Genomic DNA, 288358 nt, shown 5'->3' with positions numbered 1-288358 from the left:
GGAAAGCTCCCTTTTAAATTAAAATTACAACAAGAAATGGCAGATATATTTGGCTGTTCATGTAGAGTGTTAGTCACTGATACATAAAGGGACAGAGGACAACATTTAATGAGCCCTTGAACATGTAACATTAACATTTGCAGTGGCCCCTAAACACAATGCTGTCCAGATGCTAACCTCTTACCATTTTTACCACTAAAAGACATACTTGCTAAATGCACACAAAAACACATTGCTGACTGGTACGCCATAATAAATTGAAATATGATAATCAGAGCTTCCTCAATGATGGTTTGTTTTCTTAATGATAATCAAATTATATATAATATGGTCTGGCCATCTGCATTAGAGGTCTTCACGGGTCCACTTGGATCCGAAAACCCGAGGTCCGACCCGAGACCCGAGGGGGTTCGGGTCCAAAACTCTGACGAGTGTCTCGGACACGGGTCGGGTTCGGTATTAGTGGCCTCGGTTCTCAGGTAATTTTAAATAAATATGACCCGAGAAGACCCGAATTCTTTTAAACTATGTTGGGCATATAAGAAAATTGCAGTATTTAAAACAACTCTATGACACCGTTCTCTCACTTTTTCTAAGTGAGAGAGCGAATCCGCACTTCTACGTGCAAATGGGCTATAAGCATAAGCACGGTTGCCTCCGCATTTATTTACTCAGTTGCTCGCTCCACATAAACCAACCCCTCCCTTTGCCAAGAAGAACTAGTGTGCCATCATGTGGATGGATGTTTGACTAAATGCAAGTATTTAAATTGTGGTTAAGCCAGGCCTGTCAATCAATTTAAAAAATACGCCACACTGTCAGAAAAGCATGGAGGCGATAACAGAAATTGCGAAAAATGTCAGGGAAAACTAATGGTGGTTCTAATCACCGGTAAATAACATTATGCCAAATTTTATAGGACGTAATGGGTTACAGTGATGTGTGATTGACATTTTAGCACTTCAGCACGCTTACACCTGTAGGCAACTATGTTAAGTGGATTTTTGAGAAACTCCAACGCTATCTCACGACCACTTCGTCGGAATTTGACGAGTGATTAAAAGATGGCTAATTCGTACGAATTCGTACGACCTCATTCGTACGAATTTGTACGATTTGTCTAAACCCACATGATGGGTAGGTTTAGGGGCGGGGTCAGGGGTAGGTCATTCGTACGAATTCATACGAATTGGGCAACTCGTCAAATATGTACGTTTTAGCAAAAATCGTACTAATTCGTACGAGTGAGGTCGTACGAATTGTTACGAATTAGCCATCTTTTAATCACTCGTCAAATTCGGACGAGTTGGTCGTGAGATCGGGTTGGAAACTCAGGGCTGCAGGCTGTGCACAATGAAGCCTAAATGCCGTTTACGTTCGGGTCCAGTCGGGTTCTAAAGGAACTGGCCTCAGGTCGGATCGGACTCGGGTCTAATTTTATCGGGTCTGTCTCGGGTCAGGTTTTTCTTTTAAAAAAAAAATGTATGCACGTCGGGTTCGGGTAAGAAGTTATTCGGGTCGGGTACAGTTTTTAGGACCCGAGAAGACCTCTAATCTGCATTCAACGATGCATAGCAATGGTTCCTTACGCTTATCACAGCATAGTTTTTTTGTTGACATGTTTAACACATGGGATATCTAATTTTTATTCGAGGTTAGAGATGAAGAATGAATCCACACCTCCAAACCCCTTACACACACTTAAGGCCTGTTCACACCAGGACGAATTTCGCCACGCGTAAAAGTGTCATTTTTTTTAAAACGCCTCGGGTTCATTTTTTTGGTTTGACGCGCCGCGTCAAAAACTATCCGACCAATGAGATTGGCGCTTTTGCTCACGTGTCTGGAGCTTCTGAAGTTACAGTAAAACACAACTTGGGGGCGCTCAAACACAAAACGGTCTTGCTGAGCACACATACGTAACGGCGAAGAAGATGCGCCAAGTAGCGTCTACACCATAGATATCCATAATAAAGGCTAGATGTCTCATCCGCGCTGCTGGCCAAATATGGCCTTTATTATGGATATCTATGGTCTACACTGCCAGGAAGAAATAAGACGAGGAAGATGCGAGGCAAGATGAATGTAGAGCGTCTCGTTGGTGTCGAAACATAAAGCACTATGACAAACGCGACAGCGACTACAAAATAGGACTATTTCTGTTTTACATTAAGCGCCATCTAATGTCAGGAAATGAATTTGCATGTTCACTCGGCTCATCGTCAGCGAAAATCGCTTGGGTGTGAACACAAAAAACGTTGAAAAACGCTGACGAATAACGTGCGCCGATATTCCTCCCGGTGTGTACGGGGCTTTATACATACATAAATATGTTATATATTTTCTGATGTGAATTTCATTTTTAAATGTTCTTGCAATGCATTTAATATGCTGTTTAATGCAGGATCGAATCTATTGTGAAAACTTACCCCAAATAGAGAGACAACATGTTCGCTATTAGGTTATTATGGGATCATTGAGCTGTATATTGTCCTATCCAATAATGGTGGAATTTAGGCCTGTCATGATGAATTTTGCTCTTACGATTAATTGTCATACAAATAATTGCGATTAATAATTGAATTGTTTTGTTTATTTCACTAAGCCTATTATGTTATTAAAACATTTTTTTTTTTTTACTTTAATGCTGTGATCATTTATAATATGATATGACATAATAATGCAGTCTGATTAAATCCATATCCCTATCCATATATCCATATATTCTTTGGCAAAATGTGATTAAAATTTAAACTGCACAATAATTGGGGTTATCACAAATTGTTTCAATTAGAATAACCACGATCAGACAATTAATTAATCACAACAGGCCTAGTGGAAATGTTCAATAGCATGCTTGTACTCAAGACCCTATTGTCTATGAAGAAATGGACGATCAAAAATAAACCAGCCCTTTTGAAATATTCGCTGAAATAAAAATGTTTGACAACTATCCCTGGTCTGCCCTTTATACATACAGTAAATTGTTGTGTATATCACTGCATTTTAGAGATTATTTCCTCAATGATTACTTAAATCAGTACACTCAGTACTACAACAGCCTTTTGGCAGTCACTGATGTTTACCAGTGTGGAAAGCAAAGTCCATATATTACCCCTGGCATGATAATGAATCAGTTCTATAATAAACACTGATGTGAATTACTCTCAACTAATAAATAAAACAACTAAGATAATCTCACACTGGACATTAAACACTACTCAGGGTGTACACTGGTAGATATTCTTTGCTGCTCTCTCTCTCAGCAGTAATGGTTTCCCTGCGGGATTTCTCTGCAGGCCAGAACCCTAAAAAAACACTAGGGAGCACATCTGGGGCCCAGCAGGTGTGGGATGTCCCATGAGAAGTTGTTGCCAGGTAGTACACTTCTGGACTAGCTTCCCCCAGTGCTCACAGACATCTAGATAAATGTGATAATCAGCAGCAAGCCCAAAAAAGACCTGTTTGCCAGAGGGGCGTAATTGTGTACTCACCAACATTTTTATAGAATTTTTGTACATGTAGTCTACCCTCCTCCTATTTCTGGGTAGAGATCATTTTTTACACTGTCATGCCCTAAGGTTGGTCTGTGTTTACAGTGTAGAGGTTTATTTTTGGTTATGTTTATGATTACAGCCACCATAGCATGTTTAATGTAAAAATCAACCCCCAAAACTGAAAATTCTGTGATCACTTGCATACCCTTACAGTATGTTGTTCCAAAAACTTACTGTATGATTTCTACTTCTAAAAAACAGTCCATAAAACAACGTCGCTATATTTTACTGAGGCACGATGGCCGAGGCCCAGACACGTCTAGAAAATCTCGCAGATGTGCATTAGCATCGGCGCTTTGGTTGAGTTCACTCAGTTTTGCACTTTGCGTTCCTGCTCTGGTGTTCAGCGGTTATTGTTGCCAATTGAATGTGAAGAGATAAAAAGACTGAGTACTGCAAAAGAAAAAAAATTCTATTATTTTGTCCTCACTGAGTGGATGCAAAAACACACCATGCAGTCTAATTCACAAATACATTTATCTTATGAGAGCAGAATGATACACCTGTTGGATCTTTTGATGTTTAATCTCACAAACTCGAGTTACCTGTTTAAATTACTCAGACTTAGAATCCTTCACTCCGTTAATTGAATATGTCAGATCGGAGTTCTGTTTTCTGTCAGGACCAGCGATGTCATTTCATGATTGATTCATACTCTGAGACAGTTCTGAATGAATTAATCTGTTTTTGTAAGGTAAAATTGGTTTGCGATTCATTTACAGATCACTCACAAGCACCGAACGTGGTTCCCTTTCAAGGGAACTCACGCTGCGTCGAGAATTGACGATGTGGGAATGCTATGCGTAATTCCGTTATGAAACATGTGTGAAATCAGTCCAATCACCAGGGGGGTTTGCGTTTGCGTTCATGTCCACTTTGCAAACTGGCGCACCAGATCCTCCTTTGGTCTCAGGGAAAGCTGCTCTCACTCAGGGCAGCTTACATCCCTGGTTCCCAAAACCAGGGAGTAGACATCCTGTAGAGGCAGAGGCTGAGGCACGGGGAATGGAGGCTCCACCCCGAGATGGTGGAGCAGATATCGAGGGTGTTCGGCCAGACAGAAGTGAATCTGTTTGTGTCTCGAGATGACACACTGACCGATATCGTTTTCCTCGCACTTCCAGCTCTGCTGGGACTATAAGCTATGGTGCAGACATGGCCGAGGTTAAGTCTGTATGCTTTTCTCCCGATCGCTCTACGTCCGGGGATTCTGGAGAGAGTTCGCCGGGACAAGTTCCGTCTTCTCCAAGTAGCCCCGCTGTGGCCGGGTTGAGTATAATTCTCGGATCATGTGTCTCTCCTCGACGGCTCTCCTTGGGAGATGCTTCTGTCCCAGGCAGGTTGTGCAACTCTTCACCCCCGTCCAGAGTTGTGGAAACTGTGGGCTTGCCCTTTTGAGGGGACCCAGCTAATAGATGCTGGTCTCTCAATCGAGGTTGTTGAGACCATTCTTCAGAGATGTTCACAAGTCTTTAATTTATCACTGGAGTCTGAGTCAAGTCTGGAGTCTTTTGTCACGAGTCCGAGTCGAGTCTCGAGTCATTACATGCCTTACAAATAATTATCCTATTATTTGTATTATACAGACAAAATATATGATCTTTCTATTATCTGTTTTGTTTGTAATAAAGGTCCTAAGATTTAAGGGATAATGTAAATCCAGCTTGTTACTTTATAATCCATTACAATGTATAAAACAATCGTCCTGGCAACAAGACAAGTAGGCTAGTCATTTTCAATACAATCGCTAAGTGGACGCAAGATAGCGCCAGTCGCGGTTTGTTATACAGTAGTTTTTTTATACAGCAGCATTGTTATTGACATCATTCATTATCTGAAAATATCAAACCTTGGAATGTTTACGTCATTAGAAATCTGTACGCATGCTGATTGCGATATGTTAAGATATGCGCTTTAAGTAATAAATAAATATACATCCTTCTATCTCCTCTCTCTCATAGACATACATTAAGAGAGAGAAAAGCTGCATATACTTCTAAAAGATTGATAAAAGTAAAACATAGTGCTATAGGTTTAAAGGCTAGATTTTATTTGTTAATGTTTTAAAAGGCTTGCAATCAAAAGGAGCCATGCAGATAGACCACAGTATAATAATGTGAATAACCTTTGTGGATGAGATTTCTCATAAAATTTGATGTTGTCGTTCCGGTGTCTTTAATTGTTTTCCCACATTATTTGCATCTAGCCGATTTGACATGCTAATAAACCCAAATGAAAGAACATATGGCGCGGTTTCTCCCATCAGGTTTATGGGATTTTCATTATGACAGTTCGGAGTTTATGCGCAATATACAGACATACATAATCAAATTCTATGACAAGGGTCCGAAGTCCGAACTATCGCGACACGTAGGGAAATATATGTGACGCAGATATAAAACCATTCAAATAAAACACAAATTATTATTATTATTTTATTATATCAGTAGTTAAGGATTAATGACTTGAGTCATTTTTAAAATATTCACGAGTCCTTTGGTCGACTCCGAGTCAAGTCTGAAGTAATTTCAGGTCAAGTCCGAGTCAAGTCTGAAGTCTATTAAAATGCAACTCGAGTGCGACTCGAGTCTGATTCTCTAACTTGAGTGCCTATCTCTGCCATACTTCACCCCAGACCTCTCTCCACAAAGAAACGGTATGCCCCGAAGTGGAGTGTTCACTTCATGGTGCAGTGGTCGTCAGCTGGACTCAGTTTACTGCCGTGTTGGTACAGTGCTGGAGTTCCTGCAAGAACGATGTGCTGCAGGGTTATCCCCATCCACGTGAAAGGTTTATGTCGCAGCCCTAGCTGCTTACCACATTCCTTTGGGTGGTATGTATTTGGGGAGAGACCCACTGGTAACCTGTTTCCTCTCTAGTACCTTGAGGCCGAGGCCTGCAGTTCGTACTAGGATGCCGGCCTGTGATTAGGCATTGTTTTACAAGACCTGTCCCTGGCTCCCTTTGAGCCTATTGAGGAGGTTCCAGTCAAGTTCTTGACTCTAAAAGCTTTGTTTCTCCTTGCTATCACATCTCTTAAAAGAATAGGAGATTTGCACCTGGTATGATGAAGGCATTTCTTCACCCTGGACCGGGTTACATTCCTAAGGTCCCAACCAACGTGGCTAGGTATATTGTTCTGCAGGCCTTCTGTCCTCCTCCTTTTCGGGATCCAGACCAGGAAATAAATAGTCTGCTATGTCCAATTCGGGCATTAGATGCTTACGTCCACAGAGCTTCCCTGTGGTGTAAATCTGATCAGCGGTTCATATGTTTTGGGTCACCCAGCAAGGAGTCCCCAGCAGCAAAGCATAGGATGAGCAGGTAGATAGGCTATTCTATCAGGAGTTTCACTTCAAGATGTTTGTGATGTGGTGGGCTGGTCTTCTCCGCACACATTCGTTTTACAAGTTTTACAACCTAGACTTGGACTCTACAGCAGGGTCCCAGGTGCTCTCGCCTTAGTGCTGTTCTTTACAATTTCACAAAAGACAGACACTTGTCATTATGGCGGCATGGGTATAAATGTTCCCACAGCGTCAATTCTCGATGTAGCACGAGTTGAACGTTTCGGTTACGACTGTAACCTTGGTTACCTGAAAAAGAAACAAGATGCTGCGTCGCCCTGCTATACTTCATGCATGCCTGTAAGCAACTTACTTCATCTTATCAGAAGCTAGCGTTGCTCAGTTTGGGCATGTTTTATAGTTTCCTGGTTGTGACGTCACCTGCCTCTGATGTCCCTTCCCACCATTGTACTGATTTCACACGTGTTTCAGGAAGCAATAACGCAGAGTGTTCCCACAGCATCAAATCTTCACGCAGTGTCTCGTTCCCTTTTCAGGGAAGCAAGGCTACAGACGTAACCGAGAAGTTTCTCGCTAAATAAGTTACTAAATTAAAATAGTACACATTAGAACACATAGAACAAAAGAGCTCTGGATAAAATGGATATTTACCTAACATTCACTGAAACTAAACCAGCAAATTCATTTTACCGGTTGTGAGCGGAGACTGTAAGCTACTGCAGGTAAAGACATCAAAACACAGTAGCCATATGAAATAAGGCCTACCTTAAAGTACCATAAGGTTAGCTTGTTTTTATTGTTGTTTTTAGCATATATGCCTTGTAGATATCACCATGGTTATTGTAATCATTTAGTTTTAAGTCATTATTTATACAGACTAGACAGAATACATTTTTTTGTGTATGTGTGAGCTATCCCTTTTAGATAAGCGCAGACACATTTGCATGAGACTTTCAAGCAATGGCGTTTTTTAAACAAATATGTCACACCATGAGAAGAATTATCCAAATTTAAGTAAATGTTGCAGGTCATTTACATATTACATGGGAGTCAATCAATCATGAAAGGAACACTCCAATGTAGTCCTACTGAAATACAACACACAAATAACAATGCAGCCATTTTTAGATTTTGAGTTTGTGTTGATTAACCAACAATCAAGCTTGCATTTGCAGGACTCTTGACAGCCTCTGTACAAGCTTTGTTTACGTTTGTCAAACACTAAAAGGACGAGGCAAGGGGAGCCAAGAAAAGTGCCACAATCTCATCAGCATTCTAGTGAGCTTGCTGGTCATATTATCCTTGATAAGGAAGCCTTAAGTAATTGGGAAAGATAGCTTTTATTTCAGCCATCATTATCTTCCCCTCCTTTCTGTTGAGTTTTAATTGTAATCATTTCCTCCCCAAAATATCATTGACTTTCATATTGTCTATGAGGTATCTGCAGCAAGATCTGAATAATATGAAGGTGTCCAACAAGGGACACATGGGGAAGAATGACTTGGGTTCAGGAACATTTAATGTATTATGTGCTTGAAAAGGGAACAGCATGCAGTAAATTAATTTCGGTGTATACTGCATCTTAAATACCTTTTGTTTTGAGACAATTGATATAGTTTTTTTTTTTTTTTTTTTTTTTTTAAAGAGATAATTCAACCAAAAATGCAAGTTCTGTCATTTACAGAAGATGTTTTGAAGAATGTTGATAACAAAATAGTTTTGATTTGACTGAAATTTTACGAAAAAAAAAAAGATTTTTCAAAATATCTTATTTTTGGTGAACCATCCATCTAAGGAATAGTTTGCCCAGAAATGAATATTTTGTTATAATTTACTCACCTACATTTATTTAGTTGGTTAGTTAAACGCAACCTAAGGATTTCTTCTTTTAATGTACTTGTTCGATATTTTCAATCCATGCATTATAGGTGACTGCCGTCTAGCTTAAACATTTTACCAAAAAATGAAAATGATTCCATTATTTACTCACCCTCAAGCCATCCTAGGTGTATATGATTGTCTTCTTTCAGTCAAACACAATCCGATTTATAATGGGAGTGTATGGTACCATTTTTTTAAGATCAAAAATTTGCATCCATCCATCCATCCATCTTACAATTAATCCATATGGCTCCAGGGGGACCTTCTGAAGCGAAGAGATGTTTTTTTTTTAAGAAAAATATCCAGAATTATAACTTCATAAACTGTAATCACTAACTTCCGGTAAAGGCCGTCTGTGCATTCACACAAGAGTCGAGTTCTGGCATATGACGTAGGCGTAGGGTAAGCTTAGGTGAGAGTAGACGCCTCTCGCGGTTCAAACAAATAGGGCTGGGTAACAAAATCAAGCTCCTCCGACATTTCTCTTTAAAAATTCTCGTTTTAGACTTCTAATTCGTGAATTGTGACCGGTGTTTTGTTTTGCTCTATCCTCTGCGCTTCCGTGTTCATCAATGCGTTATGCGTATGGTCAGAGGTCACTCTTCCACTGGAAGTGACTCGTACACGGACGTTACAGGAAGCCAGTTATTACAGTTTAAAAAAGTTATAATTATGGATATTTTCCTTACAAAAACACATATGGATGGATGGATTTTTGGGCTACAAAAAAGTACCATTCACTCCCATTACAAAGCTTGGAAGAGTATATAAAACAGACGTCATAATAATCACAGATACATTTACATTGTTGTAAATGAGTTTTTATGAATGAATGGCTTGCTCTAACTGTTGCTCTGGTCTTCGTCCACAACACGCGCTTGCGCCTCCTGCTGGTGAGGTCGACTAACAGCAGATGGAGATTATGCTCGGTAATCTACTACTTTTCCTGCAGCTCCTGGATGTCAACATGAATTTACTGTCGAATTTGAACCACTGAATTTGTGGAAGCGAATTTGAAAGCGAAATAAACTGAACTGAAAACCGCCTGTTGAATATTATAGGTTGCATTTTTAATCAGTTTGAATATTTTGTAAGTGAAATATGATATGGATTATTGAAATTTGACTAATGAAAATGTGTTTGAAATGTTTTGAATTGAAATATTCACAGCCTAAATATTCAACCATGCTAAATTTCAGCCAATAAAAATGCAAGCCCTAAAAATACAATGCATTAAAAGCAGGGTTAACTGCAATGCATATTTTTTTCAAGTAGTACAATTCAACAGGCTTTTTTTTATTTTCAAAAACATTTGTCATTATTTTACTTCCATAGAAGAGCCAGGATATGTTTTAATATAACTCTGATTGTGTTTGGCTGAAAGAAGAAAGTCACCTCGGATGGCTTGAGGTTGAGTAAAATATAGGATCATTTTCATTTTTTGGGTGAACTAACCCTTTAATACATGTCAACACTCAACATAGAGCAAAACGTTTTTCCTGAAGGCATAGAATAGTTTTGTGTGATGATCAGCAAGATATTTAAAATATAAATAATTTATTCACTGATGATTGCCTTTCAGTGGGTTTGAACTGCTGTTACTGTTAAAGTCAGTAAGTTTAACTCCAGAATCGTATCACTCTGAATAGCAAACAAATTATTTAGACAGGTTTCGTAAACTGGATCAACTAATTATTAAAAAAATCTGTTTCAAAAGAATGATTTGTTCACAAATCTGACATTGCTTCTTCTCTCACGAATACACAAAGACCAGCTTACATGGATAATCAAGATTTTTGTTTACTTTCAATATATGCAAACTATACTAGCCATTAGCCAAGATATTATTCAAAAGTTCAGCATTTGTGTTCCATGGAATAATGAAAGTCATACAGGTTTGGAATGATATGAGGGAGAGTAAATGGCAGATTTTATTTTTTGTTGAACTTATCCTTTAAAACAGACCTTTAATGAATGTACAATTAAAAAACAATGCCAGGTTTATATGACTCGCCATTAATCACTTCAGGGGTAGCAAATGATCATAAAAGTCACGCCAGGCTTTGCGTGAGTGCTTTAGATATGTCGCACCATATGAGCAAAATTTATCAAGGTAGCAAGAATCATACCAGTCACCTTCGACTTCGCCCTGCTGAAATATGCACATGTATGAAGGACACAATGTAAGCACAGGGGTAGTAAATTAATTTTAGATTGCATCTAGAAGACTAGCTGGTAATTTTGGACCAAAAATAACTTGGTACTTGAAGGCACTAGGAAACTAAGAGATCCTCAACAGAATTGAGATGAAACGTTTCTCTTAGGTTTCTTAATATGCTTTGAGCAACTACAGTACATACTGTAGATCTACAGCAGGGTAATTTTTTTAAGAAAGCGAGGAAGGCAGTGTCTCAATAAAATGATAAGAAAATAATGGAATTACTAAAAAAAATTAAATGTGAGACCAAGTAATGTTTAAACCAAGCGGCAACCTTCCAGTCTCTCACTAGTATCTTGAATTCAACGGAAGTGGCTTAAACTGGAATACATCGACTGGCCGCTAGAGACAGGCTCCATTTATATAATTTAAAAAACCTTTGCAGATAGGGAACCCTTTAGTCCACCACAAACCACTGATCATAAGCAGATAGGCAATGCAAACTTCTCTGGGTATGCAAATCAACTGTTCACTATACATCGGGCACAAGGGTCCCATGCTTAAACACTCCACAAAGGTCAAAACTGAAGTATGACGCTGACCTTTTTGAGACCTGCGGTTTGGACCAGCAATACCTACGTGCAGTGCTTAACATTTGCGTGGGCAGAAGTTCAAAAATACCTCGGTGAACTAGATTGCGCTTGGCTTTTCCACCCCCTTGTTTAGTGAGAAACACTGTGTGTTTTTTGCTGCATTTGAATCCTTCCCTTCAACATGTCAGCACTTTGATTCCTTGACAGATTTCCTTGCTGCATTTTTGCTTCAGTGCCATCACACTCTGTTTTCTCCGTACTTTCTGGATGTGCCTCATGTCTCATCTGACATGTGCTCAGAGACAGCCCTCTGCTCATCTGCTATTTTCCATATATTCAGGATTTGGCGATCTGCAGCGTAAACGTCTTTCCTAACAAGTGAATCAGTGCCAAATAACAACTCTATACCATGTCTTACCATGCATCTTGTCGTTGGACTTTTTCTGGAAATGTTTGATGGGCAACAATTCTATTTTGGTCTTTAAAAAAAAGTTGTGTTTTGTTTATAAGATTTTGCTCAGCAGAAATCTGTGATATGTTTCTTGCTGCTTTCATCGCACCACATCAAATGATAATCTAAGGATTTGATAAAAACAAAAAGATGTCTAGGTTTTTCCCCAAGCAAAACCATTCTTTCTATTACATGTCATTTGACAAGTATTTACTCCAGAATGTTGTCTCGTGAGATTAGGGAGGAGAAGTGAGAAATAGTCACACCATCAAATCTGGGGCACTATTTCACCTGCTATTTCACAGTCCCGAAAGTAAAACTTTCTTTTTTCCTGTCTTGTTTTCTGTTAGCAATTACATGGATTGGGGTAAACAACAAAAAAAACCTCTTAGAAATAACTAATGCAGTAGTTTGTCTACAGTAGAGAAACCTATAAAACAGCAAATCATATACAGACGCCAGTTAGTGTTGTATTGTATGATGTTTGGTGTAATAATCTGAGTCCAGAGAGTCATGGTCTGTTAAAACCAACAGAATTGACAGAGTGCACTTTCACTAATAATGAACAATGCTGTGTGGGTGTTCTACAATGCATTCATAATGAACTGAGGTCAGCGAGGTGACTGTGACCAATATAAAGGTATAGCAATCGTATCTCATATAAAAAAGAGGGGAGTGTTTTAAGAAAAAGGTAAGTAACTAAAAGGTAGAAACGAAAGTCGGTCTAACAGAAGTTGAGAAAAGGTGTCAAATGATTATAAGGATGCATACTGTGAAACACAGTAGAATGTGCATAGATTTGAAAATGCTTTTGAGAACGTCTCATTTTATATTATTAATATGGCTGTCTATCAGTTTGCATGTGATTTGGTTGCTTTGCTGTTGTCACTTCTTATTTTTTAGAGTTATGTTACTGTCAAACATAAGAGAGGATTTACAGAGGATGAAGCACAATCTTACACAACTGCAGCCGTACAGAAAAAAGAGCACTGCAGAATGGGTGAGAGGTCAACACAGCAACAGTTGGGGAATGCTGCTGGGACGTACATTAAATTGGATCTGTCATTTCTGAAAATTGTAGAAATGATTTGATCCTCCTCAGGCTAAAACCGGCGATGTCCATACAGACTGATGAAGACAAATTACAGGTATTCTTCCCATGTAAAATAACATCAAAACTCTTGTTTTTAAATGCCTATATCATAAAAGTTAAGGCTGTATACTTGATGATGTAGTAATATGCACAATCCACACTGTTAATCAACTGATTATAGAGAAATAAAATAAACTTGATTATCTTGTTTTTTCCATAACTCATTAATTATAATCATTTGTGTCTACAGTGGTAATCCATCAGACATGGCTTTTATACAGAAAATATGTTAAAATGAAGCAATACGCCACACAAGTGATTTGCTAGGCATGACAAAAGGATTTTATAAAACAGTGGCAACAGCAATATTATATAATGTTCAATAAAAAAATAACTTTATTATTAATATTATTAGAAGTAATAATCACAATAAACAATGGTTCATCCATGTAATAGTTCATTGGGATAGGTTATATACAGCCATGTAGCATTTTGTGCATTGAAGAGAGAAATCTCTCAAAAAAGAAAATTCTGTCATTACTCTCATTCTGTTCCAGACCGATGTATATCATTATTAGTTTCCTCCATGCACTCTTATGTTCTTTATGGCATTGATGGTTCCATGAAGAACCTTTAGCATGGAACCTTTCTTTTGCAAAAAATGTTCTTTATAGTGGAAAAAGGTTAATTTGTTAAATGTTCTTCACAAAAAAAAAAAAGGTTCTTTTAAGAACTTTTTCACTCTACTAAAATTAGGGGTGTCACGATTCTTCAAATCTTTGATTCGATTTCTAAGGTCACGGTTCGATTCAATTCACGACTTTTACATTTATTTTTTTAAACCACAGGTTGCTATGCCATTTTTAGACTAGACTTTTATGCAATATAATATCTGACCTTTGTTCGCAATGTACCACACTACATTGTCAAATTTAAAACATTTATTAACAACATAAAGTGCTTATAATATAATATAATAACATACACTCACCTAAAGGATTATTAGGAACACCTGTTCAATTTCTCATTAATGCAATTATCTAATCAACCAATCACATGGCAGTTGCTTCAATGCATTTAGGGGTGTGGTCCTGGTCAAGACAATCTCCTGAACTCCAAACTGAATGTCAGAATGGGAAAGAAAGGTGATTTAAGCAATTTTGAGCGTGGCATGGTTGTTGGTGCCAGACGGGCCGGTCTGAGTATTTCAGAATCTGCTCAGTTACTGGGATTCACACACACAACCATTTCTAGGGTTTACAAAGAATGGTGTGAAAAGGGAAAAACATCCAGTATGCAGCAGTCCTGTGGGCGAAAATGCCTTGTTGATGCTAGAGGTCAGAGGAGAATGGGCCGACTGATTCAAGCTGATATAAGAGCAACTTTGACTGAAATAACCACTCGTTACAACCGAGGTATGCAGCAAAGCATTTGTGAAGCCACAACACGCACAACCTTGAGGCGGATGGGCTACAACAGCAAAAGACCACACCGGGTACCACTCATCTCCACTACAAATAGGAAAAAGAGGCTACAATTTGCAAGAGCTCACCAAAATTGGACAGTTGAAGACTGGAAAAATGTTGCCTGGTCTGATGAGTCTCGATTTCTGTTGAGACATTCAGATGGTTGGGTCAGAATTTGGCGTAAACAGAATGAGAACATGGATCCATCATGCCTTGGTACCACTGTGCAGGCTGGTGGTGGTGGTGTAATGGTGTGGGGGATGTTTTCTTGGCGCACTTTAGGCCCCTTAGTGCCAATTAGGCATCGTTTAACCCTCTGGGGACCAAGAACGAGCCCGCGCGTTTTGCTGTTTTTTCACATAGCAGCAACATAGACTTAAAATACTCCGTCATTTATGGTCATATAAATAAAATCAATACATGATTATAAACTATGGAGGGTCTTCTTTTTTTCCGTGTACACTCACATTAACATCAAAACCTTGTGTTTTTTTTTAAATAAATAAAATAAACAGGGTGCGCTTTCAGCTCACTCTGTCTCCGCAAAAATCTTTCTGAAACATGTCTGGAAAATGAACGGAAACTCCGCTAATACTTATCACACAAACATGAAACATACGTCTAAAGAACGCTTTAAATTTCTACTTTTAAATAAAACAATTCACATTTAAAACAAATATTCTCCTGCAATGTAATCTGTCTGAAACTAAAGAGAAGTACAGTTTCTCCTGTCTCAGCTCATTATCGTTAATTTGTTCACACCCACTCGCAGAGCGCGCTATTCATAAGATAATGTGTTGAGGCCATTTTCAAAATAGATAAACGCCCCCAGGCAAATGCTGTAAACACACAATATTTTTTAGTCAGATTAAGATTCGTCTTGCGCGGCTATGAGGAATAATCCTGGGACATTTACCACAGAAGTGCTGGTTTATTTTCACTTCGAGGAGGAGCAACAGATTCAGCTGAGAAGTGTAAGTGTTTTGTGCTTTGTTCTAATCGCGATAGAATAACGTTAGTGTCTGTAAACGGAAAAATAGCATAGCCTACCGTTTAAATGTGAATCATGTTTCTCTGTGTGTGTGTGTGTGTGTGTGTGTGTGTGTGTGTGTGTGTGTGTGTGTGTGTGTGTGTGTGTGTGTGTGTGTGTGTGTGTGTGTGTGTGTTTGTGTGTGTGTGAATGAATGAATGAACGCACAGATACACTGTTACAGACGAAATAAAAGAACATTTATTTGACTAGTTTTGGATAAAGTTTTTCAAATCAAATAAGCATCAAATAAGCTTCAAATAAGCTTCAAAATAAAGACATCAAATAAGCTTATGTTTTGTCAATAAACTAATCAACTAAGATGTTTGTTCCAATGCAAGCTATATGAAAATAATGAATCCTCAACTTTGAAATATGTATGATCAAACTAAGACATTTATGGAAAAAGACTATTTTCTTTTCAAGATGTTTCCAACTCTAACTTTGAACTGAAATAAAACCATGTCTATATGGTGAAGGGTGTGTGATAGAAGTGTCCAGACGTATGCACCCTGTATTTTAAAGAAGAACATTTAATTATTTGCGATACATTATTCATTCACAAAGAATTCAGTGACATTATTCATTTCCCTAAAGGTTGGAGTTTTCCTCATTTTTTTTAAATTAAGGCATTAAGATTTTGTATTCCTCTTTTTAGTCAACTTTAGCATGGGTGTTTTCACTTATTCTAAGCAGTGTGTGTGTGTATATATATATATAATTAAAAAGCAATTTTAACCAGAAACCAGTCCTTTGTTGTGTATCTTTGGATTATGTTGTGTTGTAAATAAATCCAAACAATCTAAAAGCCATTCTTTTTTAAATCTCCTCATTCTTTGTGCAAGGCTCCTCTAATGATATGGCCTGATAGCACCTAATAGGGCCATTATGGGAGGGTCTTTGTCTTTCTCAGGTGTGAAATGCCATACATATTAATGAGAGATCACGCCTCCCCGCATAAAGCTTTCTCAAACAAAACACGTCATACACATTCTAAAAGATTTTATTGACTTATCTGAATGAGTAGTCAGGATGATTCTCACATAGTTTTGGAGCAAATATTCTAGACTATGTGATACAATTTTCAAAAGTCTTGTGAAGAAATAATCAATATGTGTTTTGTGGCCCTATTTCAGAAACTTGTATTTTTTAGTTTTTCAATAACCATGCATAAATAATATTCTCTCAAAAATACAAACATGTACATACATGTTGCTCAAATATTATGGTAGCCCCGTTTGTGCTATATAGAGTGAATTTACACCGTTGCCATTAACATGTTTATAAATAACTGAAAAAGCACAAATGTCAGTGCATGTCAAAACATCCCAAGGGCCTCAAAAAACCCTTGGTCCCCAGAGGGTTAAATGCCACGGCCTACCTGAGCATTGTTTCTGACCATGTCCATCCCTTTATGGCCACCATGTACCAATCCTCTAATGGCTACTTCCAGCAGGATAATGCACCATGTCACAAAGCTCGAATCATTTCAAATTGGTTTCTTGACAGTGTTGTTTTTGGCAGCCCTTTTAGTTTTAGTCTTAGTCTTAGTCTTTTGGACGAAAATGCTTTTTAGTTTTAGTCACATTTTAGTCACTTAAAAACTTAATAGTTTTAGTCAAGTTTTAGTCGACGAAAACAAAAAAAGGTTTTAGTCAAGTTTTAGTCAATTTTAGTAAAAAAAAAAAAGTCTTTAAAAAATAGAGAAAATAAAATGCGGCTGTGTCAAAATTGGTATCAAGTTCAAAAATAGAAAAGAAATAAAAGTGCCACTTTGCAATCTGTTAAAAAAAGAAAAGAATAGAAATCCATTTGGCAAGACTATTTGCCTATTTAGGTCTATTTATCCCTGCATTAGTGGCTGCAATGAGCCTGTTTTGAATTGCACAATTTCTCAAAAGTCATGCTCAATGTTCAGCTGAGATTTGTACTTTGTTTTCAGTGAAACTGAAACAGCTGAAAAGCCCATCTCACAGAGATATGATGTGGCAAAGGGAAGAAGAATGCACACAGCTCTCTGCCTTTAGCCTACTTAAAAACGTGATATATATATTTTTAAATAGATAAAATAGACATAACATACTGTTGATATGGGATTAAATGATGGGTAGTGTATGGGCAGTGTATAAGATATAAACTAATGATTCATTACTTTAATATTCCTTTGTTCCGATCAGAGCATGTGAGCGGAGAGCGCATTTCTGAATATTCCTCTCCGCTCGCTCATTCAGCTCAGGGTCGCGCGCTCAACACAGAATGGCCTGCTGGTTCGAGAATATGTGGAATAAGAGCTGCCTCCGACTAAAGTTTTTATTCTAGTCGACTAGTAGTTGTTCATTTAAGCCATAGTGGACAAATCGCCCCTTTATATTAATTTAATTACTTAAATAGGCTATACGGGATATTGAGCGTTATAGCCGCACGACCGCACGCATAAAGCTTGTCACAAAGAACCGGCAAAAGTAATGATTATGAATGTGTAAAAAAATAGCAAGGAGACATTTAATTGTTTATTAATAAACTGGTGGTTTCGGGTTTCGCTGCAAAGATGAATTTGACGATGCGGACTCGGCATGAACGAATAAAGATAAAAAGGCATAAAACGGAAAATTTCCTCCCGTTTGGAGGAGACCTGTCACGCCAGTGGGGCGCGCCCCACACTTTGAGAACCGCTGGATTATACTGAAACTGAAAGTATGTCCATAAATCATCTCGTCGTTTCCGACCACCAAGCCCGTTTATTGGTTTCGCCGCCATGGTCCTTCGAAGATGTGTGGTGAGTGACAGCCGCAGCCTCAGTGTGTTGTTGTGTGGAATCTGGTGCGCGCGCGGCATGCATGGGTACCCAAAACAATGATAGGAAGCGGCAGCATTGCTGATACTTTTTTAGCTCAAAACAGACAGATTTCACGCAAAATAGGCAGAAATGACATGCATTGCGAACGTCAGACTTATAGTCATTTTCGTTCCGTCTCGTCTTGTCAACGAAAACTCGAAAACGTCTCGTCATGTTTTAGTCACCTTAGAGCTATTTTTATCTAGTCATCGTCACGTTATCGTCATAAAAAAAAAAGTGCGTCAACGAAATCATTTCGTTATCGTCATCGTTGACGAAAACAACATTGTTTCTTGAACATGACAATGAGTTCACTGTACTAAAATGGGCCCCCACAGTCACCAGATCTCAACCCAATAGAGCATCTTTGGGATGTGGTGGAACGGGAGTTTCGTGCCCTGAATGTGCATCCCACAAATCTCCATCAAATACAAGATGCTATCCTATATTTATGGGCCACCATTTCTAAATAATGCTTTCAGCACCTTGTTGAATCAATGCCACGTAGAATTAAGGCAGTTCTGAAGGCGAAAGGGGGTCAAACACAGTATTAGTATGGTGTTCCTAATAACCCTTTAGGTGAGTGTATATCTTTAGTCAATTGGAAACTTAAAGGGGTCATATAATGCCATTTTTGTACAAGCTAAAATGAATATTTACGGTCTAAATTAAAAGTTTGTAATATACTTTAATTAAAAATTCTCATTAGTATTGTAAGAAAGCACTTATTTTACCTGGTCAAAAACAGCTCTGTTTTCAGCAGGCCGTTTCAGTGCATATGACTTTAAATGATAATGAGCTTTGCTCACCCCGCCTCTCTGTTCTGTGCGTACACCGTTTGTAACACAATAACCATAACGCGTTGTTCATCATTATAAACGTGGGCTTATGAATTATATTGAGAACGTCGTAGAAAACATGCCGTAATGTACCCTGAGTGTAAACCTAAGCCGCATTCATCGTGAACCGTGCAGCTAGTGATTTGCAAAGATTAATATAAATATTAAAGGTTAATAAAACGCTACACTCACTTCAGTTCTTCTGGAGGTGCAGCAGGGACACGAATAGTTGGTACCGATGCTTTTTTCAGGAGCAGCTTTATACCGACCCTCATTTATAAAGCAGTCTGGTGTGTGAAATGATTCGCACAAACATGAAAGCATTGACGTTGCTCATGGGGAATATTCCCTTCAAAAACAAACTCAGCCACTGCGTCTTCAGCGGTTCGGATTTAGGAACATTAAAATGACTGCTGTGTTCCTTATTGCACCCAAGAATCGAATAGAACACCACTTTGCTTAGACTCCATTCTGCTCATAGACAGTGCTCCAGTATCAACAATGACCGCGCCGGTCCGCGTGGACTATGACTGACAGCTCGCTCACGAGAGAGGGCTGGTCTGTGTTGAAACGCTGCTGTCCATCAACAATCGTGGGAGGGGCGTACGTTTTATTGACGTCACAAAAACGAACGGCTCAATTTGAGGCAAGGGAAAACATATAAGGAGATTAAAACAAAAACACTGGATGGATTTTTATCATTATATGATGGTTGTGTAAAGGCACTGCCAACACACATTTCAGTACAATCAACTTGTAAAAGTGCATGTACCATTATATGACTCCTTTAAGCAAAACAACCTGCCATCTAGATTCTCTTTTGTAACTGCAGTCTTCTTCACAGAAGATGACATTCAAGTTCACAAAACAAACAAACTGGTTTAACAGATAAATCTGTTTTTGTGGTGCCTGCGGAGATGCCGTCATGTTACGCCCGTTACATACATACTCCGTTTGCATTGCATATTTTTTTCCGTACCCATGTGGGGTACGGGGTTCCGCGGGTACGGTGCGTATACAGCAGTGCAGAGATCGTTTACGCAACGAGTCTATTTTTGCTGTGCTGCACACGCTGAATTAAAGTGACAGCGCAGGGTTCGTGGTCAAAATTAACACAAATTGACATGAAAATGTAGTAATTTAATCATAAATGCATTTAATTAAATACTACTATTTTTCACAGTCATCTTTTTACTTTAAGACCGGGGTAAAGCAAAGAAAACGTCTCAGTTACGTATGTAACCCTCGTTCCCTGAGTAGGGAATGGAGACGTTCCGTCGTGACGACGAATGGGGTTTCGCTTAGAAAGCCTATCGACTTTGAGTATACAAAACGAGCCAATGGCAAAGAAATGCCATGGGTCTGCGGAATTTGCATGGCGCAACTTCGCCCCACCTCGTGGTTATAAAAGGAGGACGCCGGCAATATGCAGGTATGTTTCTTCGCTGAGGAGCCGAGACTGAACTCAGGCGGTCCCCGCGATACAGCGGAAGTGGCAGGAGGACGGAACGTCTCCGTTCCCTACTCAGGGAGCGAGGGTTACATACGTAACCGAGACGTTCCCTTTTGTTGTCACTACGAGTTCCGTCGTGACGACGAATGGGGTTTCAGTCTAATCACGCAACCTTCACAGCTGAATTCCAGGTCCCTCCGTAAGTCTGAGCTCCCTGTTGTGAGACTAGCACAGACGAAGGACTACTACTTAACACAGGAATACCAAGGTACACTGGGAGAAATATCTCAGTGGAAATATGCAATCAGTGCCTGGTTGGACTTACAGAATACACATATGACCCGGGGGGTGGGGGGGGGGGTGCATATGGAGAACACTGGGGTCTCCAGCCAAAGGTGGAATATTTCAACCCCAGGGGTGGCAAGGTGGCTTGCCAAGGGACAGACACATGGTCAGAGAGGCTTACAGTGGAAATACACATGTGGGGGTCGCCCAGAGGCAATAGCCTAGCCAACGCGCAGGCAATAGACACTGGCGTCGACGTCGGCAGTGTTGGAGGAACTCAGGGCTTGTCGGGAAGCTCACCTGAGGAAATATCGCACGAATCCAGTCCGTGGATTGGAATGGCGAGCAAGCGAAGACACCTGAGCGGGTCCTAGTACAGGCTGGTTGAAGCGAGTACACGAGAGGACGCAGGCTCCAGATTATAGAATCTGGCGAATGTGTAAGGTGTCGCCCAGCCTGCAGCTCTGCAGATGTCTGTTTGCGAGGCGCCATGCACATGAGAGCCCAAGAGGAAGCCACAAGGGTGGAGTGGGCTGTCACACCAAGGGGGCATGGTCGACCTTGCTGCTGGTAAGCCAAAGCAATGGCGTCCACTATCCAGTGAGACAACCTTTGCTTGGAGAGCCTTTTGCCTTCAGCTTCCCACCATAACAGACAAAGAGCTGGTCTGAGGTCCTGAAACAAAGAGCTGGTCTGAGGTCCTGCCCTCCAGGGGCAGCGCTTGCAGGTTCACCACCTGGTCCCGAAAGGGAGTGGTGGGAACCTTGGGCACATATCCAGGCCGAGGTCTCAGGATCACGTGAGAGTCGGCCAGCCCGAACTCCAGGCACGCTTCGTCAACGGGAATGCATGCAGGTCCCCTACCCTCTTGATGGAGGCCAATGCAACCAAAAGCGCAGTCTTCATAGATAGGAAGTTAAGCTCCACTGATTGCAAGGGCTCAAAGGGAGCACTCTGCAGGGCAGTTAGAACCACTGAGAGGTCCCAAGAGGGAACGAGAGGAGGGCGAGGAGGATTTAGTCTCCTCGCTCCTCTCAGGAACCTGATGATCAGGTTGTGCTTTCCCATGGACTTACCTTTAACTGCGTCATGATGTGCGGTAATATCGGCGACATACACTTTCAGGGTGGAGGGAGACAACCTTCGCTCCAACCCATCTTGCAGGATGGAAGGCACGACACTGATCGGGCATCTCCGGGGGTCTTCTCGGTGAGAACAGATCTACAAACAGATCTACCTGAGCGTCCCCGAACTGGTCCCAAATCAGCTGAACCGACTGGGGATGGAGTCGCCATTCTCCAGGGAGGGGCTGAAGCCGTGAGACCTCGTCGGCTGCACAGTTCAGGGCTCTGGGAATGTAAATGGATCGAAGCGACCTCAGATGCTTCTAACTCCATAAGAGGAGGTGGCGGGCGAGTTGCGACATACGGCGAGATCGTAGACCACCCTAGTGGTTGATGTGGGCGGCAGTGGCTCAGTGGTTCATGCAGGTTGTCTACAAACCGGAAGGTTGGTGGTTCAATCCCCGGTTCCACCTGACCAAGTGTCGAGGTGTCCATGAGCAAGACACCTAACCCCAGCTGCTCGGCACCGCCGTCGGTGTATAAATGAGTGAGTGAATGGGTGAATGTGAGGCAAATTGTAAAGCGCTTTAGTGGCCATTGGGTCTGTGAAAGTGCTATATAAATGCAGTCCGTTAACCATTTACCATGCACGCTACTTTCGCGGTATTGTCTGATCGGACTAGTACGTGTTGACCCTTGAGCAGCGCCCGAAGCAAGATCATTGAGTCTCGACCGTAGTGACGCGATGGTCATGTTCCCACAGAGAGAACATGAGTCATCCACGAGCGCTGCTCTAGCGTGATCAATGCCCAAACACACAGAACAGCGATCGTGCCCATCAAAGTCGGAAATAAGTCTACCGCAACCAGAAGTGCACGGGCGAGGCATCTTTAAAAAGATGTGCCGCGTGCAAGCTCTTTTGTGAGAGGAAAACTCTGCGGATGTTGAAGCGCCCAGGGTGAAACAAACTCACTGGCAGACCACTGCACAGATCGCAAGAAGTATGCACTCGCTGGAGAACGCCGTCACACCAACACCAGAGAGTCGCTCGTCTCGTAGCTGAGAGTCGATCAGAGATGGCTTGTGGAGTGAAGAAAAACTCTTGGCTCCGAAGCGAAAACATACCTGCATATTGCCGGCGTCCTCCTTTTATACCCACGAGGTGGGGCGCGGTTGCGGCAGGCAAATTCCGCAGACCCATGGCATTTCTTTGCCATTGACTCGTTTTGTATACTCGAAATCGATAGGCTTTCTAAGCGGAACTCGTAGTGACAACGAAAGGGAACTACAATTTACTTCAACAAGGCGACGTAATGAACGAGTCTCATCTCATTCGTGGAGGTGGAAAAACAAGTTCTTTGTGACATGCAAGATTTATTGTAAATAGGGCTGGGCGATATGGGCAAAATAATTAATGGGCACGATATTTTTTTTATATCAGCCGCTATCGATAATTTTCACGATAAATGTCAAATCTTTATTTCTTTCAAGTTTAAAGGCAGATTTTTGCTCCTAAATGAAAGTTGTAGAAACCAGTGTTAATTGTGGTTCCCTTTCGAAAGGGAACTCGCACTGCGTCGTTAACGCTTTGGGGCACCCCTCAGGCGTGACAGGTGTCTGAAATCACAATCAAATCACGGCAATCACATTGACTGGCGACAGCCCGTGAATCATTAGTGTGAATGATTAACGTGTGACCTGGTAGTATAAAAGGGCGTCTTGCAAACATGACAAATCATCTTTTCGTCTTCATGGACTGTCTGTGTGAAACGCAACTCAAAAAAACGGTGAGAAATGAAACGTGCAGCAAAGGCTGATTGTTTTCAGAAGTGTGCAGACCCGTGCCCAAGATTTTTGACGCCGGGTGACACACACGAGCTGTGCGTTTTCTGCCTGGGAGAAGAGCATGCACGGGAGGTTCTCGAGGGAGCCTGCTGTGCAAACTGTCAGCGTTTTTCTGTGAAAACGCTCCGCTCTCGTCTGGCCCTCTTCTCGGGTGAAGAGGGCTCAGCATCTGGACCTCGTGGTTCAGGTCCCGCTCGTGCCGAGGCAGAGCGGCGGCTTGCATCATGGGGCTCCCAGATGGAGCTCGTCAATCACCTTGAGAGGGCTGTAAACCTCTCAGATGACCCGACGACTGACGAGAGTGAGCTGCAGGTTGAGGATGAAGATTTTTCACTGACTCTTCCCGCAGCTGATGCTCTTCAGGATGCGCAGGAAATGGCTGAGGAGGTGTATTATCCTGAACCCCCTCAGCCACCCTGCCCAGTGTATGCAGAGCTGGTGGATGTAATGGAGTGCGCCGCTGGCAGGCTGCAGCTGCCTTGGCGATGCGCTAGAGGAGAGATTGCTCGCGGCAGGCTCGACGATCGGTTTCTCCTCGGCCATAGACCACCAGCTCAGGTGAGCCTTCCATTTCTTCCTGACCTTCACACGGAGGTCAAGAAGGCATGGAAGAACCCATACTTTGCCCGTATCCACCGACATCAGCAAGCTAGTTTTGCTGATGTTGAGGGGATCGAGGAGCATGAGTACGTGTCGATACCGCCCATTGACGAGACGTTCGCAAACTATCTCGTGTCTGGGCGGGCGTCGACACTGTGAGCTCCAACCCTGCCATCCAAGCCGCTGAAAACACGGCACGTCTGAATGGCAGAGCATACACGGCAGCGGGTCAGGCCGAACTGCTGGGGGATCTCGACCAGGGGGCAGGAATGTCCCCTGAGGCGGTGGCTGAGCTGCGCCGCACCACAGATCTTGCTCTCCGGGCAACCAAGCAAACCGCTGCCGCGATCGGTCGTTCCATGGCGGCGATGGTGGCCACGGAGAGACATCTGTGGCTAAATCTAGCCGACTTTGGGGAGAAAGAGAAGGCCTTTCTCCTCGATTCACCGGTTTCGCCCTCTGAACTCTTCGGCACCTCCGTAGAGGCGGTGGTGGGGAAGTTCAGGGAGGCGAAGGCGCGCTCAGCTGCATTTAAAACATGTATACCGCTGAGATCCATATCCACGCCCAGGCAGGCGGGAGGACCTGGCCCTTCAGGGTCTGAGGATCATAGGCAGGGCCAGCGTCACCTCTCGTGCGCCCCCTCCTAGGAGGAGCAGGGCGCAGAAGAGGCGTGACTCCCGCAACAGGAGAGATTTGAGGGAGGTTATCCAGCACAAACGCACACAGCATCGGTGATGGATAACCTCCCCGGAGGGTCATGAAATTTGCCCTCTCCTCTCTCTGACTCCCCAGCATTCATCACATCAGGCCTGGGGATGGGCCTATGATGAGAACGATGTTCTGATGGCCCGCCTAGGCTTGTGTAGTGAGAACGCCTCTTTCAGGCATGTAAAGTGGTGGACCCCAGGTTCGTATAGAACTTTCTGGCGAGTCTTCACTCCGCACGCCGCAGGTGAGCTGTCTGGTCTTTTTAAGAGTCTTTTTTTGTGAATTAAAATTCTGAAATGTATCTCTCTACAGACCTCGTTCCCTATATAGAGCTATGGGGTCATGTCAAGGTAATAAGGTAAGAGATATTTCCTGGATTATTAGGGCCCTGAAGTTCCACGTTAGGTGGCCAGAATGATAACTATGTTAGCCTTCGGGCTGTTAGCCACCTCAGGGTAGAGTAGTTGGTCTCTCTCTCATATAATTTTTTACTTGGAGTGTTGACTGACGCTAGAGCTTCAGATAGATCTATGTCCGGCCCACTGGGCCGTCTGACTTCTTCCTGAGTATTTCGCCCCTTGAGCTCTTTTGGGTTTTCAGTAGGCTGAGCGATTCTGCAGCCCATTGTATGGAATAATACAGACTATGGGCCCTATTTTAACGATCTGAAACGCAAGTATCAAGCACGAAGCGCAAGTAACTTTGTGGGCGGGTCTTGGGCGCTGTTGCTATTTTACCGCCAAAAGGGGTTGGTCTGAAATATCTTCATTATTCATAGGTGTGGTTTGGGCGTTACGTGAAATAAACCAATCAGAGCGTCCTCCAACATACCCTTTAAGAGCATGTGCGCATGTTGCATGGCGGATTGTTATTATGGCGGGTTTACCAGGCGCTGCCAGGAGCGGTTCAGAGCCGAGGAGACCGACGTTCTTGTCAGGGCAGTGAAAGACAGAGAAGTGACGTTGTATGGGGATGGGAGATTTTTTTTCCTGGTTCTTGACGGACAAACTAATTTGTCATATGTCCTTATATACATATGTGTCTTGCCACTATTGGGAAAAGAGGTCTGATCCGTCATTACTACAATTAGCTTGAACAATTTGGGTAAATGTGTAAGCTAGATTTAGGCCTACATTTTTTTACATCTTCATGGACACCACAATGATTTCCCTCATGTGTTAATATTTTTCCTTGTTATAATGTATGATTTGCAAAAATAAAAAATGCTGCATCTGTGTTGATGAGAGAATCAAAGTGTATGCGCGTTGTGCACCCGCTACATTATGGTCATGCATGCGCGCTTAAAATAGCATTATGAACAACGCACAACGCGCCACTGACTTTAGACTAGCTTTTTTCTGGTCAGTGGCGGAATTGTTTTCTGGAACTGCAAAATAGCACTAGGGAATGTTTGCGCCGAAACACGCCTCCTTTTTGCGCCGACCCGCCCAGGGAGCACAAGTTCATATCCTAGTTTACCGACGTGCGTCTGTGGAGGGAAAAGCCCGCTTTGCGCGGGTGCAAAATAGGAATGATACATGAGTCAGTGTACAAAGTAATTTGCGCCGGGTGAAAGATAGGGCCCTATATTTTTTAGTAAGGCTGTGGCTCCTCTGAGCCCTCAGGTAGATCTATGCTTGCAGGTTGGCCCTCAGGGCCGCCTCTGTAGCTGGCCTAGGCTGTGCCAGGGATAATGGAGACGCTCTGCTAAAAATAGCATTTCTGCCTCTGACCCTTCACTTTGTGAATGTAGGTTCCTAGCATCCCTGTATAACAGCCTCCTCAAATGGGAGTCGTTAGGCCAAGGCCCGTCCCCTTCTCTGCATTCTGGGGCAACCAGAGTAATGCAGCGTGGTGCAGAGGATGGTTTATAAGAACATGGTTAGGCCTCAAATAGGCCTCCATGGTACATATGTCTTTATTGATCAGGGTTAGGCCGTCTTTCGCTTCACGAAGAGGACTGGTTCTGTCTACCTGACCCTGCCGTTCAGAACTGGCATACGTATCTAGGTCGCCAGTATAGGCTTCACTCGCCTCGGTTGTAGGTGGGTGGCTTTCAAGACTAGCCCCACTACCCTAGGTTGGGCACAGATACATTTGTCACCCCTAGAGCCGCTGGCAGGCCCGCCTCCTGGTAACCCCAGGGTGAGGTGTGAGTATTACCTACCATTGTTTTGGAGGGGCGAAAACCCCCTATAAAAAACTGAACAGAAATATATTACTGTTGTACATCAGAATTTAGATATGTCCCAATGTAATAATACACTAACACTAATCCAAATAAATTATTATCAAAACTGAAATTAAGGAATAATCCATGTTTTAATTTTGAACAGTAAAGCTCATTGTGCAGTGGGTTATTTGACAAAAAGTTTATTTAATTTCATGATTAAAATTGATGATAAATGATAAAATTTGTGTTTTGTCTCTACCAGAAAACCAGTGGTAATTTTAATGATTAAAATTGATGATAAATGTTAAAATTTGTGTTTTGTTTTTTTACCAGAAAAAACATGTGAATTTTTTTTTCATATATATATAAAAAAAAATGTTGTATAAGTTTAATGATTCATAATACATGATTTCAATTAATTAGACATGCTTTTTGATTGCAAAAAAAATGTACACCACGTATCCGGAACACGCCCGCTCCGCAACACTACCAGGCCTCCCTAAGGGTAAGTTCCCCACGTACTATCGTTATCAGGTAGTAGGCCTCACTAGGCCTCCCTGTAGGTGACCACATACTGTTGCAATCAGGTAGTAGGCCTCACCAGGCCTCCTTGTGAGTAGTTCCCTAGCGGTGCTGGGTTCAGGAAGCTAGTGGCCTCTTGCTATCAGTTCAGCTGGTCTTAGCAGGCAGCTGCTGAAGGCGAGCTTGTGCCCTGGCTCGACTAAAGTGTTCATTCTCTGCTACTGGTTCCCTCCCGGAACCTCTTTCCTGCCTACAGCCTGGTTTTGCCTACCAGGCGGACCATGTGCTACCCTCATCGAGGGTCACTATGAGCACGCGGACTCCTGAGTCTGGTCAGACAGTCGTAGGCCTCTCGTGAGGCCTCCCAGTTAAATCAGTCCTTAGGCCTTCACAGGACTCCTCAGTGTTTTGAAACAAACACTGGGTAGATCCGTGGATCGAATAGAGAAACTCCCCTCGCTGGCAAGGGTTGGGAAGCACTGTGCTGAGTCATACTGTAGAGGCCAAGCCCAAACTTTAAGCCCCTGAGGTGCTATCCCGGGGTTGAGTAATTGACGCACTTTTACCTTGTTTGATTCATAAAAGACCAAGTCGTATTTGCAGTTAAAACCATGGGTTCAGTTTATTTCCATCATACTCCATTGTTCTCCAGACAAACTTCATGTACATGTGACTTTGTAAAGGTATCGTATGTGTATGTGGTCAAAAACTGTCTGTGCTTCCGGGTAACATCTAAGGTTCCAAAGATTGGTTCCTACTTATACTAAGAGTGCTAATTGGCTCTTACACATACTCTCCGGGATATCCCGTCTCTGAGATCCGGCCGAGTGGTTCACTGCCAGCTTCGCAGTCCCTCTGGTTGGATGCCTTTCCTAAGGCAAGTGTCCAGAGGCTCTGTCTTCGGACAGACAGGAAGTGGCCAGACTAAGTGTCTATGTAACTGATGCCGGGTCAGGCCGTCCTGGTGGCATTTTGGGGTGAGTACGTTCCCCTGAATAGTGACTGGCTGGGGTTCCTTCGGGTTCCCTAGCCACATTCCCTAGAAGGGACCCCTTCTAATTGGAAGCTGTGGTTCCAGGCCCTGAGCAGGTCCAGGTAGGCCATCATTTAACCATGTGTATGGAGGTTTTCCTGTGAGGCTTAGCTTGGGCTATGACCGTATGGAATGCTGTTACTGACAGCCCAGTGTGACCTGAGGGTGAGTGGTTCTAGCGTTTCATTTGAATTTGCTGGTTCTGACAGTTGTCACTGCCACCTAGCATGCACTCCCCTTAGCATGGTGACGTTGGTATATCGTTCCCCAAAGTTTCATCGACGCAGTGCAAGTTCCCTTTCGAAAGGGAACGTCTAGGTTACGACTGTAACCTCTGTTCCCTGAGAACAGGGAAAGAGACACTGCGTCTCCTTGCCATGCCTCGGGGCTTGCCTACCGAACAGTCCCTTCAGACGATAAGGTGATTTGTCATGTTTGCAAGGCGCCCTTTTATACTACCAGGTTGCACGCTAATCATTCACGGGCTGTCGCTGGTCAATGAGATTGCCGTGATTTGATTGTGATTTCAGACACCTGCGGCGTTCCCCAAAGTGTCATCGACGCAGTGTCTCGTTCCCTGTTCTCAGGGAACAGAGGTTACAGTCGTAACCAAGACGTTTTCAAACTACTCTTTATTGTCAGAAGAACATATCATGACAAACACTTGCCAAACAGGTGAACATTTGCCAAATCGGAGTTAGAACATTCAAACATTTTTTTTTTTCATTTCCCTTAATAAAATAAATATCTTAATAGAAAAAAATATGTATTGGTTTCTGCATGTGCTATTTTTTATTTGGTAAAATGTAATATTCTGACTGTTTGAGTTTTATTAAAATTAACCATTGGTCATCCAGCATCATGATAACCACAGATAAAACCGGGCATAGCCTACAATAGGCATGTGCCGGTATCAAATTTTCATGCTGCGGTTAATTGATTGAGCTTTTATCACGGTATACGGTATTATCACGGTATTTTAATTGCTCAAGAGAAACTGGATTGTGGGTATCTAAAAAAAAAAAAAACTTGCATCACAATGTGTAATTGTGATTTTCAAAACATATAACAGAATTTTATTAAGTTTAGTGACAACATGTTACAATGAATGGTAGGCTGTTTTGTATTATTCAATTCAATTCTTGGATTTGATTTCAATCTTAATTCAATATTGACTCATTTGGATAAATATTAGGTAGGCTACAGTCTACATGTAAATTGTTCTCAAGAAAAAAATATATCTCACATAATGCTGTAAACGTACAGAGAGAAATTAAATATAATGGGGTTTTCATTATAATAACAAATATGTAATGACAAGTAAACATATAATAAATATGTAATATAGTGCATATAGAGCGCTATTTTTTTCTAGTCAACTAATGTGCTGGTCATTAAATGGCTTTCCTGAGGTAAATGTAACGTTCTGTGACATAACTGTTCTCCTGCAGTTTTATTGACCTCTTTCCGTGTTTGGAAAACACTGATTGATCGATATTATGTATGAGGCACATACATTTCGGTAAGTTGTACTGTATCTTTAAATAAAAAGTAACAGATGATCGGTTTACTTGAACTGAGGGGCAGCGATCTGTCACAATGGACAGAACCTAAGAGCTGATTTTTATTTATTTTTTCATATCAAAAGTAACCTGCGCTTTCTAGTCTGTCGGTGTCAGTGTCCTCTTTGCTCCGCGATTTTTCTCTGTGTCAGAGCGTGTGAAAAGTGTCAATTGCGTAAAGCGCCTTTCAGACAGGACGCGGAATGCGCGGCGCTGGGCGCTGGGTTCAACGTTGCCCTTCAGATACAACGCGATTTGCTATTTTGCAAATAAAAAGTTTAACTATTTTGAACTTTGACCCCGGCGTGCTTTGGTCGGCGCAGCAACAAAACGTCCCCGCGCATATTCCGTGTCCTGTCTGAAAGCTGAATGCGTGAGAGTTGGCAGCCCTGCGGGGGATAAATCGTCGACAGCATTCCTCCTTCCGCCATGCTTCTACTCCATGTGAGGATTGTTTACAGTAGACTAGAGTGCGCACTGCTGCCGCATGCACACAGTGCTTATACATGTGGGGATTGTTTACATCAGAGTGCGCACGTGTTTTGCGCAGCATATGCAGTGTTTAAGCGGTTGATGGAAAATAAGCTAATGCACGTTCTAAAAGTCTAAATTCGAATCTATTATTTTTCACGGTATTTTGAAGTGCCCGCGATAACAATATCGTGCATATTCATTACCGCGATTTATCGCATTACCGAATACCGGCACATGTCTACCCTTAACAAAATAACTCTTTACAATGAACTCTGTTAGAGATCTACTTATGGAAATGTATCTGTTTAATTAAAAATTCACCTGTTGAGCAATACAAATTTATTTAAAATCCCCCAGTTCTCGCCATCTCCGAAAAGCCAAGCCAGTGTTGATACTTGTTTTATTACGAGCTCTGTCACGTTTTCTTTTTGCCAGCAGAATCTCCTCTGTTCAACATTTTTTAAAAACGGGTAATTCCCCATAGGTTCGAGATTTAGCGGCTCCATGTCAACCTTTCTCGCTCGTTGTGACAACTAACCTATGCCACTCCCACATAATACACACATCAAAGTAGCCGAGCAACTTTTCTCTATTTACAGGTAGGACAAAACATCTGCGGGTTAGTGGCATATGTACAAAGCCATCCCCCCAGGTTTAAAATATAAACAACACTTATAATAGGCTTACCATAGTGAATCAGGGTAAGACAAAAACACATTTTGGAAGGATTGATGATGCATTGACTCATTATTTAAATTTAGTTCATTTTGAAAATGAATACTCTTGAAAATGAATAGTTCATTTTGAAAATGAATACTCTTGAAAATGAATAATAATATTAAAAAAATAATTATTAATAATCGTACCTTTTTTTAAAAGGTGCCATTAAAAAGACATTATGCATGGAAGACTGAAAATTCACACTCCTTTTGCACTTTCACATCACAATTCTTTTCATCACCTCTCGGTCAGTTTTGTTTTGCACATTGGTTGCAGCATTCAAATGGAAAAAAAAAAGAACAAAGATGAAGACGAATGTCTGTAAATGCTGTACATATGTTAGGCTGGGCCGCAGCATGTGGTACTGACAGCTTGAACAGATAAACATGTGACTTTGTAGGAACGCTTTAGTCAAGCTTGGATGCAGAAATTTTGGATGTTTCATGCCCTGCAGTTGGAATGCCAAAACACAGCTAGACCTGCATGAGTAGAAAAGTGGATTAAGCCACCTTTACTTCATGCTTGATTTGAGTTGTAAATCTGCTTTTATAAAATGAAACAATTTGATTGGCTGAACCACATTCTAAGTCATTTTAAAACGGGCATTATATGTACACTATTAGTTGAATTCTATAATAAAAGTACAGTTCATGCAAAAAAAAAAAAAAAAGTTTACTATTTACTCAATCTTATGAAGTTCCAAACCTAGATGCTGTTATTATTTCTATAGAACACATACATTTTCTAGAGAATATTCAAACAGCTCTTTTCCAAACAACAACAGTTTATTGACTATGTCTATCGAGCTATAAAAAAGGACAAAAACACATCATAGAACTCTGTGCAATATGAACAGACCAAAATGTAAACTAAATATTTAGTTAAATTTAATTTAACATTACACTGAAAATATTTCCCTCCACTGCAACTCTTCCCTATTTCGCATATTCAAAATTACACATTTGATTACAACACACAATAACCAATGCCATTGTATGTCAACGGCAACATTCATTAATTCGTATGACTTGGCTAATATGGAAAAGTAGCTGTAACATTCAGAGTATATCAGCAAATGTGCACGTACTGTTGACGTCATTAGGTCGGTTGTGGTTATACATAGCTGAGCAATAAACGCACTGTATGCAACGTTCGGTCTGATTATTTGTAGACTAGCCAATTGCGTTTGTACAGAATAACACAAAATTAGTAAAATAACAAATATTGCAGTACGAAATATCTCCATGCTGAGCATTTTTTTCACTTCCTGATTTCCCTACTTGAGAATCCTTGTCCAATGAATGGACGACCTTAGCAAACGAGTGGTTTGGTTTTCAAATTTTGGTTCACTTGCAAAAAGAGCAGTGTGAAAGCGAACCGTACCAAAAAAAAAAAAACAAACATTTTTTTGGTCCGGACCAAAGCAAGTGAACTATCGGACTTTCCTGGTGTGAATACAGGAATTACAGAATTTCCTTATATGAAGCTGCCTAAAGATTCTTCAATTGATCATTTTGTGTTCCACTCTCCTAAAAATAAAGTTTCCAAAAGGGGGTTTTCACAGCGATGCCATAGAAGAACCTATTTTTGGTTTCCCAAACAACCTTTCAGTTAAAGGAGCAGTCTGTAAGAATGACTAGTGGTCGACATAGGTACTGCAGTCCAAATTCAAAATATCGAAGATCGTTGTTTCCCCGCCCCTGCCCCCTCCTTCTCAGACTCAACGCTGCGGGTTGCCAGTTTAAGGACACACAACCGGAACGAGCGCAATTGACAATGAAAGCAGAGGAGACTTACACTGCTCTCGTTCATAGAGATGTTTAGATGGATGTCGAGGCTTTTTAGGTTGTGTGGAATCTGCAATATCTGACCCAGTTTGTTTGCTGGCTGCAATACGCTGTGTTTCCTGCTAACTGGGATCCTGGGGTGTCGAAATACTATTGGGTGAACTGGCAGTGGGCGAGATCACACAGAAAACAAAAACCGTCAGACAACACAGAACGTGTAAATTAATAAGAGTATGTGAACTTAGCATGTTTCCTAAATATCTGCAAACATATTATGGTATTTTAGTTAAGGGTGTCACAATTTCGATTTTAAATCGAAATCGACCTAAATTAAGTCACAATCTCGAACTTCGAATTTAAAAATGGAATCGTCAATGCTGCCACGCCCCCATGTCACGTCCGGTCGGCGTGCCAAGTAGCGTGTTGAAGTGCTGCGAGTCAACCTCCTCTAACTTAGCTACAGCCAGTCAAAACGGGCGTCACGGTTCGGTGCACGAATTTGCACGGAGAATATACGTACGAATTAAAAAAACAACTCTTAAATTAGCGATAAATTTCGCTCTATTCGCTTTTGGTGTGACTGTGAACGCAGCAATGAACAGGCTGCGATCAAGATTGCAATGCTGGAGTGTGTGTGTGTGCGCGAGAGAGAGAGAGAGAGAGAGAGAGAGAGAGAGAGAGAGAGAGAGAGAGAGAGAGAGAGAGAGAGAGAGAGAGAGAGAGAGAGAGAGAGAGAGAGAGAGAGAGAGAGAGAGAGAGAGAGAGAGAGAGACGCGATGAACAGTGTGTGTGTGTGCGAGAGAGAGAGAAAGACGCGGGCGCGATCGAACAGTGTGTGTGTGTGTGTGTGTCAGAGGCACGGCTGATCGAACAGTGGAAACATAAAAACATACTCCGTCATTTTTTTCCTACAGGACATCATTAAAACTGCAAATTGTTTAGGCCTACTTATATTTGTGTACACTCGCAATAAAACACAACTGTGCTTTTGTCACACTCTAAACTCTTGTCAAACTGTAACCTACAACTGTTAACAAAAGTTTTTAATGGTAGTATTATTTTATACGGAAATCAATTATTTATAATTCAGATGAGAATAAAGTTAGGGTTAATTAAAATGAAGGAAAACAAATATATTGATCTGAAATAGCAAATTAATTTTAAATTCATTCAGGTACAATTACCAAACATATCTCAAGGTCTTTTCGTCTTTTTAATCATTTAATTAATAAACTAATTATATAAAACTACTGTCAGTGCACTACAAATAAACTGGTTCTATGCCTTTATTAATACAACTTATTTAAAAAATACAAGGCTTAAGACATTTATAAAAAAGCCTTCTGCATTTTTGTTTTGCTATTCACTCCATTGTACCGAAATCGTACCGAACCGTGATGTCTGAACCGAGGTATGAACCGAACCGTGACTTCTGTGTACCGTTCCAGCCCTAATTTCCAGTGAGTTATGTTGACAACGTTCGCGCTTCAAAAAAGCTACAGCCAGCTCTGCTATGTGCGTGTACCATATTCTTCCACTGGCAGCACGACTAACGCCCGTTTCACACATACTCCGTGTGCGGTGCGTATGCGGTGCGTTATACGGTACAGGAGCAGCACACGCTATAGTGCTTTTACATATGCTGCGTTTGCAGTGAGTAACTGATCCGCGGCTGTACCACAAACACATTTGTATTTCAAATCCAGAAGTTACCCGCTACTTTTATTTTAAAAAAAGTTTTTTTCACCAGTGCGATTCTCTTTGTACACATATACACTCTTTAATTGACGTTTAAATTCAATGCATTACTTCTATATAAAATATATATTTTGCTCAAGCAAGTGGTAACATTTAACCATGTAGCCTACTTATATTAGAATCACAAACATTTTAAATTAAAACTTAAAATTGACAAACACAGCAGACTCGTAACTTTTCTTTGCATAATTTAAATCTTTACAATTAGGGCTGGGCGATAAAACGATAATGATAGTATCGCGATATAATTTTTCTCTATATAACAATATCAAGAGTTCGATAAATGTCCGATAATGTTTATGTGGCAAAATCGGAACGAAACTCATTTGAACCGAGCGCGCCTCACGGACTGTTTATCCGCTCGGCTCTAAGTCCAAACGGCAGCGCAGCGCGAGCTCACTACAGCAGATGCGTTTACTCTGATCAGTCTCGGTCACGAGATCCAATGAGAAGTGCTTGAATTCAGCGAAGAACACAAATGTCTCAGTGATTTAAACCAGTAAAGGCAGATGAAACAGCGCTGACGAACAAGAGAAACACTGTGCGCAACGATACAGTCAGAAGGCTTTTCCGTCTACAAATTCCCATCATTTACCACGGATTTACTGTAACGTTAGCCTATTAATATTAACTGCACTATAAAATGTGGGATATACATATTGAATTCTATTATATTATTAATGTAGGCAATATATTAAAGAACTAATGGAATATAATTCGATTATTTAATAATGTATTTAGGCTAACGTTACTGTTTTTCATACAAATACCTTAGAAACCATAAAGTAACATTTTGCCATGATAGTGAGGTGTTGTAGGGTCATTTCATTGGTTGTTGTAGCGCTGTGCTGGAATGTATTTGTCAAAGCAGCCCGTTCTCATCCCAAGGCGTCATCTAACTGACGCTTTTGACCATGCGTCAACATGCCGACGCACATGGTACCCCTTAAGCGTCAATATGAGACGCGCCTCCTAGTGGTCTAACCCTAACCCTACCCCAGACCTAAACCTACCCATAACGGAAGCGTCATCTAACTGACGCTAAAGGGTACCATGTGCGTCGGCATGTTGACGCATGGTCAAAAGTGTCAGTTAGATGACGCCTTGGGATGAGAATGTGTTGGTCAAAGAAGTACCATGTCTATTAATGGGTAAAGCTACTGTACAGTAACATTTTCAGCTAGTCAGCTTGAGATCCTTTCCCTCTAAAATGATTATATCTCTCTTAAGCCCTAAGCCATATTCCCTCACAGTCACGCAGTCGAAGCACAAACAAAACAATGTTCTTCCCCAAAATACATGAAGTCTTGTTTTTTAACCTGCGAGAGGGCAAAGTTGCAAAGTACAGTACAAACCTATATTTAAGTTTTTTTTTTTTTTTTTTTTTAATAATAATGCAATTTGAGAGAGTTATACGTATGTAGATTGCGAGAAACTAAATGCATGAAGGTTGTTATGTAAGCCGTTGGCATTAAGCAAAAATTTTACTTTTTTACACTTGATGTGAACTTATAAAATAACATACTATAATGAATTATGATCTGAGGACTGAAGTCTGCATGTGCATACGCAGCCCTTCTATTAGCACATTCATATCCTTATTTTGTATCCATACTGTATATCCATGTCTTCCTATTCTGTATAATACTAACATTGCAATATATAATTCACAAGTCTTAATTTGCAACTAATTATGGTTGGTATTGTTTATTTCAAATATCCATGGCAAGTTGCATCATTATTTTCTTATAAACACTCTCAGTCATAGTAGATTTGACTGGAAATTCTCATTGAAATGCAATGAACAGAAATGTCTCTTTATGCATGGTGTCCACTGTAATGGACAAATGTGTTTTAATGTGTATTCTCAAATACACTAATAATAATACCTGAATAAAATTTTTCTTAAATCATATTAAACACTCTCTGTCTGATTGGTCAATCATGCAATTTAGTGGTCAGCACTGCATAACTGATTGCTCGTGCGGGAAACCTGTTTTATACATAGTTGCATTTGATAACATCACTTCAAAAGAGCATCAAAAATGTATTAATCTGTGAAGAAAATGACAAGCTAATTATCCTGCTTATTAGCAGGGTAATTCTTATCTGCAGACAGAGAATGAAGCAAAAACAAGAGGAACAGAAAATGGAAATTCATGTTTTTGTTATTATTAGGTGAAACCCTTAATTAGAACAAATGCACAGAATGAGGTTAATACTAAGCCAGAATAAAATAGAATTGTAACTCCTGTGCTATTCTAGAATAAGAATACATAGCATTTGGTATGTGTCACTTTATGTTAATCAGTCATCAGACGTACAGTATAAGAGCAGACCAGGGCTATTTGTCACAGATAGAAAAAGGTTATCTATTATTGTGAGTCAAAATATGCAAATGGTTGTTTTGATTTTAAAGCGTGTTCATTTAAATAATTCTTGTGAACCCTGACCTCCAAACTAAGATTATAAACATAACATAAATTAAAAACATTCAGGTTTTCACATATTTATTGAGGCAAGTTGTCACATTTAATACTGTAGTATATTATTATCCGTTGGCCAAAACAACAGTTCAGTATTTTCGTATATTTATTTTTGTGTTGTTTAAAGAGTTGATTTGTGTTTTGTTAAACAATTATTAAATTGCGAGGTTTTGTTATGTAAAAATACAATATAGCTGAAAAACCAAAAATAGGTTAAATATGTTTAATGGCAGGTAACAACTTACACCATATAGTGTGACAGCATGCCCTGCTATTGTGTTTAGTGTGCTGCATCTTTTTTTCCTGGGCATGAATGGTATGCAAGTTCAAAACAAATTTTGTAGTCAGTGTATGCTCTTCTGATTATTTGAAATTGATTTTAAAAAAACAAACCATGAGAAGCATTCAGTAGAGTGAAGGTGTGATAACTAGCTCCGCTTTCTCCTATATTTTTCTTAATTTGTGGAGTCTATTGCTATGGCAACATATGGAGAATTTTTGATTCATTTAAAAGACACAGTTTATGAGAACATGTTGATGATGTGCTATGCAGGACTCACTTACACTAAGTAGAATGTCTCATCATTTCTATCTTTTCCTTTAAAACACGAATGTGTCGGCATTGCATATGATTTATTGGCATTTTGTTGTGGTGGTTTGAATAGGCTTACTCTGTTAGAATCACAGAGGGCCACATATTTTCCTCAGTAGCGCACATGCGGAAGTAAAGCAGTCCCCAGAGCCTCTGTTTACCAACCAAGTCGGATTTACTCTTTTCATACCCAGACATACGGAGGCTCACCTTCTCCCCCGGGGGTTTCATTTTGTCTCACATCCTAACTCCACTCTTGCCACAATCCGCTCAAAACTTACCAGACTGAGGGGCTTTTATGCAAATCTCTGCACCAAAAACATAGTTACAAGCCCATTCCTCATTCTCAGAAATACACACTTCAAAAAGAAGCCATTTAATTCTCTGATGACAAAATTGAGAACAGTTCCATTATTGCCCATGCCAGCTAGAGGGGACAACTTAAGGAGCTCGTCTGTAAACATAGCCGTACAAAACCGCTCTCAAGGAAAGCTTCATCAGACAGGGAATCATTTGCATTCTTTTAAACAAACGTTTTGATGGTGAAACAAACAGGCCCGCTCTGCCATGTTTAATCTCCATCATTTTCACAAAGCGCTGACACTAAGTACAAAAACAACTTAAGGTCATTTCTCCATGACTATGACAGACAATTATTCAGCTGCATTTTGTATGAGGAGCTATGGGGGCGGACACGGATGATGGGTGAATGGATACTGAGATTACTGTGTCGTTTCAGCGAACTGACCAAAACAAAGCAGGATTCCTCTGTGTCTGATGGTGGCCAGCGGAAAAGCTTTTGAATCAGATCACATTGAGGATAAATGAAGCTTCTTGAAATGGAATGGGGAGAATGTGGCATGGATTGTAAAACGGGGACCACAGGGAATGGTAAAAGGGTTTGAATGGCAGCCAGATTCAAGTCATTTATGCCATTCCTGAAATATGTCAAACTGCCATTAGGAATGCTCTTCTGATTACTAAAAAGGGAGACAGAATTAAATATATTAATTGGGGATGGTGGGTTGTGAGGATTGCACTTAAAATCCAAGCAAAAAATAATAATAATGACTTGTATCTGTCCTAATCAAGCGGCAACCTTCCGGTCTCTCTCTATTCTCTTGAATCCAACACGGAAGTGACTTAAACGGCAATACATCGACTGGCCGCTAGAGACAGGCTGCAAAAGAGAGTCAATCCCATAGACACATAGACCTCTTTGCCCATTTTCGGTTTATCACAACACCATAAAATGACCGGCGGTGACGCGCTGCCAAGATGGCGACGGCCGGCTCCGCCCACTTTGGGCTTCAAAAATGCTCTTCAGAAACCTACGGGTGACGTCACGGACACTACACCCATATTTGTTTTTACAGTCTATGATCCTAATCAGCCAGGTCAAACAACTAAGTATATTCAGACTCTGTGTGCTATATGGAAATAAAATATTGAACATGTTTAAGTTCATTAATAAATAAAGTTTCTTATCTCATTGACATACACAATTTATTTTTCTTGTTTTGGGCATGAATGTAAACAATACTTAATTTATACTCTTAAAAATAAAGGTTTTTAACATATTTTCTAAAACATTTCATGTAGAATATGGCTTTCAGTCCGAAAGTACTCATCTGCCATTCATTTATCAGTGTTTGTGTGTAGTATAAGAATCAGTTCTTTGTTCTGAATGACTGACGGCTGCCAAGTGCAGCTTGTGTCACCGGGATGCTGAGCCACAGCCTATCACTTCCAACTGTTCTTCCTATGGTCACACGACATGAAATCAATACGGTGCGTTCTGCAGCTGATAGCGACACAGTGAAAAAGAAACATTCCTTCGAACAGACTGGCTGGACTATATTTAAGTCTACTGAAACACATAGCATGACTGATTGACAGATCAAATCGGAAATTATGCTTAAAATCAGGCCAGGTGATTATTTCATTGCATTATTGTCTAAAGCCAAATATAGGCTTAGTAGTTGGCAGAACAATACAATCTCATTAGTAATCGTACATGGTGGTTATTGCCCATATTTCCATCTTTTCGTATATATAAACTGAGACTGATACATTATTAACATACTGACAGCATCTAAAATGTAAGAATTTGACATGCAAACAACTTTAGAGATTAACAAATGTTTATGAATCATTTTATAATACTGAATTTATGGAATGAATATTGTATTTAATCAATGTGATTAATTAAAGGTTCAATACCATCACATTTATTAAACCCATTTACCTAATTTGACAATCATAACATTCTTTAAAAAAACAAATAATAATAATAATAAACTATTCACTTAATATATTGTAACTAATGATTATCACTGTACATTTATCTGCACATTACTATTTATATTATTGAGATATAAGTGTTTTGGCTTGGGGGCTCAGAAAAATCTATGTAATAGTTAAATGTAACACAAAATGTATTCATAATTTATGTATAATTGTTTCTAAAGCTTATTATGTAAATACTTTTACATTTTGAATGCTGTCAATATATCCATATTGTACATTTCAGCATTTATCCAAGCATGTGTAAATGCTACATACGACAAAAAAAAATTATATAAAAAAAATGTGTAGTTCTCTATTGAAAGCTATTTAATAGTAATTGTGTAACATGACTAAATTTGTGTTGCATTGAGATGGGAATGATAACATGCTTTCTCCATATTTCCTTTGTCTAATACTGTTTCCATCACTCCCATAGTGCGATTTTATCTAATACTATATTTTTGAAAGATTATGGACATGGAATGATCACTGGGTAAATGGTAGGCAATTTTGGACAGAGTAGTAATAGCTAGCTTTAAAAGCATAAGATCCCACCCTCCCCTACGTTTCTAAAGCCACGTACACCTCCTTCAAAACATGAACACGCAGCAGGGTCTGCAAAGCGTCACGAGACGAGAGACGGGGTTAAATGTCTCAAAGCACATAACATTATGATAATAGTGAGCGTAAACAACTTACAGAGTTCTAGTTGTTCCACTTGACTGCTGCTGATTAATTTCGGCGTTGATAGTGTTGCCAGAGAAACACATAAAGTGAACAGCTCCGGGTATAACGTCACGAGTTTCAATTTCGTTATTTACGGTTATGACATGGTGAACTCAGCAAACTCCTTTTATAGAACTGTACACCCTAAAAGGCGGGTGCTGTGCGGTACTCGGTGACTATCTACAACTCTCCATAGCCTAACGGAACGCGCTGATGACAGGTGATGTCTGCGCGAGCAGGTGCGCGAGGTATGAAGGTGCGTTCCATAAGGCTACGTTCAAGTCGACCGTTAGTGGACTACGAAATGGACTCCACATGATATTCGCCATTTTAAGTGATATTATAATCCGATGGGAGCGAACATATTCAGTTCGAAGGGCACTGCGAACGTCATAGGGAATAAGGGAACATCGAAACTAGGGGTGGAAGAAAAAATCGATCCATCGATGCATCGCGATTCTCTCTCCAACGATTCTGAATCGATTCTGAGAATTCCAGAATCGATTCTGAGCTTAGTTTTTAACCAGATGTGCGATGACGTTGAGTTGACTTTAGAAACACCCGTATTCTGGTCACTTCCAATTCCTCACACACATACACCACTCGAACCTTCCGTAAAATAATCTTTTTATAAAGTTCGGATAGGTTGAAGCGAATTACAAGGACATTCACAGGCTTCATTGCACAGGATACGCTGTGAGAGACGCGCGCTTTCTTTGATGTTACACTTGAAGTGTGCTGTCTCGCCCGTCGGTATTTTCCTTACAAATGCTCTACGAAGTCATCATTTATGTGGTTTGGAATGCAGTGGACTTATATATTTAAAATATGAACCTCACTAACAGAAGGCTGCTTTCAATTTCAAATGCTGACGCGCGCTTTGTTTGTGAGACTGCTCGCGTATGCGGCTGTGCGACTCCGTGTAGTGGTTTAATGTACTTGTGCAAAATTAACGTAAACACAGCCAGTTATGTCTTAAGGGATTAAACGGACAGGACACACCGCATTACTTCTTTTATTTCAAAAGAGATGCGTGCGTGAATGCAGCTTAATAGATCTCCCGCAGTCTATGATGTCATAGTAAAAAACAACAGTAAAGATGAAGAAAAATCACTCACAGTTCTTGAATGGAAAACGTTCAGATCATCTATAGGCTACTGAAAGCACTTTTTGTTTGTTGTTTTTTTATATTTTTCTATGCTCCTCTTTATTATTTGTTATATTAGTTATATTAGTTTAACATTCTTAACATACAACTGTTTTAATAAAAACAAATTAATTTGTAATTATTTTTTAAAAAGTACTTAATTACTTATGTAAACTAATGAATTAATAATTTGGAAGGTAGATAAAGAATCGTTCTGGAATCGGATCGTGACTCCCAGAATCGGAATCGGATCGGATCGTGAGGTGACCAAAGATTCCCACCCCTAATCGAAACATCACTTCACAAGTGGAGAGCGAAAATCATCTAACTGTCATTGCGCATCACGCCACCAGTCTGAACTAACGATGGAGTTAGTTGGAAGAGTTTTTAAACGGCTCTCCGGTGGAGTTTACCTAGTGAGTATTCATAAATATTTAGTTATTTTACAAACTAGAATATTTTTTATGAATGATAATGGAGATTGATGTTATGTGCATATTCTATTGTATGAAGAGTTGTGTAAACAAAGTATCTAACCTTACAAGTGTTGAAAAACAGCGCTGAGGCTGTGTCATTTTTTATTTTACTTTATTTACCTCAGGAATGTTTAAGATGAGACCGCTACAATTATTAAGGCCATTAATTAAGAACACTTTTACCAATAGTTAACCAAATCAAAATTTTATTTCATAATGAATTAAAGTAACGTTAACACTGCAGCTTTAAATCTGTTAATTGTCAATTAATAGCTTCAATAGTCAATTAAATATACAAGTAGTCTAGGTAACAAACATGTATTGATTATAGGCTATGTATTATATAATGTTTGTATATTATATGATTTTGGTATGATAAATGTTAAAGTAAATTACGATATGTATGTTACATTTGAATCTGCCTTTCTTTGAAGATGGTGTAGGGGTTCCAAATGAGCGATTATTGTCAGCGAGGGAGTAGGGAGTTGTGAACACTGCATAGGGACCATGTCATTCGGAACGCACTACAAATGTTGACAGGCAGGTAGGATATATCATTGCATTCGGACCTATTTGTTTTGGTCCTGTGACTTCCACATAATACATGTTTTAAAGGGGTCATATAATGCCATTTTTGTACAAGCTAATATGATTCTTTAGGGTCTAAATTAAAAGTTTGTAATATACTTTAATTAAAAATTCGCATTAGTATTGTAAGAAAACACTTATTTTACCTGGTCAAAAACAGCTCTGTTTTCAGCACGCCGTTTCAGTGCATATGACTTTAAATGATCATGAGCTTTGCTCACCCCGCCCCTCTGTTCTGTGCGTACACGTTTGTAACACAATACCATAACGTGTTGTTCATTATAAACGTGGGATTATGAATTATATGGAGAACGTCGTACATAGAAAACATGCAGTAATGTACCCTGAGTGTAAACCTTAGACTCATTCATCGTGAAGCGATTTGCAAAGATATAAATATTAATATAAAGTTTAATAAAACGTTACACTCACTTCAGTTGTTCTAAAGGTTTAGCAGGAACACGAATATCTGGTACCGATTCTTTATTCAGGAGGCAGCTGCTTAGCAAAACCAGCTTTATACTGATCCTCGTTTATAAAGCAGTCTGGTGAGAAATGATTCGCGCAAATATGAGAGCAGTGACGTTGCTCGTGGGGAATATTCCCTTCGAAAACAAACTCAACCACTGCGTCTTCAGCGGTTCGGATTTAGGAACATTAAAATGACTGCTGTGTTCGTTATTACACCCAAGAACAGAACACCAATCGCTTAGACGCCATTCTGCTCATAGACAGTGCTCCAGCATATCAACAATGACCGCGCCGGTCCGCGCACTGCAGACTATGATTGACAGCTCTCACGAGCGAGGGCGGGTCTGTGTTGAAACGCGCCTATCAATCAACAATCGCGGGAGGGGCGTCCGACCGTGTGACGTCACACGGTCGAACGGCTCAATTTGAGACGGGGAAAACATATAAGGAGATTAAAACAAAACCACTGGATGGATTTTTATCATTATATGATGGTTGTGTACAGGCACTGCCAACACACATTTCAGTACAATCAACTTGAAAAAGTGCATGTACCATTATATGACCCCTTTAATATGTAGACTACTTCTATTATTGATTGCTATCGGGATCTGAAGAGAGTTTCAATCAGTAAAACAAAGTGTTTATAAAACAAATGGCCTACCCTATAAGGCAGTGTATTGAAGATATATTGATCGTTTGGGTAATGGCAATGCTAGAAGAATTGAAATGTTAATGAATTCAGTGTTTAATTTGAGGAACATCTGTTTGAAGCTCTGATTTATTTAGTAGTACACCGATAGCTCATGTGAAAGATTTTAAATGTCATCGTAAGCATCCCTCTGAGCATTACTTGAGACTGTTTCTTAAAAGCCGAAAGAAACGTAAAAGAGGCTAAAGTGATTTCAAGAATGAGACAAGCAGTCCCATAAGACCCAGTTTAAGTAGGGCTCCTTTGGTAGAGCACTCATATGCAATACCTACAGTTGTGACCATTGTTCAAAATCTTGCTTCACTGAGCTCACTGTCTGTGACTAAGAGCCTTTGGAAAACACTGGCTTATTTCATGCGTTCGTGAGGGAGTATGTGTCACATATCAGATTTAAAACCAGATGGATGTTATTATTTAAGGAGGAAACGCTGACATGTAGGATAGTAACCTAGAGAGATCTCTGAACTGCTAAACAGACGCTTCTTTATTTTTAAGGTATAATAAAAGCTTATCAACCACATCTTATATAAAGTGTGGGAGTAGAACTAGCTTGTGAAAAATCTGATAACACAGCCTTAAGCCATTTCAGAGGTCATAACACGCAAGGCACTGCTTTCTCTTTAGTGCTGTGATTCTCTGTGCGCGTACATCTTATGAACCTGTCACTCACCCCTTTGGCCTTAATGACAGGGAAAAGAGAAGGCTCGAGCTTGTGGTAATATCTCAAAAGGTCATTCTACAACTGATAATGCATTCATCAGCACTAAAGAAAATTAACTATATAATTTCACGTCCATAGTTTTAATGTGGAGATGAATTTGTGCCACAGACCATGGGAGAGCAATATGCCATTAGTTTTGGTTGGCTGAGTGAGTCCTTTCAATGTGTCTAATGCATACCTGTGTCTAATAATTAAAAGTTTAGTCTTTCTCAAAGGGTTTAGGGTTTTTTAAAACAATGTGTACTCTATGGCATGTGACTTTTTAGTGTTGCAAAGCGATGATTTGCAGGCAGTTGGGCATAAAAAGCTGTGCTGTTTATAAGAGGAATGTTTAAGTAAAAGGTTTTTATCCCCTCTTAGCAGTTGTAGGAGTTCATTACTATAGCATAAAAAAATCATCTTAATTCGCCTTCGGAGTGGCTTCAGAAAAAAAGAGACTGCAACCGGACCCATGCGAAAACAAGGATACATATCGGAAGGATATTACATGTAGTCACGCAATGCTGACGTTGTTAACATTAACAATTTGAGAACAAAGTATAATTTGCACGGTGTTACCTGATATGATAAGCGATTGTTAGATTTAATCAGCGCGATTTACTGCAATGTCAGAATGTTACGATTTCTTTTTGTACTTATGATCTGTTTCTTGTTCTCAGATTCTGATTGGCTTCAGATCCTGTTAGTCCTCTGGGATTCGTTCGTCTCCATGACGCTCTGCCGGAAGCTGGCTATAAAAGGCGACGCCAGCTGTCTTCAAGGAGGGCGGGGGCTTTGGTTGGGCTTTGGCTGTGTGTGTGCGCGCGCGCCCCCCTCTTGTAGATGTTCATTATGTAGCCCATGTTAGACCTGTGTCCCTCATTTGTTGTTAATTTGTTTCTTTAGTTTTTATCTGTTGTTCAGTTTATTTTGATCGGGTTTGACCATGTGTCCTCGTGTTTACTTACGAAGAGCAAGATAGAACGTCACGTGACATACATCATGCTACATAGCGAATGTTACCCCGATAGCACACGTACATTACGGAGACGTCTATTTGATGTGCGTTTTACATCTGGAAGACGTATTTTTTAGAGTGTTTGCTCATCTGCAATACGTCTATAGGACGTTTCCTGTTAGATGTCAAATAGACGTTTAGAAGATGTCTTTAAGATGTAATGATTTAGAATGTATGTTAAACTGACATCTTAAAGATGTCTATCAGATGTTAGTAAACAGCAGATGCTTTCCAGATGAAGTGATCTTTAACAGACATCTTGCAGACGTACGTGTGCTATCTGGGTATGTATTAGTTCACTAGTTTAGAGAGTGTTGCCTTGTTGTAATTTTTGTTTGTTAGTTAGTGGAGGTAAGTTAAGGTGTGCTTTGGCACATCGAAGGTGTTTTTTATTTTTTATTTATTTTTATTTAGTGAGGTTAGATTTCATGGTTGTAGTTAGAGGTGTTTTGTTTTATTTAGTTCTTTGATGTTGGCAACACTCGTGCTCTTCATTTTCATTTGGTGAATTTCATTTTTTTTTTTTTTTTTTTTTATTAGTTATATTTGGAAACATTTAAAGTTTATTTTTCCTATTGTGTTTATGGGCTGGGAAGAATAAATCACTTCATACTCCAATTTCTGCTTTATTATTATTATTACCACTGTTTGCATTGCTACTTTCTAGAGATATTTAGTGTCAAAATAAATGTTACTCCCTTAAAATCCTTAGACAAAAATTAAATCATCTTGGGTCGTAACATTTAATGGGGGCTCGTCCGGGATTATAATTATAACAGCTGATCCGGAGTGAAAAGATATATATTTTCTTTTCTGTTTTGTACACTTGTTGTCTTTGGTATGTGCAGATTGTAACAGTGGTGTTGTGTGGAGAACACGCGTTTGAAAAATTCCTGTGAGAGATTGGATGGCATGAGGTAAGAAAAATGAGTTCATTCGATTTTCATGAATTTATTAAAAATCCAACGCCTGAACAGTTAGACAAGTGTCGAAAAGATGATCTTTTAGAAATTGCCGATCATTTTAAAGTTCCAGTTTCAAAGCAACTGTTGAAAAAGTATATTAAAGCTTCGATATTTCAAAAGCTTGTTGAATTAAATGTGTTTACGAAAGCGGTGGAAGATGAGGCAGCTGAAAAGCCTCTCTCCAGGTTTGACGCGTCAGGAGCAGGGTTGGGTGATACGGTGGAGGGAGAAGCCGAAGCCAAGGTAACTTTATCGCCCTTCCAGCCATTGTCCCTGTTGTCCGTCGGTTCAGGGGATGTAACGCGCCTGAAGGTGCGTCTCGCTCGAGTTCAGATGGAAGCCCAGGATCGTGCTGATACACGGCAGGCTGAGTTGAATTTTCGTCTCCAGGTTCGAAAACTGGAGATAGAAGCTGAGACGCAGGTTAAATTATGTCAGCTTGAATTGGAGTCTGTGAAGAGTCGTTCTGAATCAACTGTACGATCTGCTCCTGATCATTCTGTGCCTGTAGGGAATGTTGGTTCAACAATTTCGTTTGATATCAGCAAGCATATTGTATTAGTGCCTGAGTTCAGGGAGAATGAAGTAGATTCATATTTTAATGCATTTGAAAGAATAGCTTCTTCACTTCGGTGGCCAAAAGAGGCTTGGACATTATTACTGCAATGGAGACTTGTAGGAAAGGCTCAGGAAGTTTTTTCGACTTTGTCCTTGGATGATAGTATGAAATACGATGTTGTGAAAAACACTATACTTCGTGCATATGAGTTGGTGCCTGAGGCATACAGACAGAGATTTAGGAACCACAGGAAAACAGGTCAGCAGACTTATATGGAATTCGCCCGTGAAAAGGGGATTCTATTTGATAAGTGGTTAGCTGCAAGTAAGGTGCCCGATTTTAATTCGCTTAAAGATCTGATGATGTTGGAGGAATTTAAGAATTGCGTGCCCGAACGGGTGGTGACATATTTGAATGAACAGAAGGTGGTTTCTTCATCACAAGCTGCAATTCTTGCCGACGAATTTGTGTTGACGCACAAGAATGTGTTTAGTTCGGTCCGTTCAGAGAAAACTGCAGGCTCTTTCTCTGGACAGAGTTCAAATTTCCGAGTTAAACAGAGTTCACCTCCAACGCAAGAAGAGAGAGAATGCTTTTATTGTCATAAATGAGGGCACGTTATTTCTGACTGCATGACATTAAAAAAAAAGCAAGCGCCAGGTCAACCGAAGCCGGTTGGGTTGGTGAATAATATGAAGGCACGTTTGAGTGATGCTACTAATGGTGAAGAGATTGATGTGAAATTCACGCCGTTCTTAATGAAAGGGCTTATCTCTTTACATGGCAATCGTGATAATCAGCAAGAAGTAAACATTTTGCGTGACACTGGAGCTGCTCTATCTTTTGTTGTCGCTGATGTTTTACCACTATCTGAGCAGACATCTTGTGGATCTCATGTATTGATTCAGGGTATTGAAATGGGTACTTTAAAAGTCCCATTGCATCGTATACACTTACAGTGTGAGTTAATCACGGGTTTTGTGAATGTGGGAGTTCGTACTGCATTGCCAGTGACGGGTGTCACTTTTATCCTGGGAAATGATTTGGCTGGAGGTAAGGCATTTCCATGGGGCAGTTTGCCTCAGTACCCAGTTGACATAGGGGACTCTTTTCTGGGCTCAGCTCCTGGGTTCAGAGGGCCTTGGAGTGGAGTGTGTCTTGGGGGCTGGATTTCAGGTGGTTAAAAAAGTTGAGTGTTCTCTTTTGGATGTTAATTATCAGTGGGTATCTGCCTAATTTTGCTCTGCATGCATTTGTTGGTGTGTTTCTGTGTACGTGTAGGATGTGTCTGCAAAATTCTGCATGAAGAGATTCTGTTGGGTGTTTGTCCCAACGGGTATAGCTCTGATGACTGAGTGGACCCCATATTTCACTACCGTACAGCGCAATGGGCTGGATGACACTGTCAAATATTTTAAGCCAGATTTTAATTGGAATTTGGAAGTTATAGAATTTTCTCTTAATTGCATGTATAGCTCTTCGAGCTTTTTCTTTTAGTGCATTCACTGCCATGTTGAAACTCCCTGATGCTGATATGGTTATACCAAGGTAGGTATAGCTCATGCTGTGTTCAATGACATCATTATTAATTGTGAATTGATGTTTGTTCTCCTGACATCTTGGGCGTTTTTTGGAAGATCATGATATTTGTTTTCTTCATATTTACAGCCAGAGCCCAGTTCTGACAGTATTTTTCTACTATGTCTAGCTGTTGCTGTAGTCCTTGTTTAGTAGGAGACAGTAGAACGAGATCAGGGACTTCACCTCTCTATCTAGAAGGGAGAGGCCAGGAGCAGTACATTGATCTAACTCAACAGCAAGCTCATTGATGTATATATTAAATAATGTTGTTGGACTTAAATTGCAACCCTGCCGAACACCTCTTCTCTGGGTGAAGAAATCAGTTTGTTTGTTGCCAATTTTAACAGCACACATATTTTCTAAATACATAGATTTAACTAGATCATACATTTCGCCCCCTATACCACACTGTAGAAGTCTGTAAAAGAGACCTTCATGCCAGATAGAATCAAAAGCTTTTCTGAAATCAATGAAACAAGAGAATATTTTACCATTTTTATTTTGGTGTACATGTTTATTAATTAATGTGTGTAAGGTATATATATGATCAGTGGTGCAGTGTTTTGGGAGGGAAACCAATCTGACTTTTACTTAAGATGGAGTGTTCCTCAATGAAATCTAGCATTCTTTTGTTTAGAATGCTACAGAATAGTTTCTCTCTCTCTCTCTCTCTCTCTCTCTCTCTCCTCTCTCTCTCTCTCTCTCTCTCTCTCCTCTCTCTCTCTCTCTCTCTCTCTCTCTCTCTCTCTCTCTCTCTCTCCTCTCTCTCTCTCCTCTCTCTCTCTTCTCTCTCTCTCTCTCTCTTCCTCTCTCTCTCTCTCTCTCTCTCTCTCTCTCTCTCTCTCTCTCTCTCTCTCTCTCTCTCTCTCTCTCTCTCTCTCTATCTCTCTCTTGATTTGAAGAATATGTTGCAATCTTGTGGTTCAGTGGTGATTTAGTTGAGTTACCATTTTTTATAAACAATGATTTTATTTTTCCTCCTTTAAATGTGTTGTAGGAATCCACCTTATTAAATGTGTTTCTTTACTTTTTTTATATATATAAAATGTAATGTAAAATATTTTATATACACTGTCAGTGAGATTTGTTTTTTTCTTTTTTAAAGAAATTACTTTTGTTCATATAAATGCTGTTCTTTTGAACTGTATTCAAATGTCCCACAATCAGCAAAATAATGTTTACAATGTTTATTATAATAAGAAATGTTTCTTGAGCATCAAATCAACATAGAATAATGATTTCTGAAGGATCATGTGACACTGAAGACTGGATTAATGATGCTGAAAATTCAGTTTTGATCACAGGAATAGATTACATTTTAAAATATATTAAAATAGAAAACAGTTATTTTATATTATGATAATATTTCACTATATTACTGTTTTTACTGTATTTTTGTATTAAAATGAATGCAGCCTTATGTGAGCATTAAATACTTTGAAACTTAAGAATGTGAATCTCATAACAGCCCTTTGTCTCTCTAAAGTGTCACTAAACTTCCACTATATATATATATATATATATATATATATATATATATATATATATATATATATATATATATATATATATATATATATATATATATATATTGTGGATTTGATTGACTGAATGAGATCTGGTATGTGAATAACATAATGGTTTGACTACAGAATGTTTGCAACATCCAGGGGAAAAAAGTCTCATAATTATATAATTTACTGAGAAAAAAAAATATTATACAAATACTCACTTGGAAATGTGATTCAGAACAGTCAACAATAGTGTCTGTGTGCAGTGACCATGCTGTGTCGTTTTGGTATGTGAGGCTGTTGTAAAATATGTAATTGGTTTAAAAGAAATGTTGGAATTTAGCTACAGTCTCAGAGAGGTCACAATGAATAGCTACTTTTAAGATCATTATAAAGTATATAGGCAACTGAATGGAAATAATGTCTGTCACTTTATATAAGGATCAACATTTTGCAACCAGTTGGTACCTGCAAAATAACATTGCAAAGGTGTTAATGAATTCAGAAGGGGGTAATGACTGAGATGGAGGTAAGCATTGCTGGTAGAGGTCAGTCCACATGTGTTCTAGATCAATCAGCTCAACATTATGAATGTTCTCATGTCATATTTATTTATGCAGACCCTTATTCACCTTTGAAGAGAGAAAGGCGTATTATCTGTAATAAGATCATTTGATTTGGCTTGAATTTTACTTGTATTTATTTATTTATTTTTATGATTCCATTCATTGTTAATATTAGCTGTATTTATTTATTTATTTTTATGATTCCATTCATTGTTAATATTAGCTAAAGTTTACTGTAAGATGCAATCAATGGCTAAAAAAGTTATAATTTTTTTAAGGTTAGAAAAAATAGGGAAATTAGTAAGGGGGCGATTAATACACTTGTGTTTCAAAAATATGTTTTAATTTGATCAGTACATTTTTGTTGTTGTTGATTTACAGTGGTCCCTTTGTGTAACCATTGAAACTGAAAGTTACTGAAAGGACCATAAGCAACACCTGCCTCTGAATGTGTGTATTGTAATACCTGACATATCTGCTGTTCTCTCTTTCCTAGTGAGGGCCTTATTTACAAATTCCCAGAAGCCACAAAAAACAAAACATTCACAAACTCCCACCGTACCATATAAAAGGGCTATATTCTTCCTCTTCTGTGCAAATTTGCATATCTTGCAGGTATTGGCTGTCAGTTTCTGGATTCCTAATGTGCAAAGTACGTTAAAATTTAAAGCAGGCGAATGGAAAATAGATTTGAGACTAGTACTTACATGGTAATTCGACTGGTGCAGGAATGATAAATCAATACTCTAGCAGTAACATCTTTGACAATACTCTCATCTATAATGTATAACTCATGCATGTGTAATGAATCAACAAATAATTTGTATTATATTACAGGTCTCGTTGCTCCTTAGTGCCATGCAGCAGTTACAATGCATTAAGATGTCTTAGGGAGCGTAAATTATTGGATTGTTGCATGAATAATGTAGGCTATTGCGTTTGTTAGAATATATCACGCATCAAAACGGCAATGGCACCGTCTAAAGAGCTACAAAATCAAATAAAGTTGTTGAAAAACTCAAGGGATATTAGCCAGTACTAAAAGGGTTGACCCCATAAAGAGTTGTAGCCTAATTATGATTTCATTAAAGTGTTTATTCAATGGAGGACTAGGGAGGAGATGAAATTGAATTGTTGGATAAGATGATGGCAGTGTTGTATTGAAGCTCGGAGTTGAGATGGGGTTTCATCCTATTTCTAGGTTAATTACATGGAGCCTTCACTTCAATTGTCAGAGGAGGAGCATCGCTTAACCTAAATTACACCAAAACCCTGAAGAGAAATTGTCTCATCCATGTAAACCCAAGTCCTCTCCCTCTCGCTCATCTATCTCTTCCACCTGCCTAAGACGCACCACCATCTCGATCCCAGCATGCGTCGCAATCATTACACTTACTCTAGCCACAAAACGTACACCTCAGAGGCCTAGACTGGGAGACAGCGAGCATCTGCACAAATCACCCCGTTTCCTGCTTCAGACGATGGCGGTTTGCACGGCATGCCTTCAATTTTCCTCCTCAAACAATGGTTGTGTACACAGCTCATTCAAGGTTTGAAAACCGCAACTAAACGTGATTTGAACATCAAGCGTCGGGACCATCTGGGCCACATTACAAGCGCCAAATAATGACCATTGCTTCGCTAATGCGTGTTGTGTTTCACTTATACTGTGTAGTGCGGAGAAATATCTCGACACGATGTATATTTTCATGCAGCCGCCGTCATCTTGTCTGTCCCTAAAAGAAAAGGCTCCATTAAAATTTCACAGACAGGGCTGCCGGGCCTGCGGTTCGGTTGATGGAGGATCTCAAGTCGCCCACATGCCATTCATTTCACCTGCTTTTGTTGCTATCAAGGCCGGTCTAATCCCTGACCCTTACAAAGGCTAGTCATTAAGATTGAGATCTTCAACACATAAAAAATTTATTTAAAATCAATTCGGCAACCTTCCTATGCAAAGACAGGTCCCTTAACTAGACTTTGAGAGCCATACGCAAGCTAATTGGTATCACTCAGGCACACTCTGAATTAAGCTTGTTTATATCAAATTGCTCGTTAATTGTAAACTGCTTATTAATATTCATGCTTTTATTGGTGTTTTATGCAGAGGAATCATTACGTTCAAGCATTTTGTTCTGTCTCCTGTAATTTAGTCAAGGAGCACTTGATAAGTTCCTTTCTCCATTTACTTGTGATTATCGGTGGGAGTTAAATGTAGTGGTCTGATCCCCTTTATATTCATATTCATTTTGGTCCATTGGTCCGAAGAAAAGAAAGACAGATGGCATAAAAAAGGCATAATACATCAATGGGCTTTTAAAAGCAAAAGACCCCATCGAAACTACGCTCATGTCTCAAAAAAAAGGCTTTTTTGTTTAAACGCATGATTTTTTTCAAACGTGCAGCCTCCGCAACCACATGCCTTGATTTTTCAAACATGATTCATCAAGACAAAAAGTATTTTAATGTAACCCCTCCTCTCTTTCAATTCTTCTTTCTTGCTGTCACCCTCTCTTTCCTCTCTCTAGCACCACTCTCGTTCTCTCCATCCTTCTTTTTTTCCTGTGTGTGAGTGTGAACGCTTCATGAGCGTGCATTGCAGCCGAGATCTGGTGGGGGGGGGGCTTGGGGGGGCAATGTGATAAATTAGTTATGCATGCACACAACAAATTGATCCTGCTCTGTTCTGTCACAGAAAGCAGATGTTGCATGCAGTGATGTATGTGGATGAGCAGCATGACTACAGTGCATTAATATTATTTCTTATTCAAATGTAATGCAAAGGACAAACAGTGTCTCTCATTCATGGCAAGATGTGCAAACAATAATAAGCTGTATTTTTCCATTGCTTGAATGTATGAACTAATACATCACAGATTCAGGGAGACAAATTTGTTGTTTTTTTTGCCCTCTATAAAGACACATTTTTAGGATAAGTCATTTTCTCACTGAACGTTTTATCCTCTTCATTAGAATAAATCTGTTTACGATGTGACACACTAAATTATTGTCTTTTTTGCATTTCCCGTCTGATTTTTTGTATTACTCAATACATTGTGTGTGAGACATTTTGATAAATATCAGCAAAAAAGAGACAGCCAGAGACATTTTCTACATTTTAACTTCCATTTACTGCAACCGGATCTATTTTTTTTCCCCAGTGGTATTATAGGAAAAAAAACAAGTTAGCAGCCTGCCATGAACATATTCGTCAATGAAATGCAACGTGTATGTAAACAGAATAAAAAGAATCTGAAGCAATCAGGAAGCAAGAGCTGGTATGATTATGTTGCAGTGATGACTTATAGTCATAAACAAAATTAATAGCCTGTTGTCAGAATCTACAAAACCCTTCAAAGCGCTTTTAAAAGGACGAATAAATATTATATATTTTTATATAATAAATACAAATAAGGTATTTTTATTTCTCATTAAAAGTCCCACCTAGCAACATCTGGACAGTTGGCATTACTTTAGGTGTCCTTGGTATGCCATAATAATTAGTCCATATTTACATCAATTGAAGCCCCTTATAAGCCTCTGTGGCTCTTTGCACATGTATCCTCCAACATTCAACATTCAGCTCAGGACCATGGAAAACATCCAGCATTACACAAGCGTAGCTGTCACAGATTGGTGGAAGCGGGCTTCGGGACAGATGTATCCTTGCTGTCAGATATCTCCTTGGCCCCCTCACCTCATAATATTCCCCAAAGACATGGCATAGATCCACTCCATGATTGCAATCAACCTTGACTTCCACACAAACAAACAACTATCCTTCACCCCGGCCATCGCCAAGCTGGCTCATGCCAGGCAATTCATGAGTACCAGCATTCATTGAATCGCTTCGTCTCATCTAACTGAGAAACCCCATGGCCTGTGCAATTGACTCTTCCATGAGCCATACAACAGCTCTGCAAGACTGACAATAATAGAGAGCTTTGTGAGGCCAGTGTGCATCAAACTCTGAAATCTTTTATTTCAGACTCTCTCCTTATTGAATGCATACCCCTAACGCTCACCGCTGACGGTAGATGTCATTGGCATTTGGAGAGAGAGACAGGATTACCTTCCTCCTCTTTTGTAGACAGAAAGGGTTTTATACCTACCTGACAAAAAGATAGTATCCAGATGGCCTAAATCCTTACATATTTCATTAGATTCCAAAGGCCTTCATAATTCATGGCACTGACCGTATTACTGCTTTTGTTTACTTTTTGCCATTTTACACCACAGTGCTGGCGATCATCATGCTTGAAGGTTGCTTTCGTTTGAATTCCGGCTTGCTCTGTCGGGTTGAGCCGAGGTCTTGAATGTTGTATTTGAAGGTGAAGGTCAAGATATGAAGCTCCTTTCAACCTCAGACAACTCTGTGTCTTTGTTCATTATGTTCAATAGATGATGGCAGCTAGCTGGTGTGAAAGTGTCCGCCTATGTGCAGGGACGTCTTCATGTATAGGAAATAATAGACTTCAATTATAGCTGATGATAATTCAATCATCCTGTTAGAGATAGACAACAGTGGTGACCCAAATGCATATGCAAGGTTAGTAATGAAGGCTAATAACGAATACAAGGTTATAGTTTCCTAAACATCTTTTAAATACAAGCCTGTTTATTCGACCCATGTCCATCAGTATGCTAACAGAGAAGTAATTTTGATTGTCTGAATAATACGTATCCTCTGCGTTGCCTGACAGGATTTGTAAGAGGCCAATGAATGCCTGGAGGAAGGGGGAACAGTAACAAGTCCTTCTTTAAAGGCAGGTTGGATAATACAGAGGCATGGTCATGTTTTATAGGGAAGAAAGATCAATCCTCTCTGAAAGAACTTGAATGTTAATATACTGAGGCACACCTTGCAATTTACCTCCCTGGTCTTCAGCACCGTTCCCTGCCAAGCTGTGCTAGACTGATAAGGTATATTAGAGTGTTCTTTCCTCCAATGATTTCTCTTTGTGCCATTGGTAATGAGTCATGGATCCGGTAGGGGGGGCCAGTCACATGCAGACTAAGGGATGCATAGAGGAAAACCCCATTTGATCATATCAGCAAAAGAAAAAAAAAAGTGGAAACACAGCTTTGTGCAACTCTTTAGCTTGTTCATTCACATGATCTCATATTACACAAGTACCTTTTTATCACATTAAAGAAACTGCATTATCACTAAAACATTAGTTTAGATTTTACTACAAGAGGTGTAATTAACACTCTGTGTAGTCATCTTGATTACAAGTGTTGGTTCGATCTGCTTTGCCCATGGGAAGTCGCAGCTTGATGTGTTTTATACCAGGAGAAACCACCATTTTCCACTGGGTGTATTGTGAAAAGTGGTGTAAAACTTTGCTGTTAATGTTCCAGCTAAATATGAGACAAATATGATACAGTTTTTGTCTCATGTATTGATGTGTTGTATTCTGACTGTAGACCTGTACGTTTTCATATTAAAAGTATATAAATATCATAAAAAAAACTTTTTATTAAGTTATAATCTTTTTCTTTTTTCTTTTTTGTTATGTGCATTGTGTGTGTTTTTTGTTTCATCTGTTATTATTGGCAACATTTGTTGGAAAGGCCACTTTTGATGAACTCTCTTTATAGGCATCATTATCATTATTAACATATTTAGTAGATCAAAATGAGTTGGTATATTAACATTTAAACTTTTAATGACATAGTTATGAACTCTATAAGTTAGGGATAGTTAGTCACCGAAATGGCTCTCATTATGCCTATAACACATCAGTATGTCAGCTTCCTTCCAGTTTTTCCAGTAAATTAGAAGATATTTTTTTACCATAAGAAAAATACAGTGTAATGATGCTGTGCCAAAAATGGGAAAACCTAAGCAGCGAGAAAAATGTAACTGCAGGCTTTTGTACATTGGAAATTAATATGATGTCACATTCTGAACCCGGCATGAGTTAACGAGTGAGTGTTTTAATTACTGAGCAAAAAGCGAACACTTCACACCGTTAAATATTGTCACTCTGTCCTTTATGTGGCCCTAAAAATTCAGACACAGGTATCCAGTGTCACACATCATTAGATTATCATGGTTGAGGTGGTGGAGAAGAGCTATCTGAAAATGCTTGGCATACAGTTCTATTGAAAGACAATCTGTAGCAGACGGAGCAAGGACAACATCAACCACTCCGATACACTATGAAATCATTATCATTGGTGCTTTCTGTACGTCACCAATGCATTTAAGATTTTATTCGCATATGCTTCCTCACAAATGTTACACTCACCGTCCATTACAGCAGGAAATAAAACAATGTCCAAGATTAGATGTGCAGCATGACATTTAAACTGCTCTGTGCATTTGGTGGATTCTCTAGCCCTATCAGAAATGCATAAATGGTTTCTCTAAAAGTTCATTTTGAGGGTGGCAAAATAGCCATCTGAATAATTCATGTGGTATTTTGTGCCTTTCATTTTGCTTTAAGGCTTTCAGATTTGCATTTCTTTAACATGCCTAGAGGTCCTTCAGTGACATGAAGTAGGAATCTTAAAAATATGAAGGGATCAACCCTTTTAGGTATAGCTCTCGGATAGCTACATTACTTGATGAGGGAGAGAAGCTCCTGGACACTCCAAATTCCTCCAAAGATGTAGGTTTCCCGGAGTAGATTGTGTAAATTAGCATGCCCATGCTGTCTAATTGGGGAGACATTTTCCTGAGGTGTTATGAAGGAAGCAATTGTAAATGTAGCCCTAAAATAATGCCTGGTAATGGGATGTTAAACACTGTAATTGTTTAAGAGTTCAAGAACTGTAAACATGTAATTGTACACAAGAATTGAATATGATTTTTAATAAATGCCAGCTTTCCAACCTTAAGGGCAGGTCACACTCAATTGAAAGTGTGACCATTTAAAAGCTTGCTGAGGTGAAGCATCAGGACATGATTGATGTTACGAAGGTTATGGCTTTTGGTAAGAAAAGCTAGCTTGAGGGGACCAGTCAAAGACTGTGATTTGTTACATTGCAGCAGTGTAAAAATTAATGGGAAGATCAATGTGTACATGTTGTGTGAGTGACCTTTATTGAATGTGGGGCTGTGCAAGATTTTCAGCCATCCATGGCAATAGAAAGTGCTGGATTGTGCTGATGAACGACTTTTCAGATAGGTTAATTGACCGGTGTTCTTTCTTTAAATTATATATCTCTGATTTGAATGCATTAGTGCGGACCGGGCATGTCGTAGTACATTATGTCGAAACAACATCTTTTTTTTTTTAAAATATTAGGCTACTACACTTTATTTCGATGGTCCACTTTAGACATTCTACTAACTAAGCCTAACTTTGCAACTACATGTCAACTACCAGTCATTAGAGTAGTAGGCTGTCTGCTTAATATCTGTTAACACTTTATTGTGATGCTCCCCCAAAAGACATGCAAATGTAGGCCTATTAACCTGAACCTTAACACCTAACCATAACCTTGAGAGTTAGTTGAAATGTAGTTACAAAGTTACTTATAGTTAGTAGAATGTCTTAAGTGGACCATCGAAATAAAGTGTAACCAAATATTTTCATGTTTGTTGACAGCAAATTCAAGGAGCTTTGAAATCTTAGAATGTATCCCTAAATGGTCTAAACCTATATCTATCTATCTATCTATCTATCTATCTATCTATCTATCTATCTATCTATCTATCTATCTATCTATCTATCTATCTATCTATCTATCTATCTATCTATCTATCTATCTATCTATCTATATATATATATATATATATATATATATATAAAGTATAATGAGGTAGTTTAACGTTGGACTTCACACACAAACTCGTGTTTATAAGCAAAGTGAACAGTGCCCCCTTTTCCTCTCAGGCGAGTAGCGGCGTTGGTGTGAGGTATTAGTCCGCGGTAAGTGCGAGCGAGCGAGCGAGGCTCTGACTCCAGCAGCAGTGCGGCTTTAAGATGATGAAGGCTGTGAAATTTATCGCAGGCTCCTCCTCCCGCGATGATGTCAATCGGAGGTGGAGAGGTGGGCAGTTCTAAGGAACTGAGTTCATACAATACAACAGAGATTGCTAGAGCTCTGCGTACAACTACGGCAAAACGCCTCAGTGTGTGGAAGTGATGCTGCACATATAGGCACACCTGCTCCGTTGCACTGACAGTCCATGAGTTTTTCTCAAAATTGATATTAGCTCTTTATCACTCTGCCAAACCACGGGATGCCGTTAAATTACGCGTCCGAGGACGTTTTAAATTATTTACAAGTTATTTAGTCGTTAATGAAACGCACAAAAAAAATGAAAAAACAACTTCACTAAACAGTTTAAGTAGCCTACATGCGAGGAGCATTCCCAGGTTTTCCCGTGATGACTGTATGAATGCACCGAAATAAGAAGTCCTGCACATTGACAAACCCATTTGGAGCACCACTATCTCTCCGCGCGCGTGGGATTCAAGCAGTAGCCAGGCGCGAGACATCTGAGGAATTACATCGTCTCTTCTAAAAGTCATTCACAGATGTTTTTCGCTGTTCGTGCGTGGACCGTGGACTTTTTCATGGACATGGATCGTTTTTTCTAGTTGGATACCGACTGGTCACTACGTGAAGCTGTTTGATTCTGGGATTTTCTTCAGTCTGCACAGCACTTCATCTCCTCCAGTAGTGATGCCACTACGTGACGGGAATTGAGAGTTTCCATATTCACTGAGAAATCCGAGGTAAGACACGTCTTCTTTATGCTCATTTAATGGTTATTTCTTTATCTTATGCATTTTTCGTCAAGAAAAAATTGTAGGATTTTACCGCGCCACCTACTTATTTAAGACGATCGGTCGTAGCTACTTAGCCTACTTTAACGTCTTTATAACATCGCGAATTAGATTAAATATACACTTAGGCTACAGGCACTGTTCGGGAAAGAAAATCCAAAAAGTCGAAGGGCCTTTGCGCACAAAAGTCGATGTGTTTAAGTTTGCCTGACGAACATAAATTCATTGGGTTATAATATTTAAAAATGTATGGTAGCCTATAACACGAACTGCAGAATTTCCTAAGCTACCCTAGCGCTTCACTTTGCGTTTGGAGATGCGCTAGTCTAGTTTGTCAGTTCGGATCATGACTTGGCTTTATTACACAAAAGTATCGTGCAACGTGTCCGATTCAACGCAAAGGTAAAGTCGCGTTAAAGCATTTCAGTCAGAACGTCTACTGCCAACACGTGAATCATAACAGCACAGCAACTGCAAGACACCATCTAACAACTTCTGAAGCATTCTCCGTAACCGTTGGCTTTGGGATGATTTTTGTTTTGTAATTATTTAGAAGCTATGAGCAAAATAATAATATCTTATTCCATAGCTTTCTATTAAGGAAATGGCCACATCGCATAGGTTAGGCTACTCAAAAATGCACGGCTGTATGCAGCTCGCGAGACAGAAGAGCATCAGCAGATGAAGTCGGAAGCTGATCCAGGATGCGTCATTTTCTAAAGCGGTGTGCTGGACGAGGCAGAACAGAAATACTTTGATTTAAATACAGATCCTGTCCCTTAAAAAAACATGCCATGGTAACCATTAATAGTTCCCACAAGAATTCCATAAGCTCTTAGAAATAAAGGTTATTTAATTGCTTATATTTTCAGCCAACCGGTTTAGGTTGTGAAGTTTTTATTTTTTATTTTATTTATTTTATGAATATTTGGTTCTCATTAGATTTAAAAGTTCTTATCACTATTGGCGTTGTGGTTCTTAGTTGTCTCTACAACAAAAAAATTAGCTAATAGCCTAATAGTAATAATAAAACGTTTATCCTATTTAACCTATGTAACATTTATTATTAAAAGTGTAGATTGTATGTTACTTCTTTAAACGTGTTGTTAACTTGATAATTAATGTTCATGTACAAAAAACAGAAATGAAAATAACAAATATTCTTAAAGCCTTACACCGTTTGTAGGTGATCCAATATCCATTTATTAGTCTTGCCTTAGTAATAACTTTTGTTACTATGGTATTTAGCTGCTAAATTGCAATAGTTACCATGGTAATTTTTAAGGGAAGTGTCCAAATGTACACTGGAGTGCGATGTACTGTAGATGTAGTCCATTCTGCTTGCTTTGCTCACATTCTGTCACTAAGTTTTGCATCAAGCGACCTTTGACGACACCTATGAGTCAAATCTGATTAATTTCTAATTTATAGGGACGAGAGTCCAACATTGTTTCATGCTTTAAGGCAAAATGATGCAACTGGTTTTATTTTTTACAGTGTATCTCTGGTGGTTGAGCAACACTCAGATATGGAGAAATTCAACAGGCCTTTCTCTTTATGACTTATTGTTTGTAGTAATTCCTATCAGTTCACACAGCCCCTCATGAAGTGTGGAAAGTACTGAACCCCTTGAGTGGATGCTGAAAGAATGTTGTGAAATTTTTAACAGTATGCAAGAAACAAAAAAAATCCCAGTTTTAGATAGCACCAACATAATTTGTTGCCACAAGTAACGCTTATTCATTTTTTCATGCATTACTGTACGTCTAGCCTATATTTTCAATTTATTTATCAATTCTTTGTGGTTCTAAATATATTGAATGTTGTGTTGTCACAATATATACAGTAAACTATATGCAAAATAAAAGATTTATCTTTATAGATCAAAGTTCTGGCACATATAAAGGTGTGAGTTAAGATTCTTTTTTTATGAAACAAAAGACAAGATTTTTTTCAGTCTTGATCGAGCACTAAAAGTATGATGATGATGTCTGCTGTAACATGAAAGCGATATACAATGCATGTCTCAAAACAGTTTTGACTGTAATGTAGTCGCCTGTAATCCAATAATGCAACATAAATGGTTAAGGCTTCAGTAATTGATTATAGCCACATGCATGGTGAAGTCAAATGTTTTAATAAACATTTCTGTATCGTTTTATAAGCTACCAATATCATTGTTAATAGTAACAACAATTCGAGTGAATAACTTTAGAGACGCAGTAAAATGATATCAATTTTACAGTTATCCTCTGCAAACTTAAAAAAGTAGAAATACTAAATTGGCAGAAAAAAAAGATGCATGCGACAACGATTATCCCTGTCAATGCCGAATGCTGAAACTGCACTGCGGTGCTGGTCAATGTGGTTTCACTTGATACAATGTCCTAACATATTATACAAAGTGGTCTTGCATTATCTGAACATTAGAATAAGAGTTTGTTTCCTAACTATATGTAATTATTAATATGAATGGTTATTTGTTGTATATTAGTTGTCTTATTTTGACCACACTGTGACCACTCCAGTACCCTCTATTGGCAGTTTATTTATTTATTTATTTATTTATGTATCTTGCGCTGCATTGCAATAAGAGAAAAATAATGCTTTACCACCTTCAATATATAAGGTAATAAAGTAGCGTATTTGATATTTTTATTTGTTTATTTATTTATTACATTTTAATAATATACTGTGTTTTAGAACAAGGTGAGCTGATTTGTTGAAGTGAAAATGCATGGGTATGTGTTTTGACATAAGAGTTCTCTAAATATTCGACATAAGACAAACCATAAAAGTTGTAGTGGAAAAAAGAACAAAAGAGTGACATGTCAAAGAATTGAATTTTCTCTTCGAATAAATAAATAAGTAAATGTATTAGTTCGAAGAGAAAATCCAAGGGGTAAGAGTGAAGATGAATGGTGCATCATAGGCCAAAAACCACCCTTTAAGATTTAGTTTCATTGGCATGTTATACACTTTGCAATGTTTGTCCATATAAAATCAATCTAGGAGAATGATATATCAACAACTGACATGCTGTTCCACTGAAAGTGCCCACGATAAATTGCCTGATGTTGGTCTAAAGAATTAAATCAAATTTTACTAAGATAATTTATGATTCAAATTAGCAAAATCTCGATGATGATTCATGGCTCACTATTTTACGTAAACAAAATCACTCTCGGTTCCTTCTCGGCTGAAGCTAGCCATAAGTTATTTTGTCATCTGACCGCATGGAAACTTTGATAAATTGATGAATGGCAGACACGACTGTTTGGATGCATAATCTTTGCTGACAGACATAAATCGACTCCATCGCGTTGGCTACATCTGTTTATCCGTTGCGACTGGCAGCCTGTTTGGTATGTTAATACCTCCCTATTGATCATTCAATTGATCATTGGTCCTTCGGATCAGTGTAGTCGCCATCAAAGCTACTCAAAGCCAGTTTGTGTATTTCACTAGGATCCTAACTTTATATGACGCATTCAGGTACATACGAGTGATTAATTAACAGATATGAAAATACGATAATGATGTTGCATAACAACAACAACACAAGTAATAAACATATTTAATAATTATACTAGATGCTTTTCATTACCACCTATTTGATATAAAAGAGATGTTTTCATGATACATAAAGGCTAAATAAATACTTAAAAACATGTTTCCTGTTGATGAAAAGGCTGACATCCTGACTACACAAGAAAGACAGCAGGTAGGCCGGGCGAACAGCTGGCAGGGGGTTGTGGGTCTCGAGCTGCTGATGGCAAAAGGTAGAGGGCAAACTCAAACGATATCGAAATGTCAAAGAATCACACTTACACGGGGTTTCTTTACGCCGATATAGAGAGTGATGCTTCTGATAAGAATAAGTTAAGTGAGACGCTTCAGGCAGTTGTCCCAGTTTAACTTTCATAAGCGGCTTTAATCATTATTCGAAATGTCATTTTGCTTTAATTACCGTTCTTATTAAATTTGATCGTTTTAATCTGGTGCCTGTTTGGTAGGTGAACTGTATAGATTTTTACACCTCTGCAGCATTTCGGTTCCTGCTTATTCATATAGACAGAGGTTCAGCGTGAACTCATGGTTGACATGTAAAATTATTTTCTTCCTTGACAGCTCAGCTCAAAATCAAAATACAGGCAGGCCTGTCCATCACATTGTCACGTAAAGCGCTCCAAAGTCTGTGTGCCGCTCACTCCAGGCTCCGGAGGGAAGAACGGCTTTTGCAAACTCCCTGGAATGCATGGTCCGCTGCTCAGAATAGATCACTGGAACCCTTGTGCAAGCAGGGAGAAAGTCTCACCGATACCCATGAGCGCAATTTTCCCAGCTAATTCTCTCTATTCACTCTCAAGCTGGAAGTTTCCAAAGATTGGGAAAGTTGAAACTCAAAGCTTTGCAAATCCATCCAGAGTATAGTTTTGAAAGGATCATTCCCAGGAGTAAATCTGAAAATGGCTCCGCGAGTTTTCACAACAACATAAACTGTCCTAAATATGGGGAGGAGTGACATGTGGGCTCCCGTGTGGAATTGTCTAATCCCAGAACCACGTCCCAGGGTAGCAGAGCTCCATACAAAATGCCAGACATCACTTACTGAGAGCTAGAGCTTACACTGCCTACACTATTTGGTGCTATTTTGGGTTATACAGGTTCATCAGTGTTCACTCTCCCCGGGACGGTGCGATTCGTTATTGTTGACAGTAAACTGATTACCTAAAGATGCAATGGAACGCGCAGTGCAAGAGACCCGTCGCCCTTCTTGGGTGTTTTAAAGGCCCGTCCACGTTATACTTAATGTCAGTTTTGGTTATTTAGATGTAGATCGTCTTTTCATCTTTTATGCACTACCCTGCAATGCACTCCTTAGCCAGTAAGTCCTCCTCATTATGCATTGTTGGATACTGCCTTGGACTCTTTCGGGCTTATCAGAGTACAGTAGGTGAATAGTAATTGCTTTGCTCTCGCCGACTCAGAAATGGTGCAATCTTCAAAAGCAAATCAAGTAATTTTTCACTACCTTCTTCAAAGAACAACATAACAGTCTGATAATATCTGCAGATAGTAAGCTGGCAATTGATCACTGTCATGTAAATACTGTGAGTGGTGCACGTCTGCCCAACAAACCTTTAATGAGTCCCTACAGTCCAGCTGGAGTTTTCACTGTGAAAAACAGAACAACTCGCTGACAGCCTAGACTTGAGCGACTAAAAAAAAATGGGACCTTCAACTCTCTTTGTTTAAAAAAATCAGCCTTTGTGATGAATTTTTGATGTGTGAAGCACATCTTCAAGGCACACGATCATGTTTCTCTGCTGCATTTAACTTTGTTTTTAAACAAACAGCCTTTTGGCACATACAAATTACACATTAATGACTTGACAAATGGGGAGTCATTGTTAACAGTATTCCATATCCCATTTCAAAAACATAATGGTGTGATTTGTATTCTCAGTGGCTATAGTAAGTAGCATGCTATATCTGAACATAGTATATCTGAATATTAATTAATTTACTAAATATACATTGGATATTCCTGCATTGAAAAAAAAAAGTGTCACTTATTAATTATCTATATAGTTGTTCATTATTACTATCACTTTAATTTAAAAGAAAGTCAAACTCAGTGTGGAGTTTCTGATGTTGTTAAGGTTAAGGGCACTATATTCAAACAGAAATAGCACTGCATGGACAACTCTGTACACAAACAGAACCCAGAGTCTGGAAGTGTTAGGCATCTCCACCACCAGTTCTCTGTGACCTAGTTGAGTTGTTGGCACATTGTGAAAGCCTCAGCCCTCTGGCTACTTTTATTTATATAATGCCCTGACAGGATTTGTGTGGCCATCGAGCAAGTTGGCAACAAACACTGAAATGCTGATTCATAAATCATGTCTTGGTGCTTTTGAATTATGGCTTTGTGCTATTCTTCTGATGGTTATTGACACTCATTTTGGGACCATGTCTTTCAATTCTTAAACTTTAAATAATAAAATCCCTACTTACCCTACAGTTGCATCTTGACTACTCAAAATATCAACATACTGTAATCTGATATCATGCATTGTAGTTCTGTTGAGTGTTGCCAATGGCGTACAAAAGTCCATTATCTGCAGTCTGAAATCTTGAGAGCCTCTCTAATACAATTGTATGCTGTATTTGGTAGCATTTGACCATTTTAAACAATGATTCATATTGTTAAAACAGCTTATTTTTCATTTTGCCTAAACAACAAATGAAAAAAAAAAGTTAAAGGGATACTTCACCCAGCAATGTAAACTGTGTCGTTTACTCACCCTCATGCCGTTCCAAACCTGTATGACTTTCTTTCTTTCTTTAGAATACATGTTACTTTATAGTTTAGAGAAAATGTTTATTTTCTGTGTAGTTATCTTTATTACCGCAATGGCAAATCGTTTTTTTTCCCTCTCATTTTCTCATTTTACAGAAAAAACTCAGTAGATCGCGTTTTCTATAAACAAGGATCTTTTGTCATTTTGTGTCTTTAGTCTTGTTTTCAGATGTTTATACATTTTTGCTTAAAAACTTCACTGCAAATATTTTGTCTTGCTTTCAAGCTTTTAAAAAAGATGCAAAGGACCATAAAAGTATCATAAAAGTGATCTGCTCACTGCTACGTTTGAATCACTGATTCAGTAAGATGACTTACAGTGAGAACTTGAAAACTGGATCAGTTTGTGAACAAATTATTCACATAAGTTTTGTAAACTATCAGCTGATTTGTTTAAAAAATGTTCAAACTCAAGAGTAACTTGTTCACATTGCTACTCTCATAGACATGACTAACAGTTTAAAACCTCCCCCATTATTGTAAATGGATGGAAAAGAGCAACCAGCACATTTTTCAAAAATTCCCTTTTTGTGTGTGTTCACTTCTGTGTCATACACGTTTGGAAGGACATGAGAGTGAGAGAATGAACAGGATTTTTATATATGTGGCTGAACTCTCTTTAATCTTTCAAAAGAGCCAAAGGATCAAAAAGCTATTTGTAGCAAAACTGTTTCAGTTGTGAATATGACCATCTTTCTCTTTTCCCACCTTTCTTCCTCTAGCAGACCTTGCAGATCTTTGAAGAGAGTGCAGCACCTACTCTGAGTATGGACTTGGCAAGTGAGGCCCATGTTCTGGTGGTTTTACTCACCTGCCTATTCTTGATGTGCCGGGCTCAAGAGAAGGACTACACAGTAAAAGAGGAGCAGCCGGAGAATGTGCGCATCGGAAACCTGCGCAAAGACCTAAACTTGAACCTAGATCCAGACATTAAACTGTCTTCAGCACTGCAGTTTAAACCTGTCTACAAGACAGGTGATGTGCCTTTGGTCAAGGTAGAAGCCAGCACAGGAGAGATTTTCACCACAGCCAACCGCATCGACCGTGAGAAACTCTGCTCCGGAGTCTTCAATGAAAAACGCTGCTTTTACGAGATCGAGGTTGCCGTGCTACCAGACGAGATTTTCCGACTGGTCAAGATACGCTTCCTTATCGAAGACATCAACGACAACGCCCCACTCTTCCAATCGACGGTTATCAACATCTCCATTCCAGAAAACACAGCCATCAACAGTCGCTACCCTGTCCCTTCTGCATTTGACCCTGATATAGGAATCAATGGGATTCAACACTACGAGCTTGTCAAGGTGAGTTCAATGTTCAGCTGTGATTTATTATGTGATGCTGCCATTTACTGGGCCCTTAATGTTCAGAATAAAAATAGCATAGTAAGCAATAAAAAATATGTTTTTTGGCTCAAGGTTTTAAAAGAAATTTCCTCTGTTTTGTTTAAGGTAAGTTGGTAATGCACTGAGATAGTAATGAACAATGGGGGTGAACTGTACTAGTACTTCTAATTGATGTCTTCTGAGAAACTAGCGTTATATTCTCAGAGGCTTAATATAGTCTGCTCGAACTGGAAAGTAGGATAATGATATGCATGCTATTAAATGATATACATAGCAGATATGTTGCATGTGTATTTAACTTAGCCTTTTATACAGTGCCAGAGGGGCCAATCAGCTGAGAAGTGGTAAAAAGTCACTAAGCACACCCGTCTGGGATGTCGGTCAAAAAGCAGAAGATTGCGACACAACATAGTTCAATGAATGAACGGGTATTCCCTAGAAAGATGGCCCTGTATTTTAATTAAAATTCAAATACTGTGTGAAATTCAAATACAGTGGGAAACAAAGAGCCCAAGACTGTCATTAAAGTGTGAAAGAGTAATTTGTACCTTTTCTTTTGAGAATTAGCCGAATCCTTGCTTTTCATGTCTGATTAAGTTACCAATTTGCATTTTTAAAGACTCTCTCTCTCTCTCTCTCTCTCTCTCTCTCTCTCTCTCTCTCTCTCTCTCTCTCTCTCTCTCTCTCTCTCTCTCTCTCTCTCTCTCTCTCTCTCTCTCTCTCTCTCTCTCTCTCTCTCTCTCTCTCTCTCTCTCTCTCTCTCTCTCTCTCTCTCTCTCTCTCTGCCAATCCTGCTGCGGCTGTTTCGATTGCCTGTGCTTGGAAAATGACCAGTCCGTTGCCTCATAAAATTACAATAAATATGTAAAGTCGCTGTTTCCTTTTAGATGATTTAATTTGTTCTTCATCTGCAAGTGTAGTGTTTCTTTTTATGAATCATACATGCGAGTTTGGTGAGGGTAGATCTAAGTAAACAGAAATGGAAAGGCAGGATATGTTTCATCCTCTGAGGTTGTTGAAAGCATCCCACGAGCAGCATCTGGCCGTGAATCCACCTCTTGGACTGCGTTTGCATGGTCCTATGAGAGTACGAATCTCTGAAGCTCCCACACAGTAATGGTTTAGACCGGCTCACCGTCAGCATGGAGCTGCACGATTAGCATTGTGGGCCACAGCTGCTGCGCACATAGCTTTGAAAGAGCTCTGATAGCAATCCCTCTTCTGCTCTTTACTCATTCCAGTCATGTCCCCTAAGGAGGAAGCCCTCGCTTATGACACAGAGGGCCGTTATTGCCTACCCTGGTTTTAATTGCGGTGCCATATTAATTGTTCCATCAGCATTAGTGTTGCCATGTCACCTGGAACGATGCACAGAAGCACCTCTGGACACTATCAAGGTCAGCCTACAGAAAGTAATACCATGCATGGCTGGAGGAGTGCTTTCCATTAGAAGAGATTTTTATCACTTAAAGAGAACCTCTTTACAAGTCCTATCTGGAGCCATGTGGATCAGATCAGGCTCATGGGATGAGGATATTGACTTTTCTGTTGTGGGTTCCACCCAACTCATTGTTATTTTTACCCTGCCATTTAAGCACTCTAACCTCACATTAAGAAAGCAGTTTCTCTCTTTTGAAGCCATTTGTGTGTTTTTAATCACCTGGGACCGTTAGTATTGTCATTTTAGATCTGCGGCACAGCCGAAACTTAAGAAAAGAAAGTATCCACTGGATTGCTTATTTGGGGAGTCAAGGTCAGCGTTAACGTTATCATTTAATTTCAATAATTTATGAGTATTTTGGTTTTCATCTGTGCCTGATTCTGATTTGAAATAGAAGAGAAACTAGTTCAGCTTAAATAATTTATTGAAATTGGGATTTTATTTTATTTTTTAAGTTCTCACTTCTCCAGTTATTTCAGTTGAAGACAATGAGTAGAGCCAGTTGAAAGATGCATTAATGATCAAGGGCTGACAAGTAAAATGCCATAAAGAGTTTCTATGAATGTTGCACCACAAAGGCTTCATATTGATTCTTGAGAAATATATCATCCTCTTTGAACAAAGTAATTTTTGTGCCTGAAGTTGAGCTGAAGGGTTCTGACTCTTTCACACAAAAGGTTAGTTACCCAGGAATCGCTTGCAGTATAAAATAAATAAGAATCATCTTCTTCTTCTTTTTCTTTAGCGTTTATCCCGCATAGTAGCAGGGTCCGCTTTTCTGGATCGCTGGCGCCATTTGATGCGATCGTTGGCTTGATCGGGGTGCAAACCGGTAAGCTTGAGATCGTTGTGCAGTGTGTCGAGCCACCGCTGCTTCTATTGTCCCTTCGGTCGCTTTCCGCTGACTTCCAGCTGGAAGCCCATTTTGGCAAGCGTTGTATGGTCAGCGCGCAGGACATAGCCGTACCACCGAATCCGGGCTTCATGTAGCTTGTCAAATATTAAGGTAACACCATACCGTTGCCGAATGTCATCATTACAGGCTTGGTCGAAGCACGTGATGCTGGAGATCCATCGCAGCCTTTTTGTTTCCATGACACAGAAACGGTGTTCTACATCTTTCGCCACGGGCCAACACTCGGCACCATAAAGAGCAACAGGAGGAATGACAGTACGGTAGATCTTCGACTTGAGATAGTCACTGGTCTTCCTATCGCACATGAAGCTGGTCGTCGTGCGCCACTTCAGCCAGGCGGCGTTGACTCGTGCAGTGGCTTCCATGGTTCAGACTTCCATCAACTGGAATCGTTTAGCTAAGATACTTAAATGTCTCGGTTCTTGGTAGGTCAGTGCCATCGATCTTCTATATAAAATAAATAAGAATAATTATAATAATTAGCTTATGAGAGAATATGCTCATTAAACCAAATGTTGTGTAAGTTTACTCCCTTGAGAATCAGTCTGAGTAAAAGTGAATCAACTTTAAGGGTGAGTGGATAAGGTAAACTGATTTATGGGAGTGTTCTGGACAATAGTGGACGCTGGGGAAATTGTAGCAGATTCTAATCACATTACTGGCTGTCAGTTGGTTCCAGGTTTCATTTGTACCTAATTTTTGGCTGATTCTTCAGCCAAAGTTTGACCTGGCTAGGAGACCACACTTGTGTTTTAGTCTTAGTCTCAAATCTGATTAAATTTGATTAGAGTTGGTACTGGTAGTAAATTAAAAAAGGAGAAAAAAAATTCAGACAGCTTAATGTGCATATTATTTATGGCTTCATATGTATGATATTCATATTTATTACTTTATTCTGTGTTATAACACAATGCAATGGTACAAGGGTCTAAAATATTCAGTTTCTCAGTTGTTGGTACTGAGTTCATTCTGAGTTGTTGCTGTAGAAGGTCATCTCATTGATTCATACAACAGATTCTTCAGCCAGTCTGCAAAGCTGAGAGAAACTCTGGGGTTGAACTATGCAAAATGAAGCCCACTGATGTTTAATGTTCTACTGTTAAGATACCGCTCTCTTTTCTGTTATTTACTGTATAACTGACATTTACTTTTGCATATATTTACTGATTGCACTAGACAATTGGGTTCAGTTTAAACAAGTTTTTTTGTCATTGTCTAACACCCAGTATCATCCTGAGTCAGTCTTTTACTCGAACGAAAGAGATGTATCCCATGTGTCCATCATAATGCTCTACAGTTTAGTTGGTATGAATATGTAGATTTTTATGCACTACCTGTATTGATTTCAGACATTTGTCACTTCCCATGGGCCTGTGATTCATGTTCTTTTGACTCTACCTGAGTCCGTCTAAAGATAATCAGAATTCCCCAGCCTGATTTTCTATGGGCCTGACTTGAAAAATTATGATTGATCCCCTCATTGCTAGACATTTTAAAACCAGACTCATTAGCTAAACTGTGTTCTATCTCCCTGAATAAATCTAAAAGAGTCATATATAATTTGTAAAAAAAAGAAAAAGAAAAAAAAAGGCATTTTGGTCACCATGCATGTATTTGTAACTGACAAAATGTAACCCAATTTATCGTAACCAATAGCACACCAAACAGATCCGCTTCTCACAGATTGTTGTGTTAATTCTCATATAAACATCTCCATGGCAGTCAGCTTTGTTGATTTGTGTTGACTGTATATGGAAGAAGTGCTGTTTTGCAAATTGTTCCTTTTATAACCTTTCTGTTTTTAATGCTAATTATGTCTTGGATGAGTCTTGATATGTGTGTTTCCTCATGTGTTGGTAGTACTGACAGTAGACCACAGATGGTCACAAAAGTGTGCCAAGAACCACCAAAGGGGGATATTACATGATTTTAGCATGTACAAAGCTTACTTTGTCAACCAAATAAATAAATTGTAGTTTGATAATGATATTGTAGTTAACATGTACTGTAGCCGCATGCATTGTGCCAATAAAAAGTGGTTTGTTAGTACCAGACTAAATGACTCAAGATTACCCATAGCATGAGAAATGCATATAAATATCGTAATCACATTTGAAATATGTGCCTAGACAGAGTAATCTTTCCCAGCTTTATGTGTGGCAGGAAGCTTATCTCTTAAGGAAGTTGCTTCTTCTTGTTCTAGCATGAAAATGTTTTTGACTGAAAGAGCTTCAAAGAGCCTCTTTGTCTCACAAATGTGCTTGACTCTCATTCAGGCACTGTTCCCCTGTCTCCCTCGCTCGCCAACCACGGAAATATAGAATATATGTGATGTTTTGCCGTACCATGTAGCCTGATCTGTAATCATAAATATTAGGGCTAGTTTTGGTAGGAAGGCAATTATTTTAAACAGTCGAAGCTGGTCCCTCATGGGGATTACATATGCATTTGTTTTCATTTTCCTCAGGCTTTGCTGTTGCCTAGATTTAGCTCCTTGCCGGGAGAGTTTTTTTTTTTTTTTTTATGTTCTGGTTTTTCCTTTTCTTTAATCTGTGGAGTTCTTGCAGTATGTTTAAAATGGAAGCTTATCTATTTTACTCCTTTGCTTTGCTCACATATGAACTTGAAACTGCACAAGTTGTCTTCCATACACTAAATCAGAGTCTTGGTAGTTGGGTAAAACAATAAGTTGTGTGCAGCAAAACAGAATACACCAGAGGATTGGACTAGAACTCACTGTTTCATTATTATACTGTTATGAGATGCACTTTGGCTTTGTTACTTGTATTGGTTGGTAGAAAATTTTGTTTTTTAATGTTAAATCTGCAATTTTATGTCAGACTGGCAAATGGTTTTAAAATACAAAAAAGTAAACGAAGTGTGCTAATTAAGGAATCAGTAAAGGTCAGAGAGAAAAAAGAAAAAGAAAAAAAAAGGGTCAATAAAAGGCTTGCTGTAATATTTCATACAGGAATATGTGCATCGATTCATGCTCACCCAACTAAATATGGAATGACAAGGTAATTTCTTGTCCAGCAATCTTTTTTTATTGTTTACCACATCTTAGACCTATTAACTTTGGTGGGAGAAACAGTGTTCAGTGCATCGTTTATGTCACATATTTTAGTTTTCAGGTGCTCGATGGAACTGTTTACTGTGTGGGGATCCAGTGTTTGCTTTATAGGATAATATCCCCCGGATGGGCTTTTCAAGTAAATATTTTGAAGACCTTGTGCAGTTTCTCATAGGATTAAATAACTTTAACCCCAAGGTTTAATGCTGAAGCTAAAGCCAACATCTGTTAAAAGCCAGAATAAATGACAGGCTCAAACACATTAGTATTTGTATGTTTCTTACTTGTGTCTGTAAATTCTGACATACTAGTAATATGCACAATAACAACAACAACAGCAATAACATATGAAACACACGGGAAAAATGCAAAATGTTTAGTTCAAACATAAACATCAAGTGGAGATGTCCTCTAACTGACGCTTAACTAAACACTTTAAAAATGTACTGTTTTTGGTTAAATATACTGCAAACTGTTTACAATACTTTTTTTGACTGTATTTTCCAGAGTGTTAGCGAATTTGGCCTGGACATCATTGAGACGCCTGAAGGAGACAAATGGCCTCAACTCATAGTCCAGCAGAGTCTCGACCGGGAGACGAAGGACACCTTTGTGATGAAAATTAAAGTTGAGGATGGTGGCACACCTCCAAAGTCCAGCACAGCCATTCTGCAGGTGACTGTCTCAGATGTGAATGACAATCGGCCGGTGTTCAAGGACATTGAGGTGGAGGTAAACGTTCCTGAGAATGCCCCAATGGGAACATCTGTCACTCACCTTCATGCCACAGATGCTGATCTGGGGTCCAATGCTCAGATTCACTTCTCCTTCAGCAACCAAATCTCCCCTGCCACCAAACGACATTTTGCTATTGACAGCACAACTGGACTGATTACCGTCAAGCAGCCATTGGACAGGGAAGTCAACCCAGTGCACAAGCTTATAGTGCTGGCCAGTGACGGAAGCTCTACCCCTTCAAGGGCTACAGTGATAGTCAATGTAACAGACATTAATGACAATGTCCCCTCTATAGACACCCGTTATATAATTAATCTAGTTAATGGCACTGTGCTATTGTCTGAAAATGCCCCCCTTAACACAAAAATAGCTCTAATTACTGTGACAGACAGAGATGCAGATCTGAACGGTAAAGTAACTTGTTACACTGATCATGATGTACCTTTCAGACTGAAGCCGGTCTTCAATGACCAGTTTTTGCTTGAAACTGCCGCACCTTTAGATTTTGAGACCACTCGCGAGTATGCGATTAGGATAGTCGCATCTGACTCTGGGAAACCTCCTTTGAACACTTCGGCAATGGTTCTGATTAAAATCAAGGATGAGAATGACAATGTCCCAGTTTTCCCTCAACCTGAAATCCAGCTGTCCATTCCAGAAAACAATGACCCCGGCACACAGTTGATAAAAATCAGTGCAACAGATGCAGATAGTGGTTCTAATGCCCTTATTATTTACAGTATTGGGCCAGATGCTCCTGATGGGTTTAACATAGATCCCCGGTCTGGTATCCTTTCTGTTGTCAAAAGGCTGGATAGAGAGAAGCAGGAGAAGTATTCATTTACAGTCATTGCCAGGGATAATGGTTCTAACGCTCTTCAAAGCAATGTCACCGTAAAGCTAATAGTCCAAGACCAAAATGATAACAGTCCAGCCTTTACCCATCCCGAGTACAACTTCTATGTGCCTGAGAACCTGCCTTTGTATGGAACAGTTGGTTTGATCACTGTCACGGATGCAGATGCTGGCGATAATGCAGTCGTCACCCTCTCGATCATAAATGGAAAGGACAATTTCATCATCGACCCAAAAACCGGGGTGATTAAACCAAACATTACCTTCGACAGGGAGCAACAAAGTTCCTACACATTTGTTGTCAAGGCTGTGGACGCAGGTCAAATGCAAACCACCTCATATGCCAAGGTCACCATAAACGTTGTTGATGTGAATGACAATCGACCGGTGTTTGTCATCCCCTCCTCAAACTACTCCTATGATCTAGTACCTTCAACCACCAGCCCTGGATCTGTGGTGACCAGAGTGTTTGCCATTGACAATGACACAGGCATGAACGCAGAGCTGCAGTATAGTATTATTGGAGGGTCGCCGAGAGGATTGTTTGCCATTGACAAAACGACAGGCAACATTACTCTGCAGGAGAAGATTATAACGACAGACCAAGGTCTCCATAGGCTAGTGGTAAAGGTTAAGGATTTGGGACAGCCTGAGTCCTTACATGCAATTGCCCTTGTTCATTTGTTTGTGAATGATACTGTTTCGAATGCCACGTTCATCCAGGAGCAACTACGCAAGAGTTTGGAGACTCCCTTGGAGCGGAACATTGGGGACAACGATGTGACACCCCAGACCAATGGCTACGTGATTGTCGTTATTGCCATAATTGCTGGGACTATGACTGTTATCTTGGTGATCTTTGTGACTGCTTTGGTACGCTGTCGACAGACACCGAGACACAAAGTTGTCCAGAAGAGCAAGCAGAGTGGTGAGTGGGTATCACCAAACCAGGAAGGTCGGCAGATTAAAAAGAAAAAGAAGAAGAAGAAGAGGTCTCCAAAAAGTTTGCTGTTGAATTTTGTAACCATCGAGGAATCCAAGTCCGATGACCCTACCCATGAGCACATCAATGGCACCTTAGACCTCCCTGTTGAACTTGAGGAGCAGACAATGGGAAAGTACAACTGGGCTACCACACCGACTACCTTCAAACCTGACAGTCCTGACTTAGCCAAGCACTACAAATCCGCTTCCCCTCAGCCAACATTCCAGATCAAACCAGAGACCCCTGTGGCTCCCAAGAAGCATCATGTCATCCAGGAACTCCCACTGGACAACACATTTGTCGTGGGCTGTGACTCACTATCCAAATGTTCCTCCAGCAGCTCCGATCCCTACAGCGTTTCAGAGTGCAGCTGTCAAGGGAGCTTCAAGGCACCTGGACAAATCCACACCAGACAGGTAATTCATAACTTCCTTTCTTCAACCACTTGCTGCTCTAGCTCCCATTTGTACTGTCCTTCTGTGAGAAAGATGCGAAATGGAGGGTGGCAGCCACATGTTCTGAGCTTCAACAAGGGCTCAAAGATGCATGCATGTAAGGATACAATACGCGAATGAAAATCTGAAACTTAAAATTGGGAGGTTGTTGGTTTTATGGTTGTGCGCTCGTATTAACAAAAATGCCATTTCACTTCTTCGCTGAAGAATACTGTAGGAAAAATGCCACAAATTATCAACTGAAGGAATATTCTACACATTAGGAAGACTGTGACAGATAGCGAGAAGTTGGATAGCTTTGATTATGTGATATTTTTCTTTTCTTTTCCAAATTAGACGTTTAATTCTAAAGAGTAATTATTAGCAAAACAACTTTTTGTATGTACGAAAAACAAGAGTGCTATCTTGAGATTACAGCTATGTTTGTTCTTGATTGACATGCCAAAACCAAGCATGCTTGACAGAAAACCAAACAAGATAGGGTTGTGTTTCACTGGCGCAACTGAACAGATGCACACTGCTGAAACAATTGTTTCCCACAGAAATGCTTGATAGAACTCATTAGAGCTAAAACTTGTAACATAGTAGGGAAAGGATGATTATTTTTAAATAGAATTCCGAACTCAGTCCAAAGGAAACATTATAAGTTGTCTCTGAGGGAAATTGCCAGCATTAATGAGATGAAGGTTCATTTGAATACCAGTATTCTAGTCTATGGTTCCAGAGGAGATGTGCCAAATGCAAAATAGCTAATAAATAAAAGCAGGTGAGGGACATAAATGTAAATTGGGGTGGAGAGAGAGGTGGCTTCGCTGTGGCAACTGGTCTTTCTCGCAGAGTGGAAGACTGAGCTGTGCGATTGTAGGTCAGAGAGATCAAGGTGAAGACAGAGCTGTGGGACCGTGAGACTTAAATAGAAGCATATTCACTAATAGCTTGAAACACCATCCATTTTACCTATCAACTGCATGTTTTTAATGACCAGGCATTGAGTCTGCCGCATAGCCATTTTCTTGAGTAGGTTAGAAAGCACAGGACTGCGGTCAGGAAAGTAAGTTGGCAATACTCCAGAGGCCCACATTCAAACAAGACTGAGCATGTAAATAGTGATAGGACACTAGATAAGACACTATCGACATGAACAGTAACTAGCTTGCTAGTTTTACTAGTTTACTAGATTTTGTTTAGCATTAGTATTCAATCACAGACAATCTTGTTTGTTTTTTTCTGTAATATCATGTCATCCACTGTGAGCTCTTGTCCTTATTGAAGAAAATCCCCCTCTGCATATTTCTTACAAATTACAGTATATCCACTCAGACACATTGTGCGCATGGTAATTTAAGGTGACACCCACACATAGCTGATGTTCCATTTTCACCATGATGCCTTTATTTTAAAATGCAGTTAAAAGCAACGCTCTGCCATGGTGCATTATAAGCCTGCTTACATAGTGAGATTATGGAATGACACATAATTCAGGTTAGGTTTGTAATTTGTCCTGCCAAAGTTGTCCTCCCGCTTCTGTACGTTTTGAAATATGCAGAAATATTTGTTGAAGGTTTTGAAACCTTGCATCAGATTCTGCTTGAAATGTTTGTGAAAAAATCCTATTCAGATGGTGCCATGTGGTGCCATGTACTGTCAACTCAATACTATAGTTACTAAAGCAAATTAATATATATATATATATATATATATGAAACTTAAATGAAACTTAAATCTATTCAAGAAAGAATTTAAGAAAGAATGAAACTTAAATCTATTCAATATTTAAAGACATTGGGTTGAATAACAGTGCATGCCTTAGAGATATATGGTATTCCTATACATCTTAAGGTTATTCTGTATGCTTTGACAGGTATTGCTTCGACTATTGAAATCGCCCATTAAAAAAAAAGGTTATACTATCCTGAATCATCTTCAATTCTGAAGTAAAGTGCTCTTTATGTAGCATTCCACTTTTGGCAAACCTTATTTTTGCTTTCATACAATAGCAATTTTTTTTAAATATTTCTTCTTACTTAGTCATTGTAAACAACACTTGGAAAGCAGCTGAGATACATTACTGACAGACAGACAGACACCAGATATTGAAATATCTTGAATATCAGATCATGTCCCATACTCGTTGGCCCCATATTTGGTGCATTAGCTGTGGTGTCTCATGTTAGCTATAAAGCAGTGACACAAATGTCAACATTACTTAACTTTAGTGGCCCCATCTCGATGTCTGAGAAACATCATGTCTGAATGTGCCATGATGAATAGGAGCAAGAACATTTGTAGCGACCATTAAATGATGCATTTCTCCCAGGAAACACTCGTTGATGAAGGTCAATGGGATGCTTAGGGGGCTGGGAATGATGTCAGCATCAAAGAAAAGCTTGTCAAAATACACCATAGTTATGGGCCATATGGCTCATAATACCATCAGAGGTCCATTCTGCATTCTGCTCAGCACCACAAACCTCTTTCCCACCCCTTTCACTCATCTCTGCCTTTCTTTTATCTTTTGCACTCCTTGTTCTCAGACAGTGATTTTAGAGGTCAGTCCCTCCGGTGGTGGTGGGGCTTCTGTCTGAATACACACTTTAGTTGTGGCAGATCAAGTAAATTCCACCGTACTTGACTGATCCCTGGCAAGGCCATGAATATGCAAGAACGCTAGTCAAATCAAACGCTATAAGGCCTCTATATTCAGAGATGGGGTGTATTTGAGGTCAGTAGCTTCGCCATTCTAACCTCATGTTACTTGCAAACCCGTCTTCATTCAGATTGGTATGAATATGCCCTCACAGGGTTATGGGGCCTCACAGTCAAACACATTTTTTTGCATCAGGCTTCATGGTACGTTCAGCTTTTCGAAAACATCATAAAATATGGGAGAGGATGTCCTTGAGTCCATAGTTTGTGCTCTTACCCACCCTCGTTTCAATAATTCAAATTCTACTTCATTTTTGAATCTCACCGGGTATAGGGCAGATGTGTCTAGATTTCTAACAAACACATTTTTTTTAGAAATTCATGAAGTGATTAATCTCTCTTGAATTTCTCTCTCTCTCTCTATTGATTACTTCCAGTTGTGTAAAACTCCAGGCAATTTCTTCAGTGCTTAGCCCATCAACAGGGCCGGCACAAGCTCAACTGCCGCTCTAGGCAAAAAAAAATTTGGGCCGCCCACACTTCACACTCACAATTAAACACGATCTTTGAGATGGATGTGAAACACTGGAGATTTTGTTTATTGATACAATTGCACTAAAATAAAAGCAAATACAAGCATGTTTTCTGATTATAATTTTTTCATTATGCAATGTAAAAAAAAAAATCTGCACGCAATCACTAGCTGCAAATGCAAATTCCATATTATATTATTATGAAGAATATCTCCTGGAAGATTCGGTCTAATTCCAGGTGGGCCGCAGTACCACTTCGACATGTTTTACATAGGATGCGGAAGCACAAGTCTCTAGTTCATTTTCAATGAGAGACACATGGAAAGCAGCAAATCGGTGGTAGTTCTAGTAGCTGCGAAGCGATGGTGTGCAAGCTGTGCTCATTCACCCGGAATCCTGTCACTTGCACAGCTCTTCGTAGCAGTTATAAATATTAATATATGGCGTATATAAATATTACGCACACAATAAGGTGAGCTACGTCACTTCTCCCTCACTTTCTCTCACAAACACATACGCTACATAACCATACCTTTCAGACGTGTGTTTCGGGCTTCAAAATCATTAGTCATCTCCAGCGGTAAAAGTCGTCATCTTTTGTATTCATGTCCTGATAGTTATATTCGTTTTGATGACAATTTTGGTTGTACATCAGGGTGTTTTGCATGTAGACCGATGCCGCTCTAAAGGGTGGGGGTGGGGGCGGGGCGGGAGTGGCACTACTAGGTAGAATGATGGAAAGTATATTTAGATTTAGAACTAATGGGGTGATAACTTTTCTAATATAAGTCCAATAATTATAAGTGAATGTCCCAAAAATAAATGAATTAGTTAAATTTAAAAATAAAACTCTTTCTTTCTTGCCAGCCTGACTGTGCTGCTGCCAGTCGGCTTCCTAGTTTGCCTATAGGCAACCAGCAATTGCCCATCTGCAATTCTTGTGCATCTTGGACTTTAGTAATATATTCTACATGCTCGTTTAATACTGTTCTCTCTTTTTTTTTAACCATTTGTTTCTGCCATAGAGAATCGTAAGTTAAATACAAGTTTGCCATTATCAGTATTGCCCTGAGGCTTTATGGATGTTTTGGTTATTGCATACATTATATATATATATATATATATATATATATATATATATATTATGTGTGTGTGTGTGTGACATGACACTGAAGACTGTAGTAATGATGCTGAAAATTCAGCTTTGCCATCACAGCAATAAATTACATTTTTAAATATATTAAAGTAGGATTGTTTTAAATTGTAACATAAATTCACATCATTACTGTTTTACTGTGTTTTTGATCAAATTTCAGCTTTCCAGTTGTGGTTATACAATGCGCTCACATAGAAATCCATATTTGTGTTGCTACATTTTTGAAGTAGGAACAGCAGTGTGAGGTAGATTTGTTTTTTTCTCCCAAAAATAACCTAAGTCCATTATATACATTTTATCAGCATGTGTTTCCTAGGAAATGAACAATGAGCTTGACATTGTGTTCTACCAGTTAGGCTGCACTTTAATGTCACTGCTGTCAGCTTGAAAAAGTCTCTTAAGTCACTTATCTTTTATTTAGATTTTTTGGCATTGTTGAAGCAGCCCAGTCTCATCCCAAGACGTCATATGACTGACGCTTTTGACCATACGTCAACATCCGACGTTTTAGGGTACCCTTTAACGTCAGTTAGATGACGCTATCTAATCCTAACCCTACCCCAGACCTAAACCTACCCGCGTCATCTAACTGACGCTAAAGGTAAAGCGTCAGTTAGATGACGCCCTAGGATCGTCATCCAACTGACGTTAAAGGGTACCCTAAAACGTCGGATGTTGGCGTATGGTCAAAAGCGTCAGTCATATGACGTCTTGGGATGAGACTGTGTTAGTTGAAGAGTAACTATAGAGAGCTTTGAAATGGTACTTTTCTCTTGCACATGCTAATTAGATTCATCCACTGTCGCTTGCAGATATAGATTTCAGTGATGAATTTAAGAGGTTGACTCAGAAAAGTAATAATGAGGTAATATAACCCTATCAGTTGAGTAAAAAAAAAAAAAATTTTAAGTGTTATACCAAACCACTATCCAACTATCTTAAAAAGAAATGTTTTAGTCACATGAGCTTCCTGTTGTCATCAATGAATGAGTGTTGCTGTAGTGTGGTGGATGTAACGGCACATTTGGAGCAAAAAGCCATTTGGTTTACCTGCATGCACTGACTAGTCACTTTTACCCGTTGATAACACCCAGCATTCTTCAAGGTAAATCCGACAAGTTAAAAATAGCACATAACTCTTTTAGTCTGTTCCTTGAAGAATGCTTTCTCTTTCTCTCTCTTTATGTATGCATGTGAATGTATATGTCCAGAGAGAGAGAGGACTTCATTATCATCTTACACAGTACATACTGCAGCTTAGCAAGCCAGATGATTTTGTAACTACAATCTCCCTATATCTGTCTGTCTCTCTATATTACAGGAGACGGCACTGAAACCACCACTCTATGGCACACTCTGTGGCACAGGTACAGCTCGCTCCCACAGGATAAAAATCAATCTCTAGCTGCCATTTCCTAAAGAGAGGGAGGGAGGGAGAGGAAGGCAATCACTGAAGAGGTGAAAACGTGAACTGTACAGAATCTCCAGCCTCAAACGAGTCCTAGAGAGCAACATCAGACTAATTTAACCGTCCGAAACTCTGCTTGTGACTTGTAGGAGGTTTGAAATGCTTTGTTTAAACCCTTTTGTCCTCATTCACCGGTTGCACCGAATAGGGCACGAAAGACACCTCCACTCTGCTTATCCAAATGGAATATGACTATGGCAAAGACCTCTGTATAGGATGTTTATATAGATATGTATTTATGTATAGAAGCATCACAGTCCTTGTCGTCTGTGTGTCTATTTATTGATTGATTTTGTTCACTGATTTCCTTGATTGACACATTAGACAAAGTTCGATGAAACTTTGACGTGCCTGCTGGTTGTTTCTTTTTTTTACTCTATATATCCTTTGCTCACCTGCTATTACTGTTTTATTTGTTCATTCTGTGCTCGCACAGGCGCAGTATTCGATAGATCCGTTATCACAGCCTTGATACGGCAAACTCCTCATCACTGATTGCCAAGGCTTGTTAATGTGTGGCTAACATTGAAATGCATGGCCCTCTATAGGAGGTACCAACACACTTTAGCTGTGACACTGATTGCCTCCGAATTTTGGACGTGGAAGAGTCTAATATAGCCCTAATGCTTTACTAAGCTGCAATCATATGGGACAGTGTTCCTGCTTTCTAATCAAAGAATCCCCTTGTACGCAGTAGAAAGGGACACCGGGTCTGACCTTTATATGTTGTCTGTGTAGTTCGCTTTTACCAGAGCCAATATAACCTGTAAGATGTATTTAACTGATTTTGAATAGAAAGCCTCCGGCAATCTGTCATACGAGATGGTAGGTTTTAGTTACATCACCTGGGTGTTTGTATATTCTGAAACTGACATGCTATGTATTCATACAACAGAGATGGGGCGAAAAAAAGTATATTAAAAGTAGAAAATACAATACAGAGCACGAAAATACAACGTGGACTATTTAGATTTGATGTCAACAGCAATAAATTTGCAATCAAACGAGAACTCACACTACATGAGCACTTTAAAGTCGTGATAACCATTCTACAGCTCTTTTGTGAAACTTAGCAGTCGGGTATTTCCGTCTTGAATGACTATTACATCACTAATAAATTGCTTTGATGGATAGCACTTTTGTTCAAGCAGTAATTTACTCCTTTTTAGCAAATGGGCTGATTTGTAGAAGTGTCTTTGGGCCCAAATGTTTGACCTCTTATTCCTGCGGAGGTATCAGATGTCTTAATGGTGTCAAGTGTAACGCTCTGGAGTAGGAAACACAGAATGACTCACACATAAAACTGTAGCACTGTGCAAGAAACAATTAGACATGCCTGGATATTTGCGATAGGCAAAGAAAACGATGGGAGGGAAAAAAAGAAATGGACTTTTTTTTTTAATGTAAGGGTCTCATCACTTTCATTATATATGAAGCACCTTACATTATCTTTGTATTCTTCTTTGTTTTGCCAACATGTGAAGTCAACTGTATATAACTGTTTTATGTATGTTTGAGCTTTGGAAGTTTATTAAAGTCTTTTGCATTGTACTGCACATTTCCATGCGTCATTTATTAACTAAACAATATTACATTTATATGCAGTGGGGTCCAAAAGTCTGAGACCACGATTATGATAATGTTTCTGTATTGTAGTTGTTTAAAGTAATGCTAATTTTTATTATAAACAATAAAATCAGGGGAACATGTCACAAAATGTATTATTAGATATTAGTATCTACTTCCTCATTTGATGATTTAAAAAAAAAAAAATTTGTCTCTGATTTTTGAACCCCACTGTATATATTCCCATTTAATATATTGCTTAATTTCCCTTTCAAAATATTTGTGTTTGTTTGTTTTACTGTAAAGTATAAAGTAAGAATGTTGTGGTGCATTAATAAAAAAGCATAAAGGCTGAGCCACATTGGCTCTTTAAACTCACAAGTACTGGCAGTATATAAATTACGCAACCACGTTTATTTAGCTCAATTATGCAACTGCACTGGAATTTATGCATCTATTGAAATGTACCTTTTTATAAGACTGAACAATTACAATTTTTAAGGCTCACTGATCACATATTACCTCAACATCCGTTTGTGAGCTGGCCCAAGAGCCAGCCATTGTTCCCATGTATGTGGTTTCAAAGCATCTGTTCCAGAAGTTCACATGAAAGAAGGGAGAAATGAGAGGCGCAATGGAAAACAATTTAATTGCTTATCAAAGTTACTTTAAATTGCAAGACTGGAGAGCTACCCATTTCCCTTAAGGGAAATATGTCCTTGGTGATTAGAGAAAATGGTGCACATGCACTGCGTTGAGCTTGTCTCCTTTTTTTCTGAGGTAGTGTGCAAATGTCAGCATGCTATTAATATCACAATGTAAACTCTCAGTGTGCTAAACTATGTGTACTCTCTATGTTTGCATGCACACTTCCATAAGAACTGAATGAGAAGACCATCATCAAAGCACATTTGCTCTTTCGTGAAACACTTTTGCTCACTCCAGCTTGCACATGTTTATTATTATGCACATATTTTTAAAAATATACAATCAGCAGGCTGCTGCTTCTACAACTCAGCTTCTACCAAGTAAATAAAGGAATATACATGAAATAGTGATTTTATTTGATATGATTTTAAATTTCTGTAGTTCAAACTGTAGTGCATGGCAATGCCAAGGTCATGGGTTCAATTCCCAGGGAATGCATGAATTGATTAAATATAAAGCTTGAGTGCAGTGTAAGTTACTTTGGATAAAAGCATCTGCCAAATGCATAAATGTAAATATCATTTCATCAGTTGTTCGAGAAGAAAGAGACCACAGAATAATACAAAAGACTTGCACAGTCATGTAGGAAATCAGTTGCTTTTTACAACGGTCAATTATACTGTCAAGTGGTCATTATACAAAACTGAACGCAGAATGAATCAACCAATCAAAATGGAGTATTCCAGAGAGTTTTACTGTCTTTGGATTTAAAGAATGGGTAAAAATCTTCCAACAGATTGGTCTCCATCTGCTGGCAAATTATGTTTCTTAAAGATATGTAATTTAGCCATTGTTATTCTTCAAATTGACTGTGACAGCTGAGGAGAGTTTCGTGTGTTGGCTCTGCTTGATTTGTGGCGTTGAGCTTAAATGTATTATTTGTTTGACAGCGTTTAGAGGAAGAAGAATTCTCATTGAATCAAATAGAAATGCTAGCTACTGCATGCCATGGATTATGAGGCTCCATGTGGTGTGCACAAAGCTAACGTACCTGCATGTTTGCTCATAATCTAATAAAGCAACTGTCAATAAGGAGACTGATTAACTGTAAAGTTTCAGCCTTAATAATGGAAATGCCTCAGGGATTGAGTACATTAGCCTAAAACAACCTTGAACAGGTTAAAGGTACTGTACAGTTCACCCAAAAATGAAAGTCATTTACACACAAAGTGAGACGTTATACTTACAAATTAATACTTTTATTCAGCGAGGATGCATTAAATTGATCAAAAGTAGTAGAGACATTTATATTACAATAGATTTGTTTTTCATATGAATGCTGTTCTATTGAACATTCTATTCTTCAAAGAATTCTGAAGAAAATGTATCACAGTTTCCACAAAGAATATTAAGCAAAGCAGCACACCTGTTTTCAGCATTGATAATAAGAAATGTTTCTTGTGCAGAAAATCAGCATTTTATAATGATTTCGGAAAGATTTTCAGAGTAATGATGCTGAAAAATCCAGCTTTGCATCACAGAAATAAATTACATTTACAAATATTAAAAATAGAAAACTGTTATTTTAAATTGTAATATTTTTTTCAGAATATTGCTGTTTTTACTGTAATTTTTGGATCAAACAAATGCAGCCTCATGAGCATTTTTTTTTTTTTTTTTGTCAGTTGAAGATAGTGGGCTGTTGTTTTGGACCCCATTGACTTTCATTATATGAACCAAAACAGTTCTTCAAAATATCTTCTTTTGTGTTCTGCAGAGGAAAAAGTCATACAGATTTGGAACGGCATGAGGGTGAGTAAATGATGACACAGTTGAAATTGTAGGGTGAACTTTTGTTTAATGTTACCTTTGATGCCACTCGACTTTCACATCAGACTTTGCACAATGTTACAAATCCTCAGAAACACATAGCTTCATTTCCTCTTTTCCTTTCCTGCGCGTGTTGGTGAGAAAGAATAAATGCACGAATTATTTCTAAAAATAGATTTAATTTTGATTAATTTAAAGAAACTTAATGATTCCAAACAAAACCTCGCTGCCACAGCACAATGAAAGTGAAACCAGTGAGGAATTGCATTACTTGACTCTGAATGCCTATGAAAGTACCTCTCCGGCAGGTGCTGACTATGAGAGTACTGCACCATAGAAGAGCTCATGAATTAATAAATCGGCTGGACTTTAGAATGACAAAATGTATCTTGAAGAGGACAGACTAGGATCAGATTGCTGAGAAAGTGCAACAAAACATATGTCTTGAGATCGTATTTATAATTCATATCGATCATATCCTGTGTCCTCAGTATTACATCACACACAGAGGGGCAGAATGGGGCCGGGATTTGAGGGTACCGGAGAGTCGTCTGTCGTTATAAATGATCAGGTACACGAGGGAATTACTGCAGACTGAGAATATTGTGTCCAAGCCCCAAAGGGTTTGCTGATTATCTCTATGTAGTGCTATTTATGCATTTTCTGTGCAGCGGTGTAGGAAACAGGAAGATGGTCTCTGTTATTTGCACTCAAGGCAGTGCAGAGCACTCCTGCTGCCAAATCTCTGCCAAACTGAATTATTCAATCATTTTTTGCAGTTCTACATTTGTGTGTTCAAAAATCGAAGCAGTTCTTAAAGACACCGGTTGTCGCTTGTTAAAATGTGCCCATTGGTTAAAAGTACAATGGTATAAATATTCACAAGCCACACAGGGATAACTATTTTTAGGCTGAACAGATTTACATACAATTGCTCGGAGATAGCTGATGTTAATATTATTGATGAAGGGAATGAATTATGAGTGTGTATATATGCAGACATTTCTTTCAGTACAGAATTGAGCAATGTCAATTAGAGAGTCTGTTTCTCACATTCAAAAGTATCCTAATGCAGAAAAGATTGTCCTAAATGGAGCACGTCTGACGTTAAAGCAGCTCTACAGCCATATAGCTTTTTCTTGGTTTTCGGGGGAGATTAGGAATTGCTTTTAAACTTGATTGTCGTGCTTGTTTGTCTAGGATTGCCAGGTTGTATAGGCTTATTATTCCAAAGGGAAAATGTAAAAAAGCTTCAAAATAAATACACTGCTGTCTGATTAAATGCTCTCGAAATTCAATTGAAGAATGTTGTTATACACTAATCTTCAGGAGGACACTGTCTAAGAAATACATTCTTCTAAAACAAGGGATCAGAATTCAATTTCCAGAGCTTGTTTTTCATTTTGTCTGCATATATAGCAAGGTATCTTTTGTATGCCACATCTTTGCACTGCTCTGCAACATAATTCACTATGTATTTATTTATTAGTGGCATGGCTGTTTTAATTATTTTAATGTATGTTAAAGGGGAATAGTTCACCCAAAAATCAATATTGTCATAATTTACAATGTTGTTCCAAACCTGTGTTTTTTTTTTTTTTTTTTTGTGAGGGTTATCTTATATAAACATGGTTTTCTCACTTTTATTGTAAGGCAAATGATAAAAGTTATATTAGTGCTGCTGTGAAATATATTTGCATATATATTATACAGCTCTGTTGTTTTCTTTGCATTATTCAAGGTCTGAAAACATGGTATATTCTTCTGTTATTTAAACCAAATGGATTTTTTCTGAAAATAAATGATCTAACTGACAATATATTTATGTGGAATTTGGAAGAAATTTTTTCAGTAGTTTGTAGAATAAAAAACAAACAAATTATTTTACTCAAACAGATACATATAAATAATAAATCCAGAGCAACTGCAAAATTTGCAGTGGTCTATTAATTTTTTTTTTTACAGATATGTAGTAACATTCATTTGACATTTTTAAATAAAATCAAGAAATAATCCACCCAATTCTAATAAAAATGCTGCCATTATTTACTAAATCTCATGTCTCTCTAAATCCTTATGACTTTCTTTCAATAATTTTTTTTTACATATATTTTTACTTTGAATGGAAAAGAGCAGCGTGGACATTTTTTCAAATTGCCTTCTTTGTGTTTTACCGTGAGAAGAAGGTCAAACAGGCTTGGAACGTCATGAGGGTGAGTAAATAATGACAGAAGTTTCATTTATGGGTGAACTGTTCCCTCTAAGAAATATACACAATTGTGACACACACAAAACATGTGTTCATTTTCCAAAGAAAGCAGTTCCTCCATCTTCAGGGCTTATTTCTAGGAAACAGTGCTGTGTGGAACGGACATTTGCATGAGATCTTTTCTAAGTGGGTAAGCAGAAAATCGGCTAGTCAGGTTGGGAGGCGTTGACTTAAAGACACTGTTCAGAGCCACTGTAATCCAGGTAATCCAGCACAGATTTCTTGATTTACGCTCGCAAAAGAGATTGGAAGACGATAAGAACCCAGCCCCATCTTAGAATAGCTGATAATCTGGTTTGGACAAAGGACTAAGGGGTATTTACCCAGCCTTAACATTTGCTGAAGCAGATGGTAAGAAGGGGGGTTGGAGCCACCAAACTTCCTCATCTATCTACAGGACAAAAAATAAGGGAGAAAAAAGAACAGTGGATGATAATCAATGTTGTTTATTTGCTGCTTGACTCCTTAAGTACTGTCAGCCAGATTATAGGCTTTCCTGGGGATAATCGGAGACAGCAGACAATTGCCTTTTTTCCATCCTGAAAGTGTGATGGCATAAAGAAGGCGGTTTAGGGTGGATGCCGACTCTTAATTCCTGATTAGTCCTGTTCCAAACCTTGCTAAAATTAACTGGGCAGGGTGCTAATCACTGAGCCTCAGACACTCTCTGCTCCGCTCTGCCGGCGAGTTTATGCTACATAGCTGACATGGAGTAGACGTCTCTAGAGTGAGACCCAATTAGGGCAGACTTTTGAACCCTGCTCCGAACAATGTTTGACCACACAATAGACAAGCGATTTGCTCCAAGCCGTTGTTACTTTGTTGACTATATAATAGCCCCTCAACAGAGCTGTCTCTCAACGAGGCTTGCGTTTGTCGCGCTGAACATACAGCTGTCGCTCCTAAGCCTGGTCTGAATAGCTTCTTATGAATGGCATTTCTGATATTTGAAAATAATAAAAGGAATACTGAAATACACTACCATTCAAATGTTTGGGCTCGTAATATTTTTCTATGTTTTTGAAAGAAGTGTTTTTTGCTCACCAAGGCTGCATTTATTTAATAATAATAAAAACATTTAAAATAATTTCTTTCAATTTGAATATGTTTTAAAATGTAATTATAACAGAGGCCAGCTAGTAAGAGCTGTGTGAGAAACTAGCAAAAGATGATAGAGGCTGCAGTCTTTAGCGCCCTTGTTAGCGCCCCCGCCTCCCATGTCGGAGACGCCGGTTCGAGTCCTGCTCGGGGCGGCGCGAGTAGGACCGGAGGGGTTACAATGGTGCCGTGACCCGTATGGGAGTGAAGTTTAACGGAGGCCAGCTACCTCACTCCCCTGCTTTCAAGAGACGCACTAGCGATAGATGCTAGAGGTTGCAGCCTTTAGCGTCCTTGTTTGCGCGCTTGCCTCTCATGACAGAAACGCCTGTTCGAATCCCGCTCGGAGCTTACACTGTAAAAAATTATATAATCAATAAGTTATGACAACATATGTTTTTACATTGCTTTAACTCATCAAAATAAGTTAAGCAATTTTCAACTTTTTTTATGTTATACAAGATTCCACTCATTTTTTAAGTCAGTTTAATGTAATTTAAGTTGAAATGACTTAAATATCAAAGTTGATTGTACTTAAAATTTAACGCAGCAACTTTGTTTTACAGAATTTATTCCCGTGATGGCAAAGCTGTATTTTCAGCATCATTACTCCAGTCTTAAGTGTCACATGATCCTTCAGAAATCTTTCTAATATGCTGATTTGCTGCTCAAGAAACATTTCGTATTATTATCAACATTGCAAACAGCTGCACACATGCAAGTAAAGTTCAAAATAAATGCGTTAATTTGATATAGAATATTATCAATTTCTCCAATGTCACAGTTTGAACAGTTTAATACATAAAATGAAAAAGTTAATTTCTTTCACAAAAAAAGTACCGTCCCCAAACTTTTGAATGGTACTGTATAACCTTTGTGTTATATTAAATCTCCTTTGCTATTTAATTAATGCTATAGAGAAGAAAATTCTCTCAACACCACTAGAATGAACCTTTCGTTTTTGTATCCCTACTTTTTAACCACCTCATCATCAGGGATGGACAACAAGCGCAACCGAGACATATTTCTCTAATTAGTCGGCAGCAGACTCATTAGAGCTCGGAACGGCAAGAGTGGATGGCGTATGGACGTCACGTAGCCAGGAGACCATATAATGCACTTTTAAAGGTGAACCGGTGCTAGATCGGAGGGGAAAATAGTGTTAACAGAATAGATCAACATTGTATAACGTGGTCAAAAAATGCTAAATGGAATTTAATTCAATTAGCTTTCCTTTTTAATTGGACAAAAACGTGTGATCAGAGGTCAAATTGAATGGCCGGTGCTCTCGATTTAATATGCATCATCCCCTCCACGGTCTGTGCAGCAGGCGGCCAGACGCGTAAACGAGAGCAGACAGACTGTTAAGTTTCCAGGAGACAAAGAAATTCGAATTATGCAAGCTTGAATTGACATTCTTTCAAACTTAACTTGCTGGCAGAGGTTATTAGCAAATATCAATATCAGGGCAGAGAGCTTGCTATTTTTAAGATCGCTATTCATACTATGGATCATTATATATTTATGACATCCAAACTTTGTCTTGCTTTGGACTTAAGAACAAAATCCTGATCTGGAATGTCAACAAAATGTCAGCTCGGTATTACATTGCAAAACAGACCCGGGAAGATTTTATTATAAGATAGTGTGTGTGTGTGCCATTATGCGTTCATTAGATTAAATCTGGCTGCAGGCAGTCAAATGTAAGAGAGACAGACCTGCTGTTCAGGGGAATGTGAGCAGAAGCTGGAAGCATATACTGTTCGTACAGATTGTCGGCCCCAGAGAGCTGCCCTGTAGACCCCGCATGCCTTCGGATGCCTGCCGCTTGCCTAGTAAGCACTTTGAAAGCTACTGTATTGTTTAATACCTTACCATACTCTGTGCTTCCCTCCATCTAACAGTAGTGGCTTTTGTCACACATGATGGGTGCTTGAAAAATTGTGTATATTTTCTAAATAAATAGGACAAAGAGGCGCGGAAAGATAAATTACTTTCCTTGGGTGCAGTCTTATGCTCCTTTATGGAACACATTCTTTAAAACACCTTTTCAATACTAAAATGAAACGGATGCCTTTTCAAACCAAGCACTTCTCTTTTGCGCTGTAATAAATACACCTAAAGCGCACCTTTCAAAGTGTCTTAGATTTTAATATTTGAACAGAACGGCTTGGATCGTATTTGGAAACTTTAACAAAAAAAAAAAAAAAAAACACACACAAAAAAAATATTGAAATCATAAGACCAGACCAAAGCGTCTGCTTTTTTCAAAGCTTACTGATGTTTTGACAACACATAAAGGCATAAACATTTCATATGGTCATTGCTGTTTCAAATGTTGTATTTTTTAAAAGTTGTTTTATCGGCAGATAAAAGACAGTAGCATTCTCTTTTGTGAGCTATGTACTTTCATATTGCTTTGCCTCTCTCTCTCTCTCTCTCTCTCTCTCTCTCTCTCTCTCTCTCTCTCTCTCTCTCTCTCTCTCTCTCTCTCTCTCTCTCTCTCTCTCTCTCTCTCTCTCTCTCTCTCTCTCTCTCTCTCTCTCTCTCTCTCTCTCTCTCTCTCTCTCTCTCTCTCTCTCTCTCTCTCTCTCTCTCTCTCTCTCTCTCTCTCTTTTTTTGACATTTTTTTTTTTTATAAATAAAAATGGGCTTTGGCTGTTCTGCAATCTGTCTGCATGGGGCGATGCCTTTTGATTGCCATGGATGGTGGGCATGATAAATCTCAATAAGCAGAAGCCAAGCACATGGACAGATAATGTTATTCCTCCCCCGAAACATTGAGCCACTGTCCCTTAAAATGAACAGCTGAGCTCATGCAATCAAGTGAAACGTGTTAAAACTGTTCAGAACGCTCTGAAACAATCAGGCTGGGAGTCATAACTGATTCATTAGCTGAGCATGTGAAGTCTACCTTTGATAGATCTGTTAAACGCATTATTGCATGTGATTTCCGCCGACACCGTATATTTGTGATGTTTTTTGTCTGGTTAGATCTCACGAGATGAAATAATTTCACCTCAGCCTTCACCAGAGCAGATCGTCATTTTGCTGCAGTCACACGTAGTTTGAAGTCTGACTAAAGCGCTGTCAAGCTTTAAGTGTAGAGTGTTTGCTGTGCTTGTTTTCTATTTGTTTGCGTGGCAAGGACCTCAGGTGTAAAGACACAACAAAGCTATCATACTGAATGATATTGAAATCAATGGGGGATATGGGAGCCATTGCTCGTAGTCTTGCTTCAGCACGTGTCACTCTGACGAGGGAGTCAATCTGTACTAATTAAACATAGGCGAGAGTGCCTGTGGACTGGCAGCTCTATCTAACTTGATTTAGAGCCTGGTAACTCTAAATCAAGTCTACAAAGAGTTTACAGAAGCTCGGCTGTAGTATTTACAGGAGCCATGGTTGTGGTTGATCCCACAGCTGCATTTGACCATAGTTTATACTGTGCAAAAAGGTTCCATTTGTTAGCATTATAGTTGACTACAGTAGATAACATGAACTAACATTTATTCATCTTAGTTATTAATTTGAACATTTACTAATACATTATTAAAATCAAAAGTTGTATCTGTTTATATTTTCTTTAATGGGCTAACATGAACTACGAACAGTTGTATTTTTATCAACTAACATTAACAAATATTAATAAATACTGTAAAAATGTATTGCTCATTAATTGTTATTTAATATTAGTTAACTTAAAGTGTTACCCACTTACGCAATATCAACATTTTGACATAGTATCTAAAATAACCTGTTGATATAAAGGACAAATCTTTGCGAATAATTTTACAATGATTTATTATTTATTAATTTGTTTGTTTGTTTGCAGGAAGACGTGATGGAGAAACTTTGTCTGAGATTAGCAAACATTTATTTATTTATGTATTCCCTCAAATATAGACGGGCCTAATAAAGGTAAAGTTATTTGCATTACTTGTATGACTGAAGTTAATTATTATCAAAGCTTTATTAAAAACACATAATACTAATATATTATCATTATGATTATTTTTTTATAAAAATCCAATAAAATCAACTTATGTATTCAAGTATCCCCATGTAGGATTTGTGAACGTTTTATATTCGTTTTGTATAAACTTTATATGGATTATATCATTATGTTTCTTTCCAAACATAAATAAATGTGAGCCACACTTTACTTATAAATACTAATGAGATGCCATTGGCTGTTTTGCTTGTGCTATATTGTAACATTTACCTTTTTGAGCTACATGAAGGCCTAGTAGAAATAACATGTAATTATATAATGTAATACATTTATTGCATGTGCAATGTCAATAACAGGCACAGCAGACAGAGCGGCTAGCTATAATAGCCAACCCTAATGCACAATATGACTAATATAGTCTATTTTCCAGGCACTGGTTTTGATTTCGGTTCAGTACCAATGCTGTTTGATGGGTTGTAAATCTGCTTTGTGTGCCGAGGCAACAGCGAGCAGACCAGGACAAATTTTTTATGGCTAATTCACTTCATAGATTAGCACGTACTGCGAATACATGTGTTCAGCCCAGGGAGATGGACAACACTTGAGTGCATTGTGAGAACGGAGCTCATTTCATTGTGTGGATGATTGGGTTCTCCTACTGGAGATAATGACTGTGCCCTCCTTTGACTTTGAGGCAGTGACCTGAAATAAGGCCCACAAGTGAAACCGGAGTCCGCCTGAACCTGTGTGTGATTAAGGTCACCCAGACATACCACATTTTCTTGACCCCTTGCTCACATCGACCACAGCTTGAATTCATCAGGGACTCTTTTGTAGTTCTCGTCACAATGCAAACATCAGACCTTGGCAGAACGGCGGGGGCGAGGAGATGCCGAGGTACTCGAACCGTCCTGTAGCAGTTTCTTTTCTTTTTTTGGCCTATCTATTTTCTGACAACTTGATAACACTCACAGGGGAAGTTTTAAAGCATATGCAGCTCGCTAACTTACCAAGGACAAGCATTCAGTCATGACCACAGCGCTAAAACCGGCATGTCGAGTAATTAGTAAGATGGCTACTCGTGAAAAAAAGACACTGGGCTGCAGCTCATGCTGAATGTTCCCAGCTGAATATGGCCTGTAATGTGAGATTTATGAGTTTCAACACAGAGTTTACTCTCAATTCATCTCCTTGCTGTGCCCTATCGGGGCGTCAAAGTCAGCCTTTTTTTATTTTAAAGTGTCCTGTCGCCGCTGACCAATATTCCGTGGTGGCCTGGTGTAGTATAACAGATGACTCTTGCACTTTTTCACTGCCGCTGCTGGCAACGTAGGACAATTTATTGACGTTGGCGGTTACTCTGATGGAACACGTATGGATGAACAGTAATTCCGATTTTTAAGGCTTCTTCATTATGAAATTACAGTCTAACCTACTCAAAAATATTTTCCCATACTGTAAGATTTTATTCACTTAAGATCAGAATCCCTTTCGCTTGATAAATAATTAAGCATAATGCACCATTTTCTTAAAGTCCCCGCTGTGGTGAAAATCAAGCTTTTAATGTTGCTTATATGTCTATGTGGTGTTTTTAATATGCTTTAAGACAAATCTTGAGAAAATTCAAAGTCAAGCAAAGTCAGCACCATTGCTGAGTATTTTCTCCTTAAAACTGCAGTGAACCAAAGACAGTCTCAAAATCCCGGTTTGAAATCGTTGGTGTTTCTGACATCACAACCTTATAACCAATCACGTCAACGAGTGGATCTCTGATCTGGTGTGAGTGAGTGGAGGCGGGGCTAATTTGCATATTCATAGTACCGCGTATACTAAATGAGGCAAAGGTGTATGTAGAGTTACATTTAAGCTAGTTTAAGGCATGAAGACGTTTAATTTTTCAAGGAAAAAAACGTTTAAATATGTAATTTTGGTGATCGAAGATGAGTTTTAAGGGATACAATTATTGACTACTAGGGGACTTTAAGTTTTTTTTTTTAAAGGGACTTTAAGACCACATCATTTTATTACAGAGCAATATGTGTCGTCTTCTGCATGAGCAATGTGTCAATGGAAAACCGAAATAACATCTAAGCTAGAGAGAGGACTTCAGTTCCAGCTGGGTGTTCGGAACTACAGTAGCATCTAATGATTGATTTTCAGCTGGCAGATAATAGGAGGATGTAACTTTGTCAGGTTTTATATAAAGCATTGATCAAACTATGTATAATGCAAGACTGAATAGGCAGCAGTGATTATTTAATAAGGATTGTGTTGCTTATTTTTCTGCAATCACAATGTAAGGTTTCAATCTAAAGAGCTCACAACTCACAATTTCAACTTAAATTACATTCAATTGGCTTAGGCCTACAATTAGTTGAATTTTGTATAACATAAAAAAGTTGAAAATTGCTTAACTTATTAAACGTAGTTAGCGCAATGTAAAAAACATACAGTATGTTGTCATAACTTATTGATCATATATTTTTTTTACAGTGTAAGAGACTTCTTTCAAAAACATTTTAAAATCCTAATTATTTCAACATTGCAATGAACTTAACATAATTTTTGTTTTTAGCTTATATCATTAATGGCTTTAAGTCATTATTTTTAAACTATATTGTTGTGTATGATTCAATTGACATTTAATAAGTGCACACGTTTTTAATGGCCAGATTTACTAACACCTTATTGCATATGCATTTGTAGGAGTTTCCCTTTCAGACACTACATTTATGGGAGAAGAGTTTTTAAATGAATCATGCAAGGTTTACTAAGGTTTGCGCTAGTCGATTTACTGGTATTTGCTCCATTATTCACCGCCCAAAACAAAACACGTCTTAAACCAAATACTAATTTGTGCTGCTCTTGGTAGATTACGCTGGTTAACTCTCTGGGGTCGGCGGTCTCGCCGGCGATACCAGCTCACTTTGTTCCTTATCAGTGCAAAAGAGACTCAAATTACTCTGTTAATTTTGATCTTACATATAAGTGTTGTACATCATTCGATCCTGTTAAGTTTGTATTTTTTTTGTGGAACCTCATAATAAAAACAAAGTGTTGTGCTTTTCGCCTAATAAAGAAAAATAAACATGATGCGCGTTCTGCGTTCTCTCTGTCAGTGAAGTCCATTCTGAAACGCGTCCGAAAAATGAACTGTAACTCTGCAAATACTCAGTCAAACAGGTATACAGGCACACAGGCATGAAGCCTGAATTATCTTCTTTTAAATGAAGTAATTTTTTTTTAAAAAAAATATTTCTCATTTTATGTAATCTGTACGAAAAGAGAGAGATGATAGTCGTTCTCGTCTCAGCTCATTAAAGTTAATTTGACCACGCCCACGGAGCGCGCGCTCTATTCAAACACAAATGCTCTGAGGCGATCCACGCCCACATCAGCTGGATAACCACCGAAAGAGACTCATATTACGATGCTGTGAGGAATAATAGTACTATCTTAATAATAATCCTGGAAAAAATTACCTCAGAAGTAGGCTACAGGTAGTTTCATTTGGAGGAGCAACGGATCCAGCCGAGGAAATAGGTACATTCTTTATTTTCAAGTGCTTTGTGCAAATCGCGATATGGAATAGTGTCTGTAAACAAAAAGACTGTTTGAATCGCGTTTTTGTGTGTGAATGAATGAACAGCTTTTACCTTACTATATTCCAATACTGTGATGAGTAAAAATCGACTGAAATATGTTGAACGTATTAAACTGCAAATTAACATTTATATGTCCTAATCATAAAAACGATATGTTACATATGAAAGACAAGATGTCGTTTTTACTGTAAAATACTGCCACATCAAATAAGCTTGTTTGCTAAGATGTTATTATAGTGTTTGTTCGATTGTAAGCTATATTCAAACTAATTATTCCGCAACTGTGAAATATGTATGATAAAATGTATACTTTAGTATATAATACAAAGAAAGATTACATTTGAAATATAGTTAAAATTTTAATTGTTGTTGTAATTGTAACCTTTTTATTAAAATAGCAAAAATATATGTAGGCTACATATAAATAAATCTTAGGTAAATCTTAAAAGCTCAATATAAGCCTCCTCTTTAAATTATTTGTATTGTGTTTTATTAGTGACACATTTGGGATACATTCCCAAACTTTCTGTAAAAACAGTATGATAATTAACTGCACAATTACTAGAAATTTTTACATTTGATATTATACAATTTGCAAGCACAATTTGAAAAATAAATAAATAATTGGAACTGTGAACCAATTTTGTATTATATATATATATATATATATATATATTGTCATTGCATTCTTGTGGCTCAGTGACACACCTGAATGAAAGGGTCATTAGTATGCAGCCCCATTATGCGCTCATTATGCGCTCATTATGCGGGCCCATTGTCTTCTCAGGTGTGAATCACAGCAGGTCACACCCCTGCGCATATTGCCTTTCCAAACAAAAAGTGTCATTTTTAAATTTAAACCAATCTATTGTTTTATGTGAATGATAAGGCAGGATGATTTTCAGATCATTTTGAAGAAAAAACTCTAGGTGACAACATCCATTAGTCAAAAGTCTTGTGGACACATATTTAGTATGTGTTTTGTGGCCTTATTTCAGAAACTTTAAGTTTTAGTTTTTTCAATAACCACGCATAAACAATATTCTCTCAAAAATACAAAAATGTACATACATGTTGATAACACATTATGGTAGCCCTGTGTGTGCTAAATAGAGTGTAATTACACCTTTGCCAGTAATATGTTTATAAGCAACTGAAAAAAGCACAAATGTCAGAGTATGTCAAAACATCTCAAGGACCCCAAAAACACTTTGGACCCCAGAGGGTTAATATGGAAATGATCCGGCTGTGTCTGTGTGCTTTAATTTGCGCGTCGTCAGTAGATCACGCGCATAACTTTCTACTTCCATCGGCGCTTTTTATGGAATTACTCTCTCACGCTAATTTGTCCTGTTTAGTAAATCTGGCCCTAAGTTTTGTAAAAAAAATCTATTACTAAAAATATTTTGGCTATTTATTTATGTGAATTTGTTTGTTCTTTTATTAATTCGTTCATTCATTATTATTGATTAATTTTTTAATGAATAAAGGAAGGAAGGAAGGAAGGAAGGAAGGAAGGAAGGAAGGGAGGAATGAGCTGGTTGGTTTCTTTGGTTCTACTCTAATATTCCTATCGTGAAAATGAAGTGTCACTTCTTAACAATAACACCGGATGTATGATATTAATAGAGTATATCCGTCAATGCAATTGGATATTGAAAATTAAGTGTCTTCAAAACCAGTTGTCCTTGACTGCTTAAGTCTAAAGAAAAGACATGAAAGACAGAGCAAGTCAAAACACACATTTCCTGCAAAGTGAGGAATCCTGCCTCTTATCTATTTGATTTTGCACTTGGGGAATTTTTCTTCATCTTACGCTTCAAACGTCAAGTGCCAAATTCATTTGCATGCGCTTGAGGCTTGGAGAGTTAAAACAAAGACGTGCGACTGGGCTCGGTTCAGACACACAAGCTGTTGATGGAAAGGAAGTGCGGTGGGAGGGGAACCTGGAGGGGGAGGGGTTCTGAAGGCCGCAAATCACATGAAGAGGATAATTTAATCTGACTCAGTCTTTCTGTCACTTCATATAAACTGGTTAGTTGTCTAGGCCTCCTGAAATGAATTAAAATGCATAAATAATGAAACATCTCTGGCTGAGAAAGGAGCCGAGCTTCCTGCAACTTCAAAGCTGGACAAAGCAGCTTTTATAATCAACAATTTAGCGTTTTAGTCTTATATTAATGCCCGTGTTTGACATAACATAATGAAAATGCAATTAGGTTTTCAGAATCAAAACTATTTCCTTAATCAACCTGCGACAAGAGCACTTGTAATGCTAACAGCCGTCGTGCGCAGCTGTTACTGACATTAAACTAGCTCTAAAAATGCAGGAGAGAAAAACAGAATTAAGCATTCAGTTTGAATCAAGATGCTTTGAACTCGAAAACTAGTTTCCATGTGGTATCTGGTCATGTGTTTTTCAGGAATCTAATGTCAATACCAAAGTATACTTTTGTGCTTAGGAAAAAGTTCATTGTTAATCAATAAATGAAAACTACAATCCTCAATATAGCAACATACTTTTAAAGTTTTAGTGTTGCCAAGGTTAAGCTGCCTGCTGCAGACCGCTGTCTTTCTATCATTGTTTACTGCTATAGAGATCGATGTGATATTCCTTTTAATGTTAAGCTCCTATATAGAAGAGATATGCACATAAAACTTTGACTTGAGCTTTTACTTTAACCCTAATCTGGCGGTGGCAGTGTACTTTAATGTATTTGAGCCACAGTGTGAAGAATGGTGGAACGATAAGGCTTTGTGATCTGCCATCCAGTCGGAGATCAATGCTCCGGCAAATAAAAGCATGAGGCCGCTGAAGCCAGAGAATTTATAAGCAGCTGAAAGTATTGCAACTGAAACCTCAGATGCATAAAACCAGCGGTGAACAAGCATTCTGGCCTGGCAGTGATGTCCTACTTAAGGGAATAGTTTATTCACCCTCATGTTGTTCCAAACCCGGATGACTTTCTTTCTCCTGTAGAACATAAGAGGGCATTTTATTTTTAACAATATACAGTATAATGAAAGTGAGTGAGAACCAGGGCTGTCAAGCTCCAATGACAGTCCCAATTCTCACTTACTTTCATTATACTGTATATTGTTAAAAAAGATGCTGATTTTGGTTCTCAAAAACATAATTATTCATCATTATCTTATTTAAAGCTGCAGTCTGAAGCTTTTTTGGGTAAAAAATTATCCAAAATAAATGTTTGAGCAAATACATAACCAGCCAGTGTTCAAAACTATCTGCTTGCCTTAGCTCGATTCGACATGTAAAATGCAAAAGACTTCGGAGTGGCTATGGAGAAAAAGAGACTGGAACCGGACCCATGCGAAACCAAGGATAAATATCGGAAGGGCATTAAATGTAGTCACGCAAGGCTGATGTTGAACATTAACAATTTGAGAACAAAGTATAATTTGCACGGTTTTACCTTGATATGATAAGCGATTGTTAGATTTAATCAGCGCGATTTACTGCAATGATTTTTTTCCCTTAATTGGTCAGAACCAGAACAAAAGCGGATGTTACTTACTTGCTCAGATGACATTTTCCGGTGAAAATTCTTATGTTGGTCATACTTCCAAAAAGAATAATCTGTGATTCTGAATGCCAGTATCCACACCGGCGCGGCGACTGACAGCTTCACACTCTCCTCAAACATTGGATTCATCCGCGCTGTGCCGTGTCGAGGCACAACCAACGCAACGTATAGTTGATAATTCCGTGAATAACTGCAATTGCAGATTTCGAACAGAGATGGCGACAAAGAGGAACAACTTACACTGTTACACACCTCGGGTCGTTAGCGACCCTATTCAATTTTTACAAAACAATAATGGGAAAACAGGCATTATTTTCTTGTCATATTATTTATAATAAATTGATTGAGGAATACTAAGAAGATTGATGTCTAACTTTTAAAAAATGAACGAGGAGGAGGGTAGTAAATGACGTCCCGGGTCACTAAAGACCTGAAGCATGCGTTTAAGGGTTAAGGTGACATAGTTACATTGTACTTACTCAAATAAGTACTACTAAGTAATATTAACTACATGTACTTTATAGAGTTACAGTTAGGGTTTGGTTTAGGGTTAGTTACTTGTAATTATGCATAATTTATTGTTATTATTATAGTAAGTACATGTAGTAATGTCACATAACTGTGTCACCTTAAAATAAAGTGTTACCATACCATTAATATTCTTTAAAAAAAACATCTCATACTAAGCTTTAGGAGAATTGGACCACTTTTATGATAATTTCAAGTTGCTTTTAAACCTAATTAAAGCTACCATCAATGTCAAAAGAACAGGCAAATGCATTAGATACACCTCTCACTCATGCTGAACTCCATAAAGCATTAGACCAAATGCCAAATAACAAATCACCCGGACCTGATGGACTACCAGCTGAATTCTATAGACATTTCTGGCCAATTCTATCTCCTTTATTTATCAAAGTTATTAAAGAAATTAAAACTACTTCGACAATACCAGCACACATGAATACGGCGGTTATGACACTTTTGCTAAAACCAAACAAAGATCCAATGCACCCCTCTAGTTACCGCCCTCTTTCATTAATAAACACAGATTTAAAAATCATTACCAAAGCATTAGCTACTAGAATAGAAACAGTTATCCCGATGTTAATTCACCATGATCAAACAGGTTTTATTAAACACAGGAATGCTTCGGATAATATGCGTAGATTATTCAACCTAATTAACCTTGCACAACAAAATCACACTAAAACTATAATTGTATCACTTGATGCCGAAAAAGCATTTGACAAAGTTAACTGGACATTTCTTTTTAACACTCTACATAGATTTGGCTTTGGAGAGTCATTCATCCACTGGATTAAAATACTATATACTTCACCTAGGGCCACAATAACAACAAATGGGATCACATCACAAAATTTCACACTTCACAGAGGGACCAGACAAGGATGCCCACTTTCTCCTTCTTTATTTGCCCTGTTTATAGAACCACTTGCAGCAGCAATACGACAAAATGATAATATCAAAGGAATACAAAACGTCAATACACAACATAAGATCTGTCTTTATGCAGATGATCTATTGTTATGTTTACAAAACCCTTATAAGTCATTGAAAGAAACCTTTAAAATTATTAATATTTTTTCAAAACTTTCTGATTATACAATAAACTGGAATAAATCAACAATATTACCCCTTTCTGAGGGCGCCTGGGATTCCACAGCTCATGATTCTTCTCTTCCACTCCACATTGGCAACATTACATACTTGGGTATCAACATTTCCTCCAGACTGTCAGAGTTGTTTAATCTTAACTATACCCCACTTTTAAAAAAAATTGGAGATGACTTAAAACGCTGGACTAACCTACCACTATCACTTATCGGTCGCATTGCTACAGTTAAAATGAAAACTTTACCACAAGTCAACTATCTGTTCTCAATGCTTCCAACAACACCCACTAATAAATGGTTCAAATCACTGGATTCATTAACCTCTCACTTCTATTGGAAAAATAAAACACCTAAAATATCACTGGAAAAATTACAAAAGACAAAATCACACGGCGGCCTAGAATCTCCAAATTTTCAATATTACTTTTTAGCAAACCAGCTACAATATTTATATAAATGGATTCATAAAAATAATCATAATAATTCATGGATGGAATTAGAACAAAACCATTGCAAAGATACTTCAATTTCAGACCTTGCCTTTCTACCAAAATCAATTAAGAAAATGCTCTATTTTAATAATATTACAATTGCATCAACACTGACAGCCTGGTGGCAAGTAAACAAAATGAATAATTCACCATTAACATCATGTAGATACACCCCCATTTGGTTCAACCCTGATTTTCAATTATGCAATAAACCGATCAATTTTCCATCTTGGAAACAAAAAGGAATCACTCATCTCCATCACTTATTTGAAAACAACCAATTCGTATCATTTAAAATACTAGTCCAGAGGTACGGTCTTGGAGGAGAACAGTTTCTACAATATCAACAAATTAAATCCATAGTTAAAACCAAGATCAACATAATTAATAACCCACTTCATCCCTCTCAGTTAATGGAAGATATAATGAAAATCACTAATACCAACAAACTAATATCCAAACTACATAAACTTATATTAAATAATGATACTGCAATTATAATACCCATGAATAAATGGGAAAAAGATTTAGCCTTCTCCCCCAACACCGACCTCTGGAAGGAAATCTGTAGCAACACATTTTCAATGACTAATAACACTAACCTCCAGCTCATACAGTTCAAGATCATTCACAGGATTCACATCACCGAAAGAAAGATGTTTGTAATGGGCCTGAGGGACACAGACATTTGTTCACAATGCACACTGGGGAGCACAGATGACTATTTTCATGCCCTATGGACCTGTCAATCAGTTCATTCATTTTGGATATCAGTGACCACAAAACTCTCCGTTATCATGGGTTGTGGAATCCCTCCATCCCCGTCACTCTGTTTACTTAATAACTGCATGGAAGTTGTTAATCTCCCAATCAAATACAAAAACCCCCTCCTCATCTCTCTAACTATCGCCAAGAAAGTAATTTTGCAAAACTGGAAGTCCAAGAACTGTATACATATCAATCACTGGACAAATCTTCTAATAGAGTACATCACATTAGAAAAAATAACATACACTAACAAGAATATTATATCTACATTTCTTGATATCTGGAAACCATTCCTAACTTATCTTCATATAAATCAATAACCTGGAACCGGACCAACGCATTCTCCAAACTACACGTTTATAGACAAATAATGAATAATCTCTGAGTATTACTGTACAAGTACTATAATTATTCAGTATAGATGTCCTTTATATATATATATATATAATATATATATGTAGGTACATGTATCTATTTGTATGTATGTATGTGTATGTGTATGTATATTTGTATATATGTGTAGATGTATGCATGCGTGTGTATATGTATGTGTGTGTGTATGTATGTATACCTGTATATGTTCGATAAGTTGTACTTTTATTTTATTTCTGCATACTATTGCTATTTTTATTTTTATTAAAGATGGTGGTAGTAGGGATGATGATATTGACATTATTATTATTATTATTATAGAATGATTAGTCTTCCCTTCCTCCCTCGTTCTATATAAATGACAATTCAGAAAATATTACGTATAAATATGTATAAAATTTTGTTCAAAACATAAATGGTCTGGGTCGGGCGTCTGTTCTAGGTGCTGGTGGTGGGTACAACTGGCATATCCTGTTGGCATAATCATTACAGACTTAGTGATTGGACTGACTGGCCCCTCCCTTTCACTGCCTCTGGCCAGATCCCTCCCTCATGTTAAAGAATAATATTGATTTGATACCTGGGTTGGATGTGGTGTCTCTGGCTGGGGAGCTAACCAGTGCACACCTTGCTCAAAGCCATGAAAAAAAAAAGAAAAAGAAAAAAAAAAGGGGGCAAGAGGGCCAACCACCCATAACATTTGGTTATGTCAGGTCACAAACAAACTAAGGGAGCTTGGTTTGGAGGTGCCTGTTATGGTGCCCCGGCGCACTTTTTAGAGGAAACCTCAATGGAGCCTTAAAACATAACTACGGGGGTTGGGTGTCGCTGGCGGCGGTGAGGGGGAATCGGATTATTGAATAGAGGAGAGGTGTCGGTGTTTGTGTGGGTAGGGGGGTGGGGATGTCTGTTGGTTGTGCTCACTGGCAGCTGTGGATCAGCCCCCTGACCTAGAGTTTAGAGCAGGTACGGTGACATCTTTTTGACTGACCTAAATGTATTGTTATTAGTACTATTGTTACTATTATTATAGATTTCTAGAGCTAATGCTCCTATTATTGTCATGAATTATCATTATAAATATTATCATTGATACTATCACCACTAATATTAATATATTGCTGTTGTTGTTGTGATTGTTGGGATAATTAATACTTCACTAAAACTATACTGATACCACCGGACTGTCCCTATCCATACTTGCATCACAGAAAGGATCTCATGTCCCTACATACACCACTTTATCGATGACTGTACTGGGCTGTTTTGTATTTTGTTGTTTTTGTTTTGTTTTTGTGCTTTTTCTCTCTTATGTATTGTATATGTGTCTCACTACCTTGTATGTATTATTCCTTTGTTAATTTGCAATAAAAAAAAATAAAAATAAAAAAAAAAATAAAAAAAAAATAAAAAAAAAAAAATTGCTTTTAAACCACAATTAATTGTAATGGAAAAAATTACAAGTACATTATTCAAAACTTTTTTCTTTTAAAGTTCCCAAGAGTTTTTGAGTTAAATTTTAGGTGAACTAATCCTTTAATATTTCCCTATTGAATTTTACATTTAAAAAAAGCAATGTCATAGAAGAGATTAGAAGAGTAATATTGATTTTGAAGTACAATTTAAAAGGTATATTAGCTCATTTGTTAGATTGGTTAGATGTCTGTGTTGGTTTTTGTCTTTTCTCTAATCTGATCAAACCAAACCAAAAGAACACTGATTAAAGTCACCCTCTTATTCAAAAAGCCAGCCTAAAGGAAAAGGCAGTTGCTCTGAACAAAGTGGGGCTTAACCATTAGACAAAACAGAGGCGGCATGCACTTTTGTTGGATGCAGGACACGATTAATACAATCATGTTTTAATCACTGACCCGGCTGATTCTAGATACATCCCGCCCCCCTTCAATGACTCTGGACATGAATGAAGCCAATTGATCTCCACCAAACTCTGTGAAATCGATGTGTGGTGACCATCTTAAAAGGAGAATAATGACTGGCATCAAAGTCTGTGATCACTTGTTTGGCAACTCCGAAAGATAATTACTGGATATGTTGGTCTCTTTACAGCTTGCATAATTAACACATAATTAAGTGTTGAGTTGAGTTGATGAGTTCTCTCAAAGTATGGCTGACAATCCTAATGTGCACAACAAAGTCGAGATTTTGCTGCATTGCCTTGATGAAACACAAAGCCGAAGCCAATACAGCTCATTGCCATTGGATAATGGGGAGAGGATGACTCACAACCATTCAAACAAACCACACACATAATAGTACAACAACTTAAGAGTGTTTCTTTTTTCTCCCTGTGGTGGGTTTGTATTAAACATTAACATTATTTGAAAGCCACATTAAAACGAAAACTTTTCACCATGCCTTTATCAATAGTTGTTGCTGCTTAATTTGGATGTACTGTTATTGTTTTACCCTTTTCCAAGACCGAGAAGTTCAATCCTAAACTGTAAAAAAAAAAAAAAATCATAAAAATATTATATTTAAACTATGATAATAGGATAAACAGTGAAATTAACATTAATCACTCCAATATTCATTTTGTAGAAATTATTCATATTATTATTACCGTATTTTACGCACTATACGGCGCACCGGATTATAAGGCGCACCTTCAATGAATGACCTATTTTAGAACATTTTTTCATATATAGGGCGCACCGGATTATAAGGCGCATAAGATACTGCAGTCAAACGTTTGACTGGGTTTGCGTTATGCATCCACTAGATGTCAACAAATGTCAACAAAACAGTCAGATAAAGTCAAACTTTATTAAGCGTTCTGACAACTCAGTTCACTCCCATGGTAACGTTGTTCAAACGTTAAAGGAAAACTCCGGTCAATTTTAACATTGAGCTCATTTTTCGTAAATTTGGAGTGCTGTCAGTACAGATAACAACGACAAAAACCGGTGTTGCCTACACCGTGTTATCCTCTTTTTAAAGTTTGCACCCTGTTGACTTAAACGGGAAAAGTTTTAAACCTGCTTTTAGCCTTTTAACAACCTTAATGTGTCATTACAAGTGCACAGCCATGTGAGTGAACACGGTGAATCTGACTGCAGTAAATGTGAAAGAAATGAATAAAAATGATGTTTATTCAGCCAGCTCACATACCCGTATTTTCTTCCTGTTTTCGGTCGAAGTCCACAGTAGGCGATTGTCGAGTGCGCGCGCGCGATCATTGGTAACTAAGCAACAGTGGAGACTCAGACTGTCAGCTGTCAACCGATGACGGTGCTGTGTGGTGTTCTGAGAATATCAGCTCAAATGCATAGTTCATCCGAATCAGATGTTGAACACACGGAGGAGGTTTGATCGCGCGCGCGAACTCGACAATCGACTACTGTGGACTTCGGCCGAAAACAGGAAGTAAATACGGGTATGTGAGCTGGCTGAATAAAGAGATTATTCAAAAAGAGTTTATTTAACATAATTAAATGACTAAGCCCTTTTATTCCAGAGATTTCAAATTAAATTTCAATCACAAAATGATTTGTAGCAACGCTATCTCCCGACCAATTCGTACGAGTGATTAAAAGGTGGCTAATTCGTACTAATTCATACGACCTCACTCGTACGAATTTGTACGATTTGTCTAAACCCACGTGATGGGTAGGTTTAGGGGCGGGGACAGGGGTAGGTCATTCGTATGAATTCATACGAATTTGGTAACTCGTAAAATATGTACGAATTAGCAAAAATCGTACGAATTTGTACGAGTGAGGTCGTAAAGTATGAATTAGTACAAATTAGCCACCTCGTAAAATTCGTACGAACTGTCGTGAGATCGGGCTGTTTGTACATTACGGTTCATGTATACCATCTACTATATTGGACATTGAAAGCGGACAAATGAAATGACTGTATGACTTCTTGAGAAAAGGAGTTTCATTTTTAAAAGTTCACTGCCCATAGTTTGAAGCACAGATATGTTATGTAAATATTGTTTATGAAGTGTAGAGAATGTAAGTCAAGGTGAATGTTTTTCTGTCACAGATTTCCATCCATCCATGAATATCTGATGCATCAGTTTGTGTTTAAAGGGGCATACAATGTTCAGGAGAAAAGAGCATTATTTGACGGGGGGGTAATCCTTTATACTCACCCTGAAGTTGCCTGCGGGAGAATAGAACAAGGGAGCAGATTCCTGCTTCTGGCTGAATTCACAACTGTTATCTGGCTTCCCTATCCTCTTGTTTAGTGATATTGCATTCTGCTCCTTGATATTCCTGTTAATCCTTCAAGTAAAAGATTTAACTCGAGATTACACTGTTTCTATGAACGCTGGCTCTTGCTTGCTCTCGCATGTCTGAGCAAATGCTCCCGAGGCGATGTTATAATTCGAATCCTACAGAGAGAAAGCGGAAAAGGAAGCACCGGGTTTCCCATTGGCACTTGCATATACATGATCTACGAGGCCTAAATCTGTATACAACTCTTAATGAACGCGTCAGATACATTTTAAATCTCCATTTAATGAATTGCTTGATGGCTTAGAAGCATTGTGATGTTATTTTATGTCATTTCAACATGTCACACTCATTATTTATTTATTTTCACTTACTTTAGAGAACACTAAAGTGCTTGGCTCATGATAAGTGTTGGGATTGATAACCACTTACAACACTTACCAGCTTAATGTTAGATTAGACACTTCAACTCCCAGCTGCGTTTTAACTCTCTGATACACGTAGTGCCGCTGTTCACAAACTAACACACTCATCAGCCATTCATATAGAACAAACATTGTTTCCTATATAATTTTGGTACAGCAGTGGAAGCCTGTTCTATCCTTCACTAAACATATATATTGTGAAATATTATTACAATTAAAAATTACTGTTTTTTTTATATATATATATATTAAAATGTAATATGTTCCTGTGATGCAAAGCTTAATTTTCAGCATCCATTACTCCAGTCTTCAGTGTCACATGATCTTTCAGAAATAATTATGATATGCTGATTTGGTGCTCAATTATTATTATTTTTTTTTTACTTTTATAACATCACATTCAATACAGACTGCAAACTTACATTCTATCAAGAAAAAATATGATTTATTTTGCCATGGTGCTGAAGATTAAAGCAAAGTGGTTCAGAAAATGCTGATACATAAGTATGAACCGAGACAATACAGGAGGAGACTCGATTCCTGATGTTGCAGAGTTAGTTCCTGGGTTAATACATTTTTTTGGATCCTGGAAAAAAAATCCTGTCCGAAAATGTAATCTTAACCATATCTCTACCCCTACCCCTAAACCTAACCTTAAGTTGTCCCTAAAATCAGAGGGAAGCGATAAGTAAATAAAACTGTTGTAGAAGCACCCAAACCTGGTTGTAAGCCTAATTGTAAAATTGTCTCTCAAATCTGATTGGTTGATTGGAATGTTGACCCAGGATAAACAAAGTTGTTGAGGAACATGTTGCAGGTTCTGCAGAGGAGTGCGGGAAACTCAAAAAAGGCAATGGCAGAAATCATAACACTCCATGTCGGCAGTTGGAATTAAAGGCTGCGTTTACTTTTTGCATTAACATGCGATCACCGTGATCCGATCAAGCAGATCGGATCATTAGCCAATCAGGACATGGTGCGTTTATATTTGTTCACATTAAGCAGCCTCTGTATCTGGATAACCGATCGGATTTCTGTTTCCCGCATAATATTTAAATCAGGTCTGTGGCACGACACCAGATTAATAGTAAAGATGATACAAATTAAACAACATCCCCATTGCTTTCACTCACTCACTTTACTTTCAGATGCAATCTCCATTAATTAGATCAAATTATATTTTTTGAAAGAAGGAATAGCCTACTTCCAGAGTTGATCTTACAAAAATAACTGGGTTGATCATGTTAAACAAGTCACATATCATCGATCATCTGGGTTTAAGGTTGCGTGCAATGACTATATTGACAGAAATGGGAGATTGATAAACATGCTGAAACAATAAAAACATTCAACATTTACAACATTAAAAAAATCCGATTCCGATTATTCCTCTGGCATAGCATGCAGCGTTCAGCTCTTCATTAAGATCATGACTGACTGTGAGTGTACAGGCGATCGCCTTGTTCAGATAATGTTGCACAATTAAAATTAAAAATGACACACATTAATAAACTGTTTTAAAGATTGACGTTTATTGTTCAAATAAGTTTAATTTTGTGTCTAAACTGCGTCTGGCCATTACTTTCTGACAGTCACGCGGGGAGACTGGGCGGGGATTTAAATTACGTTCACCTGTGAATGCAGACACGATGGCGGGATTGCGTTTACATTACACTGAGATCCGATCACAATGTGTCCTCGACTACCTCCGAACCGGGACACGCTGATCGGATAACATTCCGATCAGATGTGCGTTTACACTTGTCTTTTCAATGTGTATGTGGACAACATCCAGATACAGGTCGCATGTTAATGCCAAGTGTAAACGCAGCCGAAGTCCCGCTTTCTGGATAATGAGTCAATCGCCCTTTTTTGGATTTGATCATCTTGAGGGATAATCTTAATAAACAGTTCTGGCAGTTTTGAAACAAAAAAAAACATCCTCATCAAGTACATATGCACTGTATTGTATTCCTATTACCTGTAAAATAGCTGCAGAGGTGTTACCAAAATGGCCGGCGAGTAGATTGACCTGCCTTAAAGGGACTTTAGTATGACATTATCATGTTAAATTACAGTGTCAGGTTTTTCTCCTTCTGAAACAAATTGAACGCTGCATATTTTGCTCAGATAATGGCCCAGGGCCACTCATTTGGCAGCTTGCAAACCAATGTGCTAAGGTCTATCTGGTCTGCTATAATAACAGCTTCTCTTTCTTGCCCTGAATATGAACTCCTGCCTTATTGTGATTCTCTTCTCATGGGCTGTTGTCAGTGGCTCTGCTGAAGTCTAAAGAGCTGAAAAGTGCCTGTGAGTCTTATAAAGAATGATACCTGTTAATTTGATTCGCAGGATTTATGAGTTGGTATTTTGGTCATAGTTGTAGGCTTCTGCTGTTAAATCTTTAATGCTTCTCAGATAACAACAGTTTCAAGACACTTGCATGGCTGTAGTCTGTATATGTTGGCACTTCGGATAGTTGCCTAGTAACATCAGCTGTCTTCCTGCAAGGTCTTTATATTGTGTTATGAATTCTTTAAAAGTAGCATGTTCCTCAGTTCAATCAATTGATACAATCAAAAATACCTTTTTTCGATGGAGAGTTTGAGCACTGTCACAGGTTATTATTGTCTGATGTTTAGCGGTTTGAAGAGCATCTCGATATATTAGTGGCACCTAATTGCATTACCTGGAGGGAGACGGATGGCGCCGGCTAAAATGGTTGGCTGAGGCTCAAGCTGTGTTGAAGGCAAGTGCATCTTTGCAGCTTTTACATCCATTTCCAGCTGGGATCTTTTATTGGCGACTAAGTGATTTTCCAACAGTTATTTTTTTCACTCAACACTCATGCTTCTTCTAAGCAAGTGTATTGCCAGTCAACTTCTAGCTTATTAGTAGGAATTTATCATTAGTTGAGTAATACGGCAAAGCAAAAACTTCTGTGGCTTCTTGTATTGAGGATATTACATACTGGAAGCATTTGTTTACTTAATTATTTGACAATCGGTTATTGCTCTTCATATGACTTGTTGTGCACTAGATGTCTGTGACTATATATTCACTGAGCACGGAAAGATATAAACTGATGGCATCATATGATAACCAATGTCTGCATGTTGTTGTTAAAGTACACATCTATGTGGTATTTTTTCATCTCTTATAGAGTCAACTTTAGCCCAGCAACAGGCTTTCTACAAAAACTACAGTAACCTATTGGTCACTGAAACCCTTTTACTGACCAGCCTCCTCTTCTAGATGAATTATTTACTTTTTCTTTGTTTAATGTTGTTTTTTCATTAAAATTTCTCTTGCCTGACCTAACGAGAACTGAATAAAATTGCAATATCCCACCCACACATTTATTTACGTAAATACACGAAATGCATACAGTATTGACAAAAATTCCATTAATTTAAAACATTAATATGTGTGTGTGTGTGTGTGTGTGTGTGTGTGTGTGTGTGTGTGTGTGCGTGTGTGTGTGTGTGTGCGTGCGTGCGTGTGTGCCTGCGTGTGTGCGTGTGTGTAGTACTTTATTTTTACAGTCCAGTCATGTATTTTACAGTCCAGTCTCACATATGTACTTATTGTAGTAATGACACTAACTGGGTATAACTAGGTACTAACTTACTCACCTTACACTACTTAGTACTTTTGTGGGTATGTACACTGTAATTACACATACTGTGCAACCTAAATATATTATTTAATATTAGTATTATTAACTACATGTACTTTTGGGGTTATGGTTAGGTTTTGGGTTATTTACCAGTAAAAATGCATAATTTACTGTCATTACTATAATAAATGTTACCATATGTGGTATACCTAATATTTAGCCAATTACCAGATATGATGATAATGTGCAAAAGTGACAACTACACTAAGAATTTGACATACTAGCTATTATTTTCATATTCCTTATATAACCTTGTTCTGTTTGTTCTGTTCTTATGAACAGAGCAGAAAATATGCCATAGCAATCCTTTCGGTGATAACATCCTAATTGGGGGTTAAAGACAAGGGGAAGTAATTTTTTTTTTTTTCACAGACAGAAGCACTAGCTCTTTTCTTGTTCTTTGAGAGGTGAGAAATGAATATATTTGAAGTTTAAGATGGTTTTGGGAGCCGTACCTATCGGGACTGTTAACCTTACACCAAACAGCAAGTGTGTTTCATTAAAATGCATAATGCATAAAGTGCAATCATTGCATGCCATTGATCAGCACTTGAATAAATTGAGTTGAAATTCTATTAGCATAACCAGTTAAGCATAAAGTGAGATGAATATTTAACAATAGTGCAATATTGCATATATAAACCCCTTTGCCTCCTCGAGTGGCTATTGACTATTTTAACGACTCGAACAGACTAAACTGCGTATATGCGTCTGAGCGATACGCGTTCTCAATTACCGCTTAATAAACATTGTGGCAATATTATCTTGGATCCCCTCCACAGACATAAGTGCTTCTTTTATATGGAATCATTAAATGAGCCGCGATCAAAAGAACCACCAGCGTTTTTCATCACAACACCATGTAAGAGTCCAGAGATCTAGTTGTTTCCAGCCCGTTTTACAGCGTATTTGCTGAGCGCACAATTTGTCACTATGAAATGTGCGGTGCGGTGAGGTATACTTGGCGGCTCCTTGTTTGTGGCGCCTGTCTCCGCTCGCTCTTTGTCTGTGGGCTAGCCTGACTGCCTGCTTCTCCCCTGTGGCCACCCGGTGCTCTCCTCTCCTCACCACAAAGCATTTGCATGTACTCGCATTTAAAGCAATTAGGCCCTAACCTGTCAGCCTGACAGGTGGCCTCCATCTCACTAAATGCACCTTTAATGTTTGTGTCTGAGTTAAGCCTTTGCGGGCCCAAGTTGACAAACCGTTGAGTTTCTGTATTTGTGAATAATTAGGCCAATTATTTCGAGCGGAGAGCGATTAAACATATGTGTATTGTCGATTCAATCCGGCAGGGGTCTGTCACTCTGTTCCACACGGGCCGCTTGCTGACCCAAATTACGACAGAAATCCCTCCCCCTGCTCCCCATCAACTTCCACCACAATGGCAGGAGAGTCAGCTAGCGTACACTGCCTTAATAAAACAGTAATGATAATGACTATTGGTACTGCGGCGCTCAGCTCCACGACATCAGGCCGAGGGAGTCGTGTTTTATAGGACGGCCAGTCACTGCTGACAGCCTGATTTATCCAGAGTTTCATTTAATACCTCTATTTAGCAGATAACACTAATTTCTTTAGTGTTATGGGGTTTCCGCTGATTGTTTTTTGTGTGCGTGAGGTGTTTTGGCGGATGCCGCATTGAGACTGGTTGAAAATGATTAGGTTAAGCAGCATTAGTTTGTCTAAAGAGTCTTAGGTCTACTGAATTATTATTGCTGTTGGTTACACATCATTTCATGAACATAATGCTCTCCTAGATTAAGCCATGTCGTATTTTACAAAAAAAACACAGCATGGATAATCTTCTCAACTCTTCGTTGTCTTTGCCTGTGTCTCTTGTAAGCACATCGAAAGCATTTGATTCTTTGACGTGTTACATCCCCATGCCCTGCTAGGGTCAATGAGAGCTTTGAGCAAACCATCTGTCTAGAAACGTGTCAGGAGCTGACCTGAATTCAGCCCAAGTCAATGAAGGTATTTGTTGTCATATCGAGCTTCCTCATGGGAAAAAAAATGCAGTTGTTTTCACACCCATCTCCATTTGTTAACCCCATGCAAATATGGGAACGCAAAATAACGCCGGTTGACGCATGCAAAAATGCTGTCACGGTAGAACTATTGACAGTTTGTTTTGCCTGCAACTACATTTGCATCTGACGTTAATCATCGCTCGCAGGTGAGTCTCGATGTGATGTCTATTATTATGGCAGAGTAGTGGCATCAACCGATGGTCTAAACAACAGATTGCAGGAGTTGGGGAGTTGATAAGATATTACATGCCATATTTTAAAGGGACTCCCACGCAGCACTGCAAGGCAACTAATGCTGCCTCTCACAGCAACACAGAGAAAGCAGGAGAGGGAGCTATCAAATGTGACTGTCAGTCAGACTCTGGGGAATCACTTCCCCATTCATGACCATGAAAAGGTTGCCAGTACAATGTTTCTTAGCAAGTAAAAAAGCATCTGTTTTTACATTTTTCACTTCATGTCAACCTTTTGCCTCCTCACTGCAGGCTAAACGCAAAACAAAATGCGCTAAGCTCCTTTAGCATGGAGAGAATAGAGAGAGAAGCCAATGCTTTGTGTATCTTCATCTTTGTGTTCTAGTAGGAGGGAAAAAAAGAAGAAAAGCTCCTTTTGAACCTACTTTTTCCCAACACATGTAGGAGACGTTGTAGCTTTTTAGTGCACAGACGCTTTGAAACAGCGAGTTCTGCCTTTGCCTGATGTGCTATGTGGGCGACACCAATGCAGACTCATTTATTAGACGGCTGTAATTAATGTGTTTGTTGATTCCACTCAAAAATTATAAGAATGCCTTTGTTTTAATTCTCACGCAGTTCAAGAGCACAATAACCGGATTGTGTTCTTTATTTGTGAAAATATGTTTTCTCCTGTGTGTTAAATCACCAATCATATGATGTTGGGCAGCGTGGGAGTGTCATTGGGAGATGGGGGCAGAGCTCCCTTAGAAACCCCAAGAGTTTGTGTCATCTTAGTTAGATCAGGCCTGTTTACATGTAACTATTATCCACAGTTTGTCATATGGCAGGTGTGGGATCTTCTCAATGCGGACGTAATGAGGACATGTGAAACAATGTTTGAGGAGGAATACATTTACATACTTTTGAATATTTTCGTAGTCTTCTAACGTTTCTTCCAAATGTCATATTAGAATAGGTAACATCTCGACTGGGGAACGGATAACAGATTTAAAAATGCACATACATGAGATATAGCCTAGATATATACACATACCGTTCAAACATTTGGGAGAATTTAATTTTTATTGAAATACATTTTTAACAGGTCTGAGCACAACTTCATGTGTTATCTCAACATTACAGCAATTACAACATGGCGTGAAGGCAGCTTATATATATATATATATAAGATTTAAATTATATATAATTATATAATATACATTATTTTTATTTTAGCATACTTTTTATTAAGACCCATTCAAAAACTGTATGTTGTGTAGCTTTCATAGTAACTACTTTTGTACATCATTTACCAGATGCTTTTATCCAAAGTGGTTCACAATTGAGAAATAATACAACAAAAGCAATTCATCCTAGAGGTACAGAAACATGAGGTAAGCAAACATGATGCCTGGATATTATTTATTCATAATCACTTTCTTTTTGAACCATTAGTCAACAAATCTTCAGTAAACATGGCAGGTGTCACAATTGTGATTATGATTATCATAATACAGATTATACGGGTGGGGGGCAATTTTATGAGAGGGTTGTGGGGTTTGAGATGTATTTAGTGGCTGAGGTTAGAATCTTAATGTTATTTATTTACAGATTATATTTTCATGTGTTTTCCTTTTGGCACACATTATGTAAAAAGAGGGAAATTCAGAAGCAATGCAGAAAAATATTGTATGGCGTTTCGTGTTGTTACATCAGAAAACAATGTGGGAAATATACTAAGGAAGACATGCTTATTTTTTCCTCAAGCTTTTGAGAGTTTCCGTAGGGGAGAGCAGGAAATGTTGTAACATGCGGTGAGTTGTAGCACCATTAGTTTAACTGATTAGAAATTAGCTACAGGGCTGATATCACAAACATACATGACCGCCCTCCTTCCGATGTGACAGAAAACAATTTGAAAGTCTGTATAGAAATATAAAGGTTTGAGGTAAGACAATATACAGTAACTTTACGATTTGCTATCATGGTAATGAATGTCAAATCACATATGGTCAGGTAAAAGCAAAATCAGCAGCTTCAAAATGAGATAGGCTACCGTTTAAAAGTTTGGGGTCGGAACGTTGTTTTTTTCTTGATAGAAATGAATACTTCTATTCAGCAAGGATGCATTAAATTATTCAGCAAGGATGCATACATTTATCAAAAGTGGTTGTAAATACATTAACATTGTAACAAAAGATTAAGCACAACACATACTTCAATGTTTTTGACATAACATCAATACAAATCTTTTCATTGACTATCAACAGCACTTTTAGTGTTGTAAAATTCTAAACAACTTTAACATGTATTAGATAAGTGTGGTTTTGTTATATAAAAGACAAAACAAAATTTGTTATAACACTCCTCATCTCCCTTACACTATCATCCGTCAGTCTCTCTCTCTCTCTCTCTCTCTCTCTCTCTCTCTCTCTCTCTCTCTCTCTCTCTCTCTCTCTCTCTCTCTCTCTCTCTCTCTCTCTCTCTCTCTCTCTCTCTCTCTCTCTCTCTCTCTCTCTCTCTCTCTCTCTCTCTCTCTCTCTCTCTCTCTCTCTCTCTCTCTCTCTCTCTCTCTCTCTCTCTCTCTCTCTCTCTCTCTCGCATTTAACCTGACCTCTCTAACTCACCACTTGTTCTCTTGCTGTACGAAGGCACTTTAATCACTAAAAAACCTGGAAAGTGCTCTTTTTCTCTACTGTTTTGTACACGTCTGTTCAAGCATGTAACCTGCTGAACCTTCATATCCATATATATCATAATTAACAGAATTTCACATTTTTGGGAAATAATCTGTGGAGGTTTACCTGAATTTGAAAAGAGTGTGATTTGTAATTTAACTTTTGTGGGAGTTTCTTCCACTGTTATTCATTTCAAGAAAAAATATGCTGCTTCCATAAATGACAAATTTAAGAGATTTTAACAGATTGCTTTCAACAACACACTGGGTAAGCATCATCATTTAACTGTGTGGCAAATTTATTCATGAAACACAATTCCATTTATAATATGAGACTCAATTACAAGGAGATATTTCTTGTGTAGCTTCTTGCGAAACATGCTTTCTATCAATATGATCAGTATTGCACGCATTGTTACACTGCTCAGGCAATGTCAATAGCATGACCCATATTAGGGGTGATAGACATTGTACTATATGCTATTATATACTATTATATATATATATATATATATATATATATATATATATATATCCTCCTTGAACTGCCACCTTAACGTGGTGGAGGGGTTTGAGTACCCGCATGACCCTAGGAGCTATGTTGTCTGGGGCTATATGCCCCTGGCAGGGTCTCCCAAGGCAAACAGGTCCTAGGCAACGGGTCTGACTAAGAGCGGTTCAAAATCCCCTTATGATGGACAAACATCCAAGGACCGTGACGTCGCCTGGTATGGCGCAGCCGGGGCCCCACCCTGGAGCCAGGCCCGGGGTTGGGGCTCGTATGCGAGCGCCTGGTGGCCGGGCCTCTCCCCACGGGGTCCGGCCGGGCTCAGCCCGAAGGAGTTACGTGGGACCACCTTCCCGTGGGCTCACCACCTGCAGGAAGAGCCGTAAGGGGCCGGTGCAGAGAGGATTGGGTGGCAGTCGAAGGCGGGGACCTCGACGACCCGATCCCTGGACACGGAAACTAGCCTTAGGGACGTGGAACATCACCTCGCTGGCGGGGAAGGAGCCTGAGATGGTGCGTGAGGTTGAGATGTTCCGACTAGAGATAGTCGGGATCACCTCTACGCATGGCTTGGGCTCTGGAACCACACTCCTTGAGAGAGGATGGACTCTTCACCACTCTGGAGTTGCCCATGGTGAGAGGCGACGGGCTGGTGTGGGTTTGCTTATAGCCCCCCAGCTCAGCCGCCATGTGTTGGAGTTTACCCCGGTGAACGAGAGGGTCGTTTCCTGCGCCTACGGGTCGGGGATAGGTCTCTCACTGTCGTGTGTGCCTACGGGCCAAACGGCAGTGCAGAGTACCCGGCCTTCTTGGGGTCTCTGGGAGGAGTGCTGGAAAGTGCTCCGACTGGGGACTCCGTCGTTCTACTGGGGGACTTCAACGCTCACGTGGGCAGCGACAGTGACACCTGGAGGGGTGTGATTGGGAGCTGTGGCCGTAAGGTCTCCGGTGCCTGTCGAGGCGGCAATCCCCGAACCCGGTGGTGGACACCGGAAGTAAAGGATGCCGTCAAGTTGAAGAAAGAGTCCTATCGGGCTTGGTTGGCTTGTGGGACTCCTGAGGCAGCTGACAGGTACCGGCAGGCCAAGCGGACTGCAGCCCGGGTGGTTGTGGAGGCAAAAACTTGGGCCTGGGAGGAGTTCGGTGAGGCCATGGAGAAGGACTATCGGCTGGCCTCGAAGAGATTCTGGCAAACTGTCCGGCGTCTCAGGAGAGGGAAACAATGCCCTACCAACGCTGTTTACAGTGGAGGTGGGCGGCTGTTGACCTCAACTGGGGATGTCGTTGGACGGTGGAAGGAAAACTCCTCGGTGGCAAGGCACCGGGGGTGGATGAGATCCGCCCTGAGTACCTTAAGTCTCTGGATGTTGTGGGGCTGTCTTGGCTGACACGCCTCTGCAGCATCGCGTGGCGGTCGGGGACAGTGCCTCTGGGATGGCAGACCGGGGTGGTGGTCCCTCTTTTTAAGAAGGGGGACCGGAGGGTGTGTTCCAACTACAGGGGGATCACACTTCTCAGCCTCCCTGGGAAAGTCTATGCCAGGGTACTGGAGAGGAGAATACGGCCGATAGTGGAACCTCGGATTCAGGAGGAACAGTGCGGTTTTCGTCCAGGCCGTGGAACACTGGACCAGCTCTATACTCTCTACAGGGTGCTGGAGGGTTCATGGGAGTTTGCCCAACCAGTCCACATGTGCTTTGTGGATTTGGAGAAGGCATTCGACTGTGTCCCTCGCGGCGGCCTGTGGAGGGTGCTCCGGGAGTATGGGGTTCGGGGTCCTTTGCTAAGGGCTGTCCGGTCCCTGTATGACCGAAGCAGGACCTTGGTTCGCATTGCCGGTAGTAAGTCAGACTTCTTCCCGGTGCATGTTGGACTCCGGCAGGGCTGCCCTTTGTCGCCGGTTCTGTTCATAGTTTTTATGGACAGAATTTCTAGGCGCAGCCAGGGGCCGGAGGGTGTCAGATTTGGGGACCACGCGATTGCGTCGCTGCTTTTTGCGGATGATGTTGTCGTGTTGGCCCCTTCACACCAGGACCTTCAGCATGCACTGGACGGTTTGCAGCCGAGTGTGAAGCGGCTGGGATGAAAATCAGCACCTCCAAATCCGAGGCCATGGTCCTCAGTCGGAAAAGGATGGCTTGCTCACTTCAGGTTGGTGGAGAGATCCTTCCTCAAGTGGAGGAGTTTAAGTATCTTGGGGTTTTGTTCACGAGTGAGGGAAGAATGGAACGGGAGATTGACAGACGGATCGGTGCAGCTTCTGCAGTAATGCGGTCGATGTACCGGTCTGTTGTGGTGAAGAAGGAGCTGAGCCGTAAGGCAAAGCTCTCGATTTACCGGTCAATCTACGTTCCTACTCTCACCTATGGTCATGAGCTTTGGGTCATGACCGAAAGGACAAGATCCCGGATACAGGCGGCCGAAATGAGCTTTCTCCGCAGGGTGGCTGGGCGATCCCTTAGAGATAGGGTGAGAAGCTCGGTCACTCGGGAGGAGCTCAGAGTAGAGCCGCTGCTCCTCCACATCGAGAGGACGCCTTCCCGGGGAGGTTTTCCAGGCACGTCCCACTGGGAGGAGACCCCGGGGAAGACCTAGGACACGCTGGAGAGACTATGTCTCCCGGCTGGCCTGGGAACGCCTCGGTGTCCCCCCGGAAGAGCTGGAGGAAGTGTCCAGGGAGAGGGAAGTCTGGGCATCTCTGCTCAGACTGCTGCCCCCGCGACCCGGCCCCGGATAAGCGGAAGAAGATGGATGGATGGATATATATATATATATATATAGATATATATATATATATATACTGTATATATACACACTAATTGTACTAAATTTCATGAGCTACGGAAATGTGTGTAAAATAAGGCTGCTAAATACATATGCTTGTCAAGACCCCCAACCTTTTCTTTTTGACATCCATCAGGGAGATATAAGCTTTAATTAATAGGGTCAAACACACCACCCCCCATCCCCCACCCCCCTTCTTCACCCCAAACTGCCCCATTAACTGCACCCAGGCATCAGGTTTGGTCCAGCTAAACACATTACATGCATGAATCTGTCCTCATCATCAAATGTAATGTAGATGTCATGACGCATAAAGCATTTTCTTAGTTGTCACAAAACCCATCGATCATATAGCTAAGCAAACACTCTCTGTGAATGATATTAAACATGCATTTCAATGGCTAATTCTGCATTAGAATGGCTTGATTTTAAGCTTATAGGCAGAAGCTCTATTCTGAGGTAGGGAAGCGTATCCCCAGTTTCAGCATGTCAGACTGTGGCGTACTGTTGCTACGTGAGTTCTTTGTATTCCTTGTAAGTAGACAGCCGTTTGACAGTTTGTTTCAAAGAGTGTTTCAAAATGTTTCAATACCTAAGGGGAGGTGTGCAAGGAAGGAGAAATCACAGAGGCAATTCAGTTATGCAAATCACATCACACTGTTTTCATTAATCCCACCTGAACATTGCAAACTGTCTGTGCAGAACCCGCAGAGAGAAAAAGAAAGAAAAAAACAACACTTCAAACTTTTTCAATCTATCTATTTTATCTACGTCTTAATGTGATAAAATTATGACAGAGGGAGTTATGTGACATTTTGATGGGCTCTGTTTTAATACAAATACCTGACAGACTTTGACTGTCGTAGGAGGTATTTTATAGATATTATATATTTATATATATATATATATATATATATATATATATATATATATATATATATATATATATATATATATATATATATATATATATATTTGGACATGGAAATGGTATCACATATGAACAGTTCATGGTTAATTGCCTTGATTCACTATAGGATTATAATTTAAAGGGGTCCTATTGTGCCCCTTTAGGAAGTCTTGATATTGTTTTGGGGTGTACTAGAATATCTTTTTTTTCCCCACATATTTTACATTATTACAGCTCCTCTCTCCCCAGTCTTTTTCAATGAAGCCCATCATTCCAAAATACGAAATGTGCTGTGATGTGCTGATTGGCCCAGTGTGTTGTGATTGGCAGCGCATTTTCGGGAAATTACCCGCCCCTACATAACCGCGAGCTCTACTAATTATATAAATATTAACGATGGCATCAATTTTGAACCAATTCGAGCCTGATTCAGACCCTGACAATGTTAACGAACAAAAGAGGATCATGCTAAACAGATTTCAAGCATGACTCTGAAACATCCTGTGAAAGCTGTGCTTGCAGAGTGGTATGTTTTTTTTTAAATAATTGTCTTGTAGATACAATGTCATCCACCATTTAATCATATTTGTCAGAAAACAATGGTAATTCAAAGAGTAATCAATCACAAAAGCCTGGATAATTTTCCTAAGGGGTGGTGACCAGTCTTACAAAAGCAAGACCTTACAAAAGCTACAGTAAACACCACATCAATACTGTAAAGTTACTTAGCAGGCAAGCGGAGGCAAAGCTTTGCCCTTCATTTACATCATAGCAACTACATAAAATTTATAATTGGAACTGTTAATAAGTTAACAATAAGTAATAAGTTACAGTAATAAGACATACTTACAAGTTGTGATCCATAAACAACAGATTGTTCAGACAAAATGGTAACGGCTACATCTTTCAGGAGAAGCTTTTGTGCGTATTGCCTGCATTGTACTCTCTTCTGGAAGCTGTTTTCCGTAAAATGTGCGGAGCACAGACAAACGTTGAGGTAATAATGTTCAGGAACAGTGTTAAACATTTTAACCTATCTAAGTTTGTCAGCCTTAGGACAAACTTTCCGTGGGCGGAGATTATTTAAATGAAGGGCCTTATGACTTCATAAGATCCAGAAAAAGTGCGTTGTAGTCCAAACGAGCCGTTCGTTTTAGTTCTACCAGAAAGACTCGGGAGACAAAATACTGAAACAAGTATACATTTATTATACAAGCATGTATAGCAAATATTATGAAATGAAGTTGTTTGTCCGTAGCTCGTAATCCGAGGGTACGAAATCTGCATTTCCTGCCTGAAAACAAAGGCAGGGGCGCAGCTGACCCCCTGGGAGGTATGGGAAGGGACCATCCTGGTGGTGGTGGGGAGGATGGAGGTGAATGAAGGCGTCAGTATCTGCGAACTCTGACATGTGTAAGTACCGATATTTTATACTATAAGTATTAGATCACGATTGGATAGATGAGAAGGTAATAAGTGACGTAAAAATTGAGTTGTCTCGGCTGAACTTATGCTAAAGCTTTCGTTTCTTAAAAAGTGGATTCTGTTAAATAAAATATCGCCCTATGGAGTGGACTTCGAGCTTTGTAACCTTGCAGATATTTTTTATGCTCAAACAGCAACATTACACACTAACTAAAGTTGAAAAGGTGAAAAAGCATAGTAGGACCCCTTTAAATATGTAATTTATAAATTATGAAGAGTATACTCTTCATACAGACCAACATGCTTCAATTCACAAGTTTGAGGTAAAGTAAGATTTATATATTTATTTATTTATTGGGAGAGTTTGACAGTAAAGACGTTTGTCACTAAAGATTTACATTTTACTTTCTTTTTTTATTTATAACTTTCTATTAATCAAAAAACCTTGAAAAAAAGATGTGTCATGGTTTCCATGACACATCTTATCAAGCAGACAAAAATATCAAGCAGCACAACCGTTTTAAACTGATAATAATAATTTTAAATGTTTCTTGAGCATCACATAAGCATATTTGTTATGATTTCTGAAAGATCATGTGACATGACTGGAGTAATGATGATGCTAAACATTGAGCTTTGCCATCTTTACATTTTAAAATATGTGAAAATAGAAAACAGTTATTTTAAATTGTAATAATATTTCACAATATTTCTTTTTTTCTGTCTTTTTTACTGTATTACATTGCCTTGGTGAGCATAAGAGTTTTTTTTTTTTAATAATTTAAAAATCAAATATTTTAAATATATCATATATTTGCACTAACATAATTCTCATAATCCATATATATATATATTTCTCTAATTAATTATTGCATCAAATGCATTCTCACCATTCCGAAATGCCTATCCACTCACTGTTCTGCTGATGTCTTATTTATTTATTTGTCACTCAATATTTCCCTTTGAAGTGTCAACCACGGGATCAAGTTGTAAAAATATTCCAGCCAAATCCCATAAAATACTCTATAAACAGGAGAACTGAGGGAATATGTCATGCTAAAAGCATAATTGGCATTATACATTCTGTTTAAAATCTACATCAGGGGATCCGAACTGACATGTCCTCATTAAGCCTCTGGCCCGTGCCTTGCCGGAGAAATAAAAGTGATTGCGTTAATTACATCAGCTAGCATGAGGATGATGATGATGATGATGATGAGGAGGAGGCACTTCTGGCTACAGGTGGCTCTGATTAAGTTTAATCTGGCAGCCCTCCTCTTGCTATCTCTTCTCCAGGCTCTATGCCTCTAGGTGCAAAGGCTCGGAGGCAGCCTTCCCATAATGAGCTCCTCAGCTACACACTGGATACCCTGGAGTACAGTCCCCACAGAGCCATAATGAGCACTCCAGTGCAGCACTCTGTACTCGCAGCCAAGGGCTCCAAGCCGGCCTCCCCGTAGACAATGGCACACGGGTGGGCATGGCTTGTTCGCCATTCTCCTCTCAGTCTTTCCCCAGGGTGCTTGTATGGAAGGTGGGAGGGGTGGCCTGGAGCCTGCAGTTGGCAGCGGTTGCCTCGCAGGGAGAGGCACTCGTCTTGGCCCGCCGACAGCCCTCCTTCACATCCAGCGCTCATGTGGGGTAGCGAGTGTGAAAAATCGAGTCGGAGAGGCAGCGAGCGGAAGGCATCTTCTGGATGGACTTGGAATCACTGCATCAGTGGTGTGGGAAAACTACTTCCCAGACAGTGTTTAATAGACTGACTGGAATCAGGAGACACCCACTTTCCTAGCATTTGTGATGCGTTCGCTCTTAGTCTTTTGATTATCTTGGTTATTTAAATGGATTTGCATAACAATCAGCTAGATTTTATTAGCCGGCGAGATGCAGAAAACAATCAGTGCGCCGCAGTGTTGATGCAAGACTCTTAATTACAATGTTGAATAATGTCAAGCAAATGAATCAAGCCAAGCACCTCTCACATCAGCTTTCATCAGGATGGAGAGATACAGGAAGCGTGCTCATTACGCTTGCAGAGTGTGTGGGTCGTCGATCAGGGGGCTGAGGTGATGCTGAAGTGCTCTGTAGGTTAGCTTTTCACTGTTCCACAATTACGGATATGGAGGGAAATATGATAATATTGTTTATGCGTTGCGACTGGCAATGGGCACCATTTCTTTCTTTTTTTTTCTTTTTTTTTTAATTGCTCTGTATTTTAATGAGCCCACCTCTCTTGATCTTGGACAGACACGGTTTTGGCTAGCACTGTCTTTTCTGAAACAGCTCCATCTGGGAATGAGGATTACATAGTTATTATCTTGGGGAGGATTAAGGATTTGTGTCTATCACTGGCTGGTGCAGCCAAAGACAAATAAATCTCAACATGCTGTTAATACATAGTCTCTATTGTTCCTTTTGTAATAATCAAGAAAAAAAATACATGGGGAATGATGGCGGTGAGGGGTTTTGGGGTTTACTGCCGCGTGTCCTGTTTGGGAGGTGGGATTTATCGGAACGATGTTTCATCATCAGAGATAATACGCTGGATTCTGCTGTTCTGGAACACTCAAGCTGTTGAGAGATCAGAGAGTAAATTCATTCTCAAAAACCTAGATTGAAAATTGAGAACAGGATACAAGGTTATATTGCTCCGTTGCTGTTATGTTTTGAATATACACGGTTTTATGTGGCACGACAGATGCCTTGTTTGAGAGCAACCTAAATCCTAAATCACACTTCGATACATTATTCTGTATGGCAGATTTTCTTGCAGAAAACTTTGACACTATGCCAGGGTCAGAAATTAATGAGGGCAATAGGTAAAATTTACTTTTAACATATAAAACTTCCTAATAACTTTATTTGCCTAGACCATATATATTAACTAGGGCTGTCAATAGATTAAAATTTGTAATTGCGATCAATGATCAACACCATTTTTGTGTGATTTTGTCATTTTGTAGGTGTCTTGACGCCAAATAACCAAATGGGAGAGTGGTGGGATGTTTTGATGTTCCGTTCAGTCTGTATTTCACACAACACGATGTGTGAGGGCTCACTCTTCAGAAACAACCACAGAATATGCCTTGTGTTTTAAACCGAAATGCATTACACATTCATGTAGCTCAAACAGTACAGCATGGCGTTAGCAACAATGGGGTCATGGATTTGATTCTCATGCTTGAACTGATGAAATGTACATTTGAATTCAATGTAATGTACCTTTAGCAATATTTGACATTTTAAATTGTTAACATGAATCAATATAACAGTTTGCCCTCAAACATGTCAAAGATTCGTCGACAAACACTTGGACCATGAACGCCCCTGGCCACAAGTAACCTTTGATAGAGCAGCAACCTGATTTGATCCTTTGTGTTTTATGGAAAACCAAAGCTCACAAAGCCTACTCTTATCCTTATCTAAACCCATTAGTTCATCACGCTACAACTGTAGTGCTCAGCAAGTGGCGATACAAGTACCACACCTGTTACTGCAGGCTGACCGCCGCTTGTTTGTAAGTGCGATGTATGTTGAAAGCGTTGACATGTGTTAGTGTTGAAAGCCCTGTTACTAACCGAGCACACGGCTTGATTTGATAGCCCTAAGTAGAACTGTAGGATTAAGGGGAGCATGCTGTTCGAATTGGTTTAATCATCATGAAGGACGTAGCCATAAATGGAGACGACGTGACATTGTCTTTTCAAACAGCCTCTTTATTAGTGCTGGAGGATGCTGTAATCTAGAGAGCTAAAGCCTGCCAGAGGTTCCTTTTTGAACGGCTTACCTTTGTGCCGCGCACAATCGCCACTGCACGTTTGGTCCATCCTTAGAGCCCACGCCATCACAACAGCCATTTAGATAATTCTGTTTTGTGCAGACAAAAAGAAAATGAGAAAGAAATGAGTGGCAGGAGAGAGATAATACTGTATGTTGCAAGACATCGTGGGTTATTCAATGTAATACCTGTAGAATGGAGCATTTCAAGTCATATATAAAATGCCCTTATTATGCTATTTTAAAGGTTCCTTATTTTGTTTTGGAGGTCTCCTACAATAGGTTTACATACATCCAAGTAAAAAAAAAAAAAAAAGAAAATACACAGTGTCTGCTGAAAACGATTTGAAGATTCAGTCTCTCTAGTCTAAACCCCTCACCTTCGAGAGCCTACTCTGCTCTGATTGGTCAAATGGCCTAGTCCATTGTGATTGGTCTACTGCTTACAGTAGACGCCTATTACCATATCCGAATTTCAGCTCGGCTTCCTCAGTGCTTGATACACAGTGATACGAACAGGAACGATGGCGTCTATTTTTCCGAATCAATTCCAGCGTGAGTCCTCATCTTTTGGCCCTGTTTACACCTGGTATTAAGATGCATTTTGGTCGATCGGATCACAAGTGAACGAGGGAGACACATATCCACAACCACATGCTTTTCCACTACGAAAGCAATCCAGTCAAAAAGTGGGAAAAAGTGGACAAACTCTAAATGTTTTATACCCTGTTTCCACCGGTATTTAGCGTCGTCCACTTGTGATCCGATCGACCAAAACACATCTTAATACCAGGTGGAAACTGGGCCTTTGAAGTGCATGTAAAGTGGATTTGCAGCTCTGAAAATAGCATCAAAAGGGTGGGCCAAAGTAGATGTTATTCGCAAGCAGCCAATGAAGATCATGGGTATTATGCAAATGTGTAACATTGTTATGTAGGTATGTAACAGTGAGACTGGAATTGCTGACGACTCGTTTCAGCAGTTCAGAATCAATCCTTTCTTTTAAAAGACGATAACTTTATTTGTCGTGCACTTTGATCTTTTACATTTTGGCAGGACCTTTTATATTCATAACAGATATATAACACATTGCATGAAAGGCAATATTCGAAAAAGCATAATAGGGGCACTTTAATCAAAAAGCATTGAATTCCTGTCATATCGTCTGAAATATGAACATGCTCTTCACAAATGCATGCATTTTAGGTTAAAATATCCAGTATTAGAAATAATCAGGTATGCACTGCGTTTAAATATTAAGGTCTTAATGATTGGGATTCGTGTTCTCAACATAAAGATCACTATTTCACATCTACACCAACATTTGGACTGACTGCTATGTAATTGAGTTAACAGGCTGCAATTTGCATATGAGGTTACCAATTTCACTTCACATTTTTACTTCTCTTTTCTCCCACAATTGAATCTTTCTGACATCCAGTGCCCTAATCTGGCAACCGTGGTGTTAAATGTCACAGAATGACTGTATTTAGATACAATACATCAGCCTGCCAACATTTTCTCATACAGCTGCATCTTTATGATACAGCGCTTTTTAGCAGATCAAGAAAGGGAATGAGAGCACGGATTCACAAGAAGGAGAAACAAACAAAGAATTATAGTGTCATCAAGGATCAGTTTGCTTTTAAAATCCGCTGTCATTTGTCCCGACATACATACGGCCGCAGTGTTTTTCCTTCTCAATCTTATAAGCCAGGCCGAGTTGCTCCACTGACTGTGGCTTAAGCAACAGATGACTCAACCGAACAATATGCTTATAAACCACTTAGCCTCAAAAACAAAACCAAAAAAGAAAGCAATCAAAATCCTCTAAGTGTTGAAGTGCTCATAGTAAGCTTTTTATGAAGCAAAACATAAATCCATCATTGCTTTAAAGTCAAAGTTATTAAGGCTGCACGCTAAAGCTGGGTCAATCACGGCACGTTGTGAGTTTCTGTGCCACGTTTTATCCCAGAATCAAAATATTTGTAAAAGACGCAGACAAAAGAAAAGTATTGTTTGCTTCATGAATCTCCAAAGGCTATGAATTATTCAGTGTGACCAAATACCAGTTAACATTTTCAGAAATGAGACACTAAATCACTGCAGAGACTCCACAGCCATTCAGAGAAAGCTGTATCTTGTCACACACATTCTAGTGGATGAGCTCTTTACTGGAGCAAAGGAGAAGTTGGGAAAAGCTGGTTCTTCTGCTCCTCTGCCTCAGAGACGAGGATCAGCAGGCAGAATCCTTTATTTGTCCTAGAGTTGAGTGTGTGGAACACTTGGCCTCGTCCCTCGGTGCTTCCAGGATCAGTGCGTGGCCATGGTCTCACTGCTGGCAACACACAAAGCCAGCTTGGAATGACAAATTGGTCTGAGACACCACCAGGCACATGCCAAGAAACACTCGCAGAACACACCGCACCAAATTGGCAATCTGAACTAAGTTTAGACAAGCTGAACACACATGCACAAATCAAATATCTGCAGGGTTTGTATGTGCACATGACTCAGTACAGGATGTTTGTGCATAATTATGATGCGCTTTGTTTTTACTATGTGCGATTTTACATGAAGCTAACATTCGTGATGCTTTTATTTTGGATAGGAAGCAGTCTCTAAGGAGTCTGAGGGAGGTGGCCCATTTATTCTCGCTTTTGTTTTTATTCATGATATGGAAAAGCATTTCGGATTCACAGAGTTGTCTTTTCAAAAATAAGATAGTATTTGTTTTCTGATTAACATATTAAAATCTACCTCAGTACCAATAAAAAATAAAAAAATTGAGGTTAAGGTTATATATTAACTCGGTTGCTGTTACCATTTCTGTTATTCTGTTTCCACACTCTTAAGAAAAAAGGTATCAGAATCATTTTTGGTGCTAAATAGAACCCTTTGGAAGTGCTAAGTCAGAACCTTTTTAATGCTATTTTTTTCCATTAATATATAGCCTATATATTCCGTTGAAACAAAACCTGCAAAAGCAGACTATCGTTTACCAGCGGTGCAGAAGTTTTTTTTTTCTTTTAAGTTCAACATCTGCATTTGCGGCTTATGAAGGACTTGCAAACACTAGCAGAAAAACACTAAAATTACTGTCATTATCATGTTTTTTGAGGGGGGTATGTACCTTGAACTACAGTAGGTAGTCAACCAGAATGCCTACCGCTGCGCTAGCCGCCGCGGCAAAAATAAACCAGTCCCATTTCAAAGTCGTTCGTGAAATGACCGCCAGGTGGCGCAAAGGGACATTTTGCTAAACAGCAGTGGGGCTAATGTCCATTAACAGTAAGGGTGACATACTACAACTATGGTAATTTCCAAATAAGCCTACAACAAAAATGAAAAATCAATCATCACTATATTATAGCAGTGTTATAATAAGTGACTTTTTTAAAAAGGTAATTTAATGAATTTTCAAGAAGTGCTGTGTCAAGTGTTTCAGAGATTTTTTTTTTGCGCAAACATAGCACTTGCATAGCTTCATAAAGGTTAAACCGCTTAAATCACATGGATTACTTGAATGATGCCTTTTCTACCTTTCTGGGGCTTAAAAGTGGTAGTTGCGTAGGCTGTCAATGGAGGGCAATACAGCTCTTAGATTTAGTTAAAAAGATCTTCATTTGTGTTCCAAAGATGAACGAAAGTCTTACAGGTTTGGAACGGGTAATTAAATGGATAGTTCACCCAAAAATTTAAATTCTGTCATCATTTACTCACCTTGTTCAAAACCTGTATGAGTTTCTTTATACTGTTGAACACAAAATAAGATATTTTAAAGAATATTGGTCACCAGACAGTCGGCTGTAGCAATTGACTTCCATTGTAGGACAAATGGCTTCCGTCAACTGTCTGGTGACCAACATTCTTCAAAATATCTTCTTTTGTGTTCAGCAGAATAAAGAAACTCATGCAGGTTTGGAACAACACAAGGGTGAGTAAATGATGACAGAATTGTCTTTCTTTTTTTTTGTGAAATATCCCTTTAATTATAAACAAGGACAATCAGGTCCTTTTTCACATAAATTGGTGTGAATTTTATTTATTAAAATGAGAATAAGACCAATCCTGATGCCATGACATTGTAAAAGCAGCTTTGATGCAGCATTTCATTTACACACAGAAACAAAACCTATCTAAAACTTTAACACCGAACCTCACAGACACAGAGTATTGCTTCAGGCAATGCAAATGTAGTTAAAATGTGTGGTTGTTGTTGTGCTGGGATGTTCTATTTGATATATTCCAGTGTACACATTTCCCTCCCTTCCAATACTAAAGCTAATTTACAAACCACACAAACCGGTAGTCCAAATATAGGCCAGAAACAACAGCCATGACTCTTTTTCCTACCAATATCTGAATTTATAAATTTAGACTGGATATGAATGACAAGACTTATTTCAGTATATGGCAGGTGGGTACTTTGACTGCCCGGTAGGGTTTTTCTTTTCTTTTTTTGCCATTAAAATGATATTTGGTCTCTCTTTGATGGTTTGTGCCTGAAACCACGCCTTATGATTTCAGGTGGACCACTCAAATTGAAAGCATCCGTCCCTTGAAGCAGCATCAAATAATTGTTTTGAGTCGTAGTGGATTTTATCCGGAATAGGACTTACTTGTTGAAAATGATTCTGGAGAACTATAAAACTTTTTTTTTTTGTCTCCCCTGGATACGTCTGCAAAAAAATGTATGACAGTCTGGTCCGTGGTTATTGAATTCAGGCCCCATATCAGTCACAAACCCAAATTCCCCTTATTTCTTTTGGGGGAGTAGAAGCCCCCAATATGATAAATGTACAGTACGGTCCTTTGATTGTATGGCCGAGGCAGCCGCTAAATTATACTGCTCAGTTTGAGGGCTCCAAGTTGCCTAAGGCTTTTAAATTGCTAATGATCAACTGTGAAGAAGCACTTTGATAGCAGTGCCGGGGGACTTTAAAGCAGATCTACTGTTGTGTGCGAAGCACCCGCTTCACACTGGAAACCCTGTACCATTACTCTTTCAGAAATAGGGGATGTCGAAAATGGAAACAGGAAGAAAAATCCAAGAAAAAAAAAAAAGAATAAGTGTCCCATGAACCCACTCCAAAGGCAGACATGCTGCATGCATAAGTATTACAGCATTAAGGAAGACACATCTGACAACTGCAGCGGGTACTAACTAAGTAGTGACTGTTCCATTGTAAACTTGGCCTGTTCCACTCTTTATTTTGCACAACTGTCATCACGTTCTCACATTATGTGGTGCCACAGCTGCTAAGATCTAGGGACAGAAGCTTCGCAAGATCAAAAACATGGAAGTCACGTGATCAAAAGCATCTGATTATGCGTGAATTACAGACATTTTTTTAATCCCTTGGAGAGAAATGTGGGTGTTGTTGTTGCTTCCTCGTGTTTTTCGTTCTTATTCTTTGGTTTGCTTTTTCATATTACAACAACCACGACTAAAAAATGTGTCATAAACGGAGGCAACAAAATCAAGAGCATGGGAGGGGTGTGCAACTTATTTAACGCTCAGTACTCTTGAGTGTCAGCCAGGAAGTAACAAGTACAAAGTCTCCCAGTGTGTGAGGAGAATGTTACTGGGCCAGAGCATCCTCACTGTGTCAGCCTGCCAGAAAAGCCCTGCTCCTTATTTTGCCTTGGGTGAATAGTGCTCTTGTTTGTGAGTTTAAATGGGAGTCGTCTGAGATCGCGGTGAGTCTTCTCCACCTGGTGCGTAGCGGAGAAGACAAGTTAATGTGACGACGTCAGACCTTCTCTTTAAGATTGCTTTTAGGGTGAAAAGAACTTTGGCGCTCGCTCCCGCCAATTCTCAGCCTGAGGCTTTTTATCTCACGAGGGCTGGCTGAGAGAGTGTAACAGAATTATTTGCGGGTTCTTTTAGAGCTGTGTTGCAGCACCATCAATATCAAACATTAAATGTATGAGTAAGCAATAAGGTACGAGAGGCTGTGCTGTATCGTGAATAAGTAACGGCTGGAGGGCGTTGTTAGGCACGACGCGAAGCGGAGTGCCTGCAACCCCTTCAGCCGTTACTTATTCACGATACAGCACTTGCCTCGAGTACCTTATTGCTTTTATAAAACGGTTGCCACACAATAAAAATATTAAAGCCGAAAAATATGTATCTATGCAACTTTCATGAAGTAAAATCACTAAAAGCCTGCCTTCCGCTGGAAAAAATAGTCCCGGAACGTGAACAGCAACAGAAGTTACATATATTATTTCGCCAATAGATGGCGGCAAAGACTGTCTTTATGAGTGAGTGAGTGAGTGAGTGAGTCTGTAGAGAAGGCTTTTGAAAGGACTCGAACTTGTGATCACGGAGAAGACAGACGCAACTGACAGATGACTAACGTTATGCACGGAAAACCCCATGACTGTTAAAAGGACAAAATATGCAGCGGACATTCAAACGCATTTTTTTATTATGAATATAGGACTGACCTGAAGGAAAATGCTACGTCTACTGTAAATGCAGGTACACTCGCTTACTCGATCTCTCACAATGCTCTGCTCTAGCTTTAAATGAACAATATCAATGAGATGAAACATCTGTTTAAGTTGCTAAGAGTGGTTGCTAGGGGTGTTGTGTAGTGATACATAGAACCGTTGGGTGAAGCGGTCATAGCCGTGTTTTATCGTGAATAAAGCACAGCTATTGACCAATCAGAATCAAGGATTGGAACTAACCGTTTTATAATAAACATTACTGCATCGGCAACGACTGATTGGGTCATTTGTTGGTGGCGTTGCATATACACTATACCTATGAAAAGTTTGGAATTTTTAATGATTTTGAAGACTGCATTTAATTGATTCAAATTACAGTAAAACAGTTATTATTACAATTTCAAATGAATGAAAAAAAAATTCTGGTTTAATATATTTTGAAATATATATAATATATTCCTGATGCCAAAGCTGAATTTTCAGCATCATTACTGTCTTCAGTGTCATATGATCCATCAGAAATCATTTCCATATGCTGAATTGGTGCTTATTAATAATTTCATTAATCAAATTATTTTACATAATTATTTGAAATTTCAAGTATTTGAGTATTTCGTAACATTATAAATGTCTTTGCGGTCACTTTCGATCATTAATGCATCCTTTTATGAACAAAAGTATGATTATTATAATTATCTTACTACCTTTCTTAAGCACCAACTCGCATATTAGAATCATTTCTGATTTCTAAAGACTGGAGTAATGATGCTGAAAATTCAGCTTTAGCATCACAGGAATAAATTACACTTCAAAATGTATTCAAATAAAAACACTTCCTTTAAAAGGTACAAAATTATAACTGCATTTAAATAATGAGTCAATGCATCATCAATCCTTCTTCCAAAACATGTTTTTGTCTTACGCTGATTCACTATGGTAAACCTGTTATAAGTGTTTATATTTTAGACCTGACAGGATGGTTTTCACAGGAAATTGCTTACTGTACACACTTCACTCGTCCATGCGTGTCTTGTCATATCCGTAAATAGAGAAAAGTTGAATCACCCGTAAAAAAAAAAAAAGAGGAGATTCTGCTGGCAAAAAGACAATCCGCAATTCTCGTTATAAAACGAGAATCAACATTGGCTTGGCTTTTCGGAGATGGCATGAACTGAGGGATTATACATTTTGTAAAAGCGACACCAGATGTGACAACGGACAACAGGTGTGTAAAGTATATTATAGAACAGATAAATTGCTTGCTAACAGAGTTAATTTTTAAAGCGTTCTCTATTGTGAAGGGTCATTTCATTATGCTAGTTGTAGCGCTGTGCTGGAATTTATTTTCAAGGAAATAACATGTCGATTAGTGGGTATAGCTACAGTAACGTTTTCAGCTAGTCAGCTTGAGATGCGTATCTATACAACGACTGTTATTTCTCGTGCCATTTATACGCCAAAAATTGTTTTTGCTATTTTTGATACGCAGTTTTCGCGTGCATATGATACGCGAATTGTTCAACAACATTAAAAGGATCTTATTTATTCCAAACTTTTGACCGGTACTGTACATCTGTCATTTTCTATAGGTGTCATAATAAATGCACGCAAGAGCACGACCAGATTAGATTAGCTGTGATGAAATATTCATGCTTGTATTTAAACCCATGCGAAGCAGTAATAAATGAACATGTTTGCTATGAACTGCTTTGTTTTGCTCAGCTTGAGAATGAAATGTGATTTTTAATGCAGCTAATCCTTTTAAAACACATAGCAGGCTCATTATGGCCTAAGGATACAGTAGTGTCTGTGTGAGAGAGCGTTTTGCGTTGCTGTGTTTCTTAAACTAGCTGTGTGTATGTGACACAATTTGCTTTATCTTTGTTGGCAACAGTAAATAAAAAAATATATCATTCCAAATTAGATCTCGACTATTACGTTGCCCACAGCGCTTATGAGCGAAACAGGTTTTAGCTTTTTTATACTGATAAACACAGTCATGCATACCTGGGTCATTTTATGAAAAAAGTGCCTTTATCATACCATGTTAAAATGGTGATTTTTTTTAAGTAATTGTTTTTTAAGACTTTTGCATAGAAAACTAATGAGTTTTATGTTCTAATAAACGGCATTGTTCCATTTCAAGCTATATTAAACCATTGTTATAGAAAATGTCATGATATAAAGTAATGGTTGTCAGTTTATAGACTAATTTAAAGGTTGTAAAACTACAAGTTGCTTTTCAGAAAGCAAATGTAATGCAGATATTTCAGTAATTATCATGGTAACAAGGTAACAATAGAGATATTTGTATTAGTTTATAGTTTACACTGAGAAAAAAATGTATGATGGTAACAGATTTTACATACCACCATCATAATAGATTATTGAAAGATTTTTTTAATAATACATTGAAAATCACCAATGCTCCATTTATTTGATCAAAAATACAGTAAAAACACTAATATTGTGAAATATTATTACAATTTAAAATGGTTGATTTCACACACTCACACACACACACACACAACACACTGCTCAGCTTGAGAATGAAAGAACACTGACGACTGGAGTAATGACTGCTGAAAATTCAGCTTTGTTCACGTGTGTGTGTGTGTGTGTGTGTGTGTGTGTGTGTGTGTGTGTGTGTGTGTGTGTGTGTGTGTGTGTGTGTGTGTGTGTGTGTGTGTGTGTGAGATGGCAAAGCAGAGTTTTCAGCAGTCATTACTCCAGTCTTCAGTGTCACATGATCCTTCCGAAATCATTGAATATGAAGTCAAAATATGAAGATTTTGTCTTTCTTCTTTTCTCAATGTTAGGTTGTGCTGCTCAATACTTTCTTGGAAATTCGATACATTTTTGTCAGGATTCTTAGATGAATAGAACCATCTATTTGAAATAGAAATATTTTTGGTCAGATAAATGTTACTGTCACTTTTGTTCATTCATTGTGTCCTTGCTGAATAATAATAATAATAAATTATTGACCCCAAACTTTTGAAAGGTAGTGTATTTTATTTTCATTTGCGCATACAGCAAGGCAGATTAAGATTTGAAATAACAATTATTCATTGTTAAAAAATGGATCTCTATGGATCCACCTGCTGTGCTTGTTGTCGTCACATAATTCAGAGGACCTTGTTTTCCATACGCAGACTGATGCAGTTGTAGTGCCAAACTCAGGCTCAGTTTACCTGTGCCTCTAACTCATTACAAAGGTTTAATTGAGACTTCTTCCAGCTCTCAAGACCAGTCTAAAAGAAGGGGCTTCACACTGCTTAGCAAATGAGCACACCAAGAGCAAGAAGACTTGGTGTCTTGATGCACTTGTGGGAGGCTGTCGTTTCAAAGAGCACCCCTTTATAGCGATGGCACATTGAACGTCAGTCAGCCTCAACACTGCTGGCAAGGAGATTACGGCTCTTTGCAGCCTACCGCTTGCTCTCTTCCCCCCTCCACTAGCATTTGGAGAGGAAAACATTCAGCAGACTGAAGTGAAGAAATCACTTTCATGGCTTGTTTTGGGGAGGAACAGCAGAGAGGTTTAATATTAGCAATTTGGCTTCTCGATAAAAACTAATTTGTCTCTGTACTGTGAAGCAGAGATGTAACACCTAATGAGAAGAGATAATAAATTTGCCTTCAATCTGGCATTTTTCATCATGTATATTTGACTGCACTTCACAACCTTGACAAAATCACATTTTGCTTTCACAAGTTTACTGGCGCCGCATGAATTATGGAGAGAGCTGAGAAGGAAGGAGATACAGTACCAAGATTTCTTTTGTAAGAAAGCAACCATTTGAAAACCATTCCCTCCATCCGCACTTATTTTACTGAGTTATCCGCTCTCCAAAATAACAGCAGAGCACTGAAGTCATCAGCTTGTTGCAGTGCAGTTATGTAGCATTTGCATAGCCTAGGCTTTCAGTGCAACATATAATTTCGCTGCACATTACAGAAAGGCCATTCAATCGAACACACTGGGTCAACTCTGCCTCATAATGGTGCCTGTGTACCTGCAAATGAATAAAGCCCCAGTGGCGTGTGTGTCTGTCGTCTATGTCAGATTTTAATGGGATCATATATTATTTAAACATGCAGGACAAGTTAATACACTCCGCAAAGCATACCTGTCATATTAAATAATTAACCGTGGCTGAGCAAAACATTAAACAGGAAATAAAGCATTAACACCAATGCAATTTTTCCAAAGAGATTCCTTTCTCTTCTCTTCAACATGTTTTCAATTCATAACTGTTGCCTTTATTAAAACAACATCAGGCCAGCAAAAGGTGTTGTTCTGGATATCAGCACGACTGTGATTAGGCTGTCGGCACAAATCCAGAGGGTAATTGATATGCAGTTCTACAGGTTTGATATCGCTTGTATACAAAAGTTCTGTTGAACGATCCTCGACTTCCATTTGAGACACAATTGACACATTATTCATTATATATTTTTCTCCACCAATGAAAAAGAAGCCAAGCAATGCACACAAAAACAGATTGGAACACTTATTCACTCTATTCTGCATTTTACAGTTACCATAATAAAATGAGCAAGTCTGCCACAAAACAGATTCTCCGACTTTAAAAACGAATCTTGATGTTGGCCTTTTAACTGTTTGTATAACTCTGCTTGTCTGTGTTTGCACATTCCAAACTGCCAGTATGTGTCATACTGTCATTGAATCATTCAGTCAACTGATTTGTTCAATCAAACAACTGTCGATCTTTACGACTGAGTCATCAATCCATTCTCTCAACCTATTCATTCAGCTACACTGATTCATTCTGGAATGAGTCATTGAATAATTCACTCAACTCATTCAATTGTTCTGATCGGGCTGGTTTAGGTGCTGGGTTAGGCTCCAGCATCCCAGCGGTTTGGAAATGTATGGATTGATTTGTTCAAATGCACTGATTCATTCAGGAGCGAGTCATTGAATCATTCACCCGATTCAGTTCACTGATTAATTCAGGAACTATTAAACACCGCTAATGTGTGTTGCTTAGAGATGTGACGTTAGAGATAAATGTGTCTTACTCCATATTAACTTGTTTACTTTATATTCAAATGTTGTATAAAATATCACACTCACAATCAGAATAGCACTGTTGTTCATGTTTCATGTGCTGCAATTGAGTTCAAATTGTACTGTTCTTAACAGAGCTTAATAGATGTTTTGACTGACCAAAGTAGAGCAGACATGGGTCAATGCGAGTGATGCTGACAGCGGCTCTCCTGAATAAACATGTTGTGTCCTCCGAGTTGCCCTTGCAACCAGGAGAACGTGTTCTTTATTAGTCCTCCCCTACTTGAGTTCCTGTGCCAGCTCTGCTCAGATTACAATATCATGTATTGTTTAAAACTAGCTCATTGAAGGAAAAACTGTCTCCAGGAGTGTACGAGCCAGGTTGAAGAGGAGAAGAATGATTCCTTAATTGGTCAATTGCGCATTTAAAAAAAAAAAAAATTGTATAACCTGTGTCTCTTTAGAATTTCCTCTTTGCAAGAGTGGCACACAAAACTCCTTTCTATTATTTCAGACGCCTAGGGCTGACCATGCAGTGTTTGTCTTTTACCCGACAGTGGGTGTGAAGTGAGGTTACCACACAGCCGATGCTGACTACTCTAAGTGCTGATGAAATATAGATGTTGAAGTCTGGACCGCTCAATGTTTCATCTCTCTTGGCGATACCATAAGGAAGCCATTAATAGTGTCAGAGAGCATTAGTTCTACAAAAAGAAGATAACTGGGTGTAAGAGAATGACTGGCAGCACCTGCTAGGAATCAACTAGGCGTCCCTCAAGTATTAGGGAAAAAAGTGTGTCCCCCGCTGTGCTGGCTCGACCAATTCTTTTTCCTCATATGTATGCGAGGTCACTTGAAGATGGTCATTTCCCCCTACGCTGCCTTTGTCAGTGTGCAGAGGCCCTGCATCATGCATAATCGCAAACAGCAGGACCATCTGTTGTTGCCTTGTTGACTTACCTACGTGCAACCTTTTTAGTGTTGGTTTTCATGTATCAGTCTGATGTAGCACCATATTTACAATATGCTAATTGGTTAATGAAATCCTGTTTGAGAACCTTTGCATATGTTATGAAGCCTGTGCTATGTGCTTGTGTTTTCGGTATTTGGAGCGCAGGAATAGGCATGCATTGAGAAGTTTTGCTGTAGCCATTTGTTGGCTGTATATTCCACCAGCGCAGATTGATGACCTTAACCTTTATTCACTCAATTGGCTTTTCTATTTCTTCAGAATAAGTGTACATAATAGGTCACTTTGTTCTGCCTTATTACGAAACATGCAATTTATAGGAACTGTGCTTGGATGCAACAGTTTTATTCTTACTAAAACTACTAACACAGAGTGATTTGTTTCTCTTCTAGAACCAGAGCCAGACCCCAGATAAAACATTCTCTATTGTCCCAACCACGTGCCCTCACAAGGTAAGTCACTGTCTTGCTAATGGTTCTGTTTATTAGAGGCATTGTATTTTCACTATGTGATAAAGCTGTTGCAGCATGCTGCACCTTCGTAAAGCTTTGGTTCTCAACTGTTCTAATACACACAGAGAAGGAAAAACAATGTGGAAATGTGTCTTTTGTTTAACATCAAAGGCTGTGTTTTGTTTTCAATTTCAATTGAGCATTCCTCTAGCTCTAACAGCAGAGCATGGTGCCAAGGTCATGGGTTTAACTACTAATCGGTATAAATAAATTACAAATTGGTGATGCAAAAATACCCTTTAAAATGTTTTCAAATGATTGATTTTATTTGGATATTTATTTAGTGATTTTAGAAATACAATTAAGTGTTATTAAATTACCAGTGTCTTGAAAGATTAACATTAACTAAGATAATGGCAAAGTAAACAAATATCCAATAATTATCCAATATCAATTGGATCTATCAAATATTCACTGAAACAGATCCGATATGATATCAATGTATTGTGCATCCCTAAAACATTAAATTGAGATTCAGCAAATGTTGATGATGTTTTCAATGACAGTTTTTTTTTTTTTTTACTTTTATGTGATTTTGCTACTGGGTTGGGTCCTCACCTGGTTTGTGGACTAAAGCAAAACCTGTTGAGAACTGTTGATATATACACTTTTTTTTTTATCTGGGAGATCATCTTATTCTCTGAATATTTCAAAATGTATATATTTATTTATTTTGCTTGGATACGTTGAAATAGAACAACATTTCTTTTTCTCCACACCACCATGTACTAGAGCAAGGAGGCATGACAGCAGATATTTCCTTTTTATTGTGTCTTATCTCAGGTTGGAAACAAGGCCCTGAATTAAACCGTAATATTGCTACAAGATGTCGAATTATCTGTGATTTCATGCTTTTGGGTTCAGGATTTACCAAAACAGTGACAAGAATCAGTCGTATTCTTGGTGTAGAGGAACAAAAAGAAAGTATATTATCCTGCTTGAAAGCTGGCTGCCTCTGCTTTTGAGCAGTTTTTTCACGCGTCCTATGTGAGAAACGCAATAATGTGTTATATTGCCAAACCTCGCACTATTGTCAGTCCACTAACCTCAAATGTGCCAAAGTGCTCATTTCCTCTTCTGGTTGACTTGGCAGGTCAAGAGTAAAGACCTCACAAAAAAAGTCAGTCAAAGGCAGGCATGGGCACATCTGACAGCCTGTCAGCAAGTGGTCCAATTCGACAACCCCTAATATACCAACTGCCATCAAAGGTGACTTGAAGCTGCAAGGGAAAGCTGCAAAATATTTATACAAATCTCCCCAGTGCTCATTGTGAGATGTATGAAAAGGCAATCAGCTTTGTCCTGAACCTCTCGGCACACAACAGGGCTCTAATTGCTGACCCGTCCTTCACACGAGCCTACGTGCTTCACCCCTGTCGAGATCACCTCTAATAACACGTTCTATACAGTGCTGATGCGCTCAAACTCACCTGCTCGACACCCAGGCTGCAGCGTTTTGTCCTTGAAATATGGAGAGCGTTGCAATTCCCATGTTGCTGTCAGCTCTCCTTGAAACAGCTGATCTGGATGGAGGTAATGAAGGGATGCCACCGATTTGTGATGGCGTTAACGTTTCCCCGCGACCAGCAGAACATAATCTCTGTCTCGTCGGTTCCCATTAGCGCCCGTGATCTGCACAAACCAATATGCAAAGAAAGCAATGGAGCAGTGGAGTAATTTGGCGTGTCACTCAGCTCCGAATGAAAGTATAATGGCTAAACGGTTAGATATGATTTCTATAATAGGAATGTCGTACTGTGTGGCGCTAAGACCGTTCCTATTTTCTTTGCTAGTATTGTATGCATTCACAATGAAAGGGAGCTAATGAACAGAGAGCTTTTAAAAGCTCCGTGATTAAATGGAAAGGAGAGGCGAAGAGAAGGATGGCGGGAGAACGAGAGAGAGCGAAGCCGAGGGGGGTGGAGAGAACACTAAGTATACATAATTGCTGCTTGACACATTGGCCAAATTCTGCTGTGCCAGTATTGGAGTGAAGATGATTAACGGCTGTCCGTGTGGGTGGGCAACTTGGTCACCCAGGGCTTCTAGTTTCCATAGCAATTGTACTCCAAAGGCCATACATTACATTGTGAGAGTCCCTGAGGCCTGAGCATTGTTAAATTCCCCAATAATATCTTACATTATGCGTTTGTCCTCTCAGCAGTAATTCATTCCAGCCACTGCGATTCACAATAGGTCAGTAGTGAAAGTGGAGAGAGTCCCAATTTCAAACCTCCTATCAGAACGTGAAGGAAGGCTCACCTCAGCGCTTAACGTTGATGAAGTGGCCCCGGCTTGAGGAAAGTGATCATTTGTCTGACATTACAGCGGGCACGTCTGCTCTGCCGATTCAACGTACGACCAGGCTGATATTCTGCAGGTATTTAAACACCATTCATCAAGGCTTTGATTTAACCCTAGCAGGCGTCGCATCGCAGAGCCTCCCCGTCGAGCCGCCAAAGCAGATGGCAGATGGAGTACAGAATTTGACCCTTCCTTCCCTGTACGCAATGCATGCAGAACCCTGGCACGAGCTGCCTGATCTGGGCATGCTGCGACCAACATACCCCTCCATGCAAACACAGACACATATTCCATCTGCGGGAGGGAGGGGTGTTGTTGCTCTCTCCCTGTCAACGCTCTGAAACTGGACCTTGTGACCGCGCACTCCTCCACATCCTACTCAAAATGGTGTTTTGTACTTGGGGAAACCGGTGGTGAATAAGCACATCTTAAAAATGATTCATACCAGATAATAAATGGAAATCCCTCCAGCCATGCAACAACAGGCTAGTCATGCAGCAATTAAGCTTCGTAGCATGCAAAACTCAAGGCAGTGTGCTCTGCATTCATACGCTAGTCAGGAGGGAGTAGGCGTGATGCTGGAAGACAAGCAGCAAAATGCCCGAACCCATACCGCCGTCTCAGTGTGGAGCCTGAGGATGCTTTGGCATACATCTTCAGACAAACATGTAGTAGATCTGGAAAAACTCACAATCGGAAAGGTCAGTTGTGACCTCTGGGTGAAGGGCTATGCTGAGCCTGTCACTAGCAAGCACAGCATGTTCATGTCAAAAAGAAAAAAAAGGTACACCGGCCGCCTAACTCTCCGAGTCTGCCGTGCAGCAGGTTGTGTGTCCATGCATGTGTTTTAAGGATATTTATAGCTTTTTTGATTCATCGTCAGTTGGGTTGGCAAATGAAAACAGGTTCTTATTCTAATTTTTTTCACCAGTTTATAAAATACCTAGATAAAATGATGTTCGATTCTGTTTACAGTTTTCACACATTCTTTTATTTTGATTTTTTTGTTTTGTCAGAAGTATTTTATCAAATAAATGAAGTGCACTAGCCTAAAAGGTTTTTTGAAAGCAATTAATACTTTTATTCAGCAAGGATGTATTAAATTAATCAAAAGTGACACTTAAAAAAACATTTATAATTTTACAAAATATATCTATTTACAGGGGTGCACATAACTGGGGCGCATGCATGGTAAAACAAATGATGTGCAGCAGAAAACGTGGAGGGACGTTGAGTACCAACATTTTTGGGGACAGGGACACATTTACTTACTGTTTTTTTTTTTTCTCTAGTAAGATAGCAATCATGATAATAAGTGTGTTCATTAATTATTATGGGTGCAGTGCAACGGATCGCAGTTGATCCGTGATCTGTACGGACCAGGCCGCACGGTTCAACGCCAGAACGTATGTGATTCGCGGATTAACTTCTAAATTTAACCATAGAGTTGAAGTTTATCAATTGGATGTGTTTTGTCTTGCTAGTTTACACATTCAAATGATTTTAAATGTGGAAGAAGAGGCGGAAATCTGGACTCGCGACGGAGAGTTTTACTTTCGCGTTTACTTGTGCTTGAACGGACACATAACAAAATTATATCAAAATACCCGTCTTGGCAAGTATTCTATTGGCTATATCGTAAGTGAACAGTTGAGAAAGAAACCGGACATGTGTCAGTATATTCGGTCCGTGCATTCGGTCGTAAAGTGACAGCAGCCTAATATTCCTGCTGTTGTCTGTCATTACTGTGAATACAAAAAAAAACAAAAAAAAAACATCATCTGTCATGTTTGAGAGAAAAGAAAATAGTGAGGAGAGCAGTCAGGAGGAAATTGATGAAAACAGCTTGATAAGTGTGCTGTATAAAGTGTGAGTACCAAGCAGGATCTCCAGGTGCTCCCTTGAGAACCTGACCAAAAAAGTTATATGCACCCCTGTGTATTTAAAATAAATGCTTTTTTTTTTCTGTGCATTAAAGAATCCTGAATTTTTTTTTTTTTTACAAATTGATGCATTTTTTTTAATTGATGATCAATACTTCTTGAGCACCAAATCAGCAAATTAGACTGATTTCTGAAGGATCATGTGACACTGAAGACTGGAATCATTTACCATCACAAGAAATACTTTTTTTTTTTTTTTTTTTTTTATATTTCACAATATATATATATATATATATCTATCTATATCTATATATATATATATATATATATAGTTTTACTGTATTTCTGCTTAATTAAATGCAGCCTTGGTGAGCATAAGATAGTTCTTTGTAAAAACATGTAAGCAGTAGTGTTTGTTGTTGCCAAATTTTTGTATATAATTAATGTCGCCTCTAGAAAGACTGAAATGTGAACACCTTTTTTTATAATTGTTTTGAATCATTTTTTTTAATTGAAATTACCTTAGCAATTTGTCAATTGAGCTTATTTTTCCTTAAAAGTATACGAAAAGATTTGTTAATGGAATCAGAACTGTTAAATTATTTACCATTTCCATCTCTAATCATCAGATGATCTGTTTGCCTTTCAATGACTAGCTCGGGTAACATCTCTACTATTTTTTGTTCCAGAGAAGTGTTTGTGGTCCCCCATTCGGTTTATTTCGGTCGTGCTCTTGTCTGTAATTACAGAAGCAGTGTTAATGTGGTGTCTCTTTAATTGGCAGACATGTTGGTTTTTTACGGCCGTATTAAAGCGGGGTCTGCGCACAGGGTAACGCGTTTATAGACTTGCACCTCACAAGGTCCTCTGTCTGTGGTTGACCCGACTAATGAAGAGATGAAAGAAATCCTAACCTCTGAAATTACAGCTGTAAACCCACTCGGATTAGATGATTTATGACATTAGAACAAGATTAATTTGTCTCATTTTTCATACAGATTTCAATATTAATCAGTCATACTTAAAAGAAGGCAGGAACTATTTTTCCCCCCCTTGTCACCACAAAGTGCTTGCCTTTTTAAAAAAAAACTATGGCACGTTTCCTGCTCTTTTAGTTAAACCAATCAGGGATTTCGCCACATGCTGTCTAATCAATTAAGTCAAATGTGTGTGCAGCCCTTTGATATAGAATCATTTGTCAAATCAGTGAAAGTGGCAGAGTGCAGTTAACCAGGAGTCCGTGGCGCTTGACTCCCGTCCACCTGGAAATCTGCTCAGCGTACGGATTCAGGCATTCCTGGTGTCCTCCATCCTGTTAATGGGGTGTCACTGTGCGCGCTGGATTTAGTTCAGCTAGGGTCCAAAGGCTTTTTCCATGCATTAGCCTCTTGACTACATAGCTTAACCTCTTAATTTTTTGAAAGCTCTGCCTAGAGAAAGCTCGATATTATATAACAGAATGGCAGCCATTAGGATTCAAATGATTTGCTTTTTGCCGTTGCTTGGTTATTGCATTTAACGTTACACGATACAACAACCACGTTCAGCGTGACATAGAAGCATCAAGTATAATCTGGTTTTCTGCCATTATTGTGTAATTTGTGATAGGAAGTGAAAGAATTCCGAGTTCTTCAGGTAGAGGTAATCTGCTGATCGTGCTGGAGAGGCAGCTTGGCACTGAGGGGTCATTTAGTTCATAGATTGTGCTTTTTAATAATTCTCTCATGTTTCTTGGTTCTTATGGCTCTCAGAGGAACTCCTGGAGAAAACTTCAAACTTCACCTAATTTCCTTCTGTAGCGAGTCTAATTTAGAGCATGCAAGATGCAAAGGATTCTTATTTTTGTGAGATGGATTTACTGGAAGCAATCGAATATAAATGTTTTGTTTAATTATGACATTTATTAACTAAAGATATTCATGATTTCGCGGTTGCACTGTTCAAATCGGTCTTTATCCACACAGGGGTGTTGAGTAATTATTTTATACTGAAAATATTTTGGGAATTTATATACTTCAATTGAAGTATTGCACTTTTAACTTAATGCTTTTACTTAATTAATCCGTTTTCCTCAAATCTACAAAATTTTACTAAGTACAAATTCAACAATACATAATAAGATAAATGAACAGTCACAATAATTTATTATATTGTATCATTTGTTTAATTGTATAGATATTTCTATAAATATTTATTTGTAGATATTTTATAAGTGATCAAACCACATTTTACATATGGATACATAATACTAATGAGATTACGTTGTTGTCTCTCACTAAAAAGTCGCTTTAATCCTTGTGTTCGGGTCATTTTGACCCGGAAAGGATTTTCTTTTTCCCTGAAAATGTTAGTTAATTTTATCGCATTGGGCTAAAACGTACTGACTTTCTCACACAGGGTATAACTGCTTCCCAAAATTGTTGTACTTTGTAAGGTTTTTTTTTCTACACCTTGTTAAACTATATTTTGTAGGCTGGTAATTATTTTCAGAACAAACTTCCTGGTTAATCATTAAAGTACACTAGTGTGAAAAACAATGATTTTTTTCCCCATATTTTGTTGAATATTGACAGATTTATCCACTAAAAAACCGAGGTGCATAAGCTCAGATCGATGAGGCCTATGAACAATCAGTTCCAAAAAGTAATACAAAACCTGTCCTAATTTTAAGAAAACAAGTTGAAAAAAAAGATTGAATCCAATATTTGGTGGTAATATAGCATAACAAGCAATCTTTGTCATTTTTGACCGGGAACATTAAGGTGTTACAGGGGTTTTCAACACAGTGTAGGGGTTTAATAATTTTAATTAAACTAACTTTAAAACATCCAATAAAATGTATTTCAATTTAAAATATAAAGTGCAGCCTTTTTACGCAAGTGTGTTTGACACTTTTGAATTCATTTTTGATGCAGTACAGTACCTCAATTTCTCAGTACTGTTAAAGGGTTAGTTCACCCAAAAATGAAAATTATGTCATTAATGACTCCCCCTCATGTCGTTCCAAGCCCGTAAGACCTCCGTTCATCTTCGGAACACAGTTTAAGATATTTCAGATTCAGTCCGAGAGCTTTCTGTCCCTCCATTGAACATGTATACACGGTATACTGTCCTTGTCCAGAAAAGAAATAGACATCATCAAAGTAGTCCATGCGACATCAGTGGGTTAGTTAGAATGTTTTGAAGCATCGAAAATACATTTTGGTCCAAAAATAACAAAAACGACGACTTTATTCAGCATTGTTTTGTCTTCCGGTTCTGTTGTTAATAACACGTCAGCAGCGTCACTGAACGCGGATTGACAACAGAACCGGAAGAGAATACAATGCTGAATAAAGTCGTCGTTTTTGTTATTTTTGGACCAAAATGTATATCCGATGCTTCAAACCATTCTAACTAACCCACTGATGTCGCATGGACTACTTTGATGATGTCTATTTCCTTTCTGGACAAGGACAGTATACCGTACATACATTTTCAATGGAGGGACAGAAAGCTCTCGGACTAAATCTAAAATATCTTAAACTGTGTTCCGAAGATGAACGGAGGTCTTACGGGCTTGGAACGACATGAGGGTGAGTCATTAATGACATAATTTTCATTTTTGGGTGAACTAACCCTTTAACACCACTTATCCACCTGATTAGGAATCCGTGTTGTAATGTAAATTGAGATTAGTGTGAGCTGTCTACTTTTTGTACTCTTTAAAGCGCTCTTGATGTAACACTCTTAAATGTACCTGCATAGGAACCACTATAAATGAGCAGCCACAAACAAGGTCTAGTAAAATTAAAAAAGGTGCATAGTATGAGCACACTGAGCTAAATCAAAACGCAACTGAAGCGTAGGACATCAAGATAATGCTAGAGCGGTTTCAGGCCCACGATTCTTATCTGATCTTCCATACTGATCAAAGCCATTCAACTCAAGTGCTAAATATTTCAGTATGAATGAAAAACAGTGTGTGGCGACGACCACGTGACTCGTTTCTGGGCTCTAAAATGGCTTTTTCCTCTATTTTATCTGCGAATAAGAGGTCTTCAGACAATGTTATCGCACTCCTGCTGTCAAGTGTCATGCAATTAATCAATCATTTGGATCCCTGATTTGTACGACTCCGCGTTTCATTGTGCCCTGTTTTGACAAGGAAGCCAATTCTCATGTTCGGGAACAAAAAAAAAAGCCATCTGGAGCCTTTATTGCACATGCTTTCCCCACATTTATGGTTATAAGGTATTCCCTATAACGCGGTATAATGATCCACCCATGGAAGGTAGTCATTTTCCTGATGTAGGGTGAGATGCTAATGAGCTTGTGTCACAGGCACTAGGAGTGGTGCTGTATCTTTACAGTGGGTGGGTAAGCGCAGGGAGCATAGAAGAATCTCCCATAAGCTTAAAAGCAAATTAATGCCTCTCACCTTCACGCAACCTTTCCCTCCCTCTCCTCTTCATGCTATTATTCATAGGACTCTGACTGTCAAGTTTAGCAATAATTTGTATACTATTCTTAAATACGTTTCCAGCCCCATTCCAAGAGGTGCCGAGGGGAATAGACAAGGGAATATTTAAAGGTGATTTTTTTTGCCTAATGATGAGTGAGTTTGGTTTAAAACAAGAATTTATGGTTTTCTGAGAACCTCTGTCTGGTCCACAGATGGGAATCTTTGTTCGGGACGGGCTGGAGGGAATTGGTATGGTATGATAATCATTAAACGCATGTAAGTACTCAGTGCAAAAAAAAAAAAATAACTGTGATAGCAATGCACTGACTGGAATTTTAAATTTGCTCCAAATACTTGTGTAAATTAAGACTTGAAAATGAATAGTAAAACAACACAACTACCAGATGACCTCATTAGACAAAGCTCCTCCAATCCAGAGTCGCTGTTGCATTGATATCTGATTGTTAGCATCTCCCAAACAGCAGAGAGCTTGATAATAAGAGACTTACTTGTAGACTGTCCTCTAAAAGGTCCATGTGGGGCTGTAGTTTACAGGTCTTGAAACAGTCGGCTTGACACTCAATATAAACAAGCTCTGGAAGATTTCCGACTGAATCAAGCTCTGAAGATTTCTTGCACTGTTCACTGTGACAACATATGTTGCGTTTGATAGCCATAGCCAGAAAACAGTGAGAGGTCTGGAATAGAAATAATGTTAGGTTTGCTCCCTTGTTACTTTGGCTGATGACATAGACTATATTTTGAGTCACAGGTTTTAATAGAGCATTTTTCATGTGCAGACATGTACTGTTTCTGGCGGTTACATTTTGTATCGTGTTTGTTCTCATACATTATTAATATCTAGTTAGTCATAAATATAAACAGCTTTTGTCATGCCTGGAAAGCTGTCTGTCATTGATGTTACGGAATATTCATTATTCAGTCACCCTCCCAACCTGCATTACTTTCTTTCTTGTGTGGAACACAAAAAAAAGATGTTTAGCATAATGTCCAAGCTGCTCTTTTCCATTCATAATAAAAGTGAAGAGTGACCACAAAGACATAGCCACCTTTCCACTTTCTCCGACATTCGGATTTGATTGTTGCATTTCTTCACTAGTGGGATTCGCACTGAACCTTTAAATTGGCTTTGAAGCAACATTACCCTTCGCTGATTCATCACCATGGTAAAATAAATGAATAATGAATGTATCTACACAAAACAAATGACCACCAAAAGGAGAGTATAGCACTTTTTCTGGGGCTAATCAATGTAAATAATTATGTTATTGGGTTAAAATAACTATTTTGTACATGATTATTCATAACCGTCCATTTTACAGAAATAGTGTTTAAAGAATAGTTTCAGTGCAAAAATATTGGTAATTCTCACCTCACATTTGCCATCATTTGTTGTCTGTCTGAGAAAGTGATTTATATAGGTTCAAAATGACACGAGGGTGAGTAAATTATGACCGAATTTTAAATTTAGAGTTAACAATCTCTTTAAATGTACAGTATATTGTTTCAGGTTTAAATTGATTGAAATACACATTGATTGTTCATCCATATAGCTGTTTGTTTCTTTTCATCTTAATGTTGTGCACCTTCCTCGGGCTGTTTTGTTCTCTTTTTAGGTCCCAATGAGTCATGTGGTGATGTAATGTTTTTTTAGTGGACACACTCTGCCTGCTGTAAAATGTTGATACCTCTTAGCTCTCGGGATATAAAGGAATATCCTCCAAAGTCGAGGCTACATCACACAGCAAAAGCAAGTGCCAGGCCAGCAAAATACAAGCACATCAATCCCAGAACATTTTCCAAATATCAGATAGTGTCTGTAATACCCCTGCCATGTGCTTAGTGTTCCTAGAGTAGAAAATCCATATTGAAAGGCCAGTGTGGGAATCTTTTTATGAAGTGATTTGACTGCAAACACCATTTTTATGGCTGAATTTCTACTTTAATATTTTGTACGCCTTGATCCCTGTAGGTTTGTACCTCACCTTTTTGGCAAATCCCAACCAAAAAAAGAAGAAAAAGAGAATATTGTAGCTTACAAGTCACCTGCCCAGAAACTGTGATTTACGATTTACAGTTGTTGTTTTTTTATCCTCTGTTTTTGTCCTTTGTTCTCCTTCGTGGACTATAAAGCCTTTAACTTTTTAAAACAAAATGTATTTATTTCTTTTATTTTACTGTTTATTACTTTAGTTTTATTTCATTTCCATGTGAAGATAAAACACATAAAACACATGACCTTGTCTTTCTGTTTTCAGCTTTATGAGTTGCAGTCTCATCTCCTGCTATTCACAGACAGTTTTTCATAAAGACTGTGTGCAATCAAAGCTCAAAAATTCTCAGATAGGCTGCCCCTCTTTTGTCATATTGAAAAGCTTCTAGACAGGCTTTTCTTGACAACCGCAATTATGTTTCTGTAGAAAAGAGCTCAAATTATAAGAAAAGACCTGTTCTGAGAAGACCTGTTCTAAGGCCATGAATACTTGAAATGCGGCACATGGATAACTGCTATTGAGTTAATTAGTCTGGGCTTATTAGGATCTCCCCTTCAGTCTTTCTCTCTTGGTATAAATTACTTAAGTCCACCATGGGTATGCATCTATTTCCCTCAGTTTAAAATCAATCTTGACAATCAATAACCATTGCTATTAATGTTAAAGTAGGCAAAGCCAAGTCAATACCTTTAAGTGTATCAAAAGTGTAAATAAACACTTGAGATCTTAAATAAGTGGGAGTCATTGCTCTTAAAAATGTTGCTGTTAAACTTAAGCATTTATGCATTCATAAAGATGTTTAATTGCAATATGTACACTTATTTTTTTAGCGTGTAGTGAGCATAAACATACATTGTTTTTAGTTTTTTTTTGTGATATCTGCATCTGCAGAAATGCAGTGAAATGCCTAGTCCTACCTATAGTCGTGCTCAAAAGTTTACATACCCCTTGCAGAATCTGCAAAATGTTACTTATTTTAGCACAATAAGAGGGATCATACAAAATGCATGTTTTTTATTTTATTTTATTTAGTACTGTCCTGAATAAGATATTACAAGACAAAAAAAAATAGCTGAATTTATAAAAATGACCCCATTCAAACATTACATACCCTTGATTCTTCATACTGTGTGCCGTTACCTGGATAAAACACGACTGTTTTTTATTTTGTTTTGTGATGGTTGTTCTTGAGTCCCTTGTTTGTCCTGAGCAGTTAAACTATGTTCTTCAGAAAAAAAATTCAGGTCCTGCAAATTCTTCATTTTTCCAGCATCTTTTGCATATTTTAACCCTTTCTATTAGTGACTGTATTATTTTGAGAGCCATCTTTTCACACTGAGGACAATTGAGGGATTCAAACACAACTATACAAACATGTTCAAATATTCACTGATGCTCCAGAAGGAAACACGGTGTATTAAGAGCCGGGGGTGAAAACTTTTGAACAGGATGATGATGTCCAAATATTTATTATTTTGTTTAAATATAAAACATTTTTGCCTAATGTTTTGCCATTCGGAAGCAACAGAAGATACTTACATGTTTCCCAGAAGACAAATTAAGTACAATTTACCTTGAGCTTCAAATTCAAAAAGTTTCAACCCCCCGGCTCTAAATGCATTGTGTTTCTTGAAGGAGCATCACGACTGTTTGTGTGTGTGTGTGTGTGTGTGTGTGTGTGTATATATATATATATATATATATATGAAGAGTAAAAATAAGGTATTGCAAAGCCTTTAATATTTGAAAAAATGTATATGGGTTAGGTGACCCCTCATATGGAGTTTTTTAATAAGAATTACTGTCAATATTTGCACAACAAGGGGGGAAAAAAGGCCCCAAATATTGCACCTGGTTCGCTGCGGTTGGTCATCATATTTATGGAAATGCTTAGACCCATATGGTGTCCATATGCTTAAATATGATGCAGATGAAACCTGTGTGGGATTCCCGCTGTTCACACAAACTTATCTGGCATCATTAATCAGTGTCACCATCAGGTGTCTTGTTTGCCAGGCAAGGCCTAAGTGACAGTGATAAGTGATCCTCTGCTTGTTCCAGCATGAGCCCTAATACAGTGGGCTTTTCACATTATCAACTGCGGACAAAGCCAGTGCCACTCCGAATGAATGGAAGTGTCAAGTCATTCAATAAAAGAACAATCCAAACCATTAACAATTTAAATGTCAAGCTAACATTGATGCAGATATTAGCTCCTTACTTTTCCCATCATCTGTCCGTCAAAGCTTTGCGCTCAACGACCTTCTGACTCTCTCTTCTCACGTTGAGCAGCAATGACAGAATCCAGGTGCGTGGTGAGACCACATGTAGACCGAGTTTTGACCTTCGGCCGATGAGGGATTTCAGGAAGCCGTAAAGGGTAGAGGGCACAGTTGTAGACTGATGGGCAGTTAAACATGGACTCCAAATGGCTTTTCTCATGAGTGCAAAAATATTACCTTGCCCTCAGCTGCTAAATCTCTTACTGGCTTATCCAAGCTCTCAATTTTTCTTCAATCAAAGTCAATCTTTTTGTTTGATGATGACTTCACTTAATGTATATCGAATGCATAGCATACAAATTAAAGCTGTTTCATCAATAACTACATCCTGTTTCATCTTGGACCTGCACACTAATGTAATCAATAAGATCTGATTATTAAGTTAAAAATTGAAGATGTGACGATGTCCTTCAACTCCACCTGCATTCTAGGGATCGCTTCAGAAAACTCGCTTTGAATTTGGTTGAAACTACATGATTGAATTTTAATGCATAATTAAATCAAGCAGTAAATCAATTCATTCCCCTCTGAAAATGGGTATTCAACACTCTCAAGCATCAGAAGCCAATTATGATGAAGTTATTATCATAGTCATTTAATGGCACAAAATGACTGCATTGGCACCAAATCTGTGTTCTGTGCTCATCAATAGTTTAGAAAAAGCAAAATTTCAGGTAGGCTACAACGTCTAGTGTGTGTTGCCTCGCATGCTTTCTATCTATTTCACTAAAATAAAGGTGGCAGTTTACCCACACAAATCCTCTGGGGGGGACTTAGACTGCTCTCTTGATGAAGAACCAGATCAAACTGGTCTAATTTCCTAAATGAATCCTCTAGAACTATTACCAGTGAGCCCAGCCTCTGCATAATGTGATGAGCAAAGGGAACATTGATGAACTTTTTTAATTATTACGCCGCTTGGGAATTTGACGTACCAGTTCGGGGATCCACACCGTCAGGCCTTGCACTGCTTTTCGGCTCCTTTTTAATTCACCCAATTTGTCGGTCCAAATGAAACACTGAAAGGTTAGAGTGTGGAGTAATTAACAGCACAGGGCCTAATGAAATCAGGAGGGGATGGTGTGTACCATGAGGATCAATACAGGTCTTTAAGTGTGAGTTGGGTAGGAATTGTTCAGGGAAATAAGGACCACTTAATAGTAATAAGTTGATGAAAAGGCAACAAGCCTGCATGTGCTAAATGAGAATCCGCTGGAGCACAGATAGAGGTGTCACTCTAAGGTGGCAACGTATCGAACTGCAATCGTGTGGTGACGTGTTGATCCACGATAGCACGTTCTCAGCTAATCAACTGAGAAGAATGCTGCGTGCCTTGGGTTTTAAAACGATGAAGAATGAACGAAATGAAACTGCCAAAGGCTGGCTGGTTCATCTTATAATATGTGACTAATATGCAAAGTATTTTTGTGTTTGCCCGAGTAGTGGAGGAACAGATGCTAGCTGTAAATGTGTGCAGTTCTCACATTCCTGAAGCAAGAAGTAGTATAAATCACATGAATACTTCCACTTTAAACTCCTGCTGTCTCGGACATTAATGAGCAGCACGAGATTGATAATTCCACATCTTACCCATAAAAGGAGCGAAATCTGTGGTGGCGATTTGCCAAAACACACTTAGCAAAGCTGGGCAGAGCTGACCTTTAAAAGTGTGAGGAAAACATCCTTAAACACATTGTGAAATGATACACGGGAGTCTAGTTGCCACAATTGTTACACTGTCTGTCTGTCTGTCTGTCTGTTATTGTTTTATAAATTAGATTTATTTTTTTCATTACCAGCATTTAGGTGGATGAAGTGAGGCAATTATTAGCACATTGAACATGATCTTGAAAGTAGGTCTAGGCGATATATGTGACCAATGTTCCCTCTAATTTTTTTTCTTGCTGAGCAAAACTTTTTTCTATTGGGCGGACATTTTTCGCCACCTGAGCAAAAATATTCTTTATACCTGACCTGTACATGCATACGTAGAAACACAATGGTTTCAACATTCAGTTGTAACTTTTAACTTGAATGTGCCATTTCTATTTTATTTGCCCCTTGATGTAACTTATTGGTATTAAATCATATTTTTGAAAAACAAGCAGTTAATTAAGAAGTCACTAACCGAAGCACATTTTAGGTTACCTGATATTTTTACCAGTCTTAGGTTATTTTAGCACATTTTAGGTTACCAGTCTTTACCAAGATATCCTATGAAAAATAATTTACCAAATCTTCTACAGGACAGTTCAATTCTTTAAAATAATAGAATATAGTATGAAAGAAATGTAAGCTGTTACACTGAGATGGTTTGGGAAAACCCTAAAGTGTTTTTGTACAGTCAATTAATTGTGTACAGGAAGCATTAAACCATCAAAGTTAAATGATTGTTTATTGCTTATGAATTTCCAATATTTTCTTTAGCAGGGGGTTTCAAACTTTTTAATGGCAATGAGTAGGGATGCACGATATTGGATTTTGGCCGATATTCGATATGCCGATATTTTCAAACTAATTTTGCCCGATGCCGATACCGATGTATTTGTATTTTTTAAGTGCAAAAAAAGCTTATTAAAGCTTTTATTAAAGTTCTCAGTCAAGAGCAATGAGTGATTTCCTCTTTGTGTTTTGTTGTTTTATTAACATTAAAGGGATAGTTCTCCCAAAAAATTTAATTGTCATCATTTACTCTCTCAAGTTGTTTTAAACCCAAATAAATTTCTTTCTTCTGTTGAAAATAAGTTATTTGGAAGAATGTGGCTAACCAAACAGTTGCTGTACTCCAGTGACTTCCATACTATATTTAAGCACAAGAAATAAATTAATACAGGTTTGGAACAACATTAGAGTGAGTAAATAATGACAGAATTTTTATTTCTGGCTACAGTATCTCTTTAAGGACAAGCGGCAGCATATTATAGATACTGTCTCTTTAAGAGCTGCATGCGATGCGTCTAATATACACGCATTTGACAAGCAGATTTTCTCTGTTTGCTTTCACTTTAGACATAACCAACTTTGTTTATGTAAACCTTGTGTGTATTTGACAGTAATAGCGCAATAAGACTCGAAAGATAACTTTGTCCAGTATGCAGGCGCTTTGACAGGCTTTTAGTTCCTGTGAGCGTTGGGTGTACGCGCTCAGAAAAGCACATGTTAGAACAGCGCATCAGCACATGAATGACATGTTTAACTAGCAAGACTTTGAAGCACATGCAAATAATGAACTTTTGTGAGTCCGTGAGTGTAACTCTACCTCTGCGTTTACATGTGATGTGATGTGAATGTACGTCGTGTTGTACCTACAGTATGTTGAGATGAAGGCGCCAGAATTGAACTGATAGAATGCACGATACTATGATTTTTCTTCAAAAGCAGATCGTGGAGACATTTTAATCGTCCACGATCAAAAACCGTGATTATCGCACAGTCACCCCTAGTTGGAAGTTTAAGTTGCTGGCGCTCATGCTTTGTTCACGGTCGTCACGTGCGCATAGGAAACATGCCACCCTATCGGCAAGGCCCATAGGCAGTAATATCCATATCTGCCGATGCCGATGATGGTCATTTTAAGCTTTCATTTTATTACAGTATTTCAAAATATCTGTCTTGGCAAAAATTCACGCAAACATTATCTGTTATGTCTTAAATTACCTTTTGGTTAACTGTTGGGAAAAACATCTGATGTGTAACATTATATTAGATCCATGCTTAACATATATGCTGTTTGTTTCATTAATGATAATCAACAATTGTGGTATCATGTAGCATCCTATAGATATGGGTTTTGACTTGGTGTGTACCAAATTTGGTGTTATTACAAGGGATTTTAAGGTAGGGTTGCTAGGTGATTTTGGAACCTTCAGAAAACTTTAACTGGATATAATGGCTTATGGTCTTTATAAGCTAAACTTTTAACAGTATTCCAATGAACACAATATTACCCAATTGTATATCGTTAGCGAAGACATCATAATAATGTCACTCTTTGATGTATCGCCCGGCCCTACTTGACAGTTAGCAAAGCACTTTATTCAAATAGAAAGGGTGATGAGATTGCTGGGATTGGTGAAATGCCTTGCACTTCCCCTTTAGATGGTTTCTACATAATTGCAACTGAGGGAGAAATCGTCATGTGATACCGAATGTCAAACATTTCCCCCCATTAGTCCGCATATGCCCAATTACTGTTTATAATGTTGCTATGTTTGGAGGAGGGCATATGCTTCAGCTATATGTGTCTGTGTGTGTGGGTGGTTGTGCACATGCCTCAGTGGAACAAGGTGCAGTGAGATATTAAACATTGAAAGCTATGTTGTATTTCACCAAATACAGGCACATAAACAAGCCTCCCTGGGCAACTGTCTGATGGCAGGTCACGTGATCCTTTCACCTCCACTTAACAGCTGAGGTGGAGGTCCAAGGCCTGCCAGACAGTTCTGCATGGCTGAGGTACTACGACAGCTTGTGCTTGACCGTCCTGTCACTGTTTTAGCACAATACATGGCACTTCCTGCCAAGGAGCCCCCAGTCATGAGAGCTGCTATTTGAAGCATTGGATACAGCAAGAGAACACTGTTCCTCAGACTCCATCGCTGTTTAGACTGAAGACAGTAAAAGACTTCATCGAGACATGTATGAGAATAACAAGCGTTTAGACTTTTAGGTATCTACTGAGATCTGGTTTTAGAACAGTAGACTATACGATGTGATGTTTTTTATTATATTTTTATTTTTATTTTTAATGGGCTAAACTTTTAACCATGATTGCGATATGAACAATATTTCCTTCATTTTATATCGCAGCAGCTATCACGATAATGTCACTAACATTTGATGTATCGCCTAACTGGCCACTGCATGTGAAGCCCGAGAGCTCATGATCCAGCCCGATCTCACGGCAATTCGTACGAATTTTACGAGGTGGCTAATTCGTACTAATTCATACGACCTCACTCGTACAAATTCGTATGATGTTTGCTAATTCGTATATATTTTACGAGTTACCAAATTCGTATGAATTCGTACGAATGACCTACCCCTGACCCCGCCCCTAAACCTACCCATCACGTGGGTTTAGACAAATTGTACGAATTCGTACGAGTGAGGTCGTATGAATTAGTACGAATTAGCCACCTTTTAATCACTCGTACGAATTCGTACGAATTGGTCGTGAGATAGCGTTGCATGATCTGGTGTATGCGAATCTTTTATAAATATGTTGTCAAGATAAGCTTTAAGGTCTCCCTGTGGTTTTCCACCAAAATAAACGCTCTATAGTTTAAACGTTTGAAAGCAAAAAGAATTAAGCTATACATTTTTGATTGGAACTTTTGTTCTGTATAATAATTATTATTATTATTAAATACATTTTATATATTTTAAAGTACAATAGTATCATTGTAATATTAATATTTCTTTCATTTTTATAATTTATTCTTCTTCAGCATTTACAGATAAGTACACATTTATTAAAAATGTCTAATTTAATAAATGGTGAATCCGTCTTTTTATTGAATTACAAATAGTAATTGGTACTCATGTGTTATTTCGAGTTTTGGAAGAAAGAAATCCTTGAAAAAAGTTTAGCTGCATTGTACCCTTATGTCAATATTACACTGTGGAATTTTAGAATCATTTTGGCCTCCAATGTGATGATATTACGATGTTGTGGGATTATATATTGCACAAGATTTTTCCAGCCATCTCCCCTCCCCCTCCCAGATGGAATCGATATGGAAATATTTCTGTCCCAGTAACAGCAGCCCTCTGTCTCAGTTTGTTCAGTCCTAAGGGCAAAACGAATAGTTCTTTGTCTTTGCTGAGGCATGTGCTTGGCTGCAAACAAGCAATATATTTTAGCTTTATGGAAGGGGTGAACACCGTGGAGCCATCATTCTTCAAGGCCAGGCAGACCAGGGTGACTTTTGAAGAAGGTTTTCCTCATCGTATCCTACATTTCAGGCCACTTTGACATGAATGTGAATTTCCTCCCATATTTTTTTTTTTTTTTGGGTCAAAGTATTTGGTTTTATAGAGACATAAGCTTTAAAGCAGTGCTGGGATTTGACCTCCCTGGGGTGTGAGCTTAGTCCAGCTATCAACAGTGCAGTTCCAGCCTGGTGGTAGGTCTGAAATTAGCCCATAATAGCACCTCAACACGCCAGATCCACTGAGACATGTTTGGGATAGAGAGCGATTGAAGGACAACACTAAACAAGTAGTCCGCTGAGGATTGAGAGCCCAAAGTGAATGTTTCCTTCTCATCACAGACATCACAAGAGGGCTATGACCCCTGCAAGGACATCTTAAACAACAGCACTGCGCCGCAAGGCTCAAGTACTTAAAACACCTCAAACATATGGCTTGCTAAACGAGCGCTCTTGCGATGTTTATTCATGTACTGCCAGAATACCAAATGAAGGAATAGGGAGCCAAAAGGATGGTGAGTTTATATGAATGAGTATTAATTTGAGAAACTGTTGAGCAGGATCCGTGGCTGTGAATATATTAGAGCTTAGGGCTGGGTAAAAAATATTAATTTCTCGATTCTAATCAATTCTCTCTTTTTTTTTTTCTAACCGATATCGATTCTTAAATCCCACGAATCGTTTTTTAGCCTGTGCTGTTTTCTGTTCATGAATGAACAGAACATTGTGCCCCATCCCTTCCATCCAATAAATCGCAATATGCTTTGACCTTTGTTACTTTTGATAGGAAACAAAGTCTCAGATTTCAAATTCTGTCCCATTTTGTTGTGAATGCAATTATGAGAATTAAATTACAAAATGTGAAAAAGTTTAAAATAGAAGACTAGTGGTTTACTTGAATTTACTATTTTCAATGGCCTGTTCGACTGCAGAAACTATTCAAAGGCACAGCAAATGAATTCACAATAGGCATGATATCAAGCAAAATGACATTCTGTAATGAGTTTAACCCACAACAGACAATGCTGTATTTTTTTTTTACGCTGCAGGATGACACGCATCCTCTTTATTATAGTTAACTAAATTTAAAACAAGTCATTTTATATTAATTGTTAAAATTTTCAAACTGAAATGAATAAAAATGTCAAAACTTATTCTATTTCAGCTAGTTGCCAAGGCAATATTTATTTATTTAGTTTAACTTGATTTATTTTGTTTAACTTGATGTACTAAAAAAATTACTAAAACTTTACCTACAATTAAAATGGGAAATATAAAAACAAAAAGTAGTTTGAAATATGAATACAAACTATAAAAGAACAATGAAGCATATCTATATAATTAATTGTTAAAGGAAAAGGCGATTTCAAGGTTGAAATAAATTGGGATTCTGAGACGCAACACAATAAGCCCTGGTGTTTTAATCAATTATTAATCCAATATTTTAATGATCAGAATGCTGGGGATGATCAAAGGCCTAGTTCATGCCTCTCTGCCATTGCTCACTGAGACAGACTCCGGCTCTTTGAAGTGCTGCGCCAACAAATGCACTTATCTCCACATTTCCCTCGCAGGCATACATGTGGAAGCCCTGTGAAAATAGAGCCACTGAGGAGAGACAAGGGTCATTGACCCGGCCTTTTGCCATCGGTTAAACATACAACAACGTATAACGTACACCTTTAGGTCTGTGCTGGCAGATTGGCTGAGAGAATTTAGATTCATTTGAAGTGTTCTCCTTTTCTTTGAATTATCGAGAATAATTCTGATTACAATTCCTAAATAACGTATCTTTTTAATCATGCAGACTATATTTGGATTATTGTGGACTATTTTGGATTTCATTCCATCATGTCTTGACGAAAATATTCTTGAAATGTAGTCAATATTTCAATATGTCAGTCATCTATTTTAGTCAATTTTACTGACTAAGGGTACGTTTACAAGACAACGATGTGTTAAAAACAGAAGTTTTTTCTTCGTGTTTTTCGCAAATAGACGAAAACTTTGTCAAAACTATCCGTTCACACAGATCTGTGAAAACAATTAGAAATGCTGTATTATCCATGCCAGGCCAGTAGTTGGCGATAGAAACACTACTCGCCTTCAGACTGAACATGTCATGCGCATGACTTCACCGTTTTCACAAATTTGCTTTTTCCCAGTTTACACAACATCGTTTTCATAAACTTGCACTTTAAATCCCGTTTCCAGGACCTCAAAAAGCTGTCAAGGGCCAAAACACATAAAAGGTTTTCCGCTTTTAGTTGAAAATGGGGTTGTGTAAACTGGACCTAAAATGCAATTTAAATATCTATAAATTAGTAACATTTTCGTAAAAACATTAACCGTGTATTAAAAATGTTATATTAAATTAAATGCAGCAACATTTAAAGAACTGTCCTTAGTGTGAAATAACATTATAATACATTAATTCTGTATGCTTTTATTATTTATTGTCTGTCTTTTAGCAGCACAACGTGACTTACACATTCTGCCAAGCACGTAACTTAGTTTGACACGTTCGTGTGTTTGCATCCTCTTGTGCACGTGTTTTTTTTTTTTTTTTTTTTTTACTACATTAACACTGAACATAACTTCAGTATCTGAAATATTACAGCACATTTGCTTCAAACATGTGTTTCTGGTTTCAATCTTTTGTCAATTTATGTGCGCATTACACTCAATTAAATCTGAATAGTACATTTTGGTCACCCAGTGCAAGGGCAAAGCTCACATTAACTTCCAGCACATGCATCTCTTGCTAAAAAGGGCTCCCTGTAGTGAAAGCACAGTTCCATTCATGGTTTTAACCTAATGAGCTAATTAATTTGTTGATTATTATTTTCAGCCTCAAGATGGATTGTCGCACGGCAGTGTTTGTCTTCTCGAACAACCACATGATTCAAGGGCAATAAATCCACAAGCTGTGATATCTCAATGCCTTGTGATGAATGTGGCGAAAAGGTGTCTGGGAGACATTCCTGGCAGCCTGACAGCCTGTCGATGACCTGTAGTTATGGATGCGTGCGGTCTGCCTTTAGCGACACAAACCCAAGGCTTCATTGTGTTTGTCAAAGTAATTGTAAAGCAAATTGGATATATATATTTTTCCTGATTCGGATAAATCAGCACTGGTAGATATTGGCCAGAGGAACAGGTTGTTAATGTCTGCAAATAATTGCTAACGAAATACATTTGTTGGGCATGACATATAAATTATTCTCTGGGGGTTTTTTTTTTTCAAAAAACTATATGGGATAAGATAGAAGCATTTATATTGATATACAATAGCTTGATGTTGCGAATGCCTCTGAAAAATACCAAGGACACAGAGTGAGCTGCTGTGGTGAAAATGCAAGATTCAAATTGCCCTAAATATGAGACATGCTTTAAATGAAGCGCTTCAAAATATCAGTAAACGTATAGTTTAACCCTTAAATGTATGAATGTTTCGCCAATCATCATTACATATTGCAAACACTGATGGATCTCTACATGTCGCAATCATATAAAACTCTCCTGATATTAGAGAAACAACTACAGTTTTTTTACCTTTTGGAGCTTGTAAGGGTTCGGTTTGAGCAGATGTTTTATACCATCATCACTGTCCTCATCAGAACTCATTTCCCAGTACATTCAGCATCTGGCTCATTTTTGTGATCTCAGGGTGTATTCACACCTGCCTTGTTTGGTTCGATTTAATCGAACTCTAGTTCGTTTCCCCCCTTGGTGCGGACCTTTTGGGCAGGTGTGAATACAGCAATCGAACTCGGGTGCGGACCAAACAAACGAACCGAGACCCAGCTGAAGAGGTGGTCTCGGTACGGTTCCAAACGAACTCTGGTACGGTTCAATTACGGTGTGAACATGAACCGACCCAATTGCAAGAAAGCACTGCGCCTTTGAGTTAACAGGCTTCCGTAGTCGGAGATTTTGGCATAATGGTTTGTGTTATTGTTGTTCAAGTGCGAAAGAGAATTCCATTACGGCGCGCTGTCTGGCCACACGATACTGTTGCGCGTCGTGTGTGCATCATTGGAATGGAATGAATGAATGAATGAGTGTGTGCATCAGGACATTCACATACAGAGCGTTCTCTTTAGTCTAATCGCGCATAGATGCAAAAATAAAGCTTTTGCAGTTCATATAATGTAACAATACAAGGATGATGCTGTGTTAAACTGGACAAACTTAATCGCAAGCGTTAACATTGACAGCACTTGTTGTTAGCAGTATATACAAGAAGAATCTCATTATTTGAATGTGTGAACATAGCCCCTCTCTATGAATGAAAACTTTATACCTTATCCGTCTTTTGCGCAGTTTCTTCATATTGCGTTTGTACAGAATAACACAAAATTAGTAAAATAACAAATATTGCAGTACGGAATCTCTCCATGCTGAGCCTTTTTTACACTTCCTGATTTCCCTACTTGAGAATCCTTGTCCAATGAATGGACAACCTTAGCACACGTGTGGTTTTGTTTACAAATTTTGGTTCACTTGCAAAAAGAGCAGTGTGAAAGCGAACCGTACCAAAAAAAAAAAAAAAAAAAAAAAAAAAAAAGATTTGGTCCGGACCAAAGCAAGTGAACTATCGGTCTTTCCTGGTGTGAATACACCCTCAAACATATTCTCAAAACTATCATTTTCAACATCTAAATCAATATTTTGATCGCCGACGGCTTCTTCACCAGATCCACCATCAAGTGACAGTGACACTAATATTTGATTGTGTTCAGTTCTTGCTCTGCAGTAAATCACTGAGCCATTTCAAGTTTTGCTGATGATACTTCTTATTATTTTGTTTTATTGACTGCGGTAACTGAGTGAAACGTCACTTCATCATTGTGTATCAGTTAATGCCACATTGTGGAATAAAGGTGAATTGCACTTATTCAGTCATCAAAGATTCAATTATTGGTGTCCAAGAAAAACTATATATTTATAATAAAAAAAAAATCAAATATACTTACAAGACTCTGTACATTTTTTTTTTTTTTTACAAAAAATGACTGGGAAAACAGGCATTCTTTTGTAGTTTTATTATTTATAGACAGTTTATAATGAAGTGATTGAGGAATACTAAGGGTTAATGTCTAACTTTAAAATATGAATGATAAGAAGGGTGGTGAATGACGTCCCAGGTCACTAATGACCCGAGGTATGAGTTTAAGGGTTAACACTTGCCCTGTTCGGTGCTTTGGCATGCACACTAATACAGTGTACATGTGTGAGATGTAATTTCCTTAGAGAATAACTTACATTTCATTTGTAGAAAGTGATGAAGTCACTCACTCTCTCTAATCCAATTAATTAAAGAAATGATTGATTAATCAATTTTCTAAATAATCCATAGTTATTTGAAGATTATTCAGATTTAAAAGATCAAATGAACAGTAAAAGCATGTCATCTGTCGAGAATGTGATAAACAGGTTGCCTTCAAAAGCGAAAGCATCTCAAATCTCTTCCACAATTTACAACAGCATGAAAAGTCTTCTACCCTGAAACAAAGCGCTTTGCAAGCTTCATTTATCCATGGTGTTCCTTATGAAACAAACTGAACATTTAGCCCACTTTGTAGAAATACTGAGATATATTGTGAGTCTAAAAATACCAAGATATCATTTTTGGATCCATATTGCCCAGCCCTACTGTGAAAGCATTAGTTATTAATCAGTTTATGGGGCTAACCTCCACCAAGTGAGGCTTTATCCTTAGCCTACTTTCCAAATTGAATGGAATCATCCATCTAAACAAGAATGTGCTTTTTATTAAATTCAATCTAGCACACGTTGCATATTGTTCATCTAGACACCAAATCTGGACGTCCCATGCCCGATGTGTTTTTATCTTGGAGCTCAACTCTGATAGTTGGCTGGATGTGAAACTTCGTAGGAGCTGTTCCACTTATAACACTGCCAGAAGATATAGCGTTGTGCTTGTTGAGATCTACATCTCACGTTTTAAATGGTATACCAGAGGCCTCTGTGTAAATATTTCATTGCCTTGATGAATCTCAGTTGTTTTCCACGACAGAAGCAATTATGTCGGTGGCGTCTGAGGGATGCTTTTCGCCGCCGTTGTCCCACGCTACATGGAGCATCTCTGTAGCCATGTTGTCTGAAGCCTTGAAGACCTGACAGGCCACATCAGTCAGCCCGTCCCGAATGCTCGGCTAATGCGCCTGACCCCTGTTACAGATGCACGTGGGCTCTCTTCTCTGTGTGATTTGTTGAGACAAATACTTGGTTTCCGTTCACGAACGGCAATCAAAAGACGCAACCGTCATTCTCACGTCCCATGGTCCTCTGCATCTCTTCATCACCGTTGCTACTTCGACATCACAATCCTGCTTTTCTTTTCAATATCAAATTGCTCATTTATTATCCCCGAAACAAAGAAAACACAATCTGTGATTAAAAATTAAACAACTTCATCTCTTCCTGAGCTATTACGGAGTCCCTCGGGAGAGAATGCTATTTTGCTGGCTTGCAGGCGTCTTTTGTTCTCGTTTTGGAGGCATGTCACTATTTATTGTTAATTTTTGATGCTTCATTTGATATGCAGTTCTCCCCGTGACATGCACGAAAGTCTTCATCTCTGTCAATGACTGCCTGTGAAGTCCTGATTTGAGGTTCACATAGAGCAGAGAATGTACTCCACCGCTAGCTCTGTCAACCTGCTAATGCTGTAATCATAGCTGACTGCAGACTCACTCTGCTCCACCACCCGAATCAATACGTAATCAGACACATCATGCAGAGCCCATAGAAACAGTTTCACAGAGGTAAATACGTGTGATGTGGCTTATCAATACGTACGGGTCTAATTTTGGAGTTGCGTCTCAACTCCGTAAACGTAGTCCAAGGTTAAAGTCACTGTTGAGCTTTTCTGTGATGGTCTTTGTTGCCTTGTTTAGATGCGTCTGTTTAAAGCACATGTTGCTTTGTGATTGGACAATAATTGGAGCAGAGGACAACCGTCCTCATTAACAGCCTTTGCCTAATCCCTTTAACCCTGCTGCCAGAGTGTCTAAGCTACAGAGAAACTAACAAGAGCTTGGCATACACTCATGCGCCATGTAATCTGCATTTACCTAGGGCAGTGGCCTTGACCTTCTCTCTTGAGATGAACTGAAGCCACATACAAGCACTTGTTAAAAAACTGTGCGTGAAGTTGAAACATGTAGTGCCTGAACAGTATTTACACTCGACCATAATTTAATTGTGTTACTTATGATGAAATTCTTGCAACTACACATCAAAAAAAGGCCTTCTCTTTTGTGGTAAACATATACTTGCATATTTCACAATATTACAGCTTTTACTGTATTTTTGATCAAAAGAACCAGCCTTGCTGAGCATGAGAGACTTTCATAAACGTAAAAAAATCTTACCAACTCCCAACTTAGTAGTGAACATCAAGATTCAATGTGCAACAGGCACTAAAATATTTAGACTATTTTAGTCACTCATATCATAAATAAAATGTATATCCGTATATCTTACCACTAAGAGTTCTCCTAAATATAGCATTAGGTACAGTATAGGCATAGTTATTAGGTAAGAGTTTCCTCAAACCTATTCACAAAGCTGCTGAGACCAACTTTAACGAAGGAACAGAGACAAATCTTAAGCCAAGAAAAAAGGGTGAGGTTGACCTCTTTGCGATGGATGATGTCAACATGCTTATAACTAACTATACAGTGATTGGGGAGGGGTCTCTGTCAGTGATTTAATCGTAGAAATATTGTAGAAAAAGGTATGTTGCCATATTCAAATAAAGATTTTTTAAAATGTATTAAACAAGTATATGTTCAGCTAATTGTCAGCCTCTTACATGTCTGCATCTCGAGAGATTGCAGAATTCAAGTGACAAATTATGTTTTATAAACAAAGTTTATGAGGAGCACGTTCAAATGGTCTATCGAATCAGCTCGAGAAGAGGCATATATACATAGCCGACTCAGTTACCTCGACAGTTTCCTGCTTTCCTCCACCACCCCGACTCCTCACTCTCGGCTGGATCTTATACCCAGCTGGGGATATGGGGGAGTACTCTGGGTTTGTGCTAAATTCCGAGCTCGGAGCCGCAATCCCCTCGGACAGCATGCCAAATATGCGTATTTTACTCTTTTACTCTATTCAATCACTATTCAAGTGTGAACTCGTGAAAACAACTGCCGCTGGTAATCTGACATTATTTAAATATTTTCCCTATTTATTATGATAGGACAGTGAATAATCAGAAAGCGAAGTGGGAGAAAGAGAGTGGGGACGGGATCATTGACCGCAATGTTTTAGTCTCCATAATTCAATGCATGTTGCCTGTACATAAATGAACCTTTTTGTTATTTCATTGCAGATTAAAATCTATAAATCAAAATATTTATTGCATTTATTAAGAAAGGCTCAGCACCCAAGGTCTGTCTGTCCGTCTGTATGTATGTCTAGCTAGCAGACCTGAGTTAAATCATAGCCATGAACCCTGGCTTGCTACTCGGACATTTGTATTGAGTTTTGATCTTTATTTGCTAGAAGAAAAAGAGTGTGTATTTAAATGAATAAAACTGAATTTTGTGAACATTTAAATTGGAGTCTTTAATGTTTCAGTGCTTTTAAAAATCCTGCTCTTTCGAATAGATCACACTCATTTGTCACCTCCGGTTTGCTTAAAATTTCAGGATGGTTTGAGTGTAATGAATTCAGTGCCTTGGCCATCACATGCCTAATGAAGTGATAGTTGTTTTTCATCTTTTTTTTTCTTTTTTTACCAGCCCTTGTCAGAACTACAACAGATTTAACAAGCAATTTTCTGATTCTGCTCCATCAAAAGCCATTTATACTGAGCAAATGTCACTTGCAAATGCCTGGTGAATCAGAGTTCTTTATGCGTAGACGGGAATTTCGGCGGGGTTGGAGATTGTCTTTTTTGTGTCTGAAGTGCTTGCCCCAGCATGGATGATCTTTTCATTATCATGAAGTGCTAACCCAGGGTCAGCGTGCACAAAGTTATGATTAGAGCAATCTGTAATCTTCGGCATTTAGTTAATTATGTTGCTCTCGAGGCGGCCATCCATGTCAACTTCAAATCCCTTGAAAACTGTTGCCATGTATTTTTTTAATCGTTTGAGGTGTAGTCATAACCTGCTGTCCCTGTGAGCGTCGGTACCATGAAAGCAATGTTCTTAAAACTAATCTCCGTTGTTCTAAATTCAATGTCATTACTCACATACTTCACTGAGCCCTTTGGCAACAAAATGCGAAACGAGACAAAGTGTTTTCACCTTCAGCTGATGAGAACATACAAGTCTGTCACTGACCTTTGCACTCGCTAGTCATTTGTCTCAGTAGCTGCTATCATTTTTTTTCTTTAGAACATACCCCGTTTGTTCATTTTTCAAAAACATGTGGTTTTGTTTAGAACTCATCTAATGATTCATTTGATTGGTTTTGTGGTTTTTAGAACTTGGCTCAAAGCAAAGGGTTAAAACAACATCTCCCCGGTCTCAAAATCAAGAATATTAATGTATTCAGGTCTTAAATGTTCAGTTTATTTGCAGGGAGTGAGTGGAAATTAGGGATGTGCTCAATTTAAACTAATTAACGTTTAAAAGGAAATTTTGTAACCGACAAGTTATAGTCTATGAAGACAGTCTGTAAAAGGGATCCATTTAAAATAGCATACTTTATCTATTAATCAAACAGTCAAATCTCATTCTGAATTCCACTGAAAATGTATATACATGTGCTGTGCACTATCATTGTGCATTAAACTTAATCAGCATTTGGCAATATAGACATTTATTAAAGTCAACTGAATCAAGAGGAAGTGCTGAACCAAGTACAAACTCAATATTATAAACAGAATCCCTCAAATAAAAGTTGGTTATCATAAATCAGCACATGTTGTTTGTTTGTTACCTCGCCACCACTTGAATGACCACGTGTTTGAACACACTTCTCGTGTAAGAAAAGTACACGACAGTCGGCAAAATTTTAACTTGACATACACTGGCAACTAAACATTATTTAAAGGTGCAGTAACAGGGTTTATGCAGGAATCATAGAGATGAATTTACTACCTTTTACTACCTTTTTTACTACCTCCACAATATTTTTTACTACCAACACGACATATATTCTATGTAACGTTACAATGTTCTCAATATAATTCATAATCCCACGTTTATAATGAACAACGCGTTATGGTTATTGTGTTATTAAAAACTGTGTACGCAGAGGGGCGGGGTGACCAAAGCTCATTATCATTTAAAGGCATGTGATTGTGCACTGAAACGGCGTGCTGAAAACAGAGCTATTTTTGAGCTGGTAAAATGAGTGTTTTCTTAAAATACTAATGAGACTTTTTGATAAAAGTATATTACAAAGTTTTCATTTAGACCCTAAAGATTCATATTAACTTGTACAAAAATGGCATTATATGACCCCTTTAACCCTAGCCCTTGAGTTATCCTAACCATTACGTTAGCCCTTAGCCCTAATAAGGTGAATAATAACCTTGGCACTTAAAAACAAATGACACTTAACAGCCATAAACTTTAATAAAGATTAATAATAAAGTGTGTCACATCACACACACTTACCCACAAACACACATTCTCACACACACAGACTTAAGCAGTGAAATTACTATCCCAAAACAGCAATTTATTTAATCACATCTCTAAATGTGCTTCAAATATGGCACTGCTTTGCTCCTCCCTCACGCGAACCCGTTAAATATTTTCAATTAGGGATGCACGATACCACTTTTTGCAGAACGAGACGGATACCAATACTTTCATTTTTGGTACTCGCCGATATCGATACCGTAACCGATCCCTGAATTTTCACTGCATTTGTAATTTTTAAATGTATTAGTAGATAAACCAAAAGAATATAAATCATATTAGTTGGCTTAATTTGTTCATCAAATATATATTTCCTTCAGATATTTTCATGCTTAATTAATCCTGCTAAAAAGCATGCTTCTGTTTCTGCCACTGTTCATTCTATTGCTCTATCATATTTTATCTTTCATTTAATACAGGGTATACACAGAAATTCTTAAAATGAATTTAATACCTTTTAATACCTTCACTATATTTTTTAATACCATCACGACTTCAAGATGCAACTGTAGTGGCGTATATAGAGACAAGTAAAGTAATGAAATATCTTCGAAAACTTGCATTTCCCCATAATGTCCAGGGTTTTTTCCTTGGTCAAAATTGGTCTTCGGTGGTGGCCGACAGACACTTATCCTTTCTTGCCCTTTTTTAAAAAAAAAAATACTTCTTTGCTGGACGTGATAATTGTTTTGGTATAATCATATCAATATCAAAAAGTAGAATAAAAACGGAGCATTAAAAAGTTTATTTTAAAAGTTTATTTAAGTCTAATTTTCTACCATATACTGTAAAATTTAACAGAATTAGCTGCCAGATACTTTTTTTTTATTTTTATTAAATAACAAAAATTGCTGCTAGATAACAACTTGCTTTGCACTTTTTTTCTGGTTTCACCTCACTCCAGTCTAAACTAAATTTTTTTTTTTTGCAATGTTTCTACACATTATAACATAAATAACCTGAAAATACTACGTAGTTTACAACATACATGAATTGTTTGTTCATATTACTTCACAGTGCATTAACTAATGTTAACAAATACAACTTTTGATTTCAATAATGTAGGCTATATGGTGAAATTGACATTAAGAAAGATTAATTAATGATGTAGACGTGCAGTTTATTAATAGTTCATGTTAACTAATGTAGTTGACTAGATTTTAATAAATGGAACCATATTGTGTTACCGATTCAGAAGTCCCATGAGGACAGATCCGTTGTGTTAACCATTCATTAAAGTGACGCGTCATTAGCGGACGTGTACGCATTGTGTGGTTATCCCATCAGTTAGGACATCGCACAAAATTTGTGTCAACAAATAGTTTTTTTTAGGATAGATTTTTCCTTTATTGAAAGTGTGGTTATGTCAGCTGAATGTGGCACACGCCGTGAGAGAAGATAAGGCAACGTTTTTTTAGCACAATTCACACACAGCGGGAAATAAATTTCCAATTGCGCCACGTGAAACTTCGGTCTTCCGACCTTTTACCATCGTGTCTGTCAATTGATTTTGATTAATATGAGCGAGGGAGAGAGAGCAAGAGTGAATTGAGTGCGCGCGCGCAGCCGGGGCTCTCTCTCTGTTCCTTCTTTCAGTTAACATGCACACTGTCACAAGCGTAGCAGTCAGTCGTCTACATTAGGCTACTCACCGATCAAATATGGCTTTGGCGGCCGACTGATGACTGAAATAGAAGCGAACTCGCGAACAGGTTGGGCAGCAAGCCAGGCCAGCCGGGTACCCAGTTTGTTTCAGCGCGCGCGAACGAACAAACACCACGTCACATGATATCGCACAGGTCCTACTCGCAACATATAAATAAATCCACGCGAATTTTAGAACAAAGTCCTGCACTTAACACAAATTGAAACTCATAGGCCTAGTTGGATGGGGGTTCGAAAATTTACTACTTCGTCAGATGACGTTTACTACTTTTTACTACTTTTTACTGGCCTTAATTTGGCATAATTTAATTTACTACCTTTTACTACCTTTTACAACCCCGCGGAAACCCTGAGTAAACGATTTCTGAGAAATGCTGTTGAAAGTGGATCGGACTGAGCAGTAGGGGGCGTATACACTCATAATGGGGGAGGAGAGAGAGAGCAATAGAGGGAATGCATTAACGTCACTTTCCCGCCGGAACACGCCCCCCTCAGCCGGACTGAGTGGCAAAAGAGCTGCTGCGTGGCTGGAGTTAATAGGGGAAACTGCGAAAACGCGAGTAAAACAAACTATTATCAGTTTAAACTAAAAGTTGAACTCGATATAGTGTTCCTTACAACTTATCAAAGATCCAGTGATCCATGGATTTTGACATGCAGCCAGGAATCGTGTTTCCTGACATATGTACCTGATTTCGACGCCGGGGAAATAAATTAAAGCTATGTTATACGATTTTGAAAATCGGTCGAGAAAGCCTGAATTTTTTTAAAAACTCATCCCCCCCCTCCACACACACACCCCTCCCCTCTGTGCTACCTGATCCCTCCCACCGGGAAATGAACTGAACTACGTCACTCAGTCAAGCTGTGATCACCGGTAGTAAACATCGGAACTGAGATGTAATGTCAGTTCATGTAATGTTCAATCTAATGACCTCGCTAATGACACATCATATGTAAAATTGCCTTTAGACACTTGAACTTAGTTGCTTCATCAACAATTCAATGTCACGTTTGAGTTCACGTCAACGCAAGATTAGCAACACATGAAATGTTCTAAACTCCCCACCACCATTAGTATAATACTACTAGTATTGCTAAGGTTTTCAGTAATTGTTATTGCAGCACACAGCGCATCTTGTTCAAATTTCGATCGGCTCGAACAGAAACCCGCTAACTTAGGCCAACTGAAATATATTCAAGGACTTCAAGAAATATAATTACTTTGACCCTTGATAGGCGATGCTAAACGGCTAACATTCCAATGCCGACCGGCAGCATGAGCAAGTTGTCAAACTGGTAAAAAGCTATTTTTGTAACACGTCCATAAAAGTATAAATAAATGTTTACCTGCTCAACAAAAAGTCAGCCGTGTCAGCGTCGGTCTTTAGTCCCAGATCTTCCTGAAGCTTCCTCCAACGGTCAATGGTGGACCCTATATTTATCCTACTCAAAGTTCGGCGTTCTTCAAATTTTTTTTTTAATCTCTGCTCGTTCCTCTAATGACTTTCTCTTTCGTCCTTACTTTACTGTAGGGGCAAGCAGGGGACGCTTGCTGCTGTCTTTTTTTTTATCCATTGCTGATATGCTACTTAGCTAGCTACCGTAGACTGTCAGCTGCTTGCTCGCGCAATTTCATGATGCAGGAGGGGGGCGGGTGCGGTGGAGACGCGAGCGCCAGGCGGAGTTTCAAGTGGAGCTGGTGATTGGATGAGAGCAGTTGACCAATGTAAGCTGTCCGGCCGGACAGCTTACATTGGTCAACTTCTCTGCGGCTGTACAGCCAATAGAGTGAATGGATTTTTTTCATTCTTTTTTCTATCCATATAGTTAGGATTGTACTATATAACCATAACCAGCATCTAAACGAGGATATTAATAGTGAACAATCTTTGAAATCGTATACCCTAGCTTTAAGAAAATTTGCCTGTAAACGTTTTATATAAATACAATATAGATAGGTCTAAATCCGAGTGATCACTTACATTAATGTTATACTGTATATCATCATATCGTCCAGCCCTAAAACTTGTATAGTTTTTTGTCAGTGTTTATTTAAAAACATCAAATTATGCAGAATATAGTCTGTTCTGTAGCTTTTTGCAGTCTGTAAAAATATACAGTACCTCAGATTTCTGGTCAAATCTAGTTGAACAGTCAATCGCAAAGCTCTTTCCCGTTTTAGATGTGTTTTGTGTGTTTTTCACGGCATTCACGCTGAAAACAAATGCTGCCGCTCAGTCTTTTTGCCACTTGTGGGCGTGACCGCATTCACTCTGGCCGACGGTGACGTCATGCGCATACCCTCTATAGGGAGATTTGAAGAAAGACTGTAGAAAGAGAGATGGATAAGAGACATTACAAAAGAGAAAAGATCAGAGGAATATCACTGGGAAAAGAAAGGTAAGAGCTTTAAGACCTGCATAATATTAGAAAAGCTTTCCAGTGCTGGTAATACCTATGCAAGAAGGCCTGAAAACGGATGGCGAGTTTGCGTTGTTTCTGCTCCATATGTGAGGATCATTGGTTTTGCTGTTTCACAGAACCAAGATATCATGTTGTTGTAATGTTAGCTATAGTAACAGGACAGTTTTAAATGTCATTGTTTTTCTGGTGCTTGTTTGCTGCTGGCGACTATCAACCAACTCTTGCTTGTATATACTCATGCTCCATGTTCATTTTTTTGTTCGTCCTTGTCGTTTGTTCGTCATCTTATCAAGTATATACCAAGTAAGTTTCATTCATAGTTTTTCCTCTTTACACTGGTAAAATGTCATACTGGTATTGTCCTTCATAACCGGCAATATAACAAGCAAGCTTTAAATGTTATGGCAATTTGACAGAAGAAAACAGAAGGGTTCTGTTTATGCTAAGTCTAAATGCTGCTTAACCTTGTTCGTCTTATGAGTGGCTGCGAGTTACATGGAGAAAGCGAATGCATGCAAGGTTTGAGGTAAAATTAAATTATTTTATTTCCTACCTATAGATATACACTGTTAAAAAAAATTACATGACAGCAATTTGAACATAGCCTCTGCAAAAATATAAAGTAAAACATAATTCATAAAAAAAAAAAACTCTAGCATTTTCAATGTTGAGTAGTAGTCGCAGTACTTTTAAGTCGACTATAGTGTCACACATCCCTAGTAAAAATGAGGAGAGGCGGCTCATGTTTTTCAGCAGAGCTTGTGTGCAGATCTGAAGAGATGTCTGTTGGTGCCTTACTAGTTCATGAGCAGCAGCAAACGAGAAAATTAAGCATAATGCTATTTCACGGTACTGCACTGTTGGAGATCACCCCTGCCTGGATCTGCAGAGCCATGATGACAGGAAAAGACTGCAGAAGCTCTATTGGTCACTCCCTGTGAGTGCTCACATATTTGTTAGCCTATTCATGGGAACATGTTATTAGCCCACCCTTCCAACAATGAGTATTCAGAGTATAGCTTCATTTTAAAACCATTTAAAGAACACTTTTTTTTTTCTTTTTTTCTGCTTTATATTGTTATTCTTTAAAATAAGCAAATGTATATTAAGCCTAACCACACAGTATGGTGAAAAGGATGGCTATATTCTCTTCCTGGCAGAAATCACAGCACCTGAGGTCCCGTTTGTTAAACAATACACAAGGAATTAGGTTTTTTACAGCTTGATTTTTTATAGATCCTATTAACCCTCTGTAAAGTTATGCAGCGTTGGCTTGTAAATCCCGCAAAATCGACTTTGTCACTGCCCCTGCTTCACAGATATCTGGCTGAAAGAAATGGGGTTGTTTCTGAATAACACTGATGTTGTGACTTTGCTTGGAAGAAAAGATGCACTGATCTGTGACTTCCCTCTGGAGAAGAGTGGCTGATGTTCTTATTCCCTCTTCTTCATGTTAATATAAGCACCATCTAATTCTCTCACAGAGCAATCCAGCCCCATCTGCACATTGTCTGGGTCGCCACCGGCGAGGGGCTTTGGCAGGAGTTGGCTTGCTACAGAACTTGGCTTATTTCTCCTCTTTTTTATCTCTATGCACATACTTTTGATGGTGATGTTTTATCCTGTTGGACAGGCTTTGTTTGGTCTTGGTATCTCTTCTAGCAGCTTGTGTTTGTTTTATGGATTTCTGGCATGGTCTTTAAACAAGTGATAATGTATCACAATACATACACACCTTAACCCATATGGAGGGAGGGAGGGAGGGAGGGAGGGGGGAGGGGGGTGGGGGGTGGGGGGGGGGGGTGACACACAGATGTTTTCATATGTTAAAGTGTATCTTCTCTGATTTTCAACCTGCTTTGTATTGTTATAATGTCAGTAGTATGTGTAAATGAGCAATGTTTGCTCGTTCTCTGTGTTACCTGGACCTAGAAATGCTTGTATATTTGTCAGCAAAAGTCTTTTGGGATTATGTTTCGGTGTTTTCACCTGCTTGGTTGCTTTTGAAATTTCTCATCAGTTTTGACCTAAAGATTTGAGATCTCATGAAGATGTGCGCTATATTTAAAGTTGTACATAAGTATTACTTTATAAGGTTTGTTCTTTAGATGTAAAGACATTTTATTTTACTTTTCAGTGTCCAAACATCCAAGAATGCCCATGTACGTTTTATCTAGTCTCTATTGATCATGTTTAGAAATGTAATGCCTGAACAACAATTAACATTTAAATGTTCTTGTCTCCTCTTCATTTGCTTCCTTTTTCATTTGCTTCTTGCAGTCCATTTAGACTTAGAGTGGAGCCTTGTGGCTATACATTCTCTTGAAATGTCCTTGACAGCTGTATTTAATCAATTATGACAGTAGATTTGGAATGAGCACAGCAATTAGAAGCATTAAAGTGATATTTGTGCACATTTCTGGACAGCTGACTGTTGTCATCTTTACAGCACTAAATTGTAATGCATTTCCCTTAAGGGGCATTATGATGATTCAAATCAGATCCTGATTAAGTATTCAGTAAAAAGAAGAGGGGAAAAAATGAATAAGACCAGATAAAAAGGCTTTCAGCAATTCATAGGCAGTTAATGATAACTTATTCAAGATTCAAACCAGTTGTGTTTGATTTTGAAGCCATCTTGAATGTAACTGCCTCTTTTTCCAAAATGTAAGACATGTATGACATGCTTTTTTTTAGCCTGTTAGTGTTAGGTGATCATATGCATGTTATTTTACTTTCCAAAAGCAGCAAATAAACTGCACAGATGCAAATTAAGCCAGCTAATACATACTTTGTTTGAAGCAGGATCATGAAAAGTGCAGCTTTTGCCTTATTGTGGCTGTGTGGCCTCTGAATTATAGATTGGGTAATTCCCCAGTGACAATCTGTTGTTCTGTCAGCTCAGATCAGAGATGAACCACCTAACATCACACTCAGAGGTCAGAAGCTGCTTTCTGCGACAGAGTAGTGAACGCACACTGACTACCTCATAATTAAAATGAGAAATTAACCTCAGAGAACCTCAGAGAATGAAACGATGGCTCATGACAATATAGCTGCAGTGCTAGCCTATATAACATTTCACAACATTTTTGGATCAAGAACTCTGTCTTCTCTACTCTGTCTTTTATAAACACTAACAACGTTTAATGTTTCAATGTTTGGACAGTAATATTGTTTTAGTGTTACATTTGAAATGTCTGCCGTGTGGCATGACGTACTCCATCTAAAATAATTTTCATCAGTATTTTGCTTATTCTTTTATAATTAATATCCGTACAGTTTTTGACCATTTAAATAAAGACTACATGGAATATTTGTACTTATTTTTAATTCATTTGTCACTCCGCAAAACTATTTAATATTATTACCGGGTGAAATGGAAGAAATACACACCGGAAGCAAACTATGCTTTTTGAAATTGGGGTTTTATTCTAACTGCTGTTTTAAATGAGTGACAGCGGTTGATGGGAGCACGTCAAGTAGACAGATAAAACTTGAAGGAGAAAAGTTCAATTTGTTTGAAGATATTTCACACACACACACACACACACACACACACACAAAAAAAGATTTTACTATTTAAATAGAAAAACATAGAAATTGTGGAAACAGTTTACAGTAAATTTGAAGATGACAATCAAATGTCACAAAAGTTTAGCCAGTGGATCAATGCACAATCCACAAAATGCGTAACTCAATTCACACTGAAATACAGTGGAATGCACTGCAATAGGTCAGATTTAAATCTATTAGCCTACTCAATAACGAACCAAAATAAAAGCACATTAACAAAGCCACAACCTGTGTTTCACATATTAACCATGCAGTACCAGAAATATACATTGGATCATACAGTTATACTGTATAATCAAAGAACATACCTTAAAATCATTAACAGATTTATCAAATAAACATGGCATTGAAGCATTTTACCCAATAAATCATGAAACGTAACTTTACGTACCCAATCCTTTAACGTTACCAATCACCACGAGGTTCACTCGTCACACATGTGATCCAAATACATCTACAAGAAATGTACACATCAAATGTTCTTTTAAACTCCGCTTCACAACATATTTGTGCATATTAAAGATATTGGAGTAATATTTACCAAGAAAGACGATAGTATAAAGCAGTAAATCAGATCGAATCACGCACAACAATATGGAGCACTTCTGTACAGTGAAAATGGCTTCTCTGGTCGCGCGCACGCATCCTAAACCAATGAATAGTATCGCGAGAAGAGAGAGATTTCTTAAAGGGGCCTCGAACATTTTTAATACAAAATAGAAATAATGTATATTTATACTACGTGGCCACAATATGAACTATTGAAGGAAAAAAGGTGACTAAAGTGTGTACTTTACTGTAACAATTTGAGCCAGGGTTCTCATCATTTGGAAGTGCAGAAAACAGTGTCTTCATGTTGACAACATGAACCAAACTCTTCCAGGCCTCAGCTATACCTACAGTGTTTGTGGGCAGCCAATGAAGACCATAGGCTGAAATTATGCAAATGTGTTACAAACCTACGGGAAGTGAGACTGGAATTACTGCTGATTTGTTTCAGGCAGTTGACTTTCTTTTAGGAGATAAAAATCACTTTGATTTTTAAACCATTGCAGACCTGTTACATTCACAAGTAGGTATATTTCACACTGCATGAAAATACTCAAAAAACATTACATTTTAAACTAAAATCGTGGTTTAAACGCATACCTCGAGTCTTTAGTGACCTGTGACGTCACTCATACCCTCCTCCTCATTCATTTTTTAAAGTACCCATGAATTCAAAATTGACCATACTTACTTTGTTTGCCTACATTGATCGTTTTGTGGTGAACAATTCATCCATGCAAGTCAATCCACACAAAAAAAATGTTTTGGCTTCGTAATCTTTAATCAAAATCTGAAATTTCCCCTCCCTCTGCGTTGGAGGACCTTCCCTGATGACGTAGGTTTCACGGTTTGGGTGTCTGCTTAAAGTCCCTGTAAAGGCAATTTAAAAAAAAAAATCTAAACACTTTATAAATGTTAGAAATGTATTGCTAAAACATATTACAAAGACTGTGAACTGTGAAGTACTGAATTGTGGAGTTAGACCGTTAAACAGTTTTTCACCATTGCTATTTTACGGATTTTATGGGCGGGGCTAAAACAGGGCTCGATGACGCACTGGAGCCCTTGAGCTCATGGACACGCCCCTACTGGATGACGCACTGGAGCCCCTGAGGCTGGCCGCTCCTAACAATATTATAGAGCAGATTCACATCAGTGTGCCGCTCAATCGCGAGTTACTGTCAGTACTATTATTCGTAACACAGCCTACAGATTGCTAGCTACTAGCTATGCCTTCGTCACGGAAATGCGTACTACCTGGATGCGATCACCGGATCACGTACAAAACAGATCGGTGTCCTTGTTTAAATTTCCGAAAAACGATTACATCAAGAAGACGTGGATTAATTTTGTGAAGAGCCAACCTTGATGGAGAGCTGAGGATCACCGCCAAAACCCACCTCTGTAAGTGATAATTTTACACGGGATAGTTTTATAAACTTTCGTCGGAGATAACTGTCTGGGATTCACTGATAATCCGCTGTTACTGGTGAATGGGGCCGAACCGACTCCCGCCTCAGCCTTCATCCTCCCGTCGCGCCGACAACTGGTGCCATCATCGGCAGTGCGTGCCCACCGTGCGAGCATCCATTCCGGCTGTAGAGTTGAGTGTGGCGAGTCGACGGCAGCTTTCCCGCGAGTGGGCGTGGTTTCAGCGCAGCCAGCGGACACGCCCCCAGCGTTTGAGAGCAGAGATTACTGCTCATTTTTTCAAGATTTTGAAAGCTTATTTTATGTACTTGCTGACTTTTTTTATCATTCAAATTTGGCTGGGTGACTAATAACAAATTTTTCTGTGGTGTGACAAACTCAAAACACATACTTAATTTTGACTTTACAGGGACTTTAACATCCGTAATCACGCCCCTCCAACTGACAGTAGACAGGCTGAATGAAAACACCTACTTTTCTAGATCCAATCAGGTGCTAGTTGGGAAAAAAGCCACGCCCACTATTTTGCCTCATTTAGTATTCCGTTTCTCTCGGAAATACGTCACAACACTGGAGAAAAATCGTTTGCAACTTCCGGTTCACAGGGACTTTAAAGTTAGACAATCAACCTTCTTAGCATTCCTCAATTAATTAATGATAAACAATATAACAAGAAATTATAAAGGAATGCCTGAATGCCTTGCACGACCCCAAGGTGTGTATATTTTTTCTGCACAACAATAATTGAATCTTTGATGACTGAATAAGTGCAATTCACCTTTATTCCACAGGGTGGTAATGTCTGATACACAATGATGAAGTGACGTTTCACTCATAGTTACCGCAGTCAATGAAACAAAAGAACAGGGAGTATCATCAGCAAAACTTGAAATGGCTCAGTGATTTACTGCAGAGCAAGAACTGAACACAATCAAATATTAGTGTCACTGTCACTTGATGGTGGATCTGGTGAAGAAGCCGTCAGCGATCAAAATATTGATTTTGAAGGTGTTGAAAATGATAGTTTTGAGAATATGTTTGAGATCACGAAAATGAGCCACATGCTGAATGGGAAACGAGTTCTGACGAGGACAGTGATGATGGTATAAAACACCTGCTCAAACTGAACCCTTAAAATCTCCAAAAGGTAACAAATTCAGCTTTTTTTATTCTTCTGTAACTGCTACTCTAATATCAGGAGAGTTTTATATTATCGCGACAGCCATAGATCCATCCATGTTAGATATAGATCCAGGTCACTAAAGACCCAAATATGTTTTTTTTCCGAAATATTAATGCATTTAAGGGTTTAAAAAAGAAAAGAATAGAAGGTTATGTCAACAAACCATGTACAATGTCTGAGGAACGGCAGTAAAGTATTTGAGTAAATGTAATTAGTTACTGTATAAGGTATTTTTGGCTACTTGGTAGTTTTACTGAGTATCCAAGATATTAGCAACTTTTACTCCCAAATTTACTAAGTTTTTGAACAAGTATATGTACTCTTTACTCCATACATTTGTGATGAGTAATGCAATTACTCGTTACATTTTGCATAGCGCCTAACTTTTTCTGCAGTGGTTTATTTCTGCTACAAAGGCGATATTGCCATCTACAAGGTATTTAAGGTACTATAACTTGCGCGTTTTGCCATTACTCACAAACTTGTCAACAAGACTACTTTACGAATGTGAGTGAATTAGCAGGTAGTTGCTGAATCGCAGGTGTTTCATATATGAGATGAGGACGTGACTGCAGCAGGTGATGAGGCCAAAACCATACCGCCAGTGCAAGTAGGTCTTTGACTTTTTTAGGCTTTAATTATAATTAAAGTCCCTGTAAAGTCAAAATTAAGTATGTGTTTTGAGTTTGTCACACCACAGAAAAATTTGTTATTAGTCACCCAGCCAAATTTGAATGATAAAAAAAGTCAGCAAGTACATAAAATAAGCTTTCAAAATCTTGAAAAAATGAGCAGTAATCTCTGCTCTCAAACGCTGGGGGCGTGTCCGCTGGCTGCGCTGAAACCACGCCCACTCGCGGGAAAGCTGCCGTCCAGTGTTGCCAACTTAGCGACTTAGACCCCTTTTGACATTTTTTTTAAAAAGCGACTAGCGACATATCTAGCGACTTTTCACACAAACCTCAGTAATCTCCAGATGTTGCCAGTACTGTCGTGCGAGCGCGAGGTCTTGCCTTCTCCCGGCCGTCTCTCTCTCTCTAACGGCGTCTACCTTGTTCAGTGAATGGCTGAGACGAGCAGCAGCACATTCATGTGTTGAGCTCGCGCCAGTTTTTTTTTTTTTTTTTTTTTCACGGACTTGTCACTTATCAGCTTCTCTTTTGTTTTATTTTTAAAGAGTTTTGTTTGACCATTTTAATTCCGTTCTTTTCTTGTGCTTATTACTTGTAATACTCACTATCACAGAGCTTTCACCCATTTCCCGAACTCTCTCAATTCAGATAATTTTACACATATAAAAAAATTCAGTCATTCACTAGCCTATATCATAGTTAGCCTACTTGTTCTACTGTCTGACAAAAATAATATAGGTAATGAGAACAGCTTTATTGGACATTCATATTATATTATATTAAAATACAGAATGTGAGCATGAATTTAGAGAGAAAACACATTAGGCATGGCAGAATGCAAGTACGACGCGATGACGTCATGAATATGCTAATTAGCGTACGACGTCATCTAGCGACATTTAGCGACTTTTAGGGAAGGCGTTAGCTACTTTCCTTAGAAAATAGTTGGCAACAGTGCTGCCGTCGACTCGCCACACTCAACTCTACAGCCGGAATGGATGCTCGCACGGTGGGCACGCACTGCCGATGATGGCACCAGTTGTCGGCGCGACGGGAGGATGAAGGCTGAGGCGGGAGTCGGTTCGGCCCCATTCACCAGTAACAGCGGATTATCAGTGAATCCCAGACAGTTATCTCCGACGAAAGTTTATAAAACTATCCCGTGTAAAATGATCACTTACAGAGGCGGGTTTTGGCGGTGATCCTCAGCTCTCCATCAAGGTTGGATCTTCACAAAATTAATCCACGTCTTCTTGATGTAATCGTTTTTCGGAAATTTAAACAAGGACACCGATCTGTTTTGTACGTGATCCGGTGATCGCATCCAGGTAGTACGCATTTCCGTGACGAAGGCATAGCTAGTAGCTAGCAATCTGTAGGCTGTGTTACGAATAGTACTGACAGTAACTCGCGATTGAGCGGCACACTGATGTGAATCTGCTCTATAATATTGTTAGGAGCGGCCAGCCTCAGGGGCTCCAGTGCGTCATTAAGTAGGGGCGTGTCCAGGAGCTCAGGGGCTCCAGTGCGTCATCGAGCCCGGTTTTAGCCCCGCCCATAAAATCCGTAAAATAGCAATGGTGAAAAACTGTTTAACGGTCTAACTCCACAATTCAGTACTTCACAGTTCACAGTCTTTGTAATATGTTTTAGCAATACATTTCTAACATTTATAAAGTGTTTAGATTTTTTTTTTGAAATTGCCTTTACAGGGACTTTAACATTATTTTATTCATCAGTCATTTTGAAGAGACCTTTTTGAAGGATATTGATGCCCTTTTTGAGCACTTGAGCTTAACTTGAGAGTGTTTGTATACGTTCTTGTTTTTCACTGGCATGTCTCTTAGGTGTTGAGCCTACAATCAGTATGAGTAAAATACTTAAGTAGCTTACTGTTAAAATCAGATAAAGGACTTTTACTCCAGGTGTATTGAAATTGATGACTAACTTGTAATGGAGTCATTTTCGCTGTAAGGTTTCTGTACTTTTACTTGACTATGGTTTTCAGATAGGTACTCTTTACACTATTAGGAACAGTTATTTACATGGTTAACTTTGATACTCTAAGTTACCTCTTTCTGTTGATTTCTCAGTTTTGAATATGCCTCTGAGGTGGCAGTAACACAGACTGTAATGAACCTTCACAGCTTTGCATTCTGGATGCCAACCATAAGGATTTAGTTTTGTCAACTCACCAATAGTCTTAAATAGAGCAGTTTGGAGATGTGTATTTTGTTTTTGGAAACACATGCTCTTTATTTGCGCCAATATGTGTTTTTTTTTCCCTGCATTTTTAACTCACAATAAGGCCTTTATTTGTGTATCATAGTGACAGAAGAAAAGCTTCTAAAAAAGGCTGGTTTAAATTCCCTAGAGCATATTGAGCATGTGCTTATGATTAACTTTTGATTTTTGATTTCTTTAAACATTGCTTCAAGAATATAACATTTGTTCTGCGTGTGTATTTTTGTTTTTAATTCCAAATGTATTTTCTTGCATCCACGTTTGGTGTTTTAATAGAAAGAATATGGAGCAAGTTAACTGGTAGCGCATATTAGGTAGGCTATATTATTTCCCTTCAAGTATGAATACTTATATAAATGAAATGCTCAAAATAGATAAATAAAACAAACACAATCACATCAGTATCTCAGTGTCATTGCTTTTATTCTTTGCAGTAAATTTGAATTCAATTGCTTTGCCTTTCATTTTGGCTATAATAATGTCACTGGCTTTCCAAGAAATAAATATGAAAAAGCAAATAAATTGATATTGGCTTATTACAGTCTAATGTGATATTAGATGATGAAGAAGATAAAGGTGCCCTGTTTTATATGGATTCCTGTAAAGGCTGTGCTTGCCCGTGGCCATCTTCTTACCGCCAGCAAATTAAGAGACTGCCAAAAGGTCACCTTACATACCAATATCAGCCCCAAAGAGACAGAGGTTCCCCTCTTTTGAACAAGAAAATCTACATAGTGTTCCCAGATCTGCCTGGTTAAAGCTACTTGATCCACATCCTCCTCCTCCGTCTAAATTGGGCCAGTGGGTCGAAAGCAGTGGAGCCTTGCGAAAAAGAATCACTAGTTTGCATGACAGTGGGCAGTCTCTATCAATCAGAAACACAATGCTTAGAGGGAGAAACCGAGGCTGGAATATTCAGACACATTCTCCTGGCAGAGCAGCCGAGTATAACCGGTGTCTCAAGAATTGATGGGAACAGTTTTATTAAAATGGATCAAATGATACTTTCCCATTCTTGCTGACAGTCATCTCATAACTTTGTTTATTTGATTTTCTTTATTCCTCCAAATTATACTTGGCAAAATAATAACTTTGGCATCAGCACAGTACACTCTAAAAAAGTGTGTTTCAGGTAATCGAAAAATGTGCTTCATGTGCTAAAAAATGTAAGGCAGTGCTATTTTAGTATCTTCTAAATATTTTAGTATTTTAATTTTTAATTTTGAAATAAAATAAGTCTAATTTTTTTTATATATATATACTGTTTTCAGTTAATGTTCATTTTATTTGTCATGTAACGAAAATGTTTTTTTTTTTTATCGTTTCAGTTTTAGTTTTGTTTAGTTTTAGTTTTTTTTATAAAAATAACCCTGCTTTAAAGTGACAATGTCTTGTTTTCTGTTTTTACGATGATTAAGATATTATAAAATGATCAAATATGTGTTTCGTTCAATAACACTTACAGCTGCCATCCTGATGCACAGGAACAAATATTTAAAATGAAGTCTCCTGTTCCTGGCTGAAAGCCTAAAGCCATTGCCTGCTCAGCTTGAATGCGTTGTGTTTGTGTGTGTGTATTTTAGCAGACCCAACGCCGCGTGACCTTTCACCTCCCGGACGGCTCTCAGGAGAGCTGCAGTGACAGCGGGCTTGGAGAGCAGGAGCCCAACAGCGGTGCCAGCACCACCCAGCCTCTGCCCTTGGGCTTCCCTCAGGAAGAGTACTATGAACAGACCTCACCGAACAGCCGCACCGAGGGTGACGGCAACTCCGACCCCGAGTCCAGTAAGTACTGACCGCTGTCCTTTACCAGCACTTTTTCAGCAGCTGAGCAGGCAAAAGGAAGAGGAGGTCACTGTACTGCGAATGGCCTCCAAGGTTGATGAATTGCTAAGCAATGTTTTTAGCATGTTTTTTTAATTCTTCATCTATGAACACATTCAGATGGTTGTCACATATTTCTCAGGCCTGTACACTAGTTCAAATGTTTGAGTTCGGTCATTTTTTTTTATGTAAAAAAAAAAAAAGAAAGTAAAAAGTCTCTTATGCTCACCAAGGCTGAATTTATTTGATCACAATTAAAATTACTGTTTTTATTTGAACATATTTTAAAATGTAATGTTTTCCTGTGATGGCGAATCTGTATTTTCAAAATCATTACTCCAGTCTTCAGTGTCTATTTAAGACAGTGTTCATGATCCTTCAGAAATCATTCTGATATGATGATTTGATACTCGAGAAACATTTCTTACTTTTATCTTACTTCTTACATTAAGTTAACATTTTCTTACTTCTTAAGTTTGACAACAATGGTCTGCTTAATATTTTTGTGGAAACTGTTCCTGTTTTTCATTTGATGAATAGAAAGTTTAAATGTTCAAGATATACAGTAGTCAACATTTAAAGTGGATCAAAACCTTTCAAAGCTATACATGAATTTTGTCTTAGGACAACTTTGATTAACTTTTTTGATGCATTTCAAATGTTGACTACTGTATTTGAAAACTTTTGTAACATTATAGATTTCTTTACTCTCATTTTTGATCAGTTTAATGCCTCCTTGCCTCCTTACTGACCTCAAACGTTTGAACTAGTGTATATGTATGAATGCATGTAAACATATAAAATATATACCCGTATAATATATCTCCATATATCTGACTGTTTTATCACTTTTCTTTTTTTTAACTCAAAAACAAGACAGAAAAATAACATAGCCGCTATGAACCTGAACTCTCCATTTAAGTTCTTATCTTGCGTATGAATCAGTACGAGTTTTGAGTTCCATACTTCAAATCAATTGACATCTATTCCGGTTCAAATCTGACCATTCATTTATATCTATTTATATCCAAGAAATCTCTATTTTTCGCCAACGTTTATTTTTTTCTGTCTTCTCTGAGGATTGGTTTTCCATCTGCACTGGTGCAAGAATAGAAATGTGTATGTTTATAGGGCACATTGCTGCTAAGTGAACATTATGCTGCCCTCTGCAGTAGTGCTTTGCAGAGCAAATAATGCATGTTTAGGGAGGGTGTTTATTTGCTCAAGTTGTTATTGTTTAATGAGGCGCAAAAGAGCTGGTTAGTATTTACTGCTGGGCTACTGTCTATATCGCACGGCCATTAGTATGACCGACTGCTCTTTGTGAATGTAAGCTCGGTAGATCTTCTTCATCATGCAGCATATAAAGTGGTCTTTGTGTTTGATTCTTGCCGTAACCCTGGGATGTAAAGGCCTTGTGTCTCAGAAAAAACGTAGGACGGTCCAGTGCGGCTGGTGGATCCTTTGATTCCAGGGTTCATTTCAGCATCATCATCAGGAAACTGTGGGGAGACTGTGATCAACACAAATCTCTTCATCTCTTTCTGGCTTACACATCAATAAAATCAGTGGATTTCCATAACTTTATTCATGTTTTTTGAGGCAACACAAGTTTGAAGAAAAAAAAGCACAGGAGTGAAATGGCTTGCATACACCTGCAGGTATCCTCTCTGTCTGGTCCATAAATGAGACGATAGCATCTCTGACTGATACACACATGTCTTTGCATTGTGCACTGCAGCAGAGCTGTGACACTCACAGTGTTGTGTAAGAATGAATGCATTTCTTCAGCTTTCTTCACCCTGCCAAGCTATTTACATACACATGATGGCCAGTCTTTGCTCTTAGATTAGCTGTTGTTGAACCGGCCTGCTGTCTATGATAATGCAACATGTTCTCCCAAACTGGGCTGTATCCATGCATTTATATCCCTGTTTTTCATATTAATGTGTACGTCTAATGAACTGTACATATACTATCGTCATTCTATGCATGGCACCCATTTTTACACACACACACACGCGCGCGCGCGCACACACGTACACAGGCACACGCACACCCACACACACACACACACACACACACACACAGTAGCTTGAGTATAGCTTGACTATATACGTATAGAGTCAAGCTACTCTTTAGCAACTGGCAAAAGGTAGCTAGCTACATTAAATTAAATAAGGAGGTGTTTACATAATTATTTAATTATCTGATTATATTAATGTTTAAATGAGCATTATTTCTCTGAAACAATAAGGTTATTAGAGTGACAGAATTAAAATAATTACATGTAAATTTGCACTAAACAGTAAGCTAATAAAACTTAACTCTTTATTTATACAAGTGAATTAAAAACATGGTGATAAAAAGCAGTATTTACAAACTAAATATTTATTGCACTGCAAAAATGAAGATGTGAAATGGCTTGTAGGAGATTTAAGAACAACACTGAGTGATGATTCAACTGAATCACTGAATTGATTTTGAGTCAGTTCAATAAAATGAACTGTCCAGATGAACCTGAATCCAGATGAACCTGAATCCAAAAAAGTGATTTCAAGGGTTGGTTCTAGCCTGACTGCGTCAGACTTCGTACTTCCGCTCTATTTCAGTTCGCTTCTGTACTCAGTCTGAGACATTGACATGTCTCCAGAGCCCGTCTAACGGAGAGCCTTGGCACTTCCTATTAGCCCCGTTGTGTATCATATTGGTTGCAGTTCCATTAGAATTCCACTGGAGGTGATCGCGGGCGAGTGCAGAATGAATGGGAGTCTATGGAGCTAAACGGCTAAATGTATCTCTTTCTCCTGCTTGTCGTTGAATCAACATCGATTTTATTGTTGATTCAGCAAATTCAATATAGATTTTAGGCCAAAAGTCGAATGAATGAGTACTTATGTCCTTTCGATTTCTTACAGGTTAGGCCGTTGTTGGCCGGAACACGCTAGCATTCTGCTATTATGTGACGTCATCACATTTTTGAACGGATTTTTAGAACAGATAAGTGAACTTAAAAATGCAATTTTTCAGCTGAGTGTATTATCTTAGCCCTCCCTTTTGAATGCAACTTTCAAATTACTTGACAAAAAATTACATCCTGAGAAAAGTGGATTTCTGGGGGTGAAACCCCATAGACTCCCATTCATTCTGCACTCGCCTGCGAGCCCCCCCGCATGGACAGAGACGTGTTACTGCAGCCAGTCCAGAAACCGGAAGTAACTAGACACTGCCAATTCTATTCAATACGCTGATTTCACGCAGCCACCATTTTGAAATGGCTCCGGTGGGAAGAAAACCGGAAGTGTCGCCTTTAATCATAGGAGAGTCGCGAATGCGATGGCATATTGTTGTGTTTAATATAGAAATGAGTTATTCTAAAAATGTACATACATTTCTTTCATACTTTAGACTATATACAGTGAAATTCATTTATAAATATTTTTTTTTATATATATATATATAATTCAGAACGTAAAAAAAGAAACAGGAAGGAACTATAGACATATCCTATATTGGATTTAACATCCAATAGTGTAAATCGCGGCAGCAGCTTCAGGTTGGTAATCCAATGCATTGTTGTCTATCTGTACTTCCGGGGTTCTTCCCACCGGAGCCTCGCTTTCGATTTCAAAATGGCGGCTGTGTGAAATCAGCATATTAGACATTCTCTGATGTCTCTCAGTTTTCCTCCGGCCTGAAAGCAGCCGGCCAATCAACGAACAGAGGGCGGGCTGAGAGCCGTGACGTAGACGCTAAGCACCGAGTTTAAGATTGAATTTTAGGTTAGGGAAATCGAAAACGACCACGGATATGGAGACACGGGATGCAATTCGCTCTGTTGTGGAGAATATTCCCGGCATTTGCAAAGTGAAGCCCAAACAAGAAGAGTGTTCGTTAAACATTTTGAATGGAGGTGATGTTGTGGCCCTACTCCCGACAGGTTTTGGGAAAAGTTTAATTTATCAACTATTACCGATCGTAAGCGATAAACTGGATAATATATATATATATATATATATATATATGGATAATATATATATATATATATATATATATATATTTATTTATTTATTTATTTTTACATGGGCTTTTTTGAGTTTTACTTACTCCCAAAAGTTGAGATAACTTTCCAATTCAAATCAATTGGACAAATACAGTAAATGAAGTTTAGGTTAAGAAAATGTTTTCTGTGCATAATACTTTTTGATCATCCTTGAAACACAATGAAGATGTATCTCCCTCCATTGAAAGCCATTGCACATTCATGCTTCAAAAAGTTTATTAAGAAATCATAAAATATATCCATATGAATCAAGCTGTTTAGTCCAAGTCTTTTGAAAAGACACCATTGGTGATTCAATTAAGATTTAATTTAGGCTTTTATTTGCATATAAACATTGATCAACACAAATAAATAGAGCATATTAAATATTGTCAACAGGAGCTCAAACATACCTTGTTGATTTGTGAGAACCAATTATGTTTGTTTTTGCGCATCAAGCAAGCAAGTTTGAGCTTCTGTACCTTACGTGATGTTCTCTATGTATGTGTGTTGATCAGAAAAATCTCAAGTTGCGTCAGAGCCGATAGCTCGGGTTTGGAACTACACAAGGGTGAATAGTTAATGACAGATTTTTCATTTTTGGATATTAAAAGTTCTATTAAACTAACCCTTTAATAGAGACATATTCTTGTAAAACATTGATTATTGCCTCATTTGCCAAGTGCAAAATATTATGACATCAAAATAGCATTTTGTCACACCACATCACTACTTATTGGAAAATATCATTTTTAGTTAGTTACTCCCTAACTTGGTAGTTAGCCTGCAAAATAACTTGGTGTCCCTAAGTAATACTTTTTTGATGTTCAAAGATGTTATAGTATAAGATGTAATATGTAGGCTTGTATACAACAGTCCACAAATGAATAATTTCATATATGACCTCTTTTACTATTTATTTCATACACTGAGAGATAACAACAGGCTGGATAATGGGCTGCTTCTGTGCATATCATCCTGTAGAAAGGAACAAACTAACACTAGCAGTGATTTGCATATGCTAAGTGATTGCTCTGTGGCTCATTAATATTCTGCAATGGATGCATCTTCGACTTCATAAAATCAGCCTTGTAAATGGGAGCACGACGTTCGTGTCATTTGGGAACTGGGTTAATTGGCAAAGTGGACATTCCTTTTTTTTTTTTTTTTTTTTCTATCTGGAGGCTAAATTGCTGCCAGGTAATTCATTTACAACAGACAGCAAATGATACCAAGAAATACAAGAGGGAATTCTGAAGTCAATATTCTTATCGCACTGTTTCTTTTCACTTCAACTTCATCCGTTCAAGCAAACCATTCTTTGCGCAAAAAATCGATCATTTATTCTATTGTCAAAGCACGAGCTGAAAAACCTGAAAGCTTCCAAACTGACAGTCTCATCATGAATAAACATGAGCAATCCAACGTTGCTTAAAATAAAAAATACATCATGAACTTTTATCCCAAGATTATTTGCTGTTGATAACAAAATCATATCATTTATATATAATCAGCAGAAGAGTGGTGCGGAGGGTCGAGATGGCGTAAAGCAGAAGAGAAAAGGCTGACGCCGTCCCCTCGAGCATGGCGGGACCCCCAGCGTGCTCTCGACGAGGAAAGAAGCCAACTGTCTCATTCGGTCCCCGTTTCTTAGCCCAAAAGTTCACTGATAAAAGCTGATGCCGTGGTTAAGAGTTCAAAAAGAGAGATAGATCCCCTCTCTGTTGACAGACTCTGAGACTGTGAGAGGAGTGCATCGGAGGCGTAGGGAGCCCAAGACGGATTAGATATGGTTTTATCAATGAGCAGCAGGCAGCTGTAGCTGTGGCAATCGCTTATCTTGTCGTCTCAATTTGAAAAGAGTGAGAACAAGAGAGAGAGAGAGAGAGAGAGCAAGACGAAGGGGGATTGAGAGAAAGAACAGAGTACCGGTGGCAGACCCAGGGAAATAGGTGACGTGAAGCAGGTTTACGCGCGAAAAGGTGGCGTGACACGGTCTCGCGTGTCATCTCGGCTTGAGTAATAACAGGTGGAAAAGCAGAGGATACGGCCACCTTATGACAATGTATTTCTCCGCTCCTTTTTTAAAACAGCATCTTTATTAGACCGCCCGCTTTCGAAATAAAGTTCATGTGACATTTATGTTACTGTTATTTATGAGGCAGGAGGCAATTCGTTTTATGGCTCCTTTTTGCTTTGCCTCCTCAGGCTCTCTTTATCAGACGGTCACCAGTGTAGTTTGCTCATTTTCGCCACACTGTGCTCTGAGCGGCTCAAATTTGCCACGGCCTCTGGCCGGTTGGCTAAAAACTCGTTTCTGCTGTTCGCCGAATTAGCATGGATGTTGTTGTCTCTCTGCCACCACCCTTTGCTTCCCTCCTCCCGAACAGCTGGCAGAGGGAAAAGGGAACTTCTCATACAATTAACATTTTTTAAATCTTCACTGTCCCTTCAGGCGGCCAAACCTTTGTACTTAACATCAAACAGTATTATGCATTAAAGTGTATGTTCGTGATCAGCGCCGCCGTCGAATCCAGGTGGTTACGTCTTTGTCAAGCAAACAAACTCAGGAAATTTGATCATAAATTCTTTTTTTCTGGTTGTGAATGGATTGTTTGGAAATATGATGGGTAATATACAATTATATTATCTTGCCTTGCTGAGTCTTTGAAAGAGGTGAAAACAAAGCTAATTTGCCGTAATGGTGTGCTTCATAATTGCATGAGTCACATTGTTTCCTTCCAAATAAGTCAGATTAATTACATACGGGTTATTTATAGATATATACTCATGCAGCATTGTGGTGTGTGTTGATGTACGTCTTTAAGAACCCTCACAGACGTTTTACTTTTGGAAAACTGGTAGCAATTGCATTATGTGTTGTATGGCCACCAAATGACTATAAGAGCAGCCAATGAAGATGCTTGGGAACTAGCTATCGTCAATATTTTCTTTTGTATACGTTGTGCTAGCTGATATGGCCATTGTAGAAAAATGCTATTTATGGTTAGCTTCTTCTCTTCTTTAGTGCTGCCTAACGGCGTATGCGACTTCACGATGATATTGGTCTCGGTCTAGCACGGCGTGTAGAGTTTGTGCTGTTGTTAATTGTAGCCATGTTTTGATGTTACTTAGCCATGTTGTTTTTGGCCGTCCTGGTCGTTTTTTCCCTTCGATTTTTCCTTGTAGGATTTGCTTTAATAGCTGGTATTTGTGGTCGTTTCGGGCAATGTGGCCTAAGTAGTGACACTTCCTGCTAATGATGGTCTTCAGCAGTTGCCTGTCAGTGCCCATGTCCTGCAGAACTTGTGTATTGGTGGTTTTGGCTGTCCATGGGATTTTCAGCATTCTTCGATACAGCCACATTTCGAAAGCTTCGAGCTTTTTTGTTGCTGTTGTTGTTAGTGTCCACGTCTCTACTCCGTACAGCAAAATTGACCAGATGTAACATTTCAGTGTGCGCAGTTTCAGTGGTGTACTCAAGTTGCGGTCTGCAAGGAGTGTTTTCCATTTAATAAATGCTTGCCGTGCTTGTTCAATTCTGCTCTTGATTTCGACTTCATGGTTCAGCTGATCGTCAATGATTACACCAAGGTATTTGAATCGGTGTACTTGTTCCAATTTTTCGCTGCCCAGCTTGATTGTTGTTTCGCTTAAAGTTCGGCTGACCTTCATAACCTTAGTTTTCTTTTTGTTAATTCGTAGGCCCCATATTTGACTTTCTGTGGCAACTTCGTCCAAGATATGTTGTAGATCTTGTTCCGAATCGGCCAGCAGTGCAGTGTCGTCGGCATATCTGATGTTATTGATGTATTGTCCATTGACTTTAATACCAATGTTTTTGTCTGCTAGTGTTCGATCAAAAATCTGCTCCGAGTAGATGTTGAAAAGAATCGGTGACAGTGGGCAGCCTTGTCGTACACCTTTTTGTATTGGTGTTGGGTCTGTCAGTTCGTTGTCATATCGGAGTTGGGCTGTTTGCTTCCAATAAAGAGCAATGATGAAGTTGGTGTCGTTTTTATCTAGTCCCAATTCTTTTAATAGAGCTGCTAGTCGGTCGTGGTCTACTGAGTCAAAGGCTTTCTCGTAATCACGATGATGGTTAGCTATTACTAATTTATTCTGAAAGTGAAAAATGTCCAATGGTGGTTGGGCTACCAAGATCGCAAGTTTATTCTGCCCTCATGAAGCAACCCTCTACAGTACATGTACAGTACACTACCGTTGGTTGGTACTTAATTATTTTTTTTTAAAGATGTTTCTAATGCTCGCTAAGGCTGCATTTGATCGAAAATACAGTAAAAACCATAATATTGTCACTATATATCACTCCAGTCTTCAGTTGTCACATGATCTTTTAGAAATCATTATACTATGCTAATTATCTGCTCAAGAAACATTTCTTAGTAATTAGTATAATCAATTTTTTTAAACATTTAGAATATATTTGTAGAAATTGTGATCATTTTCTTTTCTTCAATGAACAGCCTTTATTTGAAATAGTTGATATTTATGTTACAAATGACTTCTGTCACTTTTGATCTATTTAATGAATCTGAATTTTGCTGAATAAAAAGTATATTATGATTATAATCATTATTATTTAAAATCGTACTTTACCTCTTTTGAAGGGTAGTGTAAAATAATACTATTTACAAAAGTTTTTTCTTTTCATATTTCTGTCTAGAACCTTTAATTTGAAGGACAAAAAAAATACTGAATAGATGTCTTAATGCCACATTCATAGATTTGCTCCTGAATGAGACTAGATTAATGAAGACATATACCTTATCAATTGCCTTCATGAAGTTCGTTTTGCTTTCGAATGTAAAGATTTTCTCATGCGTCTATAGTGCAGTCTAACAGATTTAGTCTCGGGGAGTCTCCATTTCTCCAGCTAAAAGCATGGTGCCGCCGTGTCATTAGTAAAGAGATTTCCTGATGTGAAGCATATGGCCTCATGTGACCAGCTTATGTCTTGCCTTCCTAATATATAATCTGGTATAAAAAAAATAACAAAATTCAAATAAACCAATCCATTTTATTCATTCTAAATATAATAAGATTACAGTTTTAACAACATCCATACACTTTTAGTAAGAGCTTTAATGTACAGTATATACTTTCCCTAAGTGCATTCATGGGTAATTTTTGTTATTGTTTTCCACTGCAGTGTTTAGAACAGAAACATGCATGGACTTGGTTTAGCCTAAGATATTAAACGCTCTCTCACTCTTTCACATAGGCAGAGCATAGCTGTTATTGCTGTTAGTGGTGTAAACAGATGCTGGGTTGGCCTTTTCCGATAATCTCAAGCGGAACATGTAAAACAATGTTATAAACATTGCATAAGTGATGGGATGCTGCATGTTCATTCAATCAAATCAGGCTGTCTATTATTTTATTCAGCTATCGGTAATGAATATATTACACTACATTATGTTCTCCTTTACCCTATTATAATCATCCCCCTTTTTTTTACTCCAAATTGTGACTTTTTATAGGTTCAGAGCTGTCTCACGTCCAGAAATGATTGATAATTACCAACAGGGAAAAAGGCTACAAATCTGAAACTGTTTCAATTTCTGCATATTACATCAAGGTTTAGTATAAAGAGTGACGCTGTGGATGAAAACCTGTGCTTCAGATGAAACCATATGTCAGTGACTGACTGCGAGCCTCTGGTTGATTTTGAGACGGCCTGAAAAGCAGTTTTAGCTCTTGTTCCTTTTTATTGTAATAGCAATACTCTGACTGATTTAGGCATAATATCTTAAAGTTGTAATATGACAACTGCATCAAAGCAGTGCCTGTATTTCAACCATCATAGCATGTCATCTCATCCTCGGCCCAGCATGCATGAATGCTTGAGTTTAAAAGGAATAAAAACAGACGCGAAATGAAAAGACTGAGATGAAAAAGCTTCTTCTATTTTATTTTTCTTTTTTTTCTTTTTTTGCTTGCATGTTTGTTAAAGGCCTTCCACGGGACACCAGTAATCATATTAGGACAGTCATTTGAACCAAACCATATTTGCAAAGTTGGCTTCTCTCAAACCAAACAAATATCTGATTTTTTGCTGCAGGGTTTTGAAACCTATTTCCAGCTGCTGCATTAAGCCAGAGTTAAATTAAACTAGCGCCAATATGAATCTACACATTTTACTTGTGCCAGTTTTTACCTTTTTTTCTCCCGTCTTTGCCCATTTTATGTCTGGGTCTGGTCAGGTGGGATTTGATTGGTTTCATCTGTTTATCCATCATAGCCAACAGGGATTTGGGAAAGAGTTCACTCTTTGAGCTGATATTGAGGGGAACCTGTGTTTAGTCTACTTCAAATGCCATTGATAGTTGTCTTGAGGAGACAATGTATTGATCTGGAAAGTCAAGTCAAAGCTCTAAAATCTCCTTTGTTTCCCTTGAAGAGTTAGAAATGTGTCATGCAAGAAAGCTCCAAAAACAGTGTATAAAGCAGCTGTTGTGCTACTGGGGAATAGGGCAAAAATAAATAAATAAATACATAAATAAATATACATACTTTTACAGCATTTTATTATTAATTAATTTATAAGGTTAATTTATATAATTTGAAATGTTCAAATGTTAGTGTATGTGTTCATTCGGTCTGTGTCTTCAAAATATTCTGCTAGTTTGAGTACACAGAGCAAATTTCCATAACCATTTATTGGTTTGAAATCGTCAGATTAACTTTTTAATTACAATTAATAAAGGGGATTAAATAACTGTTTAATGAGAAGAAGACACCTTTTGCCGATAAAATTTCCTGCCAAAATATTATTAGTCCAACAGTCAAGAATATGTCCTTCTGGACATTATTGGCTCATATGAAGCACTTTCTGTATGAACACAAGTACTGCATGAAAACCACCGCAGAACTCTCTGACTGGGATTTCAAAGGGTCTGACAATTAAAACAGCTATCTGGTGCTTGTTAACATGTTCAGTAAGTCTCATGTCTGATTTGGAAGATGGATCAATAGCTGTCACATTTGATTGCATCTCCGGATAAACTATTCGGAACTCTGTGGGGGAACTTCAAACACCGAGCTCAAAAGCACTTGCTAACAACTGGCTATCAAGTCGATGTGTCTCATTTTTCTGACAAGTAGTGTGATTGTGAAAATCAAAATCACCTGCCCTTGAAAAAAAATGAAGACTGAAAGAAATACAGATTTACAAACTAACAGATAATTAAATATGCATGCGCCCTCTGCAATAGGAGTAATCCACAGGCTTTCAGAATCGACAGGTTTGATAGTGGAGAATTTTCTGAAGGTTGGACCTGACTTTCAAAGTAAACTTCAACAACTAATAGGATAGCTTTTTTATAACATCTCACATAGCTGGACAAATTTGTTTAAAACATTTCTTGGCACATAACAACAGACTTTTGTGGGTATTTTTCTACACAACTCGCAGAATAAATGGATTTATCATTTGTCATCATAAATGGTAGCGTGAGAGAATGATTGACCTTTTTTAGTATTTCAAATTTTTTTTTTTTGCTTAAATATATGTATATTTCAAATTTATAGTTATTTTTAAAATATGGACTATACTTAATAATAATACTACTAATTATTATTATATAAAGATTGGTTGGTTGGTTGGTTAATTGATTGATTTTTTTTTTTTCATACAATTCCAAAAATAAAAAATAAACCAAAATGGGCCCATCAATAAAAAAATTCATAACAAAAATAATAATGGTAATTGACTAAATAATTATAGCACTGTTATAGGAAATATTCGACTTTTAGACCTAATGTTTGTTCTTATAGCATATTAAGAAATGTGATAGACCAATCATGACTGGAACACGGACTGCAAAGGCACTTCTGTTCATGACACTTTGAGGCTTCATCATCTAAATGTCATTTTGATTAGGTTTCTCCCAAATGGCATGATTTCAGTGGCCACTTTCATGTATGGTTGCCAGAGAAATATGTAGAGCAGCTCATTATCAAAGCATTAAAATGCCAGGATATATGTCTTGGATACACATCAATTTTTCATGGTCTTGATTCACTTTGTGAACAGAACCAGAACTGCAGACTCCAGTTCCATCAATCAAATGCATTTTGTTAGAAGTCTATCATCCTTCAGAAACACTCACCTCCTTGACGTGTACAGAATCCAGCCTGCTCAATTCGACATACAAGGGATATTACGAACAGCCAAACCTGCTTCCCCATTCAGGGGCAGCAGGAAAACACAGAAAGCCACTGAAAAATGTATATATTGATGATTTATTAATGCCATTTGTTATAGATAGCTTTGACAAGAATGTTGGTCTCTTATACAAACAGTACATCCTAAAAACCTTTGGATTGGTTCTTAAAAAAAAACTGTAGAATGGAATAGTCTAGTGCATTTTATTCAGACTAAATATACACTGATGAGCCAAAACATTATGACCAGTCACGGTTGAAGTGAATATTGTTGATCATTGCACTCCTGCGTATGGTGCTACGTATCCGCAGACCGATCAGAATACCTATGATGACCCCTGTCCACCGCTGAATACTCCTACAATGGGCAGACAAGCATCGGAACTGGACCTTGGAGCAGTGGAAGAAGGTTGCCTGGTCGGATGAGTCCCGTTTTCTTTTACATCACGTGGACGGCCGTGTACATGTGCGTCATTCACCTGGAGAAGTGATGGCACCAGGATGCACTGTGGGACAACGACAAGCTGATGGAGGGAGTGTGATGCTCTGGGAAATGTTCTGCTGGGACACCCAGGGTCTGGCCATTCATGTGGACATAAATTTGACATGTGCCACTTAGGTAAACATTGTTGCAGACCAGGTACACCCCTTCATGACAATGGTGTTCCCTGGTAGAAGTGCAGGGATAATGCACCCTGACACATTGCACACATTGTCCAAGAATTGTTTGAGGAACATGAAGTCAAGTCAAGTCATCTTCATTTATATAGCGCTTTTAACAATGTAGATTGTTTCAAAGCAGCTTTACAGAGATAAACATACAATTTACGGTAACAGAGATTGTTTTGGCTTTATAGCGATTTTTTGAATAATGTTATTTCCAGCTAAAGTTAGTTTTGATTGATTCGCTTCCAGCAAAATTATCATTTGTTATCAAATTAGGGGCCACTAAAACGACGGCGTTCTTTCTAAACAGACGAACCTGTGACCTGATGGTGTTCACATGCGTTCACTTGCGCATTAAGAATTGATTCTATAGTTATATTCGTTTGAATATATGTGCGCAGGTTTGTAATTTCCCTACAAACCATGCCTAAACAAACTACTTGTCTTGCCTATACATTAGATAAAGAATTTAGTTTTATTTTATCACTTCGGGTTACGCGAACCGGATTTTCAACAACGCTTTATCTGTAGAGTGGGAAAGGGATCCTCCATAGGGAGAGGATAGTTGACACTTCAGCACTGCATTGTCATCGGGTCCAGGCGAAGCTCCTTCGTCAGATCTGGATACGGCCTGGATCCGGCAGGCTGCGGGAAAACCTCGGGATAAACAAAGACACTAAAATTAGCGTAGATGCCATTCTTCTTATGATGTAACGAGTACATCTGGATTTAAGGGAAGTGTTCCCAGTTCCGGCTGACCTAATCTATGCAGCCTAATATTGAATTATAGAAGTCTATAATGTATTATGTGTATGCTAGGTCAAAGAGATGTGTTTTTAGTCTAGCTTTGAACTGACAGAGTGTGTCTGCTTCCCGGACAATGGTAGGAAGACTGTTCCAAAGTTTTGGTGCTAAATAGGAAAAGGATCTACCGCCAGCAGTCGATTTTGATATTCTAGGTATTATCAACTGGCCGGAATTTTGAGATCGCAATAGACGTGAAGGACTATAATGCTTTAAAAGCTCGCTCAAGTACTGCGGAGCTAAACCATTTAGTGCTTTGTAAGTAATCAACAATATTTTAAAATTGATACGATGTTTAATAGGGAGCCAATGCAGTGTTGACAGAACCGGGCTAATATGGTCATATTTCCTGGTTCTGGTAAGAACTCGAGCTGCTGCGTTTTGAACTAGCTGTAGTTTGTTTATTAAGCGTGCAGGGCAACCACCCAGTAGAGCATTACAATAATCTAGTCTTGATGTCATGAACACATGAACCAATTGTAATGAAGGAACATGATGAAGAGTTCAAGGTGTTGCCCTGTCCTCCAAATTCCCCAGATCTCATTTTAAATTGAGCATCTGTGGAATGAGCTGGACCAACAAGTTTGATCCATGACAGCTGCACCTCACATCCTACAGAAAGATCTGCTTGCTAACAGCTTGGTGCCAAATACCACAGGACAGCTTCAGGGGTCTTGTAGAGTCCATGCCTCGGCGGGTCATCGCTGTTTTGACAGCATGTGGAGGACCAACAGCATGTATTAGGCAGGAGTTATGTTGCACTATTAAATTATAAAAAAAAAACATATCACCGTTTTTTTATTCAGCTTAACCTTCATTTTTATTCCCGTGATTTATTTGTTTTCGCAATGCTAATAAAACATTAATTTGAGGACATTTGCTTCAAGAGCCCAAATTAAGAGTATTTTATATTATTTATATATGATATTTGAACTCAAATTATGCGTGATTACTTACCAGCATCTAATGTTAGGACAATTGTGTCTACACAGAGAAGTGGGTCTCTAAAATATGCCACAGCGAATTGATTAAAATGCATGTCCTCACCTCTTTCTCATTTTTCTTATGCAGACAGTGCCAAGGATAAAGATGGGCCTCAAATAGGCTTATTGACCAAAATAACCCAGCATCAATACGTTCTTTTAGAGCTAAACAGACTCAGCATCTTAGAGATTGTATTTTTGGTGACACTAACTCTATTGATTTTTTTTTTATATATACATATATATGTCTTGTTAATAACCATAGCTTTGACACACGTTGAAGCCATTTTAGATTTTGTTATTAGTTCAAATTGTGTATTGCTTATTCATGAAATCAAAAGTGCAAATTCTTCTGTAAACTAGGGCATTTCGATCTACCTACAGTATAAGACATCTGGTCCATTTAGGATGGTTAAATTGAAATATTGTGATATTGTTATATCAAAGCAAAACATAGCTTGCTCTATTTCCAATTTATCAACGAAAGGAGCGAGACGCAGCAAATATGAGGCCGATCGAATGTGAATAAGTAATGTTTTTTTTTTAGCTCCTAGTCCTTTATCTTCACACAGGTCAGTGGGATCTAATCTAGGTGCGTGTGTGTGTGCATGCAGGAACCGGATTACTTGGTGGCACCCTGTAGTCCAGTGATCAATGTTAGCACTGATTCTTTGATAAATTGGTATTCTCAAACAAATGGATGACTTCAGAAAGAGCTTGGGGCCAGTAACACAGACAGATGGAGTGTGGGAACAAGGGAGCTTTGCTGAGTGGAGGGAAAAGGATTTCATTTGGGACACACAGAGGATGGATTAGACTTGCCCTGGCAGGAAATGTTTGGGCTAACAAAATATGACAGGAGATTTTGAGGGCTTGACACTGAACATGGAGGCCTGGCAGAGGCGTAGCCTGTGCACAGAAGAACTGGTGCATTCATCACATTTGCCATGGTCAAGTTTGCAGGCCATGCTGCTGCTACCAAACATCTGTGGGACCTCCAGGCAGTGGAGGACCAGGAGGGTCAAGCAGTTGCCTGCCACTTTGCGGCTTATTCGTCCAGGCAGGCCACCAAAGTGCACCACTAGCCGGAGAAGCGACCAGCTATGAATGTCCCTATGCCCTGATTCTTCTGCACACCTGCTTGGTTGCATTGATTTGCTCTCATTCCAGGCGGTCGTAACTCCCAGGGGTTTCAGCTGTTCAACATCTGTCACACCATGTAAAATGTCCCATGCTGAACCAGATACTGTATATAAATCTGTATTTACCACATTCTTGCTTTCTAGTCAAAGGGGGGTAGACTGTATTGGTGTTCGCTGATTAAATCTCATCATTAACTGTGCTACTATGGGTTCAAACAGTATGATTTAATCAAGATCTACAGTATGGAATTATGCAATTACGTTACATACAAAAGCAGTTGTTGCAACTCATTGGCATTACTACTGAGAATAAATTTAAATTTCAGGGTGGTTGTGGCCTAATGGTTAGAGAGTTGGACTAGTAACCCAATGTTTGCCGGTTCGATTCTCAATACCAGCAGAAAACGACTGCGACTTAAGGCACCTAACCCCCATCTACTGCTCCGGGTGTGTGTGTCCACGGTTTGCAGTGTGTGTTCACTACTCACTGCTCCTAATGTGTGTGCACTAACTTGGATGGGTTAAATGTAGAGATTTCGAGCATGGCTTGCCATAATTGGCCTTCACTTCACTTCATTATGTGCCTGCTTATATTGTGTATGGTACATGAATGTGGTGCCTGCATATTTTATAGCCCATAACTATATGTTATAATATAAATATTCCAACTTTCTTGAACACTAATCTGTTGTACTTTAAACTGATGAAATAACGTGTATAACATGTAGACTACATTATTTAAGTCCAACTTATAATTAATAATTTATTCATTGCTTACAAGCAAATTTTTTTTAACTTCCAAAACATTAATCGAATCGAATAGTAAAATCAAATATAATTTTCCACAGCTATTAAAATGTCTAATATTAAACCACTTTAAAAGGTTTTACTGTTGCATTTTTACATTCTTTTTTTCTGTTAAAAATGGTGAAACTTTTAGTTTGATTTTTTTACAGGAGGCCTGCAGTGGTTTTTAAAAGAGGAGCCGAGCTTGTCCTTGATTGTGTAGTTGGCTTAACTAGTCGGCCACAGTGGGAGGCAGATGTTGTCTTGCGGCATGGCCGTTCGCCTCTGCCACTTTGATGCCTGATGTCAATGCGGGTGCACTGCTCTTCTGGGCTAACTCTCTCACTCTCCTCCGTCTCTCTCTCTCATGCCCATGGTCAAAGATGCAAGTGTCACACCAGGGGATATGCCATTTCAGAGCCAGTGAGCTATAATAATTGATGATCAGACCTGCTGTCAGTGTAAAAATGCAACTCCAAACGAGGCAAGGCATGCTAAGGCACACACACGCGGGAAAGCAAAACACAGCATTAGGCTCTTGCAAACCACAGAGCAAATGTATGGCGTGAGGGCCCAGCTTGAGGACAGAGGAGGACTATTGCACCAGTTGATGAGGGTTTTGTCCTTGAAATTTTAGATTTGCATTCTAATGACGAGAGATGCTCGACTGATAATAGACGTCTTGATGCGCTTCAGCTCGTAGATCTCTTTTACACCTCCACACTCTACAGTTTCAGTTAATTATGCATGTCTTCGTAGAGACACCGTGTCTCCAATGGCAACCCGCACATAGAACCCATAAACCAGGTCCTGTGTTTATCCAATGAATGCCTGGGCCCTTATTTTCAGAGAAATGTGCCCGCTCTGTATTGCTGTCTCATTTTTAAACTCGCCTGTGAAGAGGGTTTCATAAGTTAATAATGAGAGAACCTGAAGGAGCAAAAACACAAGCCGGCTGAGATTCATATCGGTAATGTAACGTCTTCCGTGGCACAGACGCCACCAAGCCAGGCTGATTTTTCAGAAAGACGCATAACGCTGCATTATGGTTCTACTTAGTGCTAAATCAAAGCACACGTTTTTCAAACTGGCCTGTCCTGTGACTAATCATCCTATTAAGATTGCTAGTAGGCATTTCATTATGCCAAATGTATTTTGAATTTATAATTCTCAGCAAACACGGTGTACAAGGTGTATTTAATTAGGCATTTTACGCTCCATTTCTTAGCAACACCGGTAAACACTCTTGAGCTTGGGAACTGGTTTGCATATTTGGATCCCGGTGTGATGATGCACACCTGTTCTTCCCCTGTCTGAGAAATACTGGGTAGCAGAGCATCTGATTATAGCTGCCTGTGCCGAACAGTGGGAGACGATTTAATCATTCTCAGGAGTGTTGTGTCTGTCCCTTTGCCGGGCTGTCTGGGTATGCATAGACACGGACCCCTTTTCTTCTTGGTGATGAGCAGCTTTTTGCTTTTTAGACTGATTATTCCCATTATTCCTCAACTTAACTGCCCATAGCCGCACGCTCCCCGAGTCACTTCCATCTGTTTTACCTTTCGGAGCATCTGTCATGGCTTGCAGGGACATCCACCTCTCGAGTCGGAGCGACATGAGGACATCTGTCCCAACAGACAGCCAATCAGGATGCAGCGGCCATTCTGTTAACGCTCCACTGGGCCCCGCGCCACACTCGCGAGCATTCGACACGCTATATCCAAGCAAATTGCATTCCTCAGTGAAGTTAGTGTTTCTAATTCTTCACTCACAGCCAGTTGTGCCGGCAGATAATTTGATAAGGCCTGTCATAATGGTGTTGCTGAATCCTGATAAATGTGTCTAATGTGGGTTTGAGTACAGGCTGGAGAAAAAAAATAACCAGGATTTCCTGATGAGAAGTGCGAGCCAGGAAGACAAATGGAGAATTCTGGTGTTCCTCGCTTTCAAGTAACAAGAATGAGTATTTGTCCTGCGGCGCATTTCAAGCTGCACTGTATGTTTTAATGCGGTCATGTGGTTTATTATAAAAATCAGTCACACAAATAGCTACACCAATTCACTCTCCGTATTCTCCTACACAATGTCACTACATCACCTCCCCCTCGTCTGTGCATGTACAATACAGTGGGAATTCATTAGACTGGCATAGCAGGGATGCATTCCTATTCGGATATACAGTACATCTTTTTTTTATTTAAATCCACATGACCAGGTTTATTCTCAGTTCAGCCAAAAATGAGAATGCTGTCGTCAATTACTCAACTTCATTCTTTTCCATGCATTGACAGTGAATGGAGACTGGAGCTTTCAAGCTTTAAAAAGAAAGCAAAAGTATCATAAAAGTGTCCATTTGACCCATGTACTTTAAGTCTTATGAAGTCATACAATAGCTGTTGTTCAATGAGGATCTTCCTCTCCAGCTGTTAACCATTAACAGACTCAAACGAATGATTCATTCACAAATCATATGCTATTCTCTCATAAACGTAAGGTTGTTGAAAAACAACAAAAATTTCTGTCTGTTTCTCATACAAACTTAAAGTATGGCTTAATTTTTTTTTTTTAGCAACGCACAATGTTGTAAGTACCACTTTGCATTTGTTGTACTATAAATAAATAAAATAAATGAAAACATGTTTATTTTTTATCCCTTAAATAAGTAGTGTTTTTTATTGAAGAAACACTGATTTATTGCCATTTGGAGCCTGAAACACTCAGTCCCCATTCACTTTCACTTAATTCAAAAAATCGCCTTGTGCATTCCATGGAAAGAAAGGAGGTTGAGACAACATGAGGGTGAGTAAAGTATGTCTGAATTTTCATTTTTCGATTACCTATTCTTTCAAGTTTGTGCCCTAAGTCTTTTCTTTCTGAGGATGATTTCTCAGAATGGAGCTGTTTGGGAAACTGACCAAGCACTGACCTATGAATGCACAAAGCCACGGGTCCTCCATTCTCCCCCATCTACTTATAGTTTAATCTGTGTCAGATTTTCCCCTTCTGTTAAAATATGCTGTCTGTGGCTGCCAGTCTCTGAGAGTCTCTGCTTAATCCTCATGAATACATGACTTTGTGCGCATGAATAAATAAAAAGCTGCTTGGCGGGTAATTGAGGTGCCGTGCCACTAACAAATGAGGACACAATTTGTAAATGAGATATTCCCCCATCTAGCTCGACGATGATTTATATCAAATTAAACCATTTACTAAAATCATGCAAGAGGGCTTGGAAACCGTCTCCTTCTAGCAGTTTTATCCTTTTTTCCCGCTGCTTCTACAGAAGCAGCAATTGCGAAACGCACTACAATTGCTTTGTATTGCTCTCAGTTGGTTAACCGTAGATATATAGAAATTAGATTTTTTTTTTCATGCATTTTCCCATTTTCTATATTATGCTTTCATCTCGTATCTATACAGACCTCTAGCTGTGCTGCATCCCATATGGCCTTGCAGAAGCAGTGTCTCTAGTCTAATTTCACACACAATATTAAAGCTATGATTGCTATGAGTTCTTCAATGGATTACATCAGTATAGTCACAATTGGGAAAATCATACAGTACTTGAATCGGCAATCAGACAAATAGAGGCAAATTGACTCAACAATTGTGGCACATATTTGGTTTGCCCAATTGTGCTGTATTGTGATTTGTGTCATTCCTTTTGTGCAGAGGTTTTCAAACTGGGGTCATGCTCGGGGGCCCATTGAAAAGTTCTAGTGTTTTACATTTACAGTTTTACATTTATTACTGATTCATTCTGCTTTCAAAAGACCGGTTTAGAGATTAAATGTTGTTGGTTTTTCTATTGGCATCCGGAATATTATGTTTTTCATCAGGTTTTAACTTAATATCAGATCAATATACTGTATGTCAGAAATTTTGAATCACGTATTTTGGCTTAAGAACAATGGCAAAATAAAAACGAATTATTAAAATTTTGGAAGCATGTTGTCTTTATAATATTACACTCATTATATACATAAAGAAATGGGTCTGCATATTTGAAAATATGTAATTTCTTTTATTTTACAGAAATTTTATTCAGCAAGGATGGATTAATTTGATCAAATGTGACATTTTTATTTTAAATAAATGCTGTTCTTTTGAACTTTCTATTCATCAAAGCATACTGAAAAAAATAGATGCAAAAAAATTTTTAAACAGCACACACTTTTTTAATATTGATAATAATTAGAAATGTTTCTTGAGCAGAAAATCAGCATATTAGAATGATTTCTGAAGGATGATATTACACTGCAGACTGGAATACTGATGCTGAAAATTCTGTTTTTATATCACAGGGATAAATTAAAAAAATATGATAATATTCACTAATATTACTGTTTTGATTGCATTTTTTGATCAAAATAAATGCAGCCTTGGTAATCGTAAGAGACTTCTTTCAAAAACGTTAAAATGTATATACCGACAAACCAAATTTGGCATTAAAATGATTGAAATTTGGGCACACATAATTCATTCACAGGGAATTCCCCTGTGGCGTTGTTGCTTGCATCAGAAACTTCTCATATCTAGCCAGTCTAGAAAGTATCGCACTGGTCTGGATAAATCTCCTATATTTAATTCCCTCTGAGCGTTTCTGAACACCTCTGTTCCGTTCCATTGATTCATTGTTCATTAGGCTTAATAATGCCCTACAATTTACCTTATCCTTTATTGTGTTGTATTGTTACTAAAAAAGAAGTGTAATGAGAAAGCAGTTGATGAGCCAGACATCCTCTCGTTTGCCTGTGGGAGACCTAAAGGCACCAAAGGAAGTGCTAACTCAAGATAAACCTAACACTGCAATGTAAGGTAGATAACAAGGTTAACCTAGAGCAAAATAGCTTATCTTTGAGAAAACACACCTGTAGTAAGCGGTGAAATGTTTAAGGCACTGCTACAAGTACAGTACATTTAGGGTTGAGAGTAGCAGTGGCAATATGCCCATGGCCAGAATGCAATAAATAAATGATTTCAAGTCGAGGGAGAAGCATGCTGCGTCTCTGATGTGGTTCTTCTGTTTGAAACAGTGACATCTTGTCAGCGAGGTGAGAGATTCGCTGTTCGCTGGACACCTCAGGAATCCGTGCAGAATACACAACAGAGTCGTTTTGGCAATGGGGTTTGTCTCGGGAAATGTTTTCCATTAAAGCCACAAATGTTCCTTCGCCGTGGTGTCATTAAACAAAGTGGGAATTTTGTGTAAAAGTGCTTTGGATATCACAGGATACTCCTAACGCACAGCTTTGTTCCTGGTGGCGCCAAAGTCTACACACAGAGAGAATCCGTGATTACTCCTCACGCTCAAGGGCTGGAGAAGAATAGCGTGGCGGGGGAGACAATATGAACCTTGTCGGCTGTTATGCGTTTAAATGACAGCCATCACCAGAGGATGAAATAATCAAAGCTAAATATAAAAGGATATCACCTCGTCCCTGTCAGCCGCCGCTCTGCTACACATTTTGCAGTGTTCGATATCCCACAAAAGCAACTCTTGAAGAAAGCGGCATTGATTTCATAGGTCCTGTTCCATCCTCGTGCCCTTGTGCCTAGTGCTTGACCCACTTATTTTCTCATCTTTCCTGGCTGCCTCATGAGGGTTATGCTTGCCTACTGCTTTTCCCATTACAAAGTGGACGCCTGCCAAGTATCCCGTACAGCCTCTCTCCGAATGAGTTAGGTGATACCAGCTCAGTTAGTCAACATCATAAATCACCAGACAAATTGACATATGTGCCACAGGAGAGCCGTTACTTAAAGGAGGCTGAAGACCACACACAGCTACAGAACCTCACGATCATCACGGCGGCGAATAAATATTGACAAAGCATTAAGTTAAGATATAGCATCAAGCGTGGCATTTAGCCCATCTCAAGTGGATTGCCCTCAAATACATTAGGTGTGCGATTGCCGCCTTTTCTAATAGTTCTGGGTATTCGAGGCTTCTTGCTGCAGAGATGCAATGCTTCCAACCCCCTCTCTTCTTTAACTCTGTCATGGTTTCATGTAAGGACGTGATTTACGCTTCAAAATTATTTATGCACCGCTCTGGGTTAGTTCCCTTGCTTTCTTTTTCCAATAAGAATAAAACACAAAAGATGACTCTTAATCGTCTAGAAATAGCCCATTAGAGCGATTACCTGTCTGCCAATAAATGCAGTTTCTGTATCTGGGCTCGAACTACCCATTTTCAATCATGTGGAGATACTTTGGAATAGCATAGCAATAACGCACCCAAATATACTGTTCATTTATAGGCTTGTTACACGGTTATTGCTTACAGTGCTGTGCAATGAAGCCACTAAGTCACACTGGATTACAGTATTTTTTTTATTTAAAAAACAATTGCGTGGTTTATTAAATAGTTTAGTAAAACATATCTCCCCCATTCACTTGATTTGGTTATCTCTTGAAGAGTTTAAGATATAATGCTAAGTCCCTCCGAAGGCTGCAAATGAATTTGCAAAAGGACCAATGGTTGGCTTGGGGCAGAAAAGATTTCTTTATATATTCCTTGATTATCTCTTCTAAGCTGTGTCCTTTCAGGCCATTCAAGATGATGGGATTGACTGGCACAGAGGATGCATGGGTTTTCATATCTCTTTTCATTCTAAGCTCTTAAATGCAGCTTAGAATTGTAAATGCAAACATCTCAGCAAGTTACGTACGTGATTAAACTGTCTTGCATTGGTATGCAAATAGTAGGGATGTCAGTCAATTAAAAAAATGTTAATCAAATCCATTACTTTATTATAATACGTGGTTTAATTAATCATATTAATCACAGTTAATTGCATCTATCAGTATTTGCCGAGGAAAACCCCCCAAATGAAGATTTTTAATTTATTCATTGTTATGGCTGATGAATCAGTCATTGAATAGATATTACAAGAATGGCTATATTTATATAATTATAAACTTCAGAATTTTGTGGTCAGTAAGATTTTTATTATTGTTTTGTTTTAATTCAGCAAGGATGCATAAAATTGACATTAAAAACATATAATGTTACAAAAAATGTTGCTCTTTTAAACTTTTTATTCTAAGAATCCTTTTTTTTTTAAACGGTTCCCACAAAAATATTAAGCAGCAGAGCTGTTTTCAACATTGATAATAATAATAATAAATGTTTATTGAGCAGCAAATCAGAATGATTTCTGAAGGATCGTGTGAAACTGAAGACTGGAGTAATGATGCAGAAAAGTCTGCTTTGCCATCACTTAATTATATTTTGAAATATATACAAACAGAAACGAGTTGTTTTAAATCTTAATAATATTATGAATGCTGTATTTTTTATTAAAGAAAATTGAGAAATTTCTTTAAATATTTCAAAAAAGGTGCCAACGTAAGTAAAAAGCTGAAGAATTACAGAGCAATTAGCTGTCACCTCTCTAAAAAATTAAGACAAAGTATAATTACATGTCACCATAGGCAACAACACCAATAATTCATTGAAACCAGTACTTACAGAGAGAGTAACTGATCCGTTCTGTATCGCTTCCATGGATAAGTCAATGCAGGGGTGTAATAGGGCAGGAGTATAGGATAATTGTTGACTGAATGTATGCCTCCCTTGAGTATCGCACAGAAAAACACTCTTTTTTTGCTTTTGCAAAGTGATCGTGATCCTTTTCATCCACACAATATCAAAACATGTTTAAAGCCTCGTATTCTAAAGAGTCCGCTTGCAAAGAAGTGATATACATATATGAATATAATAATCAACTTTAAGAAACATTCTCAAACTCTGCTCAAAGTGTGTGTAGCAATCTTAAAAGTGATGATTCTTTGTATGCTGCTTGTGAAATCCTTTCTCTATGATCTATTCATTGCAATGGGATTTGCATTTGGATTTGAGCAGGATTTCAGTAAAGAGTATGATCGCTCGCTTTGCTGGTTAAATGTTTAAAGAAGACATGCAATTTGAGTTGGTGCCGAGCTCATCAATATGAAATTGGTGCAGAGCTGAGAGGGAAAAAAATAGAATGAGACAGCCTGACACACCTCCCTTCCAAATCCAGACTCAATCCATTTTCCGAATCCTCCACCTGTCAAGATTAGAAATTGTGTGGAGACAAAACTTCTTACATGGATTTTGGCTTGCCTTTGAACATGACGTCTAGAGACAGGGGAAAAATAAGAGTTCATCCGTGCTATGATGTCATCATGATCCCTATTTTGATTCCACTCGGCATTTGGACATAATGAAAAGGTCACCGAAAGTGGCAGCCAAGCATGAGTTTTTTTTTTTGTAATAGAGATTAATCAATGTGGGCCTGTTGTGATTCTGAAGGGGTTAAAATGAATACTTTTGTATCATTTCGCAAATGACTTTATATTCTATTTGTATGCTTTAGAAATGTGATCTTTTTGCATAGATTTGAAGGTAGCTGTTCAAAGAAATCTATTTCGATCTCTGTCGCGTCTAGTAAAATTAGCATTCTAAGATGTGGGTCTCAGCTATATTAGTATGGATGCATTGCATCTGCACTTATAAAAGACAATTTGTTCTATATTGAAACTTGATATCACTTACAGTCCTACAAAATCAGATGAAAATGCAGTCAGCATTCATTTTTGGCATATAAGGAAGCATATTTTCCTATTCCCTATGGAGTTCTGCATATAAAATAGTTAGGCTACACTGTTACAATATGCATTTTTATATATTGATGGAATATATATTACTTCAGAAATGATACAAATGCCTCGCTTGAAGAAATAGATGGCTCTGACACATTGATCCATTTCATTTTAGTTGCTTTTCATGCATTTTCCCAGGGAAAACACACACTTAACTTTGGTGGTTAAGATTTGTAGATGCCGTTCCTCGTAAGAAATTTCAGTCGCAGCAAATTATGGCGCACAATCGTCCCGAGGGTTGAACCTCATGCATAATTCTCGTCAAATGCTAATGACCACCTGATAGTTAAAAGAGGTCATAAAAGAAATGGCACAGTGAAAAAGTCGTACACTATACTGTCGTTGTATATCAGCATTATGTGTCATTGCAGTTTTGATGCCATCAATCACTGATTAGTTATAGTTCTGGTTGAGCACAGCAGGGCTATTGCACAAATCAAATGTCAGCACTCGCTAGTAATTTCTAAAGACTGTCAAAGGCCAACGCAGTTTCATCTAGTCCTACGGGAGATAAAAGGCATATGGCAGTGGATTGAGACGAGGCATCCGTTGTGTTGACAGATTTCATCACGAGTGACTTTAGCACACCTACAAGGCGCTCGTATCGGGCCATCATGCCCTCTGTGAACAATGAGAGTGATGAATCTGCCGTTATGGGCTTTCATGATGCCACTGAGGCCAATCTATGGGAACAGCCGTTAAAATAACACACCACATGACTGGGCCTTTTTAACAAGCTCAGAGACACGAGTTCAGAGAGGGGTTGTGTGGAACGAGGGTCCCAGCTACACATTTGTGTCTAAAAAACTATACGTCCTGCTGCTCCCTGCTGACCCTCCAGAGCAGTTCATCCATCGCAGTGAGCCGGTCCAACACAACATGATCTTAAGGTTAGAGCCTTCGTTTTTAATTATTTAGTCTTTTTTTTTTATCTTTTTCCACCAATGCTTTCCCTCAAGGCATTTTTTTTTTGTGAAAAAAAAAAAGGTTTCAAACAGGTCATAACTGCAAAAGTTGTTAATCAGTATGTTTGTCTTGTTTTCATGTAAATCTAAACATCCTGTAAACAAGATAAGTTTACTTGAGAAGCACAGTTATGTAAGATGACAAGACTTGTTTTCCGATAATTTGGCAAATTGTTTTTTCTTGTGTTCTTGCACACATTTCACGCAGTTTTATTTGCGGAGATCTATTCTCAAAACAAGAACATGCAATTTGATAGTTTGATAAGCAAAACAAACTTAATTCAAAATGTATTTTCTGAAATCACAATATAATATCTTAAGTAACTTTGTTTCATAACTTCTTACTAACAAATTAGTAAATAGGTTTTTCGTGTTTTAAACTAAAAGAAAGTCAATTTTTCAAAAAGAGTACGAATAATAAACTTAATTAAACATGATATATTCTCTGAAATCAAGAGAATCTTAATTGAAGCAAAAAAAAAATGTTTTTTTGTTTTAAGCCTACACCTCACTGAATGTTTGATTTACTCTTAAAACAAGAAATAATTTGTAAGAATAATAAACGTAACTCATGATGTATTCTTTAAAATCAAATCTTAACAACTTAAGCAGTTTTAATCCTCTATTTTTACTGAAAAGCAAAACAAAATGACTAAATAAGAAACTTATATTTTGCAATGGATTTTCGCTGATATTCACATTATAGATGTCATTGTTCAAGTCTTTGTCTTCCCTACTCAAAGGACTGAAATGGAAGGTCCAATATAATCAAATTACAGAAAGCTCAGTATTCAGATGCACAATGCCCGAGCAGAAATATGGTGCCGTATTGTTCGTCTATTGGCATCAACTGATGAGCTAATCTCTTTGAAGCCATTCTCCTTTCATCATTAAAGCACCACGCTCTGCAGGCGGCCAAAATAAAGACAGCCAAATTCACACCAAACTTACAATTGTAGAAGCCAGTAGTTTAAAAAACAAAATCAATTAATTAAAGGTATACACTGAGGAGCTGAGAAATAACTGGAAGGACCCATGGGGCATCGACATTTGTAAGTATTAATGGCGCTGTTGTGTAAGACAGCCCACAAATTGTCTTTGAAAATAAGGAGCAGATTCTTTGCTCTAAGTTTCCACTTTTGTTCTTTGTCGTCTTCATCTTCTTTTCTGCTTCTGTTTAACAAGCACAACAGCAATACAAATGTATGTTGTGTTAGTACAAAGCATTATTTCAAGCCATCATTATAAACCGACATACAAACCATCATTATTAATTCCTCCATGGACACAAACATCTCCAAACAGCCTTTTTCGCACAGCAATTTACCTCACATCAGAGAAGTTATCAGATAGATAGTTCAGGTAGATTGAGCATGGCTTTAAAAGCCTATCAAGAAAATTGCTGGGCTTGTTCAATGACCTTAGCTGTTCTGTACTGCGATCAAGTTTTGACTGTTGCTTGGCGTGCGCACGCTCTGATCCTTGCCTTTTATAATGTTCTCCTGCACACCTACACTTGCAGGGCTTAAGCAGGCTTTCCACAACGCCATCCTGACATGATTGATTGGAGTATAACCTGCCAAATGCATTGCTTTGATAGCTGTGATGTCAGTGATATATTGCTGCATTATCTGATTGCATCACCCAGCCGAACTGAAACAATGCATTCAGTTCGGCCCTAAAGAATGTGCTGCGAAAGCATTAGCGTTTTGATGCCGCCATTTAAAAAAAGAAAGAAACCAAACCCATGGAATGATGCTGGCCGGGGGGGGGGGGGGGGGGGGGGGAATCTATCTACATGTGAGTTTATACCAATACATTTGATTTATTATTAATTACTCTGAATTATCAATACTATTTTCCTGATAATATTTAATATAATATCCAATTATATTGAATATTATTTAGTAGGTGATTTACTAAGGCTTGCGCTCGTCAATTTACTGGTGTTTACCACCCCCAAAAAAGTGGTTGATTGGGTTGGTCAATATGGAAATGATCCGGCTGTGTTCCTCAATTTGATTTACTTTCCACTCCCATCTGCGCTTTTTTGGAATTTCGCTCTCACGCTAATTTGCCGTTTAGTAAATCTGACACATAAAATATGTATTTCTTCCTCTTTATTTTAGAGAGGGGGTCCTTTAGCCTAGAAATCTAGACGCACCCTAGCGGCAGCAAAAATTATTTTGCAGCAAAGTGTGGTCTAGCAACTCTCCATAGACTTTTGAGCTGGAAAAACCAAAAACTGGACCGGCCAATCAGATCGTGTAGAGTTGGTGGGCGGGCTTAACATAATGACGGCAGAGTTATGACGGTTCCGCGTGATTTCCCAACGCATTCTCATCCTTTGGCGTCATATAGGTGACGCCATATGACATTTCGTCGAAATCTTACGCACATGGCATCCTTTAGCGTCAATATAACACGCACTGTTATGGGTAGGTTTAGGTCTGGGGTAGGGTACGGTTATGACGCCTTGGGATCTACGTCTCATATTCACGCTAAACGATGCCATGTGCGTTGGATTTAGACGAGCGTCACCTGTATGACGCCTTGGGTTCTGCGTCTCATATTGATGCTAAAGGATGCCATGTGCGTAAGATTTCTACGAAATGTCCAAAGCGTCACATGTATGACGCCAAAGGATGAGAACGGGCTGTTAATTCCATAGGTGATTTCCCTCTGCTTGAAAACAAAGAAGATGCTGCTGGCGAACAGCGGTCTTTCGAATCGGCTTTGCCAACGACTCTGGAGGACTTGTAGTTAAGAGAACGTCACTTAAGTCATTCCTAAAAAAGGAAGATGTGTTCAGAGTTTTGACGACCGGATATGGCAAAAGTTTAATATACCAACTAGCTGGTTCACTGGTGGAAAAATGCATGGGACTCACTCAGCCACAGGTTGCTCTGGTTGGTTGTAGCGCTATCCTATTGCGTGCCGAGGGATATTGAAAGACAACCGTTTATCCCGCCCCTCGGATTGAGGTATGCCAATTGTGAGTTCCCAGACCTAACATCTTGATGTAGGTCTGGCTTGCCAGGCTAGGGGTCCTTAGCAATGGGATCATCATATATGGTGATCAAAAACTTTGATATCCCCCGATGTAGCTACTTTTATGTCTAGTACAAGCAAGGTTTATTGCAGCTACTTTAATGCTACTAATAAGCACGTCAGTGTCACAGACAATGTGACCTTATTTGAAATTAATTCTTGTTTCATAATGAATATTAAATGAGTACTATCATCTCTCTGTATAGCAGTACAATATTCCTTGCAAACCTTTTCAGCTTCATAAATGCGGCTAGGTGTAACTTACATCTGTGCAATTCGAAGAAAGAAAAAACAAAACTCAGAACCAGCTGGCTGTCGTCCAGCTGGGTGAACCTGATTTCAACAAGTACAACATGTTCCTGAAACAACATTCCACTCAACCAGTCCAATCCAATCAGATTTGAGGGACATTTGTCCTAACCCTATATTGAATATTGGGAAAATCACGGAAAAGAAGAAACCTCTCAGTACGTGCTCTTTCGTCTACTTTTTTTTCTCCACTAATGGAGGTTAATCACACATAATTGCCCCAACTGTGCTGTTTAACGAATAAAAAAACCTAAAACATCTCATTGGTCTTATTCATATATTACTGAAATAAGTTATTATCTGAAGATTATGTTTGTAGTGTCTTCACTCAAAAAAAAAAAAAATTATGTTGCGTTACATTTTAGTGATTGCATTAGGGCTTACTGAGTTGACTGTTGTCATTCACACACTAATTACAGTACTTGTGCAAATTCTTAATAACTAAAAATTACAGTGTGTGCCTCTCAGCATCTGAGGGGTTTTCTAAGTTTAAACGCTTTGTTCTTTGTCAGCACAATTTACTAGGAATGTTGTTTTTGCATTCGGCAATACAAAGTGTGTCCATTCCAGACGATTCATAACCTCACAGTTTGCCTGATAAAGTATCTGATTGGTTGAAAAATTCCGAAGAGAGTGCGGATACATGGATTTTTTCCTTTTGTTACGCTTACGTTATCTCCCAAAGCAATTGCAGTTCCTCAGATTGGACTTTCCATGATGATATCACAGACTAATGGATGGCCATTTATCCATTAAAATGATGAATAAATTGACAGACAGACATAAATGTAATTGTGTTTCACTTCAAGCTGCCTGTCTGTGTAGGAAAGACTCCTTTCCGTCTTTTCATAAGTCATGAGTGTTTAATTGTCTTGCTTGGGAATGCATGGCATTCTGCCGGTGTCTGTTTCTGATATTAATGGAGGAAGCCAGTGTTGTGCCTGCCTCCACCTTCAGCTTGTTTTATGAAGCCACAGGCCATTTCAAGGGCTCTGATTTCTGTGGATTTTATGCGCCTCATCCTGCATGAAAATAGAAGGCAAAATGCAGACGCACACAGAGAGAATTCAGGTGCACATGTCAGGCAACAGCGAAACAATGTTCCAACGCGTGTTAAAAGGGAACTCTTTTGGTTGTTGATATATCATTATTTATTTGAGAGGGACTAAAATAACTTTCCCACAGTGTAACAGTGACAGGGTTTGTCAGACACCTAATTATTTTATCCATGTTCCCCCAAGGTTGTGTTTACTAAGCCTAGGGTAAATGATCGTGGTTGGCTTGACATTATGTTTATTTCATTATCAATGGTATTATGATAGTCTCACCCCATTATTCTGTCTGGGCTTTTTTTGCAATTTATTCAGATGGTTTTTTTACTGCACTTTTGACATATTAAGCTGTAATGGGAGGAAACCTCACAATGCTATGTCCAGTTATTTTTCTGTGTCAGTGAAGGTCATATAATCATCCAAATATGAGGCCTTTTGGTCATTTCTTAGGGTTATTTTTATTTATTTATTTATTGCCTGTTAAATGTCACTGCCCGTCTTTGATATGAAAAAAAAGAAGCAACGCAACAATATCCGACTTGTCAGTCTGTATTTGTAAACGGCGTTTAGTCTGTCTCTTTTTTTCCGGAGAACAGAAAACGGGTGCATACCTCATGTATCATCAAAAACCAAACAGAAACAACACTCAGCTGCAGTCTACTGATGTATATTTAGCTTTTGTTTGAAGCGCACCACAAAGTTGAGCTCTTTATGCATTTCTTGACCCCAAATCATTGTTCATGTTTGCTCTCATTGTCACTTGCTTCTGTTTATGATGGTGTGAAGTCTAGTTTTGTCACAAAGGCATGCCTCTCGAAGACACTGTTGTAGTTTGCGTGCCGTAGCTGTGATTATTTCAGAGTGAAACGATTCCAGAATGAAGGATAGAGAGACAGAGCACAAATGCAACATTATGGTGTAGAACAAAAACCAGGAAGCGACTTTATCAATTGATATCAATCAAGTGTGCTGCAGGCGAAACTGTAGTCTGCATGTTATTTAACACGAGTGATTTCTACTTCTGCTTAGATTATTTTCATGTGACTATTTTGTCATGTTATTACCTGGGAGTGCAAGATTTTCTTGTCTATTGCTGTATTACCTCTACAGGAGAACACCACAGCACACCATTTTTATACATCCAATTCAAGTGAGCTTCAAACTATGACAAATCCATCCCAAAATTAGGTCTGAGATGAAGCGGAATACCTGGAGACAGTGAGTCATAGGTGAGATAAATCTCTCTGCCAATAGACTATAGGGAGTGATGACTTCCTGTCTTTGTCTGGAGGTTAGCATCAGGAAATCTGATTCTTGCCATTTATTTTTCTTTTTTCTCTTCCTTTCTTTCTTTCTTTCTTTCTTTCTTTCTTGCTTTCTTACTTTCTTACTTTCTTTCTTTCTTTCTTTCTTTCTTTCTTTCTTTCTTGTGACGCTTGTTGTCCTTTCAGCAGTCTAATGGCATCCTGATTGGTATCTGTTTCACAGCAAATGTTTCAGTCCTACAAATGCCCTGCTATTTTCTCAATTGGTGCAATTAATCTTGTCCAAACATTGCAGAGTTTCTGTCATCTGACACTCTTAGCCGGGCGCAACCAATGTCAGATTTCATTACATTTTTGAAGGTTTTAAGAATCCCTCAGGGTGTCGAGTTTTCATTTTCAGAAAATTCAGCTTTTTTTTTTTCTTTTTTTTTTTGCTTTTTTTGTAGGAGTGGGTAATACCACTTGTTTTGCTTTTGATCCAGGACCAATATACCTCTGTTACATTTAATGCTTCAGTGATTTCTGAAGATAAAATTAGTAGTTATAGTCAATTAACATTCTGTCATTATTGACATTGAACTGCTAATTATCAGACTCCTTTTTATTTATTAACAAAAATGATCATTTATTAACAACAATTATAGTGCACAATCAGTTATGGAACAACTGCTTATTTCAAATTACAAGACCACAAAACAACACAAAAGCACATGTCACATATTGTCTTCACAATTGATTTCTGATGATTTCTCTGTCATTACATGCAAGCACTGATCTCTCTGTTTGAATGTGTGTCATGTTAGCGTGAGACTATTCTGATACAATTGTGTATTACACTTGTCTGTCTAAAGTTATGTCCAATATAGTAGTTGGCAGTTTTAATAGTCCAAGGTCAATCCATCCATTGCTATTTTTTTATGAGTGTATGTGTGTGTGTGTTCATGCGAGCGTGTGCCTAAGCATGTGTTTTGGAACTTCCAGGTTGAGGTCTGTCTTTCTCACCTTAGGAAAAGGAAAACTTCAGCAGATGGCCAGCCTTTAGGGTCCATAGCACATTGTCACCACTGAATTACAGTCCAGGGGGAGATGAGATGCCTGATAACCTCCATCCCATGGTTCCATCTGCTGAATCCTAAGCAAGGACACTGAACTCTAGCATGCAAACAGTATTTCAGAATCCTGCTGGAAAAAAATTATTCATCAACTACAGCAGAATCCCATCGCTGGGTTTGTCTTGTACAGTATGTTTTCAGTCCGTTGCCTAAGATATGCTACATTGCGTTTACATGTCCACGCGTGTATTTCCGCGTAGGATTTGGGTTTTATGAGTTTGTGTGCTTGAGCGTGCATGTGTTGGTGTGCCTCAGAGAGCTCTGATTCCTTCTCACTGCCAGATTGCTTTATACAATAGTACATTCTCAATGCAACAAGCACACTGATGAAGCTCACTCATTCCCCTGAACGCTGTTTGAGAGAACAAAAGCAAAGGCTTGAATGGAGAGTGATCATTACTGCTCTCAGTTGTTCATCCTCACTAAAAATAGGAATTTGTGACTCCTCACACAAGCTTTCAATTCTCCTCACATGAATGACCCAAATACAATAGACGTAAAGCCCTTGTAATACACATTGCAATAAGATGCAAAAAAGCCTATTGTCTTTATTTGGGCAAGAGGGTGTTTTTTTTTCTTCTTTTTGCCATGTACGTTTACCGTCAAAACATGAAAGCATCACAATAGAGCATCTAATTCTGATTGTTTTGCATCAAAGCTGCTCTACGCGCGTGAATTGCGAGGAAAGATGGCGTATCTAATTGCAGACACCACTCGCCTCTGTACTCTGGTATAATTTTGCACTGCCTCTGTTTGTCCTCGCAGTCACTGAATCCCTTATAAAGACAATTAATTGTGTCATAGTAGTCGGTGCACAACGCACATGTACTTATACTGAGAAAGAGTAATTATAAGGCAGCCTTTCCTATGTTTTGTTGTCCTTTGTCTTATAGAGGCATAGCAGTGTGTCTGGAGGAAGATCTGCAGAATTTTGTCTACAACATCCAAACAATGCCAGCAGAGCCACACTTTCCTTTGCTAAATGGGTTATAATTTTATAATCTAGATAGTAAACTTATGATGCATTAAAGCTGTTGAGGTTTGAATATCTCCATTTACCTTTTTTTTATTCCTTATTTTGTAACTTTTCTTACCTGAATTGTTTGTGTTTACATTGCATGTACAGTATACACATAATATACGCATGTATTTGAACAGTAAACAGATAAAGTAAATATATGCGTTTAAATAGTAAATATAAAACTTTACACTTTATGTATAAAACTTCATTTTCAAAAGTTTTGGCTCTGTAAGATTTTTAGAAAAAATCTGTTTTGTTTTATTAAATCGAAAATACAGTGAAAACGGTAATATTGTGAAATAGTATTACAATTTAAAATAACTGATTTGCATTTTAATATAATTTAAAATATAATTTATTCCTGTGATGGCAAAGCAGAATTTTTAGCAGCCATTACTCCAGTCCTCAATCACATGATCCAACATTTATTATTATTATTATCATTGTTGAAAACAGCTGTGTTGCTTAAAATTTTTGAACAACATTTATTCTAAATGGAAATCTTTTGTAACATTATACTTTTTTTTACTGTCACTTCAATTTAATATGTATATGTCCTTTCTGAATAAAAGTAGTAATTTATTTAAAATAAATCTCACTGACCCTATAATTTGAACAGTAGTGTATTATGTGTAATGTGTATGTAGTGTAATGTATTATTGGTAATATATTATTATTATTATTATTATTATAAATAAAATACATTATTATTAGTGTTAGTATTATTATTTATTTTTACTTTAATTATTTATGTTTTTAATTGAATTATTTATTGTAATCAAGATTTTAAGGTATAAAGAATTATTCATATTAATTCAGATTGATATTTTTTCTTGGGGGTGGGGTGGGAAATATGAACTCAGTTCCCCCGCTCGCTGAAGACCGAAACCAGGCGAAACCTCTCCTGAAATAACAGCTGTTTCCACTTACATAATGGCAGCAAGATGTCACTTCATATTCTGGCTGGCGAAGCTGTCACAAGCCATTAATCCAGGTCCATCCATGGGCCACGCTGTCACATCCAGCACTAGAGCGTGGTGGAGCCGGCCCACAGTGATCGGGGGAGAAACAAACAGCCCTGTGTAGTGTAACCTACACAGCACTTTAAATGGATGTCTTACAACCTCACAGCTTTATGCCACCTTTTTCACCTGTCACAGGAGAGCCTGTCCTCCCATTATTGAATGGCACTCTTATCCATCTCACAGACCATGTGACGGATAACATGTGGTTTTCGGGCACATCCACATAATCTATGCATTGTCACATGTGAAATAGCACATAATTATCAGGTAATTACTTTCTAAAGGGGAACAGTGGTGTGCTATTTCACTGGCACGTATAAATTACCATCTGTGGGGCATACGGCATGTTTTCAGGAATCATTCTTGATTTCTTTCCCCCCTGCACTGTAATTAAGCAGGGGCTTTTGACTGTATTCTTCTAAATGGTGGCTATGGGGTTGTGTATTCAGTTTTTGAAGATACAACGTCCTCTCTGTCGCTACATCATTAAAAAACGGGTAGGATTTTGCTCAAAGCAGTGCCTTCGGTAATCATTCAAGGCATTGCATCTTCTATTTAGGGATTTCATCTGCCCTCTTCTGGCCAACAAGAAAAGGATGGATGCAGTTCAACATAAGAGAGGGAGAGAAAAGAAGTTGAACAAACTTAAAACGTTATGAATTCAATGCAGGACCGAATCCCCAATCATGTGATTGTGATCATGATTACTTGTTTGATCACTTTAGGCCACATAATAAAGAATGATCCATGTTGACTGCACATCAAGTCACTGTTTTTTATTGATCAAAAGCTTTTGGTTTTGTCTGAATGCAGAAAGCAGATAGATTGTTTTCGTCTTTTCTCTTTTTCCCCATTTCTCTAAAGCCAGCAGATACAAAATCTTACATTAACACGAGACCATGAGTCTGCCTTCCCCTCTCCAGCAATGAATGCTTCATACAATTGGGACCCTATTACTGCATAAAACACACCGGCTTGTCAATGCTTTTGAAACTCGCAGAGATCTAGAGTTCTTTAGAGTGTGTTGAAAGGTCATAGGATGTGATGAGGCACTGCTGGCTGCATTGGCCTGGAGCTTTTCAGATGTGTTGAGCAGCATCAATGTGTTAACAGTTTGAGGCTTTTCTTGGATGTGCAAAATGATTCCTTACACAATGTGCCAGCTGTTCTAAGTAGAGGAGATGTCTTACTGTAATGAGGGAACATTGCATTAGATATCATGGTTCTGGGGAAGAACATTCAGTATGCAACACCTCCTGTATCTGTTCCAGTGTGTAGGCTATTTCTTGACACTTCCCTCCTTACTGATACCTAGCTTTGGCAGGGAGAGGTGCTTCCTTTTTGTTCCCTGTGTGTTGTAATATTTCTTTCCTACAGTAATCAAATATTAATGTTGAGAGAATCAAAAATGCCAACGGGAGAAGAAATACTCCTGGCCTGTGCTCGTGGATGATATAGGAAGATTTTTTCAGCAAGTTTTTTAGAAATATTTCCTTTGCTCATGCCTCAGGGGACAATTCGCAGAGAATGAATCATGTCCACTGATGGCGTCATTTATTTGCACACGCTGTATGTTGTTTTAGCACATCGTTCACTAAAGGAAATATGGTCAGGTGCATATTTATTTTTTTGAACGCAATTGGCATGATGTAGTTCTCCATCTAGTGGGTTAGTTCTGAGTGCTAGTTGTAGAGGATGTAGCAAACCACCACATTTTAGTAGTGATTGTACAGATTCGCTCAGGTCCAGACACCTGAATCAGCTCTTTAAAATGCTGAGAGTGCGTCTGCTTGTAACACTGTTCTCTATCATTGGAGAACTGCAATGATCAATAGAAGATATTCACAAACATCTCTTTAACTCTCTGGGGTCTAAGGTGTTTTTGGGGTCCTTGAGATGTTTTGACATTCCCAAACATTTTTGCTTTTTTTCAGTTGCTTATAAACATATTACAGTTTTTCTCAAATGCTAAAACACAAAAGCCAATCCTCTAAATCAAATGACCAGTTGTCTAAACACATTTACTAAATCTAGCCATCATTTTCCAATATCATAAACACATTTCACATGAAGACACAATTCACAAAACACAATCCTCCGTTCTCATAAATCTTAACACATTTTTCCTTGCTAAAACACAAGTTGCAAAAGAACTCTGCTCATATTCTCAAATGAAAGCTCATGTGATGCAAAATGCTTGCCACAGTCAGCAATATTTGAACACAATGAACACACCTGGCGTCATTCATTACACACAACGACTCAAAATTGAAGACACTTGTTGCTAATGCTGTGACCACATGTATAAAAGCAAGTTCAGAGTGCACAGTTTGCTGAAGATTACAAACAAACACAATGGATGAAGGCAGAGTCAGGGGAAGAGGAATTCGAGTCAGAGGAGGGAGAAGAGCTGGCCATGGAAGAAGAGGAGCAGGCCAACGAGGAAGAGGAGAAGGTCCAGGAGGGAGAGCAAGACAACCTCGCACCATCATTACGGACGAGATGCGAGCAACAGTCATTGACCATGTCATTGTCCATGGCATGACAATGGCTGAAGCAGGACTAAGAGTCCGTCCAAACCTGAGTAGGTTCACCGTGGCCACCATTATCAGGGCATTCAGACAACACAACAGGTATTGTCAACACATGTTTCTTTCTTTAGAGTTGAAAGAATGCCACATAGAGGTGGGAGGGTTGCCATATTTACAGTGGCACAAGAAACCCTCATTGTGGATATGGTTCGTGAGAACAACCTCATTAGACTCCGGGAGATCAGAGACAAAGTCATTGCCGATAATGTCAACTTTGAGAGCATTGATGATGTCAGCTTGGCCACAATAGACCGAGTTCTCCGGCGCCAAAAGATGCGGATGAAACAGGTCTATAGGGTTCCCTTTGAGCGCAACTCTGCGCGACACAAAGACCTACGTTACAAGTATGTGCAAGTAAGTATACATCCATGTTCACAGTACAGTTAGTGGACATACTGTGTTGCTCAGTGGCCTACAGTACTTCTGGACAATACTGTGCTACCTGATTGACTGTTGTTCTGAACACCTGTGCACTTTCACATTTTCACAGAGGATATTACAGTTGGACGCGATGGCTAGACCTCATGAGTACCTCTTCCTGGATTAGGCTGGCTTCAACCTGCAGAAACGAAGGCAAAGAGGCCGTAACATCATTGGCCAAAGAGCCATCACTGAGGTTCCTGGCCAACGGGGGGGGTAATATTACTCTTTGTGCGGCCATGGGTTTGGAGGGGCTTGTCCACCGGCATGCTGTCCTTGGGTCTTACAACACCCAACGTCTCCTCACCTTCCTAGAGGAGCATTTATGTGATCATTTGGGACAATGTACGCTTTCACAGAACAAACCAAATCAGAGAGTGGTTCACCACCAACAGTAACCACTTTTTAAACGTCTGTCTGCCACCCTACTCCCCTTTCCTGAACCCTATAGAGGAGTTCTTCTCATCGTGGAGATGGAAGGTTTATGACAGACAACCATACACTAGAGAGAACCTCCTAAGGGCAATGGAGCTGGCCTGTGTTGACATCCCAGTGGAGGCCTTCGAAGGATGGATTCGCCATTCCAGGGCGTTTTTCCCACGGTGCCTGGCAAGAGACAATATAGCCTGTGATGTGGCCCGATGCCGCACAGTGATTGTGGTGTGTGTGTGGTGTGAATAAAGTAAATAAAAAACTTCACACCCTGATCATGTTTTCAAGAGTACTGTTGTGTGCAATAGATTCTGTTTTTGCATTGAGTTGTGTTACAGTAGTGTACATGCAGAATTTATACTCTTCATATGAAACTCACAAATCTAAATGCCTAATCCTCTGCAGAGATCTAAGAAGATCCATTACTGTAAAGTTTCTAAAAATATGCATTGGCAGTTATGAAACAAAGAACCTTCTCACAAATTGAGCATTGTGTTTTCAATTGTTTTGCTGTAGTGTGTAATGATGTGTATAGTGTTTACATTTTTGAAAGCTTCGAGCTGCTCTTTTGGTGTGAAAGTTTGAGTTTTGAAGTGAGAAGGTGTGGTTGTGTTTATGTAGCTTTAGAAAAGGGTGTTGTGTTTAGACATTGGGGAACATGGAGGAAACGTTTGTGAAATGTGTTTTAGCATTTGAGAAAAACTGTAATGGGACAGGTAAAATTACACTCTATTTAGCACAAACAGGGCTACCATAATATGTGAGCAACATGTATGTACATGTTTGTATTTTTGAGAGAATATTGTTTATGCATGGTTATTGAAAAAACTAAAAATTAAAGTTTCTGAAATAAAGCCTCAAAACACATACTAAATATCTCTCCACAAGAATTTTGACTAATGGATGTTGTCGCCTAGAGTTGTTGCTTCAAAATGATCTGAAAATCATCCTGCCTAATCATTTACATAAAACAATAGATTGTTTTAAATTGTGAAAAACATTTTTTTGTTTGGAGGACAATATATATATATATATATATATATATATATATATATATATATATATATATATATATATATATAAAATCAAAATATAAATGAAAGTCAAAAGCACATTTTTAGTCATACCTGGAAACAAATCCTGTTCAAATAGGTTATATGGTTCAAAGTTAGAGTTGGAAACATCTTGAAAAGAAAATTGTCTTTTTCCATAAATCTCTTTTTTAAAATATAGGCCAATACATTTTATCATACATATTTCAAAGTTAAGGATTCATTATTTTGATATAGCCTAGCTTGCATTGGAACAAACACTATAAAAGTTGATTAGTTTATTTTTTACAAAACATACCATATATTTAACCCTCTGGGGACCAAGAACGCGCCCGCACGTTTTGCTGTTTTTTTTTTTTCACATAGCAGCAACATAGACTTAAAATACTCCATCATTTATGGTCATATAAATAAAATCAATACATGATTATAAACTATAGAGGGTCTTCTTTTTTTGTGTACACTCACATTAACATCAAAACCTTGTGGTTTTTTTAAAATAAATAAAATAAACAGGGTGCGCTTTCAGCTCACTCTGTCTCCGCAAAAATCTTTCTGAAACATGTCTGGAAAATGAACGGAAACTCCGCTAATACTTATCACACAAACATGAAACATACGTCTAAAGAACGCTTTAAATTTCTACTTTTAAATAAAACAATTCACATTTAAAACAAATATTCTCCTGCAATGTAATCTGTCTGAAACTAAAGAGAAGTACAGTTTCTCCTGTCTCAGCTCATTATCGTTAATTTGTTCACACCCACTCGCAGAGCGCGCTATTCATAAGATAATGTGTTGAGGCCATTTGCAAAATAGATAAACGCCCCCAGGCAAATGCTGTAAACGCACTATATTTTTTAGTCAGATTAAGATTCGTCTTACGCGGCTATGAGGAATAATGCTGGGACATTTAATACAGAAGTGCTGGTTTATTTTCACTTCGAGGAGGAGCAACAGATTCAGCTGAGAACTGTAAGTGTTTTATGGCTATGCTTTGTTCTAATCGCGATATAGAATAACGTTAGTGTCTGTAAACGGAAAAATAGCATACTGTTTAAATGTGAATCATGTTTCTCTCTGTGTGTGTGTGTGTGTGTAAATAAATGAATGAACGCACATACGAACGCACATTTCGTCTGTTACAGACGAAATAAAAGACAAAATTTCGTTGACTAGTTTTGGATAAAGTTTTTCAAATCAAATAAGCATCAAATAAGCATCAAATAAGCTTCAAAATAAAGACATCAGCTTTTGTTAGGAGTTTCTGGGGATAGAAGTGTCCAAAAAATCGATATTGCAATATATTGTTGTGCTCTCTGTCGCAAAAAATAATCGATACACTAACGCCCAATATCGATATTTTATTACAACACAAAATGATTAATTTACCCGTTGTCAGTGTCACTGTCACTACCCAATATCTACCATTCTGTTTGCGGGGGGCGCTGTTCGAGTAAATAGGGGTAAAGTGGCGCAAACAGCGGCCGGTGAAGCACACAAGTTAACTAACAACAACAGAGAGAAGCGAGAAGAATGGCGGAAAACAATAAAAAACGAATCAAAGACCCACCCGCTAGTTTCCACTCTAAAGTGTGGAGACACTTCGGGTTTTACGAGCAGAGAGAGCGCAACGGCCGCGCGCGCGCACTTTCACGTCTTCAAACAACACGAGCGCTGTCTTGCTCTCTCCCTCGCGCATATTAATCAAAATCAATTGACACGATAGTAAAAGGTCGGAAGACCGCAGTTTCACGTGGAGCATTTGGAGATTTTTAGAGATTAGAGACTCGCCTAAACTCAATGAACAACATCTCAACACTAAATTATAAAGGCCTGTCTCATATAGACGCCTGTCTCGAATACAAGCCGGTGCAGTTCGACGATTTGGGAAAATAAAAACCCGGGAAGTTTTACGGTATATTAATTCTCAATATGTACACATGCATTGTTAATCTTTCTTTTCAGTCACATATATCGTGATATATCGTTGATGAAATTTCTTCCAATATATTGAATATCGTAGATATCGCGAATCGTGATATTATCATATCGTGGACCACATATCGCCACAGAATTGAATCGTGAGGTACCTGTATCGTCCCACCCCTAGTCCAGACGTATGCACCCTGTATTTTAAAGAAGAACATTTAATTATTTGCGATACATTATTCATTCACAAAGAATTCAGGCACATTATTCAGGTCCCTAAAGGTTAGAGTTTTCCTCATTTTTTAAAATTAAGGCATTAAGATTTTTTATTACTCTTTTTAGTCAACTTTAGCATGGGTGTGTTCACTTCTAATTCTAAGCAGTGTGTGTGTGTGTGTGTATATATATATATATATATATATATATATATATATATATATATATATATATATATATATATGGCCTATAATTAAAAAGCTATTTTAACCAGAAAAATCTACAATGCATGCCCAAAGTCGCGCAGCCATATAGTTTCTCTTGATATCAGTCCTGCTGACTTCACCATTCACAGGAGACTGTAATGAAAAATCAAACACCTTGGAAATGACAGGTATGTAGCTACTATGTTTCAGGAATGGGACAATGCTGTGTGACTGTGCAAGCCTCTGTCTTTAGATCAGTGTTTACTAATGTGCTTTTTTGTCCTTTGTTGTGTATCTTTGGATTATGTTGTGTTGTAAATAAATCCAAACAATCTAAAAGACATTCTTTTTTAAATCTCCTCATTCTTTGTGCAAGGCTCCTCGTAATGGGGCCTGATAGCACCTAATAGGGCAATTATGGGAGGGTCTTTGTCTTTCTCAAGTGTGAAATGCCATACATATTAATGAGAGATCACGCCTCCTTGCATAAAGCTTTCTCACACTAAACACGTCATACACATTATAAAATACTTTATTGACTTATCTGAATGAGTAGTCAGGATGATTCTCACATAGTTTTGAAGCAAATATTCTAGACTATGTGATACAATTTTCAAAAGTCTTGTGAAGAAATAATCAATATGTGTTTTGTGGCCTTATTTCAGAAACTTTTATTTTTAAGTTTTTCAGTAACCATGCATAAATAATATTCTCTCAAAAATACAAACATGTACATACATGTTGCTCACAGATTATGGTAGCCCCGTTTGTGCTATATAGAGTGAATTTACACCTTTGCCATTAACATGTTTATAAATAACTGAAAAAAGCACAAATGTCAGTGCATGTCAAAACATCACAAGGGCCCCCAAAAACCCTTGGTCCCCAGAGGGTTATTAACATATGAGCGGAAACTGTCTAACAAAAGCTTATTTGATGTCTATTTTAGAGTAAAAACTTTATAATCTATCCAAAACTAGTCAACGAAATGTTGTCATTACAGACACTATTCTATATCGCGATTAGAACAAATCTCAGTAGGCTATAGCAATATAGTTTGGATGTGTTCATGTAAAAATAACGTTTACTAATGTAGGAGCGAGAGTGAATGAACGCCGAGATGCAATGTACATCTGTAGTAAACAACATCGTGCGCGCGTCTGTGCCATTCATTCATTCACACACAGACACGCAATTCATATTTAAACAGTCTTTGTGCAGTTTACAGAAACTATTCAATAACGCGATTAGAACAAAGCACTTAAGAATAAATAACTTACTACATCAGCTGGATCCGTGCTCATCGAAATGAAACTACCAGCACTTCTGAGGTAACTTTTCCAGGATTATTACGATAGTATTATTCCTCACAGCGCAGCAAGACGAGGTAAAGTACAAGATTCTTATTAAACTGGATGTTTTATTCAGCTGATGTGGGTGTTTTCATGGCTTGCCTCAACATTTGCGTTTGAATAGTGCGCGCTCTCTGTGGGCGTGGTCACATTAACACGTAATTAGCTATAATTAGCTGAAAGGAAAAAGGCTGACATCTCTCTCTTTTCATACAGATTACATAAACTGTGAATATTTGTTTTTTTATATAAATTACTTCATTTAAAAGAAGAGAATTTCAGCTTCATAACAAAACATCTTCCGTGACTGTGTGACAAGTATTTACTTAGTTACAGTTCATTTTCGGACGCGTTTCAGAATGAACTTCACTGACAGAGAGAAGGCAAAATTCGCATCATGTCTATTTTTCTTTATTTGACAAAAAGCAGAACACTTTGTTTTTATTGTGAGTATCCACAAAAAAATAGACACTTAACAGGATCTAATGATGTACAACACTTATGTGTAAGATCAAAATCAACAGAGTAATTTGAGTCTCTTTTTCACTGATAAGGAAAAAAGTGAGCCTGTCGCGCCGGCGCGATAGCCGACCCCAGAGGGTTAAATAAAAATAGCTGTAATTAGTGATGCACAGTTTATATTAGTAATTATATCAGTCAACAATAATGGGATCACACATTATTTATGGTTGACCTACCCATTGTTATACTCATAAAATTATGTTCATATAGCAAATGGGTAAAATTATTCTACTATTTATTCTAGTACTTCAAAGTAGCCATACATTTTGTTAAATGATTGTGCGTTAGAAAATATTGTTTTCTGAAGTTATTTTAAAATTAAAAGCAGAAAACTCACTCTAAAATATAAAGTGTTGGCTCAACAAAACAAAAAAAAGTTTGCATTAATTTATTTGAGTTGACAACTTTTAATGAATTTACGTTCAACCAACAAGCTACATTGAGTTAAAGGGAACTTAATTTGTAGCATAAACACAATTTTTTAAGTTGATTACTCCAAAAAAAATAATTCACTCCAACTACCAAAGTTGTAGCCCTGGAACCAATTAATCGTATCTATTTCAGTTAAAAGCAACAGCTATTCAGCAAGGCACATCCTTACATAACTTATTTAACATATATATTTAATAAACAAGTAAGATATTACTTGTCACTGACATTAGCACAGTCATTGCTTATAGAGTCAATGTAGTGTTTATCTTCATGTATCTACTCTTCATGGCAACCACACAAACTTCAACATTACAGAAACTCTTTTAAATGTCAAACATAACAGCATTAAACACTAACAGGTCTTTCCCTTCACTAAAAACAAATAAATTGACACTTAATTTCAACATTTATTCTCATTATCCAGTCCTATGCAAAGCATGCTGGGAACTAGAAATCCACTCTAATTTCCAAAGTTATCAAGACAATTTCATAAAGTTACTACAAGCTAATTACAGCTAAGCTAAGTTTAAATTACAGGCGACATTAAGTTGACGTATAATGATCAAAATTCTTATGTCAACAGAACTCTACAAAATTCTGTTTGCAACTTAAAAGGTTTAATTAAAACAATAAATTATATTTTTTAACTTGCAACCATGCATTTATTTAAGTTGTGGTAACAGGTCCCCTGAATGAGTTTTTAGAGTGCTGTTGTTTACTGCAAGTTTTCTGTTATTTGTAGCACAAAGAGATCTCAACTTATAAGGTTAGCTTTTTTTAGTAGTCAGTCTCACAGAATTTAGATTGAAACGGCCGTAATAGCTGCCAATGTATTGGCTATTAGCTTCAAATTGTTTTTATCAGTATCAGCCAAATTTCCATATCAGTGCATCCCTGTAATATCACTGTTAATTGTGCCGTCACATTGTGAATACAGTGCATTCTATAATCAACCTCATTTGCATAGGCAGTTTGCACTATTTGCCTAATTTAAATACTAAGCAGCACTATTTGAAAGCATTTAGCACCAGGTAATGATGGATTGTGAGTGGTTAGTGATAAGATACAAGGTGCATGTGCATTCGATCCTTGAGAAAAAAATCCATTTAAAAAAATCTCATGACTTGTAAGCTTACGGAAACATGAATGTAAATTTAATTAGGCTTTGTGGTGCTAATTGTTCATGCCGTCTTTGTATTGGGTGAGATAAAGAAAGACTTGCATTCCATGGGTCAGCATTTAATTGCTTTTCAATGGTGTTCAAAAACGATGGACAAATGAGGAGAGAGAGCAAGAGAATGTGTACATTAAAAATTCTGAGATAAATATGGATTCATAATTGTTGTGTTCATTTCTCTTATGTCTGACCTGACCCACTGTGTGTTCGAGAGTGAGACTGTGCTGTCGAGCCTTGCTGTGTTTTGACACAGGTGGTAATAACTTGACCAGTTCAGAGCAGAGGTCAAATTCAATTAGCCTCGAGATTTTCTAACCCAGTCTATATTCAGTTATTTACCTAATTAAAACTGAAGGTATGACTTGTCATAGACTTTCTGGCGTCAGATTTCATGTAAAATAATGTAAACTCGTTACAGGCGATGCTTTTTCTCCAGGAGGGAAACAGCCTCTTTATGGCCTGACCTTTCGTGGTGGTCATTGACAAACCCATGATCCAGTGCGGATTTCATTAGGGAGAGAAACTCATCTTCATTGATCAAACTGAGAACTGGCTAGAGGGACTCAGCAGGGCGGGGAATAGCTATGCACTGATCAAAGAGCTTCAAGCACAGTATCAACAGGCCTTCGCCTTTCACATGCTGCGGAGAGGAGAGAGCCCGCATCCTTGTTAGGCTAGCGTATCGGACAGCAGCTACTACACCATATAGTTTGGGGTCAGTGGGTCAGTAAGGGCTTTTTTTTTTTTTTTTTTTTTTAAGAAATTAATACTTTTATCAGCAAAGATGCATTAAATTGATCAAAAGTGACAGCACACTAAAAGACATGTATCATTTTACAAGAGATTTCTATTTTTAATAAATTCTTTTGAACTTTGTATTCATCAAAGTATCCTGAAAAAAAGTATCCATCTCCCAAAAGTGTTTGGTAACACTTTATTTTACAGTATCCTTGTTACAAGTTGCATGTAGTTACTGTAGTAATAACTATAAATTGTGCATAATTACATCATACAACCCTCAACCAAACCCCAATTCTAATCCTTACCCTGTATTAAGTACATGTAGTTAATTATTATTATTGAATATAATTATTAAATGCATAATTACACTGTTACACGGACACCTTAAAATAAAGTGTAACAAAAATGTTAAGCAGCTCAACTGTTTTCAACATTGACAATGATAATAAATGTTTCTTGAGCAGCAAATTAGAATGATTTCTAAAGGATCACTGAAGACTGGAGTAATGATGCTGTAAATTTTGCTTTGCATCACTGGAGTAAAATGCGTTTGGTTTTGTATTTTTGGTTTCACACAGCTAGTTCAAATCCCTATTAAATTACACGTGCACACACACACTCACTCTGTTTGTTTGTTTTTAATAATGTATCAAAGTGCTTACCACCAGCAATGTGCAGCATCCACCTGGATGATGCGACTGCAGCCATAGTGTGCCAAAACGCCCACCACACACCAGCGTATTGGTGGAGAAGCCAATCAGCATGATGATGGACAGAGGCCAATGGACAATTTTGGCCAGGATGCTGGCCAAAGGATTGCTAGCAACCAGTCTTGGGCTACAGGGTGATATGGCTGCTGGTGACCACCACCGGGTTTGGTACCCCGGTACGCTCCTGGGTCCGGATGACAGCTTTCACAATGCCAATTTGTCATGCAAATCGTGCCCTGTTTCCAACTAAACTGCGAGTGTAAAAGCATCCTTAATTGGCAACTGAACCTATATAGTGTGACAACATGCCCCCCACTGTTGTGTGATGCACTACAACCCGCCCCCAAACTATAACAGTAGTAATGTATAATAGTTTTTTTTTTTTGTTTTTTTTGTTTATGGTGTTGAGAATAAGCCCATCATGAGTAACATTCAGCCCAGTGGAAACTAGTTACAGTCTCTCCTATACTTGTGTATATATATGGCCCTGGCAAACATTGTGTCCAAATAGTGATATTCTCAGGAATTTCTTTTTTTTTTTTTTTTTTTTACCTTATTGATTTGCTTTATTTCATTTCTGCATGGTGCATCTATAAATATGAAACCCCGCGCGAGAGAGAAAGCCAGCACACTCGTCTATTGTTCACCTCATTTTGGATTCTCATTCAAAATGGAGAAAAAAAAACATCAAAGGTAAATAGAAGAGGACATGAATTAATTAACAATTTGAAGTGAACGTATGTACACAGACCGCTGTGGTGAATTGCTATTCATTTGGAATAAGACACTTATCACAGCTTTGCAGACAGCAAGCAACACCTCACACGAAGTTGTGTTGACACAAGCAGGCAGTTAGAAAATTCGAGAATGATTCACTTCAGAAGCTTCTTTAGCTCCTCAAAAAGAGACCGACATGCTACTAAAATATTCAGTAAAATTAATAATGTGTGTTCACGCTGCTTCATAGCTCCTGGCCATGGTTTACTTTCTATTTATAGTTAAGACGGGCCCATGATTTTTCTTCCAGTGACCTTCCATCCAAATCTGTTCTCCGTCACCCCCAGTGAGCCTTTTACGCGGGGTTCATTCTTCACGATTGGCCAATCCGCAGATATGGAGGTTAATTTTTGTTTGTGCATTATTTGTCAGTTTTATTTTCATTCACTTCTGGGCGCAATGATTGATGATATAACAGATGCTCCATAAATCAGCGAAGAACAACACGGTGCAGACACAGATTTCGGCCATCACTTAAAACATCAACTGCAGCATTCGCTATAAATGAAGATGAAACTCTTGTTGGAGCGCTTTTTAATGACTTTACTTTACTTTGCTCTCATCTTATAAGGAGCTGACACTTGAAGCATTGGAGCAATCTGCGCCCATTTACAAAAGTTCAATAGCCCAAACACCAGCTCACCGGTGTCCCCTCACTCAATATGTTAGGCAATAGCAAAATGTATAGTATTTTTCATATAAAAAGGCAAGGGAAAAAACTGCAAAGGGCGTGCAACCACTATAAATGGTAATTGTCCTACTTTACTGTGCCTTGTATGAAACGCAGTCCAGTTTATAAATGAGACCTACGAGCTCCTCTCCCTGTGCACTCCTGCCAGCCGGCCCTGTTTCAAATCACTCGGTCTGTGCTTTTAACTTTAAAGGGTGCCTGTCACCATGCCTTCCTCCTTCAAACGTTTGGGCTTTCTCCACTACTTGGCTATGTAATTCTCCATCATTCCCTTAATGTGGGGTTTGATGTCTGAATATATTTCACTAATGGATCATAAATAAAAATGACCCAGGTCAGCCACAAGCAAATTAGTAAATTAGTTTGCAGCTTGCCAGAGAGATGGATAGGCTTTAGTCAACCTACACAAGTCAAGCAGAACCGTGTGGGGATGAACAATTCTGCCTCCATCTGAATAAATAACTGAAGCAAGACAGAGCAAAACAAAAGTTGTCAAGGTTCAATCTTAAATAGGGGAACCCTTCCTTCCTTCCTTCCTTCCTTCCTTCCTTCCTTCCTTCCTTCCTTCCTTCCTTCCTTCCTTCCTTCCTTCCTTCCTTCCTTCCTTCCTTCCTTCCTTCCTTCCTTCCTTCCTGTACACAACCAGTGCGGTTAATGGTCTTTGAGCTCCTTCAGCCTTTGATGGCAGATTTAACCGTGACGGCTGACGTTGTGTTGTATGTATATATACCTAGAACCTTCCTTCCTTCATTCATTCCTTCCTTCCTTCCTTCCTTCCTTCCTTCCTTCCTTCCGCATTTCCAATATAAAAAAAACTGGCAAGAATATTCAATATTTTGCACCTCCACTGAGAATCCATGTTTTGTCATTCCTGTCGTCTTTGTTCTTGACATTTCTGGGGTGCAAAATGTCTATTATGCCTTTACACTGCCATATTTCACATGAATTCACATTAACACAGAAATGATCATTTGTGCTTTCAGCTAGTGATTTCAGTCCATTATTCTGGTCATGAACCAGCCGTAGCAGGTTTAAGACTCTGATGATGCAGCGGAGGAAAGGGGAAATAGGCAGGAAGGAGTAAAAATGTCAAACTCAATGAATTCATCTTGGTAACATGTATACAGCTCCCCATTTTAAAACCGCTGCGGAGGAGAGCTGTGCTCTTAATGGCCAACGTATTTGATTACGTGATTCTTGCGTACAATAAAAACGAATTACGATAATTTAGTGCTCAGTATGGAATATACTAGACCGTGCCGTGATGGACGTTGTGACCACAGAAAAGGGTTGTGCAAAATTAATGTCACTATCTGTTTGCAACCACATCATTTCATGTTATTGCTGAGCTGGGGAATCGAAAATGAAAACTCTTATCTATGAGTGTTGTATTGATTGAAGGTGGTAAGGTAAGGATTTTCAGATAGTCAATTACTTCAGTTAGATAGTTGTGTCATTTGTTCTTTCTGTGTGATACAATTGCTGCAGAAGAGAGTAGTTATATGTTGCAATTCTGTTTTCATATCTCCATGGAATCTCCATCTATAAATGATGTAATTCGTTTTCACTGATTTAAATTAAACAAATAAGATCATATTTATCATAATCTGTGACTGTCATCACAAAAAAAACTGAAAATGTGCACTTTAAGGAGATATTTCTACCTGATCTAACTTGGAAAATGTTTAATTTAGCCTTTTTTAATTTAATTTAATCCGATGAATCTAGTCATAATACAGTAAATAACAATTAGTATGTAATACAACCATTTTTTAAGATATTAAATATCTGTGACTTTTTAATATACAGTAGATGGTATTAACTAAAGCATTTTTTTTTTTATTACCTGATCATTTTCTCACTGTATATATTAGTTTTGCATTTCTCTGTTGATGTATAGAGCTCAGGTTTTCATAGTTTGTTGGCCCATGAAGGCTGACTGTTTTAGTGCCCATAATAAGCTATTTTTGGATGTGGCTCCAGCAATGCCTGACAGCGTATTCGGCACATGCAGGGTGAGGGGGAATCATCAGAAATCAACTTTTTCTATCAGCTCAGAGCAATTGACTGATGATTCACTGTGACATCTCTGCTGATTTCCAAATGAAAAGCAGGAGCTTGCTGAATAAACATTCAGCTGATTGGCACCACATTGAGTTCATGGATTCTTTGATTGCGCACCAGTTATATATTATCTGTTTGTGGCATTATGCAAAATATTATTCATGTCTAAACCATGCTATAGGCTACAATGGCAAGACTGTATGGGGTGAGTTCGCAAAATTGTTACGCCACTTCACCATGTGGTATTTTTCACCACTCGCAATCTACTCTAACCAGACCTAATGTGCACCAGTAGAGCACTGCACTTAAATTAACTCATTAAAATAATAAAGAGCAAAAAAAATAAACAAAATATAAATATAGCTGCGAGCAGCGATTACGGGCCCAAGCCGGTGGCACCGCAACCCCGGTGCCTTTAGTTACCTAAAGGCACCGGGGTGGCGGTGCCGCCGGCTTTGGCCCGTAATCGCTGCTCGCAGCTATATTTATATATATATATATATATATATATATAAAAAGCCGGTGGCACCGCCACCCTGGTGCCTTTAGGGTTATTGTGCACGACGTGACACAAAATATCTGCTCGCTATCTGCCGAACGGCTCTGGTAGTTCCGCTTCAGCACTGATGATGTTGTAGAAATAGTGCGCTCTGGTTGGTCTGGATTATTCGGGATTTTTTATTTTATACAGAAATAAGTTATTTATAATTCAGATGAGAATAAAGTTAGTGTTGATTAAAATGAAGGAAAACAAATATATTTATCTGAAATATAGCACATTAATTTTAAATGTATTTAGGTTCAATTACCAAACATACAATCTTAATTTAATTTAAAGCAAACAATACATTTAAAATATATGGGTTGTATGCACTTTTTTTTATATAAAAAAAGATATATATCCAAAAAGACAAGGCCTTAAAGGGTTAAACTCTTGTCACTGTAACAGACGCAATCTCTCTCTCTCTCTCTCTCTCTCTCTCTCTCTCTCTCTCTCTCTCTCTCTCTCTCTCTCTCTCTCTCTCTCTCTCTCTCTCTCTCTCTCTCACACACACACACACACACACACACACACACACGTCAAGTCACTTACATTTTAGATGCAATATTGAATAAGCAGAAAAATCGGATTTTCTGCTCTGAAAATATAAATAAGCATAAAAATTGAATAAGCACTTTGAATATTCTAAACAGAATAAGCACTAGTCGCTAATGAATAAGTACTAGTACTTAATGGAATAGATACTAGTATCTAAAAAATAAGTACTAGTAGCATGAAAATAGAGACTAGTAGGTTAAAATGATTAAATGTTAAAACGGCTTGCCATATTGGCTCAGAGAGAGAGAGAGAGAGAGAGAAAATGACCTTTTAGATACTAGTACCTATTAATAGATACTAGTATTTATTCAATAAATACTAGTACTAAGTCATTAGATACTAGTACATATTAAATAGATACCAGTACTTATTCATTAGCAGTGTTGGGGTAGTTACTCAAAAAAGGTAATTAGTTACTAGTTACTAGTTACTTCTGTAAATTGTAATGAGATTACTTTACTAGTTACTGCGTTTGAAAAGTAACTTCACTACTTATTACTTTACTTTCCCGTTTCTTAATTTATGGACAAATATCATAGCCCTATCATCACTTTGCCTGTCTACATAGTGTTTATTGTATAAATATATACAAAATGGCATGTAAAACCATATGAAAGAACAATATCCCTGTCTGCACAAGGAAATATATCTCACTGTAAAATCCACAAACAACAGGATAAAGGAGGCTATGATGCGGTCATTTTAAAATGGGGTCAACACACAAGTTTTAAAACACAGGCTTTGGGAAACATGAGAATAAACTCTTCTCCTGAGAACAAAACAAGCTTTTTATTCGACTCATGGCAATAAAAATAAAAAATGAAGTGGTCAATGAAAAATAATAAAATAAAGGTCACTTTTACATTTTTGATCTTAATTTAAAATGCATTTTTCTTGGCGATTCAATAGTCGGCAGGGGAAGCATTCCTCTACAATGAACCCTGCAACAAGCCTGTTCATTTTGTTTTGTTTTGTGTTACCTGCTGTGCTCCAAGACTTGAGAAGAGTTTTTGTAACAGCGCGCGCGGCGCCGAATCCGAGGATGAACGACTTCAAGAAGCCGAATCTGCCCGAGCATGTAGCCTACGTCTCACCGTGACCGCATCGGCACACAGTTTGCGTGTCTAAATCAGTTGCTTATGTTTACAAAATGAGCCTACAATAGCATAATAAGCATTTTTAATAGAAAGATCCATGTTTTATCAAATGTCCACGAAACTTAATGAAATGTTTAGTGAAATTAGAAACCATTTAAGAGATCGTTGATTTAGTTCTATAGTCTACATACATGTTTTTATATCCACATTTTGTTCTAATGTCACAAGTAATAATCTCAGGGTTTACTGGATTTTACGTACACGATTCTTTTTGTAGTGTTATTGGTGGTGATGTAGCCTACTAAAATAAACATCGTCACGTGTGGACCTTTCTTCTTCTCACCGTTGATTCCTGATGGTTAAGAGGACAATTACTCGAGTCGCCCCGTCTCACAGAATAGTACAATGGCGAGCGCGTCGAGTATAAACGCCTCGTCCGTTTGGGGAGGTGCGCGTGCAGTCAGCGGAGACTCGCGCTGCAGAGACCCCCTGTCTCCGTCTCCGTCTCCATTTCCCTCTCTCCTTCGCACCGGCAGCTATGTCACTCAAATCGATCTCTATGGCAACGGTGCGCACGCACCACTAGACAGAACTTTACACACAAGCAAACACGGCTTGGGTAACGCAGGAAAGCGCGTTCCTATAGTATAGTAAAGTAGTGTAGTTACCGATATTTTTAGTGTAATGCGTTACTTTACTTCGTTACCCAAAAAAGTAATATCGTTACTGTAATCCGTTACTTTGTAACTCGTTACCCCCAACACTGTTCATTAGCTACTAATACGTATTCAAAAGAATATCTAAAGAATAAGCACTAGTATCTAAAGAATAGGCACTAGTACTTAAGAATAAGCACTAGTCCCAAATGAATAAGTACTAGTACTTAATGGAATAGATACTAGTATCTAAAAAATAAGTACTAGTAGCATGAAAATAGAGACTAGTAGGTTAAAATGATTAAATGTTAAGGCGGCTTGCCATATTGGCTCAGAGAGAGAGAGAGAGAGAGAAAATGACCATATTCAAACCACAATATCTGACTTTCTGAGGGTCGGAGCTAATTACTTTAAATTAGAAAGTTGTTCGGCTTGAGGAGAAGAATATACACGCTGAGTTTTGTAACTGTAGGTAAAACTAACTAAGTTATAACACACTTTATATGTCCTTTTTTAGTCATGAAAATTAATTTCCTCTCCGTGGCCAAACCGTTCGAGATATCAAAAATCTGTCCGCAATTTAGCATCCTCAATGTCTTGACTTCATGCACACCGAGTTTGGCAATGATTGAATGAATTGCCTAGGAGTAGTACTTCAAATTCCACAGCAAGCGTTTTCCAAACAACCCATAATAGCCGATTTCCTGTTGGGCTGGCGTAAAACTTGACCAGGGGAAAGATGTTCGGCCCGATGAGATCTATATGTGTACTAAGTTTCATCTTAGTACACATGTGTACAAGAATCGTTTGAACGAATGAATCAATGACTCGCTCATTAAGACGGTCGCCTGGCGACACCTAATGACGGTTTAGTGATATGTTTAAAAGTATCATTCTTTCCAACGATTGTTAATTAACTCATATTTGAAACATAAGCTATATATATATATATATATATATATATATATATACACACATATGTATACAGAAAAATAAAATAAAAACACATTTGAAGCGTGTTTGCTTACTAAATTGTGAGCTGAACGAAAGTTGCAGCAAAGATCAGCAACAGGAGTCAAAATTCATTAATCACGAGAGTGAAGAGCTGACTGAAAAAAATGATGATGGAATATGTTCTGACAGCAGCTCACTTTATTTTTAAAAAGCATATATTATTTGGCAGATGTAAAGCATACATGTGTATGTTTTTGGTTAGTCTATTTTTTTGCACTGGACTTTTTTTCACGGTGAATTTGCACTGTCAGTTCTGTTTTTTAATAAAGGATTGGAAATTAATGCTTTTTTTTATTATCCGATTCATCGATTAATCGTAAAAATAATCGACAGATTAATCGATTATTAAAATAATCGTTAGTTGCAGCCCTACTAACTTTATTCTCATCTGAATTATAAAGAATTTATTTCTGTATAAAATAAAAAATCCCGATTAATCCAGACCAACCAGAGCGCACTATTTCTACAACATCATCAGTGCTGAAGCGAAACTACCAGAGCCGTTCGGCAGATAGCAAGCAGATATTTTGTGTCACGTCGTGCACAATAACCCTAAAGGCACCAGGGTGGCGGTGCCACCGGCTTTATATATATATATATATATATATATATATAAATATAGCTGCGAGCAGCGATTACGGGCCCAAGCCGGTGGCACCGCAACCCCGGTGCCTCTAAAGGCACCAGGGTGGCGGTGCCGCCGGCTTGGGCCCTTCATCGCTGCTCGCAGCTATATTTATATATATATATACATATATATATTTATATATATATATATATATATATATATATAAAGCCGGTGGCACCGCCACCCTGGTGCCTTTAGGGTTATTGTGCACGACGTGACACAAAATATCTGCTTGCTATCTGCCGAACGGCTCTGGTAGTTTCGCTTCAGCACTGATGATGTTGTAGAAATAGTGCGCTCTGGTTGGTCTGGATTATTCGGGATTTTTTATTTTATACAGAAATAAATTCTTTATAATTCAGATGAGAATAAAGTTAGTGTTGATTAAAATGAAGGAAAACAAATATATTGATCTGAAATATAGCACATTAATTTAAAATTTATTTAGGTTCAATTACCAAACATACAATCTTAATTTAATTTAAAGCAAACAATACATTTAAAATATATGGGTTGTATGCAAATTTTTTTTAATAAAAAAAATATATATCCAAAAAGACAAGGCCTTAAAGGGTTAAACTCTTGTCACTGTAACAGACACATCTCTCTCTCTCACACACACACACACACGTCAAGTCACTTACATTTTTAGATGCAATATTGAATAAGCAGAAAAATCGGATTTTCTGCTCTGAAAATATAAATAAGCAAAAAAATTGAATAAGCACTTTGAATATTCTAAACAGAATAAGCATAAGTCGCTAATGAATAAGTACTAGTACTTAATGGAATAGATACTAGTATCTAAAAAATAAGTACTAGTAGCATGAAAATAGAGACTAGTAGGTTAAAATGATTAAATGTTAAAGCGGCTTGCCATATTGGCTCAGAGAGAGAGAGAGAGAAAATGACCCTATTCAAACCACAATATCTGACTTTCTGAGGGTCGGAGCTAATTACTTTAAATTAGAAAGTTGTTTGGCTTGAGGAGAAGAATATACACGCTGAGTTTTGTAACTGTAGATAAAACTAACCCCCCCACTTTTGTCAAAAGCATTTAGAAAGTGACACACTTCCTGCTGCCAGTTAGTGGCGCTATAACTTTGACTCACAATAGTCACATCCATGTGATCGGCCTCTTACAGCGAACATACTGTTGAAGTTTCATCAAGATCAGTTAATGTATGCAGAAGTTATAACACACTTCCTGTTTCCATTATTCACCATAAATTTGTTTCCTCGCCACGGCCAAACCGTTCGAGATATGAAAAATCCCCTGGCAATTTTTCATCCTCAATGTCTTGACATCATGCTGACCGAGTTTCCTTGGGATTGGTTGAATTCTCTAGGAGGAGTATATCGAATTCCAGGGGCATACGCTTCCAAACAAACCATAATAGCCGACTTCCTGTTGGGCTGGGGTAAAAAGTAAAAGTACAAAGGATATATGAACCGATGAGATCTATATGTGTACCGAGTTTTATATTATTACATGGAAGCGTGTTTGATTTATGGACCAAGTTTTCGGACCCCGTTCCAGGGGGCGCTGTCGAGCCCCCCTGCCACGCCCGGGTACCAGCTTCAGCCCGGCCCTGATGGCCGCGGGTTCTGACCAGTGTGCAAAGTTTCAAGAGTTTTCGTGCACGTTAAGAGCCCCAAAAGTGCCCGAATAGTCGATAAAATAATAATAATATTAATAAATATAGCTGCGAGCAGCGATTACGGGCCCAAGCCGGTGGCACCGCAACCCCGGTGCCTTTAGTTACCTAAAGGCACCGGGGTGGCGGTGCCGCCGGCTTTGGCCCTTCATCGCTGCTCGCAGCTATATTTATATATATATATATATATATATATATATATATATATATATATATATATATATATATATATATATATATATATATAAAGCCGGTGGCACCGCCACCCTGGTGCCTTTAGGGTTATTGTGCACGACGTGACACAAAATATCTGCTCGCTATCTGCCGAACGGCTCTGGTAGTTCTGCTTCAACACTGATGATGTTGTAGAAATAGTGCGCTCTGGTTGGTCTGGATTATTCGGGATTTTGTATTTTATACAGAAATAAGTTATTTATAATTCAGATGAGAATAAAGTTAGTGTTGATTAAAATGAAGGAAAACAAATATATTTATCTGAAATATAGCACATTAGTTTTAAATTTATTTAGGTTCAATTACCAAACATACAATCTTAATTTAATTTAAAGCAAACAATACATTTAAAATATATGGCTTGTATGCACTTTTTTTTTTATAAAAAAAAAAAAGATATATATCCAAAAAGACAAGGCCTTAAAGGGTTAAACTCTTGTCACTGTAACAGACACAATATCTCTCTCTCACACACACACACACACACACACACACACACACACACACACACACACACACACGTCAAGTCACTTACATTTTAGATGCAATATTGAATAAGCAGAAAAATCGTATTTTCTGCTCTGAAAATATAAATAAGCTTAAAAATTGAATAAGCACTTTGAATATTCTAAACAGAATAAGCACTAGTTGCTAATGTATAAGTACTAGTACTTAAAGGACAACTCCGGCGCAAAATGAACCTCGGGTGTAATAACACATTGGTACAGACTAAATCGTTCCCTGAGATTTGTTTTCATGATAATCGAATATAAAGAGTTTTATCTCTAAAAACAATTTAGCTTATAACGCTAGTATATTGGGCATCAAGTAAGCAAAAAGAGATCGCTAGTTAATACCATTAACAAGGCTCAAATTAGCCCCACACTAACACGGCAGCATAATGAGTGTCCTTACATGCAAACCGAAGCATTGAGAACTTTGTAAGTGTATAGACAGTTTAATAAGAAGATACTTTACACAGACAGTACAGTTAGCGCATACAGACAGCAGCCATCTTGGAAAACAGTCTCGATCAATCGAACCACGAAGGTGAGCGAACAGTACGTGTAGATATTGAAGATAAGATGAATTATATTTATTTTTTTATTTTCTCTGTTGCGTTCAGTGCTTCTCTTATGCGCTCAGTGCTTTCTTCCGGAAACAACGGACCATATGAGATTCCAAGTCACAGTTCAGCTCACGTATCACCGTGTTCGTGGTTTGACTGATCGAGGCTGTTTTCCAAGATGGGTCCTGTCTGTATGCGCTAGCTGTACTGTCTGTGTAAAGTATCTTCTTATTAAACTGTCTATACACTTACAAAGTTCTCAATGCTTCGATTTGCATGTAAGGACACTCATTATGCTGCCGTGTTAGTGTGGGGCTAATTTGAGCCTTGTTGATGGTATTAACTAGCGATCTCTTTTTGCTTACTCGATGCCCAATATACTAGCGTTATAAGCTAAACTGTTTTTAGAGATAAAACTCTTTACATTCGATTATCATGAAAACAAATCTCAGGGAACGATTTAGTCTGTACCAATGTGTTATTACACCCGAGGTTCATTTTGCACCGGAGTTGTCCTTTAATGGAATAGATACTAGTATCTAAAAAATAAGTACTAGTAGCATGAAAATAGAGACTAGTAGGTTAAAATGATTAAATGTTAAAACGGCTTGCCATATTGGCTCAGAGAGAGAGAGAGAGAGAGAGAGAAAATTACCTTTTAGATACTAGTACCTATTAATAGATACTAGTATTTAGGCTCTAGATCCACTCCGAAAGTCACTTCGTGATCATTTAACCGCTTCATTTGAGAAAAACTATCATTATGACATAAACAAACAAACTCAAAAGGTCTTCACGGCAACCCGTCAAAATAAAAGTTCGGTTTAACTTGACAGAAATATATTACCGTTTTACAGTAGAATTTAGATATGTCCCAAGGTAATAATACTAACACTAATCCAAATAAATTATCATCAAAACTGAATTTAAGGAATAATCCATGTTTTAATTTTAACAGTAAAGCTCATTGTGCAGCACGTTATTTGACAAAAAGTTTATTTAATTTCATATGATTAAAATTGATGATAAATGATAAAATTTGTGTTTTATGTCTTCATTTTATTACCAGAAAAAACACAACACAGAATTAGTGTGACATTTTTTTTCATATTTTTTTTAAATGTTGTATACGTTTAATGATTCATAATACACTATTTCAATTAATTAGACATGCTTTTTGATTGCTAAAAAATTTACACCACGTATTCGTAATACACCCGCTCCGCAACACTAGCAGTTCCCCCAATCCCCCACCCCCCCCCCCCCGGAAAAAAATCCTAGGGGAAACACTGGGCATTCATAACGGTGCGCGTCCATGGCGACGAGCGAGCATAGCTGAGCGAACGTTTAGTTAATTTATTCATTCGAGCGCTCTGCAAGCGCCACCATTATCAATGTGGACGTCCGTATTTAAAAGCTCTCGATCCTCAGTCACATACCAAATATGTATATAATTTTGAACACAAGAGGGCAGTATGGCCCTATGTATGAGTTGGTGTTTAAACTAAACTATCACTCAAAGAGTAATAATATTATTATTGCATGTAATAATAATATTATTACATGCAAGTGTCTTTGATTTATGGACAAGTGTTCGAGTCCCAGTCCAGGGGGCGCTGTCGGTCCGCCCTGCCACGCCCGGGTACCAGCTTCAGTCCGGCCCTGATGGCCACGGGTTCTGACCCGTGTGCAAAGTTTCAAGAGTTTTAGAGGATGTTAAGGGCCCCAAAAGCCCCCAAAACCTTGATCAACAATAATTGAGAAAAAGCTTTCTCACTCAAACAGACACATCCCCCTCCCCCCACAGACACAGAGGTATGCAGAGAGAGGGAGAGAGGGACAGAGATTACTCCAAAACATCCCATTCAAACCAAAATATCTGACTTCCTGTTGTTCGGAACCAAAATCTGTAAATTAGAAAGTTGTCCGGCTTGATCTGAACAATATGCCTACCGAGTTTTAAGATTGCAGGTAAAACTATGAAACTAACCCTCTCACTTTTGTCAAAAGGTGGCGCTACTGAGTCCCTGCACCACGCCCGTTCCTGAAACTTTGCACATGTCTACTGGCTAATATATGTGACATGTCTGTCGAGTTTCATGCAATTTCAAGCATGCTAAGAGTCTCAAAAGCATCAAAAAAGAATTTTAAAGTTTGATGTGTTGCCACGGCAACAGTATCAAAGATATCAAGAATCCATTCACAGGTCTACATCTGGCGTATGTTTACATTATACAGATGAAGTTTGAAGCAAATTGGGTTAAAATAAGAGGGTGATTTCGAAGCATTTTGAAAGTGACACACTTCCTGCTGCCAGTTGGTGGCGCTATAACTTTGACTCACAATAGTCACATCCATGTGATCGGCCTCTTACAGCGAACACACTGCTGAAGTTTCATCAAGATCAGTTAATGTATGCAGAAGTTATAACTAGGGCTGTCAGTTAAACGCGTTATTAACGGCGTTAACGCAAACCCATTTTAACGGCGTTAATTTTTTTATCGCGCGATTAACGGTCTTTTTGGCCTAGCAAACTTTGTAGGTTTTTTTTCACATGCTTTTGCAACAGGACGACACGCGCGGCGCTACGCTATGAAACCCATTCATTTCAATGGCTTGCGCCGCGCGAGGACGTTTTGAAAGCGCAAGCGGATCTAGCTAGACCTGAAACAAAACAACAGGCACGCTGCACACACTTGTTTGGGCTTGCGAGCCGGATGCGCGAGCGCGAATCTCTCTGCTCGCGCGCGGAATATAATGTGCCGAGCACGAATCCCTCTGCTCGAGTCGCGCGCTCTCAGATACACGCTGCTCTTGTAAGAATTTTCTCTGGGCTCGCTCAGAGAACATGCCTGCACTTAAAACGTGTTCAGTGCAATCGCGAATCTCTCCTCTTCCCCAGCTAACAATTTTGGGTTATAAGAACGTTTTCATAACGTTCCCATTAAGTTATAAAAACGTTATTTCTGAATGTTATAGGAACGTTCAAAACGTCCAGTTTTGAGTGGATGACGAGCGCGAGACGCCGAAATGGATGCCAATAAGATTCTGAATGGAAAGTTTACTTTTAAAAAGTTGCCAAATGGTTCCATTGACAAGACCAAAGTGATCTGTGCGTTTTGTCGTTGTGAACTGATCATCATCGCAGCACGTCCAGTCTGAATACCACTTGATGATGGCCAGCACACACACACACACACACACACACGCACACAGCTGATGCGAATTCTCCGCCCCCTCGTCAATATCAGGACCTCGTCAGTATTTCTTTCACCCTTTTATTGATGGACAGTGTTACATTGTGTGAGAGAGATTATTTGCTCCAAGTGATAATGTTTTAGTGTGGAATTGAACATTATATGCCAATATTGTTTTCAATAAAAAACACTTGTAAAGCAAGCTGATCCACTTTTCCATGTTGATAAGAGCATTAAAATGAGAAAAAAATAATGGGACAAAAAGAAATCAAGAGACATTTAGAATAGATAAAAATGTGCGATTAAATGCGATTAATCGCGAGTTAACTATGACATTAATGCGATTAATCGCGATTAAATATTTTAATCGTTTGACAGCACTAGTTATAACACACTTCCTGTTTCACGTTTCTCGCCATAATTTCATTTCCTCGCCACGGCCAAACCGTTCGAGATATCAAAAATCCCCTCGCAATTTTTCATCCTCAATGTCTTGACTTCATGCTGACCGAGTTTCGTGGCATTTCTTTGAATTCTCTAGGAGAAGTACTTTAAATTCCATTGCATGCGTTTTACAAACAACCCTAAATAGCCGACTTCCTGTTGGGCTGGGGTAAAAAGTAAGAGCATGAAGTATATATGAACCGATGAGATCTATATGTGTACCGAGTTTCATATTCTTACATACAAGCGTGTTTGATTTATGGACCAAGTTTTCGGACCCCGTTCCAGGGGGCGCTGTCGAGCCCCCCTGCCACGCCCGGGTACCATCTTCACCCCGACCCTGATGGCCGCGGGTTCTGACCCGCGTGCAAAGTTTCAAGAGTTTTCGTGCACGTTAAGAGCCCCAAAAGTGCCCGAATAGTCGTAAGAAAAATAAAAGAGAAAAAAAAAAAATATAGCTGCGAGCAGCGATTACGGGCCCAAGCCGGTGCCACCGCAACCCCGGTGCCTTTAGTTACCTAAAGGCACCGGGGTGGCGGTGCCGCCGGCTTTGGCCCTTCATCGCTGCTCGCAGCTATATTTATATATATGTATATATATATATATATATATATATATATATATATATATATATATATATATATATATAAAAAGCCGGTGGCACCGCCACCCTGGTGCCTTTAGGGTTATTGTGCACAACGTGACACAAAATATCAAAATATCTGCTCGCTATCTGCCGAACGGCTTTGGTAGTTCCGCTTCAGCACTGATGATGTTGTAGAAATAGTGCGCTCTGGTTGGTCTGGATTATTCGGGATTTTTTATTTTATACAGAAATAAGTTATTTATAATTCAGATGAGAATAAAGTTAGTGTTGATTAAAATGAAGGAAAACAAATAGGCTATATTAATCTGAAATATAGCACATTCATTTTAAATTTATTTAGGTTAAATTACCAAGCATACAATCTTAATTTAATTTAAAGCAAACAATACATTTAAAATATATGGGTTGTATGCACATTTTGTAATAAAAAAAAGATATATATCCAAAAAGACAAGGCCTTAAAGGGTTAAACTCTTGTCACTGTAACAGACACAATCTCTCTCTCTCTCTCTCTCTCTCACACACACACACACACACACACACACACACGTCAAGTCACTTACATTTTAGATGCAATATTGAATAAGCAGAAAAATCGGATTTTCTGCTCTGAAAATATAAATTAGCATAAAAATTTAATAAGCACTTTGAATATTCTAAACAGAATAAGCACTAGTCGCTAATGAATAAGTACTAGTACTTAATGGAATAGATACTAGTATCTAAAAAATAAGTACTAGTAGCATGAAAATAGAGACTAGTAGGTTAAAATGATTAAATGTTAAAACGGCTTGCCATATTGGCTCAGAGAGAGAGAGAGAGAGAGAGAAAATGACCTTTTAGATACTAGTACCTATTAATAGATACTAGTATTTATTCAATAAATACTAGTACTAAGTCATTAGATACTAGTACCTATTAAATAGATACCAGTACTTATTCATTAGCTACTAATACGTATTCAAAAGAATATCTAAAGAATAAGCACTAGTATCTAAAGAATAGGCACTAGTGTTAGGTAATGTTAGGTTGACTATTTTATCATTATATATTATTAAGGCTATAATGAACAGGCTGCGATGTCAAGATTGCAATGATGCAATATGTGTGTGTGTGTGTGTGTGTGTGTGTGTGTGTGTGTGTGTGTGTGTGTGTGTGTGTGTGTGTGTGTGTGTGTGTGTGTGTGTGTGTGTGTGTGTGTGTGTGTGTGTGAGATTGAACATTGTTACACATAAAAACATACTCTGTCATTTTGTTCATAGAGGACATCATTCAAACTGCAAATTGTTTACTTATATGTGTGTACAGTCGCAATAAAACACAACAAAGTGCTTTTGTCAAACTGTAAACTCCTGTCAAACTGTAACCTACAACTGTCACCCAACTAAAATCACACGCACACACTGTCTAAAAGCAAAACATATTTATCCAACCTCATTTAAAAACAGTCTGTGGGAGCCATCTTTTGGACATTCACCATATCGCATTGATTTTCATTTATTGTCTTCGGAGCCCTAATCTGTTTATTTTTCAATTACACATTCTACATTGATTAAGAAATAAAGTTCAAATGTGTTTTTATTTTATACAGGAATACATTATTTATAATTCAGATGAACATACAATCTTAATTTAATTTAAAGCAAACAATACATTTAAAATATATGGGTTGTATGCATATTTTGGAATTTAAAAAATATATATATATCCAAAAAGACAAGGCCTTAAACTTGAACAAGGGTTAAACTCTTGTCGCTGTAAGAGACTCAAATGATTCAGCATTTTGAACGAATCGATTTACTCAAAGAGTCAATGACCAATCCATAAACATCCACTGTCTCATTCATGCAAGCCTATGTAAACAAAAAAAAACACAGCCACTGTCCAAAGTGGCAATTATATGATAACGGACACAGCAATGCATCATGTTAAGGTCATCATGTTTGTAGCATGATCCAGGGGATTAAAACGTACAAAATATATTTCAGGCCTAGTGGAGTTGGTAACTAATAATAGTAGATGTGTAAAGTTGCATAAAATGGAAATACTCACTAATGCAAGAAAAAACTACCTCAAAAAACTGTTATCTGTGTTGTTGTTCAGTCACTCCAGTTGGAATTTTCACCCCAAAATGGCGGCCGCGCTACCGAAGCGGTTAGCTGTTACCAAAAAAGCATCAAAGTTTCGCCTCTTGTTCTTCTATACTCTTTGGTGACACTAAAAAGTATGTGGCTGCACTGGCATTCATAACGGTGCGCGTCCGACAAGCGAGCAAAACAGAGCGAACTTTTTTTCATTTCTACTTCCATAGAAATTCATTCGAGCGCACTGCGAGCGCCACCACTATAAATATCCATGCGGACGTCCTTACTTTACTTTCACTTTTAACTTAGCGATTTAAAAGCCCCCCGGCGGTGTTACACGTCAAATAACCGGTGAGAAAATGTTCTCGGAGTCACATAGGCTACCTTATATATTTAAATACAATAGGCCTACCTGATTTTGAACACAAGAGGGCAGTATAGCCCTATGTATTACTTGATATATTTATTTTTTGACTGAATAGTGAATCCTGGCTGTTTTTAAACTTTTACATTATTCTTAAATTGAAAACAAGAATAAAATGGGTTTAGTTCTGTTATTTCTATAATTGTATCTAGAAATAAATGGTGTATAATTAAATTTTTAAAAGATATGAGGCTTTTAGTGTTTATTTTTTTGACATGATTTTAATCCCTCGCCATAGCAAAACAATTTGAGATATTCAATAGATATTCAAAATTATGCTTCTTTAATGTATTTTCATCATGTTAAAAAAGTTTGGTGGGAATAAAATAAACCACTTACGAGGAGTGGGTAAAAATGTAGAGGCTGGTTTTGCAAAACATTCACATTCAGACCAAAATCCCACTTCCTTTTGGGCTGGCTTAAAGTTGTTTGGCCCGATGAGATCTATATACCGAGTTTCATAATATTACATGCAAGTGTGTTTGATTTATGGACCAAATTTTCAGACCAAGTTTATGGACCAAGTTAATTTAATTAATAAACTAATTATATAAAACTATTTTCAATGCACTACAATTAATTTGGTTATATGCCTTTACTTATTAATAAAACCTATTTAAAAAATACAAGGCGTAAGCCATTTATTTTCCTTTTTAATGCAGGCAAAACCACACAGCAGTGAAATGGTTAATCTAGCCCCCCTCCCCCTCCCCCTCCCCACACTCACAGACACACACACAGAGACGTAGGCTCAGAGAGAGACACATAAAATGACAATTTTCAAACCAAAATATCTAACTTCCTGTTGGTCGTAGCTAATTACGGTAAATTAGAAAGTTGTCCGGCTCGAAGAGTACAATATACATATCGAGTTTTGTTACTGTAGATAAAACTAACCCCCCCACTTTTGTCAAAAGCATTTAGAAAGTGACACACTTCCTGCTGCCAGTTGGTGGCGCTATAACTTTGACTCACAATAGTTACATCCATCTGATTGGCCTCTTACCACGAACACACTGCTGAAGTTTCATTAAGATCAGTTAATGTATGCAGAAGTTATAACACTTCGTGTTTCTCTTTTCTCGCTTCCTCGCCACGGCCAAACCGTTCGAGATATCAAAAATCCGTCCGCAATTTAGCATCTTCAATGTGTTGACCTCAAGCTGACCGAGTTTGGCGGTAAACGGATGCAATCTCTAGGAGAAGTACTTCAAATTCCTGAGCAAGCGTTCTCCAAACAACCCATAATAGCCGACTTCCTGTTGGGCTGGCGTAAAACTTGACCGAGGGTAGGTTGTTCGGCCCGATGAGATCTATATGTGTATTGAGTTTCAGATTAATTCATGCAAGCGTGTTTGATCTATGGACCAAGTTTTGGGGACCCCGTTCAAGGGGGCGCTGTTGAGCCCCCTTGCCACGCCCGGATACCAGCTTCAGCCCGGGCCTGATGGCTGTGGGCGCTGACCTGTGTGCAAAGTTTCAAGAGTTTTCAAGCACGTTAAGGGCCCCAAAAGCCCCTGAAACCTTGAACACCATTAAAATAATAGTCAAATTCCCCAACCCCCCCACACACAGAGACAGAGGGAGAAAATTCTCCTGAAAATCATATTCAAACCAAAATATCTGACTTTGTGTTGTTCGGAGCTAATGACTGTCAATTAGAAAGTTGTCCGGCTCGAGGAGACGAACATCCATACCGATTTTTGTTACTGTAGGTAAAACTAATACCCCATTTTTGACTAAAGGTGGCGCTACTGAGCCCCTCACCACGCCCGTTTCTGAAACTTTGCACGTGTTTACTAGCTAATAAATGAGATGTGTCTGTCGAGTTTCATGCAATTTCAAGCATGCTAAGAGTCTCAAAAGCATCAAAAAAGAATATTAAAGTTTGATGCGTTGCCATGGCAACATTATCTTAGATATTAAACAATCCTTTCACAGGTCTACATCTGCCGTGTTTTTACATTATACAGATGAAGTTTGAAGCAAATCGGGTAAAAATAAGAGGGTGATTTCAAAGCATTTTGAAAGTGACACACTTCCTGCTGCCAGTTGGTGGCGCTATAACTTTGACTCACAATAGTCACATCCATGTGATCGGCCTCTTACAACGAACACACTGCTGAAGTTTCGTCGAGATCAGTTAATGTATGCTGAAGTTATAACACACTTCCTGTTTCTTGTTTCTCGCCATAAATTCGTTTCCTCGCCACGGCCAAAGCGTTCGAGATATCAAAAATCCCCTGGCAATTTTTCATCCTCAGTGTCTTGACTTCATGCTGACCGAGTTTCGTGCCGTGTGTTTGAATTCTCTAGGAGGAGTATTTCGAATTCCTGAGCATGGGTTTTCCAAACAACCCTAAATAGCCGACATCCTGTCGGGCTGGGGTAAAAAATCAGAGCATGAAGGATATATGAACCGATGAGATCTATAAGTGTACCGAGTTTCATATTATTCCATGCAAGCGTGTTTGATTTATGGACCAAGTTTTCGGACCGCGTTCCAGGGGGCGCTGTCGAGCCCCCCTGCCACGCCCGGGTACCAGCTTCAGCCCGGCCCTGATGGCCGCGGGTTCTGACCCGTGTGCAAAGTTTCAAGAGTTTTTGAGCACGTTAAGAGCCCCAAAAGTGCCCAAAAGGTAGTAAAATAATAATAATAATAAATATAAATATAGCTGCGAGCAGCGATTACGGGCCCAAGCCGGTGGCACCGCAACCCCGGTGCCTTTAGTTACCTAAAGGCACCAGGGTGGCGGTGCCGCCGGCTTTGGCCCTTCATCGCTGCTCGCAGCTATATTTATATATATATATATATATATATATATAAAGCCGGTGGCACCGCCACCCTGGTGCCTTTAGGGTTATTGTGCACGACGTGACACAAAATATCTGCTTGCTATCTGCCGAACGGCTCTGGTAGTTTCGCTTCAGCACTGATGATGTTGTAGAAATAGTGCGCTCTGGTTGGTCTGGATTATTCGGGATTTTTTATTTTATACAGAAATAAATTCTTTATAATTCAGATGAGAATAAAGTTAGTGTTGATTAAAATGAAGGAAAACAAATATATTGATCTGAAATATAGCACATTAATTTAAAATTTATTTAGGTTCAATTACCAAACATACAATCTTAATTTAATTTAAAGCAAACAATACATTTAAAATATATGGGTTGTATGCACATTTTTTTTAATAAAAAAAATATATATCCAAAAAGACAAGGCCTTAAAGGGTTAAACTCTTGTCACTGTAACAGACACATCTCTCTCTCACACACACACACACGTCAAGTCACTTACATTTTTAGATGCAATATTGAATAAGCAGAAAAATCGGATTTTCTGCTCTGAAAATATAAATAAGCAAAAAAATTGAATAAGCACTTTGAATATTCTAAACAGAATAAGCACTAGTCGCTAATGAATAAGTACTAGTACTTAATGGAATAGATACTAGTATCTAAAAAATAAGTACTAGTAGCATGAAAATAGAGACTAGTAGGTTAAAATGATTAAATGTTAAAACGGCTTGCCATATTGGCTCAGAGAGAGAGAAAGAGAAAATGACCTTTTAGATACTAGTACCTATTAATAGATACTAGTATTTATTCAATAAATACTAGTACTAAGTCATTAGATACTAGTACCTATTAAATAGATACCAGTACTTATTCATTAGCTACTAATACGTATTCAAAAGAATATCTAAAGAATAAGCACTAGTATCTAAAGAATAAGCACTAGTCGCTAATGAATAAGTACCAGTACTTAATGGAATAGATACTAGTATCTAAAAATAAGTACTAGTAGCATGAAAATAGAGACTAGTAGGTTAAAATGATTAAATGTTAAAGCGGCTTGCCATATTGGCTCAGAGAGAGAGAGAGAGAAAATGACCCTATTCAAACCACAATATCTGACTTTCTGAGGGTCGGAGCTAATTACTTTAAATAAGAAAGTTGTTTGGCTTGAGGAGAAGAATATACACGCTGAGTTTTGTAACTGTAGATAAAACTAACCCCCCCACTTTTGTCAAAAGCATTTAGAAAGTGACACACTTCCTGCTGCCAGTTGGTGGCGCTATAACTTTGACTCACAATAGTCACATCCATGTGATCGGCCTCTTACAGCGAACATACTGTTGAAGTTTCATCAAGATCAGTTAATGTATGCAGAAGTTATAACACACTTCCTGTTTCCATTATTCGCCATAAATTTGTTTCCTCGCCACGGCCAAACCGTTCGAGATATGAAAAATCCCCTGGCAATTTTTCATCCTCAATGTCTTGACATCATGCTGACCGAGTTTCCTTGCGATTGGTTGAATTCTCTAGGAGGAGTATATCGAATTCCAGGGGCATACGCTTCCAAACAAACCATAATAGCCGACTTCCTGTTGGGCTGGGGTAAAAAGTAAAAGTACAAAGGATATATGAACCGATGAGATCTATATGTGTACCGAGTTTCATATTATTACATGGAAGCGTGTTTGATTTATGGACCAAGTTTTCGGACCCCGTTCCAGGGGGCGCTGTCGAGCCCCCCTGCCACGCCCGGGTACCAGCTTCAGCCCGGCCCTGATGGCCGCGGGTTCTGACCAGTGTGCAAAGTTTCAAGAGTTTTCGTGCACGTTAAGAGCCCCAAAAGTGCCCGAATAGTCGATAAAATAATAATAATAATAATAATAATAATAATCCTAAGGAAAACAATAGGGCCTTCGCCTTTTCAAGGCTTGGGCCCTAATAATCCTTAGGAAAACAATAGGGCCTTCGCCTTTTCAAGGCTTGGGCCCTAAAAATAATCCTAAGGAAAACAATAGGGCCTTCGCCTTTTCAAGGCTTGGGCCCTAATAATAATAATAATAATAATAATAATCCTAAGGAAAACAATAGGGCCTTCGCCTTTTCAAGGCTTGGGCCCTAATAATAATAATCCTAAGGAAAACAATAGGGCCTTCGCCTTTTCAAGGCTTGGGCCCTAATAATAATAATCCTAAGGAAAACAATAGGGCCTTCGCCTTTTCAAGGCTTGGGCCCTAACAAAGTACAAATGAGATATTTGATATCTTTTTATGCAGTATTCATCCAAAAACTATTTATAAATGTATTTACGGAGTAATTTGCAGACTACAATATTTTAGATTTTTATGTACTGTACATGTACATTAAACTATGTACATTCTGTATGCTGCACACAGAAGAGCCCTTTTCAGCCTATGATTTACAGTATGTGGCTGAATTCAAACTGCCAAGTCCACCCATACAGCTCGAAGCCAAATCATGTTAACATTTTTCAGAAATCTTGTTAACATATTACTCTGTCCACCTTAATTTACCTCCCAGTCTCCATGAAGGTGAACAAGCATTCTGATTAGATGCTGAGGGGTTCAACCTAAATTAAAAAGTATTTTTAAATGGTGCCTGAACCGGTCCATACTAAGCACCGGTCTATATGCAGCGTTCCCGTTACGCTCAAGGTCACGAGGGGCGAAGAGTTTTAATTGAAAATGAAATTGTCTACCTGATGGGTTCACCTAATTATGAAATATTAGAGCGGAGAGCACGGATAAAGAATGTGAGAAATTATGAAGGGATCACCTTGGAATATTATGGTTTGTGATGTGCTGTGAACTCTCATGCTGACCAATGGCAACTAATCTTAGCTCCAAATTAAAGCCTGTGCTCTCTGTCCTCAAACCAGAAACACAAATCCCATGAAATAATGAAAATAATCTAAAGGCCGCCGTCTGACCTGAATTGCCTTAAAGCCTGCTCCTTGAGAACTATTGGCCACCTTGTCTTGGTTTTCGCGAGGAAACATCATTATCATACATATGGTATCGGTTTCGGTATAGACAGAGAGCAAGATGCTGAAGCCACCGAATGGGCTTTGATGACAAGCGGCGACGCTAAGCCTCGTCCCTGACTTCACAACATGATGACAAAAGCATATGACATTTGGAGTATGGAGTTTCTGTCTTTCCATGCCATCTCCGAGACACGCTAATGGGTCCTGACATTACAGCTGTAAGAGATGCCAGCCATAAAATGTGACAGACAAAGGGTTATCTGGGGGAAAAGAAATACCTAGAACCTGATGACACCCCCTTCCGGTTCCTTTGGAGTCATCTGGCACTGCAGGACAAATGACCAGGGCTTATCTAGGGCTGGATAGAGGAACAAGCCAGTATGGTGTTAATGTTTGATAGCAGTTGCCTCAGGCAAGACACAAAAACTCAAGGCAATAAGGTCAATAGGTTTCGGGCTGTCTATTGAACACAGCCCTGTGGCTATTTTCTATTCCTTACACTCTCTGGAAGTCTTGTCCTTCTGAGCTGCCTTCATCGTGACTTGGTGTCTTTTTTCAGAACCATGGTGTGTCTGCTTCCTTTGAGTTTCAGACCCATGTGTATATCCAGCTCTTTTGAGTTTTCTTATGTATTGATCGACCAACTGTATTTATATTTCATGTGTTAGCCTTTCAAAGCGCATGATATTCGTTCCACCACGATAGGCATTATGGTAAATGTTAAAAGCGATGTCAAAGTGTTCTAACATTTGTCCTGCGATTCAGTTAATCCTCCAAATAAACAAAGAAGGCTGCTGAGAAACTTGAGGAATAATTGTCTTTTTCATGCGCACAAACATGTGAAATGGCTTTTGAGAAAACAGCAAAAACGGAGAGCTCATGTATCACGTCTAATTGCATTTTTTTCCCCCTTCTTCATTTCCCCTATTGCCTCGGACCTAAACAACAAACCGATAACATCAAACAACATCTTCCCTGCTCTTAAAGCCTGGCAGCTTTGAGTCTGTACATGATTTAGTTAAACTGTTGACAATTTTTTTTTAGGAAACATGATCTTCCTGTTTACATTAAAACCAAAAATCACATCCTTCCCATTTTTAATACTCATTATCGTAATTCAGTTAGATGTAAATAATCATGTACACATTTATTTTAGCTCTAATGCTTTTGAGGTGAACAATAACTGGAGGCATTTTGATTAGATATTATTATATCACAGTTCTGGCCCTAATTCATGCCTGGATGTTGCAATTAAAAATTACAGACCTGAAAATGAAAGACCTCCATAAAATGGATGAATTTATACGTGAGAGTGTTTGCTTTGCAGTATTGGTAAATAAATATGTTACTTTGTGCAAAGATGTGATGTCAAATCTAAGATTTAATGGCATATTTTAGAAATGAGGATCTTAATATACTTGCTGCACAATGTGTGATTACTTGTGAGGAATGGCATGCTGGTCTAACACACATCTTTTCTATATTCTGGGCCTTGCCGAAGTGCCGGTGACAGGCGTTTGACAGGTAGTGTAGGGGAAGAGTGGAGGAAAAACATGTCTTTGGAAGAGAAGCCCTGGAACTGTCTGCTGTATGGACACTCTAAATATATTCATATGAAGCCATACATAGAGCACATTCATCTCAACACATCAGATGTTATATAAGATAGTGCTTTATTGTGCATTTGTAATTGAACAAGGCTGTGATGTTATGAAACATTAATGTTTGGTGGTGCTTTACAGTATAACAACTTTCATTTATAAGTCATAATGCTAATAGGTTATTAGTGGATGCACTTTTAAATTGTTTAAATGTAATGAAATTTTGATTCATACTTGTTCATAATATATTCATATTTATATGCACGAGTCAGATTCATTGCTATTGACAGTAATTATAAAGTGTTAATATTTTACAGTACTGTGGCATTTTCTTTTTCTTACATAGCATATCTTTGAAAATTGTGAAGCATATATGTTGTTTATGACGTATGTGTTTATATATGTTGTTTAAATAAGTTCACAGTGAGACCTGCCATTAAACTTTAAATGGTAAACATGGGAAAAGAAACAAACATTTTATCATTTACCAAAAATGTAAAACGTAACAGAAACCTGAGAACACAGCCTTTAAGTTAAGATCTTCCTTCATTTTATCTTTGGGCCACATTCATGAAACAAGCATTTTTGTGTAAATCATTCGGAAAAAATTTCTAACATAATTTTCAGATTCGTGAAAGCTCTCAAGGTTGTGCAAAACATCCAATCATTTTGTTCCTTTAGGCAAACTGATGACACTGCAAATTGAACACCATTTACCATAAAATGTATTATTTTTAAAAGTAGTTACCCAATTAAATATAACATCATTTTCCAAACTTCATTGAAATTTAATTGATAAATAAAAATGATTAAAAACAGCCACAGAGTCTTTTTTCCCTTTTTATTAGTAATTATTATTCTGAGCACCAGTAGTATGTCTGCAAGAATACTTAAATTGACTAATTTTGGGCATATGGCCAAATAGTCTCTTTTCATTTATGTAATATACTGGAGCTAAAACAGAAAAGGGAGTCCAGAAGATCCCATCGCATTGCTGTACACGAAATTCGCATAGTTGCATTCATGGGCGGGATTAAGCTAATTTTGAATGAGTGTGCCCACCCGCCCTATTTACGAATGATTAGAATTAGATTAACTATCAAATCTGAAGTTTACAAAATGTTTGTAAATTGTGTGAATGTACAAAGTACTCTGAATTTACTCAAAGTTACGAAAGTTTCCCAGCCCAATTGACCCTTATTGACTTAAACATGGACTACGAAAAAAAAAAAAAGCAATGGAGGTAATGATGAAGGCACAATGTATTCACATATTCCAAAACTGAGGGCGTGTCCCCTTGATGCCTGAAAGACTTTCTATTCCATTCGGAGGAGAGGCAGGCGTAGAGACTTAAAGGAGTGTTGGGTCAAGAGCAGGGATGGCTGTGCTATTCTGTTTACAAGAAAGTGAGACAAATCATTTCCTTTTATTTTGCAGAGAATGAGAGAAGCAAAAATGTTAACATTTTACAACAGCTTAAGAACTTTTTCATTTTTGAAAATGTGATTTATTGAAATCATCATGCCCCCTGAGGTATCCCAGGCCATCTTCAATAAATAGACTACTGTCACAAAAAAAAAAAAAACATCAGCTCTCCGTTTCTTACAGCAGCAATGGCAAATAATTCACCAAATCCATCAATGTTATGAAACCGTATGCCTAATAACGTAGGCAACATCTCCTCCATGTTGGGAAATGTACAAACCATCTCAAACAGACACCCTCAAAGCACTCAGGTTATTCTTAGCTCTTTTTCAGAGAATTGGACGTGGACCTTCTTTGAATCAGATGTCGAATAGAAAGCGCATCACTCTGAGGCATATATCATGGACACAAAGAGACCCTGAAGGTTGTTTATTAAATATTCCTAACAGCTAATTAACCACCCCCACTTCTCCGGATCGCCATTGTTAACGATTCCATCATTTGCAGGTACATTTATTTCGCGAGACAATGGAGTGAGCGTGGCAGCTAGCCTTCTGTCCTGCCAGTAAAGGCTTGAAAGATAGTCCACCTTTGATGCCATGTACTCACTATCTGCCTGACCATAGAGGCAGTTACCAAAATATATTGCTGAGGGGAAAAGAACAAATCACAAGTGACTAGCAGATATATTGCAGATCCAGAGGCATAGTTTATTCCCTCCCATCCCAAAAGAATTTATTTGAAGGTATGTACTATTGTGTGTTTAAAAAAAAAAAGCCCACTGGTGTTCCTGTATACGATGCTACTATGGCTGCCGTATGAAAGCGGTTCAGGCCATACATCTGCACAAAACCAATACGCATGAATTTGACATCTAAACCAGTTTTGGATCTTTTATGTTATTTTCCTCATATTTGATATCATATTTCCCCACAGAAACATTGTATTGTAGTAAACACATCAAAAACAGCCCTAACAGAATACCCAATAGCTTAAAGCCTATCTGCAGATGTTCTTGGCAAGCCTAAAAACATATTTTGAGGACTACCAATGGTAACTGAGTTCAAATCAGTCACCATGGAGAACATCCCAGCTTTACAAACTGATATGAATGGCGCCTGAGTTTTCGAGTAGGCAGTGCATGGCTCTGTCTGTGCCCTTACCTCCAAAGCTTTCTGTAATCTCTCACACATATTGCTTCATCCATCTTTGTTATCTCTTCATAAGAGCACAAGCTCTGTATAAAAGGCGGATATTTTACCCCAAAGAAATTGTTTCCTTCCTTTTACATTTCAAAAAGTGTTGTCCATTGAACATTTCACGTCACTTTGAGATTTGTGCACATATGTAAATTCGGCCTTTTACTTTGCTTTTGTCCAGAGTGGAGGTACATACTGGACTGTTTGATCTTCCCATAAATAAGATAAATTCTTGAAGCACATTATGCGTTATGCTCTTTATATGGCAACGTTAATGTATTTGGTCTTGCTGGACTAGATCTGCTACACGGCTGTTGATTATTGCTGCTGCAGGGCAACTGTGGACTTGCTACTGGTAACAGATACACAGACACGCTGCAGTGGAAATATAAGATATGCTGCTGCTGCTGGATAAATAGACATATGTAAATCCAGCAGCAGATCTAGGCAGGTGGAGCTGGGGGAGGTGAAGGGTTTCAGGGAAACTAAGGGTTTCTGGATCAACCTACAGCAAATAGGGCCCTATGATTTCTGCTATGCGGAAAACGCGGACGGAATCGCAGGATCCAGTCATAAAAACGGGATATACTGTATACGTGGAATTTCACGGAATTTGTCACATTTTTTGATGAATAAATAAAAAGCAGGTCAGTTACACTTAAATTGAATCGTTATATATTGCACCGCAAACAGACTATTTAAATATGAATCTTACATGTTCTGCGTAGCTCTGTGAAAAATGAATGGCGCCGACGTGCTGGTTTCATTTACCAGGTAAAGCTGTGTTTTCAGCCTCTGCCACCTCACTATATGAGGACATAAATGCATGAACTTCATCTCTAGAGCCGCTCTGAGAGTCACTTCATGAGCATTTTACCGTTTCATCATATCATTATACACACACAGAAACTCAGAGGGTCTTCAAGGCAACCCGTCAAAATAAAAGTTTGGTTTAACTTGAAGTTGTGACAAAAATATATTACTGTTGTACAGAAGAATTTAGCTACATCTCAATTTAATAATACTAACACTAACACAAATAGTATCAAACTTGTATTTTATTCATTTGTTTTAACTTTTACTGTATTTTTTATTAAATAAATGCAGACTTGGTGAGCAAAAGTGACTTCTTTCAAAAACATTACAATTTTAATGTTTCCAAAATATTTCCTATAAGAAATTACGTACAAATTTCTTAACTATTGATATGGCATATTTGTGTTTTTAAAACTAAAGTCACACCACACAATTAATTAGTCACAGGGCCATTTACCATAAATAGCAGTTGCGGATTTAGCTAATAGGCTCTATGCACAGCTGCACTACTTCCTGAACTTCAGGCAGCTCCTTTGTTTCCTGTCTGCCATTATTGGACAAACTGATTAGTTCAGGTGTGCCTGACTCAGTGTTGTAGTCGAGTCACCAACTGTCGAGTCCGAGTCGAGTCTCGAGTCCCAGTGTTCGAGTCCGAGTCCAAGTCCGAGTCACCAAAGAAGAGTCCGAGTCGAGTCCAAGTCGAGTCACCATTACCTGAGTTCAAGTCCGAGTCGAGTCTCGAGTTCCGTGTTCGAGTCGAGTCTCGAGCCCCCAGTGCCTACATGTCTCCACTCTGGCACCTTTAAAGAGCTGATCAAATTTATAAAAGTGGTTCTACATTGAACAAAAATGACACCACTGTCACGATTGAAAAGGGTTTATTTGCTGATTTGACATATACACTTTGCAACACAAAACAAAAAAGAAAGCCTAATTGGACAGAGGAGGAGACATGCGTTCTTCTTGACGAATATGGTAAAATAATTTTTTTTTTGAAAAGCAAACTAAATCCCAATGTAACTGCGGCAAAAAAAACAAAAAAAATGCAGCGCTATGAGCAGTTGTAACACCGCAGGTAAAGAGTGGTTGCGATGTGTGACATAGTCAAGGTCGCCGTCTATTTGTTAGCTAAAATAAACATAATTGTGTTATTGTATGATAAGCGGGATTAAGCGCCGAGCGCGTCCGACTTTAGCTCAGCGCCAGCCATAGCACGAGAGCAGTTTGTCACGTCACTGTACATTCGCTCCTTAGTGGTCAGCTCAGCTGCTGCAAAGCGTGCTAAAATCAAATTGCTGATTAGATGTAGAGGAACTTATCTAGTGATAAATGAGTGTTACGTTATCTCTGTCAACATTTAGCCCGCGAATAATGCACGAGAATGCAGCGTAAAGTGAGTGACGTCAGTGAGTGTGTTGTCAAGCAAGGAGAGCGAGCGGTAGCAGTGTCTGTGAGGGAAAAAATAGATCACGGCCGGTCTTGGACCTCGAAACAGGAAAAGTGTAAGATCTTCTATCAAATTTTTATAATCCATTTAGTCAGAAACAACGTCATTCATTTAATGAATGCTAAAGTCCTATTTTATATATTCTCGAGTCCAAGTCCAAGTACTAGTCATCAGTCCGCGAGTACAAGTCGAGTCACGAGTCCAGAGAATGGAGTCTCGAGTCGGACTCGAGTCCAGAGAATAAGGACTCGAGTCGGACTCGAGTCCGAGTCCAGGACTCGAGTATTCCATCACTGGCCTGACTAATGGCCATTAGTCAGGCACACCTGAACTAATCAGTTTGCCCAATAATGGCAGACAGGAAACAAAGGAGCTGCCTGAAGTTCAGGAAGTAGTGCAGCTGTGCATAGAGCCTATTGGGGGCCCAAACAGTAGGCGTAAAAAAGTTTGTCATTTTTGGCAGCGTTGCCAAATACATATCGGCGTCTTTTTTCTTTTTTCTTTTATTTGAGCCGCTTGGGTAACTTCGTTTCGTTTTCGCGTTTAGACTAGTCTTGCTTCGTTGTGTACTTCCCAGTCCTCCTGTCACTGTGTGTTTATCTTTCGCCGTTTCGCCCCGCACACCGTTGCGGACTAGTCCATTTCATTGTGAAAGTAGGGGGTGTTATGTGTAGGGACAGATAACCATGAACTGGACATTTTAACTACTACTTCAACATTTCAACGTATTTCTTAAGAATATTAATAACATTTACTATGCTTTTGAAGTATTTATGATAAGGGGCGGCTTTTTCTTTTCTTTTTTTTGAGGTTGGTTGGGGGCCCCCCCAACTACGACCGCTGGTAGGGGGCCCCAAGCAGCCGCCTACAGATGCCTCTATGCTAAGACCACCACTGATAAATAGCATATGTCATTAAAATGGTGAAATGAAAGTTTCAGCACCTGAAATATGCACTTCCCCTTACACATTATACATTGATATTTATTTGAACCGTAATCTAGTGTATTATAGGGTGTTAAAAATACAAACAGTCATCATTGGCACTTTCACCATTTATTTTGGGGGATTTGTGTTTTTTACATTTCAAACAGCGACTGAATTTATTGCTTTTCTTCACACACTGGCCCATGTACACAATAAGTCCTCCTGGCAGGGAGGGAGAGCGCAGCATGGATCTTGTAGCACTCTCTATGTTATTATCATGATCAGTGCTGATTGCTGATTGTTATGGTGTTTGTACCTCTCTTCTATTCAGCCCATGCTGTGTGTTTGGGCAGTGCTGATTGTGTTGATGCTAACACCCCCTCCTCTTGTCTTCCTAATGGAGGAGAGGTCTGAACACACGAGAGGAGAGGAGAGTTAGGACCACACCAGACATAATGAACACCAGACAATCAAGACCATCAGTCCACAGGAGAAGGGGGGGGAAAAGTCAAGTAGCTATAGAGGAGTAGAGCGTAGCCAATCTTTTGTCCTCTCCAACAAAAAAAAAAAAAAGAGCTTCAATTTCCTTTACCTCTCATTCCCAACTTTAAACACATGGATAGAGGGATGTTTGGAACGATAGGACACCAGCGTCTTATTCTTCGAGTGTGTGAGTGGCAGCATGACGATTTACTTATTTATTTTTATTTACAGATCAGACACCAAATGGAATCTTTTATCCCCTGCTTGTTTTTAATCAACGCTAACAAAAGAAAAGACAGCGGAGAGAGTTTGACCCGCCGTGTTCAGGGGACAACCTCTTTCTGTGGTCACTTTGTCCCTGATTTTGTTCTGTTATTTGTTTTGCTGTTTTAATCTCAGCCAAGTCAATAATATTCTTTGTTGTCTGAAAATGGTGTGTCGGGAGAAAAAAAGGTCTCCCTCTTTTGTTGAAATTACCTGCCTGTGACTTCTCTCTCCTCAGGACTCGGGGATGAAGTAATCATTAAATGTTGTTTTCTGCCCGCAATTACTTTCCGTTGCATTGGGTCAAACACATCATGGATAGAGAAGAGAGTGAGGTGAGATGGAGAGGCGTGTGTGAATAAGGAAAAGAGGAAGTAGACTTGGAGAAGTTTGATTCTGTATAAGTTTGGGGTCAGTAAGATTTTGAAACAAGTCTCTTTTGCTCACCAAGGCTGAATTTATTTAATTAACTGTTTCTATGGTAATATATTTTCAAATTAAATGTATTCCTGTGATGGCAAAGCTGAATTTTCAGCATCATTACTCCAGTCTTCAGTGTCACATGATCCTCCAGAAATCTTTCTAATATGCTGATTTGCTGCTCAAGAAACATTTCTGATTATCATTATGTTTTAATATAATTATGTTGAATGTTGAATTATGTTGTATGCTGCTTAATATTTTTGTATAAACCAAAATTAAATAATTATTATAATTAAATATAAATATATTAAATATAAAGTATTCAAGTATTCATTTCTTACCCCAAAAAAAAGACTTTTGAACGGTACTATGGTATGTTACTTTTCAATGGTACTTGAATGATATCTTTACGACTGGTGGTATTTTGGCACTTAAAGAGATACACTTTAAAAATGATCATTTACTCAACTGAATGTTGTTCTTATATTAAATGTTATGATATTCAACTGTAGTTACATTCTTTTTTGGATGAACTATTCCACACTAACATTCATTAGATAAATATAAAACCATGCAGGTTTTGCAAAAAAAAAAAAAAAAAAAAAAAAATTCTGAATTTATTTGAGCTATTACTTTAAACTAAGTGGTCCCAAGATGATTTTTAGTGGATGTATGAAGTTGGTTCGGCTAAAGTTCACACAGGTGTCCTATTGCAGACTCACCACATGTGTAGTTTATCACATTAACGTTCGACTAACCATAAAAAGACGAAATATTTTTTGTCATAGCCCTATATAGCACTTTATAGTGTTTTAACTAATTTTTTCGACTTGGCTTTACTCGAACGAAAGCACATTCATTTAGCATAATCCTAATGTATCAACATTAGAATGATAGTAACACATTTATGCATGCACCTGAAATGTGTTTTTGCACATAAGGACATTTGCAATCATTAGTTAATGATTGTGACTGCTATTAATGAAAGGCCACTTTTTTATAGCTGCACTGTGAAATATGCACCTTAATTAAAAATGTGTTGAGATGCCGTCAGTCGACTCCACCCTTTTAAGAGGACAGACATATTTTATACTAGACAGATTGTGAAATATATCACATCTTCATGCTGCCACAGAGGATTTCATTTCATAAGGATTGAGGCAATTAGATGCGGTTTAAAAAGCTGAAACAAATGGTTTAAATATATTAAATAATTTCAGACTATTTAGCAAAAAAGTATAAGCCCTAATTCTTCCACAAACAATTTTGGTGAATGCAACATAAGCAAACATAATAATTGTCTAATTAAATAAAAAAAAGACTTAAGTATCATCAGTAACAAAGACAGGTCACTGTTGTTGTGATTAATATCTGTATGACAGCACTCTCACTGTGAATATGCTTGTGTTGTAAGCGATGTCTGTTATGCAGGTGTGAAAGATTATAAACAACTAGCGAATTGAGAAGATACAAGCCTGAACATTTGCCAAGCGTAAAGCTGATGCTTCCCTTTGTGAGATGCTCTTTTTCATAAGGAGAAATCTTCTGTGCCAGATTTTTATTCAAATACAGGAAACTGCACATGTGTTGCCCTGAAGTTTTTTTTTTTTTACTGCCGACTAACAGATGGTGGGATGTGTACTTTATGTATTCAGGGGCCATTATTCAAAAAAAAAAAAACTTTTCTGCTGGACCCTAGAGCAACTCAGCTGTGCAATAGTGAATTATAACTTCCAGATGAAACTGTCATGCTGTTTGTCAATCAGTCATTTAATCTCAACAAGGGCATTTTTCATCATTAAATCTAGAATTCCTCAACTCTCTATTATTCTCTATTCAGTCTTCAATCAAGTCAGTAATTACTGAATAACAAGTTAGGGTAACACTTTAGATTAGGTTCATATATTTACTAGTTGCTTATTAATATGCATATTACTATATATTATTAGTACTTATAAAGCACATATTAATGCCCTTTTCTGCAAGACCATACTATTCCCTTAACCCTACCCCATACATAAAAAATAACCACTTCTACAACTACTACTTACTTTCAATAAGCATTAATTAGGAGTTTATTGAGGGAAAACTTCTAGTAATATAGTGAATGTGTACCCTGATCTAAAGTGTGACCTAAGTTGATAAAATATTTTAATCAATTTTAGTCAAACTAATTACATAATAATTAATTAGCGCAATTAATCATATATTTGCAGAAAAAAACGCCCCCACAATCATGATTTTAAGACATTAGTGTAGCAGTCAAGTAAATAGAAATTGACTTTAAAAGTTGGTATATTGCTCGTTTTAGTTCCACATCGTTGAACATAAGCTTTAGCCTAGTTCTTGTAGTCTGTCTGTGCTGTTTTTTCCATTGTTTGTGAATGTACATGTGGCTCAGACTGTTGTATTTCGCCATTGTCTCACACTTAGCTGTGTTTTCAGGGTCTTGCACTACAGTATAGGTAGAATTGCAGGCTTTAATTACTCCTTATTGCAGAATTTAGTTACTGATCAGTAGGGGTGTGCAAAAAAATCGATTCACATTTGAATCGCGATTCAATCTTTACCGATTCAGAATCGATTCATAGAATTCCAAAAATCGATTCTTTTTTTTTTTTTATGGCGTGCACTGTGCACGGGCGGAGTGGCAATCGGGTGAGTCGGGATTTTTACCGGTGGTCCGGTAGTGTTTCGAGGCTGCGAGGCCCGGTCTGATAAATAGTTACATTGCAAGTTCTTGCCGCCCGCTGGTCAAACTGTGCAGCCTCTCTGCTCAACCCGTGAATAAATGCATCGATCCGCAGATCTTATGTTTGAGTTCTGTAGATCTTTTGCCAAGCGTGTCAGAGGTTACGGGTTCTAAACCGCACTCGTATAGTTTTTTCTCTCTCTCATCAAAACCCAATATGTTCATCACGTTTGTGTGCATTTTATTTTGTGATTGCACCGGAGTCTCCACAACGGCGATAGATTGAAGCGCGCGTCCGAGTGAAGACTGCGCGAGCCACAGAGAACACTGTATCCATGACACTGATAGCAGCGGCAACGAGCGCTGTCAGCGCTCAGCTTGATTTCAAAAACAACAGATCTCTTATCTAGCGAACTAAATGAATGCTCTGCTAGTTAATTGGAGATACCCGCAAATTACGCCCATGAACGACTTCACTGGATCTAAACAAATCAATCTAACCATAGATGTTACCAGTAGCGGTGGCTTTTTAAAATCTATTTAAAATAATTTCGCAAGGGTTCTATGACATTAGTATATATTTTTAGGAAGTTCAATGTGCCCAGTCGAGTTCACATTTCAACAGTCAGCCTGGTAGCTGAAGTAGTCCTTAAACCACATTTAGCATAATTGTTTGATCTGACTACAGCACTTTAAAGCTAAATGTTAAAGATTTTTATTTAAGTTTTATTTTAAAATTGAATTAAATGTATTTGAAAGCTGGTCAAAGCTTGGCACTTTGCACTTTTTAGTTGCAAAAGTTTTTATTTTTGTATGAAAACATATAAAGTAATATCAAACTACATTTAATTTGATGTGTTTTTTTTTTCTTTTAAATTGTGTCTACTGCAATCAATCACATAGGAAAAAGTAAACTACATTTATATACTGCGAATCGTTTTTTGAATCCAGAATCGTTTTTGAATCGAAAATCGATTTTGAATCGAATCTTGAGACAAAAAATCGGTATCGAATCGAATCGTGACATTTTCTGAATCGTGCACCCCTACTGATCAGTGTGTGTGTGTGTGTGTAAATATATATACACACACACACATATATACATATATATACACACACACACACACACATATTTATACACATATATACATACATATATGCGTGTATGTGGTTTGTGTGTATATTACTTTTTGATTAAATTGTATAATATTAAATTATTGCATTATGCAATTCTTAACAGATTATTACTCAACATAAATTCCATGAAATGTTGAGTTATATATTTTCATGATTGTGCATTGGCTACCAATTTAATTTAATTTCTTAACGAAATGTATTATAAATTATTATCATTAAAATTAATCCAGAAACCAGGACTCGTAAAGATGCTGAAAACCTCCATATGGAAAATATGTTGTATGGCTCCACGGAGCCCGGAATTTCTTTAACATATTGCAGTTGCTGGAGTGTTGCATGCCCCTGGCCTCCAGTTGTAATTTATTTTTGCGATGCATGTCACACTTTACATCCCACTGTACATTTGTACATTTGGGACTTCATGAATATATAATAGAAAAGAGCAGCATGAAATCATACGGATCTCCTCTGCAAAAGTAAAAGTGTAAATCACTCATAAGCAGCGATGAAATACGAGAGTGGTGCTGGAGTGGAGCTGGTGATGAAATGCATCTAGCCTGGAGTAAGTGGCCTTTCCCTGATTCATGAGAATGAAAAGTGGGCCTCTTATTTCACCTGATGGTTGTGTCCAACCCTTGAGTGAAAAATGGCATCTTTCCCCTTGTAAAACACCCATGGGGTTAAATAGCTCCATTATTATTAATGACCATCCATTTGCCAATCTAGATGTGGAGTCAGAGTGGGTGTGTAATAAAATGATAAAGTCCGTGTAATTACAAACTCAATTATTATCTTTCAAATTTCATTTTGTTTGACAGCATGGGATTTGTTTGAAGTGTATGCCCTTTGTTTAATCTGTATTACACGCATATACAGAGACTGAGACCACATTGACAATTTGGAATTCAAGATCTAATTTAAAGTTCACTAATTATAGTCCAGTAATCAAATAAGTGTATTTGTGACGCTGACCAAATTTTATCCTTCACAGATGGTGAGTTGGTTGTTGCTGAAGCGTGAGATGCTTATTGATCTCAGTTCAATCACACAAATGTGTGTTTTCTCTAGCAGTAGTTTTGGTTTCCAACAAACATCTTGTTCAAACCACTCTTAAATGAATTAGCTAATTTAGTTAGTTAGCTAGTTATTCATTCACTAATGTGTAAATGTATTACTAGCTAAAAAGTAATGAAAAATAACCTACATTAAACAAAAACAATGCTAAATAGCAGTAGTTTCACTGGTGTTCTCAGAATTTTGGATCCCACTGAATTTGCATGCTCTTTCATTTTACAGTATGCATGTATGCACATTGAAACTTTTTTCTTTTTTTTTCTTTTTTTTTGGATGGGTCAAGAAAGTCCAGCTCTTTTTAAGGTTGTCAGCTGATTAAACTGTAATAATAGTATGCATATTCTCTCTTGTCATGTTCTTCTCTTGTCCCCAAGGGTTCTAACTGTGCTCATATCAAGTGCACCAATTAAATACATGTAAAATTTGCATACATGGCTGAAAGGATACTAAACTTTGATCAAATATGCCATAGTCTACCCCCACAGTTGGTATGTTTTGACTCAATGAACTTCATGAAGACTCATTACTTGATCATTTGCATTTTGAAAAAAAAAGCACAACCCTTAAACCTTTGCCATGATCTCTCATGAAACTTTTATTCGTGCTGTTCAACACACACACAAAAAAAGTTAAAAAATTCTAAACATACAGACACTAAAAGCAATGTTACACTGAATCCTGTATTACACTTTTGCAATACGATTCTATGTGTATTAAATTAAAAAAATCAAGGCTGCATTCTCTCGTGTGACAAAGCTCCTGCATCACGCAGAAACGTGCTGTAGGTGCTAGAGCCTGGTTTTCTTAAGCTCTACAGTCAACCAGATAATGTTTAGACAGGAGAGAGAGAGAGCGGGGAGCGATGATGTTCTGTATTTATGCAATTAGCCCTCTAATTGGTAGTAATGGGTTTGCACATGCTAACATAATGACTTGAGTAATCATCTCTGTGGCATCCTTGATGTAAATCCCATCAAGATATATTCAGGTCGTGCTGCCTTGCTTAACAGCCCTGTCAGAAATTGTCATTTGTGCTTATTGTCTGACTTCAGCATGTCCATGAACAGTTTCATCGCACTTCCTGTCTAGGAGTGACCCATGTCATATAGCGTGCTTTCAGTTCCTTTGCATAAATGTAACTATATTCCAGCAACATGTCTGTTAACTGCATGTTAACTGTTGTTGTTTTTCCTTTCCACAACAGCATTTATTGTTTTACAACCTGGTATCTCTGTATAAATGGTGAGATGTCACATTTAACGAACTCTGTAACAATTACTTTTCAGTCTTTTTTTCTTTCGTTTTAGTTGGGAAACATAAGCTCAGGTTATGGAACAAAAGATGAGGCCTTTGAGGTTCGTCATATGGGAGCAATCTGATTACCAATCTGTGATGACAGTGTTAGACAATGTTTGCAGGGGAAGATTGAAAACATCTTCAAGCGTTCGCACCGCTGTAATTACAAGTGTGAATCAGCCCGGGACTTCAATCAATAACCAGTGGCCATTTTGCGAAATGTTTCAATCTACAGACAATTTGCTTTGAATGCGAGACGTTATTAGAAGCCCTATTACTCTCAAAGTAAATAGGCTTGGCATTTTTAAGTGAACGTTTTGCGATAATGTAAATATCATTTACCTCACACAGCATTCAACTTCATCCAATCATCTGCAGGAGATCTTTGTGGAGGAATTAAAAATGCTCTCTCTTACCCCCAAACGCAAGGTTTTCCGACAAGCATTTATATATGCGGAGACCGGAGCACGTGGGGTCTGATTCTTTTTTAAAAGCTCGACGGGAGAGTAGTGATACCCCCTGAATACAAAAAGCACTTAAACAGCATCAGAGTGAGCCGCTGCCTCCGGCTGACGAAAGCATTCAGCGCTGTCACCCACATCAGTCAAGCAGTACTAGTCCCTGTGGAGGAGAAACTGATACGGACTACATTTTTGGAGCTGTTTAATGTGAAATATCACATGCGAAAAATAGTAGCTCTCCTGGCTGTTGACATAGCGCCACTGACAGCTCGTGCTGTGCCTCTGCACGCTGGAAAGCCACGCAGCGTGGCTTCAAAACACCTTTTACACATAATGTAATTGCACGCACACTCCTCTGCTTGTGCTGATTGACTTCACACATGCACGCACACACAGACCTACTGGGCAAATGCACTAAAGGCGTCTACGGACTTGTGCTAGGGCCGCTACATGTGTCTGCCTGCACAAGTATCAGTCCACCGTGGCGTGATGCGCTCAGCCCTCAAAAGAACAATGGCTCTGAAAGACACCTCCAATTTCCAAAGCAGCTCTGGGGTGATTTACAGCAGCCTCCTAGAGCGACCTGGCCAGGACTCATTCTGCTTGCTCAGAGAGTGAGTGAGCGGCATCATTTTTCCTTAATGAAGTTAGTGACCCTCTGAAAGGTGACACGTTTACCGCTCCACTGATTTATGCACTGATGCTCTGAGGCAGACTATAGCAGAGTAAAGACCGTCTCTCTCTCTCTCTCTCTACTTTCTTTCTGTTATAGCTTTCTATATTTGTGCTGTTCTGTCCAGTTCCCTGTTATTAAAACAAACCGACATGCAAAATACCAACGCTATCTCACGACCAATTCGTACGAGTGATTAAAAGGTGGCTAATTCGTACGAATTCATACGACCTCACTCATACATGATGGGTAGGTTTAGGGGTGGGGTCAGGGGTAGGTCATTCGTACGAAATCATACGAATTTGGTAACTCGTAAAATATGTACGAATTAGCAAAAATCGTACGAATTTGTACGAGTGAGGTCGTATGAATTAGTACGAATTAGCCACCTCGTAAAATTCGTACGAATTGCCGTGAGATCGGGCTGAAAATACAATATTGCAGCTCTGTTCCAAAACCTAGTAAGCTGCCTAAAGCCCACAATATACTTTGTTTCTTTTTTTTTCTCACATAATCAAGGGTATGCGTTCAGTACATGTGATTTAAATATCAGCATCAGCACAATATGCACATACTGTACATGTGCAGCCAAATGTTTCTAACCGTGCATACTCTGTATGCTTAGATCGCTCATGCGCCTTGCAATTGTTCCAATGCTTAGTTTGTCCACAAGGCAAACAACACTGCCCTGTCGAAAAAGAAACGGAAGAGACAGAACAACAAACGACTTGAGATGCAACAACAGTAGATGGGGATTAATGCCGCATTTAAGATGAAGTCGGAGGTGGGAATATCCAAGTTGAATATTTCCAATTATGGCAAAATCATAAATTAAAGTTCCGACTGTCCCAAAATCAGCATGCCATTCAAGTGAACTTTTATACTATGGAATGTTAAATATAGTGGTACATTATTCCAGACTTTAGCTCTAGATTCATGTCTATCTATTAGTTATTGAACAAGTAAAACAGGTATTTATTTATACACAAACTATTGTTATAGTATATTTATTACATATTAAATGTTCATACAATACATGCAGCAGAATACATACGTGTATTTTTACATTCCACATAAACCAGCTCTGTATGCTAATTGGTCACCTCCATCTTGGAAATGGCATCAAATGAAGCTTCCCACTGAGCTTGGGGTTGTCTGACTTGTAGTGGCATTCCAGATGTTATTTTCCATTGGGAGGAGGTAAACTGTTAAACTGTTTTTATTGGTGTTTCTTCAACACTGAATACTGTTTATTTGTAATTAACATTTCTTGGATTAATTGACAGATGGTTATGTTTATTAGCATTACTGTGGCTCAAATCCTGCAATTCCTGTCAAATACGTAAATACATCATTCTACTTCTCCAGACATGTCAACAGGTTTGCCATCTTGGAACTGTCAACATTTCAGGCATTAACTAATATTGCAATATTATGCAGCCTATGGTTCCAAGAATCATAGATAAGTTATTGTAGGGTTCTTTGATGATTAATACTATTTATAAGAGCTTTACCCAGTATTATTTAGCATTTATGCATAATTATCTAACATTAATGATAAACCAAATCCTGAGAAAATCAGATGCTAAAGACTATTATAGATTGTTATAGATTCATACATGAGAATAACTATGGTTACATACAGTCATCTTGATCTCGAGTAGGCCGGCTTTGACTGTTTAAATATGGTGGATGGCTTACGTATAGTGATATATTACGATATCTACATATAGATATCTTTGGCTCAAACAGTAAATAATGTTGCTAGGCAGACACAGCAAGGTCATCAGTTCATGCATTTCCTGGGAATTGAACCTGTCACATGTATTAAGTGCACTGTAAGATAAATGCGTTAATATTTATTCTGTATTGCTGCTGTTCAATATTTTCTGAGTTCCCTTTGCATGATATTTGTTGGAAAACTATATTGGCTCCTGGTGGTAAAATAAAAATAACCTAAGCATGTAGTGCAAGAGGAACCAGACTTAGTCGCTTTTAATTATTTCTAACAACTTTACTTATGCAAATATGCTAAATAATTTCTAGATGACAGCTTAGAGGGGGGACCAGTGATGTTCAGCCCCTTTTCTTAGCAGGTTAAGATATACATGCGCCGCTGTAGGGCTCCCGCCTGCCTCCGCTAGCACTGTTTTACATTCTAATTATTAGAGTTGACAGGCTTTATGGCTGGGGCTCAATACTGAGGCCTTTTCCTTGGCACATCTTGCATGTGATGTCAGAGCAGGTTTAATGAGATAAAGTTTGAGTCCTGTAGTTTACTGTTCTCTTTCCTTCGAGTGAATCACATTCTGATGCTACTCACAGCTACTGTAGGACGTTTGCCGAGCCTAATACTGTACGTGTCAGCTGCGTTAACAAGTAGGCGAAGGAGGAGGAATCGCTGCATTACTGTTTGATTTTTCTTAATTGACTTGATTTAAGTGGGAGACATCAGCAGAAGAGAGGTGTGCCACGATGACTAGGATTAAAATAAACAATGGTTTTAGAGCAGTTCATTAATTCTTTAATATGTAAAAAGCCAATCTCAGACACAAACAACAGAGACTTTTTTTTAAGATTTAATTAAGCTACAGGGAATTCAGTGCATATTGTAGGTAAACACTCAGAACCATGGGAATACCATTTAAATTAAAAGAACTGGTGTTGTTTTTCTCATTATGAGATGAATTAAACATTTATCACTGCCTTTCATTTCTCTCAGAAGCTGACATTTACAGGTCACCTTTTGATAGCGCCAATTTTTTATTGTCTCCAAGTGCCTTGGCAATAAGAGAAAGTATGATTTATTTTGTCGTCTTGTGTTCACCTCTTGACTGAGCCTTCGCATTTGTCATTTCATCATCCACAGCTATTGAAGTCAACCTGCAGAAGGCTCTCGCCGAAGCCTCGGAGACCTGTACCCAGGAATGTCTGATCCTGGGTCATTCTGACAGCTGCTGGATGCCGCCAGCGCTGACCCAATTCCAGACGTCCGGCGCCGCCACTCTGCCCTCCTTTGGTTTTCAACAAAGCTGGGCGCGGGGGACCAAGCCAGATGGGCGTCACACTCTTGGCAGGTCAGTGCCCAAAGATGATCTGGACAAAGGGAGCAACCGGCCCCAATTCTACAACACACTTGAGAGACACTGCAGCAAGAAAGAGGATACCATCAAGGTCATCCCTCTAGCCAGCTTTTCCGCCACGTCCAGCCCTCAGACGACCGCGAGCGGAGTCTCCTTCCTGCGCGAGCATCAGCTGTAGAAGCGAGGGTAGGCCTCGGAGCACGGCATAATGAGAGTGATTGAAAACGAAAAGCTGACGGGTTCTGATGATTATTAGCATCTGTCAAACGTTTCTTGACACGTGATGTTTTTAAACACGCCAGAAGGGAAGGTTAAAGCAAAAGACAGTAGCTTTCAAGATCCTCAATGAAACTGAAACATGTACAGTAGACAAATGGTAGATATAGACCAAAGTAGCTACTCAAGTAAAAAATGAAAACGAAAAAAAAAAAAGTGGTTTAAATATGTCTTAGTGACAGATTAGTGGCAAATGAATTAAGCTTTACTGTTGATCAAAAGGGACGAGATTTTTATTTCTTTTTTTGTGCGCCTTTTGAATGCAACTTGACAGCAAATTACTTTTAAGTGTACACTGCTGGAGGAAATCATTGCATACGTTTACATGCACACCGATATTCCTACTTAATTATGAAATTGCAGTATTAAACAAAAAAAAACAAAAAAAAACTCATGTAAGCGCCATGTTCTTGTTACTTAGACCAAATAATGTGCAGAATATGCACACATTTTCTTTAATTATAAATCCGTATCCTTGCACGTCTGCATTAGCGGTCTTCGCGGGTTTAATTGGTGCTCACTAACGGCAAAGCCAGTGCTTATTTCTTTGTGCTTTGCACATAAACGCAGACACACTCGTAAACAAAACAATGAAAATTAGGCTCTGGAGTTAAGAACCGCATTTGGAATATTACGATGCATGTAAGCGTAGTCAATAAGGTTAAGTGTTATGTGCGAGCGCTCGGTGACCCTGGTATTTCTTTCGGCTTCGGTGAGGTGCGTCGTTTCCAGCTGAATTTCCGCCTGAGCCAGTTTTATTCTGCTAAAGAAACCTAGTTCCATGCCCCTTAATGTGCAGCTTGCTCAGTCAAGACTACAGATAGCCAAGCCTCTCTGCAAAAATTAGTCTTGCTCGGTGTTAACACACAGAAACTTTTATATACTGTATATTAGGGTGCTTTTTTCTTCTTAAACTTTGACGTTAGGCTCTTTTCTCCCTGGTGAGCTTAGAGCCTTCCTCTGATTTCCAGCGTGTTGGTAGTTTCCATGCACCTGACACCCTTTCTCTCCCATTATAAGAGGCCCGCTTATTTTCTACATTATCTCATTAGCTGAGGCTCAGACATGGCTAAAAAGACACCCGCACCCCTACATCAAGTTTTCCTCTTGATATATATCTAATGTATGCACCACAATAAGTGCCATGGAACCAATTACAAGAATCTCCCAATAGTATAATTACTTTGATCAGTAATCACTGTAACCGTTATAGAAGCCGAGTGCTGCTCTATAATAGTATAATTGGCTACCTTTTGTAAGTGCGTGTGTGTGCGTATGCGACTGCTCGTTAGCTAAATGGTGCGCACTTCTTTTTAAAACTTGCGAAAAAAATAAGTGTTTGTGAGATTTATATATAACGATGTCAAAGAAACAGCCTTAAGATGTAGATGTGTATTGTATGGATGTGATGACTGCTTATTGAAGTAGAAGTTTGCTTACAATCGTGTCACATTTTTGTCGAAACATTCAGTATATTGAAACAGAGTAATCCCTTAAAGAGGCTGTGCGGATTGAGAAATCAGCACAAATTTAATTCGCTAACAGTCCTCCTTAGTATATACTGATGACACAGAAATATTTGGGTCAGTGATCCAAAAAATGACTTCACTATGAAATAGTGTGCGTGCCAGCGACAAGAGACGTGTCACAGCGAAGACGTGTTGGAAGTGTGTTGATGTGAGAGAACTGACAATCACTCCGGCAGCTGTTCCCTAACAACAGTATAAAATCTGCCGAACACTCATGATTAAGAGGAATAATTGCAGTGTGGGACTCTATCAATGGAAGGAAGCAGTGCCCTGGTGCTAACTGTGACTATTGCTGAGACAAGAGTATTGAGTGACGGTGTAAGGACGACGACTCAACTCGCACTCTCCTAATCCACACAATAAATCTGAAAAGCTCGAAAGACAAGACAAGGTATGAAATACTAATATTAGCCGTTAAATCTCTGCTTTGTGTTCATTCATCACACCACAGAAAGCACCTAGTTGCAAATTATTTAAAGATTATCATCAGTTTTTGGAAGTCTTTTGAGCTTCCAATAATTAAAAACAATGAGCTGTAGAGTTTCATAACACATTAAAAATATTTTCTTTATTTTTCAGAACTGGATCATTTTAGTGGTTTTACATTCTTAAAGTCAACATGAAATCAAAGCTGACCCTAATATACTGTCTTAATGCTTTGTCAACAATTCATCTGTACACATTTTTCTTTAACGGAAAAAATGCTAATCTACTAGGGGTGTGCAGAGGTGCCAATATCTGTATCTCTTACAATCTTGCACAAAATATTATTCCTATCTGTATTCGTATAATACCGGAAGTGGGTGGTGCTTTAATCAGAAGTTCGTAATATTGCTTTTTTTACATTTTAAATTTTTATCATTTAACAAATATTCCTTGTATAACTCATAATATATATTTTTTAAATAAATAATTACAAGTTAACATTCATTTAAATATCTTATAATATTATATCGGAGCCGATATGCATTCCAATGGCAAATCTGAATAAATGATAAAGAATACATAAAGACAGTATGTCCCAGAGACAGTGAGACAGAGAAACATCATGTAGCCTATCGTATCATACAAGTTTTAAAAAACTCAAATAGACATCAAGTAGTAGAAAATCCGCATCATTCGGTCTTAGTTGATATTAGTCTTGACAGAGAGCTGGTTTGTGAGAGACAGGTAGAGACAGCAACACGGCTATTTGATTTGCGATCGTACTATGCTTATTTCATTCATTTTCGTATCATATCGTACAAGGTTTAAATAATTTAATGAATTCTGAGAGATGCACACACTCATTATAGAACTTATTCAGAGCAGCGCCATGACAGGTATGAAAGCGAGGCTGTGTGAGGGAGAGACTTGCCGTGTTTTCATTTCAATGGCATCTGCTGTAAAAAGCTGTATGAAGCTCCTAGATCACTTATAATTTTCCACAGCTCATGTTGTCTGGAGTTTTTTTGTCTATATTTTTGCAGTGTTTTGTCAGCAGAACAATCCAAAAACAACATTAAATAACAGTACAACCCACTGAAGAGATGTATCTCTATCCCTCACAGCCTCGTTTGAATTCCTGTTAAAAATGAAAAATGCTGTGAATAAGGTCTATTGCGTAGTGATTGTAGAATGTTATGTCATGTAATATATATTATATAATAAATAAATAATATAATATAAATAATATATATAATAATAGAAACCTTTCATAGTCCAGTCATATCCCGATTGATTAAATAAAAAATTAAGTCTTTCCCTGCCAGCGTTTTTTTTTTTTTTTTGGACACCGCCAGCGTTTTCACAAAAATGTCATGGCCCCCAGAGTATTTTGTTGTATAAATATCTGAACATACAATATATCAAAAGAAAGAACAGAGCCTCTGCTTTTAAACAAAAACCTGTTTTATTCTAGCTTCATGCATTCTTTTTTATCAACACTTGAATGTGGGTAAGTTTCATAAAAAAGCAACATTTTGAGCAAAAAGCTGAGAAAATTCACGTTTTTGTAAGACTACATCCAGATCAGATTCAGAACGATGATCAAAACACAGATGGAGTAGATCGAGTGGAGCTTTCGACACTCCAAAAGCTACAAAGTCCAATAGCTTGTCCTGGGTCGACATTTCATTCAGTAAAATTAGGCCGTTTAATGCCAATCGCGTTATTTTACATATGCAGTTGATTACATATGATATTGACTGTTTCTGCTTCTTCTTCACATGCGCTTTGATCAGGAGATTCTGTACTCTTTCAGAAGATGTGTAATAGCGCCCCCTACCGTATAACATTGAAAACATGGAAAATACAGTCAGTGGCGGGTAAGCGTTGTCTCACAAATTGCGGAAATTTCCGTCAATGGCGGGGAAAGAGTTAAGCCCTGTCTGTTTTTATTTTAGGGGGGGGGGGGGGGGTTCATTGGATATTCCGTTTCTATCAGAAATTTACCACATACACAGAGTAAAATAAATGCTTTGCAAATGCTATTTCATGTTGACTTTAAAAATGTATGGACTTGAAGATACGTATTTTCTGAAATCTGAAATGGACATTTTTGAGTAGTGGAGCAACTACATTAGTGCCAAAGTTTTAACTAAGTAAAGAGGACAAAATAATTGTGCAAGAATGAATGAAAACAACAATATTTGTGACTGATAAATAAATGAATAGAAAGTTCCAGTATCCATGGTTATTCTCCCCTCTAGCACTTTTGTACTTTTCTAAAAAGTTGGTTCCCTGATGTATCATGTAAGCAGCCTTGATAATGAGGTGTTTCTTTCCTCTGAAATACAATTTTTTTTGGTATTTTTATTTTTATTTTTGAACGTTTTTTCTGGAAAATATTATGGCAGATCATCTCAGTAGTCAGGCATCTTCATTTGCATGTGTTCCAGTTGACCTTCGCTGGCTGACTGTGTTCTGCAGCACTAAACTCTTGTTCTGACACTAATCAGAATCTGTGTGCTGTCAAATGGTCATATCTCTCGGGTTGTGTTATAGTTAGTATGAAGCATTAGAATGGCAACACACTTTCAGCATCCAACACGTCGATACACAAATCAAATAAATTTTCATCATTACCATACAAAAAAAAAGTTTAAAAAAAATATATATTAAAAAAAGCAAGAGCAAAGTGTACATAGATATACTTAGCATTAACCCCAGGAAAAATACTTTAACATAACGTATGTGTTAACAAAAGGAAAAGTGGTTTATACTTACTGAAAAAAGTTGATAAAAGACAAAAATCATGAAAATGAGGACAATCTCTGTTGTAATGTATTTAAAACATATGCATTCTGTATATTATTATATGTGTGCGCGTGCGTTTGTGTGTGTGCATGTATGTATACTGGCACAAAGCTGGCCGGATAATGTATGTACACACTATGTATCTTGTATAGAACCTGAAAAGAATATAAAACTGCTGATATATTAAATCTGCTTGTAATTTAAACATCATTTGTTGTATTTCACAATTATTTCTTTCTTTGGAGGCGAGCTTTCATGTGCCAGCATTCAAGAAATGAACACTGTTGAGCAACTGAAGTATATCTTGATATCACACCCCTGTAAAATACTCCTAGAAGTTGAAAAAGAAATGAAAAGAAAAAGAAAAAAGAACATGCTCATTTACATTTGCTGTAATGTTTTTTCTTGTCTTGAATTTTTTCTTGAACCATTAAATATTGTGTATCTTTAGACACTCTGTTGTGTGTCCTATCATTTCAAAACACTTTAATCCTATTTTCCTCTTATGGACAGAAAAGCCTTGATGTAGACTGCAGGTGGTGGAGAATGCTAACAAAAAAGAAGAAAGAAACGTGGTTCGGTTATGGACCGGCTTCCATTAGGGAAAGCGAGCAATATGCATACGAAACACTGTCTATTTGCGGAAAAGGAAGGCAGGGGGAACTTATGATTAAGTCCGTCTGCACAGACAATAGCAGTTATACAGCCGTTAGAGCCATTGATTCAGTAGGAGGAGGGCTTCGGAAACACACCTGAGAGATTTTAGTTAGAAAGAGAAGAGGCCACCTAGGTGGACTTAAGAATAATTGGTGAGTCTGGCCATATAACCACCATTATGTGCTCTGCAATTGTGCCAGTACTGCAGCTTTGGACCGAGCCCAAGACAGAGGTGGGAGCCTTAAAAAAGCAAATGAATAAAGATTATCCGAGCAAAAGGGTCTACCTACAGCACTGCAAGTTCCTGAACATTTTGCTGAACTGCCTAGTTACACTTTTTCTGCTGGCTTTACATTTTTAATGCTTGACGAGCACGTATGTGTATATGAGTGTGAGCTTTCATATAGGGGTGAGCTCAATTATCCTTCCTTTCCCTCGTTAGTCCAAAAAAAAAAAAAAGACTGGGCATCCAGACTGCAATGCAGATAGAGTAGAGAAAAATGAATTAGAGTTTAACGGCATGCAAATACTACTTTAAAAGGGACAGTTCACTCAAAAATTAACATTCTGTCATCATTTCCTCACCCTCGTGTGCATGTATATGTCTTTCTTCTGTAGAACAGAAAATAAGATATTTTGCAAAATGTTCAAACGGTTTTTGTCCATAAAATATCAGTCAACGGGACCCAACATTAAGGTCTAAAGGTGTCAAGGTCCAAAAAGGCAGTATTTTAGTATCTTTTTTATCTAATATTTACTGTTGTTTTTACAGCTTTATTTCAAATTACCAAATATGATTTTTAATAGTTTTAGTTTTCATTTACTATAACACTGCCAAAAAAGGTAGCATGATATTACTCAAAACTACTAGACTAGTGAAAACTAAGTAATCTAAAGCGACATGATCACTTTGTATGGTGAACGAATTGAAATCTAAGCCTTTATTCACTATCAAATCTAAGCAAAACATTTATCAACAGAAAAAGAAGACTACAATACCTCAATTATAGCGAAACAAACATCAAGCACCATTAAGTTTGGTCCAATGAAGTACAAGAACCAATAAGGTTTAACATTAGTTAACAGGATAGTGTCGCCATAGAGTGAAATAAATCAATCCACAAACTACAGCAACTATGTCGGTTTTGGATCCCATTGACTTTAATAAAATGGACAAAAATGTTTTTTCAAAATATATTTTATGTTCCACAGAAGAAGAAAAAAAAGACAGGATTAAAGACAAGGATGACATTAGGGTTTGTCAATGATGACAGATTTTCATTTTTGGTTGAACTATCCCTATAAAGAGGGGATTTTAAACAATTGTGTCTGTGCATAGTGTAAAAACTGCATTTGTGGAGTGTGCAACCAGAGAGTGCATGTGGAGACATTAAGCGGCTGTGACAATGGGTTGATATGCATGGGGAGACATGATAAAAGGTAATGGGCAAAAGGTTATAGATGGGGTCTTACAGTCACACATGCATGGAAGCCCTTCCACACTTTCCCAGCATTATTCCCCATGGCCATTTTATTAGATGAATGAAACATGACTGGCTAGCATAGAGCTAATCAACCCAGTTTAGTTGTAGCGGTTCAAAATGAGGACTAGAAGACTTCAACCGCTTTCAGCATAGTGAGTGTACTACTGTGGCTCACACTGATTGTGTGGCTAAAGCCCACCTGAGTTCCCGTTCCCGCTCAGGATAAGTCCCCTCTGATGCAGCGATCTGAGCGCAGAAGCTAAACGAGTTGCTAGATTCGAGGTTACTATGCGGTGACATTGTGTCTGCAGAGAGGGGGCTTATGTGTACAGAGAGAGTATCTCATCAAGGGCGTCTAGATGGGGTCATCACATCACCGCTGAAGATCTCCGGCTCAAAGCTTTTTCCTTTTGCTCAAGTGGGTTGCTGAAGGCAGTGCAGCAGTGTGGCTTATGTCTCATTGCTGTGTTGACCCAGCGTTTAAATCCAGCAATAGTTTTTTAAATCAGAAGCGAATACAGGAAGACAGAGCGAGCGAGAGTTTAAACTGGTACGGAGACAAAGTAATAACAAAGTTACTATTGAATCACAGAGCAAGCCGTTTGTAATTTGTCTCTGGAAAAAGCTGAAAATACAATTCGCTATATACCAAACAGACCACTGTGATGCTGAAAAATAGGAAATTGATTAAAGTGGCCGTTTGCAAGCAACTCACACCTTCTTATTGTCCATTTGTATCTGGCTTCAAGAACACTTGTTAACTTTGCAAATATGTTTCTTTAGAGGAGACGCACTTCGTTTTCAAAGTGCCATCTGCAGAGGCCGCTGGTTGAACATATAGAGGGTGTCAAACAGCATGCTCATTTTAAATTGTAATTAAACTGGCCATCAGGTACCTTGAGGCTGTTTTGTCTACAGCAGGATACTAATTACTATAAGATGACCTTTGGAATAATATCTGGTGAATAATTCATAATTGAGGAGATTGCTTCAGAGACCTCGACTCTAAACTTTGTATGCTCAAAACTATTTAAATGATTTTTCAAATCGAACCCTCCGATTCGGTAATCAAGCAGTACAGTACGAGGGAAAAGATTTTTACACAAAGGGTGTGAGGTTCCTTTTGAGCTGGTGATAAAAATTGATGTTTTATTGCCTTCAGACAATTCTGACTCGTATCAATATTACACTTTCATCTAGCTTGACGCATACAAAAAGAAGCATATACTTAGGTCTAAACTAATGACTAAAGTCAGAGCTCATTCATATTTTCATTTTCACAATGATACAGGACCTGATTTTCTTGAATGTCAAATGATTACATTCATGCAAATACGATTCTGAAGCCTTAATATGAAAAATGGAACCAGAGAAGAGAAGGTTTATACAGCAGTATATCCTGATTGACATCATGGATGGATTTACTGAACCATTACATAGATGTCAAGTAGAAGAAGACATATGTATCTATGATAACTATCCCACACGTTTTCTAGGGACAGACATATAAATGAAGGCAACTTAATTTAATATTTGTGTTCGTTGTTGGGTAACTGACTACATCAGCGATGAATTATGTAATCAGCAAAAAAATCGAGTACTTGTTAATAAAGAATATTATGTCTAACCATGATTTTTATTGATTACATAATTACATTTGTATTAACAGGGTCCGAGCAATTAAGATACACATCTAAACTAACCCATCTTCAAAAGGTATGTGTGTTTCTGTTTAGTCATTACTTATATTTATTTTCTGTATATATTTTTTTCTTGATGTGCCTGATTTTCACTGATAATTCAATCAGTTTTGTGCATAATTCTTTCCCACTTGTTGTTAATTTAATATGTTGTACTAAACATTTATATATAGTTATGTGGGTTGTTGACATTAAGTTTAAAACATTCAAGTTTAAAACTATTTCAAACGTACAATATATGCAACTCTGTTAATGCTTTTATTCTAAACATTTTATGAATTAATGGCAACATGTCACACCATAAGTGAATTTCTAAAAGCTAAAATTTTATAAAAATCTTAAAAAAGATTAACTGAAATTTGACCAGTCCTAATTATATACTTTTTTCTGAAATATATTGAAATAAATATATTATAACAATATATGTATTAATCTATAATATATATATATATATACATTTATAAAATATCAATATATTGAATGTGAAAAAAGTTTGTGGACATGTTATTTTTCCACTACCCATGTGCAGTGTTCTTATGTTTAGTGTTTTCTCTTTAAAAATAAGCTGCTTGCCATGTTTGCAGTGGTAGGTTTAATGTTATGACATTTTTACCCCAGTGGGGCCAATTTCCATGATCTTGTCTAGGGTTCCACAAACCCATGTGCCAGCCCTGTAAATTAATTCATAAGTTACTGTCTATTTTGTTTGTGATAATACTAGTTGTTTCTACAAGTGAATTCAATTCACTCCTTCTCTCTCAAATGTTTTATTAATGCTTCTTCATTGTAGCTTTAATCCTTAAAGGTACAGTAGGCAATTCTTTTCATAATCACTCTTTGTTACTCTGGTTAAAACTCTCTTCATATCCTGATAGCAATGAATAATATAAGTGGTCTAAGTATTTATTTATTTTTTTTAAATTACATAAAACATATGTAATAGTGTTGGGAAGTTCAGATCATTTTACTGACTGGGTCTCTTTCAGCAAAATGAATGAATCTTTTTTCAAGTCATTTCATTCATTGTATTTCAGCAGAATACAATTGAAATGTTACATGTTAACAGCCAACTTCCCCAACACATCAACTTATGCAAACGTTGATCACATTTAGAATAAAAAAATATATATAATGCAACCAAGGCCAAATTATGGTTAGTGCACCTCACCTCCCGATCTGAGGCATTCGTTATTTTGTCACGTCACATCCCCATAGGTTGAACCCAAGTAGTCTGTGCCGGAAACAGAAATGATTAGTTCACCTCCCGAGTCTTCGGTCTGAGTCGCTCGTTCATCACGAGTAATGGAAAAGAACCATCAAGACAGAATTTATAAATTGTGAGCAATATGAGACAGAAACGTATTATGTCTGTAACAGTAAAAAATTGAACTACGCGTTTTTTTGTATGGAAGGTTGGGAATTATTGACTAATTTCTGTATCCAAATACGGCTGTCACGTCATATGACAAAAGAACAAACGACTCAGGAGGTGAACTAATCATTTCTGTTTTGGTTCATGTCCTTAAGCCGCCTTTCCACTGCACACGACAAACGACAGCCGTTGGACCGGAAGTCATTCATTTCCAATGGAGAGTCATACGGGAGCTGCGGGGAGTTCCGATCAAATGCGTATGTGGAAAATTCGGATCCGATTTGAGCTTTGGATCCGTTGAAATATCTAAACTTCTGCGGCTAGACCGTATGCGACCGGCCGACCGGATGTGATGTATTCTAATCAAAACTATGAGCGTGAGGCTAGAATTACCAATATTTTAACTCTTTAAAGGTGCTAAATGTAACTTTTCTTCTAAAATGAATCCTTTTTTTATTGCCTGTGTGTGAAGGGGTTGTAATCACACATTACAATGATCCACTTGTCGGTAGGCTTGGGCGGTATCCAAATTTTGATACCGTCAAACCTCCTCCCTATTTTACCGCGGTATACGGTATTACCGCGTGATAATTCAAAATTATGACATAAGGCTCAGAAGGCATCACCAAACTGTTGGTTTGAGCAGGGATGAGTCACAATTTTCGAATATTTGATTTTATTATAGAATATGGAATAGGTTGTGGGATTATTGTCTAAAAAAAATCCCCATGTTTTCCGTTCTGATGCGGTGGTGACACGTTCAACCAGAGGGTGGCGATGCCAATAATGCATCTAAAAGCTGTCAATCAACTCTCAGACAACAGGAGAAGATGCACATTGTCTCACACCAGAGCATGCGAGCGGAGTGGTAATATTTCCTCCAGAGCAGAGAGCGCATTTCTGAAGATCCCGCGCCGCGTGCTCAGTCCACTCAGCGTCGCGCGCTCAGAACGCCCGCAGTGACATGCTGGTTAGAAAACATGTGAAGTAGGGCTGCCCGTGCACGACTAAAGTTTTTTTTTCTAGTTGACTAGTAGTAGTTGATTTAAGCCATTAGTCTAATCACATATTTATATTGATTAAATTACTTAAATATATATAGGAGAGAATGCTAAACCATAATGAGCGTTTTCGTAATATATTGCCTATTCTGCATCTCAAAGCACGCATAAAGCTTGCCACAAAGAACCGGCAAAAGTAATTATAATGCATGAAACATTTGAATTGTTTATTAATGAAAAACTTTCTATGTCAGTGGCTGCACAGATAAAGTTTACGATGAAGACTCGCATCTTCGCAGTAGTGAACACGCATAGAGAGAAATGCACACTTCATATGAATTAGCCTACACAGAGAGCAGCCCATTTATTTTAGTTTTTAATTGTTTTGTTTAAAAGTAGACATTTCAAGCTTACTATATATATACACTTCTCAGATATTTAAGGCATCTATCTTATACGCTGAGTTTCGTTTTTTTAGGAGACGCGCTCCAGTTCACGCGCCGGTGCCTCCGTGTCCGGCTTATATTGTCTAATATATATGCTTTTATTTATTACTCCAGGCAATTCGTTGATGAAACATTGATTAAAATTAAGATACAATTTATACAAAATGAAATTCACTTTAAAGAAAGGCTTTCTACAAAACGAAAGCCTCTCACGGAGACTTCAGATGCCCCAACACCTGCGATGAGACGACTCGACGCCGGCGAAATGTTATGCCCTAAATTAATACATGATGATTAACTAACTATATTCTTCTATGTACATTTCTGAAATGCACTTTCTGTAAAGCTGCTTTGAAACAATATGTATTGTGAAAAGCGCTATACAAATAAATTTGAATTGAATTGAATTGAAAACAAAATGTAATAAGTGGTCAAAAATCATGTCTGACCCATTCCAAATGTTTTCCGATATTGGGCATCTTATCATCCTATCTTATTCATCTCATGCAGTTTGCTTTTCATATAATCAACATAGATGAAATAAAAAAATAACAACATTATATTATTAAACATAAATATGAAAAGAAATACGTTTTTTTTTTTACTTATAGCCTATTTAAGTGTCACACCGCTCCGCTGTATAGCTGTGTAGCCTACATGCATGTGTGTGTGCATATGGTGGAAGGGTGCGATTTTCGAATAATAATCAAATAATACCAGGCGATCTTCAAATATTATTTTTGCTTGAAATGCCCATCCCTGCCAAACTGCAGAAGTCGTGTTCTTCTTCGAGACCAGGTCACTCGGTGCGCAACTTGCCATCTTTCCCCCTCTCTCCCCCACTCTTTCTCCTCCACACTGTCACGTGATGACAACCACACATAAGCATTTTTAGCCATTAAATAAATTATATTTAATATTTAATCCTTGTCTCCTATATAAGTGCATTGGATTTTTTTTATGACGGTATGACGATATTGAAACTGATACCGTTGCTATTTTTAGATCCCGCGGTATACGATATTACCGTATTACCGCCCAAGCCTACTTGTCGGGTTTTGCTATTACCTCTGAAGGCCAGTATTCCTATTTCTATGTGAAGTCTCCGGGTCGGATTTTCTGCGAAATCCATCGGATGTGACGTGCATGCGCGCTCCCGAGCCTCTCTCCTTCTTATATACATTCTATGCAACGGCACTGCAGCTGACGACATGGAGTCTGATAACACCAAACAACGACCTGCCTCCAGCACAACACAACTGCAACACAAACTCCACATAAATATAAAAAACTAAACAAAACAAAAATGTATCTGCTGAAGCTCGTCAGGCCAAACGTCAATCGGATCGACTCGGGACGAAAACACGGATCAACATCGGCAGAGCGTTTGAATTATGGAGAGACCTCCGCTATTTTTATTGTGATAAATTGCAATGTTTCAGATATGCTGAAATAAATAATGGTAAACTGTAATGAAATGGTAAACTATAATGAAATGGCAAGGTAAACTACAACATACAGCGCCGCCGCTCCCACCACGCGCATCACGCGCTGTGCGTAGGGCACCAAGTGCTGAGGGGGCACCAAAAATAGCCTAATGAAAAACCAATCATCAAACTTCTTGTTATAATCAGATTCAGCGCGTTCTTCCTCTTCATTCCGCAGCGGCGCCGAGCAGAGACAGAGCACGTCAGAAACACAGGACAGGGTGTGTGTGTGTGTGTGTTCATGTGTGTGTTCATCTGAGCCTCATTGGTCTGTCACTGCTCGTCAATGTCAGAATATTTGAGATGACCAATCAAATCAAAGTAGGCGGGCTTTATGTTCACAGACACTGAGCGCGAATTTTAACAGTGCAACTCGACGCTTCAGTGTACGGTCAAGTGCGAGATAAGATGTAAGTAGCTAAACTTAACTTTATTTGACAGTTTTTTTTAGGTCATAAATGTTAAACGAATGACAAAAAATAATTAGGCAAACTAATATAGTTTTGTCTAATTTCGCCATTTTGAACTGAAAATAGGCCTATGTAACATGTAGCCTAGTGTAATAGTTTAGGCTACTGTCATTGTGAGGGGACAAGAAACATGAACAAAGCCGTTTTCATCATGTTAGGCACAGGATTTATAATGAATGTGTACATATTGAGAATAAAATACAAATTGTAACCTTTAGTAAATTAAAAAAGCCAACTTTAGGAGGGGAAGAGACAGGGCAAGATAAAAACAAAGAGAAAAAGAGTGTGATGCTGATGAGGAGAGAAAAATAATCAGCTGCCCACTGACATGGTTTTAAAGCTGTTGTTATCGAAATTCTTTTTTTTTTTTTTTTTTTTTGCCTTCACAACATCTTAAAATGCACATCTGTAGTTCAGAAAAATCCAAAATTTCCCCCGAACACCCCTAACTAACCTGCCTCAAATTCGGGATCCCAGTGATTATAAAACCATGCCATTGCATGGTAATGAAACTAGTTAATAGTAAGCATTAGACCCTAATCTAAAGTGTTGCTTTTTAGCTTTTTAATTTTTTTATAAATCAT

The 288358-nt window shown here is 38.4% G+C and overlaps 1 protein-coding gene across 4 annotated transcripts; it reads left to right on the top strand.

Moving 5' to 3' along the window:
• The first annotated feature begins 59629 nt into the window (after positions 1 to 59629).
• pcdh11 (protocadherin 11) lies at positions 59630 to 274768 on the top strand. 4 transcript variants are annotated; one of them, XM_056250364.1, is made up of 6 exons: positions 59630 to 60285; positions 67429 to 68010; positions 73990 to 76476; positions 139564 to 139623; positions 184475 to 184676; positions 273902 to 274768. In XM_056250364.1, the coding sequence occupies exons 2-6, from the start codon at positions 67471 to 67473 to the stop codon at positions 274291 to 274293; spliced, it is 3681 nt and encodes a 1226-aa protein (XP_056106339.1). In that variant the 5' UTR covers positions 59630 to 60285; positions 67429 to 67470; the 3' UTR covers positions 274294 to 274768. The 4 variants fall into 4 exon arrangements, with proteins under 4 accessions (XP_056106339.1, XP_056106340.1, XP_056106338.1 ...); XM_056250365.1 differs by having other exon boundaries at positions 67426 to 68010; positions 184478 to 184676; XM_056250363.1 differs by having other exon boundaries at positions 67426 to 68010.
• Positions 274769 to 288358: the final 13590 nt, after the last annotated feature.

The sequence above is a fragment of the Rhinichthys klamathensis genome, unplaced genomic scaffold, assembly GCF_029890125.1.
Source record: "Rhinichthys klamathensis goyatoka isolate OS25496 unplaced genomic scaffold, OSU_Roscu_1.1 h1tg000068l_1, whole genome shotgun sequence".
In the NCBI taxonomy this organism is placed as follows: domain Eukaryota; kingdom Metazoa; phylum Chordata; class Actinopteri; order Cypriniformes; family Leuciscidae; genus Rhinichthys; species Rhinichthys klamathensis.
Note: the sequence above shows the minus strand (reverse complement) of the source record. Positions and strands in the feature narration are given on the sequence as shown.

Coding starts and splice junctions, on each gene's coding strand:
- pcdh11 (XM_056250364.1), top strand. CDS start 67,471: ATGGACTTGGCAAGTGAGGCCCATGTTCTGGTGGTTTTACTCACCTGC. Junction 68,011..73,989: donor AACACTACGAGCTTGTCAAG/GTGAGTTCAATG, acceptor TGTATTTTCCAG/AGTGTTAGCGAATTTGGCCT. Junction 139,624..184,474: donor CAACCACGTGCCCTCACAAG/GTAAGTCACTGT, acceptor TGTGTATTTTAG/CAGACCCAACGCCGCGTGAC.